This window comes from Podarcis bocagei (genome assembly GCF_964188305.1).
Source record: "Podarcis bocagei genome assembly, chromosome: 18".
NCBI classification, from domain to species: domain Eukaryota; kingdom Metazoa; phylum Chordata; class Lepidosauria; order Squamata; family Lacertidae; genus Podarcis; species Podarcis bocagei.
The window spans coordinates 5,582,156-5,820,885 of NC_138144.1; the positions used below are offsets into that span (position 1 = coordinate 5,582,156).

Sequence of the window (238,730 nt, forward strand, 5' to 3'; positions counted from 1 at the left end):
GTGTCCCGTCTGTCCCCCCACTCAAGGAAGAAAACCCCCAACGCAGCAGGACCGGCTTGCCCACATTCTGAAATAAAGCAAGCGATAAGAATTGCCATCTATAGGGCCACTATGCACGATTCTAAAATTACCCAACTGAACTACTGCTCTGGTTCATCGTCGGGTATCAAGGGAACACAATATAATAATAATAATAATAATAATAATAATAATAATAATAATAATAATAATAATTTATTATTTGTACCCCGCCCATCTGGCTGGGTTTCCCCAGCCACTCTGGGTGGCTTCCGTAGAAACCAAAAAACACTAAAATATCATACATTAAAAACTTCCCTGAACAGGGCTGCCTTAAGATGTCTTCTGAATGTCAGGTAGTTGTTTATCGCTTTGACATCTGACGGGAGGGCGTTCCATAGGGCGGGTGCCACCACCAAGAAGGCCCTCTGCCTGGTTCCCTGTAACTTGGCTTCTCGCAGTGAGGGAACCGCCAGAAGGCCCTCGGCGCTGGACCTCAGCATCCGGGCAGAATGATGGGAGTGGAGACGCTCCTTCAGGTACACTGGACCGAGGCCATTTAGGGCTTTAAAGGTCAACACCAGCACTTTGAATTGTGGTCGGAAACGTACTGAATATGAGCCTTTCCTTCCATGGGCATAGCCAGGATTTATGTTTATGGGGTGGGGGGCGAGACACCCACCTGTCTTCATCCTCCGTATGGGCTCCACCTAGCAGATCCGGAATGAAATGTCCCAATGCCACTTGTTTCGAGTTATAGTGGTACCTTCGTTCCTGGACAGCTGCGTTGGGGAACAGATCGGTTCCCAAACGCCACAAACCCGGAAGTAAGCGTTCCAGTTTGCAAACGTTTTTCGGAAGCCGAACATCCATTTTGACTGTTGGCAATTGTTTGCAACTGAATTGTTGTATTGTTTTTAACACTCGATTGGGAGCCTCCCAGAGTGACTGGGGAAACTCAGCCAGATGGGCGGGGTATAAATAAATTATTATTATTATTATAAGGGGAAGAAATGGAGGCAGTGAGAGATTTTACTTTCTTGGGCTCCATGATCACTGCAGATGGTGACAGCAGCCACGAAATTAAAAGACGCCTGCTTCTTGGGAGAAAAGCGATGACAAACCTAGATAGCATCTTAAAAAGCAGAGACATCACCTTGACAACAAAGGTCCGTATAGTTAAAGCTATGGTTTTCCCAGTAGTGATGTATGGAAGTGAGAGCTGGACCATAAAGAAGGCTGATCACTGAAGAATGGATGCTTTTGAATTCTGGTGCTGGTGGAGACTCTTGAGAGTCCCATGGACTGCAAGAAGATCAAACTCTCCATTCTGAAGGAAATCAGCCCTGAGTGTTCACTGGAAGGACAGATCCTGAAGCTGAGGCTCCAATACTTTGGCCACCTCATGAGAAGAGAAGACTCCCTGGAAAGGACCCTGATGTTGGGAAAGATGGAGGGCACAAGGAGAAGGGGACGACAGAGGACAAGATGGTTGGACAGTGTTCTCGAAGCTACAAACATGAGTCTGACCAAACTGCGGGAGGCAGTGGAAGACAGGAGTGCCTGGCGTGCTCTGGTCCATGGGGTCACGAAGAGTCGGACATGACTAAATGACTAAACAACAACAACAATTATTATTATTATTCTAGGACCAACCAGCCAATCGGAAGCCACGCCTTGGTTTGCGAACTTCTTGGAAGTTGAATCGACTTCCAGGAAACGGATTGAGTTCTGGAACCAAGTTGTTGAACCCGTGGCTGAAAACTATGGCCAGAAAAGCCACCTCGATTGGCTTTCCATCATCCCTCTTATATTATCTGGGTTACGACACTGTCCTCGAATCCCTGAGGCAAAGGCTTTGGGACATCTCACATAGCGACCTGTGATCCCAATCTTATGTAATTTGTAGCCCGGTCGCTGCTGGAACCCAATACGGGTATGACTTTCAGATATCCTCATACCTTAGGAATTTGTCTGTACCTATCGGTGTTTATTTACTAAAGCCGGACTAAGTGTAATTCCCTCAGAGGTTCTAAATGGCAGACTGAGGGGCGTCCCCTATCAGAATAGGTTTTGTTTATGTTCCCAGGATGATTGTATGAAGCATATCCTACTGCACTGTGGGATCAAACCCTGAAGCCTTCCTTTTAGGAATTCTAGTGCTGAAATCCCAAGGGAGCAGAAAAGACTATGTATGTGACCACGGCTGCACGGATGTGATTGGTCCAGAGATGGAAAGAAGCTAAAGTTTCCACCAGAGAAGAATGGCAGATGAAGTTGATGGACTACGCCGAAATGGCTAAAATGACCGGAGGAGTCAGAAATCAGGAAGACCAAAATTTTAGTAAGGAATGGGGAAAATTTATAAGACAGTTCAAAATCATTAGTAGGATTGGAATAGCACTTGTAGTTTAAGGTTGATTCTGGACATAATGGAACGGGTAAAGGGTTTGGATGATGATAAAGGATACGAGAGGAAAGGATTAATAATAGGACCCACAAAGGGGAGGAGGAAAATCCAGAAGATTCCTTGGAATCTTGTTTTTTATGCTTTATGTTTGATATATCTCGGTTAATTTTTTCTGTTGAAAAATCAAATACAGTGGTACCTCTGGTTGTGAATGGGATCTGTTTCAGAGGCCCATTCGCAACATGAGCAGAACGCAACTCGTGTCTGCGCATGCGCAGCTCGCTATTCACCACTTCTGCGCATGCGCACGACGTCATTTTGCGCGTCTGTGCATGCGCAAGCAGCGGAACCCGGAAGTAACCCTTTCCAGTACTTCCGGGTCGCCGCGGGACACAACCTGAAAACACTCAACCTGAAGCAAACGTAACAAGATGTATGACTGTAAATAAATTTAAAAACGAAAAGAGCGATGGGAACTTCTTTCCGTTTGGCCCCACCACGAAACCCACCCTGGTGCAGAACTCATGGTTACACCCCAGAACGGATCAATGGTCCACAGGAACATTTTCCAGGGTGCTTGTAACGTGATCTTGAGACGACGTGAAACCGTGTTGTGTAAAGGAGATGTGAGCAGGTGGGAAGACCGCTCGGCGGCCTCCTCGCTTCGAGGGATTAGTCTTCTCTCGCCGGAGGGGGGGGTGAGAAGTGAGAAGAGGTTATGCAAGGTCTCCAAGCCTATGGAACAGCCCCACTGCAAATACTGCAAAGGGCGGACTGGGGGGGGGGGATTTGAACCAACCCTTCGCCTTCAGCAGTTTGGCCCGGAAAAATCCCTGAGCCGCTGCCAACTCCCCGGGCCTTTAACCAAAGTTGGAAAGGAGGTCGGCGGGACCAGTTTCCTTCTATTAATAGAGGCCGGATTTCTCTCTCCCTATAATGTGCAGCCTTGCAGGAGTGGAACGAAAGACACTCGACAGAGGGCAAGCGGCAGGGGATGCGTACTCAGAGATATTAGGTATATTAAAAAGCCAAGAGAACCAGTTTCTCCCTCCTTCTCCCCCCTCTCCAAAACACACCAAATATTTGTGTGTTTTTTAATTCTTTGAATAACAACCAAACAGTGTACAATCAACCTACTAGAAATAAAAGTTTAAAAAAATTAAAGATTGTCCAGTAGCACCTTATAGACCAACTTGGTTTGTTCTGGGGCAAGCTTTTGTGTGCATGCACACTTTTTCAGATGCTTGTTGTTTAGTCGTGTCCGACTCTTCGTGGCCCCCTGGACCAGAGCACGCCAGGCACTCCTGTCTTCCACTGCCTCCCACAGTTTGGTCAGACTCATGTGGTAGCTTCGAGAACACTGTCCCACCATCTCATCCTCTGTCTTCCCCTTCTCCTTGTGCCCTCCATCTTTCCCAACATCAGGGTCTTTTCCAGGGAATCTTTTCTTCTCATGAGGTGGCCAAAGTCTTGGAGCCTCAGCTTCAGGATCTATCCTTCCAGTGAGCACTCAGGGCTGATTTCCTTCAGAATGGAGAGGTTTGATCTTCTTGCAGTCCATGGGACTCTCAAGAGTCTCCTCCTGCACCAGAATTCAAAAGCATCCATTCTTCAGCGATCAGCCTTCTTTATGATCCAGCTCTCACTTCCATACATCACTACTGAGAAAATACAGTGGTACCCCGGATTAAGTACTTAATTCGTTCCAGAGGTCCGTTCTTAACCTGAAACTGTTCTTAACCTGAAGCACCACTTTAGCTAATGGGGCCTCCCGCTGCCGCTGCTCTGCCGGAGCCCGATTTCTGTTCTCATCCTGAAGCAAAGTTCTTAACCTGAAGCACTATTTCTGGGTTAGCAGAGTCTGTAACCTGAAGCGTCTGTAACCCGAGGTACCACTGTATATAAAAAATAAATTTTTGTTGTCGTTAAATAATTTTTATTAGTTTTCAATTATATGCCACATTGTATCAATACCATATTACCCCACACATTTCTCATTAACATTAAAAAATAACCGAAAAGGAAACATTTTTAACCCCCCTCCCAATTCGCAGACTTCCCTCCACCAAAGCGGCTCCAAGACTTTGGCCACCTCATGAGAAGAGAAGACTCCCTGGAAAAGACCCTGATGTTGGGAAAGATGGAGGACACAAGGAGAAGGGGACGACAGAGGACGAGATGGTTGGACAGTGTTCTCAAAGCTACTAATATGAGTTTGACCAAACTGCGGGAGGCAGTGGAAGACAGGAGTGCCTGGCGTGCTCTGGTCCAGGGGGTCACGAAGAGGTGGACACGACTAAACGACTAAACAACAACCACTGTATTTGACTGGAGGGGGGGGGGCCTGGAATGGATAGATACCCAATGCCTGAGCTCAAAATCCACCTATGTCTATAATCGATAAAATGGCGGCCCTTTCTAATCCAGACCATTGTCTGCTTGAGTTTATTAATCACATCTTACTGCCCAGGATTTGTGTGTGTGTGTGTGTGTGGCACTGCAATAAAACAATAAAACAATTGCAATAAAACAAACAAGCAAACTTTGTTGTGAGTTCCCCCACCTTTTTTTTCCCCAAAAGAAAAGCGCCGCAGGTGCAAATAATTGCAATATTCTTGCAAGTCATTGCAAAACCGCACACACAGAGAGAGCGGATTCAGTGCTGTTTTTTTAAGAAACAAATTACACAGGCGCAGGTTGCATATAGCCAAGTTTTCTTTTCCTTCCCTTTTTCTCCCAATCCTAATTCCAGTTCTCCAACCTTTCCCACATCAGATCGCAGTTTTTTTTAAAAAAAAAGTCATGAAAATTCATTAGTGGTTTAGTTGGAATATCTCCTGATATATAGCGTATTTTTCCATGTATAACACGCCCTTGTGTATAACACGACCCCTATTTTGGGGGACTCTGATTTAAGAATTTGGGGGGGGGAGGATTGCCCAGAGTTGTTGAGGCAGCCCCCACTCTGAACTACCATGTATAAGATGAGCCCAAATTTTAAACATCCTTTTTAAAGGGAAAAAAAAGCTTGTCTTATACACCGAAAACTACGGTACGCTTCAGTGTGTTTTTGTCTAACATATCTATTTCTGCAAAGCGGTTTCCTCTAATGTTTGTACAGTGGTACCTCGGGTTACATACGCTTCAGGTTACATACACTTCAGGTTACAGACTCCGCTAACCCAGAAATAGTGCTTCAGGTTAAGAACTTCGCTTCAGGATGAGAATAGAAATCGTTCTCCGGCGGCAGCAGGAGGCCCCATTAGCTAAAGTGGTGCCTCAGGTTAAGAACAGTTTCAGGTTAAGTACGGACCTCTGGAATGAATTAAGTACTTAACCCAAGGTACCACTGTACGCTATTGGCACACTTTACCCTAGTATCACAATAGCAATTTTTTTCCTGGGGAACGTCATTGCAAAATTCAGTTACGTGTGAATTTCTGAGGCCGGCTGCGCTTCGGTTCTCATCTTGTTTCAGAAAATGTGGATTAGGGAGGTTTGCCTTCAAGTGCAAAGTTAGACTTAGTTTCTCCTCCCCATCTGCAGCTGTCAGTCAATGTGGAGAGTCACATGCAATATGATATCACTCCAGGTTGTTACTGGGCGTCAAAGGGCATCAGTGGAGACTTTACGAGGACTGAGCGGATGTTAAAATGCTTTAATTAAAATAACAAATCTCTCCACAAAGTACATGCAGTTAAAGCATGAGTCATTGACTTCTGAAACTTCTTACCTTGACATCTCAAGTTTACACATGAGAAAGAAAGAAAGAAAGAAAGAAAGAAAGAAAGAAAGAAAGAAAGAAAGAAAGAAAGAAAGAAAGAAATCTCTAGAGTTTGCAAGTGTTGTGCTATTGTGGAGAAGAAGGAGAGTCTGCCTCATAGTTTTCCCCAACCCAATACCTCGGGTTAAGAACTTAATTCGTTCTGGAGGTCCGTTCTTAACCTGAAACTGTTCTTAACCTGAAGCACCACTTTAGGTAATGGGGCCTCCCGCTGCCACCGCTGCGCGATTTTTGTTTTCATCCTGAAGCAAAATTCTTAACCCGAGGTATTATTTCTGGGTTAGCGGAGTCTGTAACCTGAAGCATCTGTAACCTGAAGCACCTGTAACCCAAGGTACCACTGTAGGTAGATTACACTTGTTCTTAGGGCACCAGCAAAGCTTGTTTAAAGGATTTGAAATTTTCTATTTTTTATAAAGCACCTCAAAACAGCCATCATGGGAAAAATCAGAACTTCCGCCATCACTACAGATTCTTTCTCCACTTTTCTGTTCTCATTTTATTACTTAAAGGTAAAGGGACCCCTGACCTTTAGGTCCAGTCATGGCCGACTCTGGGGTTGCGGCGCTCATCTCGCTTTATTGGCCGAGGGAGCCGGCTTACAGCTGGTCATGTGGCCACCATGACTAAGCCGCTTCTGGCAAACCAGAGCAGCGCCTGGAAACGCTATTTACCTTCCCGACAGAGTGGTACCTATTTATCTACTTGCACTTTGACGTGCTTTCAAACTGCTAGGTTGGCAGGAGCAGGGACCGAGCAACGGGAGCTCACCCCGTTGCGGGGATTCAAACCGCCGACCTTCTGATCGGCAAGCCCTAGGCTCTGTAGTTTAACCCACAGTGCCACCCGCGTCCGGGCGGAAACTGTTCTTAACCTGAAGCACCACTTTAGCTAATGGGGCCTCCCGCTGCCGCCGCACGATTTCTGTTCTCATCCTGAAGCAAAGTTCTTAACCTGAAGCACTATTTCTGGGTTAGCAGAGTCTGTAACCTGAAGCGTCTGTAACCTGAAGCGTATGTAACCCGAGGTACCACTGTATTAATTCATCACTTAACTTATATAAAATCCTAAGCCAATCAAATACCTGCAAGCTATTTCCAATTAGATGAACTTAACAGCTTTAACCAAATAATCATTAAATTTTGTCCATTCTTCCTCCCACATTTCATCCCCTGTGCTGAAAACCTTTTCTTCAGCTTTGGAGGAATTGCAGAGTGCTACATACAACAGGAACCTAGTCAAGCAGGCGAATCCTTTGTCTACAAGCTTGCTTTCATCGCCACCCAGTTCCACCCCTCCTCTATTCTCTCTCTCTCTCTCTCTCACTGGACTACATCTCCCAGCATGCTCTTCCATCTGCGCAGAGAGGAAGGGCAGTAAGTTCAGAGGCATTTCTCTGCCCCCACCCTCCCCTCCACCCGGCCACAACCCCCCAATCAGCTTTGTTAATTCCACAAGAGGGAGGGGGAAAGGACCAATTCCTCCCCCTGCCTCTCAGCATCCTTCCTGGTCCATGACAGAGGAAGCAGCTGAAGATGGGGGACCAAAAGGTAAAAAGATGCTGATGCGAGGGATGCAGAGGGAAAAAAGAGGGAGGATACAGGATGCACCAACCAGGAAGCTGAGGACGATGGAGAGATGGAGAGATGCTCGCTTTGGGCCAAAGGAGTTTCTGTCTCCTCCCTTCATCTCTGCTTTGTCATCCTCGTTCCCCGTCGACTTTGCATCTTAGGGGAGGTTGCAAAGCTGCGGAGTTTGGGAGTTGCCTTTGCAGACTGAGATGGAAAAGGCAGAGAGGGGGTTAAGGAGCGCGTTTGGAGAAAAGGTGCGACGGGGAGGCGGGTGTCTGTCTGCGTTGCCTCTCAGGCTGCGAGGACAGGCGCTAGTACGGTGGGGTGTGCCTCCAAAGTCAAGCAAAATAAAATCCCTACAGGTAGAAAGCTAGGCCTTCTCCCGCTATCCTGCTTCTCTGTGTGCAAGGATTTTTTAAAAAAATGTAGAAGAGAGCACTGCCAAAGCGGTGTGTCTATTGTGCTAAAGGAACCGGGTGTTTGGCTCATAAAAGACAGCTTCTTTGTGTTCAGGCTTCTCATGAGGACTAGAATCTTCCTTAATTTTGTAGCTGTGCCATAGCTGAGTGGCAGAACATTTGCTTGGCAAGCAGAGAACCGGATTCAAATCTTGGGCCTCTCCAAGGAAGGGTGGGAGATGTTCCATGGCTGAAACTTTGGAGAGCTACTGTGAGTTAAGATGGACCAGTGGTTTGGCTAGGGGGAAACTTAGAATCATAGAATTGTAGGGTTGGAAGGGACCCCAAGGGTCATCTAGTCCAACCCCAGGCAATGCAAGAATGTATTTTTAAAAGTATGGTTGTCTTAAAGATATGCAATAAATGGAATCGCAAAGAGAAATGTTTTGCCTGTCCGGTGTTTTAAAAATCCTTTATCAGGAGTCTTACAATTTTGACCTATGTTCCGTTTTGCAAAATTTGAAACTCATGTGCCCACTCAACCGCTTTGATCAGCAGGTGCCACGCAATAGTCGCTCCACATTTAATAATAATTTACTGCCTCTTGAGCTCAAGCAAGGCTTCTTCATGTTACCTTTCCCAGAGCCTGCCTAAAGCATCCTTGCTTGGGCAAGCCTACCCAGATTTTTAGAAAGCTGAGCTAACTGTGATCTTTTCCAGTATTTTAGCTTTTGTATGTTTTAAAATTGGGCTGTAGTTTTTCTTGGTTTTATTGACTTACCTGTTTTATAAACCACTTTGAAGTTATTGTTGTTGTTTTACAATCAAGGGGTGTGTAAATTTTATGACATAGAGATAGAGATGAGAGAGATAGATAGATAGATAGATAGATAGATAGATAGATAGATAGATAGAAAGATAGATAGATAGATGGATGGATGGATAGATAGATGATAGATAGATAGATGATAGATAGATAGATAGATAGATAGATAGATAGACGATAGACAGACAGATGATAGGTAGATAGACAGACAGATATAGATATAGATAGATAATAGACAGATGATAGGTAGATAGACAGACAGATATAGATATAGATATAGATATAGATATAGATATAGATATAGATATAGATATAGATATAGATATAGATATAGATATAGATATAGATAGATAATAGACAGATGATAGGTAGATAGACAGACAGATATAGATATAGATATAGATAAATAATAGACAGATGATAGATAGACAGACAGACAGACAGACAGCTATAGATATAGATAGATGACAGGTAGATAGATAGATAAATAGATAGATAGATAGATAGATAGATAGATAGATAGATGATAGATAGATGGATAGATAATAGAGGATAGATATAGATAATAGACAAATGATAGATAGATAGATAGATGATAGATAGATAGATAGATAGATAGATGATAGATAGATAGATAGACAGACAGCTATAGATAGATGATAGACAGACAAATGATAGATGATAGATAGATAGATAGATAGATAGATAGATAGATAGATAGATAGACAGATAATAGACAGGCAGATGATAGACAGACATAGATAGATGATAGATAGATTATAGATAGATAGATAGATAGATAGATAGATAGATGATAGATAATAGATGATAGATATAGATAATAGACAGACAAATGATAGATAGATAGATAGATAGAAGATAGATAGATAGATAGATAGATAGATAGATAGATAGATAGATAGATGATAGATAGATAGATAGATGATAGATAGATAGACAGATGATAGACAGCTATAGATAGATGATAGACAGACAAATGATAGATGATAGATAGATAGATAGATAGATAGATAGATAGATGATAGATAATAGATGATAGATATAGATAATAGACAGACAAATGATAGATAGATAGATAGAAGATAGATAGATAGATAGATAGATAGATAGATAGATGATAGACAGCTATAGATAGATGATAGACAGACAAATGATAGATGATAGATAGATAGATAGATAGATGATAGATAAACAGATAGTTGTTTAGGATTTGTGTGCCCTGCCTTTCACTGGATATATTATTGATTTTTTTTATTGTTTACTTGTCACAGCAGTTTCATGACAATTTGAAAAGCAAATTTTAAAAAGTTTCATTGAGAAAGTGGGAGCGTATCTGACCTCCCCAGGTAGCTCAGTGGGCAGAGCATGAGACTCTTAATCTCAGGGCTGTGGGTTCGAGCCCCACGCCAGGCAGAAGAGTCCTGCATCACAAGGGGGTTCGACTAGATGACCCTCGGGTGTCTCTTCTGACTCCACAATTCTATTATTATCGTGAATACTCAATAGCAAGGACACCTGGGTGGTTAAAGTGTCGTCAGAGGGCATGGAAGGAATGCACGAACACACGCAAATAAAAGAAACCGTTGACTCAAGGTGTTTTTTTTCCCTAAGGACGCCCTTAGGAAGATCATCACCACCCTGGCTGTGAAAAATGAGGAAATCCAAAATTTCATCTACGTCCTCAAACAGATGCTGCAGAACGTGGAGGTAACTTGGCTGAGGGTTCAGGGGTCAGCAGAGTTTGATTTCTGCAGTGAGAGGTCCTGGCGCAGACCCTCGTCAAAGGAAGTTGCATGACTGTATAAACAGCCTACTAGGTAAAGGGTAAAGGGACCCCTGACCATTAGGTCCAGTCGTGACCGACTCTGGGGTTGCGGCACTCATCTCGCTCTATAGGCCGAGACAGCTGGCGTTTGTCTGCAGACAGCTTCCGGGTCATGTGGCCAGCACGACTAAGCCGCTTCTGGCGAATGGAAATGCCTTTTACCTTCCCGACGGAGCGGTACCTATTTATCTACTAGCACTTTGACGTGCTTTCGAACTGCTAGGTTGGCAGGAAAAACTTCCCTAGGACTGGGCAATATTTGGTTTCCAACTTCGTGATATATCACCATCTAAACATCATAATATACCAATATATCACAATATCTAGAACAAGGCTGGAGCCATGTCGAAGGATGGGCTGGCTTCACGGTTCTCCCCGCACTGTGATTTTTGCACAGCACACACAAATATGATTTGCAATATAAAGGTAAAGGGACCCCTGACCATTAGGTCCAGTCGTGACCGACTCTGGGGTTGCGGTGCTCATCTCGCTTTACTGGCCAAGGGAGCCGGCGTACAGCTTCCAGGTCATGTGGCCAGCAGGACTAAGCCGCTTCTGACGAACCAGAGCAGCGCACGGAAACACCGTTTCCCTTCCCGCCGGAGCGGGACCTATTTATCTACTTGCACTTTGACGTGCTTTTGAAATGCTAGGTTGGCAGGAGCAGGGACTGAGGTTTGATCTCCTTGCAGTCCATGGGACTCTCAAGAGTCTCCTCCAGCACCAGAATTCAAAAGCATCCATTCTTCGGCGATCAGCCTTCTTTATGGTCCAGCTCTCACTTCCATACATCACTACTGGGAAAACCATAGCTTGAACTATACGCACCTTTGTTGGCAAGGTGACGTCTCTGCTTTTTAAGATGCTGATTTTAAGATGCTGGTTCCATATCTATTTCATCCCAAAATTCCTTAATCTTTTTGCATGTCCACCACATATGCAGTATAAATCCCACTGTTTTTCCACATCTACAGCATTTATATGATACATTTTTGTATCAAGTTCATACATGCCTGATTTCATCTTGCCAGGCCAATTCGGACCGAGTCCAGCAAGACCTTGAGGCAGAGTTCCAGTCGCTGTTCACCCTGTTAGATGAGCTGAAAGATGGGATGCTGATGAAGATCAAACAGGATCGAGCCAGCAGGACTTACGAGTTGCAGGTAAGGGGCTCCTGAGTTGTCTGGCCAGAGTGGTCCATGCTCTGGTTATCTCCCGCTTGGACTACTGCAATACTCTCTACCTGGGGCTACCTTTGAAGGTGACCCGGAAACTACAACTAATCCAGAATGCTGCAGCCAGACTGGTGACTGGGAACAGCTGCCGAGAACACATAACACCGGTCCTGAAAGACCTGCATTGACTCCCAGGACATTTTCGAGCACAATTCAAAGTGTTGGTGCTGACCTTTAAGGCCCTAAATGGCCTTGGTCCAGCATACCTGAAGGAGCATCTCCACCCCAATTGTCCAGCCCAGACACTGAGGTCCAGCTCCGAGGGTCTTCTGGTAGTTCCCTCCCTGCGAGAAGTCAGATTACAAGGAACGAAGCAGATGGCCTTCTTGGTAGTGGCGCCCGCCCTGTGGAACACCCTCCCATCAAGGAGATGAGTAACTATACAACCTTTAGAAGACATCTGAAGAGAGCCCGGACACTGAGGTCCAGGTCCAAGGGTCTTCTGGTGGTTCCCTCACTGCGAGAAGTGAGGATACAGGGAACCAGGCAGAGGGCCTTCTCGGTGGTGGCACCCGCCCTGTGGAACGCTCTCCTGTTCAAGGTCAAGGAAATAAACAACTACCTGACTTTTAGAAGACATCTGAAGGCAACCCTGTTCAGGGAAGTTTTTAACGTGTAATATTTTACTGTATTTTTTGTTTCTGTGGAAGCCGCCCAGAGTGGCTGGGGAGGCCCAGCCAGATGGGCGGGGTATAAATAATAAATTATTATTATTATTATTATTATTATTATTATTATTATTATTATTATTATTATTATTATTATTATTACCTGCATGGACTGTCTCACCAGAGAGCGTATACTCAGTCTGCTTAATTCCTTCGATGACCAGGCAGAACCCTGCCTCAGACATGCTTGCTATAACATCTCTCTCTCTGTGTCTCCTTCTTCTGTTCCACAAACCACTCCTTGCTCCAGAACCAACTGGCTGCGTGCACAAAAGCCTTGGAGAGCTCTGAGGAACTGCTGGAAACAGCCAACCAAACTCTCCAGGGGGCTGAGAACCATGACTTCAACCAGGTACAAAGAGCTGCTCGCTCGACTTGCCTCCCGGGGCAATGGGCTCAGTGGTTCGGGGGGTGGGTCAGGTGTAGAGAGCTTGGAGGGTAGTCTCCCAGCCCACATATTTTGGAGAAACGGGGTTACCGTATTTTTCGCTCTATAAGACGCCCCAGACCATAAGACGCACCTAGTTTTTGGAGGAGGAAAACAAGAAAAAATATATTCTGAATCTCAGAAGCCGGAACAGCAAGAGGGATCGCTGCGCAGCGAAAGCAGCAATCCCTCTTGCTGTTCTGGCTTCTGGGATAGCTGCGCAGCCTGCATTCGCTCCATAAGACGCACACACATTTCCCCTTACTTTTTAGGAAGGAAAAAGTGAGTCGTATAGAGCAAAAAATACGGTAAATGGTGACGGAACAGATGCAAGGCTCTGCAAAGCCTGTGTAACTTTGGAAATATTTTGGGATTTTTGTTGACACAGAGCCCAAACCGGCCAGCACTTCTGTGGGAATTTAGGTGGGGGAGCCTGTAAACCACTGACAAAGAGCGAGCGGATGAGAAATAAGGCCATCATTATGAGATTATTATTATTGATTAAATGTGTATCCCGCCTGAAATATACTCGGAGTCAAGAGTGGATTTCATGCTCTGTATTCAGCTCATAGTGGTGAGGAGGAATGGAAGTTCCCCCAGAATATCTGCTTTATAGACATTATTTACACAATGGGCTGCACGTCATTGGCTAATTCCAGAATTCTCCTGTAGGCCAATCAGGTTGCGGATTCACTTCCACCTGGAGCTGGATTGGGTGGCTCCTGCGGACCAATCATACTGCTGCATTGTTCTAGGACCAATCAGACTGTTGCATTCTGAATCCTATTGTTCTAGGACCAATCAAACTGCTGCATTCTGGATCCTATTGTTCTAGGACCAATCAGACTGCTGCATTCTGGATCCTATTGTTCTAGGACCAATCAGACTGCTGCATTCTGGATCCTATTGTTCTAGGACCAATCAGACTGCTGCATTCTGGATCCCATTGTTCTAGGACCAATCAGACTGCTGCATTCTGGATCCCATTGTTCTAGGACCAATCAGACTGCTGCATTCTGGATCCTATTGTTCTAGGACCAATCAGACTGCGGCATTTTGGATCCTATTCAACTCAGTACATAACACCGCCCAATAACTGCAGGTCTCTGACCATGCATTTTAGGAACGGGAGGTTGATGGGCTTTTACGTTCAATCGCGGGATCATGAGTTCTGAGGCCGAATGGGGGAGAACGGAGGGGACAGACGAACGGCAGTTTCAGGGACTCTTTGCTGGGAGCAATGTGTTTTTAAACTTGGTTTGTGTGGGCATTCCTTAGTCTGGTACAGAGATGGAGAACATTGGGGAGGGCCCTCAACTAAAGGTAAAGGGGCCCCTGACCATTAGGTCCATTCGTGACCCACTCTGGGGTTGCGACGCTCATCTCGCTTTATTGGCCGAGGGAGCCGGCGCACAGCTTCCGGGTCATGTGGCCAGCATGACTAAGCCGCTTTTGGTGAACCAGAGCAGCGCACGGAAACACCATTTACCTTCCCGCCAGAACGGTACCTATTTATCTACTTGCACTTTGACGTGCTTTCGAACTGCTAGGTGGGCAGGGGCAGGGACCGAGCAATGGGAGCTCACCCCGTCGCGGGGATTCGAACCGCCGACCTTCTGATCGGCAAGTCCTAGGCTCTGTAGTTTAACCCACAGTGCCACCTGCGTCCGGGCGGATATGCCCAGAACTTACTTGACTGTAAAACCCATTATCCCTGACCATCGGCGGCTGGGGCAACACCTGGAAACTTGCAGGTTCTCCATCCCTGTACAGACAATGTGTTGGTGCTGTTTTCCTCATCTTGAATTATAACTGGTGACCCCCTTCCTTCCACCCTTTCTCTCTCTCTCTCTCTTTTACTCTTTCGCCCTCTTTCTTGCGCTTCTTTGAAGGCTGCTAAACAGATCAAAGACAGGTATGTTGCATTCCGGAAAAGCCTCTTGCTCCACAGGTTTTCTCCTCTGCCAAAGACCACGTTTAGACCAAAGGACATAAAATATATTGCCATGGTCCCTGTGCCCAGGCCCCCATCCCACACCCCTCCTGTCTTAGCCAATGCCCAACTTGGCTGCGGACAGTGGCGTAGCGTGGGTTGTCAGCACCCGGGGCAAGGCAAGTAATTTGCGCCCCCTAACCCATGGATTTGCGCCCCCTAACCCTAACCCCCAGATGTTGCGCCTGGTGCGGCCGGCCCCCCCTGCACCCCCCACGCTACGCCACTGGCTGCGGATCAATTTATTTTCGACTCACCCCCTGCCTTCTTCCCGAATTTCAGTTATGGCGGGCGAGAGACTTTAGTGGTTCATACGCAGCCTGGAGAAGGATGCTCAAACGTCTAATCTTCATATTATTCTTGGCCTTCCCTCCCCCTGCAAGGAAAGTCCTTGCATGGGCACTTTGTACGTGCTCAGAAGCAACCCGCCCCTTCCTGTACAGAAAGACTGAAACTCACCTTTGCTTGTAGTCAGGGAAAGACGCTTTGCGCATGTTCTGTGGCATTCTCTTCCCACCCACCCCCTAAATTGATTTATTGTTATTCACGTTTTATACTGTATTTTATGCTGTTTTTTGTTGCTAATAATAATAATAATAATAATAATACTAATAATAATAATAATAATTTATTTATACCCCGCCCATCTGGCTGGATTTCTCCAGCCACTCTAGGCGGCTTCCAACGGAATATTAAAATACAATAACCTATTAAACATTAAAAGCTTCCCTAAACAGGGCTGCCTTCAGATGTCTTCTAAAAATCTGGTAGTTGTTTTTCTCTTTGACATCTGGTGTTTTAAATAAGTGCTTTAAATTTGTTGTTAGCTACCCTGAGCCCAGTTTTTGAACCAGGAAGGGTGGGGTATAAATAAAAAAATTATTATTATTATTATGAAAAACCTTGGTATTCTCAGTGGCTGACCCCTCTCAAAGTCTGGGTTCTTGTATGTTTCACAATCTTTGCTCCAAGGCCTCTTTGCTTCGCCCCCCCCTCCATTTGTGTGGATGTACAGTGGTACCTCAGGTTAGGAACTTAATTCGTTCCGCAGGTCCGTATTTAACCTGAAATTGTTCTTAACCTGAAGCACCACTTTAGCTAATGGGGCCTCCTCCTCCTGCTGCTGCGCTGCCAGAGCACGATTTCTGTTCTCATCCTGAAGCAAAGTTCTTAACCTGAAGCACTATTTCTGGGTTAGCGAAGTCTGTAACCTGAAGCGTATGTAACCCGAGGTACCACTATAGTTGGGATGAGGGTTGTCGTTTATTTCGGGGGGCGCTCTCTAACCAATTCCTCTCCTTCCCCCTCCCTTCGGACCCAATCCTCTGCAGCGTGACCATGGCGCCTGCGTTTCGGCTCTCCCTCAAGGCCAAGGTCAGCGACAACATGAGCCACCTAATGGTCGATTTCGGCCAGGAGCGTCGGATATTGCAGTCTCTGAAATTTCTGCCAGGTATTCGGGGTTGAACTTTATTACGGTCACAGACCAGGATAAAACAAACAAACAAACAAACAAAGATATAAATAAAATAGCAGGTTTTGTTTTGTTTTTAACCGATAATTGTTAGAGCAAATAAGGACAAAGAAACAAGCATAGGATAAAATATCTGAATAAAATACAAGATTAAACACGAATAATGGATGGGGGATGTCAGGGAACTGCTATCAGTGCCGGAGGGAGAGAGCAAAAGCCAGAGGGATCCCAGAGAGCGTCCCGGGATTGGGAGAGGCAGCCCATCTTCTGGGGAAGAGAATCAGCGTAGCACCAGTGGAGAAGGGGGGCAGATGGGGGAATCGGCGAGGCGATCCCATGACTCCTTGCCGGGGACCAGCGCGGAGAGTAAGGGTCCTCCGCTGCCTACGCCCTCCTTGCGCAGAAGGCTTTCGGGCAGAGAGAGTAGGAGGAGACTAGGCGTCACAGAGCTTCTTTGCTGGAAGAAGTTTAAGAAACGCCCACTGACGGATTCTGCCAGCGATTGAGACAGTCACGGGCGAGTGGCTGCCCGGACAGAAAAGGTTCACTCAGGAAACCCAGCCAGGTGTTGGCACCGGCTTACGCACGAGCAACCCCTAGAACCATTACAGGTAAAAACTGATAATTAAAACAGATAAGAACTAAAAACAAGCAGTTAAAGCAACTGTAGGAGCAGAAGAACTAAAAGACTTGCAGTTAAAACAACTGTAAGAAGCTGCAGAGTAGAAGTCTCTGAAATAGAGGACACTCACAACATTAAAAACTGTTGTGCAAATATGGTTAAAACAGACAATTTAAACAATGTACAACAATAAATTTAGAAACAATGTACAACAATAAACTATCCCAGGGAGTTGACTCAGAGTCACCCATGGAACCGAGTTTGGGGATTTTCATGCCGGACTATTTTGAGTTGGGCGATGGTCTGCGCCTACAGATTTGTACACAGAATCTGGCGACTGTCCAGGTCATCTTCTGATCTTTGCCTAACAGCAAAAGGTCAAATTTTTGCTTTTGCGGGAGGCCGGCAAGCCTCACCAGCAGGGGATCAATGATCTTACTACGTGCCTCTTCATAAAAGGGGTTCCTGGATGGTTAGCATGTCAGGCAAGTACTGCGAGGGTGCTGGGTTCGAATTCCCACTTGCTGGCTGACCGTCTATCAGCCTAACCTACCTCGCAGCGTTGTCGCGTTGTCATTTTACCCAAACTTTTTCCTGGTGCTGTGCAAAGTTCTAAGACGACAACACAGTCCCTGCCATAGATACAAAGGGGACAGAGCTGGAGGGAGGGCGAAAGAAGCAGATTCGTGCACAAATTCTCCCTAAGATTTTTGTAATTATTTTTTGTGTGTGTGTGTACCGTTGTACATAGATGCAGGTGGCGCTGTGGGTTAAACCACAGAGCCTAGGACTTGCCGATCAGAAGGTTGGCGGTTCAAATCCCCACGACAGGATGAGCTCCCGTTGCTCTGTCCCTGCTCCTGCCAACCTAGCAGTTCGAAAACACGTCAAAGTGCAAGTAGATAAATAGATACCCCTCCGGCGGGAAGGTAAACGGCGTTTCCGTGTGCTGCTCTGGTTCACCAGAAGCGGCTTAGTCCTGCTGGCCACATACCCGGAAGCTGTACGCCGACTCCCTCGGCCAGTAAAGCGAGATGAGCGCCGCAACCCCAGAGTCGGTCACGACTGGACCTAATGGTCAGGGGGTACCTTTACCTTTGTACATAGAAATGAGCAAACCAGTGATATTTTAGGGAGCAGGCTAGCAGGCGGGGCCCATGACTTACATCATAGGAGCCTATACAACACAAAACACTGTTGCTGTAGGTTTTATTTTATTTGTTTTTTATCTTATATTTTGGAAATGTACATCCAGTTTTTTAAATTTTTTTGGGGGGGGACCCCAAGAGAGTGGGGCCCTAAGCTATAGCTTGTTTAGCTTATACGTAAATCTGGCACTGTATCCTGATCTATAATTCTGGGCACCTATTCTCTCTGATTGTCCACTTGCAAATCTAGTCCCCAGTGCCCCGGAGATAGACACGGCCGAATCTTTGGTGGCTGATAACTGTGTGACTCTGGTTTGGAGGATGCCCGAAGAGGACAGCAAGATTGACCACTACGTACTAGAGTACCGTAGGACGAACTTCGAAGGTCCCCCCCGGGTCAAAGAAGACCAGCCATGGATGGTCATCGAAGGAATTAAGCAGACTGAGTATACGCTCTCTGGTGAGACAGCCCATGCAGGTTATAATAATAATTTATTATTTATACCCCACCCATCTGGCTGGGTTTCTCGAGCCACTCTGGGCGGCTTCCCAAAAAATATTAAAATACTGTAATACATCAAACATTAAAAGCTTCCCTAAACAGGGCTGCCTTCAGATGTCTTCTAAAAGCCTGGTAGTTGTTTTTCTCTTTGACATCTGAATGGAGGGTGTTCCACAGGGCAGGCGCCACTACCGAGAAGGCCCTCTGCCTGGTTCCCTGTAACTTCGCTTCTCACAGTGAGGGAACCGCCAGAAGGCCCTCGGCGCTGGACCTCAGTGTCCGGGTTGAATGATGGAGGTGGAGACGCTCCTTCAGGTATACTGGATCGAGGCTGTTTAGGGCTTTAAAGGTCAGCACCAACACTTTGAATTGTGCTCGGAAATGTATTGGGAGCCAATGCAGGTCTTTCAAGACCGGTGTTATATGGTCTCGGCGGCCGCCCCCAGTCACCAGTGTAGCTGCTGCATTCTGGATTAGTTGCAGTTTCTGGGTCACCTTCAAAAGTAGCCCCACGTAGAGCGCATGGCAGTAGTCCAAGTGTGAGATAACCAGAACATGGACCACTCTGGTGAGACAGTGCGCAGGCAGGGAGGGTCTCAGCCTGCGTACCTGATGGTTGCAGGTGTTATAAGAAAAAACTTCTCCCTCTCTCTGAAGGGGTATTCCAGAGCCCATATAGAGTCCTTAAGTGGGTTCACTATAGGTAGGAGAAAATAACAGAGGCCAAGCAGAGAATATTGAGAAGGAAAGAGGCTAGTAAGCCTGATCTTTATTAAAGAAAATAAACTGTTGCAACAGGGTCCCCACCCACCACACGCAGGAGGGAGGAGGAACCCAAAACAATGGTGCCCAAGCCCATATAAAGACTTTTGAAATTGCCCACCCGGTAGCCCAAGACCACCCCCTAAAACATCACACATATGTTACAGAAGGAGGTGGTCTCTGGCAGAAATTTGAGAGTGTTGTTTCTCTCCTGTCTGCCAGTTACCTGATAATAATGCCTTACTTGATTGCATTTTCTGGGTAGCCTGGCCGTTCTTTTGAGATGGTAAATACTTAGTTCCTGAATCTCTTAGGCATATTTATTATGTGTGTTCAGCTTAACAGATACTTGCCAGACTGTATTTGCAAAGAAAGAAAGTCCAAAGACAATTGGAAAGCTTTTCCAATTTCCTTCCTCCTTGCAGAGAAACATTTGAGGTCAATTTAGGAGAGTCAAAATGGCTTCAGGATTGCCCTCCTGTACTATTTCAGACACGTGGTTTATATACTTGTGTATGTGTTTGCCTTGCACATTTATGCACATTTATTTTATATTTGAGACCTTAGAATTCTTATAACGCAGGTTTTGGGGAGCACCTATACACAATTATAGGGACGCGGGTGGCACTGTGGGTTAAATCACAGCGCCTAGGACTTGCCAATCAGAAGGTCGGCGGTTCGAATCCCCGTGACGGAGTGAGCTCCCATTGCTCAGTCCCTGCTCCTGCCAACCTAGCAGTTCAAAAGCACGCCAGTGCAAGTAGATAAATAGGTATCACTCCGGCGGGAAGGTAAATGGCGTTTCCATGCGCTGCTCTGGTTCGCCAGAAGCGGCTTAGTCCTGCTGGCCACATGACCTGGAAGCTATACGCCGGCTCCCTTGGCCTGTAAAACGAGATGAGCGCCGCAACCCCAGAGTCAGTCACGACTGGACCTAATGGTCAGGAGTCCCTTTACCTTTACCTTTATACACAATTGTCGGCCGAGGAAGTTGACCCTTTGTCCGTTTCCCTCTGCAGGGCTGAAATTTGACATGAAGTACATGAATTTCCGCGTCAAAGCCTGCAACAAAGCTGTGGCAGGAGAGTTTTCTGAGCCGGTCACTTTGGAAACGAGAGGTGAGCGTTCGCTGGGAAGGCCTGCCCTTGCAAAGACTTCCAGACTCGACTAGCGAGAGGGAATGTTGTTAAAATGGCAGCGTCAAAATGGGCAAGGTTTGTCGGCCAAAGTAGGAACCCACCGCAGACCCACCACTTCCGGCCACAAACTTGTGGGACTTGTGGCTCGTCCTGGGCCTGAGAACAACCTTAGCCCTTCCCCCAAACAAAGGATAAATATTAGGAGATGTTTCTTAATGGTAAGTCTGTCTTGGGAGCTGGTAGGATCTTCTGCCTTAAGTAGAGGGCCAAGTTATTTCAGTGACAAACCAATACGGCATTTATAATCTATAAAATAATTGTTATTGTTGTTGTTGTTGTTGTTGTTGTTTATTACTTATAACCCACCCATCTGGCTGGGTTTCCCCAGCCACTCTGGGTGACTCCCAACAGCATATTTAAAAAATGATCAAACATCAAACATTAAAAACTTCCCTAAACAGAGCTGCCTTCAGATGTCTTTTAAAAGTAAGATAGTTACCGTATTTTTTGCTCTATAAGACTCACTTTTTCCCTCCTAAAAAGTAAGGGGAAATGTGTGTGCGTGTCTTATGGAGCGAATGCAGGCTGCACAGCTATCCCAGAAGCCAGAACAGCAAGAGGGATCGCTGCTTTCACTGCGCAGCGATCCCTCTTGCTGTTCTGGCTTTTGAGATTCAGAATATTTTTTTTTGCTGTTTTCCTCCTCCAAAAACTAGGTGCGTCTTCTGGTCTCGTGCGTCTTATAGAGTGAAAAATACGGTACTTATTTCCTTGACATCTGATGGGAGGGCGTTCCACAGGGAGGGTGCCACTACCAAAAAGGCCCTCTGCCTGGTTCCCTGTAACCTCACTTCTCGCAGGGAGGGAACCACCAGAAGGCCCTCGGAGCTGGACCTCCATGTCCGGGCTGGATGATGGAGGTGGAGACGCTCCTTCAGGTATAGTGGACCAAGGCCATTTAGGGCTTTAAAGGTCAGCACCAACACTTAGAATTGTGCTCGGAAACGTACTTCAACATTAACAGAACAGCAGATAATCATCATCATCATCATCATCATCATCATCATCTAAGCACTGTTGAAACAGAGGCAAAATGAATTATGCTTGGACCATCATGGATGCTTTAGTTGAGATTTCTGCATTTCATGGGTTGGACTGGATGACCCAACTCTATGATTCGATGGCTCTCCAATGAGTCGCTAGAACCCGCCTTTCTCTGCCCTCAGCTTTCGTGTACCGCCTCGATGCCACGACCAGCCACCAGAATCTCAAGGTGGAAGACCCCAGCGTGGAATGGGACGCCATGGGTGGGAAGGTGCAAGACATCAAAGCTCGAGAAAAAGACGGGAAGGGCCGTACCGCGTCGCCAGTTAACTCCCCAGCCAGGTAAGACCTCTTGCCTCTATCCTAGGGGTAGCGAACATGGTACACCCCAGATATTGTTAGATTCCAGCTCCCATGACAGCCTACGGACATACAGAGAGCCAGTGGCCTATTAAGTCCAGCATCCTGTTTTCACAGGGGCCCATGGGAAGCAGGGACGCAGGTGGCGCTGTGGTCTAAACCACCGAGCCTCTTAGCCTTGCCGTTTGGAAGATTGGCGGTTCGAATCCCCACAACGGGGTGAGCTCCCGTTGTTCTGCCCCAGATCCTGCCAACCTAGCAGTTCAAAAGCACACCAGTGCAAGTAGATAAATAGGTACCACTCTGGTGGGAAGGTAAATGGCGTTTCCATGCGCTCTGGTTTCCGTCAAGGTGTCCCATTGCGCCAGAAGCAGTTTAGGTATCCTATTCGGAATAAGGGAATTTCTCTTAAAAAAAGGGAAAAGTTGACAGCTATGCACCCAACCTTCCTATGGTCTTTATAGGGATGTGGATGGCGCTGTGGTCTAAACCACTGAGCCTCTTGGGCTTGCCGTTTGGAAGATTGGCGGTTCGAATCCTCACAGCTGGGTGAGCCCCCGTTGCTCTGTCCCAGCTCCTGCCAACCTAGTAGTTCAAAAGCATGCCAGTGCAAGTAGATAAACAGGTACCACTCTGGTGGGAAGGTAAACGACGTTTCCGTTTTCTGGTTTCTGTCACGGTGTCCCATTGCACCAGAAGCAGCTTAGGAATCCTATTCGGAATAAGGGAATTTCTCTTTAAAAAAGGGAAAAGTTGACAGCTATGCACCCAACCTTCCTATGGTCTTTATAGGGACGTGGATGGCGCTGTGGTCTAAACCACTGAGCCTCTCGGGCCTGCCGATCGGAAGGTTGGCAGTTCGAATCCCCGCAACTGAGTGAGCTCCCGTTGCTCTGTCCCAGCTCCTGCCAACCTAGCAGTTCAAAAGCATGCCAGCGCAAGTAGATAAATAGGTACCACTTTGGTGGGAAGGTAAACAGCGTTTCCGTGCGCTCTGGTTTCTGTCACGGTGTTCCGTTGCGCCAGAAGCGGTTTAGTCCTGCTGGCCACATGACCCGGAAATCTGTCTGCGGACAAATGCTGGCTCCCTCGGCCTGAAAACAAGATGAGCACCACAACCCCAGAGTCGCCTTTGACTGGACTTAACCATCCAGGGGTCCTTTACCTTTTTACCTTTACCTAGACGGACCTATAGACTGGTTTAGTGTCAAGGCAGCTTTCTGCGCTCCTAAGAAGCCTTAATAGGCCAGAGATTGAAATCTTTGCTCCCCCTCTCCCCTGCAACAAATCCAGGTCCAAAATATTGGGTGCCTGTCTCAGAGTAGAGTTCTCCGCTACCTCTTTCCCCCTCACTCTCTCCTTCCTCTCTTCAGGTGTGTTCAGTCTCCCAAAAGGATGCCCACGGGCCGCAGTGGAAGAGACCGCTTCACGGCCGAATCCTATACCGTGTTGGGTAAGAAGCTTCCCTGCCCAGAACTCCAGCTGCTTTTTGTGTTTTCATCGCTTTATTTTTTTGCTGTTTGTTCGTCACCGGGGAGGTCTCAGGGCAGTTCACAGAAAAGATATATAAAGTCAAAATAGAAACAATAACCCAATAACACCCCCCTCCCAAAAAAGAACCACATTTTTAAAGGGTAAAGGATGTCAATCAGGTTAACCAAAGTCCTGGTGCCTAAAGGTGCGTAATGAAGGCGCCAGGCGAACTTCCCTGGGGAGAGCGTTCCACAGATGGGGAGCCACTGCAGAGAAGGCCCTGTTCTCGTGTTGCCACCCTCCAGACCTCTCAAGGAGGAGACACACGAAGGAGGACCTCAGAAGATGATCTCAGGGTCTGGGTCGGTTCATATGGAAAGAGGCGGTCCTTGAGGTATTGCGGTCCTAAGACATTTAAGGCTTTATAGGTCAAAACCAGCACTTTGAATTGGGCCGGAAACTCATTGGCAGCCAGAGCAGTTGGGCAAGGATCAGTGTAATATGCTTAAACCATCTTGCCTGGATTCTGACCGCTGAATTCTGCACCGGCTGAAGTTTCTTAATAATAATAATAATAATAATAATAATAATAATTATTATTATTATTATTATTATTATTATTATTATTATTATTATTATTATTATTTATTTATACCCCGCCCATCTGGCTGGGTTTCCCCAGCCACTCTGGACGGCTTCCAACTGAATATTAAAAACAGTACAGCTTCAAACATTAAAAACTTCCCTAAAGAGAGCTGCCTTCAGATGACTTTTAAAAGTAAAATAGTTGTTTATTGCTTTGACATCTGCTGGGAGGGCGTTCCACAGGGCAGGCGCCACTACCGAGAAGGCCCTCTGCCTGGTTCCCTGTAACCTTACTTCTCGCAATGAGGGAACCGCCAGAAGGCCCTCGGTGCTGGATCTCAGTGTTCGGGCTGAACGATGGGGATGGAGACGCTCCTTCAGATATACTGGACCGAGGCCATTCAGGGCTTTCAAGGTCAGCACCAACACTTTGAATCGTGCTCGGAAACGTACTGGGAGCCAATGCAGATCTCTCAGAAACGGTGTTATGTGGTCCCGGCGGCCACTCCCAGTCACCAGTCTAGCTGCCGCATTCTGGATTAGTTGTCATTTCCAAGTCACCTTCAAAGGTAGCCCCACGTAGAGCGCATTGCAGTAGTCCAAGCGGGAGATAACTAGAGCATGCACCACTCTGGCAAGACAGTCCGCGGGCAGGGAGGGTCTCATCCTGCGTACCAGATGGAGATGGTAGACAGCTGCCCTGGACACAGAATTAACCTGTGCCTCCATGTTCAGCTGTGAGTCCAAAATGACTCCCAGGCTGCGCACCTGGTCCTTCAGGGGCACAGTTACCCCATTCAGGACCAGGGAATCCCCCACACCCGCCCACCCCCTGTCTCCCAAAAACAGTACTTCTGTCTTGTCAGGATTCAACCTCAATCTGTAATAGTCTTCAGAGGCAGCCCTACGTATAACGCATTGCAGTCATCTAACCTTGAGGTTATCAGAGCATAGATGACAGTAGTTAGGCTATCCCTGTCTAGATAGGGGCGTAGCTGGGACAGCAGCCGAAGCTGATGGAAGGCACGCCAGGCCACTGAGGCCCCCTGAGCCTCGAGCGACAGCAAAGGATCCAGGAGGACCCCCAAGCTATAAACCTTTTATTCAAGTTGGCACCTCTGTCCACAGAATACATTTAAAGTACCCGTGCTACTTTAGGGAAGGGTAAACAGCACGTCCCATGATTGCCACATGCTTTCAACGTGCTTTAGATATATGGTGAGGATGGGACTATACCGTACTTTCCCGTGTATTTTTTTTTTACTCTAAAATAAAGTTTAAAATTGGGGGAGGGCGTCATTTTAACATATAAATTATAAAATGTACCACAAAACCTATCACTTATACAATCTTTTTAGACTTCCATTAGCACCTCTGATGATCCACCATTTTGACCACTTCTTACGCATTTCTTAACTTTTTAAATATTTTTTTAAAGTCATATTTATTAATTTTCAACCGTTTAAACACAACAAAATAGACAAAACAAAAAAAAGCATGACACAATAAGACACAAACCATTTAACACACAAAACAATTTCAATATCTTATCTTTCATTCCCTTATTTCCACGACCTCCTCACACCTCCCTTTTTGTACATTTCTTAACTTTATATTGCCTTTACATCTCTTAACGAATCATCCTCCCCCTTCTCCATTTTTGCAATACTTCCAATAATACTCCTCACAAAACTTCTTGCAAACCTACAAACGTCGTTTGATCTTCACAAATACTTTTCAAATAGTCCATAAATTTACTCCAGTCTTCCGTGAATTTCTGGTCCCGCCGGTTTCGAATCCTTCCTGTTAGTTTATCTAGTTCTGCATAGTCCATTAACTTCATTCTCCATTTTTCAATCGTCGGTAATTCTTCTTGCTTCCATTTTTGGGCCAGTAATATTCTTGCTGCTGTAATTGCATATAAAAAGAGCTTACATTCCTTTCTATTTATATCACTCCCAACAATGCCCAGTAAAAATGCTTCTGGTTTCTTTATAAATGTATATTTCAACATTTTTTTCAACTCATTATATATCATCTCCCAGAAGCATTTCACCTTTTTACATTGCCACCACATGTGATAAAATGTTCCCTCTTTTTCTTTACATTTCCAAGATTTATTACTGACTTTATACATTTTTTTCATCTCATTATATATCATCTCCCAGAAGCATTTCACCTTTTTACATTGCCACCACATGTGATAAAATGTTCCCTCTTTTTCTTTACATTTCCAAGATTTATTACTGACTTTATACATTTTTTCCATCTCATTATATATCATCACCCAGAAGCATTTCACCTTTTTACATTGCCACCACATGTGATAAAATGTTCCCTCTTTTTCTTTACATTTCCAAGATTTATTACTGACTTTATACATTTTTTTCATCTCATTATATATCATCTCCCAGAGGGCGTCTTATACACAGATAGTACATATATGGGATGGGCAATAGGTTGCAGCTGTGAGTAGGAGCTTTTCAGTGGCGATTGGGTAGGTGATTTGTGGCTGCCGGCGCTTGTTTTCTTCTGCGACTCGTGCGATTGGCAGCGTTTGTGAGCCGGGTGAGTGATTTTCGGCATTCCCCTCCAAAATAAAAAAGCTCAACAGCTCTGGGCCATCTCTCCCCGTTTGATAAAATGGGAGGCCCCCCACCAAAGTAGGGGGCGTCTTACACATGAGAAAATACGGTATTTGGGGAAGGTAGCTGAGGAGATCCCATGCCTTGAAGCCCAGCCTCGATCTGACGGCAGCCCCCTTCCTCTGCGTTGCAGGTGACACGCTAATTGATGGGGGTGACCACTACTGGGAGGTGCGATACGACCGGGACAGCAAAGCTTTCGCCGTTGGGGTGGCTTACCGGACTCTAGGCAAGTTTGACCAGCTGGGCAAGACGCCTTCATCTTGGTGCCTCCACCTCAACAACTGGCTTCAAGTCAGCTTCACTGCCAAACACAACAACAAATCGAAAATCTTAGACGTACCGGTCCCGGACACCATCGGCATATACTGCAATTTTCACGAAGGTGAGATCTCGTGAGCTGCTTCCGGGAAATAATAATTCCTTTCAGGCTCCCATTCCATATTTGTCCCCCTCTGAGCTAAGCAACGCAGCAAAGCAATTTGGAATGTGATACATACCGTATTTTTCGCTCCAAAAATTAAGGGGAAATGTGTGTGCATCCTATGGAGCGAATGCAGGCTCCTTGGCTTCAGCGATAGCAACTCAAAGCCTCCGAAGCGCAGAGGGAGAGCTCCCCCCACGCTCCGGAGGCTTCGCGTTGCTTTTGCTGAAGCCCCCAGAGCACAGCAGGAACTTCTTCTGCGCTCCGGGGGCTTCAGGCAGCTATCCGCAAGCCTTCAGAGTGGACATGCAGGGGGATGTCAAAGAGAGAGTGTTGCGTGCCTTGTGCTTTTGTTACCTGAACAGGTAAGGTCACACCCACCTCTAGTCACATGCAAAGGAAGCATGTCCCAGCCCAGGAGGTAACAGGAAGTTCCGACTGGCTGGACCAAGCATCCCCCTGCATGTCCACTCTAGGAAAACAAAGAATGTTGTACTTGACTGCTACTTACGTATCACATCCCACAGCACAGCCCCTGAGAAACGGGCGTCTTTCGAGGCTCTGTTTTCGCGGGACCCAAAACAGGACATCCTGGGAGATCTGGGGTGTCCTGTGACAGTTGATGGGTATGCATCAGGCCACGGCAAAAACCTTATCACCTTCCATCTGCTGACCCTAAATACAGTGGAGACGCCTGCTTCTTGACTTCCTCCAGCAAGCATTGTTGGCAGAGGGACTCAGGGGGCCGGGTGGCAGTTTCGCCAGCAATGTGCCGCTGAGTGGGGCTGACATTGCATTCTGCTCCTCATGCCAGTCCTGGGCAATGGGCACAGGTGGCGCTGTGGTCCAAACCACTGAGCCTTTTGGGCTTGCCGATCAGAAGGTCAGCAGTTCAAATCCCCATGACGGGGTGAGCTGCCGTTGCTCGGTCCCTGCTCCTGCCAACCTAGCAGTTCGAAAGCACGCATGGGGGGAAAGGCTCAGTATCTTTGGGCCATCTCCCCTCATTTTCTTAAAATTCAGTCCCCTAAAATAGAGGTGAGTCTTGTATATGAGGGCGTCTAATAGACGGGAAAGCCAGTGTGGTGTAGTGGTTAAGAGCGATAAACTCGTAATCTGGTGAACCGGGTTTGATTCCCCGCTCCTCCACCTGCAGCTGCTGGGTGACCTTGGGCCAGTCACACTTCTTTGAAGTCTCTCAGCCCCACTCACCTCACAGAGTGTTTGTTGTGGGGGAGGAAGGGAAAGGAGAATGTTAGCCACTTTGAGACTCCTTCGGGTAGTGATAAAGCGGGATATCAAATCCAAATACGGTAACTCTTCGATCTGGTTCAGCTGGGTGCTTGTCATCTGTGCCCTTTGACCGGTTATTGCCTTTTCCTCTTGCCTCAAATGGATCCTTCCTCTGTTGTCCCAATTTGCAGGTTTCCTCTCGTTCTACAATGCCAAAACCAAACAGCTCCTGCACACTTTCCGGGCCAAATTTTCCCAGCCCGTCCTTCCGGCGTTCATGGTAAGAGTTTTGGAGTTTGTGCCTTTATCCGCTGGAGAAAAACAACAGTTGTTGGCGGAGTAGCTAAACTGCAGCTAGGAAGCCAAATCATGTGCAATGCTGACTCTTTCCTCGAAATTAGAACAATGTTCCGAACACTTGTTAAAATATTCGAAAGCTTTTGTATGCGCAACATATAGGGAAAGAAATATATATGCAAATTATTGGCGTTCACATCAAGGCCGGATTCAGGTTTGATGAGGCCCTAAGCTACGGAAGGTAACGGGGTCCTTTATATGTCCAGCTGTCCTTTGTCAACAACAAATTGTCGCTGTTTTTTGTGTTGAATATATACTACATGGTCATTTATGGACCTCATAGGGATCTAAAGCCATTTGCACATCACAAAATATGTATTTTATCAAAGGAATGGTTGAACTGAAATACAATTAAGAAGAAGTATATTACAGTGGTACCTCGGGTTACATACGCTTCAGGTTACAGACGCTTCAGGTTACAGACTCCGCTTTCCCAGAAATAGTGCTTCAGGTTAAGAACTTTGCTTCAGGATGAGAACAGAAATCGTGCTCCGGCGGCGCGGCAGCAGCAGGAGGCCCCATTAGCTAAAGTGGTGCTTCAGGTTAAGAACAGTTTCAGGTTAAGAACAGACCTCCGGAACAAATTAAGTACTTAACCCGAGGTACCACTGTATTTGAGACCTTAGAATTCTTATAACACAATCCAAATCATGCAAACACACAGAAACAAAATGGACAATGTCACGAGATACTTCCCATGAGAGTCCAGGGGTCAGCAAACTTTTTCAGCTGTGGGCCGGTTCACTGTCCCTCAGACCTTGGGGGGGGGGCAGACTATATTTTGAAACAAATAATAATGAACGAATTCCTATGCCCCACAAATAACCCAGGGATGCATTGTAAATAAAAGGACACGTTCTACTCATGTAAAAACACGCTGCTTCCCAGACCATCCGCAGGCCAGATTTAGAAGGCGATTGGGCCGGATCCGGCCCCCGGGCCTTAGTTTCCCTATCCATGCATAAGACCAAAATTAACTGTTCGCATGAGAGTTACTGGGAAACATTCTGGAATTAATGCATTCAAGCATTCCTAACGTTCACTATCTCCTGCCAACCTAGCAGTTTGAAAGCACGTCAAAAGTGCAAGTAGATAAATAGGTAGCACTCCAGCGGGAAGGTAAACGGCGTTTCCGTGAGCTGCTCTGGTTCGCCAGAAGCGGCTTAGTCATGCTGGCCACATGACCCGGAAGCTGTACGCCGGCTCCCTCGGTCAATAAAGTGAGATGAGCGCCGCAACCCCAGAGTCGGCCATGACTGAACTGAATGGTCAGGGGTCCCTTTACCTTTACCTTTAACGTTCACTATAATTAACCCAGATTCCCTTTTCCTAATGCCCTGGCTATTTTCCCTCTTTTATGTTAGGTCTGGTGTGGCAGCTTCCACGTCTACTCGGGTTTGCAAGTCCCCAGCGCCATTAAATGCCTTCAGAAGAGGAACAGCGCCACGAGTAGCTCCAACGCCAGCCTGTCTTAGAAACGTGCTACTTCCCTCGTTTTGCAGGATTGGGATCCTCTGGCCGCAAGAGAGGCCTTGGGCAACTCCCAGCTGAATAAGGAAGCAGACTCTTAACTACAAATGTTGTGGGTTTGGGGTTTTTGTGTGTTTTCAATAACGGTTTGCACCACCCTCCCAGGCGCTCTTGACCCATGCCAAAGCAACGGGGTTCGGGGGGGGCTGGACTTTTGCTTAAAACACGCTCACGCCATGAATGTATTATATCGTTTTATCTGCCTAAGATTGTAAAAAACGTTGTCAATTAAGGGGAAGGGGGCTCCCCACCACCACCACACCAAATCTCCACTTTTGCCTTCGACGAGATGTGGGGCAGAAGGTTTTGCATGGTCAGAAATGTATGGAAAAGGCTGGGGGGGGGGGGAGAGAGAGAAAAGACCAGCCCGCAAGGCTACCGTGTGTACAGCCCATGCTGTGTTTTGTTCTGGTTTTGTTTTTTTAAAAGACATTCTGCGGCGACTCGGTCCAAATCCTGACGTTATGCAAATGAAACGAAGTAACACGGAGTCCTGACGTTGCATAATTTGTTTGCAGGGGGGGAGGATAGCGCAGGCTGTGAATGGTGTCGGCGGGCCCGCACCGCTGCCTATTAGCTTTTTTAAGTCTTTGGCAAGGGCTGGTGCACACAGGGCAGGGCAGCTGTCTACCAGCTCCATCTGGTACGCAGGCTGAGACCCTACCTGCCCGCGGACTGTCTTGCCAGAGCGGTGCATGCTCTAGTTATTTCTCGCTTGGACTATTGCAATGCGCTCTACGTGGGGCTACTTTTGAAGGTGACCCGGAAACTACAACTAATGCTGCGGGTTAAACCACAGAGCCTAGGACTTGCCAATCAGGCGGTTCAAATCCCTGTGACGCGGTGAGCTCCCGTTGCTCAGTCCCTGCTCATGCCAACCTAGCAGTTCGAAAGCATGCCAGTGCAAGTAGATAAATAGGTACCACTCCGGCGGGAACGTAAACGGCATTTCCGTGCGCTGCTCTGGTTCGCCAGAAGCGGCTTAGTCATGCTGGCCACATGACCTGGAAGCTGTACGCCGGCTCCCTCGCCTAATAAAGTGCGATGAGCGCCGCAACCCCAGAGTCGGCCACGACTGGACCTAATGGTCAGGGGTCCCTTTACCTTTACCTTTAATATTGGGCCACATCAGACCCTATGCCCGTATCACATAGTAAGGTCTCCTCTGATTGGCAGAAGTCTTTTTTTAAAGGGGAGCTGTCAGGAACTGAACCCGGAACCTTGTGCAATGGAAAGCCGGTGTTTGGCCTCCTCCAGCACGAACCAATTTGTACAGTGGTGCCTCGCAAGACGAAAAGAATCCGTTCTGTGATTCTCTTCGTCTAGCGGTTTTTTCGTCTTGCGAAGCAAGCCCATTGAAGGATTAGTGGATTAGCGCTATTAGCGGCTTTTAGCAGCTTTTAGCGTCTTATCTGCTGATCGGATCAGCTGATAAGTGGCTTAGCGGCTTAGAAAAAGGGGGGAAGGGGGAAAACCCCACAGGAACTCGCAAGATATTGTCGTCTTGCGAAGCAAGCCCATAGGAGTTTCCTTTTGCGAAGCACCTCCAAAACGGAAAACTCTTTCGTCTAGCGAGTTTTCCGTCTTGCGAGGCATTCGTCTTGCGGGGCACCACTGTACCAAGTTGTATTATTTGTCCCTCTGGCTCAGTACTGTGAAGACTGAGCAGCCAAGTCCTCTGCAAGGAGTATTTCACAGTCCAACCTTGCAACGAGGCTGGATTTGAATCTGGAGCCTAGCAGCTGCCCTCCCTCTCTTTTAAGGAACAACAGCTCATTTTAGAGCAGACTGAACAACAACAAGCAACACGTCGGCTAATAATATACTGACAAAGTTTTTATAACAGTATACCGTTTCAAAATTCATAAGCAGAAGACATATAATATGTGCATAGACTCACAAACTAAAAAGAATCAAATAAATGTTTCGTGAACAGGAATGGTAGGGGTGGTAAGTCACTGTGAAATGGAGGCAGAATAATAATAATAATAATAATAATAATAATAATAATAATAATAATAATAATAATTTATTATTATTATTTATACCCCGCCCATCTGGCTGGGCTTCCCCAGCCACTCTGGGCAGCTTCAAAAAAAATATTAAAATACTGTAATACATCAAACATTAAAAGCTTCCCCAAACAGGGCTGCCTTCAGATGCCTTCTAAAAGTCTGGTAGTTGTTGTTCTCTTTGACATCTGGTGGGAGGGCGTTCCACAGGGCGGGTGCCACTACCGAGAAGGCCCTCTGCCTGGTTCCCTGTAACTTGGCCTCTCACAGTGAGGGAACCGCCAGAAGGCCCTCGGTGCTGGACCTCAGTGTCTGGGCGGAACGATGGGGGTGGAGACGCTCCTTCAGATATACGGGACCGAGGCCATTTAGGGCTTTAAAGATCAGCACCAACACTTTGAATTGTGCTCGCAAACGTACTGGGAGCCAATGTAGGTCTTTCAATGTAGGTCTTGGCGGCCGCTCCCAATCACCAGTCTGGCTGCCATGTATAGAATGCCTTTAGTCTAGAATGCCTTTCCACAGTCTATATCCTACAAATATGAGATGATGGGTGCTCCAAACGTCGCAATAGGGTGCTCCAATCACAGCAGCAGACAGTACGGTTCTTCCAGGATAATGAACTGTTTCAATGATAAATCTTCACCAGTGAATTAATAGCCCCCCAAATGGCCTTGGATCAGCTATCACTAAAAAGTGTAGCGAGCTGATCAGAAACATTGCTGTTTGGAACATGGTCAGTGGCCCTGAGACCCTTTAAAATGACAACGTCCTTGACTGCCTGCTCGAAAGCTCCCTCTAGGTTTTGATCATGCATTTATTACGGTTTGTGCTCAAGATGCTATTGGGGAGGTCAGATGTGCTCCCGATTTCAGCACTGTTTCTTCCTGCCAAAGTTTGGTCAGCAATTGGTGCATATCCTGCACATAGCTGTCAACTTACAGATTTGAAAATAAGGGACCAGCAGCCAAAATAAGGGACCTGCAGCCTCACCTGTTCCAGGCACTCCAGTCTTCCTGTCCTCTTGCGGTCTGGTCAGACTCATGCTGGTCGCTTCGAGAACACTGTCCAACCAACTTTGTAACCAGAGGTTCAACTGAATAGAATCTGAATCGCATGCACCACAAGGCCTATGCAGCCTCAACTTAAGATGGCTCCCCGGCCTGGCTTTGCACTGCAAAGTTTGCAGCAGCACGTGCAACAAAATGGCGTCCAGCATTCAAAAAACCCCTCAGCTTGCATTATCTAGCCACACACAAGGCATGCAAGCTCCACCCCCCAGTCGTTCTTAGACTTCTTATTGGGTGAGCAACACAGCCAAGCAACACAGTTGGAGCCTCCCTCCTCCCTGGCCGACAGGGAGGGAAGGAGAGGAGCTGCTTCCTTTGAAATTTAAGGGACATCATTTAAGGGACATCTATCAATAAGGGACAGCAGCGGGACATGGCGCTGGAATAAGGGACTGTCCCTTCAAATAAGGGACACTTGACAGCTATGATGCTGCAACTCCCTGCTGCAATCCCATGACCTCTTTTACACCACAAACGTTCTGGTTTATATTTGCCCCCCCCCTTTTGTTGCCCTACCTGGACAGCAGTCATATGGTGGCATAATGGGGGGAACCATTGCAGAACAGAGTACCTCCTTAATCTACAAGCTTGTAGAGTGGCTGGTTGGTTTTTTTAGAAAGCGACTCTTTCATACCACGCAACCAGCTTCCAGCCTTAACAATAAATTTCAGATTTCTGCACAACCCAGCTGCGTCTGAGGATTTGTGGGGTTCTTAGAGCGAATTCAAGTGACTTCTCTACAACATTGTCTTTTTGTTTTGAATCGCCGCTTCCAAAAAATATTAAAATACTGTAGTACATCAAACATTAAACACTTCCCTAAACAGGGCTGCCTTCAGATGTCTTCTAAAAGTCTGGAGAAGCCCGACTGCGGCTATTGGGACGACAACTGGGCCAGGTAAAGCGAAGCCTCTTCAGGCCGTCTAAAGGTCCCCCCCAAAATATAGTCCGGCCTCCCGCCAGAAACTCGGCTCTGCCCTCACCGGTCCTGGAAGGATCCTTTTTTAAAAGTCCCATATGCTCAGAGACTTTGCTCCTGTTCATTGGGGGAGATAGGAAGCCCAGAGCACTGGTTCTTTAGATGTCCCTTTTATGAAGAGGCACGGAATGAGACCATTGATCGCCTGCTGGTGAGGCTCGCTGACCTCCCGGAAAAGCAAAAATGTGACCTTTTCCTGTTAGGCAAAGATCATAAGACGACCTGGATGGTCACCAGATTCTGGGTAGGCACAGACCATCCCCCGACCCAAACTAGGTTAAGAAAATCCCCAAACTCGGTTCCGTGGGTGACTCCGAGTCATCTCTCTGCAGTAGCTTATCTTAAAGTTTTAAGTGTCTATACGCTTTGTCAGGGAACTGACATCGGAGCGAGAGGCGAAGGGGAGGCTCCCAGATGATGCTGGCGAAGGACCCAGCAGCAGGGGGAGAAACAGCTCAGTGGAGGGGGAAGCCAATCAGCGCAACACCGGGGATAAAGGGGGGCAGACGGGGGAATTGGAGAGAGGGCTCCAGGACTCTTCACTGGACATCAGTGAGGAGAGCCCACGTCCTCCGCTACCCAAACCTTCCCTGCGCAGAAGACTCCCGCGCAGTGAGAGGAGGAGGAGACTGGGTGTCAAACAACTTTTATGTTGGAAGAGGTTCAAGAAACGCCCACTGACGGATTCTGACAGCGACTGAGGCAGCCACCATGAGAAGGGGCTGTGCAGTCAGAAAGGTTTAACAAGGCAAATTAACCGAGAAAGGCACCAGTTTACGCACGAGTAACTCATAGCCATTACACGCTTATCGCATTTATAAATTTATTGTTGCACATTGTTTTAAATGTTTGTTTTCCTTCTGGGATTGTACCCCCAAGTGTGTTTTATAAGCTGGTCTCCGACCGTAATAAATTATCTATCTAGTCCAGCCCCCCACAAGGTCTGAGGGACAGTGGACCAGCCCCCTGCTGGAAAAGTTTGCTGATCCCTGGACTAGGATCTGGGAGGTCTGGGTTCGAATTCCTGCTCAGCCATGAAGCTCAATGGGAAGCCTTGCACCCAGCGACTGCCTCTTGGTCTTGCCGGCCTCGCTGGAATTGCTGCGAGGATAACTACGTATGAGCTCCCTACGGGGAAAGTGAGACATTAGACGCAACAAGCAACCCAACTGAACACGTGTGTATAGAAACATATCAAAGAGACAAAAAATATTTTTCTTTTTTTTTTTAAAAAAAAGGTATATCAGATATCTTTATTTGGTGTCGGCTTTGTGATACCAGTCCAGTTTCCTAAAATGAAATTATTTAAGCCATTTGATGGCAACATTCTTTTTTGTTTTTTTAAAATAATTTTTATTAACAAACCAATCAAATCACATTAATTCCAAATTACACAGCCAAATTTTTAAGTTTTTGTTGGGGGTACCCATGCTTCGAGCTCAGAAAGGGATCCAAACATCTCTCTTGCTGCTGCTTTAATGTTCACAGTTCTGTTCAATCTTCTCTTTATTATTTTCCTCATCTTCCGGTTGTTGTCATATATCCCTTTCTTTGTGGCCTCTGGTAGTCTTCACAAGTGGGTTGAAAACAAACGTTGTTTTGATGGCAACATTTGGACCTTTCGCACGGAAGACGAGAAATCCTGCTCCTCCCTGCTAAAGTGGTGGCGACATCAAGCGAAAACTTCCCAGCGTGAACCACCACGTAGCCCCCCCCCCCAGGCCAGAGTCTTTCCATTTTCCGTTGGAGAGAAATGGAGGCTGCCTTCCCAAGCACATCCGCACAGAAGTCAGCCCCGCTTCCTTTTGCACGGTGAGGGTTTACCTCTGAGTAGGAACCTTGCCCACAAAGGTCCGTATAATTAAAGCTATGGTTTTCCCAGTACCGTGGTACCTCGGGTTAAGAACTTAATTCGTTCTGGACGTCCGTTCTTAACCTGAAACTGTTCTTAACCTGAAGCACCACTTTAGCTAATGGGGCCTCCTGCTGCTGCTGCGCCGCCGGAGCACAATTTATGTTCTCATCCTGAAGCAAAGTTCTTAACCCAAGGTACTATTTCTGGGTTAGCGGAGTCTGCAACCTGAAGTGTCTGCAACCTGAAGTGTCTGTAACCTGAAGTGTCTGTAACCCGAGGTACCACTGTAGTGATGAATGGAAGTGAGAGCTGGACCATAAAGAAGGCTGATCGCCGAAGAATGGATGCTTTTGAATTCTGGTGCTGGAGGAGACTCTGGAGAGTCCCATGGACTGCAAGAAGATCAAACCTCTCCATTCGGAAGGAAATCAGCCCTGAGTGCTCACTGGAAGGCCAGATCCTGAAGCTGAGGCTCCAAGACTTTGGCCACCTCATGAGAAGAGAAGACTCCCTGGAAAAGACCCTGATGTTGGGAAAGATGGAGGGCGCAAAGAGAAGGGGACGACAGACGACAAGATGGTTGGTCAGTGTTCTCGAAGCTACCAGCATGAGTTTGACCAAACTGCGGGAGGCAGTGGAAGACAGGAGTGCCTGGCGTGCTCTGGTCCAGGGGGTCACGAAGAGGCGGACACGACTAAACGACTAAACAACAACACCTTATGCTGCAAGAGATCGCCCATTTATATTATTTAGAGCAGTGTTTCCCAAACGTTTTTGGGCAACGGCACACCTGTTTACCGGAAAAAAATCTCGCGGCACACCACCATTAAAGCCCCGCCCCGTGACGTCAGCGCGCAGCGTCACGCCGGGAGGGACGCACAAAAGTGAAAGTTTTTTCCCTCCCCCTTGCCGGGGTGGGAGGAGGCAGCAGAGTGAGGGCAGCTGAGGCGGCGGCGGCTGTTGTGGTGGTGGCGGCGATAGCGGGCGGAGGAGGGGGCGGCGGCGGGAGTTGCTGCTGCTGCTGTTGCTGCTGCTGCCCGGACATGCCGGCCTCCTCCTTCTCCGCTGTCTCGCGCTCCTCCCTTTTCCGCGCGCTGCCCCGCCGCTCGGCACCACCACCGCGGAGCCGCCCCCAGCTCGACGCGGATCCTCGCCGCCGCCGCCTCTCGCCGCCCGACTCGCCCGCCTCCCTCCCATGGCACACCAGCCGATGTCTCACGGCACAGAAGTGTGCCGCGGAACACCGGTTGGGAAACACTGATTTAGAGGACCTCCAGTGAGTTGAATGTGTGTGTGTGGGGGGGGAGACGACCGCAAAAAGGTAAAATTTCCATCCGTTCATTGCTGCGTTCTTGTTTACCTCTGCCTACCTGCAGCAGGTGACTCCCTGCACAGTTGCGCAAAATGGAATGTGGCAAAGAAATGGCTCCTTGCTCCTGCTATAACATGCTCCCCTTCGCAGCCGCCAACAAACTGGCCTATTCTATCCTTTGCAACCGCCCTTTCAGAAAGCCGGCCCTCTCTTTGCGATTCCGATGGGAGCATTGCAACAGCTCAGGGAGAGCTGGAAAATGGGCATTGTGCAAGTTTTTAGCCTCTTAAGAGTACCCTTTGCACTTTTTCAAACAGCGCTGGGTGGCAGGGAGGTGGATATTTTCAACTTGGTTCCCGGCGATGGGTAAAACAGCCGCCTCTATTGAAGCAAGAGGACAGTTCTGGGAAGGACGGATGGCTGCGAGATCACGCTGGGACACAGAGCAGAGGAAGACTTGTGCAGAAAAACCATGAAATCTCTGGCCGGCAGCTTTCCAGAGTGGATCACCGTCCGCCCCGTCCTTTGCTTGGCCCGTTGGCGAGAGGTGCAGATAGCTCAGTCTTCCTGAAGCGTCGCCCTCCGTTCCTGAAGTTTGCGTTCCAGTTCCTCAGTCATCCCTAACCAGGAAAACATAAGCATTGTCTGTGTGTGATAGGAATTTTATGGTCTTAGATATATGGTAATCTTCTTAAGCGTACCAACCAAGCACGTACATAGATCAGCACAGGAAGACCAACCTGGAACCATTTTGATTCCTAAACTGACTAAATCTTTTCTCTGCAAGGTCAAAATGGAAAAGCCTCCCCATTGTCTTTTCCTTCACAAATCCTTTCTTAAGGGTATGTCTGTGTTTGAATAGGGTGTGAGCCTGTGACCTGGCCCAGGAACTAAGTATTTGTTACTACAAAAGACTGGCCAGGCAACCCAGGAAATCCAATCAAGTAACCTGCCAGACAGGAGATGAACAACAACAGGAGAAAAACAATATTAAAAATTCTGTTTTAGACCGCTTTTTCTGTGATGTAGGTGTGATGTATCTGGGGGGTGGTCTTAGGCTACACCCCTTCTGTGATGTATGTATGATGTTTCTGGGGGTGGTCTTGATCTACAAGGTGGCAATTTCAAAAGTCTTTAAAAGACCTTGCACACCATTTTTCTGGGTCCTTCCTCTCTCCTGCAAGTGAGGGGAGCACCCTGTTGCAACAGATCAATAAAGGCCAAACCTATAGGCTGCTGTTTTGCTCCAAGTAATCCTGGTTGGTGTCTTTGTTTTTTGTCCAAGGGAGCCCTCGGATTTTTCTGTTAACAGTGTTTGTGTCTCTCTCTCTGTGTGTATGCGCAGCAGAGCTCTGGGGCTTAGGGGAAACGTGGCAGGGAGCCCACACGAAATTTCACGTGAGTTTGGTGGAATTTCAGAATTCAATGGTGATTTTTAGAAACAGGGGCGCTGTCATTCAACAAAGTAGCCCCCTCAATTTTTAACCCAAAGAGCAGACCCATTGCGATTACTGGGCCTAAGTCAGTCATGCTCATTAATTTCCATGGGTCTACTCTGAGTAGGATGAGCATTTACTATAGCCCGGGTTTTCCTTGCTTACTGACTTCACATCGGCTCATTATGTCAGGTTCCTATTGGAAGACCGGACAAACTCTAGAACATTAGCAGTGGCGAAGTTTTTATCGGTGGTTGCAAGAACCAGTGATCCCTAGCTTTAAGTCTGAACAAAATGCTTATTTAACCTGGAGGTAAAGGTAAAGGGACCCCTGACCATTAGGTCCAGTCGTGGCCGACTCTGGGGTTGTGGCGCTCATCTCGTTTTATTGGCCGAGGGACCCGGCGTACAGCTTCCGGGTCATGTGGCCAGCAGGACTAAGCCGCTTCTGGCGAACCAGAACAGCGCACGGAAACGCCGTTTACCTTCCCACCTATTTATCTACTTGCACCTTGACGTGCTTTCGAACTGCTAGGTTGGCAGGAGCAGGGACCGAGCAACGGGAGCTCACCCCGTCGCGGGGATTCGAACCGCTGACCTTCTGATTGGCAAGTCCTAGGCTCTGTGTTTTAACCCACAGCGCAACCCGCATCCCCAACCTGGAGGTTGTCTGAATTGTGCATTGCTTTGTAATAATTTGTTGGGTCTCTGGACTGTAATAAAGATTGGTTGATGGATTTCACATCAGGAACAGAGGCACAGTGACTCTGAATTAACCACGGCAAGACAATGGCCGCAAGGTTTGCCTATATGGCACTAGAGTCGAACAGAAGAATCTTTACTTGCATCAGCCACTAGCCGTAAGAATAAAATGAAATACAGTCATACCTTGGATCTCAAACGCCTTGGCTCTCGAACAAATCGGCTCCCAAACTATCAAAACCCGGAAGTGAGTGTTCCAGTTTGCGAACAATTTGCGGAAGCTGAACATCCGATGTGGCTTCTGATTGGCTGCAGGATCTTCCTGCAGCCAATCAGAAGCCGTGCCTTGGTTTCCGGACATTTTGGAAGTCGAACGGACTTCCAGAACGGATTCCGTTCAACTTCCGAAGTACGACTATAAAATGTACTGAAGACAGAGGTTAAAACTTAACTATAGAAAATACATTTTTTTTGGGGGGGGGTTATAGCAATAATCAAATAATGTATCCAGTTACAGATAGGTAGCCGTGTTGGTCTGCCATAGTCAAATTAAAAAATTCCTTCCAGTAGCACCTTAAAGACCAACTAAGTTAGTTCTTGGTATGAGCTTTCGTGTGCATGCACACTTCTTCAGATACACTGAAACAGAAGTTGCCAGATCCTTCTATATAGTGAGAAGGTGGGGAGGGGTATTACTCAGAAGGGTGGTGGGAATGGGAGATTGGCAGATAGCTGAGATGAGCCTGTTGACGACTCCTAATGACTCTTAACGACAAATAATGTATCTTATTCTAATTGCCCCCGCTAAAAACTTTGCACTAAGCAGAGGGATAAATGCACAAGACTCACCGGTGGAAAAACTTCTGGGTAATGACATTGCTAGGCGAGAGGGGAGGGCCTGTCCAGTTTTCCTTGGGCTAGGTCCACAGGGAGATTTGCCGGGAGTCGGGAATACAGGGACAGCTTTAAACTCTGTGAGGTGGGAAATAACAAAGGGAGGGGGACAACCTTAGCACTAGATGCTGACAGGCTCCTTCTGTCTACAACCCAAGCAGAGGGCACAATTTATTTATACATACATACCGTATTTTTCGCTCTATAAGACGCACCAGACCATAAGACACACCTAGTTTTAGAGGAGGAGAACAAGAAAAAAATGTTCTCTCCCTCTCTGCTCAACACCTCACCAGCAAAGCGGGAGGAGAAACGGAAGTGTCTCCGTTTCTCCTCCCGCTTCGCTGAAGGGGCGCTGTGCAGAGAGGGAAAGCTGCGCAGAGGCTCTCCAGCGAAGCGAAGCCAGGAGAGCAAGAGGGATCGGTGCGCGCTGATCCCTGTTGCTCTCCTGGCTTCAACGAAAGCTGCGCAACCTGCATTCGCTTCATAAGACGCACACACATTTCCCCTTACTTTTTAGGAGGGGGAAAGTGCGTCTTATAGAGCGAAAAATACGGTGCCTGCCCCAGCCATTCTGGGCGGCTCCCAACAGAATATTAAAAACACGCTAAAACACTAAACATTATAAACTTCCCTAAACAGGGCTGCCTTCAGATGTCTTCTAAAAGTCAGATAGTTGTTTATCTCCTTGAAATCTGATGGGAGGGCGTTCCACAGGTTGGGCACCACCACCAAGAAGGCCCTCTCCCTGGTTCCCTGTAACCTTGCTTCTCGCAGGGAGGGAACTGCCAGAAGGCCCTCGGCGCTGGACCTCCGTGTCAGGGCTGAATGATGGGATGGAGACACTCCTTCAGGTCTACTGGGCTGAGGCCGTTTAGGGCTTTAAATGTCAGCATCAACACTTTGAGTTGTGCTCAGAAACGTCCTGGGAGCCAATGTAGGTCTTTCAGGACCGGTGTTATGTGGTCTCAGTGGCCGCTCCCAGGCACCAGTCTGGCTGCTGCATTCTGGATTAGTTGCAGTTTCTGGGTCACCTTCAAAGGTAGCCCCACATAGAGCGCAGTAGTCCAAGCGGGAGATAACCAGAGCATGCACCACTCTGGCGAGACAGTACGCGGGCAGGGAGGGTCTCATCCTGCGTACCAGATGGAGCTGGTAAACAGCTGCCCTGGACACCTTTATTCCTAAAAGTGCCACAAAGTACGTTCGCTTACCTTTGAATGGCTTGGTCTGTCTCATCTCAGCAACATCTGGGGAAAAGGGAAAAAGAGATAAAATCCAAAAGAAGTGGATTATGAAGATAAGAATACCCTGCTCTGGATTACTTCAAAGGGCTCATACTAGATGACCCAGCTCTAGAATTCCACGATTCTATGGCCAAGCAGAGGGATTCGAACTCGCGTCTCCCAAGTCCTAGTCCAACACTCTAACCACTACAGCACAATAAACCACTTGACCATTGGCTGGGGCTGATGGGAGTTAAGAGTCCAGGTTGCCAGTTCTGCATCACTATTTTAGGGTCCTGCATATTTCAAGGAAAGGGACGCGGGTGGCGCTGTGGGTAAAACCTCAGTGCCTAGGACTTGCTGATCGCATGGTCGGCGGTTCGAATCCCCGCGGCGGGGTGAGCTCCCGTCGTTCGGTCCCAGCTCCTGCCCACCTAGCAGTTCGAAAGCACCCCTAAGTGCAAGTAGATAAATAGGTACCACTTTATAGCGGGAAGGTAACGGCGTTTCCGTGTGCTGCGCTGGCGCCGGCTCGCCAGAGCAGCTTCGTCACGCTGGCCACGTGACCCGGAAGTGTCTCCGGACAACGCTGGCCCCCGGCCTCTTAAGCGAGATGAGCGCGCCACCCTAGAGTCGGACACGACTGGCCCGTACAGGCAGGGGTACCCTTACCTTTACCTATATTGCAAGGAACCAGCTACAAGGCAGCGCAACGTAGTGGTTAGAGCACAGGACTTTGACATTCAAGCCTTTATGCAGTCACAAACCTCGCTGGTTGAGTCTGAGTCAGTGACTCTTGCATTTTGGGGGGTGCAATTTTTATTGCATTTCAGAAATTTTAGCCAATTAACATCAAATTTATAACAATTTAAGGGTTGACCTACTGCCCTGCTTCTATGATGCCTCCCTTCCCTCCCTCCCTCTCTGCTCATTTCCTAATTCCATTTCAATACTTAAAACATTTTAGCATTTTAGCATTATTATTTTTCCCCCTTCTTCATCTCCCACAGGCTGTACATATTTCAGTTCCCGACTCTCCTGGCCTCCCTTGCAGGCTTGTTGTGAGAGCAACACGTAGGCCCATGAAATAACCACAAAGCCTGTTCAGATCCTATCTAAAGACCCGTCGACAAAGAATTACCTTCGTCGTTCACGTACGTCTGGTCTGGGACATCTTCGGCCTCATAGACATGCTCAGGCATGGAAGTCCGTGCAGGAATTGGGGGTTGGAATGGCGGAGGGGGAAGCAAGCTTTTCGGAGACTGGGAATTCTTTCCTTCTCTGGGTGCACCTGCTGTGTGGACAGATGGATGCAATTTGGACATGCTAGGATGGAGAAGGGATGCGGGTGGCGCTGTGGGTTAAACCACAGAGCCTAGAGCTTGCTGTTCGGAAGGTCAGCGGTTCAAATCCCCGCGACGGGGTGAGCTCCCGTTGCTCGGTCCCTGCTCCTGCCCACCTAGCAGTTCGAAAGCTCGTCAAAGTGCAAGTGGATAAATAGGTACCGCTCCGGCGGGAAGGTAAACAGCGTTTCCATGCGCTGCTCTGGTTCACCAGAAGCGGCTTAGTCATGCTGGCCACATGACCCGGAAGCTCCCTCGGCCAATAAAGCGAGATGAGCGCCGCAACCCCAGAGTCGGCCACGACTGGACCTAATGGTCAGGGGTCCCTTTATCTTTACCTTACTGACCAGCACACTCCCATGACAGGAACCTCCACTGGGAGGGGGGGCAGTGATGGACTCCTCTTTTAAAAAAAAGAATTTTACAAATTCGTGGAGGAGAGAGCTACCCAGAGACACAGCTTTCTTCCACTTTCCTTGGCCTCCAAACATAGGACCAGATGCTAAAGACCATCGGTAAAGGTAAAGGACCTCTGGACGGTTAAGTCCAGTCAAAGGCAACTATGGGGTTGCGGTGCTCATCTCACTTTAAGGCCGAAGGAGCCGGCGTTTGCCCGCAGTCAGCTTTCCAGATCATGTGGCCAGCCGAACTAAACTGCTTCTGGCGCAACGGGACATTGTGACGGAAACCAGAGTGCACGGAAACGCCGTTTACCTTCCCGCCAGAGTGGTATCTATTTATCTACTTGCACTTTGACGTGCTTTCGAACTGCTAGGTTGGCAGGAGCAGGGACTGAGCAATGGGAGCTCACTCCGTCGCAGGAATTTGAACCCCTGACCTTCTGATCGGCAAGCCCAAGAGGCTCAGTGGTTTAGACCACAGCGCCACCCGGCCATAGGAAGGTTGGGTGTGGCATCCCAAATTCCTGGCCCCCAGGGAAGAGGAACAGGGAGGTTAGCATGAGTTTAGCCACAGGATTAGTGCAAGCGAATTGTCACACCTCTTGGGGGTCGTGGCAGGATACCGGGCAAGCGCGGGGCAACCAGCGCAGTCTCTCCACTTTCTTTATCCGTCTCCATGATCTCTGCGAAATGAGAAGAAACTGCAGTTACAGATCTTGGCAAACACAGAAACAAAAGTAGAAGCTCTCACTAAGTCTATGTCTGCAACGGAGACATATGTCCCATGTCTGCAACGGAAACAAACCCAGCGAAAGACCAGTTGTTCTCCTCTGCTGCTGTTGTTGCCATAGAAAATTTTTACGCATCCCTTGGGAAGACAGGCTAACTAATGCCAGTGTACTGGAAGAAGCAAATATCACCCGTGTTGAAGCGATGATTCTTCAACATCAACTTCGTTGGACTGGTCATGTTGTGCGGATGCCTATTATCATCTTCCAAAGCAACTACTCTATTCCGAACTTAAAAATGGAAAGCGTAATGCTGGTGGTCAACAAAAGAGGTTTAAAGACTCTCTTAAGGCAAATCTTTAAAAATGTAGTATAAACACCAGCAACTGGGAAACACTGGCCTGCAAGTGCTCCAGTTGGAGAACAGCCTTTGCCAAAGGTGTCATGGGCTTTGAAGACACTCGAACTCAAGACGAAAGGGAGAAACGTGCTAAGAGGAAGGAACACTTGGCAAATCCACACCGTGATCAACTCCTGCCTGGAAACCTGTGTCCCCACTGTGGAAGGACGTGTGGATCGAGAACTGGCCTCCACAGTCACTTACGGACTCATGGTTAAGACCATGTTTATGGAAGACAATCTTACTCGGCTATGAGGGATAGGAGGAGAAGGAGATGAAGAAGATGATGAAGAAGAAGAAGAAGAAGATGAAGAAGATGATGATAAAGAAGAAGATGATAATGAAGATGATGAAGAAGATGATGATTTTCAGGGCACAAATGATATGCAGTTGGTGACATTGATTTTTTGGCCCTGTTTAAATTGCATTTCCTTTGCATGGAAGCGCAGAAATAATTACACATTTGACTGTTTAAATTTGCAAGTTACGTTGAGTTATGTAAAACCAACGGCAACATAAAAAAATAAAGGGACCCCTGACCATTAGGTCCAGTCGTGACCGACTCTGGGGTTGCGGCGCTCATCTCACTTTATTGGCCGAGGGAGCCAGCATCCAGCTTCCGGGTCATGTGGCCAGCATGACTAAGTCGCTTCTGGCGAACCAGAGCAGCGCACAGAAACACTGTTTACCTTCCCGCTGGAGTGGTACCTATTTATCTACTTGCACTTTGACGTGCTTTCAAACTGCTAGGTTGGCAGGAGCAGGGACCGAGCAACGGGAGCTCACCCCGTCGCGTGGATTCGAACTGCCAACCTTCTGATCAGCAAGTCCTAGGCTCTGTGGTTTAACCCACAGTGCCACCAATGGCAGCATAGATTAAGTTAAATACCGGGCAGCGAGTCAAAGTACGTGCAGGTCCTGCTACCTGAGAATGTTGCCTTCTCCGGTATCTCTCCTTAGGCGAGGGTTCACATAACAAGTCAACAATTTCCTTTGATTCCTATGGAGAAATTTCTAATGCGTTCCGATAACGTAGAGGAGGGCTTGAGCCACGAACCTACCTAGAGTCATGGCGTAGCTCTCATCGAGAGACAGCGGCACCAGGAGGCGTTTGCTGTTGTTTACAAAAAATTCCACCACCTTGGCAAGCGAAGAGCAGCGATACTGAGGAAAGAGAAAGAGGCGGAAACCATTCACTAACATTTACCAGGGCTTGGCGAAGAGTTGGAAATTCTCCACTTTCAGCATTGCAGTAACCCCAAGAACACCAAGAAGTGGTGTGTGTGAATCTGTCCGTTTTCGTTTCTCTCGGTTTCTCATTTTTTCTGTCTTAAGTTCAGCTACCTGCCTTTCCACGTCAGTCTGTCAATTGCTTTTTTTTTAAGTCCTCAAGATAAACTCACCAGCACATTTATCTAATATGCAACGTTTCTGCACGCAGTTTCCCCTAAGCAAACCTTTTCATAAATATATATATTTCCCCTAAGATCATGCAAGTTATTTCCACAGATATATGGATATGTTTGCATATCTATATGTGTAAATTAAAGGTAAGGGGACCCCTGACCATTAGGTCCAGTCGTGACTGACTCTGGGGTTGCAGCGCTCATCTCGCTTTACTGGCCGAGGGAGCCGGCGTACAGCTTCCGGGTATGTGGCCAGCAGGACTAAGCCGCTTCTGGCGAACCAGAGCAGCGCACGGAAACGCCGTTTACCTTCCCGCCGGAGTGGTACCTATTTATCTACTTGCACTTTCATGTGCTTTCGAACTCCTAGGTTGGCAGGAGCAGGGACCGAGCAACAGGAGCTCACCCCATCACTGGGATTCGAACCACCGACCTTCTGATCGGCAAGTCCTAGGCTCTGTGGTTTAACCCACAGTGCCACCCGCGTCCCATCTATATGTGTACGTTAGTCCAAATGGTGTACAAAAATGTATTCAGGGGTTCAAACTAATAGTCTGAAGAATTTTTGTGAAGTATGTATGGTTTTTTATTTGTTTGGAGGATTCATTCTTATTTATTTTTTTCCTATGATTTTTAATAAAATTTTCTGTTTTACAATTTAGAATATTCATTTAAACATCCTTAAAATATCAGCGACTTCCCTTCTTCTCTGGTTCATTTTGCATATCAGAAATCCCTGCATATTTTACAAAAACTAAACCGTTCAGTATTCCACCATTACATCCATCAAAACTTGTTTACGCTGTTTAATTTATCTTAATGCTGCCAACATTTTCAGGTGTGCACAATTTTACCACATATATTCAACAAACGTTTTCCAATCTTCCCTAAACGTATGTTTTTCTTGTTCTCTTATTCTGTATGTTAGGTCCATCAGTTTAAGCTGCCATTCTTCTTTAGCTGGGACCTCGCTCGTTTTCCAGATTATTCTTTTTATAAGCAAATATGCAAATTGCTCCAGAAAATTGGGGAACTGAACTTTAAGATGGGGAAAATGAGAAACGGAGAGAAACAAAACTTACAAATTCTTCCATTGCATGAGCCTGCCTGTTCTTACTTGTTCGCCTTGATACCTAGTGCCCCCTTGTCCACACAGACATTTGGGCCTGATCCTGTGACCCTAATCTTGCAGTCTGCTAGCTCTCAAAGATTGTTATGCAACTACTAAGTCAAGCCTGCCTTTCAGGGATCAAATCGTGAATTGAAATGTGAGAAACTTCTTGTTACTTTTAAGGAAATACTCTTGATTCTTTAACATAAAGTCCCATGATATATTGTCAAAGGCATTTTCAGCGTCCACAAATATTAACATTGTTTCTCATTCCTGGCATTCAAATATTCTAAAATATTGATTATATTTCTTATATTGTCTTTCATCTGTCTGCCAGGAAGGAAACCCGCTTAACCTTATGCATAATCTCTTGTACAGTGGTGCCCCGCAAGACGAATGCCTCGCAAGACGGAAAACTCGCTAGATGAAAGAGTTTTCCGTTTTGGAGGTGCTTCACAAAATGAATCTCCTATGGGCTTGCTTCGCAAGACGTTTTCGTCTTGCGAGTTCCTGCGGGCTTTTTTTTCTCCCCCCCCCTTTTTCTAAGCCGCTAAGCCGCTTATCAGCTGATCCGATAAGCCGATAAACCGCTAAAAGCCGCTAAAAGCCGCTAATAGCGCTAATCCGCTAATCTGTCAATGGGCTTGCTTCGCAAGACGAAAAAACCGCTAGACGAAGAGAATCACAGAACGGATTCTTTTCGTCTTGCGAGGCACCACTGTAATAACTTTTTCATCCTCTTTGCTAGTATACTAGCAAAAAATTTATAATCTGTGTTTAACAGTGAAATAGGCCTGTAATTTTTAACTTGCGTTAGGTCAGAGTCTTGTTTTGGAATAAGTGTAATAAAAGCTTCTTTCCATGTTTCTGGGATTTCTCTATTCTTCATAATATTGTTCATAACTTCTTTCATTGGTGCAAGCAGGATGTGTCTCATTTCTTTATAATAGCTTGCTGTAAATCCATCTGGTACTGGAGCCTTTCCTTTTTTAAAATAAGGAAAGACTCTTCTGTCTGTATTCTTTTAAGAGGGACCAGTTGCTCTCTGGGGTCTCAGGTGAAGAAAGGTCTTGGCCCGCCATCTGCTAACCGGTCCTTTCAACTCACGATATGTAGGATTTACCGTATTTTTCACTCTATAAGACGCACCAGACCACAAGACGCGCCTAGTTTTTGGAGGAGGAAAACAAGAAAAAAAATATTCTGAATCTCAGAAGCCAGAACAGCAAGAGGGATCGCTGCGCAGCGAAAGCAGCAATCCCTCTTGCTGTTCTGGCTTCTGGGATAGCTGCGCAGCCTGCATTCGCTCCATAAGACGCAGACACATTTCCCCTTACTTTTTAGGAGGGAAAAGGTGAGTCTTATAGAGCAAAAAATACGGTAATCTGGAACCTTGTCCTTACAAAACATTTGCCCTGCCACCTAGTTGAATAACGGCCCCAGCACAACTCACCGGCTCTTCGACATCAATGATGTATTCTCCATCGGTCAGGTTGATTTTATAGTGCTTTGTAGACACGATCCTGCGCCGGATACGGGGGAAAGAGGGAAATTGAGCAATGTCTTTTTGTAAGAATTGAGGTGTTTGTTTTTTTATTTGCAAATTTAACAAGGAAGAAAACAAAAGCAAAAGAATGGGGGGGATAAAGGAAATAAAAAGAGATTATGTAAAATTTGTAGGCTAAACCCGCCTTATATAGCAGCATGCTTCAGTCTAATAAATGCATGAAAGGTTAATGCCATAGAGCCTATGTCATTTCCCCTTACCTTGGGAGGAAAGAGTTAACCAAGCTTTCATTCTCTGAATTGCTCCCTCCAACCGCATGGCTTTAACAAGCCTCTTCTGTTTCAGACAAGAATGTAGCCTGAAACTAGTTTTCCCCTATACACTAGTTTAGCTTTCACCACTTTGTAACCAATAACTTTTTTTCTGCCTGTGCATCTTTTTCTAACTGCATGGAAAAGCACATGACTCTGACCTTTGGACCATTAGTAAGTAAACCTTTTTATAACTTACAAACTTGTGGCCTGCTTCTATTCTAGAGGAAGCGGAAAACTTTAGAAGAAGCTCTTAAAGAGAATATTTATGGAGTTCGCTGGAAAGGGCACATTTTAAAGTTTTGCAGCCTATATTTCAACGCTTTTCTTTGTTGCGTGTTTTGCTGTGTTCAATTTTAAGCTTGCGTCTTGGCTTCCAAGGATGTTTTCCCCAACAAAATCACCATCAGTTCATATGAAGGACATTAAGGAAGGGCAAAATATATATTGATATATCATCCAAAACTGGTTTGAAGTCCGTATGATTTCTGTTTCATGATTTTTGACCTGTCGATGTAACACAAATCATGATGTGTGTGTGTGTGTGTGTGTGTGTGTGTGTGCGCGCTATACAAAAATCACAGTGTGGGAAAAACCGTGAAGCCAGCTAATGCTTCGCTCAGTTCTTGCAGCCCCTATTAATTCTGCCAGCTCAATTCTCCCATGCCTCATGCAGGGGGGGGGCAGCGAAAAAGCAGAGAATAAGGAACGGGGGGGGGGGGTGAGTATATCACAGTTATTCCTAGTGGTCCCCCATGACTCAGACACACAGCCCACTCAGATGGAAGGCATATAAATACAGAGGTATCTCAGTTTTCAAGCACCTCAGAAGCTGAATGTTTCGGTTTTCAAACGCCAAAAACCCGGTGTCCAGGGGACACCAGGGAGAAAGGGGAGGCGGAGAGTACTGCGGAGGGGAGGCTCCGAGACTCTTCCAGTGAAATCAGCGGAGAGAGCACAGGACCTCCGCTTGGCACGCCTACGCTGCGCAGAAAGCTTCCACGCAGAGAATCTAGGAGGAGACTTGGAGTCAAAGAATTTTTATGTTGGAGGAAGTTTAAGAAACGCCCACTGACGGATTCTGCCAGTGACTGAGACAGTCGCGTTGTAAGGGCTGTCAAACCAGGGAAAGGTTTAGCTATACAACCAGCTTGGAGCAGTTTGCAGTTTACGCACAAGCAACCCCAATTCCCATTACACCCGGGAGTAATTGCGTTCTGTTTTCGAATGCTTTTCGGAAGCCAAATGACTTCCACTGAGTTCTTTTATTATTATTTTCGCCATTGAAACTGGAGACCGCCATTTGCGCCTCTGTTTTCAAATGTTTTGGAAGTCGAATGATCTTCAGGGACGGATTACGTTCGAAAACTGAGGTACCACTGTAATAAAATCGTCATCATCATTATAATATTGTGGACCCAATATCGTGGGCTTCCCTTCCAGATGAACTTCCAGCGCTTACTGAAGACTTTTTATTGTTGGCAGGCTATCTAATTGAGTTCTGGTTTTATAGTTTTAATGCATTTTTTAGTCTTGTTTGCACTGGATCTCCACTTGGAGATGACTGCGATGATGCCATATGCAAGTTGTTAAAACAAATGAATAATAATGTAATATATATATTAAAGTGAATAACAATGAAAACAAAACCTTTTAACGCATTAGAAGCAGGAGGCCAGCAAGGGAGACGGCTGGACCTTCGGATGACAAGGGAGGGAATGGTGGGCTAAAGGAGGGAAAGGAGATTGCAGAATTTTCTGCAATGGATTTGCCTTGCCAAACTCACCCGTTCGCCTTCAACCGGGTGGTCACAGAGACACTCTTGCCATCCCCTCCTGGCCGCAGCAACATATTCCCACAGTTTTCGTTCTTCTCCAGAAGGACTTCAGCCTCCGTCCTGGAGACCTTGAAGAAACAGCTGGGGCAGAAATAAATAAAGCAGAGATCTTTTGCAAAAACTACAGCCTTGGCCCAGGCGGCTTTCCCGTCTTAAACAGCCCTGTATTGTGTGTGAATAATCTTCTACTCCATTGCAAGGAGTGTTGGCGGGACTTAAAAAACGTTTGCCCTGCTTGGTGGGATCCAAATGAGAGCAAGTGCAGCCTCAGCAAGCATCATGCCATTGTTCCTGGTTGCTAAGCAACAGCTCCACCGGTCCCCCTCTTGGCCAACAAACTGTAGCACTTGCAGAATTAACCCCTAAGTTGCAAACTGAATGATCCCTGCTGTTGCACTTCCAACACGCGTCGAGGCACACTTTCCTCAATAAGTGCTGTACAGTGGTACCTCCGGTTACGAAGAGGATCCGTTCCAGAGGCCCAGTCGTATCCCGAAATCTTGGTAACCAGAGGCACCCTTCTGCGCACGCTTGCGGCACAATTGAGCACTTCTGAGCATGTGCGCGATGCGCATACACTTCCGGTTTTGCCGCGTTCGCAACCCAAAAGTTACATTACCCGAAGGTAACGTAACCCGAGAGTCCACTGTAAAAGGAAAACTGCAGGGTGGAAAATTGTAGCCCTACCAAGTTTAAAAGTCATGGTGACACTGAGTGCATATTATTTCCCCTGGCAAATATAAACACATCTTTGCCTCCAGGGGTTTACAGTCCACTCACTCTGGAAGTGGCTTCTCGACTCTCATGTCAGCCTTGGATCGACGTTCCTTTTCCTTCTCGAGTGCTTCAGACAACATGCAGAAGTGACCAGGGAGCAAACTTAGGGTGGTCGGGACTTTCATCTACGGGAGAACAGAGTTTGGGGTTAGACGTGTTGCTTAAGTCACTTCAACAATGCAGATGGAGCCTGGAGATAAAAGAAATCCTGACAGCACTTTACAGTGGTACCTCGGGTTACATACGCTTCAGGTTACAGACGCTTCAGGTTACAGACTCCGCTAACCCAGAAATAGTGCTTCTGGTTAAGAACTTTGCTTCAGGATAAGAACAGAAATTGTGCTTTGGCGGCGCGGCGGCAGCAGGAGGCCCCATTAGCTAAAGTGGTGCTTCAGGTTAAGAACAGTTTCAGGTTAAGAACGGACCTCCGGAACAAATTAAGTACTTAACCCGAGGTACCACTGTACTGAACAAAAACAGTGTGTATAATTTGAGAAGTAAACCAGCCTTGTAGCAGAGAGATTTACAATAGGGAGACATTCAACCAAACGTTCAGAGGAAAAATTCTCTCTGAACTACTCAGCCAATCAGAGTGCATGCTACCTCAGCAAACGTGATGTCACTCTGCTTGGTTGCTCGGCAACACCCCCAACCCGCCCCTCTCTTGGCTGTTTGACTGAAACACAAGCAGAATGAACCATTTAGTTAATGATCTCTGCTGTTGAACTTCCGACGTAATAAATAGTCATTTCATCTAGGACTGCAGCTAGGGAGAAGGGTTAAATCACTCCACAGCTAATGAGTTAATCTTCTGATGTTATTTACATGTTCAAAACCCTACATGTTAAATCCAAAAATTTCACACTGGCCTTATTTACAATTGAAAACCTCCCCTTTTGCAGGGCTAAGCCTCTATTTGATTACCGTATTTTTCGCTCTATAAGACGCACCAGACCACAAGACGCACCTAGTTTTTGGATGAGGAAAACAAGAAAGAAAATATTCTGAATCTCAGAAGCCAGAACAGCAAGAGGGATCGCTGCGCAGCGAAAGCAGCAATCCCTCTTGCTGTTCTGGCTTCTGGGATAGCTGCGCAGCCTGCATTCGCTCCATAAGACGCACACACATTTCCCCTTACTTTTTAGGAGGGGAAAAGTGAGTCTTATAGAGCAAAAAATATGGTACTTCCCGTTGTCCCAAGCTAGAGACTTTGGGTTGTATTCTACTCAGAGTAGGCTCACTGAAATGCATAGCCCTAAGTCAGTCGGGCGCGTTCATGTCATTATTCTGAGTAAGACTAACACGGGATATAAACTTTTGCGAGCCAAAACTTCCTGATTTATCCCTTAAATAGCCTCTCTGAATTGCCCCGACGTCAGTTTCTCTTCCCACATGGTGGTGGTCGGGTGCTTAAACTATCAATTGCTCCTCATAGATCTTTGCTTCCTTTTAAAAAAACATGACTAAAAATCTCTAAAACACAAGAAGAAGAAGAAGACGGAGAAGGAGAAGAAGAAGAGAAAGGATTAAACTCACCTCCACAACCGTGAGAATAAAACCTTTCCATAGCTCTCGCGACTCAAGGCTTTCCATCTGAAAAGAACAACCCCAGTTTTAAAAACTTAACTTCATCATGTTAACCAATTTAATATTGTATACCAGGTTTAGACAACATGGTGCCCATCATCTTTGACGATTAAGAGACGGAAGGATCTATCCATTTCGGAGTTCTTGGTTTCTCGTTTCCCCATTCTTAAATTCAATTGCCAACGTCTCCACGGTGATCGGCAAGGTTTTTATTTAAGTAAATACTCTGGAAAACCCTTCAGCATCTTAGAAAAAATTCTCCTGATAGGCGCATGATTTGTACACAGTTGTACGCACATTTCTGTGAGCATTTTCTCCTCGTATATAGTGTTTTTGTGTGTGCTGCTTTCACTATTTTTATGTACGCCTTCAGCTAATACGTGCATCCTTTTGTAAATGTTGTCTGGCCGGACAACTGCATCACAAAATCCGGATTAAGTGCAGATTTCGGAGGAACGGGCTGTGTTTCATTTCTGGTTCTTGTCTGGGAAAGTGAGACTCTGATAGCCATTGAGGTGCTGAATCGCTCTTCCAAACTTCTCCCTCCAACATATTCAACTTAAAAGGTAAAGGGACCCCTGACCATTAGGTCCAGTCGTGACCGACTCTGGGGTTGTGGCGCTCATCTCGCTTTACTGGCCAAGGGAGCTGGCGTACAGCTTCCGGGTCATGTGGCCAGCAGGACTAAGCCGCTTCTGGTGAACCAGAGCAGTGCACGGAAACGCCGTTTACCTTCCCGCCGGAGCGGTACCTATTTATCTACTTGCACTTTGACGTGCTTTCGAACTGCTAGGTTGGCAGGAGCAGGGACTGAGCAACGGGAGCTCACCCCGTCATGGGGATTCGAACCGCCAACCTTCTGATGGGCAAGTCCTAGGCTCTGTGGTTTAACCCACCCGCGTCAAATATCTGTGCTGGTACTGTTTGTACAAGAAAGGATGGCTGTGATGTAGATCTTTGCAACCTATTAGCTTACATATTAGCTGGACAGAGTTAGGTCTTTGTAACCTAAAGATCTACAGATAACGGTATTGTACCCCAAGCGTACTGGAAACAAAAGCAGAACAGATATCTATGATCCAAGAACAAACGGTTTTAGCTAAACCGACCCTGTTGTAAAAATCTTTTTAAAAAATATATATAAAAAATTCTACAGGACACTCAGTAAACATGGGCACCGGTTTTTGTTTCTCATACAATGAAAGTATTGATGAAGGGAATTCTGTTCAACACAGACAAGGAAAGTTGTGGGAAGACTTTAATCCAGAAGCTTCTTGACTTCCTTTTATAAAAAATAGAATTATTTATTTATACTTTTCATGTTGATACATTTCACTAGTTCTATGCATTTCACTAATTTTACATTCATTTTGACATTTCAGAACTTGACTTCCACCCCCCTCTTCTTCTTAACTGTATTTCACTATTAATATAAAGGTAAAGGGACCCCTGACCATTAGGTCCAGTCGTGACCGACTCTGGGGTTGCGGCGCTCATCTCGCTTTATTGGCCGAGGGAGCTGGCGTACAGATTCCAGGTCATGTGGCCAGCAGAACTAAGCCGCTTCTGGCAAACCAGAACAGCGCATGGAAACGCCGTTTACCTTCCTGCCAGAGTGCTACCTATTTATCTACTTGCACTTCGTGCTTTCAAACTGGTAAGTTGGCAAGAGCAGGGACCGAGCAAGGGGAACTCACCCCGTCGCAGGGATTCAAACCACTGACCTTCTGATCGGCAAGCCCTAGGCTCAGTGTTTTAACCCACAGCGCCACTCCTTCTTAACTGTATTTCAGTTCAACAATTCCTTCGATAAAATACATATTTTGTGATGTGCAGATAGCTTGAGATACCTATTAGGTCCATAAATTACCATATAGCATATATTCAGCACAAAAAAACAGTGACAATTTGTTGTTGACAAAGGACAGCTGGACATATAAAGGGCCCCATTACCTTCAGTAGCTTAGGGCATCATCAAACCTATATCCAGCCCTGAGCAGGGCGATAAAAAAGTTGCAAGTCTCATCACCTAGGCACTTCTGCGGAATAAGACAAATTCCAGCTCATCTACGAGGGTGTGTGAGGCCAATTTAGGCGCTGTGCTTGCCAGGTTTATTTGCAAACATGAAATATGTCCTGGAACACACCCAACTCTCTCCCTCGTATGGAGATTGGCATTCAAGGTAATGCACATTTTTATAGTGAAATAAAAAAAATAAGGTCCATATATATACAGTGGTGCCCCGAAAGACGAATGCCTCGCAAGACGGAAAACTCGCTAGACGAAAGAGCTTTCCGTTTTGGAGGTGCTTCGCAAAACGAATTTCCTATGGGCTTGCTTCGCAAGACGACAATGTCTTGCGAGTTCCTGCTGGGATTTTTTCCTTCCCCCCCCTTTTTCTAAGCCGCTAAGCCGCTTATCAGCTGATCCAATCAGCAGATAAGTCGCTAAAAGCGGCTAACAGCGCTAATCCGCTAATCCGTCAATGGGCTTGCTTCGCAAGACGAAAAAACCGCTAGACGAAGAGAATCACAGAACGGATTCTTTTCGTCTTGCGAGGCACCAGAGTGTGTGTGTGTGTGTGTGTGTGTGTGTGTGTGTGTATATATATATGCTTTCGTAGATTTTCATATATATATGCAGGTTTTGGTGTCTTCGGGTGTCTTCCCGTGTAAGAGTTGGGGTGTCTAGGCGACGTTTCGACGAGGTCTCACTCGTCATCTTCAGGCTGGTGCTTTCGGCTTCTTGTTACTGGAACAGAGCAGGATCTCAGTGTTTGAGTTCCTATAAATACTGTTGAGGGGGTGTGGTGTATAGCCTCCAACGTTCTGGGCAGAGAGGAAGTTCCCAGGATAGTGTGCCTTTTCTTCTTTTGTTCATTAATTACTTGAGGGATATCTTGAGTGATTTCTTGAGTGATATTCTGAGTACCACTTAGGAGGGTCATTAGGTGTGGATTAGTTGCTAAAGCTTTCGTGTCTTGACCTCTTGAGCTTGTGAAGAGTTTTTCTGAGAAGATGGCTGTACTGCAAATAGTTGTGCTCTGGCTTGGCTTCGTGTATAGGGGCGAGCTGTGGTTTTGTGCCCTGTGCCAGCCAGATCTGTGTAGGGATTGCAGGGGGGTGCAGCATCCGGAGGTGCCACTATGGTTTGGCTACTGGATGGTGTCTGTAATTTATCTGTGGAGAGGGTCTGGGTTTGGGTCTGGTGTGGTTGATTGGAGATGGCGTTCTGTGTGCCTCTGGTTCTGGTGTCGGTTTTTGTGGGGAGGGCTAATTTCCAGATGTCTGGCAGGCGGGACGTGTCATCACGCTTGTTCATGTTGTGAGGGTGTTTCTCTATCTCGATGGCTTCCATGATTATTCTCTTGTGGTGATGTTCCATGTTAAAGAGCAATTTGGAATCTGCAAAATTAATTTCGTGTCCTGTTTCTTTCATGTGTTGGTAAAGAGAGGAAGTTTTTTCTTCTTTTTTGACGGCATTCTTGTGTTCTGCGATACGTGCATTTATTCGTCTGTTTGTTTGTCCAATGTACGTGGCTGGGCAGACTTTGCAGGGTATTTCATAGACCCCTTGGTTTTCTAACTGGATTTTATCTTTGGGGTTTCTGAGGATATTGGCTATTTTTTGGTTGGTGCAAAAGGCTGTTTTGATATTGTGTTTATGGAGGATTTTGCTAATTTTATCTGTAGTGCCCTTGATATAAGGACCTCCTAAGTACCTCCTAAGTGGTACTCAGAATATCACTCAAGAAATCACTCAAGATATCCCTCAAGTAATTAATGAACAAAAGAAGAAAAGGCACACTAACCTGGGAACTTCCTCTCTGCCCAGAACGTTGGAGGCTATACACCACACCCCCTCAACAGTATTTATAGGAACTCAAACACTGAGATCCTGCTCTGTTCTAGTAACAAGAAGCCGAAAGCACCAGCCTGAAGATGACGAGTGAGACCTCGTCGAAACGTCGCCTAGACACCCCAACTCTTACACGGGAAGACACCCGAAGACACCAAAACCTGCATTCCTGTACCCGTGAAAATCTACGAAAGCATATATATATATATATATACACACAAATGTACCAAGCAAACACGTACATAAATATATAAACCACATGTCTGAAGCAGCACAGGAAAACAGCCATGAAGCCATTTTGGCTCCCTAACTGACCAAATGTTTTCTCTGCAAAGTCAAAGGGAAATGGAAAAGCCTCCCCATTGCCTTTTCCTTCACAAATCCTGTCTTAAGGGTATGTCTGTGTATGAATAGGGCGAGCCTGTGACCTGGCCCAGGAACTAAGTATTTGTCATTACAAAAGACTGGCCAGGATCCCCAGGGTATCCAATCAAGTAACCTGCCAGACAGGAGATAAACAAGGACAGGAGAAAAACAAGCATTAACTGTTAACCTGCCAGACAGGAGGTAAACAACGCACTCAGATTTCTGTTGTAGACCACCCCTTTCTGTGATGTAGGTACGATGTGTCTGGGGGTGGGGTGGGACTCCAGGGCGGGCAATTTAAAATGTCTATATAAGGGCGGGCACACCTTTGTTTTGGGTCCTCCTCCTTTCTCCTGCATGTGAGGGGAACATCCTGTTGCAACAGCTTTAATAAAGATCAGGCTTACTAGCTGCTCTGCTTCTTGATATTCTCTGGTTGGCCTCTGTTCTTTTCTCCGACCGATGGAGAACCTGCAAAGGACTCTAGAAGGGCTCTTGTGTCCCCCATAAGGGCAGATTTTCGTTTATTACAATAGTTTATGCATAAACTGGGGGTGCACTGTGGGTTAAACCACAGAGCCTAGGACTTGCCGATCAGAAGGTCGGCAGTTCGAATCCCCGTGACGGGGTGAGCTCCCGTTGCTCAGTCCCTGCTCCTGCCCACCTAGCAGTTCGAAAGCACGTCAAAGTGCAAGTAGATAAATAGGTACCACTCCAGCGGGAAGGTAAACGGTGTTTCCGTGCGCTGCTCTGGTTCGCCAGAAGTGGCTTAGTCATGCTGGCTACATGACCCAGAAGCTGTACGCCGGCTCCGTTGGCCAATAAAGCGAGATGAGCGCCGCAACCCCAGAGTCGGCCACGACTGGACCTAATGGTCAGGGGTCCCTTTACCTTATGCATAAACCGCTTGGAGTTTTTGACGATCAATGGAGCAAGTCTCATCTCTCGTCTCTGCAAGCAAAGAGACATCTTTGGACTTTGCAGAAAGGATCTCTTACCTTCAGTTTCACTTCCTGGCTTCGAGTTTTTAGGTTCAGTCCCACCCCGTCCACGGGCCAGGCAGCCGCAGTTCGTGGGGGGTTGTCGTCGGCAAGGGACAAGAAATCAGCCAGGTCAATTTTCTCAACGTGCTGCGGGGAGGAAGAGCCGGTAAAGTCAACGCCCAAGTTTCTAGTCCACATGCTTTTTTAAAAAAAGTGCTCCGTCTCTCCGCAGAGAGCTAACTTCTCTTGTGCCTCCTTCCTGCTCACTTTGCAGCTGTCCACCTTCTTTTTAAAAATATATATATAAAGGTAAAGGTAAAGGGACCCCTGACCATTAGGTCCAGTCGTGACCGACTCTGGGGTTGCGGCGTTCATCTCGCTTTATTGGCCAAGGGAGCCGGTGTACAGCTTCTGAGTCATGTGGACAGCATGACTAAGCCGCTTCTGGCGAACCAGAGCAGCGCATGGAAACGCCGTTTACCTTTCCGCCAGAGCGGTACCTATTTATCTACTTGCACTTTAACATGCTTTCGAACTGCTAGATTGGCAGGAGCAGGGATCAAGCAATGGGAGCTCACCCCATCGCGGGGATTCGAACCGTTGACCTTCTGATCGGCAAGTTCTAGGCTCTGTGGTTTAACCCACAGCGCCACCCACGTCCCCTTAAATATATATACATTTTTATTAATTTTTTAACATATAACTTCCAACAGTCATTTAACAGACTTTCTTATCTTATACAATATTTTGGACTTCCATCAACAACCTCTGAAGATTTTCCATTCTTTATCACTTGTTCTGCATTCCGTAATTTCTCTATTACTTTTAATTATCATTAACTAATCATTCTCTTCATTGTCTTCCTTGCAATATTTCACATAGTCCTCCTTACAGAACTTCTTTCAGTCCTACTAGCGTAATCTGCTTATTACAATTACTTTTCAAATAGTTCAGATATTTACTCCAGTCCTCAAAGAATCTCTGGTCCTGCAGGTTTCGAATCCTTCCCGTTAATTTATCTAATTCTGCATAGTTTATCTAATTCTGCATAGTTCCATTTAATTCTAATGAATTCATTTATCTAATTCTGCATAATTTCATTAGCCATTTCTCTTTCGTCGGTAATTCTTCTTGCTTCCCTTTTTGTGCCAATAATAGTCTTGCTGCTGTTGTTGAATATAAAAACAATTTACAACCCTGTTTGTTAATATCATCCCCTACCATGCCAAGTAAAAATGCTTCTGGTTTTTAAATAAATGTATATTTCAACATCCTTTTTCATCTCATTATATATCATCTCCCAGAAGTTTTTCACTTTCTTACATTCCCGCCACATGTGATAAAAAGTTCCTTCTTTTTCTTTATAGAATCATAGAATCATAGAGTTGGAAGAGACCACAAGGGCCATTGAGTCCAACCCCCTGCCAAGCAGGAAACACCATCAGAGCACTCCTGACATATGGTTGTCAAGCCTCTGCTTAAAGACCTCCAAAGGAGGAGACTCCACCACACTCCTTGGCAGCAAATTCCACTGTCAAACAGCTCTTAATGTCAGGAAGTTCTTCCTAATGTTTAGGTGGAATCTTCTTTCTTGTAGTTTGGATCCATTGCTCCGTGTCCGCTTCTCTGGAGCAGCAGAAAACAACCTTTCTCCCTCCTCGATGTGACATCCTTTCTCCCTCCTCTATGTGACATCCTTTACATTTCCAACATTTATTACAGCTGTCCACCTTCTGGCCTTGAAGCTGCCTTGTATCACAGAATCATAGGCTTGGAAGGGACCCCAAAGATCCTCTAGTCTAACCCTCTGCAGTGCAGGAATCTCAGCCCAAGCATCCACGACCAACGGCCATCCAAGCTCCGCTTAAAAACCTCCAAGGAAGGAGAGTCAAAGGGAGTCCGTTCCACTGATAAACACTTCTCACTGTTAGAAAGTTTCTCCTGGTGTATCAGAGCAGACTATTTTTCTATCTGACCAGATGTTGTAGACTCTGTAGCCAAATCTGCCCCATGACTTGTACCAAGGTATGTTTTACTCAAGAGTAAGGTAAAGGGACCCCTGACCCTTTACCTTACTGACCCTTTACCGGTCCAGTCGTGGCCGACTCTGGGGTTGCGGCGCTCATCTCGCTTTACTGGCCGAGGGAGCCAGCGTACAGCTTTCGGGTCATGTGGCCAGCAGGACTGAGCCGCTTCTGGCGAACCAGAGAAGTGCATGGAAACACCGTTTACCTTTCCGCCGGAGCGGTACCTATTTATCTACTTGCACTTTGACGCGCTTTCAACCTGCTAGGTTGGCAGGAGCAGGGACTGAGCAACGGGAGCTCACTCCGTCACGGGGATTCGAACCGCCGACCTTCTGATCAGCAAGTCTTAGGCTCTGTGGTTTAACCCACAGCGCCACCCGACGTCCCTACTCAAGAGTAGACCCCTTGAAATTTAGAGACACAAGCCAGTCATCTCCCCGAACGCCGATGGAGTAAATTTTCAAAACGTTGTTTTGTTGCTGAATTGCCTCTGAAATTTGGCCATTTGCCCTGCATTTTTTCCTTAATGGTCCAAGCTTGGCCAGGTCGTTTTGCATAGGAATTCCTCTGCAGTTGATATATTCCCTCCATATCCCAAATAATCAAAATCCTACCATTTATTAAATGGTAGAGTTTAGGGCAGTTTCTCCCATCCCCATTCCAAAAAAAGCCAAGATATATATGTGCATATAATTTCTCGCCATTACCTGGGCATCTCTGCTGGTATTGTAGAAATAGAGACTCAATTCTCGGAGACCTGCCCAATATTTTTTGTACTCCTGGGGGAGGGGGAAGAGAAAAATCGGAGCGGTTGTAAAGAAACTTTCTTGTTGCAACAGTTTTAATAAAATCAGGCTTACTAGCTTTGCTTCTCTATATTTGCTGGTTGGCCTCTGTTATTTTCTCCTACTGACAGAGAACATACAAAGGGACTCTATATGGGCAAAGGAGCAGGTTTTTTTACTTATATCACAAACAAACAAACAAGCAATTTCTTCCTCTGCTGTGGTTTTGAAGAAAATTGGCATTTCTTTCTGCAGGGAGATCCCCCGACACAGCCTTTCTCAGCCTGTGGGTCCCCAGATGTTGTTGAACTACAACTCCCATCACCCCTAGCTAGCAAGGCCAGAGCTCAGGGATGATGGGAGTTGTAGTCCAACAACATCTGGGGGCCCACAGGTTGAGAACCGCTGTGAGTCCTTTGATGCTAAGATTTCTCATCAGGACAGCAGCAGGGAAAGAAAGAGTTACCGTATTTTTTGCACCATAACACGCACTTTTTTCCTCCTAGAAAGTAAGGGGAAATGTCTGTGCGCGTTATGGAGGGAATGCCTACGGATGGCGGGGGGATCTGCTGCAGTCGTGAGCAGAGGATCCATGGTTCCCCTTCCTTCCCTCCTCCGTGGCTCGCTTTGAAACAGCAAAGCGGGAGAAGAGCCACTGAGTGGGGAGGAGAGAGAGAGACAGAGAGCCTGCTTGCTTTAAAGGAGCAAAGCGGGAGAGGAGAGGAGCCGCTTACACGAGTGTAAGCAGCTCCGGTCCGGTTGGCTCCTTTAAAGCAAGCAGGCTCTCTGTCCCTCTCTCCTCCACACTTGCTAAATAGCAGCAAAGTTTTTCGCAAGCAGGCTCTCTGTCTCTCTCTCCTCCCCACTCCTCTTATAAGAGCCTTCTCCTCTTATACCCCTCTTCTGCATTATTAACAGCATCCTTCTCCACCCACCCCACGCGTGTCCCTTGTCCCTTGAGTGCTTTTCCTTCCCTCCCCACTTAAAACGTGGTTACAAAGCACGGATCCACATGGATCCTCAGGATTTTTGCATTGGGCTACCCCAAAGTCACCGTCAGATCACATGTCTGAACCACAAAAATCATACATCCACTGTTTTGTTTAGAATTTTCTTTTTCTTGTTTTCCTCCTCTAAAAACTATGTGTGTGTTATGGTCGGGTGCGTGTTATAGAGCGAAAAATACGGTAATTACACACACACACACACAGGGCATGAGGGATAGCTCAGTTGGCCATGGGTTCGAATCCCACATTGGGCGAAAGATTCCTGAGCTGCAAGGGGTTGGACTAGATGACCCTCGGGTCCCAACCAATTTTATGCAGGACTTGACATCTTTCCGCAGGGCCTGCAAGACAGAGCTGTTCCGCCTGGCCTTTGGTTTGGACTCAGTCTGACCCTGATGTTTCCCTCCCCTTATGGTCTTGATTTATCGGCTGCTTTTAAAATGAGGCTGCATTTTAAATTGCATTTTAACCTGTATTTTAAATTGGGTTTTCTTTTCTTTTTTCCCTATCATGTTTTGTTTTTTTTTAGGGACGCGGGTGGCGCTGTGTGGGTTAAACCACAGAGCCTAGGACTTGCCGATCAGAAGGTCGGCGGTTTGAATCCCCACGACGGGGTGAGCTCCCGTTGCTCGGTCCCTGCTCCTGCCAGCCTAGCAGTTCGAAAGCACATCAAAGGTGCAAGTAGATAAATAGGTACCACTCTGGTGGGAAGGTAAACAGCTTTTCCGTGCGCTGCTCTGGTTCGCCAGAAGCAGCTTAGTCATGCTGGCCACATGACCCGGAAGCTGTACGCTGGCTCCCTTGGCCAATAAAGCGAGATGAGCGCCGCAACCCCTGAGTCGGCCACGACTGAACCTAATGGTCAGGGGTCCCTTTACCTTTATCATGTTTTTTACTGTGATTTTATTGGTGTTAGCCACCCTGAGCCTGGCTCTGGCTGGGGAGGGCAGGGTATAAATAAAAAAAATTATTATTATTATTAGTCAATGATTCCATTACAGGCCAGCTGCAGCCCCATCAGAATCAAACAACTAATGCAATCTGCATTCACACACACACATACACACACTTACTTACTTTAAATGCAAATATGTATTTCCGCAGTCAAGTCTGGGTTGGTTCTCAGAAACTGTGGCAGGCTTCAAAGTATTGCCCCCTACTACTTTGCCATCCATAAGTATACCAGTCATGAACAGAGAGACTACTAGGCCATCTTGTCCTCCCCAAATTCCTCCCGCCTCTTTTCAGAGCCATCTCCCAAGCCTTCCGTCACACCTTGTGGCAGAGAGTTCCCCAGGCCTGTTTCTGTTGCCTCTACTGCCAACCTGCTCCGTTGGCTGTCTCCTTCCCCAATTTCTGGCATCAGGAGAAGAGAAGGGGGGCGGGGGACAAAAGTCCTTCTATTTCTTTCCCCCCACACAGAACACAACCTCAATCCCTCCCTTCCTTAAACTTTTTCAAGAAAGAAAGGAAAATAGCAAAAGCTGTCGTTTTGAGTTTCCTTTTCCCACAACCTTTCCCCAGATCGTTTCGGAGACACAGCAGGAAAAAAAGGTAAGTTCCCCAAATTGAGGCAAACCAAAAGCACACAATTGTCTGAACTTAATAAGTCTTGGGTTGCTTATCTATCTCACTCAATGTATCTTGAAATGACTGTAACTTCAGACCCCCCCAAAACTTGGGATCTGGGTACTTGTTGGGTTTTGAGGTGTCAACTGCAAACCCCATGTCTATTGCATCAACCCCTCATTTGTTGGGGCAGTGTTTTCGCTGCAAAACAACTGCAAAACTTTGGAGGGCATCTGAAATTTTGGGGTTTGGGGTTCATCATCCTGCCTGCCCCCCCCAAAAAATCCTGCTGTGTGGGGGTCCTGGGCCAAAGCCCCATCACCTTCCTTCCTTGCTAACAGCGACAAAACTTGCAATTCAGCTTTCTGATTCTTCTCCTAAGAGACCCTGAAGTCTCTCCTACCTTTTCCCAGGCGTTCCTCTTCTCCAGGAACCCCGAATAATAATGGGGCAGCACGGTGGCCTTCGGTTTGGTGGCCCAGCTGTGTGGCGCTGCCATCACGGTCCCTGCGTGCCCCTGAAAAGTCCCTCCACCGTCCAGCCTCGCAGAGTCTTTTGCCCAGAGTTCAGAGTCCGACACCAGGAAGCAAAATGCAATAAATTAAACGAGACTGTTTACTTCTTTCTCTTTTTTCCCCCCCTCCCTTTCCCCTGAAATTCCCCCTAGGCCCTTCCCTCCGCCGGTGCGATTGGACAGCTAGATTGGCAGGTGAATCGATTCTGAAAGGAGAAACTGCAAATTTGGCTCGGCTACACACTGGAGTTTTTCCTGCGCTCTCACTCCCCACACTTAGCTAGCATACAGTCTTCTTCTTCTTCTTCGGAAATAAATTCCTACTTGATTTTCCAAAATATAAACATACAACAAAACCCAATTCTGAATCCAATTACCGAAATTACTCTGAATTCTCCCCATCCCTTCCAGGTGTCCTATTTTCAACTGCATATTGATACTTCTCCAATATTTTTAAAATAACAATTATTATAATAATATTACTTGTACGCCGGCTCCCTCGGCCAATAAAGTGAGATGAGCGCCGCAACCTCAGAGTCGGTCATGACTGGACCTAATGGTCAGGGGCCCCTTTACCTTTACCTTTAATGTCCATGCGGCTGTTGTCGTGTACATGAACTAGCATACAGTCTTCAAGCATGCAAGTGTATGAAAAGGAGAGGATCACAGAATCATGATTAGGGAAGGGACACCAAGGGTCATCTAGTCCAACCCCCTGCAATACACGAATCCATGACCGAAAGCCGTCCAGCCTCTGCTTAAAAACCTCCAAGGAAGGAGAGCCCACCGCCTCCCGGCCGTTCCAGTGCCAAACGGCTCTTACAAATCTTCCTTATCACTTGAATCCATTGGTTCGGGTTCGAATCCTACCCTCTGGAGCTGGAGAAAACAAGGTCGCTCCCTCTTCTGTAGGAAAACCCGTGAGAATTTTCAAGATGGCTCTCATATCTCCTCTCAGTCTCTTCTTTTCCAAGCTAAACATAACCAGCTCCTTCAACCGTTCCTCCGGCGAAGGAGGCTCTCTGAGTGCGTGCAGAGTGCTCTCACGGCCCAAGTCCATCTGAGGACAATTTGTTGTTGTTTTTTTATAAGATATTTATTGAAGTTTCACAAATTATATAATCAAACACAACAATACAAACAAACACAAACAAGAAAAAACAAGTATAATTTCCAATCCTTATTTTCTTAAAACTTACTTCCCCGACCTCCTCATACCTCCCCTTTCTGCATTCCAATTTCAAATATTTAGTTCAGCAAATCCTCACCCTTAATTCTATCTAATTGTTAACCTTTCTTTTCTTTTAACTTAATCTTTACAGCTGTAATCCACTTACTTTCTAAAGCCGCATCATTTTAACACTCATTAATTTTACAATGTTTCTTAAGATAGTACTTAAATTTCTTCCAATCTTCTTCTGCCGTCTCTTTTCCCTGGTCTCGGATTCTGCCAGTCATTTCTGCCAATCCCATATAGTCTATCACCTTCATCTGCCATTCTTCCAAGGTGGGTAGATCTTGTGTCTTCCAGTAATTTGCGATGAGTATTCTTGCTGCTGTTGTAGCATACATAAAGAATGTTCTGTCTTTCTTTGGCACCAATTGGCCGACAATGCCCAGGAGAAAGGCCTCTGGTTTCTTAAGGAAGGTATATTTAAATACCTTTTTCATTTCATTATATATCATTTTCCAGAAAGCCTTAATCTTTGGGCATGTCCACCAAAGGTGGAAAAAAGTACCTTCAGCTTCTTTACACTTCCAACATTTATTATCAGACAAGTGGTAAATTTTTGCAAGCTTGACTGGAGTCATGTACCACCTTATAAATCATTTTCATAATATTTTCCTTTAGGGCATTACATGCCGTAAATTTCATACCGGTGGTCCACAACTGTCCCCAGTCAGCAAACATAATGTTATGACCAATATCTTGTGCCCACTTTATCATAGCTGATTTCACTGTTTCATCTTGTGTATTCCATTTCAACAGCAAGTTATACATTCTTGACAAGTTCTTAGTATTGGGTTCTAACAGTCCATCTGAGGACAATTTGGCTTCCAGCAGCGCCTCTCATTTTGTAAATGCAAATGGGACCAGAAGGGGCAGGGGGTTGGCTCACATTTTCAGGACAGGCTCAGGAAACGTCAGGATGGGTCTCAGGTCCTGAGTGGGAAAGGACACCTCTGCCTGTTTTGAACCCATTTTCCTCAGCAATATTGGTGGCGGTGCCCCTCGGCAGAATCCGCACTCGTGCTCCACCATCCGAACTTTGAAACCAGCCTCCTTTGTCCTTGAAAGAGGAATTGGACCTGGCAGGTAATCACACTTGACTCTGCGCCAGGAAAAAAACAAAAAACTCCACTTGCCGATGTTTGCGCGTCAAATCTCTGCCAAAGGCAGAGGCACACACCAAAGCTGGCATTTCCTGAGCAGTTGGCAACCCCACAGCCCTACAAACAACTTGTCTCGGCATGTTAGACTGTTACAAAAGACCTTATATATATTTTTTGCTTGCAGTTTCTTCCTTCCCGCATGAGGCGACTCGGCCTTTATACCTGAACAAATATTTATTTCAAGATGATGGGAAGAGTCTGGATGAGGCACAGGGTGTTGTGGTTTGAAGAGGAAGGTATTTTCCTCCCTCTCATTACATACCCGACTCTGATGTCGCCTTTCAGAGTATCAAAAGCCTTTTGCAATGACCTCATCATTTAGATCCAGGGTCAGCAAACTTTTTCAGCAGAGGGCCGATCCACTGTCCCTCAGACCTTGGGGGGAGGGCGGACTATATTTTGGATTAAAAAAATGAACAAATTCCTTGATGCTTTTGGATTATGGTGCTGGAGGAGACTCTTGAGAGTCCCATGGATTGCGAGAATATCAAACCTCTCCATTCTGAAGGAACTCAGCCCCGAGTGCTCACTGGAAGGACAGATCCTGAAGCTGAGGCTCCAAGACTTTGGCCACCTCATGAGAAGAGAAGACTCCCTGGAAAAGACCCTGATGTTGGGAAAGATGGAGGGCGCAAGGAGAAGGGGACGACAGAGGACGAGATGGTGGGACAGTGTTCTCGAAGCTTCCAGCATGAGTTTGACCAAACTGCGGGAGGCAGTGGAAGACAGGAGTGCCTGGCGTGCTCTGGTCCAGGGGGTCACGAAGCATCGGACACAACTAAACAACAACAACAAATAACCCAGAGATGTATTTGAAATAAAAGCACACATTCTACTCATGTAAAAACACACTGATTCCCAGACCATCTGCGGGCTGGATTGAGAAGGCAATTGGGCCGGATCTGGCCCTCAGGCCTTAGTTTGCCTACCCATGATTTAGACAAATTCCGTCACATCTCCTGTCTTCAGCAGAACAACTAGTGGGACGTGCTGCGAGAAAATGTTGTGGCGTATCCTTGTCTTCTAACAGGAGTGTTGCTGTTCAGAGTGCCTGCCAGTCAAGTCTTCTGCCATTACACCAAGAGAGTGAGTGAGAGAGTTTTCTATTTTTCTTCTCTAACACTCAAGATTCAGCATGCTCAATCCTCCCCATTAAACATTAGGAAGAACTTCTTGACAGTAAGAGCTGTTCGACAGTGGAATTTGCTGCCTAGGAGTGTGGTGGAGTCTCCTGCTTTGGAGGTCTTTAAGCAGAGGCTTGACAACCATATGTCAGGAGTGCTCTGATGGTGTTTCCTGCTTGGCAGGGGGTTGGACTCGATGGCCCTTGTGGTCTATTCCAACTCTATGATTCCCCAAAAGCTTGGCTTTTTTGTTTTATTTTGTAGGAGTCAGCCTTAGGCATTTTTCACAGAATCAGAGAATTGCAGATGGGACCCCAGGGATCATCTAGCTAAACCTCAACTCTGGCAACGCAGGAATCCTTAATTGTATTTCAGTTCAACAGTTCCTTTGATAAAATACTTATCTTGTTATGTGCAAATGGCTTTAGATACCTATTAGGTCCATAAATGACCATCTAGCATATAGGTAAAGGGACCCCTGACCATTAGGTCCAGTCGTGACCGACTCTGGGGTTGCGGCGCTCAACTCGCTTTATTGGCCGAGGGAGCCGGCGTTTGTCCACAGACAGCTTCTGGGTCATGTAGCCAGCATGACCAAGCTGCTTCTGGCGAACCAGAGCAGCGCACGGAAACACCGTTTACCTTCCCACCAGAGAGGTGCTTTCAAACTGCTAGGTTGGCAGGAGCAGGGACCGAGCGACGGGAGCTCACCCCGTCATGGGGATTTGAACCACCTACCTTCTGATCAGCAAATCCTAGGCTCTGTGGGTTAACCCACAGCGCCACCCACGTCCCTATCTAGCATATATTCAACACAAAAAACAGCGACATATTGTTGTGGTCAAAGAACAGCTGGACGTATAAAGGGCCCCATTACCTTCAGGAGCTTAGGGCCTCATCGAACCTGAATCCGGCCCTGCGCCCACCCACCAAGAATCCTGTGGGCTGTCATTTATCAAGGATGCTGGGAGCAAACTACAGTTTCCGGCGATTCTTTGGACGAAGCTGTGCACTTTGAATGTATGGCCTGCGACCCAGCAGAATGAGGAACTTGGCACAAGAGTTTACTGACTCCGGTTATAAAGTATAAGGGCATTAAACTCACAAGCTCCTGCATAAATCTGGCACAGTTAGTAGATGGAATTTGGCGCCTAGCCAAAGAGGCTTAAGGTGGATTTCCTCTAGAGTCGGAGAGCGGTTAGCTGCATTTCCTGGTAGACCTGCTGCATAGGAATGCAGAAGTAAGGCCACCGGACTGTTGAGAGAGCAGGAAGGATTTGTGGCCTCTTGGGGAAAGCCATTTCACAAATCTTCTTGATTTCATTATATATCGTGCCCCCTAAAGCCTTTTGCCTGAATATTCAGGAGAGACTAAAGAAAACACTAGTGATGTATGGAAGTGAGAGCTGGACCATAAAGAAGGCTGATCGCCCAAGAATGGATGTTTTTGAATTCTGGTGCTGGAGGAGACTCTTGAGAGTCCCATGGACTGCAAGAAGATCAAACCTCTCCATTCGGAAGGAAATCAGCCCTGAGTGCTCACTGGAAGGACAGATCCTGAAGCTGAGGCTCCAAGACTTTGGCCACCTCATGAGAAGAGAAGACTCCCTGGAAAAGACCCTGATGCTGGGAAAGATGGAGGGCACAAGGAGAAGGGGACGACGGAGGACGAAATGGTGGGACAGTGTTCTCGAAGCTGCTAACATGAGTCTGACCAAACTGCGGGAGGCAGTGGAAGACAGGAGGGCCTGGTGTGCTCTGGTCCACAGGGTCACGAAGAGGCGGACACGACTAAATGACAACAAATCATGGTGTGTCGTTTATTATGTCTTCAAAAATGTATGGATTAACTGTATAAATAGTGAAACTCAATAATAAAGAATGTACAGTGGTACCTCGGGTTAAGTACTTAATTCGTTCCGGAGGTCCGTTCTTAACCTGAAACTGTTCTTAACCTGAAGCACCAATTTAGCTAATGGGGCCTCCTGCTGCCGCTGCGTCACCGGAGCACGATTTCTGTTCTCATCCTGAAGCATAGGCGCCGACTCCATGGGGCTTGAGGGGGCCCGAGCCCCCTCAAAAATTCGTTTGGGGGGGCTCCGCCCCCCCAATAATCTCCGGCGCCCCTCCAGCAGAGCGCCATCGCCGCCCCTCCCCCAGCCCAAAATGCACAGGGTCGGGCTGCATGCCTCCTGCCCTCCCTCCCGAGCAAAAGCTCCACCCAATTTCCTGATTAATAGGCGCAGCACGCTCTCCCCTATTCGCTCACAAGGAGGAGGCGCCACTTTATTTGCATATTCATGAGCTTATTTATTATTCATGAGCTTTCCCGGGCCCCCCCAATATTTTTTATAAGTCCGCGTCCCTGTCCTGAAGCAAAGTTCTTAACCCGAGGTACTATTTCTGGGTTAGCGGAGTCTGTAACCTGAAGCTTTTGTAACCCAAGGTACCACTGTATCATCGCTAAAATGTTGATTTTCTTGTGTCAAAATGAGAGTACCCCTAAACATTTTTAAAGAAAAGAAGCACTGATGATGATGATGATTTCCAACTCTACAATGCTGTGATGCTATACAGTGGTACCTCAGGTTACATACGCTTCAGGTTACAGACTCCCTTCCAGCTTCACAATCCTAGCCTTCTATAATTCCTGCGCAGCAGAGGCTACATGACCCTCGGGCGTCCTTTGCAATTCTAGGATGCTATCATTTGAAGACCCTCCCGGGAAGGTCCTTCTCCTGCGCTTCCTCTCCTTTGTCTTCCCTTTCTCATTCCCTTCTTCTGCTCTCCCTCCCTCCCTCCTCCCCCCTCTCCTTTGTCTTCCTTTCTCTCACGTTCTCCTTTCCTCCCGGGGAGAGGCGGAGACAGCCGGGAGCCTCCGCGCTGTGACGCGCAGAGGAAGCGGCGAGGGGGAAGCGGAGCCATGGCTGCAGCAGGTACCCGGGAGGGAGGCGGGGATCGGGGCCCGTAGGCAGGAAGCAGGGAGGGAGGGAGGGAAGCGCGCTCCCGGCCCGGCTGGGATCCAGACCCTCTTTCTCCCCGCAACCAGCCCAGCTCAAAGGATAGGCTCTCGGCCCCAGAACCTGCTTTTGCAGCTGTGCGCCCGGGGCGCGCGGCTCCCAGGCGGACTCCTGCCGGGATGGAGAGCGCTGGTCCTCTGAGCGCGCACAGACGGCTGCAAAGCCCAAGCTTAAAGGATGGAGAATGGTGCTGATGTTGGGGCTGCGCACTCGCAGCTCCTGCTCATTTATCTCCCTGCCCTGATGGGTTGTAGGCAGGTGTTGGCCCTGCTCCGAGTAGACCCATTGGAAACAATGGGCGTGACTAACAGCGGTTCTGTTGCAGAGTCAAGATTTATATGCATCATCTGTCGGTCTCTCTCTGTTCCATTCTTCCATCCATCCTTACTAATATATTAATTTTTGAATTCTGAATTTATTGTCATTCACGTTTTATACTGTATTTTATGCTGTTTTTTGTTGCATCCATTAAGTGTTTTAAAGTTGTTGTTAGCCGCCCTGAGCCCGGTTTTCTGAACCGGGAAGGGCGGGGTATAAATAAAAATTTATGATTTTATTTATTATTAATTTCGCAAAATTTATATGCCGCATAATTGTAAAAAAAACACCTATAACCATCCATCCTTCCTAATATATTTTCACAAAATTTAGACACCACAATTGTAAGACAAAAAACCCCCCAAACCTCAAGGCGGTTTGCAGAAAGACAAAACAACAACAGAGACAAGTAAACAACAACAACTATTCAATAATATATCCAGTGAAAGGCAGGCCACACCTATGCTAAACATCTATTCGTTTATTCATGCCGGGGCTTTTTATATTAATAGTTTATTAAGAAAGTTTAATTTATAGGAGGAGAGTGAGGAAAAAAGAAAGAAAACAAACCAATACAGTGGTACCTCGGGTTAAGTACTTAATTCGTTCCGGAGGTCCGTTCTTAACCTGAAACTGTTCTTAACCTGAAGCACCACTTTAGCTAATGGGGCCTCCCGCTGCTGCCGCGCCACCGGAGCACGATTTCTGTTCTCATCCTGAAGCAAACTTCTTAACCTGAGGTACTATTTCTGGGTTAGCGGAGTCTGTAACCTGAAGTGTATGTAACCTGAAGCGTATGTAACCCGAGGTACCACTGTAGTCCCTTCTGCTTCCCATTTTGGGTCTATGCAGGCTGTAAGATCCAGAACCTCTTTCCTTCCCCTTCTCTCATTCGCTCTCTCTAAACTCGGAGAACTCCCTCGGTTTTGGCTTATATTCTCACTTGGGGCGCAAGGAAGTATCCCTCATTCTGGGGGGACGGGAGGAGGAAGATTTGCCATGAGGAGGGAGGCCGGTTGCCAGATTAAACAAAGTTTCAAATACAGTGGTACCTTGGTTCTCAAACTTAATCCGTTCCGGAAGTCCGTTCCAAAACCAAAGTGTTCCAAAACCAAGGTGCGCTTTCCCATAGAAAGCAATGCAGAAGGGATTAATCCGTTCCAGACTTTTAAAAACAACCCCCAAAGCAGCAATTTAGCATGAATTTTACTATCTAAAGATATTGTTGATCCATAAAATGAAAGCAATAATCAATGTACTGCACTATAAAATAAATAAGACAGTATTGTAGGTGATAAAAATTTATATATTTTTTTCTTACGTTCACTGATGATAGTCACTGTTTGGATGGGGGGGCTTTTATCCATTTCGGCAGTCACACAATCAATCAATCAGCAGCTGAACTGGGTTCCACACAGTCACAAAAACAAACAGAAAAAGCCTCGAAAACAAAAACACAAAATAAATAACAAAAACAAAAGCGTCAAACTTAATCTGTTCTGGAAGTCCGTTTGACTTCCAAAATGTTCAAAAACCAAGGCGCAGCTTCTGCTTGGTGCAGGCGCCCCGGAAACAATAGCCGACAGCCGCATCGGACGTTCGGCTTCCAAAAAACGTTCGAAAACTGAAACAGTTACTCCTGGGTTTTTTGTGTTTGAGAACCAAGACATTTGGGAACCAAGTTACCACTGTATAATAATAATATAATAATAATTTATTATTTATACCCCGCCCATCTGGCTGGGCTTCCCCAGCCACTCTGGGCGGCTTCCAAAAAAATATTAAAATACTGTAATACATCAAACATTAAAAGCTTCCCTAAACAGGGCTGCCTTCAGATGTCTTCTAAAAGTCTGGTAGTTGTTTATCTCTTTGACATCTGATGGGAGGGCGTTCCACAGGGCGGGTGCCACCAACGAGAAGGCCCTCTGCCTGCTTCCCTGTAACTTAGCTTCTCACAGTGAGGGAACCGCCAGAAAGCCCTCGGCGCTGGACCTCAGTGTCCGGGTAGAATGATGGAGGTGGAGACGCTTCTTCAGGGATACTGGACCAAGGCCGTTTAGGGCTTTCAAGGTCAGCACCAACAATCTGAATTGTGCTCGGAAACGTACTGGGAGCCAATGTAGGTCTTTCAAGACTGGCGTTATATGGTCTCGGCGACCACTCCCAGTCTCCAGTCTAGCTGCCGCCTTCTGAATTAGTTGTAGTTTCCGGGTAACCTTCAAAGGGAGCCCCACGTAGAGCGCATTCCAGTAGTCCAAGCAAGAGATAACCAGAGCATGCACCATTCTGGCAAGGCAGTGTGCAGGCAGGTAGGGTCTCATCCTGCGTACCAGATGGAGCTGATAAACAGCCGCCCTGGACACAGAACTAACCTGCGCCTCCATGGACAGCTGTGAGTCCAAAATGACTCCCAGGCTGCGCACCTGGTCCTTCAGGGGCACAGTGACCCCGTTCAGGACCCCACACCCGCCCGCCTCCTGTCCCCCCAAAACAGTACTTCTGTCTTGTCAGGATTCAACCTCAATCTGTTAGCCGCCATCCATCCTCCAACCGCCTCCAGACACTCACACAGGACCTTCACCGCCTTCACTGGTTCACTGTACAACTCTAATTAGGGGAGTTGGGAGATCAAAGGGCCTATGCAGTCCTCCAGCTGCAACCCCAGACTCATCTAATCTTAGCCAAATCAAACATACGCCCCTTCTCTATACAAGGGGTCAGGGGATGATCACAAGTGGTAACACCAAAATTGTGTCCATCAAGAACTGTCCTGCCAATCTTCACCTTCATAAGGACTAGGTGCTTCCTTATTAATTTTTACAGAAGGCACCGAATCCTAGATGCTGGATTTTGCATCAGATTCCCCAGCTCTCTGATTCACAAATCTCTCCGTACGGAAAGCAACTTCTAAACAATGGGGAGGTACAAGGAGCTGCTTTCTCCTGAGGAAGCCCATCTTTCTAGCTCAGTACAGCCTGCCATGGCAGGTAGCGGATCATCGTATTGCAGAGTTGGAAGGGACCTCCAGGGTCCCTGAAATACAGGAATCTCAACTAAAGCATCCATGACAGACGACCAGCCAACCTTGGTCTGGACCAGGCATAGGCAAACTCGGGCCTCCAGATGTTTTGAGACTACAATTCCCATCATCCCTGACCCCTGGTCCTGTTAGCCAGGGATGACGAGAGTTGTAGTCCCAGAACATCTGGAGGGCCGAGTTTGCCTATCCCTGGTCTGGACACTAGACTTTTGCTGATGCAACCTAGAATAAAAAGGTAAAGGGACCCCTGACTATTAGGTCCAGTCGTGGCCGACTCTGGGGTTGCGGCGCTCATCTCGCTTTATTGGCCGAGGGAGCCGGCGTACAGCTTCCGGGTCATGTGACCAGCAGGACTAAGCCACCTCTGGCGAACCAGAGCAGCGCACGGAAACGCCGTTTACCTTCCCGCCGGAGCGGTACCTATTTATCTACTTGCACTTCGTGCTTTCGAAGTGCTAGGTTGGCAGGAGGAGGGACCGAGCAACGGGAGCTCACCCCATCATTGCGGGGATTCGAACCGCCGACCTTCTGATCAGCAAGTCCTAGGCTCTGTGGTTTAACCCACAGCGCCACCTGCGTCCCGCAGCCTAGAATAGCCTTAGCCTTTTTTTGCTGCTGCATCACACTGTGGACTCACGTTAAACGTGTGGTCCACCGAGACCCCTTAGATCCTATTCACACATGCTTCTAGTAACTTGGGTGTCCCCCACCCTATATATGTGCATCTGGTTCTTCCTGCCTAAGTACAGAACCAGACAATTGTCCCTATTAGAATTCCTTTTGCTAGCTTGGGCCCGGTTCTCTGCAATCTGTTGAGGTCATTTCAAATTCTGATTCTGTCTTCAGCAGGATCAGCTACCCTTCCCAGTTTGGTGTCTACTAGATCTTGTGGGTGGGTAGGGGAATATTCCCAACCCTGCCTGGATTTGCCAGGGATCGAACCTAAATTTCCCAGCCTGATCCCTCCCGGCTCCCTGATCATTCCTTCTGCGCTTACTCTTCCCAAACCATAGCTGTCAACCGTCCCTTATATGGCGGGAAAGTCCCTTATCCCAGCGCTGTGTCCCGCTGCTGTCCCTTATTGATGATGTCCCTTAAATTTCCCGGGTTTCAAAGGAAGCAGCTCCTCTCCCTCCCTCCCTGCAGGCCAGGGAGGAGGGGGGCTCCAGCTGTGTTGCTTGGCTGCGTTGCTCACCCAATAAGGATCTAAGAATGACTGGGGGGTGGAGCTTGCATGCCTTGTGCCCATCAAATCGGCCGCGTTGCCTGGGGACTCGCCTTTGCTCAGCGCTTCCCAGCGGAGAGGTGACGGTGGTTTTCCTTGCTGCATCCCCTTTGCCGGGTTGCTGCGCTGTGGGAACCACCGCTTGAGGCTTCGTTTGGCTGCTGGCTGGGCTTTCTGCCTTTGGCTCGGAGGGGCTCAGAAGTTGAACATACCTGTGCTTGGAAAATCCCTTATTTTGGCTGCTGATCCCTTATTTTCGAGGCTGCTGGTCCCTTATTTTCAAATCTGTAAGTTGACAGCTATGTCCCAAACCCTAGATGCAGAATCCCTCGGAGGAGACGATTGCCTGGAAGAGGACGAGGAGGAGCTGGAGGCGAGCTTGGAAGACCACGAGAACGTGGGAAAATTACTGGTTCCTGGCAGGCGTAGCTGCTGCATTCTGACCCGTCGCGGAATCACTCTGCGCGTGCTTCTCAAGGATGGGCTGATTGAGCCTGGAGAGGGCGTCCTCTCCATTTACTACCTGGTAATAATAATAATAATAATAATAATAATAATAATAATATAATATTATTTGTACCTCGCCCATCTGGCTGGGTTTCCCCAACCACTCTGGGCGGCTTCCAACAAAGACCAAAAATACACTCAAATGTCACACATTAAAAACTTCCCTGAACAGGGCTGCCTTCAGATGTCTTCTGAATGTCAGGTAGTTGTTTATCTCTTTGACGTCTGGTGGGAGGGTGTTCCACAGGGCGGGCGACACTACCGAGAAGGCCCTCTGCCTGGTTCCCTGTAGCTTTGCTTCTCGCAATGAGGGAACCGCCAGAAGGCCCTCAGCGCTGGAACTCAGCATCCGGGCAGAATGGTAAGACGCTCTCGTCGTTCCGTCGCTTCTCCTTCCAAGAAGCGGACAAGGGGAGTGCTGGCCCTCAATGGTGTGGGATGTGATACGTTAAGTAGCAGTCAAGCACAACATTCCTTGTTTTCCTAGAGTGGCCATGCAGGGGGAATGTTCCTGTTTCCTCCTGGCTGGGACATACTTCCTTTTACATATGACTAGAGGTGGGCATATGGGACGCGGGTGGAGCTGTGGGTTAAACAACAGAGCCTAGGACTTGCTGATCAGAAGGTCGGCGGTTCGAATCCCCGCGACGGGGTGAGCTCCCGTTGCTCGGTCCCAGCTCCTGCCAACCTAGCAGTTTGAAAGCACGTCAAAGTGCAAGTAGATAAATAGGTACCGCTCCAGCAGGAAGGTAAACGGCGTTTCCATGCGCTGCTCTGGTTCGCCAGAAGTGGCTTAGTCATGCTGGCCACATGACCCGGAAGCTGTACGCCGGCTCCCTCGGCCAGTAAAGCGAAATGAGCGCCGCAACCCCAGAGTCAATCACGACTGGACTTAAATGGTCAGGGGTCTGTTTACCTTTACCTAGAGGTGGGCATGACCTTACCTGTAACAAAAGGGACAGGGCACGCAGTTCTCTTTCTTTTTGACTTTCTCCATCTGTGGATCAGCTTTGAGCTAGAGATTAGCTTCCAGCCAACAGAGGACACTGGGACTATCTCCATATGGGATAGACCCACGTACAGTATATACTTTGTAACTAAGTCTGCCTTCAGAGATTCATCTGTGAACTGAATGTGAGTAAACTACTTATACACATAGCTGTCAACGTTTCCCTTTTCTTGCAAGGAATCCTATTCGGAATAAGGGAATTTCCCTTTAAAAAAGGGAAACGTTGACAGCTATGCTTATATATACGTTACACAAGATTGTGGTGTGTTTATTCTTTTAAGAGGGGTATAAGGGAACTTACCAGGAAGCTGACAATGAGGCGCTTACACAAGCCTGCAACCAGCTATCCGCTGTGCGTTTGAAAGGGGAATGTGAAACTCTGGTAAGTAAAGGAAATTGCTAACGCAAGTTAGGAAGGATATTAATAAACAATATATCCTTTCCTGCCTCCCTGAACATTCCCACAAACTGAGCTCCGGCTGGGGGAAAAAGCACTGGTTACAACATAAATGAACTTAGAAAAAGACTGGAGTCATCTATTTCTCTCCTGCACACTCACCCATGCCTTCGTTTTGTCTCTTCTCTCTCTCTCTCTCTCTCTCTCTCTCTCTCTCTCTCTCCATTTTTATTGGTTTTTTTTAACATATCCTTTCCAACAATTGTTTAACATAACTTATCTTATACCATATTTTAGACTTCCGTCAACCACTTCTGAAGATTTTCCGCTCTTTATCATTTGTTCTGCATTTCTTAATTTCTCTATTACTCTTAATTATGCTTAACCAATAATTCTCATCATAGTCTTTCTTGCAATATTTCAAATAGTCCTCCTCATAGATCTTCTTGCAGTCCTACTAGCATAATCTGTTTGTTACAATTGCTTTTCAAATAGTTCAAATATTTACTCCAGTCTTCTAAGAATCTCTGATCCCGCAGATTTCGAATCCTTCCTGTTGTCTAATTCTGCATAGTCCATTAATTTCATTAGCCATTCCTCTTTCGTCAGTAATTCTTCTTGCTTCCATTTTTGTGCCAATAATATTCTTGCTGCCGTCATTGCATATAAAAACAACTTACAGTCCTGTCTATTAATATCATCTCCTACAATGCTAATTAAAAATGCTTCTGGTTTTTTTAATACAATGGTACCACGGGTTAAGTACTTAATTCGTTCCGGAGGTCCGTTCTTAACCTGAAACTGTTCTTAACCTGAAGCACCACTTTAGCTAATGGGGCCTGCCGCTGCTGCCGCGCCACCGGAGCACGGTTTCTGTTCTCATCCTGAAGCAAAGTTCTTAACCTGAAGCACTATTTCTGGGTTAGTGGAGTCTGTAACCGGAAGTGTATGTAACATGAAGCGTATGTAACCCGAGGTACCACTGTAAATGTATATTTCAACATCTTTTTCGTCTCATCATATATCGTTTCCCAGAAGTTTTCCACTTTTTTACATTCCCATTGTGTCTCCTCTCTCACCTGTCCCAGGGCAAGAAGTTCTTGGGCAACCTATTGACGGATGGCAAGATCGTTTGGCAGGAGACGGGTCAAGTTTTCAACTCACCTAGCGCCTGGGCGACCTACTGCAAAAAGCTTGTCAACCCAGCCAAGAAGTCTGGGTGTGGCTGGGCGTCGGTCAAGTATAAGGGCCAGAAATTAGACCAGTATAAAGCTGTTTGGCTGAAGAAGTACCAGCCCAACACTCCCCCTGCAGAGGAGGTGAATGAATACCCTAATTTCTCTTTCACTTGTTAGAGCACTGCATTTATGTACAAGCTAAGTAAGCAACAAAGGATGCGGGTGGCACTGTGGGTTAAACCACAGAGCCTAGGACTTGCCGATCAGGGTTTGAATCCCCGTGACGGGGTGAGCTCCCATTGCTCGGTTCCTGCTCCTGCCAACCTAGCAGTTCGAAAGCACATCAAAGTGCAAGTAGATAAATAGGTACCACTCCGGCGGGAAGGTAAATGGCGTTTCCGTGCGCTGCTCTGGTTCGCCAGAAGTGGCTTAGTCCTGCTGGCCACATGACCCGGAAGCTGTACGCCGGCTCCCTCGGCCAGTAAAGCGAGATGAGCGTCGCAACACCAGAGTTGGCCACGACTGGACATAATGGTCAGGGGTCCTTTTACCTTTACTTAAGTAAGCAACAGTTTAGATTTATCTGATTATGGTAAATGCAAAAAAGCTGCTTTTAATGGGTTAAAAAAAATAAAGGAAACGGACTCTAAATTTTTATATATACTTAATGGTGACACAGTTATCTTTTGTTTGTGCTTCTGTGCAAGAATAACTAATGCAGTTTTCATTTACGCTAAGAAATCAAGGGCTATCTACTTTCTGCCCCGAGATCTTTGGATGAAGGACAGCATACAAATTTAATAATTTAATGTGGGCACCAACCGCTGCTGGGGAGAGAGGTTGGGAAGGGAGATTCTTACCTTCTCACAGCAGAGTTAAGCACAACAGTGATTGCACAGAGCACATTAAAACTTGGTTAGATTTCACATATGCCCTCATCCACTTTCAAAACAAAAGTTCCCCGCAAAAATACTTAGGCTAGAATAAATCACAGTAAGTGGTTTGTTTATTTTTGCTCACAGAGTTTCCAGAATTTAAAATGGACAAATCTGTCAGCTGGCAGTAAGACAAAAATGAAGAAAGGTTTCAAATGACTTTAAAAGAAAATAACTTTAGAGTGGCACCTCGGGTTAAGTACTTAATTCGTTCCAGAGGTCCGTTCTTAACCTGAAACTGTTCTTAACCTGAAGCACCACTTTAGCTAATGGGGCCTCCTGCTGCTGCCGTGCCGCTGGAGCACAATTTCTGTTCTCATTCTGAAGCAAAGTTCTTAACCCAAGGTATTATTTCTGGGTTAGTGGAGCCTGTAACCTGAAGCGTATGTAACCCGAGGTACCACTGTACTTACTTCCAAAGAGGATCATGCAATCTTTGGGTTGCAGGCTATAAGATCTCCTTTTTTGAGAGATTCAGTTCACTTGGTTTTTCTTGCAGCTGGGAGCCATTGTCCGCATGGCTCCTTCTTTGCTTCTTGCATGAAGCACAGAGAAAAAGACTGAGAAGTGGGGAAGCAGAGGGCCTGCTAAGCCACACCCACTTGCTACCTGGGTTCCGGGCTCAGGTTAACTCTTTCATGCACGAAAGTTTGAGTTGGCAACTGTATATTGCAGAAACTGCCTCTGACTTATGCATTCTGGCCCACTGTCAAACAGCTCTGGACGTTTAATCTGAAGCCAGCTGGAGCAACTGAGGGCATGGCTATTCTTCCTTCCTCGTAGGCTGAGTAGCAGTGGGGAGACTGTCCTCTCTGACGGCTTTTGCATCTCTTTTCCTCCCCCAGAGTTTAGTGAGCGAAGGGGAAGAGGATGAGCTTGCCGATGAGGAGGAGGAAGAAGCCAAGGGGGTTAAGTCAGTCCTCTCAGAGTCCATGCTAGCTAAGAAATTGGAGGACAAGACCCGGAAGCAGCAGGCAAAAAGTCTTGCAGAATTGCACAGCTCAGGTATGTCAATGTAGTATTGATTTATATGCCGCTGGTAGCTGATGTCCTCACAGATTCTTGGAAAACAGACTTCCCCCTGCTGCAGGAAGGAATTTTGGCTAGCATTGTTGCTGTTGTTTAGTCGTTTAGTCGTGTCCGACTCTTCGTGACCCCCGGGACCAGAGCACACCAGGCACTCCTGTCTTCCACTGCCTCCCGCAGTTTGGTCAAACTGATGCTGGTAGCTTTGAGAACACTATCCAACCACCTCATCCTCTGTCGTCCCCTTCTCCTTGTGCCCTCCATCTTTCCCAACATCAGGGTCTTCTCCAGGGAGTCTTCTCTTCTCATGAGGTGGCCAAAGTATTGGAGCCTCAGCTTCAGGATCTGTCCTCCCAGTGAGCACTCAGGGCTGATTTCCTTCAGAATGGAGAGGTTTGATCCTCTTGCAGTCCATGGGACTCTCAAGAGTCTCCTCCAGCACCAGAATTCAAAAGCATCAATTCTTTGGCGATCAGCCTTCTTGATGGTCCAGCTCTCACTTCCATACATCACTACTGGGAAAACCAGTAGCTAGCGCTACCCTTTGATAAAGGTCACAATGGTTATGCTATGTATAAAAAAAAATACATTTTGTAAACAAAACGAAGCACAAACACCCGCAATTAAAATGCAGAATAAAATAAATGGTGCAACAATGAAAGGTGTTGAAACGGAAGGTGGAGATGTTTAATTTTGCGTTTCATGGCTCAATTTAGCTCAGTGATGGTCAGTCGCTTTGTTTTTAACCGCAGATAGCAGCAAAAGGCTGGACTGCAGGAATCGAATCCCTGTCCGTTATTGCAGCCTGGGGAGTCGGGACTCTGCCAGGTACGCCCATCGTATGTATGAAATCCTCTCAGTAGCTAGAGACGCAGGTCTTGTGTGCAGCTGTGCTCAGGGGGTGACATCTAATTTAAAAAACAGGAGGAAGGGCTGTAGTCCTCAAGGCGAAGGCAGACTCGAGAATGGGTGCCTCTGTTTTGAGTTGGTGGGTGGGGAGGCAGGATTTCAGCCGCGGCTCGAGAAGCTAGTTTGCTGAAACGCGGCCAAAAATGTAAAAGACAAAACTCTGGCTGGGATTCACCATGTGGCCCTCTAGACTTCTCTCGCCAGCCCCTGGAAAGCACCCACAATTCTTGCACTCTCCTACAGTGTTTCCCCGAGCCAGAACATGCCCGTGGGCGTAATGATAATAATAATAATATATTACTTATACCCCGCCCGTTGTTGTTGTTGTTTATTACTTATAACCCACCCTTCTGGCTGAGTTTCCCCAGCCACTCTGGGCGGCTTCCAACAAAAGATTAAAATACAATAGTCTGTCAGACATTAAAAGCTTCCCTAAACAGGGCTGCCTTCAGAAGTCTGGTAGTTGTTTGATATCTGGTGGGAGGGCGTTCCACAGGGTGGGCGCCACCACCAAGAAGGCCCTCTGCCTGGTTCCCTGTAACTTGGCTTCTCGCAGCCAGGGAACCTTTAGCAAGGCCTCTTGCTAGCTGGGGAGGGCAGAGAGGGGGTGAGTCAATGTTATTCGATTCATGAAATTTACATGTATTGCTCCTCCCACTTTTGGCTCTGGCCCCCGGAAGGGAGTGTGGCCCCCGGGCTGAAACAGTTTCCCCTCGCCTTGCAACGGCACTTTGCGATACGCCGCAGCGTTTGTGCAGTTTTCGGCAAAAGAGTAAGAAAGCAAAAATAACGACTTGCTGAATGCAAGATGGGTCGGGAACACATTTGCGTAAACCGATTCTGAAGAAAATGTTGTTGTTTTTTAACCACTCTAACGAGGAACCTGATGCTTTTGGGCATATTTTCTTTTCTTGTGATCTTGGCATTTATGCCAGAAGGCAATTATTAGAGGCTTTACAACTCAGTAGGCTGAATTCTATGATACCAACAATTCAGGACCTACTTTCGGACAGGAATGATCAAATTACCGTATTTTTCGCTCTATAAGACGCCCCCAGACCACAAGACGCACCTAGTTTTTGGAGGAGGAAAACAAGAAAAAAAAATATTCTGAATCTCACAAGCCAGAACAGCAAGAGGGATCGCGGTGCAGTGAAAGCAGCAATCCCTCTTGCTGTTCTGGCTTCTGGGATAGCTGCGCAGCCTGCATTCGCTCCATAAGACGCACACACATTTCCCCTTACTTTTTAGGAGGGGAAAAGTGAGTCTTATAGAGCAGAAAATACGGTACTTTAATAGTGGCTGAATTTTTGAGTGCTGTCCATGTAGAAAGACTGGCCATTATAAAGAGATTTAGTGGCTCTTAATTGATTGGTGATGTGGTAGTGTTGTATTGTGTTATTTATGCAAATTGATTTCCTCAGGAGTTAAAGATCTGACTGGGACAAACCTTGTTATGCTGAGCTCGTATTTTGCACAATTTGTATATAGTGTCTTTTTGATAACATGTGGTTTGCTATGCCTAATAGCAGGTGGCGCTGTGGGTTAAACCACAGAGCCTAGGACTTGCCGATCAGAAGGTCAGCAGTTCAAATCCCCGTGACGGGGTGAGCTCCCGTTGCTCAGTCCCTGCTCCTGCCAACCTAGCAGTTCGAAAGCACATCAAAGTGCAAGTAGATAAATAGGTACCACTCCGGTGGAAAGGTAAACGGCATTTCCGTGCGCTGCTCTGGTTCACCAGAGGCGGCTTAGTCCTGCTGGCCCCATGACCCGGAAGCTGTACGCCGGCTCCCTCGGCCAATAAAGCGAGATGAGCACCGCAACCCCAGAGTCAGCCACGACTGGACCTAACGGTCAGGGGTCCCTTTACCTTTACCTTATGCCTAATAAAGGATATTTGATGATGTAAACCACTCTAACGGGCTTTGTTTGGGAAGGAATTTTCCACAAACAAAACATGACATCCATTTATACTGCGATTCGTTTATACGGTAAGCCTTCCTTTGATCCTCAGATGTTTAACAAATAAATACAGGATTGACTGCCCCAAGGCAGCTTAAGTCGTATTTAAAAGCCTTTGCATTCTGCTCATTAAGATATATATTTTAAATGCAACTAGTCCTCATAATGGCCGTTTCTTTGTCTGCCTTTAGGAATCCCCACACCCTGGTGGAAGTGACGTCTTTCGCAGCCCTCAACAAGTTCCAGCCTTTCAATGTCGCCATCTCCAGCAACGTCCTTTTGTTAGTGGTACGTTGGACATTTGGCAGGGCCCCGGCCGGCCCCACCAAGAGGCAAGGGGAGAAGCAACCACCTCTGTAATACTATAATAATAAATTATTCTTTATACCCTACCCATCTGGCTGGGTTTCCCCAGCCACTCGGGGCAGCTCCCAATAGAATATTAAAAATACAATAAAACATCAAACATTAAAAACTTCCCTAAACAGGGCTGCTTTCAGATGTCTTTTAAAAGTCAGATAGTTGTTTATTTCCTTGACATCTGATGGGAGGGCGTTCCACAGGGCGGGCGCCACCACCGAGAAGGCCCTCTGCCTGGTTCCCTGTAGCTTGGCTTCTCGCAGTGAGGGAACCGCCAGAAGGCCCTCGGAGCTGGACCTCAGCATCCAGGCAGAATGATAGGGGTGGAGATGCTCCTTCAGGTATACTGGACCGAGGCCGTTGAGGGCTTTAAAGGCCAGCACCAACACTTTGAATTGTGCTCGGAAATATCCTGGGAGCCAGTGTAGGTCTTTCAAGACCGGTGTTATGTGGTCTTGACGGCCACTCCCAGTCACCAGTCTAGCTGCCGCATTCTGGATTAATTGCAGTTTCCGGGTCACCTTCAAAGGTAGCCCCACGTAGAGCGCGTTGCAGTAGTCCAAGCGGGAGATAATCAGAGCATGCACCACTCTGGCGAGACAGTCGGAGACCACTCTGGCGAGACAGCAGATAGGGTCTCATCCTGCGTACCAGATGGAGCTGGTAGACAGCTGCCCTGGATACAGAACTGACCTGTGCCTCCATGGACAGCTGTGAATCCAAAACGACTCCCAGGCTGCGCACCTGGTCCTTCAGGGGCACAGTTGCCCCATTCAGGACCAGGGAGTCCCCACACCTGCCCGCCTCCTGTCCCCCAGAAACAGTCCTTCTGTCTTGTCAGGATTCAACCACAATCTGTTAGCCACCATCCATCCTCTGACCGCCTCCAGGCACTCACACAGGATCTTCACTGGTTCTGATTTAAAAGAGAGGTAGCGCTTTTGGGGGTGGAGGGAGGAATCCACAAATCTGATAGCTTGGACTCTGATATGAGGAATATAGTAGAGTTGGAAGGGACACTAAGAGTCATCTAGTCTGACCCCCATGCAATGCAGGGATTATGGGAGCTGGAGTCCAGCAACACCCAGAGTGTGAGCATGGTACCCAAGGGTGACCAAACCTCCAAACCTTTGCTCTCCCTCCCCTTTCCTCTTAGGACTTCCATAGTCACCTGACGAAGAGTGAAGTGACTGGCTATCTCGGCGGTCGCTGGGACACCAACAGCCAGCGTAAGTTTCCCTGGGGTAACTAGCAAGGGAGTGGAGCTGAAATGTTCCAAATTCCTTTTTTATTGTTTATTTATTTTATTTTATTTTATTATTTATTTTATTGTTTATTTATTTATTTTTAAATTTTACTTCTGGCGAACCAGAGCAGCGCACGGAAACACCGTTTACCTTCCCACCAGAGAGGTGCTTTCAAACTGCTAGGTTGGCAGGAGCAGGGACCGAGCGACGGGAGCTCACCCCGTCATGGGGATTTGAACCACCTACCTTCTGATCAGCAAATCCTAGGCTCTGTGGGTTAACCCACAGCGCCACCCACGTCCCTATCTAGCATATATTCAACACAAAAAACAGCGACATATTGTTGTGGTCAAAGAACAGCTGGACGTATAAAGGGCCCCATTACCTTCAGGAGCTTAGGGCCTCATCGAACCTGAATCCGGCCCTGCGCCCACCCACCAAGAATCCTGTGGGCTGTCATTTATCAAGGATGCTGGGAGCAAACTACAGTTTCCGGCGATTCTTTGGACGAAGCTGTGCACTTTGAATGTATGGCCTGCGACCCAGCAGAATGAGGAACTTGGCACAAGAGTTTACTGACTCCGGTTATAAAGTATAAGGGCATTAAACTCACAAGCTCCTGCATAAATCTGGCACAGTTAGTAGATGGAATTTGGCGCCTAGCCAAAGAGGCTTAAGGTGGATTTCCTCTAGAGTCGGAGAGCGGTTAGCTGCATTTCCTGGTAGACCTGCTGCATAGGAATGCAGAAGTAAGGCCACCGGACTGTTGAGAGAGCAGGAAGGATTTGTGGCCTCTTGGGGAAAGCCATTTCACAAATCTTCTTGATTTCATTATATATCGTGCCCCCTAAAGCCTTTTGCCTGAATATTCAGGAGAGACTAAAGAAAACACTAGTGATGTATGGAAGTGAGAGCTGGACCATAAAGAAGGCTGATCGCCCAAGAATGGATGTTTTTGAATTCTGGTGCTGGAGGAGACTCTTGAGAGTCCCATGGACTGCAAGAAGATCAAACCTCTCCATTCGGAAGGAAATCAGCCCTGAGTGCTCACTGGAAGGACAGATCCTGAAGCTGAGGCTCCAAGACTTTGGCCACCTCATGAGAAGAGAAGACTCCCTGGAAAAGACCCTGATGCTGGGAAAGATGGAGGGCACAAGGAGAAGGGGACGACGGAGGACGAAATGGTGGGACAGTGTTCTCGAAGCTGCTAACATGAGTCTGACCAAACTGCGGGAGGCAGTGGAAGACAGGAGGGCCTGGTGTGCTCTGGTCCACAGGGTCACGAAGAGGCGGACACGACTAAATGACAACAAATCATGGTGTGTCGTTTATTATGTCTTCAAAAATGTATGGATTAACTGTATAAATAGTGAAACTCAATAATAAAGAATGTACAGTGGTACCTCGGGTTAAGTACTTAATTCGTTCCGGAGGTCCGTTCTTAACCTGAAACTGTTCTTAACCTGAAGCACCAATTTAGCTAATGGGGCCTCCTGCTGCCGCTGCGTCACCGGAGCACGATTTCTGTTCTCATCCTGAAGCATAGGCGCCGACTCCATGGGGCTTGAGGGGGCCCGAGCCCCCTCAAAAATTCGTTTGGGGGGGCTCCGCCCCCCCAATAATCTCCGGCGCCCCTCCAGCAGAGCGCCATCGCCGCCCCTCCCCCAGCCCAAAATGCACAGGGTCGGGCTGCATGCCTCCTGCCCTCCCTCCCGAGCAAAAGCTCCACCCAATTTCCTGATTAATAGGCGCAGCACGCTCTCCCCTATTCGCTCACAAGGAGGAGGCGCCACTTTATTTGCATATTCATGAGCTTATTTATTATTCATGAGCTTTCCCGGGCCCCCCCAATATTTTTTATAAGTCCGCGTCCCTGTCCTGAAGCAAAGTTCTTAACCCGAGGTACTATTTCTGGGTTAGCGGAGTCTGTAACCTGAAGCTTTTGTAACCCAAGGTACCACTGTATCATCGCTAAAATGTTGATTTTCTTGTGTCAAAATGAGAGTACCCCTAAACATTTTTAAAGAAAAGAAGCACTGATGATGATGATGATTTCCAACTCTACAATGCTGTGATGCTATACAGTGGTACCTCAGGTTACATACGCTTCAGGTTACAGACTCCCTTCCAGCTTCACAATCCTAGCCTTCTATAATTCCTGCGCAGCAGAGGCTACATGACCCTCGGGCGTCCTTTGCAATTCTAGGATGCTATCATTTGAAGACCCTCCCGGGAAGGTCCTTCTCCTGCGCTTCCTCTCCTTTGTCTTCCCTTTCTCATTCCCTTCTTCTGCTCTCCCTCCCTCCCTCCTCCCCCCTCTCCTTTGTCTTCCTTTCTCTCACGTTCTCCTTTCCTCCCGGGGAGAGGCGGAGACAGCCGGGAGCCTCCGCGCTGTGACGCGCAGAGGAAGCGGCGAGGGGGAAGCGGAGCCATGGCTGCAGCAGGTACCCGGGAGGGAGGCGGGGATCGGGGCCCGTAGGCAGGAAGCAGGGAGGGAGGGAGGGAAGCGCGCTCCCGGCCCGGCTGGGATCCAGACCCTCTTTCTCCCCGCAACCAGCCCAGCTCAAAGGATAGGCTCTCGGCCCCAGAACCTGCTTTTGCAGCTGTGCGCCCGGGGCGCGCGGCTCCCAGGCGGACTCCTGCCGGGATGGAGAGCGCTGGTCCTCTGAGCGCGCACAGACGGCTGCAAAGCCCAAGCTTAAAGGATGGAGAATGGTGCTGATGTTGGGGCTGCGCACTCGCAGCTCCTGCTCATTTATCTCCCTGCCCTGATGGGTTGTAGGCAGGTGTTGGCCCTGCTCCGAGTAGACCCATTGGAAACAATGGGCGTGACTAACAGCGGTTCTGTTGCAGAGTCAAGATTTATATGCATCATCTGTCGGTCTCTCTCTGTTCCATTCTTCCATCCATCCTTACTAATATATTAATTTTTGAATTCTGAATTTATTGTCATTCACGTTTTATACTGTATTTTATGCTGTTTTTTGTTGCATCCATTAAGTGTTTTAAAGTTGTTGTTAGCCGCCCTGAGCCCGGTTTTCTGAACCGGGAAGGGCGGGGTATAAATAAAAATTTATGATTTTATTTATTATTAATTTCGCAAAATTTATATGCCGCATAATTGTAAAAAAAACACCTATAACCATCCATCCTTCCTAATATATTTTCACAAAATTTAGACACCACAATTGTAAGACAAAAAACCCCCCAAACCTCAAGGCGGTTTGCAGAAAGACAAAACAACAACAGAGACAAGTAAACAACAACAACTATTCAATAATATATCCAGTGAAAGGCAGGCCACACCTATGCTAAACATCTATTCGTTTATTCATGCCGGGGCTTTTTATATTAATAGTTTATTAAGAAAGTTTAATTTATAGGAGGAGAGTGAGGAAAAAAGAAAGAAAACAAACCAATACAGTGGTACCTCGGGTTAAGTACTTAATTCGTTCCGGAGGTCCGTTCTTAACCTGAAACTGTTCTTAACCTGAAGCACCACTTTAGCTAATGGGGCCTCCCGCTGCTGCCGCGCCACCGGAGCACGATTTCTGTTCTCATCCTGAAGCAAACTTCTTAACCTGAGGTACTATTTCTGGGTTAGCGGAGTCTGTAACCTGAAGTGTATGTAACCTGAAGCGTATGTAACCCGAGGTACCACTGTAGTCCCTTCTGCTTCCCATTTTGGGTCTATGCAGGCTGTAAGATCCAGAACCTCTTTCCTTCCCCTTCTCTCATTCGCTCTCTCTAAACTCGGAGAACTCCCTCGGTTTTGGCTTATATTCTCACTTGGGGCGCAAGGAAGTATCCCTCATTCTGGGGGGACGGGAGGAGGAAGATTTGCCATGAGGAGGGAGGCCGGTTGCCAGATTAAACAAAGTTTCAAATACAGTGGTACCTTGGTTCTCAAACTTAATCCGTTCCGGAAGTCCGTTCCAAAACCAAAGTGTTCCAAAACCAAGGTGCGCTTTCCCATAGAAAGCAATGCAGAAGGGATTAATCCGTTCCAGACTTTTAAAAACAACCCCCAAAGCAGCAATTTAGCATGAATTTTACTATCTAAAGATATTGTTGATCCATAAAATGAAAGCAATAATCAATGTACTGCACTATAAAATAAATAAGACAGTATTGTAGGTGATAAAAATTTATATATTTTTTTCTTACGTTCACTGATGATAGTCACTGTTTGGATGGGGGGGCTTTTATCCATTTCGGCAGTCACACAATCAATCAATCAGCAGCTGAACTGGGTTCCACACAGTCACAAAAACAAACAGAAAAAGCCTCGAAAACAAAAACACAAAATAAATAACAAAAACAAAAGCGTCAAACTTAATCTGTTCTGGAAGTCCGTTTGACTTCCAAAATGTTCAAAAACCAAGGCGCAGCTTCTGCTTGGTGCAGGCGCCCCGGAAACAATAGCCGACAGCCGCATCGGACGTTCGGCTTCCAAAAAACGTTCGAAAACTGAAACAGTTACTCCTGGGTTTTTTGTGTTTGAGAACCAAGACATTTGGGAACCAAGTTACCACTGTATAATAATAATATAATAATAATTTATTATTTATACCCCGCCCATCTGGCTGGGCTTCCCCAGCCACTCTGGGCGGCTTCCAAAAAAATATTAAAATACTGTAATACATCAAACATTAAAAGCTTCCCTAAACAGGGCTGCCTTCAGATGTCTTCTAAAAGTCTGGTAGTTGTTTATCTCTTTGACATCTGATGGGAGGGCGTTCCACAGGGCGGGTGCCACCAACGAGAAGGCCCTCTGCCTGCTTCCCTGTAACTTAGCTTCTCACAGTGAGGGAACCGCCAGAAAGCCCTCGGCGCTGGACCTCAGTGTCCGGGTAGAATGATGGAGGTGGAGACGCTTCTTCAGGGATACTGGACCAAGGCCGTTTAGGGCTTTCAAGGTCAGCACCAACAATCTGAATTGTGCTCGGAAACGTACTGGGAGCCAATGTAGGTCTTTCAAGACTGGCGTTATATGGTCTCGGCGACCACTCCCAGTCTCCAGTCTAGCTGCCGCCTTCTGAATTAGTTGTAGTTTCCGGGTAACCTTCAAAGGGAGCCCCACGTAGAGCGCATTCCAGTAGTCCAAGCAAGAGATAACCAGAGCATGCACCATTCTGGCAAGGCAGTGTGCAGGCAGGTAGGGTCTCATCCTGCGTACCAGATGGAGCTGATAAACAGCCGCCCTGGACACAGAACTAACCTGCGCCTCCATGGACAGCTGTGAGTCCAAAATGACTCCCAGGCTGCGCACCTGGTCCTTCAGGGGCACAGTGACCCCGTTCAGGACCCCACACCCGCCCGCCTCCTGTCCCCCCAAAACAGTACTTCTGTCTTGTCAGGATTCAACCTCAATCTGTTAGCCGCCATCCATCCTCCAACCGCCTCCAGACACTCACACAGGACCTTCACCGCCTTCACTGGTTCACTGTACAACTCTAATTAGGGGAGTTGGGAGATCAAAGGGCCTATGCAGTCCTCCAGCTGCAACCCCAGACTCATCTAATCTTAGCCAAATCAAACATACGCCCCTTCTCTATACAAGGGGTCAGGGGATGATCACAAGTGGTAACACCAAAATTGTGTCCATCAAGAACTGTCCTGCCAATCTTCACCTTCATAAGGACTAGGTGCTTCCTTATTAATTTTTACAGAAGGCACCGAATCCTAGATGCTGGATTTTGCATCAGATTCCCCAGCTCTCTGATTCACAAATCTCTCCGTACGGAAAGCAACTTCTAAACAATGGGGAGGTACAAGGAGCTGCTTTCTCCTGAGGAAGCCCATCTTTCTAGCTCAGTACAGCCTGCAATGGCAGGTAGCGGATCATCGTATTGCAGAGTTGGAAGGGACCTCCAGGGTCCCTGAAATACAGGAATCTCAACTAAAGCATCCATGACAGACGACCAGCCAACCTTGGTCTGGACCAGGCATAGGCAAACTCGGGCCTCCAGATGTTTTGAGACTACAATTCCCATCATCCCTGACCCCTGGTCCTGTTAGCCAGGGATGACGAGAGTTGTAGTCCCAGAACATCTGGAGGGCCGAGTTTGCCTATCCCTGGTCTGGACACTAGACTTTTGCTGATGCAACCTAGAATAAAAAGGTAAAGGGACCCCTGACTATTAGGTCCAGTCGTGGCCGACTCTGGGGTTGCGGCGCTCATCTCGCTTTATTGGCCGAGGGAGCCGGCGTACAGCTTCCGGGTCATGTGACCAGCAGGACTAAGCCACCTCTGGCGAACCAGAGCAGCGCACGGAAACGCCGTTTACCTTCCCGCCGGAGCGGTACCTATTTATCTACTTGCACTTCGTGCTTTCGAAGTGCTAGGTTGGCAGGAGGAGGGACCGAGCAACGGGAGCTCACCCCATCATTGCGGGGATTCGAACCGCCGACCTTCTGATCAGCAAGTCCTAGGCTCTGTGGTTTAACCCACAGCGCCACCTGCGTCCCGCAGCCTAGAATAGCCTTAGCCTTTTTTTGCTGCTGCATCACACTGTGGACTCACGTTAAACGTGTGGTCCACCGAGACCCCTTAGATCCTATTCACACATGCTTCTAGTAACTTGGGTGTCCCCCACCCTATATATGTGCATCTGGTTCTTCCTGCCTAAGTACAGAACCAGACAATTGTCCCTATTAGAATTCCTTTTGCTAGCTTGGGCCCGGTTCTCTGCAATCTGTTGAGGTCATTTCAAATTCTGATTCTGTCTTCAGCAGGATCAGCTACCCTTCCCAGTTTGGTGTCTACTAGATCTTGTGGGTGGGTAGGGGAATATTCCCAACCCTGCCTGGATTTGCCAGGGATCGAACCTAAATTTCCCAGCCTGATCCCTCCCGGCTCCCTGATCATTCCTTCTGCGCTTACTCTTCCCAAACCATAGCTGTCAACCGTCCCTTATATGGCGGGAAAGTCCCTTATCCCAGCGCTGTGTCCCGCTGCTGTCCCTTATTGATGATGTCCCTTAAATTTCCCGGGTTTCAAAGGAAGCAGCTCCTCTCCCTCCCTCCCTGCAGGCCAGGGAGGAGGGGGGCTCCAGCTGTGTTGCTTGGCTGCGTTGCTCACCCAATAAGGATCTAAGAATGACTGGGGGGTGGAGCTTGCATGCCTTGTGCCCATCAAATCGGCCGCGTTGCCTGGGGACTCGCCTTTGCTCAGCGCTTCCCAGCGGAGAGGTGACGGTGGTTTTCCTTGCTGCATCCCCTTTGCCGGGTTGCTGCGCTGTGGGAACCACCGCTTGAGGCTTCGTTTGGCTGCTGGCTGGGCTTTCTGCCTTTGGCTCGGAGGGGCTCAGAAGTTGAACATACCTGTGCTTGGAAAATCCCTTATTTTGGCTGCTGATCCCTTATTTTCGAGGCTGCTGGTCCCTTATTTTCAAATCTGTAAGTTGACAGCTATGTCCCAAACCCTAGATGCAGAATCCCTCGGAGGAGACGATTGCCTGGAAGAGGACGAGGAGGAGCTGGAGGCGAGCTTGGAAGACCACGAGAACGTGGGAAAATTACTGGTTCCTGGCAGGCGTAGCTGCTGCATTCTGACCCGTCGCGGAATCACTCTGCGCGTGCTTCTCAAGGATGGGCTGATTGAGCCTGGAGAGGGCGTCCTCTCCATTTACTACCTGGTAATAATAATAATAATAATAATAATAATAATAATAATAATATAATATTATTTGTACCTCGCCCATCTGGCTGGGTTTCCCCAACCACTCTGGGCGGCTTCCAACAAAGACCAAAAATACACTCAAATGTCACACATTAAAAACTTCCCTGAACAGGGCTGCCTTCAGATGTCTTCTGAATGTCAGGTAGTTGTTTATCTCTTTGACGTCTGGTGGGAGGGTGTTCCACAGGGCGGGCGACACTACCGAGAAGGCCCTCTGCCTGGTTCCCTGTAGCTTTGCTTCTCGCAATGAGGGAACCGCCAGAAGGCCCTCAGCGCTGGAACTCAGCATCCGGGCAGAATGGTAAGACGCTCTCGTCGTTCCGTCGCTTCTCCTTCCAAGAAGCGGACAAGGGGAGTGCTGGCCCTCAATGGTGTGGGATGTGATACGTTAAGTAGCAGTCAAGCACAACATTCCTTGTTTTCCTAGAGTGGCCATGCAGGGGGAATGTTCCTGTTTCCTCCTGGCTGGGACATACTTCCTTTTACATATGACTAGAGGTGGGCATATGGGACGCGGGTGGAGCTGTGGGTTAAACAACAGAGCCTAGGACTTGCTGATCAGAAGGTCGGCGGTTCGAATCCCCGCGACGGGGTGAGCTCCCGTTGCTCGGTCCCAGCTCCTGCCAACCTAGCAGTTTGAAAGCACGTCAAAGTGCAAGTAGATAAATAGGTACCGCTCCAGCAGGAAGGTAAACGGCGTTTCCATGCGCTGCTCTGGTTCGCCAGAAGTGGCTTAGTCATGCTGGCCACATGACCCGGAAGCTGTACGCCGGCTCCCTCGGCCAGTAAAGCGAAATGAGCGCCGCAACCCCAGAGTCAATCACGACTGGACTTAAATGGTCAGGGGTCTGTTTACCTTTACCTAGAGGTGGGCATGACCTTACCTGTAACAAAAGGGACAGGGCACGCAGTTCTCTTTCTTTTTGACTTTCTCCATCTGTGGATCAGCTTTGAGCTAGAGATTAGCTTCCAGCCAACAGAGGACACTGGGACTATCTCCATATGGGATAGACCCACGTACAGTATATACTTTGTAACTAAGTCTGCCTTCAGAGATTCATCTGTGAACTGAATGTGAGTAAACTACTTATACACATAGCTGTCAACGTTTCCCTTTTCTTGCAAGGAATCCTATTCGGAATAAGGGAATTTCCCTTTAAAAAAGGGAAACGTTGACAGCTATGCTTATATATACGTTACACAAGATTGTGGTGTGTTTATTCTTTTAAGAGGGGTATAAGGGAACTTACCAGGAAGCTGACAATGAGGCGCTTACACAAGCCTGCAACCAGCTATCCGCTGTGCGTTTGAAAGGGGAATGTGAAACTCTGGTAAGTAAAGGAAATTGCTAACGCAAGTTAGGAAGGATATTAATAAACAATATATCCTTTCCTGCCTCCCTGAACATTCCCACAAACTGAGCTCCGGCTGGGGGAAAAAGCACTGGTTACAACATAAATGAACTTAGAAAAAGACTGGAGTCATCTATTTCTCTCCTGCACACTCACCCATGCCTTCGTTTTGTCTCTTCTCTCTCTCTCTCTCTCTCTCTCTCTCTCTCTCTCTCTCCATTTTTATTGGTTTTTTTTAACATATCCTTTCCAACAATTGTTTAACATAACTTATCTTATACCATATTTTAGACTTCCGTCAACCACTTCTGAAGATTTTCCGCTCTTTATCATTTGTTCTGCATTTCTTAATTTCTCTATTACTCTTAATTATGCTTAACCAATAATTCTCATCATAGTCTTTCTTGCAATATTTCAAATAGTCCTCCTCATAGATCTTCTTGCAGTCCTACTAGCATAATCTGTTTGTTACAATTGCTTTTCAAATAGTTCAAATATTTACTCCAGTCTTCTAAGAATCTCTGATCCCGCAGATTTCGAATCCTTCCTGTTGTCTAATTCTGCATAGTCCATTAATTTCATTAGCCATTCCTCTTTCGTCAGTAATTCTTCTTGCTTCCATTTTTGTGCCAATAATATTCTTGCTGCCGTCATTGCATATAAAAACAACTTACAGTCCTGTCTATTAATATCATCTCCTACAATGCTAATTAAAAATGCTTCTGGTTTTTTTAATACAATGGTACCACGGGTTAAGTACTTAATTCGTTCCGGAGGTCCGTTCTTAACCTGAAACTGTTCTTAACCTGAAGCACCACTTTAGCTAATGGGGCCTGCCGCTGCTGCCGCGCCACCGGAGCACGGTTTCTGTTCTCATCCTGAAGCAAAGTTCTTAACCTGAAGCACTATTTCTGGGTTAGTGGAGTCTGTAACCGGAAGTGTATGTAACATGAAGCGTATGTAACCCGAGGTACCACTGTAAATGTATATTTCAACATCTTTTTCGTCTCATCATATATCGTTTCCCAGAAGTTTTCCACTTTTTTACATTCCCATTGTGTCTCCTCTCTCACCTGTCCCAGGGCAAGAAGTTCTTGGGCAACCTATTGACGGATGGCAAGATCGTTTGGCAGGAGACGGGTCAAGTTTTCAACTCACCTAGCGCCTGGGCGACCTACTGCAAAAAGCTTGTCAACCCAGCCAAGAAGTCTGGGTGTGGCTGGGCGTCGGTCAAGTATAAGGGCCAGAAATTAGACCAGTATAAAGCTGTTTGGCTGAAGAAGTACCAGCCCAACACTCCCCCTGCAGAGGAGGTGAATGAATACCCTAATTTCTCTTTCACTTGTTAGAGCACTGCATTTATGTACAAGCTAAGTAAGCAACAAAGGATGCGGGTGGCACTGTGGGTTAAACCACAGAGCCTAGGACTTGCCGATCAGGGTTTGAATCCCCGTGACGGGGTGAGCTCCCATTGCTCGGTTCCTGCTCCTGCCAACCTAGCAGTTCGAAAGCACATCAAAGTGCAAGTAGATAAATAGGTACCACTCCGGCGGGAAGGTAAATGGCGTTTCCGTGCGCTGCTCTGGTTCGCCAGAAGTGGCTTAGTCCTGCTGGCCACATGACCCGGAAGCTGTACGCCGGCTCCCTCGGCCAGTAAAGCGAGATGAGCGTCGCAACACCAGAGTTGGCCACGACTGGACATAATGGTCAGGGGTCCTTTTACCTTTACTTAAGTAAGCAACAGTTTAGATTTATCTGATTATGGTAAATGCAAAAAAGCTGCTTTTAATGGGTTAAAAAAAATAAAGGAAACGGACTCTAAATTTTTATATATACTTAATGGTGACACAGTTATCTTTTGTTTGTGCTTCTGTGCAAGAATAACTAATGCAGTTTTCATTTACGCTAAGAAATCAAGGGCTATCTACTTTCTGCCCCGAGATCTTTGGATGAAGGACAGCATACAAATTTAATAATTTAATGTGGGCACCAACCGCTGCTGGGGAGAGAGGTTGGGAAGGGAGATTCTTACCTTCTCACAGCAGAGTTAAGCACAACAGTGATTGCACAGAGCACATTAAAACTTGGTTAGATTTCACATATGCCCTCATCCACTTTCAAAACAAAAGTTCCCCGCAAAAATACTTAGGCTAGAATAAATCACAGTAAGTGGTTTGTTTATTTTTGCTCACAGAGTTTCCAGAATTTAAAATGGACAAATCTGTCAGCTGGCAGTAAGACAAAAATGAAGAAAGGTTTCAAATGACTTTAAAAGAAAATAACTTTAGAGTGGCACCTCGGGTTAAGTACTTAATTCGTTCCAGAGGTCCGTTCTTAACCTGAAACTGTTCTTAACCTGAAGCACCACTTTAGCTAATGGGGCCTCCTGCTGCTGCCGTGCCGCTGGAGCACAATTTCTGTTCTCATTCTGAAGCAAAGTTCTTAACCCAAGGTATTATTTCTGGGTTAGTGGAGCCTGTAACCTGAAGCGTATGTAACCCGAGGTACCACTGTACTTACTTCCAAAGAGGATCATGCAATCTTTGGGTTGCAGGCTATAAGATCTCCTTTTTTGAGAGATTCAGTTCACTTGGTTTTTCTTGCAGCTGGGAGCCATTGTCCGCATGGCTCCTTCTTTGCTTCTTGCATGAAGCACAGAGAAAAAGACTGAGAAGTGGGGAAGCAGAGGGCCTGCTAAGCCACACCCACTTGCTACCTGGGTTCCGGGCTCAGGTTAACTCTTTCATGCACGAAAGTTTGAGTTGGCAACTGTATATTGCAGAAACTGCCTCTGACTTATGCATTCTGGCCCACTGTCAAACAGCTCTGGACGTTTAATCTGAAGCCAGCTGGAGCAACTGAGGGCATGGCTATTCTTCCTTCCTCGTAGGCTGAGTAGCAGTGGGGAGACTGTCCTCTCTGACGGCTTTTGCATCTCTTTTCCTCCCCCAGAGTTTAGTGAGCGAAGGGGAAGAGGATGAGCTTGCCGATGAGGAGGAGGAAGAAGCCAAGGGGGTTAAGTCAGTCCTCTCAGAGTCCATGCTAGCTAAGAAATTGGAGGACAAGACCCGGAAGCAGCAGGCAAAAAGTCTTGCAGAATTGCACAGCTCAGGTATGTCAATGTAGTATTGATTTATATGCCGCTGGTAGCTGATGTCCTCACAGATTCTTGGAAAACAGACTTCCCCCTGCTGCAGGAAGGAATTTTGGCTAGCATTGTTGCTGTTGTTTAGTCGTTTAGTCGTGTCCGACTCTTCGTGACCCCCGGGACCAGAGCACACCAGGCACTCCTGTCTTCCACTGCCTCCCGCAGTTTGGTCAAACTGATGCTGGTAGCTTTGAGAACACTATCCAACCACCTCATCCTCTGTCGTCCCCTTCTCCTTGTGCCCTCCATCTTTCCCAACATCAGGGTCTTCTCCAGGGAGTCTTCTCTTCTCATGAGGTGGCCAAAGTATTGGAGCCTCAGCTTCAGGATCTGTCCTCCCAGTGAGCACTCAGGGCTGATTTCCTTCAGAATGGAGAGGTTTGATCCTCTTGCAGTCCATGGGACTCTCAAGAGTCTCCTCCAGCACCAGAATTCAAAAGCATCAATTCTTTGGCGATCAGCCTTCTTGATGGTCCAGCTCTCACTTCCATACATCACTACTGGGAAAACCAGTAGCTAGCGCTACCCTTTGATAAAGGTCACAATGGTTATGCTATGTATAAAAAAAAATACATTTTGTAAACAAAACGAAGCACAAACACCCGCAATTAAAATGCAGAATAAAATAAATGGTGCAACAATGAAAGGTGTTGAAACGGAAGGTGGAGATGTTTAATTTTGCGTTTCATGGCTCAATTTAGCTCAGTGATGGTCAGTCGCTTTGTTTTTAACCGCAGATAGCAGCAAAAGGCTGGACTGCAGGAATCGAATCCCTGTCCGTTATTGCAGCCTGGGGAGTCGGGACTCTGCCAGGTACGCCCATCGTATGTATGAAATCCTCTCAGTAGCTAGAGACGCAGGTCTTGTGTGCAGCTGTGCTCAGGGGGTGACATCTAATTTAAAAAACAGGAGGAAGGGCTGTAGTCCTCAAGGCGAAGGCAGACTCGAGAATGGGTGCCTCTGTTTTGAGTTGGTGGGTGGGGAGGCAGGATTTCAGCCGCGGCTCGAGAAGCTAGTTTGCTGAAACGCGGCCAAAAATGTAAAAGACAAAACTCTGGCTGGGATTCACCATGTGGCCCTCTAGACTTCTCTCGCCAGCCCCTGGAAAGCACCCACAATTCTTGCACTCTCCTACAGTGTTTCCCCGAGCCAGAACATGCCCGTGGGCGTAATGATAATAATAATAATATATTACTTATACCCCGCCCGTTGTTGTTGTTGTTTATTACTTATAACCCACCCTTCTGGCTGAGTTTCCCCAGCCACTCTGGGCGGCTTCCAACAAAAGATTAAAATACAATAGTCTGTCAGACATTAAAAGCTTCCCTAAACAGGGCTGCCTTCAGAAGTCTGGTAGTTGTTTGATATCTGGTGGGAGGGCGTTCCACAGGGTGGGCGCCACCACCAAGAAGGCCCTCTGCCTGGTTCCCTGTAACTTGGCTTCTCGCAGCCAGGGAACCTTTAGCAAGGCCTCTTGCTAGCTGGGGAGGGCAGAGAGGGGGTGAGTCAATGTTATTCGATTCATGAAATTTACATGTATTGCTCCTCCCACTTTTGGCTCTGGCCCCCGGAAGGGAGTGTGGCCCCCGGGCTGAAACAGTTTCCCCTCGCCTTGCAACGGCACTTTGCGATACGCCGCAGCGTTTGTGCAGTTTTCGGCAAAAGAGTAAGAAAGCAAAAATAACGACTTGCTGAATGCAAGATGGGTCGGGAACACATTTGCGTAAACCGATTCTGAAGAAAATGTTGTTGTTTTTTAACCACTCTAACGAGGAACCTGATGCTTTTGGGCATATTTTCTTTTCTTGTGATCTTGGCATTTATGCCAGAAGGCAATTATTAGAGGCTTTACAACTCAGTAGGCTGAATTCTATGATACCAACAATTCAGGACCTACTTTCGGACAGGAATGATCAAATTACCGTATTTTTCGCTCTATAAGACGCCCCCAGACCACAAGACGCACCTAGTTTTTGGAGGAGGAAAACAAGAAAAAAAAATATTCTGAATCTCACAAGCCAGAACAGCAAGAGGGATCGCGGTGCAGTGAAAGCAGCAATCCCTCTTGCTGTTCTGGCTTCTGGGATAGCTGCGCAGCCTGCATTCGCTCCATAAGACGCACACACATTTCCCCTTACTTTTTAGGAGGGGAAAAGTGAGTCTTATAGAGCAGAAAATACGGTACTTTAATAGTGGCTGAATTTTTGAGTGCTGTCCATGTAGAAAGACTGGCCATTATAAAGAGATTTAGTGGCTCTTAATTGATTGGTGATGTGGTAGTGTTGTATTGTGTTATTTATGCAAATTGATTTCCTCAGGAGTTAAAGATCTGACTGGGACAAACCTTGTTATGCTGAGCTCGTATTTTGCACAATTTGTATATAGTGTCTTTTTGATAACATGTGGTTTGCTATGCCTAATAGCAGGTGGCGCTGTGGGTTAAACCACAGAGCCTAGGACTTGCCGATCAGAAGGTCAGCAGTTCAAATCCCCGTGACGGGGTGAGCTCCCGTTGCTCAGTCCCTGCTCCTGCCAACCTAGCAGTTCGAAAGCACATCAAAGTGCAAGTAGATAAATAGGTACCACTCCGGTGGAAAGGTAAACGGCATTTCCGTGCGCTGCTCTGGTTCACCAGAGGCGGCTTAGTCCTGCTGGCCCCATGACCCGGAAGCTGTACGCCGGCTCCCTCGGCCAATAAAGCGAGATGAGCACCGCAACCCCAGAGTCAGCCACGACTGGACCTAACGGTCAGGGGTCCCTTTACCTTTACCTTATGCCTAATAAAGGATATTTGATGATGTAAACCACTCTAACGGGCTTTGTTTGGGAAGGAATTTTCCACAAACAAAACATGACATCCATTTATACTGCGATTCGTTTATACGGTAAGCCTTCCTTTGATCCTCAGATGTTTAACAAATAAATACAGGATTGACTGCCCCAAGGCAGCTTAAGTCGTATTTAAAAGCCTTTGCATTCTGCTCATTAAGATATATATTTTAAATGCAACTAGTCCTCATAATGGCCGTTTCTTTGTCTGCCTTTAGGAATCCCCACACCCTGGTGGAAGTGACGTCTTTCGCAGCCCTCAACAAGTTCCAGCCTTTCAATGTCGCCATCTCCAGCAACGTCCTTTTGTTAGTGGTACGTTGGACATTTGGCAGGGCCCCGGCCGGCCCCACCAAGAGGCAAGGGGAGAAGCAACCACCTCTGTAATACTATAATAATAAATTATTCTTTATACCCTACCCATCTGGCTGGGTTTCCCCAGCCACTCGGGGCAGCTCCCAATAGAATATTAAAAATACAATAAAACATCAAACATTAAAAACTTCCCTAAACAGGGCTGCTTTCAGATGTCTTTTAAAAGTCAGATAGTTGTTTATTTCCTTGACATCTGATGGGAGGGCGTTCCACAGGGCGGGCGCCACCACCGAGAAGGCCCTCTGCCTGGTTCCCTGTAGCTTGGCTTCTCGCAGTGAGGGAACCGCCAGAAGGCCCTCGGAGCTGGACCTCAGCATCCAGGCAGAATGATAGGGGTGGAGATGCTCCTTCAGGTATACTGGACCGAGGCCGTTGAGGGCTTTAAAGGCCAGCACCAACACTTTGAATTGTGCTCGGAAATATCCTGGGAGCCAGTGTAGGTCTTTCAAGACCGGTGTTATGTGGTCTTGACGGCCACTCCCAGTCACCAGTCTAGCTGCCGCATTCTGGATTAATTGCAGTTTCCGGGTCACCTTCAAAGGTAGCCCCACGTAGAGCGCGTTGCAGTAGTCCAAGCGGGAGATAATCAGAGCATGCACCACTCTGGCGAGACAGTCGGAGACCACTCTGGCGAGACAGCAGATAGGGTCTCATCCTGCGTACCAGATGGAGCTGGTAGACAGCTGCCCTGGATACAGAACTGACCTGTGCCTCCATGGACAGCTGTGAATCCAAAACGACTCCCAGGCTGCGCACCTGGTCCTTCAGGGGCACAGTTGCCCCATTCAGGACCAGGGAGTCCCCACACCTGCCCGCCTCCTGTCCCCCAGAAACAGTCCTTCTGTCTTGTCAGGATTCAACCACAATCTGTTAGCCACCATCCATCCTCTGACCGCCTCCAGGCACTCACACAGGATCTTCACTGGTTCTGATTTAAAAGAGAGGTAGCGCTTTTGGGGGTGGAGGGAGGAATCCACAAATCTGATAGCTTGGACTCTGATATGAGGAATATAGTAGAGTTGGAAGGGACACTAAGAGTCATCTAGTCTGACCCCCATGCAATGCAGGGATTATGGGAGCTGGAGTCCAGCAACACCCAGAGTGTGAGCATGGTACCCAAGGGTGACCAAACCTCCAAACCTTTGCTCTCCCTCCCCTTTCCTCTTAGGACTTCCATAGTCACCTGACGAAGAGTGAAGTGACTGGCTATCTCGGCGGTCGCTGGGACACCAACAGCCAGCGTAAGTTTCCCTGGGGTAACTAGCAAGGGAGTGGAGCTGAAATGTTCCAAATTCCTTTTTTATTGTTTATTTATTTTATTTTATTTTATTATTTATTTTATTGTTTATTTATTTATTTTTAAATTTTACTTTAAAAATATATATATATACAGAAAGCAAAACAAAGCAGTCTAAATTAACATTGCCTTCTACTGTGTAATGGGAATTGGGGGTTGCTCGTGCGTACGTTGCCGCCACTCTCGGTGAGGTTGCCTGGATAAACCTTTCCCTGGCTGGACAGTCCTGATTCCGTGTCTGTCTCAGTCACTGGCAGAATCCGTCAGTGGGCGTTTCCTGAACTTCTTCCAACATAAAAGTTCCTTGACGGATAGTCTCCGCCTAGCCTCCCTGCGCGGAAGGTTAGCAGTTCAGAATCCCCGCGATGGAGTGAGTTCCCGTTGCTCGGTCCCAGCTCCTGCCAACCTAGCAGTTTGAAAGCACACCAGTGCAAGTAGATAAATAGGTATTGCAGTGGTGGGAAGGTAAACGGCATTTCTGTGCGCTCTGGTTTCCTTCATGGTGTCCCTTTGCGCCAGAAGCAGTTTAGTCCTGCTGGCCACATGACCTGGAAAGCTGTCTGCGGACAAACACTGGCTCCCTTGGCATGAAAGCGAGATGAGCGCCGCAACCCCATAGTCACCTTTGACTGGACTTAACCGTCCAGGGGTCCTCTTTTTTTTTACCTTTTCCTGCATTGCAGGGCGTTGCAATAGACTACTCTTGATGTCCCTTACAACTCTACAATTCTACGGTTCATTTTTCTCCGACCGATAAACAGACTTAGGGGATACTGAGAGTTGGCGGAGAGTTGGGCTCTAAAAGGCAACCCCAAATTTTCCTCCAACACTGCGATCAGGGGCTTCTTAAGGGAATCTGACTGGCAAGAATTCGAAGGAGCCTTGGGTCTAAGACAGGCATAGGCAAACTCCGGCCCTCCAGATGTTTGGGACTACAACTCCCATCATCCCTAGCTAGCAGGACCAGTGGTCAGGGATGATGGGAATTGTAGTCCCAAACATCTGGAGGGCCAGAGTTTGCCTATGCCTGGTCTAATAGGACTCTCAAGATTGACTTTCAAGCTCTCACACATCTTTTCTTTTTTAAACCAGTGTTAACGGTGCTGAGGGCATTCCCTTGCCGATCACGCCTTGCGGACGGGGACTTAGCAGCTGCTGTGGAAGAAGAGGTAAAGAGCTCATATCATTAGTAATGGTGGTGCTGGACTCCAACATGGGATAGTGTGAGGCGTTCTCAAAGTAAAGGAAGGATTGAACTCTGATTAAGAAGAATACACACAGAGGCTTGAACCAGCAAGACTCTGGGAAGGGTGCGTATAATAATGTCTCCGTCTCTCCAGCCCTCGGCCCAGGTCGTTTTATTCACAAAAGAACTTTTACAGAATGTTCGTAAGAACCAATCAGATTTCTTCTGAGCATTTCAACAAACCCCATGTGGGGACAAAGTTAAACTACCAAAACTAATTAAGCACACATATTAATTAAGAACAGACCTACAAAGGAGTGCATTTGGCAACCCCAGAGGTCATAAACAAGCAATATACATGATAAGTAGGATGGCCAGGACGACAGCGATCATTATCACCTTCAGGTGAGATCTGTTTCCTGGCCCTAAGATTAACATCCTAAGATTAACATATCAGAAAAGCTACATCAAAGAAACTGCCCACTGTCTTTGATGACCCAGGACGCCTGCCTGTCTGTGTACATGACTTGTCAAGAAAGAGAAATGGAAGAGGGATGCTGAGGTGTGGATTGATCAAAAATCATATCAAAATAGTTTAAACCCAGTCAACGCAATGCTTTCATTGCTGACACAGATGGCTTACTCTATATTTGTTATAATTCCTCATAGCAATCCCACCTGATCACTACAGTCGTGGGCACCACGACTGCCCCATGGATTGTTTGTTCGATTCTTCCTTTGCCCTCCAGCTGTCTTGGAAGTATAACTCCCGGGAAAACAGCTTGGATGAGGATGATGGGAAGACAAGTTGCTCCCTGTTCGAGGGTGTTCTTCTTTGGTTGGGAACTCGCTTGTTTTCCATTTTGGGGCTAACAAAACACGGGCCGCAGTAGCAACATACATTTGTTGTTTAGTCGTTTAGTTGTGTCCGACTCTTCGTGACCCCCTGGACCAGAGCACACCAGGCACTCCTGTCTTCCACTGCCTCCCGCAGTTGGGTCAAACTCATGCTGGTAGCTTCAAGAACACTGTCCCACCATCTCGTCCTCTGTCGTCCCCTTCTCCTTGTGCCCTCCATCTTTCCCAGCATCAGGGTCTTTTCCAGGGAGTCTTCTCTTCTCATGAGGTGGCCAAAGTCTTGGAGCCTCAGCTTCAGTATCTGTCCTTCCAGTGAGCACTCAGGGCTGATTTCCTCCAGAATGGAGAGGTTTGATCTTCTTGCAGTCCACGGGACTCTCAAGAGTCTCCTCCAGCACCATAATTCAAAAGCATCAATTCTTCTGGATATGCTTAAGACTGCTGAAAAGTAACATCCTTTTTCCTCTTCTTGTCTTCAGATATGCCAGAACCTTTTCATGCGTGGGCTTTCCCTGGTGGGCTGGTATCACAGCCACCCGTTCAGCCATGCCCTGCCATCCCTCCAGGACATCGATACTCAAATGGACTACCAGCTGAAGCTCCAGGGAACCAGCAACAGCTTCCAGCCTTGCTTGGCACTCATCTGCGGTAAGTGGCAGAAGGCTGCGCGTCAGTATCAACCCGAACGAAACAGCCTGTGCTTGTCCCGTGGGTTAACCATGAGGCGAGGTCAAAGTCCAGTCCGAGGTCGAGGGTGCAGTATGGAGGCTGTGCGTCAAAGCTGTAGCTGGGTCCAAGCAGGGAGTTAGGTGAGGTCAGGAGCTCTGGCAGGACAGGGTCCAGGCAGGAACTGACAACCAACAACGTTGCTCCAGCAACTTGGGACTGGGGCTGGCTGGCTTTTATCTGCCCTGAGGCATAGGGCGGCCCCGGTCCACAGGTGACTCACCTCTCCTGGCCTGGAGGCGAGCACTCCTCCTGCGGGAACTTAGTTCCCTCTGCCTCTCTGCCCTGAGCCTCTGCAGCTCAGGAGAGGCTGGAGGGTCACCGGACCCAGAGGCAACCTCAGCTTCCCCTGACGGGGCTGAGAGTGGAGCACCTGCAGGCAATGGGTCCTCCATCACCTCCGGAGCCAGAGCAGACTCACCTGAGGACCCAGCACAGGTGAGGACCCTTCAGGCTTAGCTGGTTCTGGAGGCGGGGACTCCTGTGCAGGCTGGGATCCCTCAGGTTCAGCAGCCGAATCCCAGGCCATCACACAGCCCACCGTCTCGCAGCACTCTGCAAACGTTAGGTGCGGAAACGGGCAGCAATGTACCTCTCTCCCAGTATTTCTCCTTTACGGATTGCTCCTGGTGTCTGATCCCGTCTGATCCAGCATCTTCTGCTCCCATGGGCCAACTAGATGCCTCAATTATTGCAGTTACAGATAGGTAGCCGTGTTGGTCTGCCATAGTCAAAATAAAAAAATTCCTTCCAGTAGCACCTTAAAGACCAACTAAGTTTGTTCTTGGTATGAGCTTTCATGTACATGCACACCTCTTCAGATGCACTGAAACAAAAGTTGCCAGATCCTTCTATATAGTGAGAAGGTGGGGAGGGGTATTACTCAGAAGGGTGGTGGGAATGGGAGATTGGCAGATAGCTGAGATGAGCCTGTTGACGACTCTTAACGACTGTAATAGGTCTTACAGGAAAAGGTCTGAACAAAGACATTGGATTCTTATCTCATTATACATGACTAAGCCATTTCTCACCTTCTCACCCCTTGCCTTTTCCTGTAAGACCTATTACAGTCGTCAACAGGCTCATCTCAGCTATCTGCCAATCTCCCATTCCCACCACCCTTCTGAGTAATACCCCTCCCCACCTTCTCACTATATAGAAGGATCTGGCAACTTCTGTTTCAATTATTGCAGATATTGTGCAGCTTGAAGCAACTGGGTGCATAAAACCTGGCCCCTTTTTGGAATGGAAATTGCCAAGACCCATTTAGAGACAGGTGAAACTTGGAAAATTAGAACATCGTGGAACATCATTTACTTCAGTAATTCAACTTAAAAGGTGAAACTAATATATGAGATAGACTCACAACATGCAAAGCGAGATATGTCAAGCTTTTATTTGTTATAATTGTGATGTTCATGGCGTACAGCTGATGAAAACCCCAAATTAGCAATCTCAGAAAATTAGAATATTAAATGAAATCCGCAAAACCAGGACTGCAAATAGAGCAATATTGGACCTCTGAGAAGTAGAAGCATATGTACTCAGTACTTGGTTTGGGCCCCTTTTGCATCAATTACTGTCTCAATGTGGTGTGGCATGGATGCTATCAGCCTGTGGCACTGCTGAGGTGTTATGGAAGACCAGGATGCTTCAATAGCAGCCTTCAGCTCTTCTGCATTGCTCGGTCTCATGTCTCTCACCTGTCTCTTGGCAATGCCCCATAGATTCTCTATGGGGTTCAGGTCTGGCGAGTTTGCTGGCCAATCAAGCACAGTAATCCCATGGGCATTGAACCAGGTACTTTTGGCAGTGTGGGCAGGTGCCAAAGTCCTGCTGGAAAATGAAGTCAGCATCCCCATAAAGCTCGTCTGCGGAAGGAAGCATGAAGTGCTCCAAAATCTCCTGGTAGACGGCTGTGTTGACCCTGGGCTTAATGAGGCACAGTGGACCAACACCTACAACCTTGAGATTAAGAGTCTCACGCTCTACCATCTGACCTATTTTATGAACCTCTATTTTACTCGCCTTTTCTCTAAACGGAAAAGCCCCAAATGTTGCAACCCCACAGGGCAGTTGCTCCATCCCATCAATTGTCGGAGTTGCTTTTTTCCTCCTTCCGAGTAATCTGTGTGGCAAGAATGCCCAGAACTGGGGACACAGGGATGGGGCGGAAGGACGTCGTTTTGTTACAGTGGTGCCCCGCAAGACAAATGCCTCGCAAGACAGAAAACTCGCTAGACGAAAGAGTTTTCCGTTTTGGAGGTGCTTCGCAAAACGAATTTCCTATGGGCTTGCTTCGCAAGACGAAAATGTCTTGCGAGTTCCTGCTGGTTTTTTTCCCTTCCCCCCCTTTTTCTAAGCCGCTAAGCCGCTTATCAGCTGATCCGATCAGCAGATAAGCCGCTAAAAGCCGCTAAAAGCCTCTAATAGCGCTAATCCTTCAATGGGCTTGCTTCGCAAGACGAAAAAACCGCTAGACAAAGAGAATCACAGAATGGATTCTTTTCGTCTTGCGAGGCACCACTGTAATTTGCCTTGCGAAGCTGGAGAGAGAAGGTTGTGCCATTTGAGTTTCCCATGCAGTTCGATGGGGCCCTAAGCCACTGAAGGTAATGGGGCCCTTTATATGTCCAGCTGTCCTTTGTCAACAACAAATTGTCACTGTTTTTTTCTGCTGAATGTATGCTATATGGTAATTTATGGACCTAATAGGTATCTCAAGCCACTTGCGCATGTTGCCGTGCAACCGGTCCATGCAGAATGAAGGCGCCCTATATATAGAAAGGAGCAAACCAGGGATGTTTTAAGGAGCAGGCTAGCAGGCGGGGCCCATGACTTACACCAGGCATAGGCAAACTCGACCCTCCAGATGTTTTGGGACTACAACACCCATCATCCCTAGCTAGCAGGACCAGTGGTCGGGGATAATGGGAATTGTAGCCCCAAAACATCTGGAAGCCGAGTTTGCTTATGCCTGACTTACATTGTAGGAGCCTGCACAACACAAAACACTGTTGCTGTATGTAGGTTTTTGTTTTTTATCTTATATTTTGGAAATATACATCCAGGTTTTTTTTCCTTTAATTTTTTTTTGGAGCCCCCAAGAAAGCAGGGACCTAAGCTATAGCTTGTTTAGCTTATACGTAAATTTGTTTAGCTTATACTGTTCCCATGCTAGGTGCCCAAATGATCTGGAGAGCCAGTGTGGTGTAGTGGTTAAGAGCAGTGGACTCGTAATCTGGTGAACTGGGTTCACTTCCCCGCTCCTCCATATGCAGCTGCTGGGTGACCTTGGGCCAGTCCCACTTCTCTGAAGTCTCTCAGCCTCACTCACTTCACAGAGTGTTTCTTGTGGGGGAGGAAGGGAAAGGAGAATGTGAGCCGCTTTGAGACTCCTTCGGGTAGTGATAAAGCGGGATATCAAATCCAAACTCTTCATCTGTCTTATTGTCCCCTCAGGTCCATACTGCCATGCCAACCAAGGCGTGGAGTCGAAGATTGCGCCCTTCTGGGTTATGCCCCCTCCGGAGGTGAGTCCTGCAGCGCCTGACCAAGCTGCTCTTGGGAGAGCAGGGGGTGCAGGAAAGTAGTAAGGTAAAGGGTAAAGGGACCCCAGCCCATTAGGTCTAGCCATGGCAGACTCTGGGGTTGCGGCGCTCATCTTGCTTTATTGGTCGAGGGAGCCGGCGTACAGCTTCCGGGTCATGTGGCCAGCAGGACTAAGCCGCTTCTGGCAAACCAGAGCAGCGCATGGAAACGCCGTTTACCTTCCCGCCGGAGCGGTACCTATTTATCTACTTGCACTTTGACGTGCTTTCGAACGGCTAGGTTGGCAGGAGCAGGGACTGAGCAACGGGAGCTCACCCCGTCATTGCGGGGATTCGAACCGCCGACCTTCTAATCGGCAAGTCCTAGACTCTGTGGTTTAACCCACAGCGCCACCCGCGTCCCTTGGTGCAGGAAAGTACCTCACACCAAATCAGACCATTGGTTTGGAAAATTCAGCCGGAATTCAGCAGAATTCAGCACCCAGCTTGCTCACCGAAGGAAGACGGTCTGAGCATATTACACAGATCTGGTCCGACTGCACTGGCTACCAATTAGTTTCCGGGCCCAATTCAAAGTGCTGGTTCTGACCTTGTTGTTGTTTAGTTGTTTAGTCGTGTCCGCCTCTTGGTGACCCCCTGGACCAGAGCACGCCAGGCACTCCTGTCTTCCACTGCCTCCCGCAGTTTGGTCAAACTCATGTTGGCTGCTTTGAGAACACTGTCCCACCATCTCATCCTCTGTCGTCCCCTTCTCCTTGTGCCCTCCATCTTTCCCAACATCAGGGTCTTTTCCAGGGAGTCTTCTCTTCTCATCAGGTGGCCAAAGTCTTGGAGCCTCAGCTTCAGGATCTGTCCTTCCAGTGAGCACTCAGGGCTGATTTCCTTCAAAATGGAGAGGTTGGATCTTCTTGCAGTCCATGGGACTCTCAAGAGTCTCCTCCAGCACCAGAATTCAAAAGCATTGATTCTTTGGCGATCAGCCTTCTTTATGGTCCAGCTCTCACTTCCATACATACTAGGTTCTGACCTAGAAAGCCTTAAACCTTGGGTATGCAAACTAAGGCCTGGGGGCCCAGAATGCAGCTGATGGATTGGTGACTGGGAGCGGCCACCAGGACCACATAACACTGGTCCTGAAAGACCTACATTGGCTCCCAGTACGTTTCCGAGCTCAATTCAAAGTGTTGGTGCTGACCTTTCAAGCCCTAAACAGCCTCAGCCCAGGATACCTGAAGGAGCGTCTCCACCCCCATCGTTCTGCCCGGACACTGAGGTCCAGCGCCGAGGGCCTTCTGGTGGTTCCCTCATTGCGAGAAGTGAGGCTACAGGGAACCAGGCTGAGGGCCTTCTCGGTGGTGGCACCCTCCCTGTGGAACACCCTTTGGGAGCCGCCCAGAGTGGCTGGGGAAACCCAGCCAGACGGGCGAGATATAAATTATTATTACTACTACTACTACAATTATTATTATTATTATTATTATTATTATTATTATTATTATATGCACTAGCAGAGGGGGAAAGACTGCAGGATATTTTTTTGGACCTAAGCCGTGTTGATTTCCTAGGGGACGTTTGGTACACTGTCGATTGCTTGCTGCTGTTAACATGCGTGCGTATGTGTTAGTTGGTGCTGTACAAATATTATAATCAATAAATAAAAAGGTAAAATCACTTGTTGCTCAAAAAAAGGTGGTGCATTCTGAGGAGCTGCACTTCTAAGCCACCAGGGGGCGCTTTACAACTTTGGTTCTCCTGAGCAAATCAAAAGAGTGAGAGAAAAAACACACAATTTGATACTATTCACTTCTCTGTGTGTCTCTCTCTTCCCACCCTTCCCCGGCCAACTTTCTTCCTCCACCAGCAAAGGCCTTATGATTACGGCATCCCCATGGAAGTTGAGGTCACCTACGTCCAAGACGGCTTCCTCACCAACGACGTTCTCCACGAGATGGTAACTTTGGTTCATCTGAATTTCGCATCTGCTCGGGGGAAGAATGTCGGGTTGCGTCACCAAAGCGCCTTTTGTTCCAAACACACAGGGCTGCGATGATCTAAAGCGAGGCCTCTTGAAAAACAAAATTTGTAACTGATGGCAAAACAATCCTTACATTCAGAGAGCCCTGGGGGCATTTACAATGCAAGCGTTGTGCGTGAGCTTGAAAGTCAATCTTCAGAGTCCTTTTAGACCAGGCATAGGCAAACTCCAGCCCTCCAGATGTTTGGGACTACAATTCCCATCATCCCTGACCACTGGTCCTGTTAGCTAGGGATGATGGGAGTTGTAGTCCCAAACATCTGGAGTTTGCCTATGCCTGTCTTAGACCCAAGGCTCCTTCGAATTCTTGCAAGATTCCCTTAAGAAGCCCCTGATCGCAGTGTTGTAGGGAAATTTGGGGTTGCCTTTTAGAGCCCAACTCTCCGTGTCCCCTAAGTCTGTTTATCATTCAGAGAAAAATGAACCGTAGAATTGTAGAGTTGGAAGGGACATCAAGGGTAGTCTATTGCAATGCGCTGCAATGCAGAAAAAGGTAAAGGACCCTGGACGGTTAAGTCCAGTCAAGGGCAATTATGGGGTTGCGGTCCCTGCTCCTGCCAACCTAGCAGTTCGAAAGCACGTCAAAGTGCAAGTAGATAACTAGGTACCACTCCGGCGGGAAGGTAAACGGCGTTTCCGTGCGCTGCTCTGGTTCGCCAGAAGCGGCTTAGTCATGCTGGCCACATGACCCGGAAGCTGTACGCCGGCTCCCCCGGGCAAGAAAGCGAGATGAGCACCGCAACCCCTGAGTTAGTCACGACTGGACTTAATGGTCAGGGGTCCCTTTACCTTTACACCTCTATAAAATGCTATTCACAATAAAGGAGTGAAATGAAAGATATCAGGAAAAAAGGAAAAAAGAACAAAGAAAAAATAAAGTAAAAGAAAAGGATCATAGGTGACAATTTTAAAAAGTAGATAACTATTCACTATACATAGCCGTTTCCCATCTATATTTGTATTCAATTGTTCTTTCTTCCTCACAGATGCTGCTGGTGGAGTTTTACAAGGCGGCGCCCGACGTAGTGAAGTTTCAAGAGATGTGGAGCCAGGAGCAGACCTATTTGGATAAACTAAAGGTAATCTTGAGGAAGAGTTGTCCGGCAGTGGAGCGGACCTCCAGTGAAGATGGTCGATTCTCCTTCCTTGGAGGTTTTCAGGCAGGGTTTGGGTGGGCATTCGTTAAACTGGGATTCCTGGGCTGCAGGGGGTTGGACTGGATGACCCTCAGGGGTCCCTTCCGACTCCACAAGTCTCTAGTTATGCATGCTCTGGTGATCTGGACTACTGCAATGCGCTCTCCATGGGGCTACCTTTGAGGGTGACCCGGAAACTGCAGCTAATCCAGAATGCGGCAGCTAGACTGGTGACTGGGAACGGCTGCCGAGACCACATAACACCGGTCCTAAAAGACCTACACTGGCTCCCAGGATGTTTCCAAGCCCAATTCAAAGTGCTGGTGCTGACCTTGAAAGCCCTAAATGGCCCAGTATACCTGAAGGAGTGTCTCCACCCCCATCGTCCAGCCTGGACACTGAGGTAATTCCCTCGCTGCGAGAAGCCAAGTTACAGGGAACCAGGCAGAGGGCCTTCTCGGTGGTGGCACCCTCCCTGTGGAACGCCCTCCCACCAGATGTCAAAGAGAACAACAACTACCAGACTTTTAGAAGACATCTGAAGGCAGCCCTGTTTAGGGAAGCTTTTAATGTTTGATGGATTGCTGTATTTTAATATTTTGTTGGAAGCCGCCCAGAGTGGCTGGGGAAGCCCAGCCAGATGGGCGGGGTATAAATAATAAATTATTATTTTAAACTGTGAAACATAAAAATTTAGTAAGAATTGGAGAGGCAGAGAAAGTATCACACGGCGATTTGTGGGTGGGCTGTGCAAGGGAGAAGCCATTTTTCTTGCCTACTTGCGTTTAGCAAGCTGCCGAGGCTCACTTTCGGTCCCAGTGCCATGCCTGTTCGAATGACGAACGCCGCTATTCTCTCCTTGTAGGGCTCATTGGCTTCCAGGACGCCCAAGGACCAAGGTTTCGGACACATCCTGGAACAAGTCTATAGCATCCTCAAGCAATACGGCTGAAACCAGGAGGAGGAACCATGTCTTCAAGGAGCTGTCGGTCAGGGGTTAGGGAAAGACGTTTGGGTGAGAAGCTTCCCACTTTGAAACCCAGTTCTACCCCATCTTGCTTGGTGGGTGGAGACAGAAATGGAGACCCTTTATGTTTGTTTGTGTGTGTGCGTTTAAGAAAGGTTTTTCATGAGTTTAAGAGGAAACATTGGACCAGCCAAGAACATGCTTTGATTTGCCTAGCTAGAGAAGCTATCTGTTCCCCTGTACTGGGCTTGGCGTCACGGGACAGAACACACCCATTTCATAGATGGTCGACTGAAGCAATTTGGCTTGCGAGGCCTCAAAAGGACCCCTAGGTAGATCTCAAATTCAATCCAGCAGAGTGTTGTGCGCTGGTCGACACAGCTGACCTCCTCTTGAGGTTTTCCGAGACGGAACGGAAGCCCGCATTTCTCCAGTTTCGTCTTATGTTTCGTGCTGTGAAGGTTGGGGAGAAACTCGCCTGCGGCCTCCTATGTTTGGGGTTTGTGTGTCTGAGCTGGTAAGAGGGCAGATTTTTAAAAGGGGGGGCAGTGCGGTGTTGCCTTTCTAAAAAAATTCACGGATCTGTAGAAGCAGCAAAAACCGAGTAAAAAGGCAACTAAAAAGGACAGAAGCTTACTTTGCGTAAAAGCAGGGTTGCGGCAGGTTGGTGAAAATCTTGCTTTGTCCTAAAGGGTAAAGGGACCCCTGACCATTAGGTCCAGTCGTGGCCGACTCTGGGGTTGCGGTGCTCACCTCGGTTTATTGGCCGAGGGAGCCGGCGTACAGCTTCCGGGTCATGTGGCCAGCAGGACTAAGCCGCTTCTGGCGAACCAGAGCAGCGCACGGAAACACCGTTTACCTTCCTGCCGGAGTGGTACCTATTTATCTACTTGCACTTTGACGTGCTTTTGAACTGCTAGGTTGGCAGGAGCAGGGACCGAGCAACGGGAGCTCACCCCGTCACGGGGATTCAAACCACTGACCTTCTGATCGGCAAGCCCTAGGCTCTGTGGTTTAACCCACAGCGCCACCCGTGCTTTGTCCTTACTGTGTTCCTTAAAAGCAGCTGTGCATTGATCTGTTCTTGTGGCTCTCGGGTAGGGAAGCTGTGATGCTTCAGATGTTTCTGGACTCCTGGCAGGAATGACCGAAGTTGCTGCCCCAGGAGGAGATTTCGCTGTCACATCTCTTTCTGATGTACAGTCCTGCCCTGGCCTCCCTCTCTGCTGGAGATGGGGCAGTTCCGTCCCGGTTTTTGTTGTTGTTGAATGTACAGGCAACTCCCTGCTCACATGTGTTCTGTTTGCCGAGCACCTGGAAGTGGTACCCAGAAATGAGGAGTACCTGGTCAACCGGGCCCCCGCTGTCCCTCCGGCTCATGCAAGGGCTTGCTTGACCTGCTCAGCTTCCCCGTGCATCTGTGGGCCTTTGCTGAACAGCCTCAACATGCCTCTGGCTCGTGAGGAGACCCTCCCCAGAGCCCAGAGGATGTCCTCTTTGGGCTCCAGAGAGGGTCTCCGGACAATCTGGGCTTTGGCTCCCTTGGCAACTGCTGCTGTGCTACCCCGCATGTCAGCTGTTAAGCGGGGAGGCGAAGCAGCTCAACAAAGCTCCGCTGATCCTCCAGCTCATAAGCAGCCCTCTCCAGGATGGGGTGGGTCTCCTCCCGTGCCAGGATGACTCTCCAGGGTGCTCCCCATTTCCTGCAATTTCCCTTACGCATGCAGGAGCCAGGAACGTAACCCCCGCGTAAACGGGGAGTCGCCTGTGATCAAATCCTTTAGAATGACAAACCCACGAAAAGCTAGACTACAGCTCCTTCATTTGAAGCTGCTGGTTTGGGTCGTTGCCTTCCGTGGCTTTTTAGCTTAGGGGGGAAGCAAGCCAGAGGGTTGCAAAATGATGTGTGTTGCAGAGAAAGTTGATGGGGGGGGGAGATTTCTCTCTCTCCTCCCTCCTTAATAATCCTAGCACTTGGTGACAATGAAGATGAATATTGGAAGATTCAGGAGAGACTAAGGAAAGTAGTTCAGACAGCACATAGATTAGTGATGGCCACCAAGTTGCCAAACTTTGAAGGAGGATTTAGATAAATTCTTGGAGGGGGTTTCCTTCTCCCCCCCCCCCAAAGAGAAGTTGGATACCAGGTGCAAAAACCAAAAAACCAACCCTAAAGTTTTGAATGAATCTGCTGCCTGCAGTTTTCCAAATTCAGTTACCCACATTCCTACAGAAATATGCAATTGAAATTTTTTAAAAAGGGAAAAAAAGAATGACAAACCCACAAATGAGGCTTCGCGTACCAAGAGCAACCCCTTGAACCTGGCCCTGTTGGGACTACAAATCCCATTATGCCTGATGAATGGCTTTGCTGGCCAGCTGGGGAAGATGGGAGTCCATTGACATCCCGCAGGATCCCCATTCCTCTTTTAAATGGTACAAAGGAACGGCGCCAAAATCAAAAGGAGAAACAAAAAACAACAACCCACTGCCTTCAAACATTTAATACTTTTTTATTTCAAGGATACAAGGTTTTTCATGTTGTTTTTTTATTCCAAAACAGAAGGGGAGAAATAAACCCATTAACAAGAACAAAATAAGATGTGTTTCCCATGCCCACCCCCACATAAAATTGTCCAGAGTAAGTAAAGAGAGAGAGAGAGAGACTTGCTTCACTCCAACGGAACAAGCGCCAGGAGTTATGCCCTGGCGTGACAATGCTACAGATTAAAAAGCCAGTTATTTACAAAGCCCCTTCCCCAATATTTTTATTTTTTTGTTTCGCTTGTTCTTCCTGTGGTCCTGGTAAATATTTGGGGTGAGGGAGAAGGGGGGAAAGGAGAGAACGGAAGTCTGGGGTGCAAAACAGCCTCACACACATCACACAATTGGGTCTGGAACCCCAAAATAGCTTCTTAGTGAATTTAGGGAAGGGCGGGAAGAGAGGTTCTGAAGACATGGACTACCAAACTTTTCACTCCAGCCAGACGATACCTTGGGAGTCACGTCGGGGGTAAAACGTATGACATTATCTTACTATATGAATGCGTGGGGTGTGTGTGGATATTACAACAATATTTAAACGGGATATTGAAGTTAGGACAGTGGAGGTGGGGAAAATAAAAACCGAAAGCAGCTTGTAGGAGAGGCGATCGTGGACGAAAGCCAGCCCTCTCCAAACCCCGACACTCGCTGGACAAGGAAGAGAAATTAACTATGAATAAGTTGGCTGGGATATACCTATATAAATAGAATGTGCACGAGAAATGTTGGGGGGAAGGAAAGGGAAAACGGACAAAGACAAAAGGCTATTTCTGAGAGGGTGGGTGGAGGAAGCCCAACCCCAACAATTCATAGGTATAGGCTGGGTCAGTCCACCACCTTGTCGTGGTCCTCTGCCAACCGCCCCTCCCCCCCGGGGTCGGCACCACGGATCCTCGGGGCGCAACGGTCCTGGGTGCTTCCTGGTAGCACCAGGTGTGCCAGAGAATTGGGTCCAGCCCCCTTTTAAATCCCAGCAGAGCCCTCCCTCCACCCCCCCCCAAATCATTTGCAATGTTGTTTTGGTGCACTGTGAAAAACAAGATGGCCGTGCAAGTAAGCCTTGCCAGGCCCCCCTGGCAAAATAGAGGGGGTTCCCAAGAGAGAGAGTCCTTTTGCGCACTTGAACCCAGAGCCTCCCGCCCCCCCCAGGTGGAAAGCCAGAGCAATGGCCTTCTGCCCACCTGCCTGAAACGCCATGGATGTGTGTGTGAAATCCCGAGAGCCCTTTGAGCGGTTGGGATTGGAAAGACGAAGGGCATAGCTGCCTCTGCCGACCCCCCCTCCCCCAGCGAAGAAACGAAGGGTTGTGGGGGAAAGGAGCAGACTGCAGAACCGTAAACGCACCCTGCCCCTCAAAACTGTGTTTAGTCCCACTGCCCCGCAGTGGAAGAGCATGAAGACATTGGGAAGACAGGGAAGAATTACGAAAGGGCGTTTGCAGAGCTGGGAGAAGTTGGCCCAACTATTGCTTTTTGCCGCAGCCTCAAGACTGAACTGGGGGGCACGGGAGTTTGGGGGCTGAGGAGCACGGAAGCCATACGTCCTCTCTGTCGCTGGACAGGAACGCCAAGTGGAACGTTATATATTTGGGAGGGGAGTGCAGGAAGACAATCACGACGGATGCCTTGTTTGGGGGCTGGGTGTGCCTGCCCCTTCCCCTGTAACCAGAAGTGTAGGGGCGGGGAGTGCCTGCACCCACCCACCCAAAGGAGGCTCAGGCAACACGCCTGCGTCCTTCGCAAGGCCGTGGTCCAACGCCGTACCTCACACAACAAAACAAAAATTGAACTGCAGCAGCGTTGTCTGGCCTCGTGCCTCTGATATATTTTGCAGAATAGGCTTTCACCACCAAACTGCTGCTTATTGGGAGGGAAGGGGTTTTTGAACGGTGTATGGAGAAAATCTCCCCGCATGTAGAAAGCTTGTGCGTCAGGGAGGAAAACAAGGCACGCATCTGGGAACTCTGCCCCAGGGTGCCCTTTGGTAAAGATGCCCTCCCCCCCCCCAATATCTCCCCTCTAAGTGAAGCCTCCTGGGCTTCTCTGAATCCACTTCTATGCTGGTTTCGACGTGGGTGATTTTCAGTGCAGACCCTTTGGCTTAGCCAAGGCGACGGCTCAGTTTTGGGATTGTGGACTCACAGGAACACAAACCCTGGCACTATAGATAACTGAGGGCTGTTTGAGGCGGTGGGCTGGCTTCTGTGCCTCACTTTCTCCCAGTCTGACTCCCCCCCGAAGGAATGCTTCTGTAAGACTGCCGCACCTTTCATGTAGGGGTAGCTAAACAGGGGGGCCGTCCAGATGTTTCTGAACTCCTGACTCATCACTGCTGGCCTGATGGGAGGTGGAGACCAGCAACATCTGCAAGGCACCCCCTTACTTTACAGTCCGGAAACTGAGGCAGTGCAGGTAAGGAGGCTCATTGGAAAATGCATTCTGGGACACCTGGCCCCCACAACTCTTTGGCCAGAGCAGCGACGAGCAAGAGGACTACTGAAAATCCTAGAGGGAATCGACGGAGCCTGGAAGCCAGAGGACTACAAAAGGGAGAGGCGTATTTTGGAGACATCGGCTTGGAATAAAGGGATGGGGGGGTCTGGAAGAGTACAAATCGCTCCCCTACTCTTCTTCCGAACTGGAAACCAGTGTTCGAGAGGAAGCAGGGGACAAGGCACATAGAGCGGGGACAGAAAACTCACAGAGGATCGTGTGCTTAGAAGGTCCTGCAACCTGGTCCATTGCGGCGGTAAGGCGAGGTTTTTCGCAGAAGACCTGATGGCTTCCCCGGAGGCTGTTCGCGCACTTTTGAAAGTGAGCCAGCCTGGTCCCTTAAAAACATGTGGCCAGGGGGGAACGGTGACCCCCTCCCCAGCAATGAACATTGGGGAAAACCTGGTGCAATGTCAGGCAGTCAGAGAACAGAGACGGCAACGCTCAGCTGGCCAGCTGTGGCCAAGTTATTTGGGGAGGTGGAGAAAAGGCTATGCCTTTGGGACTTGCACACTCTTTTCAGAAAACCATGAAAGGGGGGGGCGTGCCTTTAAACCGACACCGTCCAGTGTTAGTGCACAGGTTATGTGCCCAATTTTTGCTCCAAACCAAGCCTGGGGGGTGGAGGAGAAGAGAAACCCTGAGATGACTTAAAAAGGGGTTTTAAATTTTGAAAGGGATCAGATGTGTTCTTAATGGTGCAAGTGCCCCGGGTACAAGGAGGAAAGGAGAAGATCTCTGGTAGTGTTTAACACGAGCCAGGCCCGCGGCAAAGGGCTGTGACTTCTCATCTTGTTGAGCTGCTTTGTGCTTCTAAGACACACACACACACAAACACACACACGCTGCTGCAGAGGGCTGTTTCCCAGGCCTGCCTGGTGACTTCTGCAATTGTGCAAGGAAGACGACGACTCGGACAATTGCAGCTGCCTGCCTCCCCCTACAATGGGGCTGTGGGCAGTGTGTGCTTCGCTCGGGGTGGAAAGACAAAAAAAAACAACGCAACCAAGGTAGGGCCGTTAAGGAGAGCCCAGGTCGCAAACCAAAACGGGAAGGCCGCAGTGTGCAGAGCACAGGGCCCCCGTTTGGGTCCAGGCCCCGGAAAAGAACGGGCAGGTGAGCAGAGGAGGGAGAGAGAGAGATAGGAGACAGGAGGTCAGTTTGTGCATTGCCACACTCAAACAGCTTAGCTCCCACCACCTCCGCCAGGCCGGGCTACAGATAGGAGCAGAGTTACCCCCCAAAAAACACACACACACACACATTCTTGCTTGCTGGACGGGGGATTAGTGTTGGGTATATATACCACATGGAATGTAAGTTCGAGGGGTGGGGAGGAGGAGTGCGCCCTCAGCCTCTCTCTTTTTCGCCCCCTGTGCAAAGGTGGACGGGAGGCCGCGGAGAGAAGGGGCGGGAGAGGAAGGAAGAGGAAGAACGGAAGCGGTCGGCTTGAGAGCGGAGGGCTGTGTGTGTCCCCCTTCACTGAGGTAGCGGGACCAGAACTTCCACGTAGTTGAGGGGGAAGAAGCCCGACTGGCCGTTGATCATGCCCTCGTACCAGTTCTCGTCGATCTGGTTGGTCAGCGTGATGATGTCGCCCTCCTTGAAGCCCAGCTCGCCGTCGTTCTCCGGCTCGAAGTCGTACAGCGCCTTGCAACACGGCTGGTCCAAATGAGGGGCTGGAGAATTCAAAGGGGAGCGGGGGGGGGTGTCAGTTAGGGCGGGGGCATCGCCTCTCCGCTGACCACCACCCAACGCACCATGCATGACAAACACCACCACTACTTCCTCCTTCCCTAAATCAGGAAATCCTACGTCCAAATCAAGATCCAACCTGCACTTCTCCTACAAAGCTAAGCTAGTTCCCAGAAACGTTTGGCGCATGGCTATGAGACCTTTCCTCTTTGGCTTCCTATTGTTCGCCTAAGCGTTAAAAGAATAAAAATAAAACCATCGCCATGGCCCTTTAGGCAATTTCTGGGTAAAACGAGCCAGCGATAGCTGGTGCCGGGGTGGGGTGGGAAAGCCGATGGGGTGTTGAGGCACAGGAAGGCAGCACAGTTTGGCGCAGATGTGAACAGGACCGTCGGAAGTGAGTCAGGCCACTGGGTCCATCGAGCTCACAAGGAGCGATAGCCTCTCTCTCAAGAGATTCAGGCAGGAGTTTTCCCCCAGCTCTGCATGCAGCCGGTGGGGATCATACAAGGCTCTAACCGTATGCCGGTAGGCTCTGCATACAAGGCTCTAACCGTGGAGTGACAACAGCCCTTCCCCGTAACTTCTGGGGAAACACTGGGTTCAAAAACACTGGGCAGGCCTGCACCCTAGATTTTGACCATGGTTAAAAAGTAACCCTGGCTCCTTCCGAACCAGGGTTTCCTAACTGTTCCAGAATGAGGAGGGAACTTAGGGACGGAGGACTCCGCTTTCCACCAGGGTTTCCTAAAGTCGGGTCTTCAGCTGTTTTTAGACTACAACTCCCATCACCCCTAGCTAGCAGGGCCAGTGGCCAGGGATGATGGGAATTGTAGTTCAAAAAAACAGCCAACTTTGGGAAACACTGAGCTTGACTCATAGCCCTTCTGACTTGCCTACTCTGGCCGGCAGCCGTTTCTCTAGGGTTTCCTACGCCTCCCCATCGAACCTGCTAGCTGATCCCTTTAGTTTGAAATTCTGGGGCTTTTTGCATGCAGGAAAAGCAAGAAGGTGGCATCAGATAGGCTAGCCCTGGTTTCTGTTTTCTTTCATGACCATGAGGACTACGAACTTGGGTTTGCAAAACGAGCTCTGCAACGGGCACCGAAATCCCCTGCATGCGGAGAGTGACTTGCGAAGACTCAAAAGTGCACAGCCCCCAGTTAAGAGAAGGTGTTTTAGAGGTGGGGAATCGTATTAGCCTCGGGACGGGAACGCCAGCAACAGATTAGGCAGAGAATGGAGGAAGGAAGCAGGAAGGATGGAAGGGGAACAGGCCGTGCAAGGGATGTGGAGTGCAGGGGGTGGGGGGAGGAGGAAGAGGAGAGGAGCGGTGTCAAAGCAGGGGAGGGAACTCACAAAAAATCCTGCTGGGGGTCCGCGATGGTTTTTCGGATCGGAAAGAGGAGGAAGCTGCTCCCAGAAACGGAAACAAACAAAAACACAGACATGCTTACAAAACGTTTAATGCAAAACACCCAAAAATGTGAGGCGCAGGAAACAAATTGGAGGGGGGATGTTGCAGGGCGGTGGAAGGTCTGTTAGTGAGGAGGCGCTTGGGTCAGCAACGGGCAGCCATGGAAGCGAGAGGTTAGGGGACGTGCGAGCTGCTTTTGCCATCCCCCCCAAGCTGAGGACACGATGCAGAGAGAGGGGGAACCCTAGCACGCATCCTGATACGGAAACTACAACTAATCCAGAATGCGGCAGCTAGAATGGGGACTGGGAGTGGCCGCCGAGACCACATAACACTGGTCTTGAAAGACCTACATTGGCTCCCAGTACGTTTCCGAGCACAATTCAAAGTGTTGGTGCTGACCTTTAAAGCCCTATATGGCCTTGGACCAGTAGACCTGAAGGAGCGTCTCCACCCCCATCATTCACTGAGGTTCAGCTCCGAGGGCCTTCTGGCGGTTCCCTCATTGCGAGAAGTGAGGTTACAGGGAACCAGGCAGAGGGCCTTCTTGGTAGCGGCACCCGCCCTATGGAACGCCCTCCCACCAGATGTCAAAGAGATAAACAACTACCTGACATTCAGAAGGCAGCCCTGTTCAGGGAAGTTTTTAATGTGTGACATCATAAGTGTATTTTTGGTCTTTGTGGAAGCCGCCCAGAGTGGCTGGGGAGACCCAGCCAGATGGGCAGGGTACAAATAATAAATTATTATTATTATTATACATGTCCAGAGTTGTCGCAGGGGGCAAGTCACCTTTCTCTCTCCTGCCTCTCATTGTTCCAGGTCACCCGGGGCAGCCCCGAAGGGGAAGCTCTCCCCGGTCACGGGAACCAGGCACTTTTTGCGTCCATTCAAAGCCAGGGCAACATTCACGAGGTGGCCCTTTTTGAACCCTGCCGCAATCCGTAGTGCCGTCTGCCGCCGCCAAATTTGGCTTTTTTTGTGGTGCGTTTCACAGCTTTTTTATTTTTCGACGTTGTCTGCTCTTTTTATTTGTGGGGGGGACACAGCCCCTGTTTAGTAGCTCTGGGGAGACGTTACTTTTTGTTTGCCTCGACTTTTGATTATACATTTTTTTAAAAATAAAATAGGGAAAATAGCAATATGGCAGAAGAAGAAGAACACCTTAGTGTCTTGCCTGAGTGGTGCATGCTCTGGTTATCTCTCGCTTAGACTACTGCCATGCGCTCTACGTGGGGCTGCCTTTGAAGGTGACCCGGAAACTGCAATTAATTCAGAATGCGGCAGCCAGACTGGTGACTGGGAGCGGCTGCCAGGACCACATAACACCGGTTCTGAGAGATCTGCATTGGCTCCCAGTACGTTTCCGAGAACAATTCAAAATGTTGGTGTTGACCTTGAAAGCCATAAATGGCTTCGGTCCAGTATACCTGAAGGAGCGTCTCCACCCCCCACCGTTCTGCCCGGACACTGAGGTCCAGCACTGAGGGCCTTCTGGAGGTTCCCTCACTGCGAGAAGCAAAGTTACAGGGAACCAGGCAGAGGGCCTTCTCGGTGGTGGCGCACGCCCTGTGGAACGCCCTCCCTTCAGATGTGAAGGAAATAAGCAGCTATCTTCTCTTTAAAAGACATCTGAAGGCAGCCCTGTTTAGGGAAGTTTTTAATATTTAATGTTGTATTGTTTTTAACACTCGATTGGAAGCCGCCCAGAGTGGCTGGGGAGGCTCAGCCAGATGGGTGGGGTATAAATAATAAATTATTATTATTATTATTATATTATTATTATTATTATTATTATTATTATTATTATTATTATGCCATCAAAATAATCCTGCACAAACCACACACCCTGCCCCCAAGCATTCAGAATGTTACAAGCCGCTGTGTTGAAATATAAAGTATACTGTACTTTTCTGTGTATAAGACTAGGGTTTTTTAAACTTTGAAATAAGGTTAAAAATCTGGGGGGGGGGGGTGTCTTATACACGGAGAGTGCATATGCCCATTTTCTAAATTTGGGGCCCCCAAAAGTAGGGGGCGTCTTATACACGGAAAAATACAGCACTTTAGAAGACTTAAGAAAACTTTTTAAAACACACACACACACGGTTTAATTTATTTCCCTCTGCCCCCAGTGATGACCTTTAACCTTCCAAGGCCCAAAGGGTCTTAAAAAGCAGCAACAACGTGTAAGAGAATGAACTTGAAGGTGTGAACTAGAAACTGTTCAAAGTTCAACCCCCAAGGTGAACTTAGTTCACACGCCATCCAGCAATTCTGGGAACTGTTCGTTAGGCGCAAGTAGGAGGTTTTTCTGAACTGGTTCCATGAAAATTTTGGAACTAGCTCATTCCAAACACCAGTTGGTCAATGACTTGCGTCAGCCTTGGCTATGCTGGACCATAGTGGCTGGGGCTGATGGGAGGGCTAGCTCATTCATTACGGAGTTGGAAGGGGTCTCAAAGGGTCATCCAGTCTAACCCCCCCTTCTGCAATTCAGGAATCACAATCCAAGCACTCCATGCTACAGTGCGCCTTGACACTGCAACCGCTGGAGAATTGATCTCACCCCCAAGTGTCCCGTTCAAATCTACTCTCCAGTCCCTCCAGGTGAGATGTTTGTGCAGCAGAAAACTCAGACTTTAGAGTGGAATACAAACCATTGTGTACTTAAACGGTTGCCAGATTTCAGAAAGTGAAAATCCGGATGTTGAACTTTTTTGGCAAAAAACAGAGACGGCTACTTTGGCCCCGCCCTTACCTGAGACTTTGGGGGCGGGGTTGCAGGAAAAGCCGCCGTTGGATTGGTCGCTCTCTCCAAACTCGTAGGACTCCCTCGGTTTCGGCTTGTATTCTCGCTTGGGGCGCGAGGAAGTGTCCCTCACTCTGGGTTCAGAAAGAAGAAGATTTGCCATGAGGAGCAAGATTAAAGCAAGTTTCAAATACAGTCATACCTTGGAAGTCGAACGGAATCCGTTCCGGAAGTCCGTTCGACTTCCAAAACGTCCGGAAACCAAAGCGCGGCTTCCGAATGGCTGGAAGAAACTCTTGCAGCCAATCGGAAGCCCCGTCAGATGTTCGGCTTCCAAAAATAGTTCGCAAACCGGAACATTCAATTCTGGGTTTACGGCGTTTGGGAGCCAAAGCGCTCGAGAACAAAGCTGTTTGAAAACCAAGGTACGATTGTATTGCAATCGACGAAAAGGACTGCCCCCACCCCATTTTTTTTTTAAAAAATACTCAATTGATTATTATTTTTAAAAACCAAATGATTATAAGCACGACCAACAGCCAATACCACGTTTAAACGCACGTTTTAAAAGAGTAAAGCCAAGGAAATATACAGCTGGTCAATGGGAGATGGTTTTATTCATTTCTATTTATTTATTGCCAACAAAGGTCCGTATAGTAAAAGCTATGGTTTTCCCAGTAGTGATGTATGGAAGTGAGAGCTGGACCATAAAGAAGGCTGATGGCCGGAGAATTGATGCTTTTGAATTCTGGTGCTGGAGGAGACTCTTGAGAGTCCCATGGACTGCAAGAAGATCAAACCTCTCAATTCGGAAGGAAATCAGCCCTGAGTGCTCACTGGAAGGACAGATCCTGAAGCTGAGGCTCCAAGACTTTGGCCACCTCAGGAGAAGAGAAGACTCCCGGGAAAAGAATCTGATGTTGGGAAAGATGGAGGGCACAAGGAGAAGGGGGCGACAGAGGATGAGATGGTGGGACAGTGTTCTCGAAGCTACCAGCATGAGTTTGACCAAACTGCGGGAGGCAGTGGAAGACAGGAGTGCCTGGCGTGCTCTGGTCCAGGGGGTCACGAAGAGGCGGACACAAATGTATTATTATTTTATTGTTGTTAGCCTCCCCGGCTTTGGCTGGGGAGGGCAGGATATAAATAAAAAATTATTATTATTATTATTACAGTTCCACAGCGGTGGACTGCACGCCGAATTGTGCATTCTGCAGCAAAACGAGTGATTTGTGTGTGTGTGTGTTTTTTATGGGGGGAACCGGACCACCCACAGTAGTGTTTACCTGCGTTTCAGTTTGTCTGCGAGCTCATCGAGGATTTGCACCGCTTGCCTGTGATAATCCAGCTGGGCGTCTACAAGCGCGGACAGCTGGCTAACTTGCTCAATCTGCAGTAAAACAGAAGAAGAGGCTGGTTAGTCGCACCAACAGGGTAAAGAACAGCTACAGCTAGTGTGGTGTAGTGGTTAAGAGCAGTAGTCTCGTAACCTGGGGAACCGGGTTCGATTCCCCGCTCCTCCACCTGCAGCTGCTGGGTGACCTTGGGCCAGTCACACTTCTCTGAAGTCTCTCAGCCCCACTCACCTCACAGAGTGTTTGTTGTGGGGGAGGAAGGGAAAGGAGAATGTTAGCCGCTTTGAGACTCCTTAAAGGGAGTGAAAGGCGGGATATCTAATCCAAACTCTTCTTCTTCTTCTGTCCGTGGGCTGTTAGGCTGCTGAATGTAAAGATAACAGCAGGGCAACTGACTTTCGGGTTTGGTGGGTGTGCGTCAGTAAACAAATGGGAATTAAGACTAAGAGAGCTGGGGGGGTGGGTGCTGGTGTAATCTCGCTGTACAGTGGTGCCTCGCAAGACGAAATTAATTCGTTCCGCGAGTTTTGTCGTCTTGCGGTTTTTTCCGTCTTGCGAAGCACGGTGTCGGAAAAGTTTTGGAAAAGCTTCAAAAATCACCAAAAACCTCAAAAAAGGCTACCACACTGCGTTCTATGAGTTGCTCCTCGAATTCAAGTCGCAACTGTATTAACGGTGTTAAGAAAAAGGAAACAAACTTGCAAGACGTTTTCGTCTTGCGAAGCAAGCCCATAGGGAAATTCGTCTTGCGAAGCAGCTCAAAAACCGCAAAACCCTTTCGTCTAGCGAGTTTTTCGTCTTGCGAGGCATTCGTCTTGCGGGGCACCACTGTATACAAGTTGTACAAGTGACAATAAAGTATTTCAAATGTTCAACGTTTTGTTTTATAATGAATTACTCTGTTTATTCCATTTAATAAATATTTTCCACTGCAGAGATTGTACCAGAGGACAATATATGGAATAGTTTATAGTCTTCAGTGGTTAAGAATATTTTTATTAGTTTTAGAAAGGTATGCAAAGAGACAGCTCACCTTGTTATTAGTAATTTGTCATTACAGTACAGTATTAATAAGTGTTAATGAAACAGCATCAAATGGGATAACCTGGCCCCTTGTAGAAATTTTAGGTTTGCTACATAGAAATTCCTCAATTTCCCATCCTTCAATATAGCTCTCATGTACTATAGGTAGTCTTCCATATCAGCGACTATTACAATTGAAGTGGAATTCAAATTCATTACAAGTTACCCCAATAAACTGCAAATATTTCCTAGCCTTACAAAAATATTTACTCCAGTATCCAATGCCGGGTCAGAATCCTAAGGTCAAAGCCATGTTATGAAACAATTATAATTACCGTATAATTACAATTATAATGAAATGGTTTTAGAATGTTGTATTATTTTGCTGTCGTTAGCCGCTCTGAGCCCGACTTTGGCTGGGGAGTGCGGGATATAAATAAATTATTATTGTTGTTGTTGTTTTAAAAAAGAAAGCCTGGCTTTGGCAGAGGCGCCCACGATTGGATCAGCGTGCGAACTAACTTGCAGAGAAGAGGGGCGTGGGTTCTGGGGAGCCTGGGTTCAACCCATACTCACGTCCGTCTCCAGAAGGTTGTGCATGCTTGTCTCTGCCACTTCCTTCGACTCCTCGAACTTCTCCAGCGCTTGCCGCAGCTCCTCGTCCGGGATCTTTCCCTGCCGCTTTTTTTTGTAGTCAAAGTCTAAGCGCCGGCCTTCCAGCTTCTTCAGATGGTGCTGCAGAGAGGAGAAGTCGGGGGGGGGGGAGTGAATTCCTCCCCGTAGAAGCACAAACGCAGTGGAACCTCTGGTTGCGAATGGGACCCATTCGCAACATGAGCGGAACGCAACCCGCGTCTGCGTGGGCCGCGATTCGCCGCTTCTGCGCATGATGTCATTTTGAGCGTCTGCGCGAGCGGCGAAACCCGGAAGTAACTCTTTCCGGTACAGTGGTACCCCAGGTTAAGTACTTAATTTGTTCCGGAGGTCCGTACTTAACCTGAAACTGTTCTTAACCTGAAGCACCACTTTAGCTGATGGGGCCTCCTGCTGCTGCCACGCCGCTGGAGCATGATTTCTGTTCTCATCCTGAAGCAAAGTTCTTAACCTGAAGCGCTATTTCTGGGTTAGCGGACTCTGTAACCTGAAGCGTATGTAACCTGAGGTACCACTGTACTTCCGGGTCGTGTGCTCTTTTATATTCTGTTGGAGTGGCTGGAGCAAGCCAGTCAGATGGGCGTGGTACAAGCGATAAATTATTATGATAACTATTTCGCTGACAGAACAATCATATCAGCGCGAGGTTGAGTTCCACCCTAGGACTTGAGACCCAAGGTTCAAAATCCCCGTTTGGGTATGAAATGACTCATATGTAGCTAATCCATCTATATTATCAATCCATGTGCTCAATGGAATCTCTTCCAATTCATCAAAACAAGTTTTTTTGCTTTAGTATAGCACGGTACATCCATTATTTTATTTGACCCCTTGAAATCTTAACTGGGAGAGAGAGAGTTAACAGTCTCACTTTCTATGGAAAGCGTCCACCTGCTCAGTCCAAGAAGAGCAGATACCGTATTTTTCGCTCTATAAGACGCACCAGACCACAAGACGCACCTAGTTTTTGGAGGAGGAAATCAAGAAAAGAAATTCTGAATCTCAGAAGCCAGAAGGTCAAGAGGGACCGCTGTGCAGTGAAAGCAGCGATCCCTCTTGCTGTTCTGGCTTCTGGGATAGCTGCGCAGCCTGCATTCACTCCATAAGATGCACACACATTTCCCCTTACTTTTTAGGAGTGGGGGAAATGAGTCTTATAGAGCAAAAAATATGGTGTTTTTTTAAAAAAAACCTCTCTCCCAGTTCTTCTCCTCCAAGCTGTTCACCCCCCAGTTATTCCCAACTTCTGTCTTCTGAACTATGCTCCTCTGCAAACCACTGCTCCAAATCTATACTGTCCTCCTGCTCCTCAGCATGGTCCCCGACGACAAGGCAGCTGCCTACGTTCTTATCCTATCAAGTGCAATCGCCGTTACCTGGATCTCTTTCAAGTCCTTGTCGCACAAGTTCTGAAGGGGGTCGATGAAGTTCTGCTTGACCTCGATGTCCAGAGAGTCCTTAACCTCCGCCAAGCGCTTCATGGACTCGCCAGCGTCGAGCAGCGCATCGCCTTCGTGCGGGGCGAAAGGGAAACAGCAGCGCCGGGAGAGCGGGGATGAAGGGAGAGACAAGATAGCTGGTTAAAAGGAAAGTATGCGGGTGGCGCTGCGGGTTAAACCACAGAGCCTAGGACTTGCCGATCAGAAGGTCGGCGGTTCAAATCCCTGCGACGGGGTGAGTTCTCGTTGCTTGGTCCCTGCTCCTGCCTACCTAGCAGTTCGAAGGCACGTCAAAGTGCAAGTAGATAAATAGGTACCACTCCGGCAGGAAGGTCAACGGCGTTTCCGTGCGCTGCTCTGGTTCGCTAGAAGCGGCTTAGTCATGCTGGCCACATGACCCGGAAGCTGTACGCTGGCTCCCTCGGCCAATAAAGCGAGATGAGCACCACAACCCCAGAGTCGGCCACGACTGGACCTAATGGTCAGGCGTCCCCTTTACCTTTACTTTTATACCGAAGGAATGGAAAAGATTGTTTATGTACGCTACGACGGCTGCAAGGGTGCTGCTTGCCCAGAGTTGGAAAGACGACAAGATACATACTAGGATGGACTGGCAGATGAAACTGTTGGATTACACAGAGATGGCAAGAATAACCAGCAAAATCAGAAATCAGGAGGATCAAAAGAACGGGACAAATTTATATTGTATCTGAAAGACCCCTGTAAACACTCTTTGGCAGGTTTTAAGTAACTCTTGCAATGAACCATAGACTTTGGATACAATAAGGTAAAGGGACCCCTGACTATTAGGTCCAGTCGTGCCCGACTCTAGGGTTGCGGCGCTCATCTCGCTTTATTGGCCAAGGGAGCCGGCATACAGCTTCCGGGTCATGTGGCCAGCAGACTTTGCCGCTTCTGGCAAACCAGAGCAGCGCACGGAAACGCCATTTACCTTCCCGCTGGAGCAGTACCTATTTATATACTTGCACTGGCGTGCTTTCGAAATGCTAAGTGGGCAGGAGCAGGAACCGAGCAACGGGAGCTCACCCCGTCGCGGGGATTCGAACCGCCAACCTTCTGATCAGCAAGTCCTAGGCTCTGTGGTTTAACCCACAGCGCCACCCGCGTCCCATTCATTCATTTGCATCCCTGTAAATAAGAAGGACTCATAATACACAGTTATAAAAGTTACTTAAAGAACCCACAGAGAGGAGGAGGGACGTTTTGAGATTCGAAAGAATCTTGTGCAATTTTAATTTATTTATTTTTTTGTGATCAGGAGTGCGAAGGAATTTGTAAAATCAAATAAAAACTATTCTTAAAAAACCCAACAAAATATCTTTTAAAGATAAAAGGAATAAAAGGAATGCAAGAAAGCAAAGCAGACTTGACAAGACTGTGCAAAACCCACAAGAGTGAGACCGGACAGGCCACCGTTCAGTGACATAGTCCCTGTTCTGCATGGGGAAAATCCCAGGTAGGGGACGCCTCTCTCTGCCCCAGCTGCAACAAAACATGTCTCTCCTGTATTGGCCTCTATGGCCACAGGAGGCGCTGTAACTCTCCAATGGTTAAAGTACCCTCTTCCATTGTCACCTGAGACACAGACGGATGCCCACCAAGCAACCTAATGATAATAATAATAATATGGGTAGGGCGCCCTCACCGAAATTGGAGTCTTCGCCCAGCTCCTTGCCGTAACGGATCATGGTCTCTCCTAGAAGGCCTTCCGACTGCGGGTAGCCTGGGTTCTTCACTTGCCCTCGGATTTTGGACACGGTGTTCAGCATGGTCAGCTTGGCCCGGGACGCTGGCGTAGAAAAGAGACGGCAGCATAGCTGTCAACTTGCAGATTTGAAAATAAGGGACCAGCAGCCTCCAAAATAAGGATTACACAGCCAAAATAAAAAACACAACAGAGAAACCAGTAGGAGAACACTTCAATCTCCCAGGACATTCTATACAAGATCTCAAAGTAGCTGTTTTACTACAAAGGAATTTCAGAAATAGACTGGAAAGAGAAGCTGCTGAATTGCAACTCATTACCAAACTCAAAACCATGGAGAGACCTGGTCTGAACAAAGACATTGGATTCTTATCTCATTATACATGACTAAGCCATTTCTCACCTTCTCACCCCTTGCCTTTTCCTGTAAGACCTATTGCAGTCGTTAAGAGTCGTCAACAGGCTCATCTCAGCTATCTGCCAATCTCCCATTCCCACCACCCTTCTGAGTAATACCCCTCCCCACCTTCTCACTATATAGAAGGATCTGGCAACTTCTGTTTCAGTGTATCTGAAGAAGTGTGCATGCACACGAAAGCTCATACCAAGAACTAACTTAGTTGGTCTTTAAGGTGCTACTGGAAGGAATTTTTTTATTTTGACAGCCAAAATAAGGGATTTTAGTCTACCAGCTGAAATACGAAGTGAAAAGGGACCAGATAATTTTGGAGAGCAGCGCCGGTTTTTAGCCCTTCGTTTCCAGAGGTTGCTGCTCAAGACACCAGCAGATGAAACACTGCAATTACCGTATTTTTCGGGACGCACCCGACCATAGGACGCACCTTGTTTTAAAGGGGGAGAACAAGGTAAAAAAAAAATCTCCCCCTCTCTGCTCAGCGCCCCTTCAGCGGAGCGGCAGGAAAAACGGAGCCCCTTCCATTTCTCCTCCCGCTTCGCTGAAGGGGCGCTGCGCAGTTCTCCCTCTCTGCTGAAGCTGGAAGAGTCTCGCTCTCCAGGATTCAGCGAAAGCAACACGTAGCCTCCGGAGCGCGGAGGGAGCGCTCCCTCTGCGCTTCGCGTTGCTATCACTGAAGCCAAGGAGCCTGCATTCGCTCCATAGGACGCACACCCATTTCCCCTTAATTTTTGGAGGGGGAAAAGTGCGTCCTATAGAGTGAAAAATACGGTGAATAACTACAAGCAGCAACCACTTTTCGCGCAAAACGAAGTCCAAGCTACGAAGATGCTGCTGCAGTTCTGTATCTTTTCTCTCGTGCTCCATCTGCAGCTCTCAGTTCCATCAGGCGGGGCGGGAGGAAGGGGGGGGAATAGTGTCCGAAGTAAACCTGCAGATCAGACCATCTATGTGATGATGAGCTGCTTGTGCGTAAAAGCCAAGTCCCTCAGAGTTTGTTCAAGTCCGCAAACCTCTGTCTGTAACGGAGCCCCTTAAGCATGGCTCCGTCAGTCACTGGCAGATTCCGAGAGTGGTTGCTTTCGGAATCGTTTCCAACATAAAAGCTCCTTAACAGAAACGTGTCTTCTGGACTCTCGGCGTGACAGTTTCCGGCGAGGAGTGGGTGTCCCTATAGGAGGTCCTGAAACCTCCCCACTGTCCTCGCTGGAAGTGTCTCGGAGCCATCCCTCCTGCTCACTTTCCCTCAGAGACCCTCCTCTCCCCCTGCTGGTTCCCTCTTCAGCTGCTGAGTCTCTCCCAACCTCTGTGAGCCCTTCCACCTCCTGACCTTCCGATGGCAGTTCCCTGACACTATGCTAGTCTACCACTACAAATCTATGGGAGAAGCGCTTGCGGTCCTTCCCTTGTAGCCCTTGAAACACCTGCCCACGCCTCCGCCTCCTCTCTCTGAACTTCTTTCTCTATGGTTGCCCTTGCTCTCCTCTCAAGCAATTCATAGGCCGCGCCAGACTGCCCATCTCATTCGGGTTCTTCGGTGGCGCAGCCGCAGTACGGCTTAGCGGGAGCAGCGGCGGTGGGCAGATGGGAGGCCCCTGGCATAGACACTCAGTTCAGCGGCCGCGAGGAGGATGGTGGTGGAAGGGCCCGAGGCTTCCGCCAGTCCCGGCGGGGAGGGGCTCCCGGGGGCCAAGGCTGGTGAAAGGAGGCTGGAGGGGGCCGGGCCGGGCAGCCAAGCAACACAGTTGGAGCCTCCCTCCTCCCTGGCTGGCAGGGAGGGAGGGAGAGGAGCTGCTTCCTTTGAAACCCGGGAAATTTAAGGGACATCATCAATAAGGGACAGCAGCGGGACACGACGCTGGGATAAGGGAGTCCCCCCCCCCAAATAAGGGACGGTTGACAGCTATGGACGGCAGCCACACGAGAGTTTCCATCAGACCGTCTTGCCAACGAGTCAAGGCGATTGCCAATAATTAAGTAGGGGAGGGAAACAGGAGAGGCAGCCTCGGCGGCCAAGAAAAAAAAAATCTATTGTCTTAGAACGACCCCAAAATATCAGGTAATGGTCGTTTTTCCAGGATCGCAGGCAGAAAATAGTCCAGCCCGGAACTTGCCAGAAGTGAGAGGGGTGTGTGCGCGCAAAAGCTATGGACTCCCTGATCTTCTGGCAAAGATCCAAATTAATCCCTGGGGTCCTCTTTGCAGAAGTGGTTACGGGAAGCCTGCTGGAATGCAACCCAAATGCCAAGAATCGGGAGCAGGCCGCACGGACCGCCTTGCCGGCTGGCTCAGCAACAAAAAACACAGTGCGCGCCGAAAGCCACCTTCAGCTCAAAGGGACAGGTCAGCAAGTGGGGGGTAGGGAAGACCCCTTCTCTTCCTGAAACCCTGGGATGCCACAGTCAGCGCAGGCGATATTGGGCTGGACAGGCCAGTGGTCTCGACTCAGTTCTCAAGCATCTTCCTGTGCTCCCAAAATCATGTGCTCAATCGGAACCACAAAGGCTTTATTTTGGGAAGAAGAGCCACAGCTCATTGGCAGAATATCTGCCCTGCGTGGTGCAGAAAGACATAGTTTCAAGCCCTCAACCCCATGTCAAAGAGCAGTTGTTCAAAGTTGGGAGTTAACTCTTTATTAGCAAAAGAATGATATCCTCAGGTTTGGCTGGGTGTCAGGTCTAATGAGCACAGCAGCTCATCCCGGAAGCTGTTTAGGGGCCAAGAAGGTAGAGAATGAACAATATTTTTAAACCCCATAAAATTTGAGAACAGAAGTCTGCTTGCTGGCAGCTCAGCTTAAAGTTTGTTTTAAAATTTTAAAAACTGATGGTGATCAGACACGATGCTAATCATAATCCTCCAGTAAAAGGTGAACTCCAGCGAACTTCATTGAATGCAGTAAGACATTCAGTGCATATCTAGGAAAAGGAAAACTCTGATCCTAAACCTCCGCTGCCTCGCAGGACATCTTCAGGAGAAGAAGGCCACAAGAGACTAGGGCCCTGCGGGACTTGACATCTTTCCGCAGGACCCGCAAGACAGCGCTGTTCCACCAGGCCTTTGGTCAAGGCACAGCCTGACCTCCTCCTTTGGTAATTCTTCACAGAACTCTAGCCCAATGGTTGCCATCAGTTTGATTTGAACTGATTTTATAATGAATTGATTTTAGAATGCTGTATTATTTTACTGTTGTAAAATAGTACATAACAGAGGGGATTTAGACTAAGGTTACCAGACGTCCCCAGGAACAGTCCCTGGATTTACAAATCAGTCCCCAGACAAAATCCATTGAAGTTGAAAAGTGTCCCCGGATTCATTGAAAAAAATCTGGTAACCTTAACTTATGACGGCTGTGGGAAGGTGGGGACTTTCAGCCTCGGCAACTGATTCACGGGGTAATAATAATAATAATAATAATAATAATAATAATAATAATAATAATAATACATTTATATCCCGCCCTCCCCAGCTGAAGCTGGGCTCAGGGCGGCTAACAACAATAAAACAGTACAAAAGTACTGTCTTAAAAGTGTTCCTTCCGCTACTCTAAAATGTGGATTTCTCCTCCCACTGCGGTTTTTGTATCTGGCTTTTTATTTCCGATATTTTTAGGATGTCGCAAGCCGCTTAAGAGACTTCCTTTGGAATGCGAGGCGATGCAAGAGCCAACGACAGGAATAAATGAAATAGGGGCAGGGTGCGAGCGCACACAGCGCAAGCACATCCCGGCTGATTAAACCAGGATCCGATCACCGAAAAGCAGTCAAAGAAGTCGCCACGAAAACTCAGCAAAAAACTGTTCCCCCCCCCCCGTGACCACAAAAAACAGATCAAGTAAGAAAAATCACACACAGAGGTCTAAGCAAAAGGAAAACAAGAGTCAGAGATCGTGGTGTCGGTGAAAAAATGGTGTGTGTGTGTGTGTGTGTGTGTGCATAGCACCAGCTACAGAATAAGATGCAGGCGACTCCATTACTCCAGATGATTTCACGTTGCATCGAGCAACGTTAAGCGAAACAAAACCACCCGTCCCTTTCTGGCTGCAGAAATGGGTTGTGCTTGTTTTTTTTCCACCCGAGCGAAGTGCCAAAATTCCCATGCAGATGTTCCACATCAAAATCACAGCTTTCTGCTGGAAGAGCACCGCATCTTGTCTAGCAACGAACAGCCACCAAGCTGTTTTACGCGCTTTTTTTTTAGCTCTGCGGTGCTGGGGAATGGGGGCTGTGGATGTCGTTCAGGCACAGGCAAACTCGGCCCTCCAGATGTTTTTGGGACTACAACTCCCATCATCCCTGACCACTGGTCCTGCTAGCTAGGGATGATGGGAGTTGTAGTCCCAAAAACATCTGGAGGGCCGAGTTTGCCTATGCCTGGTGTTGTCGGACTCCAGCTCCCATCATTCCCTACCGCTGGCTGCGCTGACTGCTGGGAGCTGGAGTCCAAGAAGGTCTCAGTGAAGGAAGTAGAATTTGTCTCGGAAAGCAAATACTTTTTTTTTTTTTAAAAAAAGAAACAATTCTAGACAAAATTCGCAAAATGGGGGAAAAAGCTCAGCTGCCACTTAGCCATGGCAAAGGGCCTTACCAGGATTGGGTTGGAGGTATTCCGTAGTCCTAGCCAAGACTTCTGCAACAGCCTTGCTGGTGAGATCCACTTTCTGTAGAAATGGAAACAGTGCATTGACAATACAAAAGCAGCAGAACAGCAGGCCACAGTTAATTCCAATGGCTGGAGAAGATTAACCACTTTCAGTGGAAATGCAAATCCAGAACATTGTTATAAAAGAGGTAAAGGACCCCTGGATGGTTAAGTCCAGTCAAAGGCGACTATGGGGTTGTGGTGCTCATCTCGCTTTCACGCCAAGGGAGTCAGCGTTTGTCCACAGACAGCTTTCCGGGTCATGCGGCCAGCAGGACTAAACCGCTTCTGGTGCAACAGGACGCCATGACGGAAACCAGAGCGCATGGAAACGCCGTTTACCTTCCCGCTGGAGCGATACCTATTTATCTACTTGCACTGGTGTGCTTTCGAACTGCTAGGTTGGCAGGAACTGGGACAGAGCAACAGGAGCTCACCCCCTCGCGGGGATTCGAACCGCCGACCTTCCGATCGGCAAGCCCAAGAGGCTCAGTGGTTTAGTCCACAGTGCCACCCGCATATGTTATGGTGGTGGTGTTGATGATGATTGAATTTATATACCGCCCTATACCGGGAGGTCTCAGGGCAGTTCACATAAAAAGATCACAGTATATAAAATAAAAATAATATCAATAACCCAATAACAACCCCCCCCTAAAGAGCCACATTTTAAAAGGGTATAGGATGTCCATCAGGTCAACCAAAGGCCTGATTAAAAAGGGACGTTTTTGCCTAGTACCTAAAGGTGTATAATGACGGCACCGGGCGAACTTCCCTGGGGAGAGCATTCCACGGACGGGGAGCCACTGCAGAGAAGGCCCCGTTCTCGTGTTGCCACCCTCCGCACCTCTTGAGGAGAGGGCACATGAAGGAGGGCCTCGGAAGATGATCTTGGGGTCTGGGTAGGTTCATATGGAAAGAGGCGGTCCTTGAGGTATTGTGGCCCTGAGCCATTTAAGGCTTTATAGGTCAGGACCAGCACTTTGAATTGGACCTGGAAACTCATTGGTAGCCAGTGCAGTCGTACCAGGATCGGTGTAAGATGCTCAGACCGTCTTGCAAGCTGGCCGCTCAATTCTGCAGCAGGTGAAGTTTCCGAACCATCTTCAGAGGCAGCCCTACGTATAACGCATTGAAGTACCGCATTTTTCGCTCTATAGGACGCACTTTTTCCCCTTCAAAAATGAAGGGGAAATGTGTGTGCATCCTATGGAGCGAAGACGCCATAGCCCCGCGACCCTCTCCCGGCTGGAGGGGTGACGCGCGGCTATGGCAGGAGCCTCTACAGCCCCGCGTCACCTCCCCAGCTGGGAGAGCGTGCGCGGGGCTAAAGAAGCCATAGCCCCGCAACCCTCTCCCGGCTGGAGAGGTGACGCGCGGCTATGGCAGGAGCCTCTCCGCTGCGCCTTTCCGCTGCTCCCCGACCTGCTCTTTGGGGCTGGTGGTGGGCTTCCCCCCGCCAGCCCCAAAGAGCAGGTCAAAAGGAACCTGAAGCCTGGAGAGCGAGAGGGGTCAGTGCACACCGACCCCTCTCGCTCTCCAGGCTTCCAAGGTAGCCGCCTGAACGCACCTTGAACGGCACCTTGTTTTAGAGGGGGAAAACAAGAGGGGGAAAGTTCTCCCCCTCTCTGTGCAGCGCCTCCTGCCGCTTCGCTGAAGGGGCGCTGGGCAGAGAGGGGGAGAATTTTTTTTCTTGTTCTCCCCCCTCTAAAACAAAGTGCATCCTATTGTCCTGTGCGTCCTATGGTTCACACCTCGAGGTTACCAGAGCATAGACATGAATGTGCCATCCCCGCATTGCACCCATGTGCAACGTTGCTTTTCCCCTACTCACCTTTTCCATTTCCTTGAAGTCTTCATCTAGCTTGGTGCCCTCTGCTCCTCCAACCTTCTCGCTGACCATCTTTAAGGAAAACAACAAACACAAAGCACGTTTCAAAAGGCAGCTACTCAGTTAACACACTATTTCAGAATTGTCAACTTTTTTTTCTTACTTTTTTTGTAGGAGAAACAGATTGAGTACCTTTCAGTTATCTTGCTCTTTTATTGAGGATTTTTTCCTCCATAACAACAACTAAAAACAGGTAGGTAGCCGTGTTGGTCTGACGCAGCCGAAATAAATTAAAAAATTGTCTGGTAGCACCTTAGAGACCAACTAAGTTTGTTCTGCGTATAAGCTTTTGTGTGCATGGTATCTGAAGAAGTGTGCATGCACACAAAAGCTTATACCTAGAACAAACTTAGAACCTAGAACACTGCAGATGGTGACAGCAGCCACGAAATTAAAAGACGCCTGCTCCTTGGGAGAAAAGCCATGACAAACCAAGACAGCATCTTAAAAAGTAGAGACATCACCTTGCCAACAAAGGTCTGTATAGTAAAAGCTATGGTTTTCCCAGCAGCAATGTATGGAAGTGAGAGTTGGACCATAAAGAAGGCTGATCGCCGAAGAATGGATGCTTTTGAATTCTGGTGCTGGAGGAGACTCTTGAGAGTCCCATGGACTGCAAGAAGATCAAACCTCTCCATTCGGAAGGAAATCAGCCCTGAGTGCTCACTGGAAGGACAGATCCTGAAGCTGAGGCTCCCAGACTTTGGCCACCTCAGGAGAAGAGAAGACTCCCGGAAAAGACTCTGATGTTGGGAAAGATGGAGGGCGCAAGGAGAAGGGGACGACAGAGGACAAGATGGTTGGACAGTGTTCTCGAAGCTGCCAGCATGAGTTTGACCAAACTGCGGGGGGCAGTGGAAGACAGGAGGGCCTGGCGTGCTCTGGTCCAGGGGGTCACGAAGAGTCGGACACGACTAAATGACTAAACAACAACAAAGAACAAACTTAGTTGGTCTCTAAGGTGCTACTGGACAATTTTTTTATTTATTTCAACAACTAAAAAGCAACACATTTAATGGATGGCCATTTTTCATGGATGCTTTAGTGGGACTAGACCTGGGGTTCACTTCCACCTCCACGATTCTATGATTCACACCCTTATTCCAAGCACAACCAAGTTTCACTTAGGAAAGAACAGATTACAAAGATGCTGGGTAAGTGTAAGCAAGGAAGCTTGCTAGTGACAGAGCCTAGAGAGCACATTTTTAAAGGAACTAGTTCAATTTCAAGATGTCCAAAACGGAAGTGATTCCAGTTCGTGTTCATTCCTTCACAGAATCCACTAATTACGTTCAGTGTTCAGTTCCAATTATTCCAAACGGTCCTTGGAATTTTTTCCTAGCAAGACAAGACTCCAACCTGTCTTCTCGGATGTAAGATCCCCAGGCTGAGAGCTGATGACTGAGAGATACTTTTGGGATCGAAACCGGGAAAGGGGGGGGGTGAGAGTTTTGGAATCCAAAGGGTGTATAAATACATGGTTTTTTCTTTTGGTATTTTATTTTGTAATTATTATAAAAATTGGGAAATTTGTGAAAGGGAATTTGGGTCGACCTTAGAAAAGGGTGTAAATGATGAGTGTTGGGGTCTAAATTGAGGTTCATAAGTTAAAACTGGGCATCTGAGATGAATAAAGTATGACATTAATAAGGTAAAAGTGGGGAATAAGAACTTGCTGAGCTAATTATGGGAATTGGGATACAAGAAGGGGAGATGTGGGGAAGTCAGTGAAAGATGTTAACAAAATAAGGATTTGAAATTATACTTGTTATTTGTGTCGTGTGGTGTTATGTATGCCTATGTTTTTGTGTTTGTCTTAAAACTTGTGAAAATTCAATAAAAATGTTATATAAAAAAAAGACTCCAACCTGTCTTTTCCAGGCTTTATTCTTAGTGCAAACTATTTACAGTGAAGAGCGTCACAAGTTCAGGTCTGGTTCAGTCGCTAGGAGAATCTGGGAGTGGTCGGTCCTTGTACCTCCCCCAGCATAACAGCCGCGTGACCCCCAACCTTCTCCTCCCCTCCCTGCGCTGAAACCTACTGTGAAGAATGGGCACTGGCAAAGGGGTACGTCCCTCCTTTCTGGTTTGCTCAGGCTTGGTGTTGAGGCTCTCCCTAGCATCCCCTGGTCCCACCACCTCCTCTCCACTGGAGGTGGGGCTTTCCTGCTCACCAGAGGAGGAACTGCTTTGCAAGATTTTCGGATACAGATAGGTAGCCGTGTTGGTCTGCCATAGTCGAAATAAAAAAATTCCTTCTAGTAGAACCTTAAAGACCAACTAAGTTAGTTCTTGGTATGAGCTTTCGTGTGCATGCACACTTCTTCAGATACACTGAAACAGAAGTTGCCAGATCCTTCTATATAGTGAGAAGGTGGGGAGGGGTATTACTCAGAAGGGTGGTGGGAATGGGAGATTGGCAGATAGCTGAGATGAGCCTGTTGACGACTCTTAACGACTGCAATAGGTCTTAGAGGAAAAGGCATGGGGTGAGAAGGTGAAAAATGGCTTAGTCATGTATAATGAGATAAGAATCCAATGTCTTTGTTCAGACCAGGTCTCTCCATGGTTTTAAGTTTGTTAATGAGTTGCAATTCAGCAGCTTCTCTTTCCAGTCTATTTCTGAAATTCCTTTGTAGTAAAACAGCTACTTTGAGATCTTGTATAGAATGTCCTGGGAGATTGAAGATTTTCGGAGGTTCCCTATAACACAACTCCCCTTCCACCTCTCGCCTCTGAGCTGATGGCAGTTCCCTGACAAGAACATTCCAAGGTGCTGTGCTGTAGGTATGAAATATGCGTTTAAATATAGGAGCTGGGACCGAGCAACAGGAGCTCACCCCGTCACGGGGATTCAAACCGCTGACCTTCCGATCGGCAAGCCCAAGAGGCTCAGTGGTTTAACCCACAGCGCCACCTGCGTCCCTCTGTGCAACAAAGACCTTTCTGATGCGACGATCCTACAATCTCAACTACGTCGCTCGACTGCACCTTGCTCTTACAAAAATTCACTTGTCCCAGTACGCAAGAAGGAGAGACGCACCCGGCGGAAAACGAAATGGCGTTAGCTACGGACTAAGGCAGGGGTTTTTAATCTCTAATGGCCAACCTGGTGCCCAGTAATCTCCACGGAGTCCCAACTGGACCCACGCCAGGAGCAAAAGGCGCCTGGCTAATTTCTAACACTGGTCCCGGCGGCAAGAAGACATGTCTCTCCCACAATAGTTTTTATAGCCACAGCAGGAGCGGCGACCATCCTACAGTTTGACTTCACTCCAAAAAGCGCATTCCTCCATTGTCTTCCAAGACAGAAGGATAATAATAATAATAATAATAATAATAATAATAATAATAATAATAATAATAATAATAATTTATTATTTATACCCCGCCCATCTGGCTGAGTTTCCCCAGCCACTCTGGGTGGCTCCCAATCAAGTGTTAAAATACAGTACAGCATTAAATATTAAAAACTTCCCTGAACAGGGCTGCCTTCAGATGCCTTTTAAAGAGAAGATAGCTGCTTATTTCCTTCACATCTGAAGGGAGGGCGTTCCACAGGGCGGGCGCCACTACCGAGAAGGCCCTCTTCCTGGTTCCCTATAGCTTTGCTTCTTGCAATGAGGGAACCGCCAGAAGGCCCTCGGCGCTGGATCTCAGTGTCCGGGCTGAACGATGGGGGTGGAGACGCTCCTTCAGGTATACAGGACCGAGGCCGTTTAGGGCTTTCAAGGTCAGCACCAACACTTTGAATTGTGCTCGGAAATGTCCTGGGAGCCAATGCAGATCTCTCAGGACCGGTGTTATGTGGTCCCGGCGGCCGTTCCTAGTCACCAGTCTAGCTGCTGCATTCTGGATTAATTGCAGTTTCCGGGTCATCTTCAAAGGTAGCCCCATGTAGAGTGCATGCCAACCTAACCTAGAGTTTTCTTCCTTCCTTCCTTTTCTCTTTATCTCCCTTCCTCCCTTCGAAAAAGGGTGGGGATCTGATCAGAAGAATGTTGTAGCTTGGTTAGGACAAAAAAGAATTGGGGGGGGGGGAGAATTAGTATCTACCTAGGGGACCACTGCAAGCAGATGAAAACATTAGCAGGGTTTTAATCTCACTTGCAATGCAACAAATGTTATGGAAAATATGCATTGATATGGAATATAGGCTACGGAATAATATGCAGTTTTAAATGTTAACAATAGGACCCACGGAGGGGATGGGGGGGGGGAGACTCAAGATTCAGAGAAATCTCCATATGTGGATATGGATATGTATTTGGCAAAATCAAATAAAAACGATTTCAAAAAAGGAAAATGTTGTAGCTTGGTCTTCCCCTTTTCTCGTTTCCGTCTCTGTACCTTCCTCTCTGCCGCGCTCCTGCAACAACACGTCCGTCGTTGTGACGAACACAGAACAAACATTGCTCTAGCGGAGCCTATAAAAACAAGAGGATAAAGGCCGCCGGAGTTTTAAAGCTCAGTTAAAGAAAGGTCTGGGCAAAGTGCCGAAAACGCGAGCCTCCGCGGGGAAGTGATTCCATGGATGGGACGGTACCACTGTAGAGGTCCTTCTCTACGGTTAAAACTCTTCTCTGCAAGATGACATCTGTTTGTTCCAGTGCAAAATAAGGTCAATGGGAGGGCAGGTCTCCTTCGGATGTAGTCCCCACCAGGATGACAATTCCCCTCCTTCCTTCCTGCCTGCCTTCCACCACCACCGGCAAGGTCATCTCTGGTGGGTCACCCGCTTCTATGGGAAAAGCAATGCCCTTGGAGGGGAGGCGGGAGGCTGCTTGCAGGGTCTCAGTCTGCGGAGCACAAGACTCTTCATCTCAGGGCCATGCGTTCACGCCCCAAACTGAGCAGAACATTCCTCAGTTGCCGGAGGCTGGAGTAGATGACCCTCGCGGTCCCTTTCCAACACTGCAATTTCTAAGATGAAGCATTCAGCCCCGATACAGTCATTGTTGTTGTTTAGTCGTGTCCGCCTCTTCGTGACCCCATGGACCAGAGCACGCCAGGCCCTCCTGTCTTCCACTGCCTCCCCCAGTTTGGTCAGACTCATGCTGGTAGCTTCGAGAACACTGTCCCACCATCTCGTCCTCTGTCTTCCCCTTCTCCTTGCGTCCTCCATCTTTCCCAGCATCAGGGTCTTTTCCAGGGAGTCTTCTCTTCTCATGAGGCGGGCAAACTATTGGAGCCTCAGCTTCACGATCTGTCCTTCCAGTGAGCACTCAGGGCTGATTTCCTTCCGAATGGAGAGGTTTGATCTTCTTGCAGTCCATGGGACTCTCAAGAGTCTCCTCCAGCACCAGAATTCAAAAGCATCCATTCTCTGGCGACCAGCCTTCTTTAGGGTCCAGCTCTCACTTCCATACATCACTAGATACAGCCACACCTCTGGTTAAATATGCTTCAGGTTGAGAGTTTTCAGGTTACGCTCCACGGCGACCCAGAAGTAATGGAATGCGTTACTTCCGGGTTTTGTCGCTCGCGGATGTGCAGACGCTCAAAATGACGTCACGCGCATGCGCAGACACGGCGAATCGCAACCCACGCAGCAGACGCAGGTTGCGTTTGTTTCAGGATGCGGACGGGGCTCCGGAACGGATCCTGTTTGCATCCAGAGGTACCACTGTACTGAGTGGCAAGGCCCTTCCTGAGAAGGGATCCTGTAAAGAGGAGGGAGGGCAACATCCACCAATGCACAAATCTGTGGCACAAGAGCTGTACACATTGGCGACAGAAATTCCCCAGGCGCTGGGCATGGGCCCAACTGCAGCCACATGGAAATCTTTGGAAGCCAAGTTGGCGACAGACATCTCCATCTGGCTGGCCCTTCCAGCTTCCTTAAGCAGGTGGCAGAGGAGAAGTAATTTATCTCCCACCTTTTTCTCCAGGGAGCACATCGTTCAGCCCCCATCTCAGTTAATCCCTACAACGACCCTGGCGAAGAGCTTCATGACGGATCGGGGATTCGAACCCTGATCTCCCAGGTCCTGGTCTGACACTCTAACCCAGCCTTTCTCCACCTGTGGGTCCCCAGATGTTGTTGGACTACAACTCCCATCACCCCTAGCTAGCAAGGCCAGAGCTCAGGGATGGTGGGAGTTGTAGTCCAACAACATCTGGGGACCCACAGGTTGAGAACCGCTGCTAACCATGACACCAGCCTGGCTTCCTAGAGTCCAGATGTTATGGGGCAGCTCTATAAATTAAGTAGGTATATAAATATGCGGAAAGCCATACACCACTTAGAGAAAGATCTGAAATATATTCCTTCAAGCTTGAAGTTGTTTTATTCTGGATTGTTTTATTGGATGTTTTAAGGTGTTGTAAACCGCCTTGAGACTCTTACTTTAAAACATAAAGGTAAAGGGACCCCTGACCATTAGGTCCAGTTGTAACCGACTCTGGGGTTGAGGCGCTCATCTCGCTTTGCTGGCCGAGGGAGCCGGCATACAGCTTCCGGGTCGTGTGGCCAGCAGGACTAAGCCGCCTCTGGTGAACCAGAGCAGTGCACAGAAACGCCGTTTACCTTCCCGCCGGAGTGGTTCCTATTTATCTACTTGCACTTTGACGTGCTTTCAAACTGCTAGGTTGGCAGGAGCAGGGACCGAGCAACGGAAGCTCACCCCGTCATTGCGGGGGTTCGAACCACCAACTTTCTGATCGGCAAGTCCGACCAGGGCTCTGTGGTTTAACCCAAAGCGCTACCCGCGTCCCTATCTTTAAAACATACAGTGCTATAGAAAAGTAATTAATTATAATTATAACTAAAATAATAATGAAAGGGGAAAAGATGGCGCCCAGACATTCTGTTGTGCATGACTCTGCTCCAGGTTCAAGGTGGCATTAGGTGATTAGCCGATATATCTGAGTTTCTAACTGTGGCACACATGCCTTACCTAAAAAACCCACCACACAGACAAACATCCTGCTATCATGAAGTTTCAACAAATGACTCAGTTGGGCACACAGTGCGCTGCGGACTGCAGATAAATATTAGGCTGATCTGCACGTTTGTGTGCAACTTTCTCTCTTTGGCACTTTCACTTTGAACTAGTTACGCCCAGTGCAAAGTGCTCTAGCTATTTTTCCGGAGCCGGGAGCTCAGGGTGTAGCGCGATCCCTGGAAGTCTGGAGACCCACTACAGATAGGACCGAGCCAGACACTGTGGTCTAAACCACTGAGCCTCTTGGGCTTGCTGTTCAGAAGGTCGACGGTTCGAATCCGCACAAGAGGTGAGCTCCTGTTGCTCTGTCCCAGCTCCTGCCAACCTAGCAGTTCGAAAGCACACCAGTGTAAGTAGATAAATAGGTACCACGGTGGCGGGAAGGTAAACGGCGTTTCCGTGCACTCTGGTTTCCGCCACGGTGTCCCATTGTGCCAGAAGCGATTTAGTCCTGCTGGCCACATGACCCGGAAAGCTGTCTGTGGACAAATGCTGGCTCCCTCGGCCTGAAAGCGAGATGAGCGCCGCAACCCCATAGTCGCCTTTGACTGGACTTAACCATCCAGGGGTCCTTTATCTTTTTACCTTTACCTAGACGGACCTATAGACTGGTTTAGTGTCAAGGCAGCTTTCTGTGCTCCTAAGAAGCCTTAATAGGCCAGAGCTTGAAATCTTTGCCGCACATCAGAAATTGACGCTGCTGAACAAGGAACCATATTGCTTTCAGTGCTGCAAGGGGGAGCAGGCCTGCTCAGAGCTTTCTGTGAACCCTCACGTCCTTCTAGCTCCAAGCCTGCTCTCCAGAGATGTGCAAAAGAGACACCCGCAGCTTTGAGAATGTAAAGAAAGAAAAAACCCTTACCACGGCTCATTGTGATCATTGTGATCATTATGATCATTGTGATCATAGTGCCATCTATGTGCATAAGGGACGCGGGTGGCGCTGTGGGTTAAACCACAGAGCCTAGGACTTGCCGATCAGAAGGTCGGCGGTTCGAATTCCCGTGATGGGGTGAACTCCCGTTGCTCGGTCCCTGCTCCTGCCCACCTAGCAGTTCAAAAGCACGTCAAAGTGCAAGTAGATAAATAGGTACCACTCCAGCGGGAAGGTAAACGGCGTTTCCGTGAGCTGCTCTGGTTCGCCAGAAGCGGCTTAGTCATGCTGGCCACATGACCCGGAAGCTGTACGCCGGCTCCCTCGGCCAGTAAAATGAGATCAGCGCGCAACCCCAGAGTCGGCCACGACTGGACCTAATGGTCAGGGGTCCCTTTACCTTTTTATCTATGTGCATGGCACACTGAAAATACAGGTGCGAGGGCTCGGGGAAGAGGGAGGAAAAATGAAGGGGGGGTATTTTTTTCTGGGGGATTTCCAAGTTTTCACATTTCTATTTACAAGTGAAGCAACATGGGCAAAAGGTACCTATAACATGAGCACTGGCAGCCCAGCCTGTTTCTCCACCTGAGGCAAAACAACAAGAACAGCAACCATTTGTTACTTGTACCCTGTCCCTTTGACAGTGTTGTCCCAGCTACTCTAGGCGGCTTCCAACAGAACGTAAAAAGTATAATGAAACAACATTAAAAGCTTCCCAGAACAGGGCTGCCTTCAGAAAGTTTTGACAACTTGGGTGGGCTCTAAAGAAAGGTGCTGCCCTGTTGTGGATGTTGGAGTTTAGGTAAAGGTAAAAAGGTAAAGGACCCCTGGACGGTTAAGTCCAGTCAAAGGTGACCATGGGGTTGCGGCGCTCATCTCGCTTTAAGGCCAGCATTTGTCCGCAGACAGCTTTCCGGGTCGTGTGGCCAGCAGGCCTAAACCGCTTCTGGCGCAACAGGACACCATGACGGAAACCAGAGCGCACGGAAACACCGTTTACCTTCCCGCTGCAGGGGTACCTATTTATCTACTTGCGCTGGCGTGCTTTCGAACTGCTGGCTTGGCAGGAGCTGGGACGGAGGAACAGGAGCTCACCCCGTCGCGGGGATTCGAACCGCCGACCTTCTGGTCAGGAAGCCCAAGAGGCTCAGTTTATTACGTTATTAAGACCACACATTATTACATACCAGCATGGCTACTTTTGCTTTTTTTGCTTTTCAATCGGGCTGCGCATTGGCAGAACCCAGACTGCATTCCACAGGCACGGCTTCCACTCCTCCTCGGCCGGCCTGGTTAGCCCCCTTCTTTCCTGCCTCCTGCAAGCAGAGTACAGTCCAAGTGTGTCAAGGGGGGGAATTCGCCCCCGCCCACCCCTGCATTCCAGGCAGTTGGACGGCTTGGCTTAGGTCTCCTCCGGAGCGCTTGGCTGCAGTCTCAATTGTACTGCACGTCTCAACTCTCAAGCATAAAAACGCTGTTTCCAAACTCCTTTGGGGGAAGCCAGGAGTCCTGGAACGCCTCACGTGCCAAATTTTAGCATTCCGCCTGCTGCAGCAGTTAACTCAGGCATAGGCAAACTCGGCCCTCCAGATGTTTTGGGGACTACAACTCCCATGATCCCTAGCTAACAGGCCCAGTGGTCAGGGATGATGGGAGTTGTAGTCCCAAAACATCTGGAGCGCCGAGTTTGCCTATGCCTGAGTTAAATAGAATTGGATAACCCCACCCGCTCCCTCAATGAGCAATGCATTTTTTACGTGTGAAAGTTTTGCATGAAAAAGTTTGCTGACCCCTGCTTTAGACTGAGCATGGGTGGGCAAACTAAGGCCCGGGGGCCAGACCATAGCTGTCAACTTTCAGATTTGAAAATACAGTGGTGCCCCACAAGACGAATGCCTCGCAAGACGGAAAACTCGCTAGACGAAAGAGTTTTCTGTTTTGGAGGTGCTTCGCAAAACGAATTTCCTATGGGCTTGCTTCGCAAGACGACAATGCCTTGCGAGTTCCTGCGGGTTTTTTTTCCTTTCCCCCCCTTTTCTAAGCCGCTAAGCCGCTTATCAGCTGATCCGATCAGCAGATAAGCCGCTAAAAGCCGCTAATAGCGCTAATCCGCTAATCCGTCAATGGGCTTGCTTCGCAAGACGAAAAAACCACTAGACGAAGAGAATCACAGAACGGATTCTTTTCGTCTTGCGAGGCACCACTGTAAGGGATCAGCAGCCTCGAAAATACAGTGGTACCTCGGGTTACATACGTTTCAGGTTACAGACTCCGCTAACCCAGAAATAGTGCTTCAGGTTAAGAACTTTGCTTCAGGATGAGAACAGAAATCGTGCTCCGGCGGCGTGGCAGCAGCGGGAGGCCCCATTAGCTAAAGTGGTGCTTCAGGTTAAGAACAGTTTCAGGTTAAAAACGGACCTCCGGAATGAATTAAGTACTTAACCTGAGGTACCACTGTAAGGGATCAGCAGCCTCACCTCTCCCGGGGACAGTCTACGGGATATCTAACAATCCGGGATAGCAGCAGGAAACGGCGCTGGAATAAGGGAATTTCCCACAAAAAAAGGGAAGGTTGACAGCTATGGGTCAGACCCGGCCCCCAAATGCAGGGTTTCAGAGGCAGGGTTTGTTCCTAGGGCTACCAGCAGATGCCCAAAGAAGAGACCTCCCCCTCCGTTCTCCAAAGCGCTGCTCCAGACCCAGGGAAACAAGATTTGCTTTATTCCTTTTGCAACCTGGGCATCTTGGCTTCAGCCAACTCAGCCTGGGCTGCTGGACCTGTCCGCTTCCTGTCAACAGCCGCCAACTTCAGAAAGTGATGGGCTTGCAGTTCGATGGGATGCGGCAGAGGAAACCGCATGTGAAAAGGAGGATGTACTTTCCACCCCCCGAAAAAATAAACCAAAGTGCTGAAAGAGGAGCTCCGCCAAGGCTGAGAACAAGCAAAAATATTTTCAAAGACTTTCCTCTTGCAGGCCACGTGGAAGCGACCGCTGAGCTTTTTGCAGGGCATTTGATTTTTTGATCAAGCTGCCTGCTTCTCGGGGAGCAGCTGAGATTACTCGGCAGCCAACAGAGGTCCGTATAGTAAAAGCTCTGGTTTTCCCAGTAGTGATGTATGGAAGTGAGAGCTGCACCATCAAGAAGGCTGATGGCCGAAGAATGGATGCTTTTGAATTCTGGTGCTGGAGGAGACTCTTGAGAGTCCCATGGACTGCAAGAAGATCCGACCTCTCCATTCTGAAGGAAATCAGCCCTGAGTGCTCACTGGAAGGACAGATCCTGAAGCTGAGGCTCCAAGACTTTGGCCACCTGATGAGAAGAGAAGACCCCCTGGAAAAGACCCTGATGTTGGGAAAGATGGAGGGCACAAGGAGAAGGGGACGGCAGAGGATGAGATGGTGGGACAGTGTTCTCGAAGAGACCAGCATGAGTTTGACCCAACTGCGGGAGGCAGTGGAAGACAGGAGTGCCTGGCGTGCTCTGGTCCAGGGGGTCACGAAGAGTCGGACACGACTAAACGACTAAACAACAACAACACCTGCTGCAGATTTATTATTTCAGGGCTTTTAAGAGGTTGCCCTGAACGAACTGCGCCTGGCCCCAGCAAACTCTCTGCCAGGAGAATCAGGGGAAATCATTTCCACTTTACTTTGCTCCGAACTTAAGCTCTCTGGGCTGTGCGTACTGCTAGCACCATGCATGCCGATTTGTCCTTTTTTTTTCTAAATAACTCGCTGGTTTCTGGCCCTCGTGACGGAGCAACAATTCTTAGCAAGTGTTTACCCAGCTTAAAGCCTTTACCCCACACGGCCGGTTTGATCTGCGGAACTGGCATTACGTAAGGAGCCGAGATCTTTCCACGTGGCAGCTCCTACAATCTGGGGCTCCCTGCTCACTGACGCTAGGTGTTGGGCTTTGGCAGACGCCCAAAACGTTTCTGTCTGTGCAAGCCTACCTAGACATGCGAAGTCGATCTGCGCTGGAATCCACTTTTAGTTCAGAATGCACACTTTGAAATGTCGACCGTAGTCATTTTGCTTTTTGTAAACTTCTTTCTTTTTTTTTAATGATATTTATTGGGAATTTAAAGTTACAGAAAAGAGAGAAGAAAGAAAAGCAAAGAAAAAAAGAGATTAAACAGTACAAATCAATAAAAATAAAATAAAAAAACCAAACATACAATACACCAAAATCAAAAACAAAAAAATAAATTTAAAAACAAATCCAATATTCCCATACCCTTATCTTCATTAACTTGTTTCCTCGACCTCCTCACACCTCCCTTTTTTGTATTCTAATTATTAATTATCTCAGCAAATCCTTTCCATCTTTCACTGTATTCTGTCCTTTAATTGTCTTAATTTATTTTAGCCTTATCTTACCATAAAAAAACCCTAGAACTTCAAAGCTTATTTATACATAACTCCTTATAACATTTCTACTAAAGCCTAATAGTTTCATTCCAAGATTTTCCTAACAGTCGTTAATTTTGCAATATTTCTCTAAATAAACTTTCTGCCAATCTTCATCCACCGTCTCTTCTTCCTGGTCTCGGGTTCTGTCAGTCCTTTCTATCTGTTTCATCTAGTCCATCAACCTGGTGATCTTATGTCCGAGGCTCTTAACTCTTTTCCATGTCCCTTCTGCAAATCTTCTTCATAATTGTACATGCACTTTACTTTGTCTTCTGCTTGTTTCTTGACGTCGATTTTAGCGTGTTTTTATATTCTAGGTAAGCTGCTTGTGGGTTTCATCTACGGTACAAATCTTGCTAAGTAAGTCGTGGGGTTTTCAAGCTTCGCAACACCTCATCTGCCCTGTCCCATAAAATCACGGTATCATAAGAGTTTGAAAGGAACCCCAGAGTCATCTAGTCCACCCCCCCCTGGAATGCAGTAATCTCATATAAACCGATAGCCGTCCAACCTCTGCTTAAAAACCTCCAAGAAAGGAGAGTCCACAACCTCCCGAGTGAAACCATTCCACTGTTGAAGGGTCCCATTGCGCCCAAGGTACAAGACCCCCAAATAAATGGGAGATCTGATTTAGCATACTTATTTAGCAAACAAATTATGCCATGCAACTAAGTTGCACGATATAAGGTAAAAGGTAAAGGTAAAGGAAGGGGCGCGGGTGGCGCTGTGGGTTAAACCACAGAACCTAGGACCAGTGGTGTAGCGTGGGGGGTGCAGGGGGGGCCGGCCGCACCGGGCGCAACATCTGGGGTGGCGCTCGCACTCGCAGCTCTCTGCCCCTACCTGGCTCACTCACTCTCTCTCACTGCAGGGGCGCAAATTACTTGCCTTGCCACGGGTGCTGACAACCCACGCTACGCCACTGCCTAGGACTTGCCGATCAGAAGGTCGGTGGTTCGAATCCCCGCGACAGGGTGAACTCCCGTTGCTCGGTCCCTGCTCCTGCCAACCTAGCAGTTTGAAAGCACGTCAAGGCGCAAGTAGATAAATAGGTACCACTCCGGCGGGAAGGTAAACGGCGTTTCCGGACGCTGCTCTGGTTCGCCAGAAGCGGCTTAGTCATGCTGGCCACATGACCCGGAAAAACTGTCTGAGGACAAACGTCGGCTCCCTCGGCCAATAAAGCGAGATGAGCGCCGCAACCCCAGAGTCGGCCACGACTGGACCTAATGGTCAGGGGTCCCTTTACCTTTAAAGGTAAAGGACCCCTGGACGGTTAAGTCCAGTCAAAGGCTACTATGGGGTTGCGGAGCTCATCTTGCTTTCAGGCAGCGGCTGACCAGTTGTACATCGCTGTAATGATGAAACATTTCACAGAAAACCTCCCATTTTGGAAAATATTCCGTCCCACAGCAGCATAGTTACGAAAGGTTGTAGTCAAAGTTCGCTATCCTCAGAGTAGATCCACTGAAATTAAAAGGGGATCCCTTACTTGAATCATAGAATTATAGAGGCGGAAGGGACCGTAAGGTTCAACTCCCTGCAAGGCAGGAATCTTTTGCCCAACCTGGAGCTCAAACCCACAACCCTGAGATTAAGAGTGTCATGTTCTACTGATTTAGGGTCATCAATTGCACTGGATTTAGTCCTATCAAAATTTACAACCTTGCAACCAGGGATGGATGGGGTGGGGAGGGGTTCAATGCAATTCACATTTAAGGGCAAACCTCCCTAATTCCTGAAACAACATGGGGGAACGGAACCCAGACATCCTTCAAAGTGTGCTCAGAATTCTGCAGCGCAGTTCTCCAAACAAGTAGCACGTGCAAAACATGCATATACAGTACTGGGGTAAAGCGTGCCTACAAGTGTATATATTTGTGACAACATGTTGTGTTTTATTGGGGCAACTGCTTTGCAAACGTGTTTTAGGCAAACCTGTGTGTACAAGTGTGTGTACCTGCGCCTTTTTAGGAGGGCTTAAAAATAATAAATCTCAAACTGACGTGGAAATGTGAACTTAAGACTAGAATAAAAAGAACAACCGGGAGAAAGTGAAACTGACAGATCAATCCAGCCCTAGATACAAGTCCAAATTTCCTCCCGCTGTCTGTACACTTGGAAGACAACAACAGGCCAGAGCCACAGCTCTCGGCCGCACGACCCTCCTCTCTCGGTGTTTGTTCACGTGGCCATGTTTGCCTACCTGAACGCTAAGATCTTCCTTCAAAGACCCTGTTCTAGAAAGTGAAGTGATAAGCTACTAGAGAACGGGGCCTTCTTGGTGGTGGGCCCAGTAATGCAATAGCTTCCTGAGAGAAGCTCGCCTTGTTCCTTATCTACGGCCTTTTGGACACCAGAGGAAAACATCCTTGCTTAGACAAGCCTACATAGGTCGGTGCAATTTTCATCTGTTTTGGCATTTTAACTCTTGCACTGAAATAGGGAAATTTCAGGGAGAATTCTAGCCAATGCAAATTCTCCCCACATTCGAAAGTCACGTGCAGATCTCAGCCGGTCAGGGAATCAAGGAGAGCCTGGGACCAAGAAAAACGGACAGTAGACCTGATTTTTACCGCGATACCGTTGCATGCTTTCATGTATGGTTGCAATTTTTTACTTATTTATTCTCTTGGGTTTTTTAATTGCATTAGAGCTGTTGAGGGCTTAGTGTGGTTTTAACCTGAGCTGCAAAGTGTTGCGGTTGTAAGGAGTTTTTTAGGGCATCTTAGGGCAGGATCTAAACAGGGTGTTCCATCAGTGGAAGGATTTTCAGAACAGAAACTCCACCTCCCCGAATCTACGGCAGAGGATTGAGGGAATACCTAGAGAGTAAGCATTTGAAACCGAGGTGGGTATCCCATTGCACCAACAAAAATCCTTGCAAGGAGTGGTCTGCGTCTTGGTGTTGTTTTGGATGCAACCCTTAGGCTCTTATTTCTGTTGTTTGCTTTTAATTAATAGTAATTAAATACTGCTTGGTAAGCCACCAAGGGAACATTATTAAATGAGTACAGCACACACACATACCCCAGGTCCATAAGGAAAGACAAATACAGTGGTGCCTCGCAAGACGAAATTAATTCATTCCGCAAGTTTTTTCTTCTTGCGAGTTTTTCGTCTTGCGAAGCATGGTTTCCCATAGGAATGCATTGAAAATCAATCAATGCGTTCCTATGGAGACCGTCCGGGGACAGAGGGGAAGCGCCGCTCTGTCCCCTCTTTTGAAGCAAGGGGCGGCGGGGAGAAGATCGCTTCTCCCCGCCGCCCCTTGCTTCAAAAGAGGTCCGGGGACAGTGGGGAAAACGTGCTGCGCTTCCCGCTATCCCCATAGCTTGCGGGGCAAGCTTCGTTTTGCGAAGCAAGCCCATAGGGAAATTCGTCTTGCGAGGCAACTCGAAAACGAAAAAACCTTTCGTTTTGCGAGTTTTTCGTCTCGCGAGGCGTTCGTCTTGCGGGGCACCACTGTACTGCGTACGAGGTGCCAAAGTGTGCATTCTGCACAGCGCAAAACAGCAACAGCAACAACCCACACGGCGCATCGTATTTTTTGCTCCATAAGACGCACTTTTCCCCTCCTAAAAAGTAAGGGGAAATGTGTGTGCGTCTTATGGAGCGAATGCAGGCGGGAGGCTCTGCTCAGCGCTCCCTTTAAAGAGCTGCCCTTCTCCCTCCTCGGGGGAAAAGCCCCCAAGAGCTGCGCACACACTCCGCACGCTCTTTAAAGGGAGTGCGGCTCTTGGGAGAGTCTTAGCCGCGCGCAGCCTCACCCGGACGGGGGATGAAGACTCCCCTTGCCCGGGAGAGGCTGCGCGCGGCTAAACAAGAAGCCAGGACAGCGAGCGGGATTGCAGCGCTGCAATCCCACTGGCTATCTTGGCTTAAGCCTGCGGAGGCTTCGCGGGCTATCCCAGAAGCCAGAACAGTGGCTGTTCCTTCCCCCACCTCCCAGAAAAGCCCCCAAGAGCCGCGCTCCCTCTAAAGAGCGTGCGGCTCCTGCCGGAGGTGGGGGGAAAGCCAGTAGGCTTGCTTTCGCTGAAGCCAGGAGGGCCAGAGGGATCGGTGCGCACCGATCCCGCCTGCTCTCCTAACTTCAGAGATAGACTCGCAAAGCCTCCTGAACGAAGAGGGAGGAACGCTCCCTCTTAGCTCTGGATGCTTTGCGTTGCTTACTTATTTCTTGTTTTCCTCCCCTAAAAACTAGGTGTGTCTCATGGTCTGGTGCGTCTAATAGAGCAAAAAATACGGTATCCATTTACAAAGAAATCGCGAGGGGAAACGTAGTTCTGTGGACAGAATTTCCTCGGGCGGAAGAGACGGCATCAGCATCTGGAGAAAGGTTATTGCATGGCTTGCAAGAAAAGATCTCTGGGGGAAAGAGGGCGGCAACGTACAGCCGCCCACGTCCGTATTCCACTTTAGATGACATTTTCCAGGCCTGGACCCTGGCCCAGATAAAGCCACTTTTCGCTGCAGCGCTGGGATCTCCTGCCCAATTCTCTCCTTCCCGCCCCTTACAAGCTGCTGACTCACTTTTTTTCAAGAGAGAGAAATTTAAATGGGATGCGGGGGGGGGGGGGTTCTGACACATGCATGCAAGAGCCAGGAAAAGAATCTAACACCGAGGGAGTAAGGTTAATTAGGCATAGTTATTCGTCTCCCTCAAAGGGGGGACTAATCATTAACAGCAAGAGCTCTGGGGAAACAGCTACAGAATAGCTACACACACAACTCCCCCCTCTCCTCCACGCTCAAACTAAACAGGAGTCTGGTTAGCATAAAGCAACTTTGCATGGTCACCTATGGCGAGCAAATTATGTTTCCAGGTGAGTAGAGGCAACAACAAAAAATTGCATTACTAGAGGAAGTGTAGCTGTGATTGGAATGGTCAAAGATGCTGGGAACTGTCATTTGATCAATGCTTGCAGGGTGAACTAGTTTGGCTTAACGTTTGCTGAATTAGTGCAAAAAACCTCCGAACCGCAGTTGAAAGCAGTTCTCCTAACTGCTGGCCGAACTAAACGTGAATTAAAGATTGTTTTCGGGAGTTGGATTCTGAATGATTCCTAGCTGATCTTCACGTCCATTCTCTTGCATCATCATCATCATTTTAGCCCTTTGGGCCTTGAAGCTTCAAGATCCTTAATTTTGTTTTTAAGTTGTATTCATGCAACTTGTTTTTATTATTGCTTGTTAGCCGCCCTGAGCCTGGCCTTGGCTGGGGAGGGCAGGGTATAAATAAAAATTATTATTATTATTATCATCCTAAATGCTGGGGGATATAAATTGAACTATTCATATTTATGTGCACATATGGGTTTGATGTTTTCTTCCAAAGCGTATTTTTACATGAGCCTGCAACATTCTGAAGGCTGGGGGAGAAAATCATTGTTTAGGTCATTGTTAAGGCCCGGGGGCTGGATCCGGCCCAATTGCCTTCTAAATCCGGCCCGCGGACGGTCCGGGAATCAGCGTGTTTTTACATGAGTAGAACGTGTGCTTTTATTTAAAATGCATCTCTGGGTTATTTGTGGGGCATAGGAATTCATTCATTCCCCCCCCCCAAATATAGTCCGGCCCCCACACAAGGTCTGAGGGACAGGAGACTGGCCCCCTGCTGAAAAAGTTTGCTGACCCCTGCCTTAGGAGAACTGAAGGCGAACCAAATTAGTTCGCTTTGCAAAGGGGCAAACGTGAATCAGAATTAGTTCCTTTGGGGTGCAGGCTGGACGTGAACTGGAAATACTTCCATTAAGAAGTGAATATTTCCAAGCCCTGTGTGTCGAAAACCACATTGTGGGGGGCATGTTGGCTACCCCTGTATCAAACTGCTGCTCACCAGGCGATCTTAAGCCACACACTTTCAGCCGACGCAACCTTCTATCCAGCTGAGAGGATAAAGTGTGTGCTTGTTTGTGAAGAACAGGAGGAAATCATGTACCAGCTTGATCTCTCTGGAGGGCAAGGCAAGGAAAGAAATGAGACAAAAATAAACCTCTGGTTAAAGGATCTAAGATGGCAGAGCTAAGATGTCGCTCTGGCCCGGACTGTGAAGAGATGCTGCCGGTCAAAATTGTAAATATCAGGCGATGGTGAAGAGTTCTCTCTCTGCCCAAGACCTGACAGAGCTGCTGGCAGTCAGAGTAGAGAATTCTGGGCTAGATGGACAAATAGACAGAAAATTCGCTCTGGAAAGAGGGCACTTCGGGGCAGGAAACTTGAAGAACCAAACGGCGGGCAGCACATTAATTGCTGAGGATGTTCGCAGCAAGAAGGATGAAACTGCGCTCTTGAGGAAGGAGGGAGCGTGGGGCCCCCCAGCTCTGCGGTTATCAAGGGGAGCGTCTTGCAAGGCTCTGGAAAGGGAGACCTGGCTTCACAACCACAGCAAGCAGATTTAACGCTTGCTACACCTGTTTGTGGAAAAAAACAAGCTCTGAAAGGTCCGGCCAGGTCATCGCGATTCAGGCCAAATCAAGCTGAGCCTGTTTGGAGCACATTTGATATGCCTCCTGTTTGAATAGTTCCTTGTTGCTCCCCGGTACCAGATCCTGGTCTCTTCTGCCTGTTCACTCCCCTCTCCCACAAGATGTTGACCTCCCCTCTCTATTCATTCCTCGAGTTCCCCTGCTCCATCCGTGGCCAATTTTCTTTCTGTCAGCTCCGGAAACCCAGTCCTCTTGCTAAAACATTCCTGGCCTCTCCCTTCCCTCTCGACGGACATTCTGTCATTCAACGTTCTTCTGCAGTGCTCACAAACATTTCATGAAACGTGAGCTCAGCCTATGACTTACTGCACACATGGGGTAGGCAAACATAAGGCCCAGGGGCCGGATCCGGCCCAATCGCCTTCTAAATCTGGCCCGCGGACGGTCTGGGAATCAGCATGTTTTTACATGAGTGGAATGTGTCCTTTGATTTAAAATGCATCTCTGGGTTATTTGTGGGGCCTGCCTGGTGTTTTTAGATGAGTAGAATGTGTCCTTTTACAGTGGTACCTCTAGATGCGAACGGGATCTGTTCCGGAGCCCCGTTCGCATCTAGAAGCAAATGTACCCAGCGAAGGCACATCTGTGCACGCACGTGTCGCTTTTTGCCGCTTCTGTGCATGCGTGCGACGTCATTTTGAGTGTCTGCGCATGCGCAAGCGGTGAAACCCGGACGCAACGCGCTCCTTTACTTCCGGGTTGCCGCAGAGCGCAACTCGAATGCGCTCTTCCCGAAGCACATTCAACCCGAGGTATGACTGTATTTAAAATGCATCTCTGGGTTATTTGTGGGGCATAGGAATTCATTCATTGCCCCCCCAAAAAAAATATAGTCCGGCCCTCCCTCAAGATTTAAGGGATAGTGGACTGGCCCCCTGCTGAAAAGGTTTGCTCACCCCTGGGGTGGGGGACTGGACGACAGGTAGCAGCTTAAAAAAAAAAAATCAGTGCCAAGGACATACCGTATTTTTTGCTCTATAAGACTCACTTTTTCCCTCCTAAAAAGTAAGGGGAAATGTGTGTGCGTCTTATGGAGCGAATGCAGGCTGCACAGCTGTCCCAGAAGCCAGAACAGCAAGAGGGATTGCTGCGCAGCAATCCCTCTTGCTGTTCTGGCTTCTGAGATTCAGAATATTTTTTTTTCTTGTTTTCCTCCTCCAAAAACTAGGTGCGTCTTGTGGTCTGGTGCGTCTTATAGAGCGAAAAATACGGCAGATTGCTTACTGGGAGAAAAGAAACGTTTCCGCCTGGTGTCTAAAGATATGCAACGAAGAGGACAGGCGAGCCTCCCTGGGGAGAGCGTCCGCAAATGGGGAGCCGCTGCAGAGAAGGCCCCGTTCTTGTGTTGCCGACCTCCCGAAGAAGGGCCTCGGGTGAGGATTGCAGGGTCTGGCTTGGTTCATACGGGGAGAGGTCTTGAGCCGTTTAAGGCTTTATAGGTCAAAACCAGCCTTTTGAATTGGGCCTGGGAGCTAGCTGGCAGCCAGTGCAGCCGGGCCAGGCTTGGGGCTATGTGCTCACGCCATTTTGTCCTGGTGAGCAGCCTGGCCATTGAATTTTGCAACTGCTGAAGCTTCCAGGCCACCTTCGGAGGCAGCCCCACGAAGAAGAACGCCTCGTGTAGCTCACGACACACTGCAAATGTAAACACCGAATTTAAAAAACCACGGGTTCCAGTGGGGATCAGGTGGCGGTGTGAATCAGCCTCTTAAGACTTCCAGGAATCTGGCGCACCGAGTATTTCCTGAGTGGCTGCCTGCAGCTTCCATGCCGAGTTGAGCCGATACCGGAGGCGAGAGCCCTAAGTTGCAGAGAGCAGCTCCACCCAGGCGGGACTAGGTCTGCCTGCCTGCTTGCTTGCATCTTTTCCATCTCTCCTTGCCAAGGGAATTGCAGCACCCAACACCTAGCTGGGAGGATGTGTTCGCCTTTAGCCTAGTTCCTTTCCCATGCCATGTTTAGAACAGGAAACAGGCCGAGTGAAAGGAAGCTCACCCTATTTCTCAATTCCATCCTTGACACCAAGTGCATGTTTGGTAAAGAGAAAGGACAGAGTCATAGGTGGAAAGATAGGCAGAGGGGACCAGGTCAGACTCTCTCCCCAAAGTAATAAAGAGCTGAGTCAAGGTCTACAGGAGAGAAACTGCCCCCCTACTCTTTTAAAAAGGTAAAGGGACCCCTGACCATTAGGTCCAGTCGTGGCCGACTCTGGGGTTGCGGCGCTCATCTCGCTTTACTGGCCAAGGGAGCCGGCGTACAGCTTCCGGGTCATGTGGCCAGCAGGACTAAGCCGCTTCTGGCGAACCAGAGCAGCGCACGGAAACGCCCTGTCTCCCAAAAACAGTGCTTCTGTCTTGTCAGGATTCAACCTCAATCTGTTAGCCGCCATCCATCCTCCAACATTTCGTTGTGGCGACTGCACCCTAGGTTCAAGGTGCCATTTGGAGAGCAGCTTTTATATCTGAGTTTTTAACTGTGCTTTTATGGCAACGCGACTCTTTAATCAGAGAACTTGCTGACTGAAAACGAGAAGCACCTCTCCGCCCCTGCCTTGCCCGAGTCTTCTCTGAACCACGATTCTCAGCGCAACGATGTCACCACTTCCTCTGTTTCCCAAGCCGCAAATAATCTGCAAGTTCTTCCCGCAGCCAGCGCAGAACCAGGAAACTGCCCCAGAAAGTCTCACGTTGAAGCAACGAGGCTTGCAAGCTGGGCCTCCAGAAGGATCTCCCCCCGCCCCAAAAAACCCCCTGGTGCAAGCACACAGATACTCTCGGAGCGCTTGCCAGTATAAATGCACCGGGACAAACGGAACGGATAAAAAGTTCCCGGCGCCGAGAGAAAGGGACAGATGGTTTTAAGATATGCACAACCGGCAGCAAATTGCAACGGAGGAGGAAGATGGCAGGATAACAATGAGCAGCCATCTGTTCGCTCTCTCCACCCCATGCGGAGGAGCAGAAGGAAAGGTGAACTAGATACAGCACAGGGCAGGGGTCCGAGAGAAATAGCTGGGTGACAGGACATCTGCTTTGCATGCAGAAGACCTCAAGGCCAAGCCAGGAAACCCTGGGGTGCTGCTTCCAGTCAGCACAGCGTCAGTAACCAATCCTCCGGCTCAGAATCATGCTGCTCCTTATGCGGTATCGCGGTTAACAACACAGAGAGCTGATTTATTCTCAGCCGGCGGCCACAACAAGACCCCGAAATGAATCTTGAAGCGAGTTTTGCAGCAAGGCGCTTCAGACTCCTAGGCTGTGTTTGAACGGCCATTTATTGCACGCTCGCGGCGTTTCCAATTTGTCCGTGCGCGACGTTATCCAAGATCTACGTGCTCTGTATTTTCTCATGCGATGCAACTATTTGATGCATTGATGGGTATAAATAGTTCAGTCCAATATCGAGCAGGAGGCTCTTTAATCTCAGGGTCCTCGGGCAAAAGATTCCCACAGGAATTGATGACCCTTATGGTCCCTCTCAACTGCAGTTCTGGGATTCAAACCAGCCGCACGCCAACTGTGGTCCTTAAAAAGGTAAAGGGACCCCTGACCATTAGGTCCAGTCACGGACAACTCTGGGGTGCGGCGCTCATTTCGCATTATTGGCCGAGGGAGCCGGCATTTATTGGCCCAGGGAGCCGGTCATGTGGCCAGCATGACTAAGCCGCTTCTGGCGAACCAGAGCAGCGCACGGAAACGCCGTTTACCTTCCCGCCGGAGTGGTACCTATTTATCTACTTGCACTCTGACGTGCTTTCGAACTGCTAGGTTGGCAGGAGCAGGGACCGAGCAACGGGAGCTCAGCCCATCACGGGGATTCGAACTGCCGACCTTCTAATCGGCAAGTCCTAGGCTCTGTGGTTTAACCCACAGCGCCACCCGCGTCCCATAATATTTGTATAGTGCCTAAGAAATGGGCATGGGGGCTGTTGCTCCCTCGGCCAATAATGCGAGACGAGCGCCGCAACCCCAGAGTCGGCCGCGACTGGACCTAATGGTCAGGGGTCCCTTTATCTTTATACAAATATTAAGGGCCTGATCCATCCCTAAGGGAGGAGTGTTTAAAACTACCAAGTATTATCGAATGGTTCCTGGGGATTTGACTCGAGAGTCGGTGAAAAGAGGAGGCCAGTCGCAAACAACCTCCATCTCTGCAATTAAAACAGTGTTCAATTTATGGTGGGGGCATGGGAGAGAATGAATCAACTTTGTTATGAATCAGATCCGAGACCAAAATAGCTGGTGACTTCATTTGTTGCGGGTCTATTTTAATTTTTTTCAGCGACTGTAGGGTGCGGTATATATGTCACGCATGCATGTATATTTATATACATATAGTCGTTACGAATTGGAACACCTCTTTAAGGTTCCATAGCCAAATCAAGGAACAGGTTTCTCCTACGTCCGGAGACAACTGAATGCTATTTCGAATCAATATGGCAGGCTGAATTTTTCTCAAATACTGCACTGATTTTTATTTCTGTTCTCTTCGAAATTAGAATTACCAAGTGATGGGTACAAGGCTACCAATGTCTTTGGCCACTGCACAAATGTGACAAAGCTTCTACAGTGGTACCTCAGGTTACATACGCTTCAGGTTACAGACTCTGCTAACCCAGAAATAGTTGTTGTTGTTTAGTTGTTTAGTCGTGTCCGACTCTTTGTGACCCCCTGGACCAGAGCACGCCAGGCACTCCTGTCTTCCACTGCCTCCCACAGTTAGGTCAAATACCAGAAATAGTACCTTGGGTTAAGAACTTTGCTTCAGGATGAGAACAGAAATCGTGCTCCGGAGGCAATGGGAGGCCCCATTAGCTAAAGTGGTGCTTCAGGTTAAGAACAGTTTCAGGTTAAGAACGGACCTCCAGAACGAATTAAGTACTTAACCTGAGGTATCACTGTAATTGCAACTGTGCAGTGTCAGAAAGTCAGGTACATGCCGTATTTTTCGCTCTATAAGACGCACCAGACCACAAGACGCACCTAGTTTTTGGAGGAGGAAAACAAGAAAAAAAATATTCTGAATCTCAGAAGCCAGAACAGCAAGAGGGATCGCTGCACAGTGAAAGCAGTGATCCCTCTTGCTCTTCTGGCTTCTGGGATAGCTGCGCAGCCTGCATTCGCTCCATAACACACACACACATTTCCCCTTACTTTTTTGGAGGGAAAAAGTGAGTCTTATAGAGCAAAAAATACGGTAAGCTAGGTGCCAAATGGCTCCTTAAACCAAGGTTACAGTCGCCAAAACGAATTGCATAATTGCCATTTTGGGGCAAGGCGGTTCTGAAATCTTTATTTTTCAAGCAACGGACTGACTTTGATTGATTATCAATTAAACATCTGGCTAGCTGGCGAAACTTGAGCTAGGTTAAGAAATCTGAGAACTTAAGGAAGATCCAGGGACAGTCCACACACATATATTGGGTTATTCCAACCTATTTTTTCTTAATGGTGACTCGGACCATTCATAACGTAGGAATATTCACAACTGTGAGAAGGGCGGGAGGGGGGAGTAAGTGAAGACAAGTGACAAGAGTTAGCTATGCAGTGGTACCTCGGGTTACATACACTTCAGGTGACAGACAACTTCAGGTTACAGACTCCGCTAACCCAGAAATAGTACCTCGGGTTAAGAACTTTGCTTCAGGGTGAGAACAGAAATCGTGCTCCGGCGGTGCGGTGGCAGCAGGAGGCCCCATTAGCTAAAGTGGTGTTTCAGGTTAAGAACAGTTTCAGGTTAAGAACGGACCTCCGGAACGAATTAAGTACTTAACCTGAGGTACCACCGTAATGTTGTGCACCGCTCTTGCTCAGGCCGCACAGAAAAAGCATTTTGGTTCCTGAAATTCGTTCTGATTGTGCAGATGAAAACAGAACGGATAGAATTCTACAGGACGTGTTGTTAACTTATGAAAACCGTCAGGATCCAGTGATTCCCCCAAGCATTCACCTCCAGATGGTGGAGACGTCAAGACAATATCTCGCAAGGGTTGGGGATATTTTCTAGGCCCTGGACAGAATAATACATTCCCCATCCTGCGGTGAGCTTGGGAGGAGGGCTGCAAACTTGCAAATTGGCATGTTGCAAGAACGCTGCATTTCTCAGCTTAGTTGGGTTTGACAGATGTGTGCTCTGAAAAGGGCTTTTGATTCCTCTCTGCGCAACCAGAGCGGTTCGCTCGAAATGTGCTATCGTATCATCATCGTCCCCACCCTACCCAGTACTGATAATGCACCCAAGTTTACAATTCTTCTATGCCCAGAAGGGACTGTACTTTGTGGCTGGAGCGAAAGCAGGGAGCCCGATCTTGCCACACCTTAAAAAAAATATGGATTTTGAACTATGACAACCTTGCACACTTCAATATAGTTTATATTAATAAGTGTAGGCATGGTGCCAGCACAAGACAAATGGGCATTATGCCCACCCCCTCCGCCCCACACAAATGCACACAGATGTCGCACACAGGCCCATTCAGTTACTTATAACAATAGCTACCCAGAACCCATGAGCGTGGGCGGGGAATACACATACATTACAAGGAGGAACTGCAACAAATTGTTGCAGTACATCCCCACCCCACCCTCCTTCACAGCAATACTATAAGCTGCTATGGCTCAAGCAATCCAATCTCCACCGCCATTTCCGCCGCCCCCATCCCCACAACGACACTTCTGGAGCCAGAAGGAACTGGGAGGGCAGAGAATGCTTGCTTTTCATTGGACAAGGGTGTCCGGTGTGGATCTTTTCTTCTAATTTGCATTTTTTTAAAAACACACCTCTGCATACCTTGCTGAGTTTCTGTAAGTATAGTAAAAGGTAAAGTAAAGGACCCCTGGATGGTGAAGTCCAGGCAACTATGGGGTTGCGGCGATTATCTCGCTTTCAGGCCGAGGGAGCCGGCGTTTGTCCACAGACAGCTTTTCGGGTCATGTGGCCAGCAGGACTAAACCGCTTCTGGAGCAACGGGACACCGTGACGGAAGCCAGAACGCGCAGAAACGCCATTTACCTTCCCGCCGCAGTGGTACCTATTTATCTACTTGCGCCGGTGTGCTTTCGAACTGCTAGGTTGGCAGGAGCTGGGACAGAGAAACGGGAGCTCACCCTGTCGCGGGGATTAGAACCCCCGACCTTCTGATCGGCAAGCCCAAGAGGCTCAGTGGGTTAGACCACAGCGCCACCCGCGTCCCTTGCAAGTATAGGAACCTCTCCCACCGGTATACTAATTATGCATCTTATTCAAAGTAATTAGTAACCCAAGCTGTCTTACAGAACGTGTCAAGAAGTTGCTGGACTCCAACTCCCTTGTGTGTATATTTACATATTTTTACAGACTTCCACGGTTTGCTTGGTTTTGTGTTGCCCAACAGGAGGATTATTTTTGTCATGTACTGTTGACAACCCACCCAAATCAATAAAAATACATAGCAAACTGAAGTTCTGCCCCCCCTAACAAAAGGCCTCCCCCCCCCCCGCCACCAAAAAAATCCTGGCTTGGCCCATGCGATTGTCCCTCTTTGTGCTATTCTGCTCATTTTAGGAGCACACGACTCTGTCCGTTCTTATACCTCAACGATGCCTGGCGTCTCTCCAGGAATTCAGACCAGGAGTCTTTCCCAGATGTCCCTAGAGATGTTCTGTCTCTGATTTACAGTCCCATCCCAAATTCACCACAGATACAGGAATATATATATATATATATATATATATATACACACACACTCTAGAACTTTGCACATTAAACAGAACTCCCACAACACTGTATTATTATTATTTTTAAAAAGCTCATAATTCAGACCAGCACAGAACTCAACAAAAGCCACAAGCCACTTGCACATGCTCATTTGTGTATATATTATCATTATTTCTTAGATTTATATACCAGATTTCATCATAAGATCTCATAGAGCAAACTACAGTGGTACCTTGGTTGTCAAACGGCTTGGCTCCCGGACAAATCGGCTCCCAAACACCGCAAAGCCGGAAAGGAGTGTTCCGCTTTGCGAACATTTTTCAGAAGGCAAACGTCTAGCGAGGCGTCCGCAGCTTCCGATTGAGTGCTGGAAGCTCCTGCAGCCAATTGGAAGCCGCGCTTTGGTTTCCGAACTGTTCCTGGAGTCGAACAGGCTCCAGAATGGATTAAGTTTGACAACCAAGGTGCCACTGCACAGGATAAAAGCATGGAAATAAGCGAAACAAAGCAATAACGCCCCCACTTCCCACAGACACATTTAAAAGTAGAGCAAAGTTTCCCAAGCTCGGGTCTCCAGCTGTTTTTGGACTACAATTCACACTACCCCTGACCACTGGTCCTGCTAGCTAGGGATGATGGGAGTTGTAGTTCCCAAAACAGCTGGGGACCCAAGTTGCAGGGAAACTCTGCCATAGAATATTAATCATCCAAATGCCTGGTTGAAGAGGAGCGTTTTCACCTGGTGCCTAAAATATACAATGAAGGTGACGCATTCCACAAATGGGGAGCCACCGCAGAAGAGGCCCTGTTCTCGTGTTGCCACCCTCCAGACCACATGTGGAGGAGGCACAGAAAGAAGGACCTCGGATGACGAATGCAGAGTCCGGATTGGTTTATATAGGGAGGGGCGGTGCTTCAGGTACTGCAGGCAAATACAGGCATTCCGCGGCGATATTGTGTGTTCTGCTCCAGATAACCACAATAAACCGAACAAAGCAAATTGCACCATTTTTGGGGTTTCCCACGGCATATAAAAGTTACACTTACTCTATATTGCAGTGTATTAAGCGATGGGCACCTGGCTGCAGGGGCAGGTGGGGGGGGGGGGGAAATCCAGCTCCAGGCTGCTCCACTCCTGTGGTCAGAAGAATCAAAGAATCATAGAATCATAGAGTTGGAAGAGACCACAAGGGCCATCGAGTCCAACCCCCTGCCAAGCAGGAAACACCATCAGAGCACTCCTGACATATGGTTGTCAAGCCTCTGCTTAAAGACCTCCAAAGGAGGAGACTCCACCACACTCCTTGGCAGCAAATCCCACTGTCGAACAGCTCTTACTGTCAGGAAGTTCTTCCTAATGTTTAGGTGGAATCTTCTTTCTTGTAGTTTGGATCCATTGCTCCGTGTCCGCTTCTCTGGAGCAGCAGAAAACAACCTTTCTCCCTCCTCTATGTGACATCCTTTTATATCTTTGAACATGGCTATCATATCACCCCTTAACCTCCTCTTCTCCAGGGGTGAAGAGGGGTGGTGGCAGCAACGAGTGTGTGTGGGTGGGTGTCTTCCTTCACCTGGAATCTACCAGGCTGCCAGCAGCTGCCCCCACGCCCTTGCAAGGAGAAATATCTGCGAAGCGCAACCTGTTTCTAGTTGCCTACAGGTGATGGTTCCTCGCCACGCCAGCCAAGCAAAGCTGTTACAAAGAGGGACTCTGCGCAATCTACCCAACTTAACCCCAATCCGGTGCCACACAAGAACACAATAAGGACACACCTAGATATGGCATAGGGGAGCCCCACAAGCGAGACCTGGGCACAACAGCACTCTGCCCACCTTTGATTCCAAGCAACTGGTATTCCACCTCACGAAGCCATGAATAACAAAACCCTTTTCTGCCACGAAGCAACGAGCCAACCCGAAATGTTGCCCTTGGGCTCAGGGTTTTCGGCATTTTGTTCAAATGCGCTTTCCGGCCAATGCTGGTTCAGTGGTGCTGACCCAAGAGTGGATGTCCTGGAATTAGGCAGTTGCTGCCCCACTCCATTTCCAACCATTGAGAGAGCACCGTACCAGTGTAGCTGCTATGGTGATGCAATGATTGCTCACAACAACCAGGGCCAACACACCTTCCTCAATCCACCTGCCCTGTTCCAGAGTAGACCTGTGAGTCAAGAGTTCCACTGTTCCAAGCGGTCTCAAAACTCGGTACCCAACTGTTTTCAACCAGCAATAATAATAAGAACCATCATAATGGGGGGGGGGGAGAGGGAGAGGGAGGAAGGCTGACATTAAAAAGGAAGATGGATCAAGAATTAGACCTTAGGTTGCCACACACAGGAAGGACAAGGATATCGTTTGAGTGCCTCACTTGTAGCTCTATAAATCATTTAACGTGCCAACAAGTTATTAACACCGCAGTTGTTGTAGAAGGGGTTGTTATTTTGACCGGAATGCAATTGACATTAATAAGATTTTGGAATGCATAAATAAAGAAAACCATCAAACCACGCGCAGAGGGGTCACCTAAATTATATAATTCGGTATTTGAATGGTTGGTATTAGTAATTGTTTTATAATTTGGTATTGTTATGATGAGGCTGTTACAGTATTGGGTTGTAATTGAAAACTAATTTTTAGAAATTATATTTTTAAAAAATTAGACCAGAGGCAATCTCATCTGTAGCTCATCTGTGCAACGCCTCCCCCCACTCTTTCTTCCAAACAGATAAGACAGACATGATTGCTTTTCTCACCTGGCTGGCTTTGTAGAATTGCTTCTTTAACCCGGCCACAGACATGGTGCCTCCTTGTAGTTACTGAAAACCTAGCTCACAGCGGAGGGGGAAACAAACAAGAGGCAGAGGGAAAAGGGGAGCAGGCAGGTGCCCCCGGGGGCTATATGATTTGAGGCACAGAGGTTGGTGGGGGGCCAGACCCCAGCCCCTGAAATAAAGAGGCCACTGGTTAAGTTAGCAGGCGGAGGCGAAGAGAAGACTAAGCCCAGTCCCAAGAGGCAGAAAAAAGGGGGACACGCAGAATCTGTGCCTGACACGAAGAAAGAGAGAGACCCCCCAAAATGACACAGAAAAAGACAAAAGTGTCAGCTGAAAGGAGCTCCCCCTAATAAAAATTGAAAAGCAAGAGACGTTTCTGAGATACAAATGAGTGTAAGGAAACAGAAAGGAAGGGAGACAGGCAGAGACAGTTGACACAGCTGCTCCTGGGCAGTTTGGGAGGTTCAAGAGGCTAGTCCTCAGTGAGGCAAAGGAAGGGAGGAAAAGTAGTCCCTGAGGAAGAGGGAGGGAAAGGGAGGAGAGGCCAGGCTTGGCTGAAGGGGAATGTTTTTTCTTTTCTTTTTGGTTCTTGTTGTTTTAAAAAAAGAAGGCTTCAAGAGAGGGAGGTGAGAGGAATGAGACAGAAAGGAGGACAAGGACTGACAGGTTCAGACGGCGGACGGACCCACAAAGTAATCCCCGCGCCCACCCCCGAAAGGCGGAGAGGAGGCAGGTCGGAGGAACAGCCGGGGAAGAGGAACGGGGAGGACACGGGGTGCGGGGGGAAACATCCAGGCTCGGGCTGAGCTCGCTCTCTGGCTCCCCTCGGCGCTTCACTTCCGCCACCCGCCCTAACGCGCAGGCGCGCAGGCCGGCGGAGGGATACGCGCTCCTCCGCCGGAAAGAAAAGTGTGGGAATGAGGGGGAGAGAGTGAGATCCGGTCTCCACGCTTCCAACCATAGACGCGGGCGGGATAGAGCGCCGGGAGCGAAAGCGCGTCACCGCCGCGGCCACGCCCATCCCGCGCTTCAAAGAGGGGAGCCAGAGCGCCCCCTGTCTTCCTTTGCTGGAAGATTCGGATTGAGATGTATTACAGGAGTAGCCGCCTCCTCCTCCCGCGCCTGGTCGTTCTGAACTATAACTCCCATCATCCCTTGGGAGAACGTGACCAGTTAGATACGAGTTATATTTATTATGGACGGCGCCATAATAATAATATTATTTATTATATTAATCTATTATTAATTTCTCACAATTTATTATTATTATTATTATTATTATTATTATTATTATTATTATTATTATTATGTTATTATAAGTTTTTTATTATTATTGATAATAAAATTTTGTTTATATCCCACTCTCCCCAGCCAAAGCCGAGCTCAGAGCTGCTAACAACAGTAAAACTAGCACAATTTACATAAAATCACAGTCAATTAATTGAAATACATTCCAAAATCAGTTCACAATCATATTATTATTATTAGCAGTAGCAGTAGTAACAGTTGTTATTTTAAAAACCATAGAAAAACAGAATAAAAAGGCATTACATGTTTTAAAATAATTCTCAAAATCCAGGCATTCTGAGAAATGTGAGCCTCCCTCGTTTTTGAATTATTGTTTCAGTTGTTCTTATTTTCTCTTTAAGCCGCCTTGAGCCCATGTCAGGGAAAACGGCGGGGTACAGATTTTTATTAATAAAAATTATTATTATTTATAATTATTTATAATATTAATAGCTATTTATTATTAATGATCTGTAATAATAATAATAATAATAATAATAATAATAATAATAAATAAATAATGAAGATAATTATTGGGGGTATAAATAAAATAATAATAATAATAATAATAATAATAATAATAATAACTGTTACTACTATTACTGCTACTACAGCTTTTGCACTAGACCCGAGAGCTGATCCTCTAATCTAGCGCCTTTGATTTTATCTTTATGAATGAACCAGAGGCGCATGCGTCACGGTCCCCGTCAGTTATCGCGAGAACTAGCCATATTTTTCCCACGCTACCCCTACGCGGGAGGGGGGGGGTCCATGCGAGAAGACGTTGGGCCTGGCGGGCGTGGAGGCGTGGCCAGGGGCGTGGCTAGGCGGAGCGACCCGCGCATGTGCGTCCGGCACCCTTCCCCTTTCCTCTTGTCGCGAGAGTTCGCTTACATTCCTCCGCGAGCCTAATGAAGGCGGCGGGGAAGAAAAGAGAAAGGAAACCCAAGTCACGTGGGGGCGCGGCGTCCCGCCCAATCAGGGCGCCGGAGCGCGAAGTCCTCCCGAGATCCCGCCAAATACGAGCGGGCGCGAGGGAAGCGGGAGCCGGACGGGGTGCCGGAGGGGACAAAAAGCCGCCGTCGCGGGTAACGGACGGCTTTGTGTGGTGGTTTTTTTCCTACCCCTGTGAGGTATTTAAGAGGGGGCAGGCGCGGGAGCGTGCCTCGGGGACGCGCGCGCGCCCCCTCTTTCCCCCCCCCCTCCGCGGTTCTCGTGAGGGGGAGCCCGGCTCGGCCTCTCTCTCTCCCGCGCGCGAGAGGCCTTTCCCTCTTCTGCTTCTTCCCTCAGTCCTGAGGGAAAACTTTGTAGCAGGTGAGAGAGGGGGAGAAATAAGATATGAAGTATCGCCCCGCGACCCTTCGTGAGGGGGGGGGGGAAGGACTCGAGGGGAGGGGAAACTGAGGCAGGTCGGGGAAGGAGGGTCGTGGGTTTATGGGGGGGGGGAGATATTGCCTTGAGGGGGAGCTGAAGCGGGAAAAGGGGTGGGGGGTTGTGTGTGTCACGCTGCGAGTATTAAGGTGGTTCCTGAGGGGGAACTGAGGCATGTCGTGGCTGCTGAGGTGGATATATTGCGGGGGGGGGATAATTGTCATCCTGAGGGGGGGAGGGTGGGTAGGATGGCTGTGCAGAGCGGGAGGGAGGGAATGTCTTATGGGCTGCTGGGGGTTGGGCTGGATGACCCCTGGGGTTCCCTTCCAACTCTACCATAATTGGAAAAAAAGCTTTTCTTTTGATGGGGGGGGAGAAGCGAAGTACAGTGGTACCTCAGGTTACATACGCTTCGGGTTACAGACTCCGCTAACCCAGAAATATTACCTCGGGTTAAGAACTTTGCTTCAGGATGAGAACAGAAATCGCATGGCGGCAGCAGGAGGCTCCATTAGCTAAAGTGGTGCTTCAGGTTAAGAACAGTTTCTGGTTAAGTACGGACCTCTGGAACGAATTAAGTACTTAACCCGAGGTACCACTGTAGAGATATGTTTATGTCTGAGGTTTCCATGCAGAGGTTGGATGGGGTTATCTGCCAGGGATGCTTTGGCTGAAACTCTTGCATGCAGGGGGTTGGACTGGATGACCCCTGGGGGTCCCTTCCAACTCTACATACAATTCTGCGATAATTGGGGGAAAACTTTTTTGGGGTGGGTGGAGAAGCAAAGCAGAGATATGTTTATGTCGGAAGTTTCCAAGCAGAGGCTAGATGGGGTCGTCTTCCAGGGATGCTTTGGCTGAAACTCCTGCGTGCAGGGGGTTGGACTGGATGACCCCTGAGGGTCCCTTCCAACTCTATGCGATGCTACGATAACTGCACACCCATGTTCTCTAGCCACTGGCTCTGCAGGGATTCAGAGGGGAAACTTGCGGCGCTGCAGCAAGGAGGGAGGGACAGGGAAATCCCTTATGGGTGGGCTGCAAGGGGGTTGGGCTGGATGACCCCTAGGGTTCCCTTCCAACTCTATACAGTTCTACAATAATTGCACACCCATGTTCTCTAACCACTGGCTGCAGGCTTTCAGAGGAGGAACTGAGGCACTGCAGCAGAGAGGGAGGGGGGATATCTTACGGGCTGCTGGGGAGGGAAACTGAGGCAGGGCCAAGGGAGCTGTTGTGGGGGGCAGACATGAGTTGGTGTGGGTGTCAGAGTCCCTGTGAGTGGAAACTTTTTTGGGGGGGTGGAGAAGGGAGGCAGGGATATGTTTATGTTGCAGGTTTTCAAGCAGAGGTTGGACGGAGCCCTCTGTCAGGGATGCTTTAGCTGAGATTTTTGCACTGCAAGGGGGCTGGATTAGATGACCCCCAGGGTCCCTTCCAACTATACAGTTCTGTGGCTCTCGAAATGGAGCTTTTGGAGGGGGATCCCAAGGGAGGGAAACGGGAAATGGAGAACATATTGCCGCCTGAGAGAAACTGAGGCAGGGTGGAAATTGAGGCAGGTTTAAGGAAGGAGAACCTGGGTCCAGCAAGTGTTGGATGGGCCATGGCAGGTGACTCCCAGAGCTTGAATTATGAAGGGAGGGGAGTCCCTTGATGAAAGCCCCCTGCTATACTCATCTTGAATCATGACAGCTATAGGGGGGTGGGGCTGCCACAAGGCATAAGGTGGACCTCTTTCATTTGAGCGTTCCTTCGTTTGGCAACCAATGTTGTTGCTGAGGAAGCAGGGTTAAGGTTTGGTGGTGATCACGCACGAATATGCACCATATATGTTAATGTAAAGCGCCCATGTGTTGATATATTGTTCTAGCACCACAAGCCATTACGCAACACAGTCTTAAAACTGGCATGAGGGCTGCGTTTTTTGTTAACTTGGCAATGGGGTGCAAGTAAACATCCGGCCGAAATATCAAGAAGGGCATGTTGGCATCTAGTTGACTTCTGTAGGAATGAGGGTGATGGATTGGAAAGACACTATGTTTGGACTTGCAAGGAAGTCAGTGATATGCAGGCTTAAAGGTAAAGGGACACGCTTGGAGAACTGACGCTGTCAAAAATATTGAAAAGGTTAATGTTGGCATTGGGTGCCTTTGTCCCTCCAGATGTTGCCAAATTGCACCTCTCATAATCTGAGGCTGTGTTTTCTGCGTCTGATGGGAGGTGTGGTTCGGCCGTGTCCGCAAAGGTTCCCCACACCTGGGTGTTAGTGGAGAGGGGAGAGGGTGGAATAGTGATGGAGTAGGACTTGTGGTTTGAGGAGTGATTGGGTCTGCGTGGGATCCAAGGAAGGAGGCAGGGAGTGAACACAGGGAACAACTGGTAACTTGCAATGAGAGTTGGGTGTGGAAAAAGGGTACTGGTCACCCCTGTGGAATCAGTGGAGTACAGTGGCAATGGAGAGGTTCTGGCCCATCAGCCTAATTACTGTATTTTTTGCTCTATACGACTCACTTTTTCCCTCCTAAAAAGTAAGGGGAAATGTGTGCACGTCTTATGGAGCGAATGCAGGCTGCGCAGCTATCCCAGAAGCCAGAACAGCAAGAGGGATTGCTGCTTTCACTGCGCAGCGATCCCTCTTGCTGTTCTGGCTTCTGAGATTCAGAATATTTTTTTTCTTGTTTTCCTCCTCCAAAAACTAGGTGCGTCTTGTGGTCTGGGGCGTCTTATAGAGCGAAAAATATGGTAGGCCCGCCAAGCCTCTCCAGTTCTGTGGGAAGTTAAATAGAAGTGACGAATGTAGTCCTATTAATATCAGTGGGTCTGCTCTGAATTGTATGTAATTGGATGCAACCCTAGATGCCTAATAATTAAGGAAGCTTTCAGTTCATGCACATGTTTGATGTTTCCAATGAAATGTTGAATTATTTGTTGCAACACTACATTTTTCAATATTTTAAGACTATTGTGTTTATAGACTGTTTTCATAAACCTTTTCCGTAAACGCATTCATCAAATGCAGTTTATAATTAAATTGATTGTCTTCCATTGACAGCTATGGAGTGTCAAGATAAATCAGCGGTTCCAGCCCGGAAACTGATACAAGGTAACCCGTTTCATGCAAAAACAAAAAACCCTGACTCATTTTCAGCCCAGGCTATTTTTTCTGCATGGCACAGACTTGCTAAACTCTTTTCCTTCAGGCTTGTTAGAGTTCTTTATAATTGTGATACTATACATAAACCTTTGAACTCAGAATGCTACATTTCCAGGAATACAATATTGATTTAATTTGAGGAAAAGCAATGGTGTTTTGCTACAATCTTTGCAAAGCAGAAGTTATTCAGTGCCCTGTCATGCATTTATTTGGAGTATGATGCTACTTGTTGTATTTGTGGATGGTTACGATTTTTGCAAGAAAAAATATTTTTCTGTCATCTCAGGCCCATCTTGACATGTCGCCACCTTTTTTTCCTGTTTAAATGATGAGAGTTGCATTTTTATTCAGTTTTTGGCTGCATGTTTTATCCCATCCATGAGCTCAGGGTGGGGTATATGTCTGCATTTGCTCTTATCCACACAGCAACTTTATGGGTTGGGTTAGGCTGAAAGTCGCCCGGTGATCTATTTGTGATCTTTGAACCTGGTTCTTCCCAGTCCTAACCTATCGCCTGCACCTGGGATGAGGAACTTGTGTCCCTCCTTCATCCCTCACCATTGGCCATGCTGGTTGTTGGGCTGATAGAAGCTGAGAGCCCAACAGCGTCTTAAGGGACACGTGGTGTAGTATCTTTGAACTACACCACGCTGTTGCATGTACAGAGCAGGCTTCTTCCCTGTGGCTCTATAGTCTACAGCATGGGTAGGCAGACTAAGGCCCAGGGACCAGATCTGGCCCAATCGCCTTCTAAATCCGGCCCGCGGACAGTCAGGGAATCAGCGTGTTTTTACATGAGTAGAATGTGTCCTTTTATTTAAAATGCATCTCTGGGTTATTTGTGGGGCATAGGAATTTGTTCATTTTCCCCCCTTCAAAATACAGTCCGGCCCCCTACAAGGTCTGAGGGACAGTGGACTGGCCCCCTGCAGGAAAAGTTTGCTGACCCCTGGTCTACAGGGCAGGGCTAGAGTTAATGAATGAAAATTGCAACAACGTAGGATTTGGCTAAACATCAGGAGGAAATTGTTATTCGTGGTATTAAACATTTGTTGCTTGTTACCAAAGGGGTCTGCAGGCAGTTTTGATTTAAAAACATAAACTTCCTAACAGTAGGAGATGTTTGATACGGGAATAGTCTGCCTTGGGAGATGTGGGCTGTTCTTCACTGCAGCTATTTAAGCAGAGGTTCAGCATCTATCAGGGATGTTGTAATTGCATAGGGGGCTGGGCTAGGTTATCTCCAAGGCCTCTTCCTTCTTACCATTCCCCCCCCCCCATTGCAAATGGGTGTTATTTAGTAAGCTTGGGTGCACAGATCCTGCTTTCTAAAATATGTACTTTTATTGGGAAAAATACATCCATATGTTAGATCACTTGCCTCTTTTTTTACCTTGCCCAAAATTGTAAGCTACCATTCTTCATCTGCTTCTTTTTTCCTATTCCAGCACGATTGCCTTTCAAGCGTTTGAATCCCATACCAAAGGAGAAACTTGATGGGAACCCAGGAGTCAAAAGAGGCAGGAACTCTCAAAATGTCTTTGATCAAAACACGCCCTGTCCTGGTTTGTCACATCCGTTACCGGACAATGTGGAGAACAGCTGCCATGAGGAAACCGAGACACAATTTGTTCCAAAACTTATTAATGGCAAGGGCCCGTTAGATAACTTTGTGCAGAAAAGCACAAAAAATAGCACAAGTCAGTTGCCCTTCATAGACTTGACAGAGGATTCCAACCACAGACTGAGTGATACTGACACAGACCACTGCAAATCGAACAAAGTAGCGGCACCTGTAGAGAAAACTCACGAAGAAACGGAAGCCCAATCTGGTTCACAAAAGCCTGTTTGTAATACCCCTGTGGATGTTCTGATGGCAACTTGCCCAGTTACACCAGATGAGGATGAATTATCAGATATGGTGTTGACCAAAACAGAAACCAATAGTACTACAGAAAGCAAACACAGTAATGTCATATTTGAAAGGAAAATGCCCATCATTGTCCTGGAGGATATCATGACGGCCAGATCTCCACAAGCTTCACCTTTGGAAAGGAGCCTGTCTTCTGGAAATGAGACAATTGAGTCTTGTCCTGGAGAGAGCAAGGATTATACAAATTCCTCGTTAAGTTCCGCCTCCCTTACCAGTTCACCTGAATCCCTGCGTGTACAAGGATGCAAGGACAATATTAGTCCGATGGCTGCTTCAACACCTGTTGGAAAGGTATAGTATGTGTTGAGATAGAAGCAATAAAGATGGTAAATGTTCCTTAGCAAGATCTTCTCTTTCCCAGCTTCCTGTTGCTGCCTTATTCACATGTTCATCTCTCAAGTGTCCTCTCTCTGCCCATTTAATTTACTCCAGCTTTGGTGCCTTTACAGTCCTCGTCTGTCGTATCTCCTACGTCAGACATGTCCAACCGGTCGACTGCAATTGACAGGTAGATCCCCGGGATGTTCCTGGTAGATCATGGAACCATGGTCGATCATGGGCAAGGAATGATTCGGCCCCTGGTGATAGGTTCCTCCATCGGCACGGCAGCAGCATTGAAAGCCGGGCAAGGCGGAAAGCGAAAGTACCGTATTTTTCGCTCTATAAGACGCACCAGACCACAAGACACACCTAGTTTTTGGAGGAGGAAAACAAGAAAAAAAAAAAATTCTGAATCTCAGAAGCCAGAACAGCAAGAGGGATCGCTGCGAAGTGAAAGCAGCAATCCCTCTTGCTGTTCTGGCTTCTGGGATAGCTGCGCAGCCTGTGTTCGCTCCGTAAGATGCACACACATTTCCCCTTACTTTTTAGGAGGGAAAAAATGAGTCTTATAGAGCAAAAAATACGGTAATCTTTTCTTTAGTGCTGCATGCGCTTTAGTGCTGGAGTTTTGGCTGAGCGCCCCCCCCCAAATCAACAACTCTTGGCAATCCTCCCCCCAAAAACCGCACGCTTCTCCTCCCTCCAATGACAATGGATAGATCACTGCCTGTTTCTTTTGTACTGGGAGTAGATCACAGTCTCTTGGGAGTTGGACGTGCCTGTCATACGTCTTTCCCTATCAGGTTCTCCATCAGGAGTTCAGCTTCAAACATTGGTTTCCACATTGTACAGTGACTTCTAAAAGCTATGTTACATACCGTATTTTTTGCCCCATAGGACGCACTGCCCTATAGAATGCACCTAGGTTTTTTTGGGGGGGGGGAATAACGAAAAAAAAATTATTTCCCCCTCCCCAGGCACGGGGCTGGTGCAGGGGAAGCCCGAGCTTCCCCCGACCCCAGCCCCCAGAACAGCCTGCTATCCGCAAGCCTAGGGAGCCGTGCCAGTCTCCCCAGGCTTGCGGACAGCTGTGTGGAGCCCGGAGCCCGGGAGCTTCAGCGCGCCCAAGGCTTCGGAATGCAGGCAGCTCTGCACAACCCTCTGGAGCCTGGCGTGGCTTGGCACCGGGTTCCGGAGGGTCACGCGGAGCTGCGCGGCGCCCGGGAGGGCAGGCAGCTCTGCGCGACCCTCCGGAGGCCGGCGCAGCTTGGCACCGGGCTCCGGAGGGTTGCGCAGAGCTTCCTGAAGCCTGGAGAGTGAGAGCCTCTCGCTCTCCAGGCTTCAGCGAAAGCCTGTATTCGCCCCATAGGACGCACCCACATTTCCCCTTCATTTTTGGAGGGGGAAAATGTGTCCTATAGGGCGAAAAATACGGTACTTCTCTTTTCTTGTCAGTGGGTTGGGGTTTTTTGCAGGGGGAGGGGAGATACTTGCATCCTGAGCAGTTCGAATCTTCTTTGTATATTTTGTTCTAGGAGGCTTAGGTTTGGCCAGAATCAAGTATATACACTTCCAGAGTTAACACTAAGTACATTACTTCTGGTAAATGAGCCACCATCGCTGCCAGAGGGCCATGGACAGTTTGTCCCAGGGTTTTTAGATTCTTAATTCCAGGGTCCTGGGTTCAAGCCCCAGGTTGGGTGAAAGATTCCTGCATTCCCTCGTAGTCCCTTCTGGCTCTACAGTTCTATGATGTTGTAAAGTCATGTCTACTAAGGACCTGACTTAGGGAGCAAGCGTGTGAATGCCCAGCTCACAACTAAGCATACAAAAGCAAGAAAGACATCGCACCAAAGCATGAAATATGCCATGCTCTAAACGTAGGGACACGGGTGGCGCTGTGGGTTAAACCACAGAGCCTAGGACTTGCCGATCAGAAGGTCGGCGGTTCGAATCCCCGCGACGGGGTGAGCTCCCATTGCTCGGTCCCTACTCCTGCCAACCTAGCAGTTCGAAAGCACGTCAAAGTGCAAGTAGATAAATAGGTACCACTCCAGTGGGAAGGTAAACGGCGTTTCCGTGCACTGCTCTGGTTCACCAGAGGCGGCTTAGTCATGCTGGCCACATGACCCGGAAGCTGTACGCCAGCTCCCTCGGCCAATAAAGCGAGATGAGCGCCGCAACCCCAGAGTCGGTCACGACTGGACCAGTCGTGGGGTCAGGTGTCCCTTTACCCTTTAAACTTTTCATTGCTATCTTCCTCTCCTTAAAAGTGAAACTTGTGGGCAGACTTCTTACTTTAGCCGCCAATTGCCAAATACAGTGGTACCTTGGTTTAAGAACAGCTTAGTTTATGAACAACTTGGATTAAGAACGCTGCCATCCCGGAAGTAGGTGTTTTGGTTTGTGAACTTTGCCTTGGAAGCAGAACCTGTTGAGTGTGTTCCATTTGTAAATTGAGTCCCCCACTGCTATGGGAAAGCACGCCTTGGTTTAAGAACGCTTTGGTTTAAGAACGAACTTCCAGAATGGATTAAGTTCGTAAACCAAGGTACCACTGTACTGTACAGTTGCTCCATGGGAGTGGCAGCTGGCTAACCTTAGCTTAGCTTGAAGTTACTGTATCCTTGATTCTGAACAAGAACATACAATGTTTCTGATTTCGCATGGTGGTGCAGCCTGATCAGAATCAGGGGGAAGGTCTGATTAAAGAAAGTAAAAAAATGGAGGTGTCTCTCGTCACCCGGGCACACTTTTTTAAAAAGGTACAACTTCAGATGATTAGGTAAGATTCACCTGCAGGCTCTCAGAACTAAAGATCACTAGAACAGGGAAATATTTGGGTTTTAAGTTGCTATTAGAATGTGGCTTAAGTGATTGATTGGTAGCATAGGTTGGGAATTAGAGTCTGCTGGCTGAGATACAAAGTGGAAATCTTAAGTCTTGCAAGGAGTGGCATGTTCTAAATATATTTAACACACTCTATTGGATCTTCTTTTTGACTGGTTGGAATTTTGGCCACCACGTGTTATAGGCTGGAAATAGTCATCTGAGTGCCAAACCCTTCAAAAATAGCTGTGTTGGCGTGACAGGAACTGTCTCCTCTCGGGCACAGTAGCAATGAAATGGGATGGAGGGGGTGGTCTCCTATGCATAGTCAGCTAATTTGCACTGGAAAAAGTTCAGCTTTTATTGGAAAGCTTTCTGGCGCCCAACAGAGTGATCTAATTTAGCATGCTTATTTGTGCCTAATAAAGTTACGCTAAAAACTTAGAAATTTCCAGGCATACCCAAGGTAGATAAAAATTAATGATTAAAAAAAAGCAGATTTTTTATTTACTTTGGATTTTTTGATTTAATACAGATTTTTTAAAATTTAAATTGGATTTTTAAAATAAAATGATTTTGGAGGGGAAATCTCTCTAAATATAGTTTTCTATTTAAGTTACATTATAGTCCACAGGCTATTCATCAGGAAATAAGAATTTGTTTTCAGTTTTTCATGTCTGCTCAGTTTTTGTTTTGTTTTTTTAAAAGAACCGTTTAACCACATCAGTTAACAAACATGGATACATATGCTATAATGTTATTGTTTTAGTTAAATAAATTGATATTAAGGGGGGGAATTCCCCTTCCAATAAAGTACATCAGAAAATTGTCCAAACATAACTTGCTGATGTTAACTTATTAAACCACACAATAATTTCATAATTGTCTGCCTATGTATTTATAATCGTATAACCAAATCAGAAATTTTTGATAGAATTGTAAAAACTACTCTGAATATTTATTATTCCAAAAATGAAACCTTCATCTGGTTGTAAATATTAAGATTATACTAGCAAGATTGAGTCTTTCGGTAAAAAAATAATGATTTAAATCAAGTCTTACTGACTAGTGATTTAAATCGTGATTTAAATCAAATCCACCCTGGGCGTACCTAGTTCTGTGTTTGTGATTGGCATCCATTCGTTGTTACTAAAGATCCTGTAAAATGGGACAAAAAATGCTGCAGAAAAATAAAACTCTGGGAAATGTTTCACCCCACATGAAACGTGGGTGTTCGCTGTGACATATATAGTGGGGGGGGGGGGGCTTCAGCAGACTTCCAAGTGTGTTTTGGCCTACACAGAGCAGTGGAGATGTGGTTACTGTATTTTTCTGTCTATAACACGCAGATTTTTTCTCCTAAAAAGGAAGGGGAAATGTCTGTGTGTGTTATTGAGCGAATGTGTGGTCCCTGGAGCCGAAAAATCAGGCAAAAATCAAATTGCGCAGTCACGAGAAGGGGAACCTGAAAAGAGGAAGCTGCTGCTTTCCTGCATTCTGCCTCAGGGTCTTACTGCCCACCCTTCTCTGTTTCCTTGCTGTGTTTGCTCAAACGGAACAAAGAGCAGGGAAAGCCCCTCCCCTCCAGGCAAGAAGAGGGGAAAGCAGAGTGTCGTTCCTTCCTCTCTGTGCTCCGGTGCTGCTGAAAACATGCAGGTGGGAGAGAGAGAGAGAGAGCGCGCGCGAGAGCTGGCGTGCTTGGGTGGGGGGAAACTTTTGCCTTCCTTTCCTCCCTCCCGTTATAGCCCTCTCCTGCATTCTTAGCCAGCTGCTTCTCTGCACACCCCTCTCGTGCTCCTTGTCCCTTCTGTGTTTTTCCTTCCCTCCCCACTTAAAATGTGGTTACAAAGCATGGATCCACATGGATCCTCAGGATCTTTGCATTGGGTCACCCCAAATTCACCATCAGAGCACATAGCATGTCCATGGCTACAGCCTGCCCCCCCCCCAAATCACGCACCCACTGTTGCCTGGGGCTGCAATGGTGCAAAAATGTGGTTAAAAAGCATGGATCCACATGGATTCTCGGGATTTTTGCATTGGGTCACCCCAAATTCACCATCAGATCACATGTCTGTGGCCACAGCATGAAGCACAAAAATCATACATCCACTGTTTCATTCAGAATGTTTTTTCCGTTGTTTTCCTCCTCTAAAAACAATGTGTGTGTTATGGTCAGGTGCGTGTTATAGAGCGAAAAATACGGTAATCTCCCATGTAGAGAGATGTAAAGGCCTGAAAAAAGAAACCAACCCAAGAAAAGTGAGGTGGGGGAGATGTAGCAATTCAGATATAATCGAGCGGCTCCAGAATACCCCCCCCCCCCGGTATTGCTTAATTTTAGGTCAGGGAAGGATGGCATTCTAGAGAAACACCGGATAATGTTTAAACAGAAGAATCTGGGGCACACTTTGACTCTGATCACCTCTTTTTATTGTTCTGGGGAAATATGTGTGCAGTGCAAGGTGTGAGTTGTCTGCTGCTGCTGCTGCTGTTTGGATGAGGCACAGTTTCTTCCCAGGCCCTACTGAAATTTAATGGGAGGCATTGACGTTTTTTGGGGGGTGCCGGCATTTTGTATTGATGAAAGTGCTGGGGGTGCCAGCACAGAATGGCTTTCATAAGCAGCAAAAAAGAGGAGTGTGTATACTGGTGCTCTATTCCGGTGAGTGCTGTCGCAGAAGTCCTGATCCTAATATATTGGGAGCTGGGGAGTTTTTAGCTGAACTGCAGCCGTCTGACATTCCGTAACCTATAATGCTTGTCTGCTGAAGTGGCTTTAACTGTTAAATTCCACAATCCTTGCATATGCCTGTTCTTTCAGTGCCCCTCAGGAAAGGGCCATAACTCATTGGTAGAACATCTTGCTTTATGTGCAGAAGGTCCCATGTTCAATCCCTGGTGCTTCCGGGTAGGGCTGGGAGATGTTCCCCTGCAGCTCGTTTCTCCCTTTCACCCCAAGTTCGTGCTTCTTCAAAGTCCATGACGCCTTTGGTAGAGGCTCTGAGTATTATCATGCAAAAAGAGCTAAATCTCTCCCAAAAAGCCATATATATACATAACATAACATGCAGGAAAGCAATGCTCTTTAAATGTATGGTGTGTACACAACCTAAGATGCAATGCAGCAGGTCTATCAGCTGTGCTTTCTCAGTACTGAAACACTCAGAGTAACATAATCATACACAATAAGTGTCATAGTAAATTAGGTGGGCAAGAATGGCCATCTTTTGTATCTTACTCCATCCCACCTTGAAAGTATATTTTGGAAGATAATTTGAGTGAGTTTGTGTATGTGTGTTTCATAACAATCAATTTATGCAAGAGCTGCTTCTCAGCTTTTACTGTCAGCTTCATGGCTTCTGGAAAGTGGAACAGGTTTTGTCCAATGAAGATTTAATGTACATAAGTTATTCATGCCCATTAATTTGAACGGATCTCTTCTGAGTATGACTATTGCTGAATACAACCCAAGGTTTGTCTGTATTGAAGAGAGCTTTTTAGCTCGCATTAGGTGGTTGCTCTCTGTGTGTGATTTCACACGAGGGAGGAGGCCAGGGCAAGCAGGAACCAAGAGGAGTTTGGAAGGGAGACCATGTGGCACAAATGTCTTCCATTACAGGATGTTTCGTGCTCCTGGGTCAAAAGCCTGAAGACGTTCTGTGCAACATTTTGGAAACTGCTGTATCCAGTGTTAGCCATAATTGGAGTACAATCGTACCTTGGAAGTCGAATGGAATCCGTTCCGGAAGTCCGTTCGACTTCCAAAACGTTCAGAAACCAAAGTGTGGCTTCTGATTGGCTGCAGGAAGTTCCTGCAGCCAATTGGAAGCCGTGCCAGATGTTCGACTTCCAAAAATCATTCGAAAACTGGAACACTCACTTCCAGTTTTAGATCGTTCGGGAGCCGAAATGTACGAGTTCCAGGGCGTTCAGCAACCTAGGTACAACTATACGTTCCTAAATTAGCAATGTCAATTTCAGTGTTGTACTCTAGTCTCGACAAACATTGGATACTCCCTGGATATCTAACATCCAATACTCCAGTCAAATGTGGTAGCAATGCTCAACTGCTTCCTTTTTCAGTCTTGGGCCAAGGATGAGGTGTCAGCAGGCTTGAAGAAACACCCCCCAGTTTTACAGAAGTACAAATTGAGGGGGGGGGGCAAAGAACTTAGTGAGGACTGAAGAATTCTATGATTCTATTCTATGATTCTATGAAGATGCTCGTGAGGGTGGGATAGTAATAATAAGAGTATTCTGGAAAAGTGCCTTGTAGGTATTCCGCACTGCTACCCTGAACTCCTTTGGCTGAAAAGTCAGGATATAAATTCTATAAATAAATACTGGATGATTACATAGTGCAGCATTTTATTGCAGGTTCCACCTGTGAAACCTTTTCGATTTTTTTTTTTTAATCCTGGCTTAGAGCTGCACCCTTCTTCTGGCACCCAAAGCTTCCCCAAGTTTTATTAAAGGATGCTTGAGGAATTCAGATTTTTACATAATAAGAAAACAAATCTGTTGACCGCTAGTCCCACGGGACTCTTCGTTTCTGTTGCTTTAAAGGGGTGTAAATAACGCATGCTCGTCTCTGTCCTCTCAATTCCAGGCACCGCAGAAAATTCACCGGAGTTCTGAGGAGAAGGAGAAACTAAAGCTGCAGAGGGTAAAGTGGTGTTTTCCCCCCTATTGGCCTCGAAACCTTATTTGTTCACTTTTGGTAATGAGCGGAGAGCACATCCCTTTTCCGGTTTCCTGACCTCTGCTGAAGGTCCAAGCCACCACTGGCATGTGGACCCCTAAAGTTGCCCTCTGGCTGAAAAAGTTCCCCCACCCTTATTCAGATTGACTTCCTGCTTTTTAAAGTTTCGCGCTGTGGGCCTTTTTGTTTTCTGTGCCCTTGCTTCAAGCATTATTCTTTTCTCTCTACAAGCAATGCCAGGATTCAAGAAGCTATAGATGAAGTAGTAGGAGGGTGCGGGAACTTTAGCTCGAATACAGAAAGGAGGTGCTGCTTTGTCTGTTTGTTTTGAAGAATTTTTACCCTACCCTTCAGGCTTCCAGAGCAGCTTAGTTACCAGTAACATGGCAGCCCTGCGCTCAGGCTTAGGCAAAGGTAAAGGGACCCCTGACCATTAGGTCCAGTCGTGACCGACTCTGGGGTTGCGGCATTCATCTCGCTTTATTGGCCGAGGGAGCCGGCGTTTGTCCGCAGACAGCTTCCGGGTCATGTGACCAGCATGACTAAGCCGCTTCTGGCGAACCAGAGCAGCGCACGGAAACGCCGTTTGCCTTCCTGCTGGAGCGGTACCTATTTATCTACTTGCACTTTGACGTGCTTTCGAACTGCTAGGTTGGCAGGAGCAGGGACCGAGCAACGGGAGCACACCCTGTCGCGGGGATTCGAACCGCCGACCTTCTGATCGGCAAGTCCTAGGCTCTTTGGTTTAACCCACGGCGCCACCCGCGTCCCACCCTCAGGCTTAGACACAAGGAAAAGGGGATCAGGAGGGAGAAGGGGCAGGAGAAGCAAACTTTGGTGCTTTGGTCAACTGGAATGGTAACAGCTTAGGGAGAGGGAGAGGTTAACGTTGCTGGTCCCTCAGCAGCACTGGTGGAGTCTGCCTGCTTCCCTTCTCTCCCTCTGTCCTGCCACCTGGTGGACTGGCCTCCTGGTACCAGTGGATGAAGGTGAGAAGCCTGATGGAACAAATGGCTTCTCACCAGAAATGGAGCCTGATTGAGCAGTTTCTTGGCACCTGCGATTAGACTTTCGTGGGGCGTTGGTGGAGAGTTGCCTAAAGAGCTCTTCTGTTTGGGGGCGTCTGTTGTCGTTTCTCGCAACCCAGGATCAGGAACGTGCAGAGAAGCTTCAAAAGCAGCAAGCTGAGCGGGAGGAGAAGGGGAGGCTGAAGGAGGAGGCGAAGGCCGCAAAAGAACGCGCCCGGGAGGAGGCGAAGAGGAAGAAGGAAGAAGAAAAAGAGTTGAAGGATAAGGAAAGGAGGGAGAAAAGGGAGAAAGATGAGAAAGAGAAGGCTGAGAAGCTGCGGGCGAAAGAGGAGAAACGGAAAGAGAAGCAGGAAGCTCTGGAGTAAGTTGTCCTCTCTGGTGGGGTTTTTTTTACGTGTGACTCATTCTTGAACATGTGTGCATGGTTGCTTGGTGCCCCCGCCGCTGCCCTCCTGAAATCAAGCTTTTATTTTAAAGGGCAAAGCAAGAAGAGAAAAGGAAGAGAGAAGAGGAGAAACGGTTGAAAGAGGAAGAAAAGGTAAGTGGAGTTTTGTCTCGCTCAGCCTTCACGTGCCCTCCAGTTGGACCCCAGTTCCCATCAGCCCCAGCCAGCGTTCAGTGGGACTGGTAGTCCACCATAATTTGGAGAGAACCTAGTTGGGAAAGTCTGGTCTAGCTGAAGGGAAGCACACTCTGGCCTCTGCCATTGGCTGGGTGCTGAGGACTTGGAGGAGGCTGCCTTGCTTGCTTTCCTTCCTTCCTTGCCTGGCATGCTCTGGTCCAGGGGTCATGAAGAGTCGGACACGACTAAACGACTAAACAACAACAAAGCCTTCCTTGCTTCCCAGCAAAAACATCCTGGTGAGGGGAAGGCTAGCCTAGCCCATCTGTTAGTAAATCCTGGGCTGCTTCTGCCAGTCAGTGTAGACAATACTGAGCCTGGTGGGACTACAAGGGTCTGGCTTATTCAGCTTCTTATGTTTTTTATGAATTGCGTTGTTATCAGTAGGTGGCTGGGGCCAGAATTCACAGTGGCGTTTTCAATTATTCAGAGCAAGGGGGATGCTTTTGCAGAAATGCTTTTAAATAATCCAAATCGTTTGCGTTTCATTTTGTCCATATTTCCATCTCTAGCGTATCAAAGCAGAGAAGGCAGAGATCACCAGGTTCTTCCAAAAGCCCAAAACCCAGCCTGCTCCAAAGGTGAGTTTTGTTTTGCTGTTTGTCTGCCTTTGTCTGGCTCTTCTGCAATGCCATTTAAATCCATGCAAGATTTCCAGGGCAATGGAAGTTGCCTTCAAGGTGGCCAACACACTTCACATTTTAAACGCTGTGTTGTACATGCACAAAAACCCCTGAACTATGTATGTCTTTTTTATTTAAAATATGTTTACTTCACCTTTCTATCAGATCAAAAGTAGAATACAAACCCAAAACCCTGATTTTTAGATCTATTGCTCTACTCACCCTCAAGGAATATAACCCAAGTGTGCTACAAACAAATATGAAGTGCTGCTAGTAATTTTTTTAAATGCATAATTAAAAAACTCTTACCCAACACTCTGCCACCTCAATGCCCATCACCAAAAGCCAGCCAATAAAGATGCCTCCATGTGTTGATTCTAAAATAAGCTGGAAGGTGTGGCTCCACAAAAAGTGGGCTTCTTATATTGTTGAAGAAGCTACTGGGTGTACCTTCTCCGCTTGCCTTTCTGAGAGTTTTTTAGGCCTGGGGTTGGGGAACCTGTGGTTCTAAGGACATTGCTGGAATCTGCTCCCATCATCTTTTATGCTGGAATAAGGCTACAGGTTCCCCAGCCCTGCTTTAGCTAGTTGTGGAGATCAAAAAAGGTCAGAAAGCATAGCTGACCCATGGCTTGCAGAGGCCTTAAGAAGAGTTTGGATTTGATATCCCGCTTTATCACTACCCTTCCTCCCCCACAAGAAACACTCTGTGAGGTGAGTGAGGCTGAGAGAAGTGTGACTAGCCCAAGGTCACCCAGCAGCTGCATGTGGAGGAGCAGAGATGCGAACCCGGTTCCCCAGGTTACGAGTCCACCGCTCTAAACCACTACAACACACTGGCTCCCTAAGTGAATTTCAAGTAGCCCCAGGAAGGGAGGGAATAGATGGTGGCAAAAATTGGTACCTGGATTAAGAAGCAAATCTTGGCCCTAACCAGAGAGGAAGCATCATTTTTGGTCTTCTTCAGGCAGCAAAAGGGACCATCACATCAAAGTAGCCATATGTATCTAGTATCCACATGTTTGTCAGGCTTTATTGGTCAAAACATGAATTATGCCCAGGAGAGAATAGGAAGCTGGTGCTGGTAGTAAGGTAGTTGGGAGGGGGGGATGGAGAGAGCTTGTGTATAACATTTTCCTCCTGATTTCAGATTCTGGCTGGCTGGTGTGGCAGATTTGCTCCGTTTGAGATCAAGGAGAACATGGTCCTCGCGCCAATCTGCCGAGTTGCGGTCGATCAGGACCTCATGGACCAGTTAGACTGGCTGCTGCAAGCTCAGAGCTACAGTGCTTCTTTCTTGGAAGAACTGAAAAGCAGAGATCCCTGTAAAACTGGACCCACCCTTGTCAGCAGCCCGAATGCTGATGCATTCAACAGGTTAGTTTTCTTGGTATTGTGAGCTTTTGAGCTACGCTACTCGTAGAAGGCCGCTCACTGCTACTGCCTTAATCTGCGGCACTTCCTCTCAAACCCTCTTCAGCAGGGCACATGGCATTCTGCAACGTCCGATGTTGGCTCATTGCCTCCCACCATGTTCTCCATCCCGGCATCATCAGATAGAGGGAATTATGAGAGTTAGAAACCTAAAAGAAGGCAAGGTTTTCCTTCATTTCTTTCATTTGGTTTAACTTGGTTTAGTTTAAAGGTAAAGGGACCCCTGACCGTTAGGTCCAGTCGCGGACGACTCTGGGGTTGTGGTGCTCATCTCGCTTTACTGGCCAAGGGAGCCGTCGTACAATTTCCAGGTCATGTAGCCAGCATGACTAAGCCGTTTTTGGCGAACCAGAGCAGCGCACGGAAATGCTGTTTACCTTCCCGCCAGAGCGGTACCTATTTATCTACTTGCACTTTGACGTGCTTTCGAACTGCTAGGTTGGCAGGAGCAGGGACAGAGCAACGGAGCTCACCCCGTCGCAGGGATTCGAACCGCCGACCTTCTGATCAGCAAGCCCAAGAGGCTCAGTGGTTTAAGTAAAGACCTTTATTGGGGGGCAGTAGCCCCTTTTCTTGTTAGTCCAGTGTTGCCGTCTTAGCATTGCTTCTATATAAAAAAAAATCCTTTTCAGTGGAAAGCAGGGATAAAGGAGTCTTTCACGCCGTCAGTCAACTGCCGGTGGTCTTTCTCTCACTGGCTTGGAACCCCGGTGGGCTGCATACCCGTGACTGATTACAGCATTTTCCTTTCAACAGCGATGTGGTCATTGTGAGCAGCAGCCAAGCAGGAGATGTGCCGGAAAGGAAGAAGTTCGGTAGGATGAAGCTCCTGCAGTTCTGTGAGAATCACCGCCCTGCCTACTGGGGCACGTGGAACAGGAAATCCTCATCCATACGCCCAAGAAACCCTTGGTCAAAAGAGGAGGTCAGCATGCGATTACTGCATCCACCTCTTGTTTCAGCTGAAGTAACTCAGTGGCAAGCCCTTAGGCAGCTAAGCAGAGAAGTCCAGGTGTAAATCTCCAATTTATAAGGCTGTGGTTGCCACCATGCCCGCAGCTGTGGGGTATATATGAAATTGCATCCGATTATAATCTCTGGAATATCCAGTTTATTGGCTCTTGGGCTGGGAAAACAGCCTCTCTTCCTGAGACCATGGGCAAGGGCCGTAGCTCAGCCGTAAGAGCCCCTCTTCTATATGCAGATTGGCTGTGCAATCCTCAGCACCTCCAGGTACAGAATCATAGACTTGTAGGGCCAGAAGGGAGCCCAAGGGTTGCCATCTACTCCGGCCCCCTGCAAGGGAGGACTGGCCGCTAAAGAATCCGTGATCCATAGAAAGTAGGGCTGGGGAAATCCTGGCGAGCTGCTGCCAGGCAGTTCTGATGATACTGATATAGATGAATCCAATGGTCTGACATGGTATAAGGCAGCTTTCTGTGTGGTTATTGCAGTTCGGTGGCTTTTATTTTCTGTCTGCTTGGCAATGGGCGTCCTAAGCTCACTTCTGCCTCCACTAAGCAACAGACTATGAGCTGCAACTGAGGTTTCCTGCCCGGTGCTGCAGTGTGAAGGAAAATCACCCTCTCTGCTCTTTATATTGTTCCCTGGGGAGCAAAGAGGATGATTCCCTCACTCTCTGTCCTTATTGTAGATCCCTCTCCTCCTAGCCCAGCAGCACAGTGTTGCTAGAATCTAGCCCAGGGGTCAGCAACCTAAGGGCCATGGGCCGGAAGCAGCCCACGGTGGTCATTTGACCGGCCCACGAGCTGCTCCCAAACCGAGTTGCCTGCTCGCACAGCGTGCTAAACCACCACAGCACAGGGACTCGCTTCTGCGGCACCAGAAATCGCGTCTGTGCATGCGCAGGTGCCAGAAATCGCAGGTGCGATCCGGCCCACGGAAGGATCTCCGCGGGACCGATTTGGCCAAGGCGAGATAAACCTTGCTGACCCCCGATCTAGCCTCTTGTTCCTTCTCCAAAATCCTATGTACAGCCTGCAGTACTTCTCAAGGCAGAATGGCTTTTCAGTACGGTATTGCTGACCCCCGATCTAGCCTCTTGTTCCTTCTCCAAAATCCTATGTACGGCCTGCAGTACTTCTCAAGGCAGAATGGTTTTTCAGTACGGTATTGCTTTTTTTCCCTCCTCCTTTCCTCTGCAGAAGCTTCTGGACTACGAAGTGGAGAGTGACGAAGAATGGGAGGAGGAGGAGCCCGGGGAGTCTCTCTCTCACAGCGAAGGGGTAAGGACGAACGGCCACCTTCTGCCTGCAAGCAGGAAGTTCCACATTCAGAGACTTCTTTGTCAAAGGAACCAGGGTTTTGGGTGCAGGATCGCCTGCAGGAAAATGCTGCAGCGTGGGTTGCAACCAGCCATGCCATCTTCTGGAGCCAGCCGTTGTTCCGTGTTCTGTGGCCACACTGAGCATGCTCAGTCCTCATTGGCCCGGCTTTTAGGGAGGGAGGAGGCTCATGATGTCAGAACAACAAGCCAATGCGTAGATCTTCCCCACCAAAGTTCCAGCAGCACTGGTTATTTATAGAACCTTTATGCATGGAGGGATAAGTTGCCTCTTGTGTTGCGGAGTGTGACAGCAGCTTCCACCACTGGACGCCCCTTGTTTTGGTTTTAACTATATATTTGTGCTTTTACCTTGTGAAGCGCCCTGATACCTTATGATGAAGGGTGGCATATAAATCTTAATCATCATCATCATCGTGATAATAATTGCACTGATACCTTTCTGAACAAGGACATAGCTGCAGATGCACACAAGCAATTTCCCTTACTACCAAGTTTGTTTATTTTTATTATATGTTTGGAAACATTTATATGCCATTTTGCAAACCTTGATAAGTGGCGTTGCAGCTGACCTGACGTTACTGACCTTTCAGTGAGTCTTAAAAGCAGAAATGCTTAGAGTAGGGTATGTTTTAGGGGTAAAGGTTTTAAATATATTTAGCTGTCTTTAAATACATCCATAGTGCCATGCCTTGTTTTTTCGGGCAGTTCGTGCTGAGGTTAAGGCTGTGGATTAGGGGCCAGCCAGTGTGGTGCCCTGCCAATGGGCTTGAGGTTCCTGGACCCCAGCTCCCATCATCCCCAGCCAGCACAGGCCAATGGTTGGGCATGTTGGGAGTTCAGACAGGGTTCAACACGCATGGATCAAATCCTCATTCAGCTGCATCGAGCTCGGTGGGTGACTTTGGGGTCCAGTCCCTGGCCCTTAGCTTAATCCTACCTCCTCGGGATAAACTAGGGAGGAGGAGAAGCACGTATGCCACCTTGGAGGAGAGGTGAGATGTAAATTGAGCAAGTGAACACCTGGAGGTTGCCTTACCTGACCCATACTGCAGCTTTTACACTGGCTGATTTTTGTCATGTGTTAAATGCATTCTTTGTCCTGTTATGTGGTTCATGAGAAAGGCCTTGGGCATGAACCCAAGGAACCCAAAGGAAAAATCAGTTCCCACTGCCTTGGGGGACGCCTTTGGGAGAAGAAAAGGTTAAGGAATGAACCTTACAGAATTCCAGAGTGGAGTCCCTACGGATGGCGCCTTGTACTCCTCCTTCTGGCAACTCCTGCTGCCAAGCTAGTGCCAAACGTCTTGCTTTGCTTTCCATTGGACCACATCAGGAAGTCCGGGAGGGGGGTCTTGTCATCTGCGCAGCCCAGGACCTCCAAATATACTGCCCAGGCTTGCACCGTGGAGATACTCTAGCTTGCCTTGTTTGTGTGTGTAGCTATTCCATCGCACCAGAAGCGATTTAGTCCTGCTGGCCACATGACCCGGAAAGTTTCCTGTGGACAAATGCTGGCTCCCTCGGCCTGAAAGCGAGATGAGCGCCACAACCCCATAGTCACCTTTGAGTGGACTTAACCATCCAGGGGTCCTTTACCTTTACCTTTTTTAGATATAACAGTGGTACCTCGGGTTAAGAACTTAATTCGTTCTGGAGGTCGATTCTTAACCAGAAACTGTTCTTAACCTGAGGTACCACTTTAACTAATGGGGCCTCCCGCTGCCGCCGCCGCACGATTTCTGTTTTCATTCTGAAGCAAAGTTCTTGTACTATTTCTGGGTTAGTGGAGTGTGTAACCTGAAGTGTCTGTAACCCGAGGTACCACTGTACTGAAACACTCAGAGTAACATAATCATACCCAGTAAGTGCCGTAGTAAATTAGGTGGACAAGATTAGCCAATTTTTGTATCTTACTCCATCCCCTTTCCGAGTTTTCTTGACGTCTACTTTTAAATCTTTCAGGATGATGACGATGAGGGTGGAGAGGAGGAAGACGATGACGACGGCTTCTTTGTGCCCCATGGGTACCTCTCAGAGGATGAAGGTGTGACTGAAGTAAGCCACAGAATTCCAGGGCATCTTACGACAAGACTGAACTGCCTTGGGAATAAATTTGCAAACGGTTACTTATGTAGGGTAACTTGATCTACCCAGTTTGGCAGTGATGCAATAGTCCCTGCGACACCAATAACTTGCCGGTTATAATCTGTACAAAAATCTCCGGTTATAAGTTTTAGAATTCAAAGCACTAAAGGTGCTGACCTTTAATGCCCTAAACGGCCTTGATCCAGTATACCTGAAGGAGCGTCTCCACCTCCATCGTTCTACCCGGACACTGAGGTCCAGCACCGAGGGCCTTCTGGCAGTTCCCTCACTGCGAGAAGCCAAGTTACAGGGAACCAGGCAGAGGGCCTTCTCGGTGGTGGCGCCCTCCCTGTGGAACGCCCTCCCACCAGATGTCAAAGAGAACAACAACTACCAGACTTTTAGAAGACATCTGAAGGCAGCCCTGATTAGGGAAGCTTTTAATGTTTGATGTATCACAGTATTTTAATATTCTTTTGGAAGCCGCCCAGAGTGGCTGGGGAAGCCCAGCCAGATGGGCGGGGTATAAATAATAAATTATTATTATTATTAATCCCATATTGGCTAGCTAAGCTAGGAAGTAGGTGGGATGTACAGCCAGGGGGGCCACCTTCCCTCTTGACCAACCATCCGAGCAGTCGCTTCCAGGTTTGCGGCATTCGGGAGCCAAAACATTCGAGAACTAAGCTGTTCAAAAACCAAGGTACAACTGTAATAGAAAAGAACTTCACGGGGGGGGGGGGGAGAATGGCCCCTAGACCTTCTATTGTGGCAAGTGTAACCTAGGTTTAAGGCGCTATCTAGTGATTAGATTATATATCTGAGTTTCTAACCCTGGCACTGATACAAACGCGTCGGATGTTCGGGTTCCAAAGAACATTCGCAAACTGGAACACTCAGTTCTGGGTTTGCGGCATTCGGGAGCCAAAACGTTTGACTCGCAAGGCGTTCGACTTCTGAGGTGCGACTGTACTTCAGTAGTAAAGTGACCAAACCTTTCTCTTTAGTTATGCAAACACCCAACCTTTTGAGCCGTTCTCCTTCTTCATCAGAGTAATGCTTTTCTTTCCCTTCCAGGAATGTGACCCCGAGAATTACAAAGCTCGCCAGAAGCTGAAAGCGAAGGAGTGGGACGAGCTGATCACCAAGGGGAAGAGATTCCGCGTCCTTCAGCCTGTGAAGATCGGCTGCATTTGGGAAGGCAAGGAAAACAGCGAGGCAGATCTGAGGCCCCTGCAACAGTTCACAGTTTCTATCCTGGACTCAACGATTGCTGATGAAGATCCGTTAGAAAAAAGCAGCAAAAAGAAAACGAAAGACCAGCAAAGTAAGCCGCAGGCAGGAAGAGTAAACAGCTCTGCCTCTTCCACAGAGCAAGGGTGGCTTCGGCTAAAGGTGTTACGATGCTGTAAGGAAAGGTTTATGGCAGGGGTGGCCAACTCCCAAGAGACTGTGATCTACTCACGGAGTTAAGGACTGGCAGTGATCTACCCCCTTCAGGTCAAAGTTGTTGAGCTTTTTTTAGGGGAGTCAAACTTCTTGACAAGCGTCCAGTGACCTACCGGTAGATCACAATCATCTACCTGTTGGATGCACCTGGTTTATGGAAGTGGCTAGCTTGTCTGTTGGAGAAATTGGTAAAGCGTTCATCCTAACCAGGGTTCCCCAAAGGAACGCAGATAGACTCAGGCATTAAGCGGAAAATAGGCCTTTATTAATGTTCCTGTAGGAAACAATAGAATTTCTGGGCTTGTTACACAAACCCTTTCCTAACAAAGGGTTTTCTGGGGACACATCCCAGTACGTTTCCAAGTACAATTCAAAAGTCTTGGTGCTGACCTTTAAAGCCCTAAACGGCCTCGGCCCAGTATCCCTGAAGGAGCGCCTCCACCCGCATCGTCGGACACTGAGGTCCAGCACGGAGGGCCTTCTGCCCGATCCCACACTGCTAGAAGTGAGGTTACAGGGAACCAGGCAGAGGGCCTTCCTGGTGGTGGCACCCACCCTGTGGAACGCCCCCCCCCATCAAATGTCAAGGAAATACACAACTATCTGACTTTTAGAAGACACCTGAAGGCAGCCCTGTTTAGGGAAGTTTTTAACGTCTAATGTTTTACCATTTTTAAGGTGCTGTAAGCCGCCCAGAGTGACTGGGGAAAGCCAGCCAGATGGGCGGGGTGTAAATAATAAATTATTAATTAATTATTCGGAAATTATTTTGGGAAGGGGAGGGGGCTGGCCTGAAGCTGGCAGCTGGACAATCTCTTGATGACTTGACTGTCGTCCTCCATCTGTATGAAACAGCATCCTAATACTCATAGAATCATAGAATAGAATCATAGAATCATAGAGTTGGAAGAGACCACAAGGGCCATCGAGTCCAACCCCCTGCCAATCAGGAAACGCCATCAGAGCACTCCTGACATATGGTTGTCAAGCCTCTGCTTAAAGACCTCCAAAGTAGGAGACTCCACCACACTCCTTGGCAGCAAATTCCACTGTCAAACAGCTCTTACTGTCAGGAAGTTCTTCCTAATGTTGAGGTGGAATCTTCTTTCTTGTAGTTTGGATCCATTGCTCCGTGTCCGCTTCTCTGGAGCAGCAGAAAACAACCTTTCTTCCTCCTCTATGTGACATCCTTTTATATATTTGAACATGGCTATCATATCACCCCTTAACCTCCTCTTCTCCAGGCTAAACATGCCCAGCTCCCTTAGCCGTTCCTCATAAGGCATTGTTTCCAGGCCTTTGACCATTTTGGTTGCCCTCGTTCCAGTTTGTCAGTGTCCTTCTTGAACTGGGGTGCCCAGAACTGGACACAGTACTCCAGGTGAGGTCTGACCAGAGCAGAATACAGTGGCACTATTACTTCCCTTGATCTAGATGCTATACTCCTGTTGCATCCTCATACTCCTTTTCTTCTTTTCGCCCTGCTCCAGTCTTGGGACAGCTGCTTCCCCTGCTTCACGGGAACGTTAACGGAAGCAAGGTCATCATCCAAGAGTTCCAGGAGTGCTGCCGCATGGGGGTCCTGCAGGGCAGCAACAACAACTCCACCTCTGCTTTGGAGAGCGGGGATGCCAGCCCCACAAGCCCCAACGCTTCCTGGGCCCAGGCCCCCGCCCACGACGGCTCCGCCATCCCTTCCAAAGCCAGGCTAAAACGGATCATCTCCGAGAACTCCGTCTACGAGAAGAGGCCCGACCACCGGATGTGTTGGTACGTGCACCCCGAGGTGCTGAAGAGCTACGGCCAAGAGAATTTGCCCGTCCCTTGCCAGTGGAACTACGTCACCCAAGTGTCCTCGGCGGGCAAGGAGGACGCCAGCAGCAGTTTGCCGGGAGGGGCAGCGATACAGACCACCCCGGTCTCTGCGAAACGGAAGTCGACAGGAAGCATGTCCATCACCAAGTTCATGAAGAGGCCTTTTGGCACCGGACAGGTGAGGTTCCTTTCAGGCACTCCGTTTTCTGCCTAGACTAGTACGGCCGCGCTCCCCAGGCCCTTAGCAACCTGCTGCAGAGGGCGCTGAATTTGAAGCGTAGCATCGTTTAATTCTGTGAATCCTGCCTCTTTCCTGCGTTTCCAGGTTCTTGTGGCCTTGTTGTTGTTGTTTAGTTGTGTCCGACTCTTTGTGACCCCTTGGACCAGAGCACGCCAGGCACTCCTGTATTCCACTGCCTCCCGCAGTTTGGTCAGACTCATGCTGGTAGCTTCGAGAACACTGTCCCACCATCTCGTCCTCTGTCGTCCCCTTCTCCTTGTGCCCTCCATCTTTCCCAACATCAGGGAGTCTTCCCAACATCCAGGGAGTCTTCTCTTCTCATGAGCTGGCCAAAGTATTGGAGCCTCAGCTTCAGGATCTGTCCTTCCAGTGAGCACTCAGGGCTGATTTCCTTCAGAATGGAGAGGTTTGATCTTCTTGCAGTCCATGGGACTCTCAAGAGTCTCCTCCAGCACCATCATTCAAAAGCATCCATTCTTCTGCGATCAGCCTTCTTTATGGTCCAGCTCTCACTTCCATACATCACTTGTGGCCTTAAGCTATCTTTAATGTAAGCCGCTTTGGGTCACTCTGCGAGAAAAGCGACTGGCGAATTTTAACAGCAGCAGCCTGTCCCCAGCAATGTCTGGAGGATGAGAGCTCTAGGACTGGGTGCTACCCGGTTTTCAACGTCACATTATATTCGGCAGCTAAATATTGGGATATGCTGATATATGTCGATGCCTGGAATGTATCTCAGCAGCTTATTCCTCCCCACCTTAGGGGAGGAAGGGCCAGGTGAGATATAAGCTGAGCAAGCCTTCATACCACTCTGGGTAGTGTGAGGTGCGGGGGGGGGGGGGCTTCCTCAAAGGCGCAGGTAGAGCCCAGAACCACCTCAGGCTCTATCTGCCTGCCTGATGTATCGCCAGCTCAATAGCTGAATGCAGTACCGGTTTCAGACAATTTACCGACGTTATCACCCAGCTCTAGACAGCTCCCATCACCTTGACCCCTGGCCATATTCGCTGGGGCTGATAAGGGATCCTGGAGCATAACAATATATGGAGGGACGGGTTCCCCAGTCCTGGTCGAGCTAGTGTGGCGTGGGTTCGAATCCTCCCTCAATGAACCATGAGGTTCATTGGAACACTCCCTGCTAGCCAGGGACTATGGTCCATTTAGGCCAGTAGTGTTTGCACTGGCTTCAAAGTGGCTCTCCAAAGCCCAGGTATGGTCTTTCTCCTATCACCTGCCACCCGATTCTTTTTTAACGGGAGCTGAATCTGCATGCAGAGTGTATTCTGCCACTGAGCTGTGGTCCTGCCCCTCAATTCCCTTGCCTTTCTGGAGGGAGGCAGGCTTCCTTGTCCACAAGCCCCACATAAGGAATAGGGAACCTGTGGTCCTCCAGAAGCTGTTGGATTCCAACTCCAGTGATCAGAGAAGACAAGAATATACAGTGGTGCCCCGCAAGACGAATGCCTCGCAAGACGGAAAACTCGCTAGACAAAAGAGTTTTCTGTTTTGGAGGTGCTTCGCAAAACGAATTTCCTATGGGCTTGCTTCGCAAGACGAAAATGTCTTGCGAGTTCCTGCTGTTTTTTTTCTCCCCCCCCTTTTTCTAAGCCGCTAAGCCGCTTATCAGCTGATCCGATCAGCAGATAAGCCGCTAATAGCGCTAATAGCGCTAATCTGCTAATCCGTCAATGGGCTTGCTTTGCAAGACGAAAAAACCGCTAGACGAAGAGAATCACAGAACGGATTCTTTTCGTCTTGCGAGGCACCACTGTACAGTGGTACCTCGGGTTAAGTACTTAATTCGTTCCGGAGGTCCTTACTTAACCTGAAACTGTTCTTAACCTGAAGCACCACTTTAGCTAATGGGGCCTCCTGCTGCTGCTGCCGCCGCGCCGCCGGAGCACGATTTCTGTTCTCATCCTGAAGCAAAGTTCTTAACCAGAAGCACTATTTCTGGGTTAGCGGAGTCTGTAACCTGAAGCATATGTAACCTGAAGCGTATGTAACCCGAGGTACCACTGTAGAGCCCAGCATCATCTAGGCCCACATCCCTGCTCCCTGTGAAGATTTCCCTCTCTTCTCTGTTCTTTCCTCCTGCTAGCCGCTCTGCCTCCAGGGCACTCTTTAGGGTCAGTTTTTTAATTTTAGATTTCATTTAGTGGGTGGCATAATTCACCTGCCTATGTCTGAAGACACCTTCCTTCCCCGCCCCCTTCTCTTTGCTCCAAGGCTGAAACCACAGAGATGGATGGATTTCAGGCTGACACGGAGGAAGAGGATGACGACGAATGCATGATTGTGGACGTGCAGCAAAGCAAAGGTGAGGCACCTGGTTCAGGCAGTGGGCCACCCACGCACAGGTACACCCTCCCACCTCCACAAGCTGCCGAGTGTCTTTGTGTGTGCCATCTGCTCATGGGCTCTCCCAAGCCGGCTTAAGAAGCCCGCTTTAAAGGATTGTAGCTCTTGTCATGACAAGACTCAGAAAACGCAGCGGCAGAGAATTAAAGAACTGGAAAAACAAGCACACTGCTGTTTCCCAATACGTCTCTCACACAGGTCAACCCACATAGGCGAGAGGATGAGCAGAGCCGTCTATGGAAAAATCTTTCCCTGCTTTTGCTTATGCACCTTTAAAGGGAATGACTGGGGACAACAAGCACTCTGAATTAACTGCTGTGTGCATGTGAACAAGCGGCCTAACGTTCAGTAGGCTTGGTTTAATTCCCCCCCTGCTTTCTGTTCCGGATGGATCCCTTAATGCAGGCATAGGCAAACTTGGCCCTCCAGATGTTTTTTGGCCTACAACTCCCATCATCCTTAGCTAGCAAGACCAGTGGTCAGGGATGCTGGGAATTGTAGTCCAAAAAACATCTGGAGGGCTGAGTTTGCTTAGGCCTGCCTTAATGCGAGCTTGTGTAAAATAATAAAGCACAGTAAGTTTGCTTTGGACACTTCTCGCTCTTCTGACACACACAGCATCATTGTGGGGTGGAATTCCTTCCCATCTCCCCAGCCCATTGCCCCCCCTCCTCGCTTTGCTAGCAATTAGGTGGTCAGTTTCTTGGCCATACGTTCCATACAGCCATTCAAAAGTGAGAAGGCAACAGCTGTCATGCCTCAATTTTGTGCATAGTGTTAACTAGGCCCTGGCTCTGTTCCCGCGTCAGTCTTGAGTTCAATAAACCATGGCTTGTTGGATCTAGAGTAAAAGTTGGGCACACAAACACACTCCTGTTTTCGTGCTAATCATTGGGGGTTGTTACATCATGAGATAGATAAAACGTTATTCGCATTAGCCAATGGCCATAGCAACAGTAAAACATTACAGTATACGCAGTATATGCAGAAAAGGAAATTTGATATAAGAGCACAATCATGAGTGTTGCTTCCAAGTCTACAATTCTGTAATAAAGGGAGTGTTGGGGGGGGGGGGAATTGATCACTTTTCTGAACACAAAAGACAGTGAAAAACCCACAACTACAGAGGAGCAGCTGTTTATTCTGTATCTTGGTATTAGCCAAACGTCAGCTGGGAACAATTCAGCCGAGGGGGACTGGCCTAGGGGAAAGAATTGGGAGCTGTAACAGGTTAGCTCCAAAGGAAGCGTCACATCAGGAGGTGCAGACCCACTTTTATCTATTTTTTGAGTAAACTGTTGTGTCTTCACAGCACCTGCGTTGGAGACCCCGGAAATCGCATCTGAGGGAGAGCAAGCTACTTCAGTCGCTGCCGTCGACTCCTCTAATGCCGTTTGATATACACAGTCCCCACCCCACCCATTAACTGCTCTGTATGTATGTAGAATTCCTTAGAATGTTTTTTTAAAAACTCTTCTGTATCTTTTTTATTGTATAAGATACTTGAACATACTCTGTATTCCTTGTAAAGAGAAGACAGCACTTTGTTCTGCTTCAGATCAGTGGAAGCACAAGACGTACTTTTTAGAGGTTTAGTTGGGGGGAGGGGGGCCAGGTTTAGATGAAAATACACTTATACTCTCTCTAATAAAAGCATTATTGACCTTTTCAGTGTGCCCCATACAAATGGGGATACCTGTCGCATTTTGTCTAGGAGGGGAGAGGGGTTTAAAAGTGTGCCAGGAACACACCTCATGCCTCAAATCCATGCCTGCTCATCCCTTTTATTCCATTCACATCAGCGGCATGAAGGCCCCTGATCTCCTTTCCCAGTCTCAGCTGATCTTTCACATCCACTCTGGCAGCTGGAGGAGAAAACCCGGGGCCAGAAGTGACAAAGCCGCCACTTTAGTCTGCGCATGGATGTTGGCTTTGAAATTTTTCGCACTATAGGACACACTTTTTTCCCACCAAAAATGAAGGGGAAACGTGTGTGCGTCCTATGGAGTGAATGCAGGCTTTCGCTGAAGCCTGGAGAGCGAGAGGGGTCGGTGCGCACCGGCCCCTCTCCCTCTCCAGCCTTCAGGAAGCTATACGCAAGCCTCCGGAGCCCGGTGGGAGTTCCCGCTGGGTTTCCAAGGCTTGCGGATAGCAGGCAGCAGCCTGAATCCTGGGGAGCGCAGCGCTGCACACCCCGGGCTTTGGGCAGCTATCCGCAAGCTCCGGGAGCGAAGACGAGGTTGCTCAGGCTTTCCCCGCCCCAGCGGCTAAAGAGGAAGCCAAGACAGCCACTGAGATGGATCCCACTGGCTATCTTGGCTTCTTTGCTCTTTGGGGCTGGGGGGGGGGAATATTTTTTTCTTTATTCCCCCTCCCCCCAAAAAACTAGGCGCGTCCTATGGTCCAGTGCGCCCTATAGAGCGAAAAATACAGTACGTCCCCTTTAGGAACATGGAAGCTGCCTCTTGACCATGTAGTCCTGCATTGTCTACCTTAACTGGCAGCAGGACAGTATTTCAGGCAGTGTCTTGCATCTTCACCATCCGATGCTCTAAAGAAACAGAACTGGAGATTGTACCAGCAGCGTCGGAACACGTCTGGGGGGCACACGCAGCCCCCAGAATGAGACAGACCTCTCCGGGCGTCTTCCTGATGAAGCGCAGCTCGGGACGTTCACAGATCAGTCCCTGTGCGCACCAGCGACACATATCTAAAGACATGTGCACACTCTATCAGCAGAGTATAGCAGAAACGATTGTGGAGTGTGAGCGTTCTAAGTATTTATTAAGCAATGTATACAGGACAAAGCAATCATGGCGTCCTCTCAGTTCTTCTCTGAGAGAGAAAAGTACAAAAGTACAGTATAGCAGAAGGGATGTGGGTGGCGCTGTGGGTTAAACCGCAGAGCCTAGACCTTGCCAATCAGAAAGTCAGCAGTTCGAATCCTCACGACGGGGTGAGCTCCCGTTGCTCGGTCCCTGCTCCTGCCAACCTAGCAGTTCGAAAGCACGTCAAAGTGCAAGTAGATAAATAGGTACCGCTCCGGCGGGAAGGTAAACGGCGTTTCTGTGCGCTGCTCTGGTTTGCCAGAAGCAGCATAGTCATGGGCTTTGAAGACACTCGAACTCAGGACCAAAGGGAGAAACATGCTAAGAGGAAGGCACACTTGGCAGATCCACATCGTGATCAACTCCTGCCCGGAAACCTATGTCCCCACTGTGGAAGGACGTGTGGGTCCAGAATTGGCCTCCACAGTCACTTATGGACACACTGTTAAGGAAGACAATCTTACTCGGCTACAAGGGATCGCCAAAGAAGATGACATCCATCCCTTTCAGCAGGAAACCCCGCTTCCAGATTAATCCAAAAACAGGTGAAGAGAGCAAACTGATTCTATAGCTCATTCCTTCACTCTAAGGTATGCACTTGTTTCTGCAAAGCAATCTGCAGTCGCCCTGGCATGGACTAAATGGAAGCTTCTGTGTGTAAAGCAAAGGTGAGGGGCATCATCTTTGCCCATGCTGAGCATTATTTGTAAGACTTAACAACTTCCAGAGTGGTCCCAGCTCTCCCGCCCCTCACCCTATTCCTGTGACTAGTTTAATTGTTTTTAATATTTAATATGGAATTTCAAATTGCTATAAGCCACCATGAGACCTGAAGGTCGTGGTAACAGTACTTTTATTACTAAATTTGTATAACTGCCCTTTGTTCGAAGATTACAGGGCAGCTCACGACATAAAAGTAAAAAAGGGACTGCAAAATACACAATAAAACAAAAACCAATGGCCTTCCCCCTCCTACAGACAGATTTAAAAGCTTCAGAATGCTTATCGGCCAAAGGCCTGGTTATAGAGAACATTTTTCACCCGGCCCCTAAAAGATAGGTGGTGCAGGTGCCAGGCAAGCCTCCCTGGGGAGAGCGTTGCACAAATGGGGAGCCACCACAAACATGGGGGAGGCACATGAAGGAGGATAGCAGAATTTCAATGTCTTACCCTGGGGACATGTAGGATCTTACCTGGGGTCTAGTAATATTATTTATACCCCACTTATCTGGCTAGGTTGCCCCAGCCACTCTGGGCATAGAAAAACCATAATAAAACATTAAAAACCCTACACAGGGCTGCCTTCAGGTGTCTTCTAAAAGTCAGTTTTATTTCCTTGACATCTGAGGGGAGGGTGTTCCACTGAGGGCACTACCACCTGGTTCCCTGTAACCTCACATCTTGCAGGGAGGGAACCGCCAGAAGACCCTCGGAGCTGGACCTCAGTGTCCGGGCAGAACGATGGGGTGGAGACGCTCCTTCAGGTATTCTGGGCCAAGACTGTTTAGGGCTTTAAAGGTCAGCACCAACACTTTGAATTGTGCTTGGAAATGTACTGGGAGCCAATGCAGGTCTTTTAGGACTGGTGTTATATGGTTTCGGTGGCTGCTCCCTGTCACCAGTCTGGCAGCCGCATTCTGGATTAGTTGATGTTTCCGACTCGCTTTCAAAGGTAGCCCGACGTAGCACGCATGGCAGTAGTCCAAGTGGGAGATAACCAGAGCATGCACCACTCTGGTGAGACAGTCTGCGGGCAGGGAGGGTCTCATCCTGCATACCAGATGGAGCTGATAGACAGCTGCCCTGGATGCAGAACTGACCTGCACCTCCATGGACAGCTGTGAATCCAAAACGACTCCCAGGCTGCGCACCTGGTCCTTCAGGGGCACAGTTACCCCGTTCAGGACCAGGGAGTCCCCCCTCCCACTTGCATGCGGATCAGATGCTCCACCCCCAAGCCACAACCTCTCTCCCCTCACGCCGTTCGCCACTCACCGCCTGCTGCTCTGGAAGACAAAACACCCCAAGTAGCTGTGGCAGCACATCTTCCTTTAATAAAGCTAACAGCTTCTCCTGCCTGTAGGCTGACTCAGTTACAGACCAAAAACGAAACAACAAAAAAAAGCTTCCTAGCCCGGGATCGGGGAGGAACAAGGTTTGTGGAACGGAAGCAAAAAGGAAGCACTCCTGGCCCCTCGGCCCAAGCCGATCCGTGTCGCCAGGGCAGGGTAGTGTTTTGATCTTTGTTTTTTTCCCAGTGAGAAGCTTCGTTTTGAGGCTAGAAAGAGGTTAAGACCCCTCCGAGGGAAGGTTATAAATAAAGGAAGAAAAAGAAGCAGCACTGTAAAAATATCTCTCTTGATCCAACTTGTTTTGAACCAGTTCCAAGTCCTCCATGCGCTACTGCCCGGCGAGGCAACTGCTCTGGCCACAGCTATTCTGATTCCAGGGCCCTAACAGGCACTAGGGAAAAACAGCAGCCTCCTCCCCGCCCCTTATTTCCGCCCCCATTTAGTGTTCACAAGACAGGGAGTTACTGCAGTGTCCGAAGCAGCGTCCGTAAGAAACACGGGAGAAGGGGACCACGAGGGACGGAGCTGGATCTAATCCCGGTTTGCTTTTATTTTCAGGACAGGGTCTGCACGGCCAGCAGGAGGTCTGGCTTCAACACGCTCTCCATGCGCTCCCCGCCGGAAGCCTTGATATCCGCCATGACGTCGGCATCCCAGGCAAACGTCAGAAGGGCAGACGGCACCTTGGGGAAGAAACAAAGGCACTTGGCGTTATTAGGACTAGAGGTGTAAAATTTCCGGAAAATGGGAAGCCACTGGGGGGGGGGCGTCCGTTCCCCCCTATTTTTCCCGGGGGTAAATTTTGGAAAAATTGAAACAAAGTTCAGTGTGGCTTTACAAATTGTGTGAAACGCAGGGTAGATAAAAGTATTGTGCTTGCAATAAAACAGGTAACCACACACCCCTTTCTCTCAAAAGCAACAAAAAAAAGCAAGAAACCACCAACATAAAAAATAATCAGATTTGCCCCTTAGCACCAACAGCAAATAAAGTTAAGGTCCACCTCAAAATTTAAGCTCCATAGAAGGTCTACCCTTTGAGGAGTGCTTTAAAAAACAACAGAAGACACAACATATACATGCTGTATATATATGTTTTGACGTGGACAGGACCGCACCTGACCCCCCCGTCATTGGCAAGGAGACTTAAGCAAGGTGGCCACACTTACCAGGCCACATTCATTGAGCGCCATGCTCTCGTCGGTCAGTTTGTGGCCTCCGGGGGCCAGAAGCTCAAAGGGGAGCCAGTTGTTCTGCAGCGTCTCTCGCACAAACTGGTAAAGGGCTGAGACGGGCTCCCGGGCATAGAACGTCCCTGCGCCAGAAAGAAAGAAAATTTATTCTCCGGTGTTTTGTGCAGATTCGGAAATTTGTGCAGGGCAAACCCACGCCATGCATCTGAAGCACATTCAACACGCATTTGAAGCCTGTGACTTCACTCAAAAGGATCCCAGGAATTGTGGTTTCTCGGTTGCAAATCTACCTATGCTCTTAAGAATATTAGTGGGGGTGGGCAGGGGAAGTAGTAGACCATGGGTGGTCCGGGAATCAGCGTGTTTTTCCATGAGTAGTTTGGGTCCTTTTCTATAAAATGCATCTCCGGGTTATTTGTGGGGCCTGCCTGGTGTTTTTAGGTGAGTAGAATGTGTGCTTTTATTTAAAATGCATCTCTGAGTTGTTTGTGGGGCATAGGAATTTGTTCATTATTTTTTCCCCAAAATATAGTCCGGCCCCCCACAAGGTCTGAGGGACAGGCCCCCTGCTGAAAAAGTTCGCTGATCCCTGAACTAGACCATGTGAAAAACGACCATAAGATTTTAGCTGCATTTCATTCCTTTCCAGCTTTGTATTCTTGTTATAGGAATACAGTGGTACCTCTGGTTACGTACTTAATTCGTTCCGGAGGTCCATTCTTAACCTGAAACTGTTTTTAACCTGAAGTACCACTTTAGCTAATGGGGCCTCCCGCTGCTGCCGTCACGCGATTTCTGCTCTCGTCCTGAAACAAAGTTCTTAACCCGAGGTGCTATTTCTGGGTTAGCGGAGTCTGTAACCTGAAGCGTATGTAACCCGAGATACCACTGTATATTCCATTGTGAGTCCATAACCTAGGTTTAAGGCGCCATTCAGCTCCTGGCTTTCATATCTCTGTTTCTAACGCTGTTTGCGAGGTCATCGTGCTATAATATTTCTTTAAGGCATCCATTCTTCCAGCCCAAAGACTTAGGATGAAGCAACCTGTGACGACTGAGCACTGGGTGGCTGGCGGCCTTTGGCCGGGCTCTGATTCGCATTCAGAGCTTTCGCACGTACCTTGTAAGATGTACCCGTCCGGGAAGCGGATGCGCAGCAAGGCGTAGTTGTACTTCCTCAGCTCCCTCTGCTCCTCTTTCTCCCGCATGGCTTTCGTTCTCAGCATCGACGCCTTCTCAACCGCTTCTGTCCTTCAGAGGCAAAAGAAAGAGGGACCACATTGGAACGCGGACCCAACAACTGGTGTCGCCAACACATCCGCAGCGGTTTCTAGATCTAAAATACAATGAGCACCTAGCTGCCTTTTCCTTTTTGGGGGGGTCCACTTCTGGGTTGGAGAAGCACCGGAAATAGCTTGTGCGCATGCACAAGCGTTATTTGCACATGCGCGTTATTTCCAGTGCACATCCGGGTCAGAGGAGGCCCGTGCACATGCGCACAAGCTGTTTCCGGTGCTCCTCCGACCCGAAAGTGCGCAGGAAATCGCGTGTGCCCATGCATATGGGCACGCGCTCTGCCACCCTCTGGCCCGCCATGCGATCGGCACTGGAGACACCAGCCCAAGGTGCAGTAAGTTTGCTGACCCCTGGTATTATGGGATGTGGAAACCAAAGTCCCCGTTCCCAGGCACACCGGCAGCAGACTCAATCTGTGGCTTAAGGTTAAGGGAGCCGTTTTAAAATAGGTTTGTCATTGTGGAGTGCTGCTTTTAACAACTAACGACCCTGCGAAGCAACAGCTTCCTGGGTTCAAGTCCTGATGTTCTGCGAAATGTATTTTTAAAAAATGATTTTCAAAGCAACCCCCGGACCGAGCTGGGGAGGCAGCGGCAAAAACGTGTGGCCTGTGTTGGACTGATCTTTAGTTTAATAATGATATTGGAAAGCTGTTCCATTCAATTATAAGGAAACTCAGGAGGGAGGGACTAGAGGAAGTCAATTAAGAGGTTTAAAAAGGTGGGATTTTCAAATAATTAAGTTTGTTGTTATTATTTGTGTATTTCTTGTTTCGTTTTGTTTTTGTGTGTTATTTTGCTTTGTGGTTTCTGTTATATTTGTGGAAAATCTAATAAAATTAGTAATAATAAAACAACAACAACAACGTGTGGCCAGTGAGCCTTTCAGTTGAGGCGGCACCACTCACCGGAGTCTCTGTTCCCGCTTCAGCTCCTCGGCGGTGATGCTGAAGAAATCGCTTGGCAGCTCAAAGCGGGAGGCCTGGGGGGACGGCTTGAAGACCCGGAGCTGGCGGTCCAGCTGTGCCCGGAGCGGCTCCCCACTCAGAAGCTTCTCTTTGTACTCCTTCAGGTCGCCCAGTTTCCCCTCCTTCAGGACATAGAAGTCCTCTGTGGCCTCTTCTAAAGGGATGGAGAGGGGAGGGAAAGAGAGGGATCCTCTTAGCACTCAGCACTTGCTAAGGGGACGGGGTGGGCAGGCGTGGAGGACTCCCTGGTCCTGAATGGGGTAAAGGTACCCCTGACCATTAGGTCCAGTCGTGGCCGACTCTGGGGTTGCGGCGCTCCTCTCGCTTTATTGGCCGAGGGAGCCGGCGTACAGCTTCCGGGTCATGTGGCCAGCAGGACTAAGCCGCTTCTGGCGAACCAGAGCAGCGCACAGAAACGCCATTTACCTTCCCGCCAGAGCGGTACCTATTTATCTACTTGCACTATGACGTGCTTTCGAACTGCTCGGTTGGCAGGAGCAGGGACCGAGCAACGGGAGCTCACCCCGTCGCAGGGATTTGAACCGCCGACCTTCGGATCGGCAAGCCCTAGGCTCTGTGGTTTAACCCACAGCGCCACCCGCGTCCCACCCCTGAATGGGGTAACTGCCCCTAAAGGGCCAGGTGAGCAGCCTGGGAGTCGTTTCGGATTCATAGCTGTCCATGGAAGCGCAGGTTAATTCTGTGTCCAGGGCATGTCACGGGAACGCCCCGGAGCTTAGGGAGGGCGAAGAACAGAAGCCTTTAGAAAAGACAGGAGAGGGAGAGGAGGACAAGCAAGTGGAAGGAACGCAAGCGGCGAGAACACTCCCTGATGCTGGAGAGCAGCAACACCACCCGACCAGTTCAGGGACAGAGGGAGATTCAATGCCCATTCCTTCAGCACAGGACAGGAGGGGGTTAAAACGCTTCCCAAGCTCCTCTGCTGGAGGAGGAGCCGAAAGCTCCCATTTCCTGGACCTGCTACCGAGGATTCAGACGCTTGAATCTATGTTCTATACCTTGTAAATACGTATGTAAATAAAGACTGTAAATATATCTCTGAGTGAGCAGAGGTATTCCTTGCGAAAGGCTTCCAGACCCATCACAGGGCAGCTGTCCACCAGCTCTACCTGAGACCCTGCCTGCTTGCGCACTGTCTCGCCAGAGTGGTCCATGCTCTGGTTATCTCCTGCTTAGACTACTGCTCTCTGTGGGGCTACCTTTGAAGGCGACTCAGAAACTACAACTAATCCAGAATGTGGCAGCTAGACTGGGGACCGGGAGCCGCCGCCGGAACCATATAACACCAGTTCTAAAGGACCTTCACTGGCTCCCTGTACATTTCAGAATGCAATTCAAAGTGTTGGTGAGGACCTTTAAAGCCCTAAACAGCCTCAGCCCTGTACAGTGGTACCTCAGGTTAAGTACTTAATTCGTTTCGGAGGTCCGTTCTTAACCTGAAACTGTTCTTAACCTGAAGCACCACTTTAGCTAATGGGGCCTCCTGCTGCTGCGCCACCGGAGCACGATTTCTGTTCTCATTCTGAAGCAAAGTTCTTAACCTGAAGCACTATTTCTCGATTAGCGGAGTCTGTAACCTGCAGTGTATGTAACCTGAAGCGTATGTAACCCGAGGTACCACTGTATACCTGAAGGAGCATCTCCACCCCCATCGTCTCTACAGCCCAGACACTGATGCGCAGCTCCGAGGGTCTTCTACCCTGCAAAAAGCGAAGCTACAGGGAACACCTATATGGCTTTTAGAAGAGGTCTGAAGGCAGCACCATATAGCAAAGTTCTAAATGTTTGATGTTTCGTTGCATTCTTAATATTTTGTCGGGAGCTGCCCAGAGTGGCTGGGGCACCCCTGTTAGATGGGTGGCATACAAATTTAACAATAATAGTAATAATATCTGCAGGAACTTCTTGTAATGCCACTTCTCTCAGATAGCAATTCACGAAGAGGAGGAGGGAATGGAGATAGACTTAAAAGAAATACAGTCATACCTCGGGTTACAGACGCTTCGGGTTGCACGATTTCGGGTTGCGCACTGAGCCGAACCCAGAAGTACGGGAACAGGTTACTTCCGGGTTTCGGTGCTTGCGCATGCACAGAAGCACTAAATCACGCTTTGCGCATGTGCAGAAGCACCAAATCGCGACCCGTGCATGCACAGACGCGGCGCTGCGGGTTGCAAATGTGCCTCCCGACGGATCACGTTCGCCACCCGAGCGCCCACTGTATATCTCCACCGCAGCAGCTCTTAAAAGGTGGCTTGAAGATGGACAGAAAAGCTTCCAATCCCAAGGGAACTTAAAGCGGCCTGGAGAAACCCTTGTGAGTTTGTGAGCCGGCACCTTCCCATCTGCAGCTCAGCCTTTCAGCTGCTACGCTGAGCCTTACCTTGTCCCGGGACACTGAGGGTGGCCTTTTCAAACCCAACGGCCTGGAAAAACTTGTGCGTCCCCTCCAGGCAGTGGATCCTTTCCTAGGAGGAAGCCAAACGAATCCGTGCTGTTTATTTCTTTTCCTGCAAGCTTTTCCTGCCACCCCACACAACTTCCAACAGCCTGCCAGCTAGAGCATCCCTGAGGCTGCTTGTTTCGGTTTTATGTCGCTTGCCTTTGCACTCTGCCAAAGTCTGTTCAACAATATAAGGGATTTAAGCGAGGGGTGGAGACCCTGTGAGCTGTGGGCCAAATCTGACCCAGCATGAGCTGATGACACCTGATGTCACAACAATCTTAGCTTCAAGCGATCTTAGCCCCCTGAGCTGACATGCCAAATGGGGCTTATCCTTCACTTTTCTAGTCCTCATTTTTCTGTGAGATGGTTTCTGCCAAGCTCTAGCGAGAGCAGGGTTTGGGAACGTAAAGGTAAAGGGACCCCTGACCATTAGGTCCAGTCGTGACCAACTCTGGGGTTGCGGCGCTCATCCCGCTTTACTGGCCGAGGGAGCCGGCGTACAGCTTCCGGGTCATGTGGCCAGCAGGACTAAGCCGCTTCTGGCGAACCAGAGCAGCGCACAGAAATGCCGTTTACCTTCCCGCCAGAGTGGTACCTATTTATCTACTTGCGCTTGACGTGCTTTCGAACTGCTAGGTTGGCATGAGCAGGGACCGAGCAACGGGAGCTCACCCCGTCGTCGCGGGGATTCGAACCGCCGACCTTCTGACTGGCAAGCCCTAGGCTCTGTGGTTTAACCCACAGCGCCACCCGTGTCCCATTACTGGGCCCTCAACTCCCACAAGGCCCAGCTGCTGGCAGGGACAGTTGTCTGGGATGAGAGGAGTTGTACTTGAGCAGCACCCAGGGAGACCCTCCTCTGAAACGCACCCACCTGGAACACTTTGTTCTGCAGTTTGATTTTCCGGTACTTCTCTTCCTCTGGGTGGAGGTGGATGTTGTCAAGGTACCTTGGGAAGGAAGACAAGTTGTCATTCTGGGCACCAGTCTGCTCAGGCTTCATCTCAAAAGGAAGTACCACCAAGTTCAAAAGGGACTTTTTATACCATTTTCATAGGTTTTTTTAAATAGGAGGCTTGTCAGAAGGGTTTCCCCCCCTTAATAATAATAATAATAATAATAATAATTTTTTATTTATACCCCGCCCTTCCCGGTTCAAAAACCGGGCTCAGGGTGGCTAACAAAAAATATAAAACGCTTAATTGTAAAAGCAGCATAAATACAGTATATAAACATGAATAACAATAAATTTAGGGGAGATAAGCATTAGTTAATCTCCAGGGCTAGCTGGCTGAATTGGTCCTATTTGGGCCAGCGAGGAGACCAGGGGAGAATTAGCTTTGGGGTCTCAGAGCGGGTAATCTTCATAAAAGGGGAGGGGGTTGTGAATGTGAAATTGGCTATATTGTTTAAAACCTTTAATAAATATTTTATTAAAAAAAAGAAAGAAAAGGGAAATAAAAGATCAGGCTGAAATCAAATTAAAGGTTAAAAGAAGTTTTCTTTTTAGGTATTATAGGGCAGGAATTGCCAGAAGAGCAGAAGAAGCTATTCATGGATGCTACGACAGTGGCTAGGACGGGCATAGGCAAACTCCGGCCCTCCAGAGGTTTGGGACTACAATTCCCATCATCCCTGACCACTTGTCCTGTTAGTTAGGGATGATGGGAGTTGTAGTCCCAAACCTCTGGAGGGCTCTAGGATTTTACTAGCCCCAAAAAGGAAAGAAGACAAGATACCAACGAAAGAAGAACGGCAAGGTAAACATATGGAATATGCAGAAATGGCGAAACTCACGGGAAGACTCAGAGACAAAGGCAACAGAGACTTTAAAAAAAGACTGGGAATCGTTCATGCTGTATTTACAGAAATATTGTAAAGAACTGGACTCACTAGCAGGGTTTGCGTAAAACACTTAATGGTTAAGAAAACCAGAGGAAAGATGAAGAAACAACAATATGGAAATTAATGAAAGGTAAGAAGTAACCGGAAGAAAATTAGGTACAAAAATGATAAAAATGTAAGAGCATTCAGCTAAAAGATGAAAAATAAGAGAAAATTTAAGCAGAAGCGGCAAATTGTTAAACAACCAGAAGGGGAAGCGGAGGAAAGGCACGGGGTGGGGAGTTTTGTTTTATTCTATTTTTTATATATGATAATTGTGTTGAATATTAAATGGTAAAACTTAATAAAAAATTATTACAACAACAACAATCTTTATTACGGTCCAGAGACCCAACAAATTGTTACAAAGCAATACATAATTCATACAGCCTACCTCCAGGTTAAACAAGCATTTTGTTCAGCATATAGGGATCACTGGTTCTTGCAAAAACCTGACAGTACCAAACTATCGAAGGCTTTTCACCAAAGCCAGACTAAACGTCTTTCCTTCTGCAGTGTTGGCTGGCAGGTTGAGAGGAGTTCCCTACCAGGACAGACTTTGCTCGTGTGCTCAAGACATCGATTCCATAAAACATATTTTGTTGCACTGTGCAAAATATGAGCAAGCCAGGGCTGAACTGATACTACCCTTGCTGGTACCTTTCCCAGGAAAATCAGAGGCTCACTATGTCAGGTTCCTATTGGAAGACCGGACACAATTTTTACAAAAAAAGGAACCGGGGGGGGGGGGGATGACGACGACACCAACAGCCATCAGGCTCCACTTACTTTGCAATGGTCTCCACTCCGAGTTTGACCTTTTCCCGGTCCCTGTTGCAAGTGTGGATTTCCATGACGGCAGCAGCCACGGGGTCTTGGGCAGCATGCTGGGGAGATGAAGAAACAGGATTCCAAACAGTCAGGTTATGGAGCTACATTACCTATCACTGTGCTTTACAGGATCTCATGAGTGAATAAAGCTGGCTGAAATACTCAAAGAAAGCAAATACCCGTATTTTGCGCTCTATAGGACGCACCAGACCATAAGACGCACCTAGTTTTTGGAGGAGGAAAACAAGGGAAAAAATATTCTGAATCTCAGAAGCCAGAACAGCAAGAGGGATCGCTGCGCAGTGAAAGCAGCAATCCCTCTTGCTGTTCTGGCTTCTGGGACAGCTGCGCAGCCTGCATTCGCTCCATAAGACGCACACACATTTCCCCTTACTTTTTAGGAGGGAAAAAGTGAGTCTTATACAGCAAAAAATACGGTATATGCACATATTCTGAATGATATGATACTTTATTATCCCTTTGCAGCTGCGCTGCATTTTGGTACTTTTGTCTTCCCAGGCAAAACTTGTTATGTTTGCATTTATTTTTTTTCTGTTAACAGATCAATAAAGCTGGGTGGGTGGGAATGCACTCTCTGTTGAGACATCAGAGGACACACTCCCCAAAATAACCTTACCTCAAGGATGGCCTTTTTGATCTGTGCCTCTCTTTTATCCTTCCGGACGGTGGCCCCAGTTAAAGGGCAAGTGAAGTAGACTCCTGAGACGGACAGCATGGAGGAATCTTCTTCTTGAAGAGCAGGTAAAGAATTCTAAAGAGAGGCGGGATTTTAAGACAGGCGATGCAACACTGAAAAAGGTACCATGATGCATATATGGTGGAATTGTTTGAACATCAAACCATTTTGGGAAACAATATACAATGAAATGTTCAGATATTCATTTAGGAACACATCAGAAGGTTTCCTATTGGGAATAGTACCAGGAAGTCTAAAGGAAGAAGACAAGACGTTATATTTACACACAACAGTAGCCGCAAGGCTACTGATAGGGAAAAATTGGAAAAGTGGTATTACACCGACAAAAACAGAGTGACTTGCCAAATTATTGGAGTATTACAATATATCTAAAACAATGGGAGAAATTGGAAGGATCTCAAAAGAGACAAGGACTGGAAGGTGTTTAAAGGATCCTTGCAAAACCATACTGAAAAATCAGAACTCCTATCAGAATAAACAAGTTCCGTTTTAAATACTGAATACTAAATAAGATGGATAACAATGTGTAACAGAAAAAGGAGCATGAAATTAGGTTAAAGGTGTGAGGGAAAAAAGTAATAGAAGTTGAAAGAAATTGCAAATGAGTAGATTGGAAGTCTAACACAAAGGTGGGGTGAGCTGGTGGGAAAAGGAATTATCTGTGAGATTGAGTGCAGATATGTTTGAACATTTTTAAGGATTGTATGAAATGTATGCTTGTATATTCACAATATGTGTGTATTAATGCTGAATTGTTTTAATAATAAAAACTTTTCAAAAAAATAAATAAATAAATAAGACAGGCGCTCCATTGGAGGAAGAAAAAGAAAAGGTCTACGCCCATTGTAATTTGTTTTGCCACTATTTTAGCAACTGCAATGATCATATAGATCAGGGGTCAGCAAACCTTTTCAGCAGGGGGCCGGTCCACTGTCCCTCAGACCTTGTGGGGGGCAGGACTATATTGGGGGTGGGAATAATGAAATAGCACCACGATCCCCGGTGGCTGCTTACCTGCGTCTTGCAAGCGGCAGGGGCTTCCGGCGGCGGGAAGATGAGCGGCATGTGAAAGGACTCTGGAGACGGGCTGCTTAAAATGGCGGCTGCTCAAGTGCTGCTGCTGCTGCAACAAACCCAGCCCCCTTCCTCCTCTAGGCAGGGCAGGGAGAAGCCAGGAGGAGGGAGGGAGGAGGCAGCGCCGCTGCCGTGTGAGGGAGAGGGAAAGAACGTGCGCACTGGCGATCCACGTGGCGATTCCCGGACCATCTGCGGGCCGGATCCAGAAGGCCGTTGGGCCTGATCTGGCCCACGGGCCTTAGTTTGCCGACCCATGATATAGATCAGGGGTCGGCAAAGTTTACCTCGCCTGGGCCAGTTCACTCCCCCGGAGATCGCTCCGTGGGCTGGGTCACGTCTGCGCAGACACGATTTCCGGCGCCGCGGAAGCGAGTCCCCGCTCCGCACTGCACCGGTTTAGTGCAGCATGTCAGGACTCACTGAGCGGGCGGCTCGGTTCGGGGGCGGCTTATGGGTCATTTAAACAATACTGCAGGTTGCTGACGCCTGATATAGATCCATCTGAGGTATTGATTGGTTTTGAAATGATTTACCTGTACACCTGATTGTTATTGTGACAGTGATGCCTCGATTTTGCATTTGTGAGCTGCTTGGAGCAGATTTACACAGAAAAGCAGCATACAAATTTAAAACAATAACTAAATGAAGGAAAGGTATTTTGAAGAAATACTGAAAGAGCAGGTCAAAAACCTGCTAATAAATGGTGAGGCCACAAATGTCGCTGTTCCTACCTTCTGGTCCACAGAGGCTCCTTTGTCACTTGCTGCTGCTTCAGCCATAAGCTCCTTTTTCACTAGAAGAACAATTAAAACAAAGATATGCATCAAAAGTTAAATTTGAGGAGAGGAGCAACCAAGTACAGCCATACCTCGTGTTATGTTTGCTTCATGATACGTTTTTTCAGGTTGCGTCCCGCGGCGACCCGGAACTACCGGAAAGGGTGATTTCCGGGTTTCGCTGCTCACGCATGCACAGATGTGCAAAATGGCGTCACGTGCATGCGCAGAAGCGGCGAATAGCAACCCGCATGTGCGCAGACGCGTGTTGCCTTCCTTTCAGGTTGTGAACGGGGCTCCAGAATGGATGACGTTCGCAACCAGAGGTACAGTGGTGCCTCGCAAGACAAAATTAATTCGTTCCGCAAGTTTTTTCTTCTTGCGAGTTTTTCGTCTTGCGAAGCACGGTTTCCCATAGGAATGCATTGAAAATCAATCAATGCGTTCCTATGGAGGCTGTCCGGGGACAGAGGGGAAGCGCCGCAGACCTGTTTAAAGCAAGGGGCGGCGGGGAGAAGATTGCTTCTCCCCGTTGCCTGCCCCGCAATCTCCGGGGACCTGTTTTAAAGCAAGGGAAGGGGCAGCGGGGAGAATCGCTTCTCCCCGTTGACGCCCCTTGGTTCAAAAGCGGTCCGGGGAGAGAGGGGAAGGTGCGCACGCCTTCCCCTCTGTCCCCGGAGATTGCGGGGCTGGCAACGGGGAGAAGCGATCTTCTCCTCGCCACCCCTTGCTTCAAAAGAGCTCCGGGGACAGCGGGGAAGACGCGCTGCGCTTCCCCGCTATCCCCGGAGCTTGCGGGGCAAGCTTCGTTTTGCGAAGCAAGCCCATAGGGAAATGCGTCTTGCGAAGCGGCTAAGAAAACGGAAAACTCCTTCGTCTAGCGAGTTTTTCGTCTTCCGAGGCGTTCGTCTTGCGGGGTACCACTGTATTTGGGGTCTATACCCATGGGTTGTGTGCTATAAATTAAAGTTCTGTCCAAACTTACATCACCTTCTCTCTCTCTCTCTCATTGTGCACAATTACCTTCAATGCAAGTAGACCCAATGAAAATAACTGACATGACTCAGGCCCATTAACATAAGATTCCTGCTGGATCAGAACAACGGTCCATCTTGTCCCCATTCTCAAAGTGGCCAACAAGAGGCCTGTGGAGAACAGCGATTCTCAACCTGTGGGTCCCCAGATGTTGTTGGACTACAACTCCCATCACCCCTGAGCTCTGGCCTTGCTAGCTAGGGGTGATGGGAGTTGTAGTTCAACAGCATCTGGGGACCCACAGGTTGAGAAAGGCTGCTCCAGCAGGACCCAAGAACACACGAACCCTCTCCCCTCCTGTGGTTTCCAGCAACTGATATTCAGGAGCGTTACTGCCTCTGACCCTGGAGGCAAAGAATTGCTTTGCCTCCGATAGCCCTTTCCTTCATGGATTTTTCCATCCTCTTTCAAAGCCATCCCAGTTGGGCCTCCTGTGGCAGGGAGTTCCAGAGCTTAACCACACCCTAAGGACTTTCTTTTGCCTATCCTGAACCTTCCACCATTCAGTTTTGCTGGAGGTCCAAGAGTTCCAGCGTGGCAAGAGCTGCCGTTCATTTCAACGGGACTACTGTGAGCAGCACTTTGCAGGCTTTCTCACAAGCTGTGTAGGAAACTGGATTCACTGCCCAAAAAACACAGGCACTGCACTTTCCCTTGCCTTCCGTGGAGAGAGCTGCCCGGGATCCTCAGAACATATAAATCAGGGGTAGGCAACCTAAGGCCCGGGGGCCGGATGCGGCCCAATTGCCTTCTCAATCCGGCCTGTGGACGGTCCGGGAATCAGCATGTTTTTACATGAGTAGAATGTGTCCTTTTACCGTATTTTCCGCTCTATAGGATGCACTTTTTCCCCTCCAAAAATTAAGGGGAAATGTGTGTGCGTCCTATGGAGTGAATGCAGGCTCCTTGGCTTCAGCGATAGCAACGTGAAGCCTCTGAAGCGCAGAGGGAGCGCTCCCTCCGTGCTCCGGAGGTTTTGTGTTGCTTTTGCTGAAGCCTGGAGAGAGGGGTCGGTGCGCACCGACCCTTCTCGCTCTCCAGGCTTCAGCGAAAGCAATGCAAAGCCTCCGGAGCGCAGCGCGAGTTCCCGCTGCGCTCTGCAGGCTTCGGGTTCCTTTCGCTGAAGCTGGGAGAGCAAGACGCTCCTGGCTTCAGCAGAGAGGGAGAACTGAGCAGCGCCCCTTCAGCGAAGCGGGAGGAGAAATGGAAGGGGCTCCGATTCTCCTGCCACTTCGCTGAAGGGGCGCTGAGCAGAGAGGGGGAAATTTTTTTTTCTTGTTCTCCCCCTCTAAAACAACGTGCGTCCTATGGTCGGGTGCGTCCTATGGAGTGAAAAATACGGTATTTAAAATGCATCTCTGGGTTGTTTGTGGGGCCTGCCTGGTGTTTTGACATGAGTAGAATGTGTCCTTTTATTTAAAATGCATCTCTGGGTTAGTTGTGGGGCATAGAAATTCATTCATTATTATTTTTTCAAAATATAGTCCAGCCCACCACCTGATCTGAGGGATGGTGGAACGGCCCCCTGCTGAAAAAGGTTGCTGAGCCCTGATATAAATCAACAACTAACCAAAAAGAGAGAGAGCTTTCATTAAGGCACGCAGGCCAGCAACTCCTGCCCCTCGCCCTTTTACCCTGATTCCGGATGGCGTCTTGGGATGAGGGGGGACGAGGTTTGGGCTTCTGCTCCAGCCGGGCCAGGGCTGCCGCCGCCGCCATCTGAGCTTCATTGGTCGGCCCTTGGCGACACTTGGAAGGAGGGTCAGCTTTCGGCTTCTCCTTGGGAGCTCTTTCTCTGTTGGGGAGAAATGGAGACACTTTGAGGGCAGAGAAGCGTAAGTGCTCACGAGCGCCGACCCCTTCCAGGGGGCGCAGGTCAATTCTGTGTCCAGGGCAGCTGTCTACCAGCTCCATCTGGTACGCAGGCTGAGACCCTCCCTGCCCGCGGACTGTCTCGCCAGAGTGGTGCATGCTCTAGTTATCTCTCGCTTGGACTACCGCAATGCGCTCTACGTGGGGCTACCTTTGAAAGCAAGTTGGAAACTACAACTAATCCAGAATGCGGCAGCTAGACTGGTGACTGGGAGCGGCCACCAGGACCATATAACACCAGTCCTGAAAGACCTACATTGGCTCCCAGGACGTTTCCGGGCACAATTCAAAGTCTTGGTGCTGACCTTTAAAGCCCTAAACGGCCTCGGCCCAGTATACCGGAAGGAGCGTCTCCACCCCCATCGTTCTACCCGGAAACTGAGGTCCAGCTCCGAGGGCCTTCTGGCAGTTCCCTCGCCACGAGAAGCCAAGTTACAGCAAACCAGGCAGAGGGCCTTCTCGGTAGTGGCACCTGCCGTGTGGAATGCCCTCCCATCAAATGTCAAGGAAATAAACAACTACCAGACTTTTAGAAGACATCTGAAGGCTGTTCAGGGAAGCTTTTAACGTATAATAGATTATTGTATTTTAATATTCTGTTGGAAGCCACTCAGAGTGGCTGGGGAAACCCAGCCAGATGGGCAGGGTATAAATAATAAATTATTATTATTATTATTTGAGGGCTTTGAAGGCCCAGCAAACAACACAAGCACCAGGGAGCCTGTCAAACAGAACTGTCGCAGGATCACGAGCGGCCAACCCCTTCCAGGTGGTGGCTCCCAGCAGCTGGAGGCAGGGCTGGCATCACTGGGCAACACTGCCAATCCGCGGCCTGCAGCCCCGGGTATGTTCCTTCTGCTCCTTGCCATGAACACCGAGAAGGAACAGGAGCAGTATCTGCCTCCAGTCACCTCTACCTCGAGGTGAAGGTGAAGGTGTGAGCAAATGAGAAACCTGTTTGAGAAGATTCCAGTGCGTCCAAAATTCTTTTGGGAATTGTAGGGACAGAACTACCTAAATTGCATAGAAATGTATTTAATGAATGCTACCTGTGGGTAAAACCTCAGCGCCTAGGACTTGCTTATCACATGATCGGTTCGAATCCCTGCGGCGGGGTGCGCTCCTGTCGTTCGGTCCCAGCGCCTGCCAACCTAGCAGTTCGAAAGCACCCCCGGGTGCAAGTAGATAAATAGGGACCGCTTACTAGCGGGAAGGTAAACGGCGTTCCGTGTGCTGCGCTGGCTCGCCAGATGCAGCTTGTCACACTAGCCACGTGACCCGGAAGTGTCTGCGGACAGCGCTGGCTCCCGGCCTATAGAGTGAGATGAGCGCACAACCCTAGAGTCTGGCAAGACTGGCCCGTACGGGCAGGGGTACCTTTACCTTTACTGCCCAAAAGTGGAAAGAAGAAGAAGTCCCAGCAAAAAGAAGAATGGATACAAAAACTTATGGAATATGCAGAAAGGGTGAAACTTACCGGAAGAATAAGAAATCAAGGAAACTATTTTCTTTATAAAAGAATGAAAATGGTTGATTGAATATTTACAGATAAATTGCAAACAGATAAAAACATTGGCAGGGTTACTCTAATAACCTGCATTTTTGTAAAAGTATATATTTAAAGTAGATAACTAAACGAACAAATTAAATGAATTTGCATATGCAGGAGATATTAAAAAATAAATTTAAGGAACCGCAGAAAGAGGGGGAAATAAGTCAAGCTTTGAGATGTTAAATTGGTCGTAAAACTAATGAAATGGTTCAACTTGAAAAGTATAAATAAAAACGTTTTTAAAAAGAGAGAGAAGATGCCAGCGTGGCTAAAGTGCTGGGTCAAGAAAGCTACAGATAATATAATAATAATAATAATAATAATAATAATAATAATGATTTATTATTTATACCCCGCCCATCTGGCTGTGTTTCCCTAGCCACTCTGGGCGGCTTCCAAAAGAATATTAAAATACTATAATACATCAAACATTAAAAACTTCCCTAAACAGGGCTGCCTTCAGATGACTTTTAAAAGTAAAATAGTTGTTTATTGCTTTGACATCTGGTGGGAGGGCGTTCCACAGGGAGGGTGCCACTACCAAGAAGGCCCTCTGCCTGGTTCCCTGTAACCTTACTTCTCGCAATGAGGGAACCGCCAGAAGGCCCTCGGTGCTGGACCTCAGTGTCCGGGTAGAATGATGGGGGTGGAGATGCTCCTTCAGATATACTGGACCAAGGCCGTTTAGGGCTTTAAAGGTCAGCACCAACACTTTGAATTGTGCTCGGAAACGTACTGGGAGCCAATGTAGGTCTTTCAGGACCGGTGTTATATGGTCTCGGCAGCCGCTCCCAGTCCCCAGTCTAGCTGCCACATTCTGGATTAGTTGAAGTTTCCGGGTCACCTTCAAAGTAGCCCCACATAGAGCGCATTGCAGCAATCCAAGTGGAAGATGACCAGAGCATGCACCACTCTGGCAAGGCAGTCCGCAGGCATACAGGGTCTCATCCTGCGTACCAGATGGAGCTGGTAAACAGCTGCCCTGGACACGGATTTGACCTGTGCCTCCATGGACAGCTGTGAGTCCAAAATGACTCCCAGGCTGCGCACCTGGTCCTTCAGGGGACCCAGTCAGGGATGATGGGAAATGTAGTCCCAACAACATCTAGCGGGCCACAGATCCCTCACCCCTGCAGAAGGAATTGCATAAAACAGCGGGAATTTTGCGGCAACGAAGAGAACTAAAAGGTCCACAGGCCATTGAATGTTTCCAAGCAAACTGTAAACGGATAAGAACATTGGGGAGGGTTATTTTAATAACCCGCAGTTTTATTTAAAAGCATATATTTAAAGCAGATGAATAAATGAACAAATTAAGTTCATTTGGATATGCAGAAAGTATTAAAAATAAATTTAAGGAACCGCAGAAAGAGGGGGGAAGGAAGTCAGGCTTTGAAATGTCAAAATGACTGTAAAATTATTGAAATGTATAAAACTAAAAGGGACCCGGGTGGCGCTATGGTCTAAACCACAGAGCCTAGGGCTTGCCGATCAGAAGGTCGGCAGTTCGAATCCCCGCGACGGGGTGAGCTCCCGTTGTTCGGTCCCTGCCCACCTAGCAGTTCGAAAGAACATCAAAGTGCAAGTAGATAAATAGGTACCACTCTGGCGGGGAAGGTAAACAGCATTTCCGTGCGCTGCTCTGGTTCGCCAGAAGCGGCTTAGTCATGTTGGCCACATGACCCGGAAGCTGTCTGCGGGCAAACGCCGGCTCCCATGGCCTATAGAGCAAGATGAGCACGTAACCCCAGAGTGGTCGGTGACTGGACCTAATGGTCAGGGGTACCTTTACCTTTACTATAAAACTAAAAATCATCAATATTATATACATATATACACACACACACACACACACACACACACACACACACACATATATATATACATACACACACACACACAGAGAACACACATGACCACCCTGTTTAAACTCCAATGCCTTTCAAGATGGAGCCGATCTGTTTCTTGATGTTTAAAAGCCTCCGCCAACTTCCCTAAAAGTTACTGAGTACATCCCAGGCTGAGCTGGGATCGGAGCTTACAGTCTTTCACAACTCTCAGGGCAAGGCTGGCTACCTACCTGCCCAATTACAGATAAACGACCAGGAAGATGACTTACACACCTATTCATAAAGCGCAGGGAATTCCACGCAAAACAGAGAAATACTCCCAGGAGAAAAAAGAGACTGATATAGTGAAGGGGGTACATACACCACTCTGGGGTGGGGTGTTCTGCTCATCCTGGCAAATGCAAGCTCAGCAGAGAAGCCAAGGCAGTATGGACTCTGTCCAGCCACCACTGTCCCCACAGTGTCACAGCACCATCACAAAGGGGCTGGGGAGCACCCACTTGCAGCCAGAGGCCCCCCAGAACGTCTTGAAGGAATTGAGGGGACGCTTGCCAAATCTGCAGGTGACACCAAACTGGGAGGGGTAGCAAATGCCGCAGGAAACAGAATTGGGATTCAAAAAGACCTTAATGGATTGGAGAACTGGGCGCAAGTCAAAAAAACAATTTTCGACAGGGACAAATGTATGGTTCTGCACTTAGGCAGGAAGAACCAAATGCACAAATATTGGGGGGGGGCACAACTGGCTTGCTAGTGGTACATGTGGAAAGGATCTAGGGGTCTTGGTGGACCACAAGGTGAACATGAGTCAACTGTGTGATGCAGCAGCAAAAAAGGCTAATGCTATTCTATGCTGCACCAACAGAAGTCTAGTGTCCAGATCAAGAAAGTAATAGGTAAAGGTAAAGGGATCCCTGACCATTAGGTCCAGTCATGGCCGACTCTGGGGTTGCGGCGCTCATCTCGCTTTATTGGCCAAGGGAGCCGGCGTACAGCTTCCGGGTCATGTGGCCAGCAGGACTAAGCCGCTTCTGGCAAACCAGAGCAGCGCACGGAAATGCCGTTTACCTTCCCGCTGGAGCGGTACCTATTTATCTACTTGCACTCTGATGTGCTTTCGAACTGCTAGGTTGGCAGGAGCAGGGACCGAGCAATAGAAGCTCACCCCGTTGCGGGGATTCAAACCGCCAACCTTCTGACTAGCAAGTTCTAGGCTCTGTGGTTTAACCCACAGCGCCACCTGCGTCTAATTCTGGGCACCACAATTTAAGTAGGATGTTGACAAGCTGGAAGGTGGGCAGAGGATGATGATCAAGGGTCTGGAAACTGAGCTTTATGAGGAATGGATGAAGGATCTTGGCATGCTTAGCCTGGAAAACAAGAGACTGAGAGGAGATAGGATAGCCATCTTCAGATATCTGAAGGGCTGTCACAAGGAACAGAGAACAAGTAACAGTGCCGCTCTATTCTGCCTTGGTCAGACCCCACCTGGAGTACTGTATCCAGTTCTGGGCACCACAAATTAAGAAGGATGTTGACAAGCTGGAACGATCAAGGGTCTGGAAGCTAAACCTTATGAGGAGCGTTTGAAGGAGCTGGGTGTGTTTAGCTTGGAAGAGAGGAGACTGGAAGGAGATAGGAGAGCCATATTCAAGTCTCTGAAGGGCTGTCACAGGGAAGAGGGAACAAGGTTGTTTTCTCCTGCTCTGGAGGGCAGGACTCGAACCCATGGCTTTCAGTTTTCTGAGTGAACATGAGGAAGAAAGTGAAGAAGTGGTGGGCTCTCCTTCCCTGGAAGTTTTTTAGCAAAGGTTCAACATCAAAAAAACCAAAGATCATGGCCACTGGGCCCATCACCTCCTGGCAAATAGAAGGGGAAGAAATTGAGACAGTGAGAGATTTTACTTTCTTGGGCTCCATGACCACTGCAGATGGTGACAGCAGCCACGAAATTAAAAGACGCCTACTTCTTGGGAGAAAAGCAATGAGAAACCTGGACAGCATCTTAAAAAGCAGAGACATCACCTTGCCAACAAAGGTCCGTATAGTTAAAGCTATGGTTTTCCCAGTAGTGATGTATGGAAGTGAGAGCTAGACCATAAAGAAGGCTGATCGCAGAAGAATGGATGCTTTTGAATTTTGGTGCTGAAGGAGACTCTTGAGAGTCCCATGGACTGCAAGAAGATCCAACCTCTCCATTCTGAAGGAAATCAGCCCTGAGTGCTCACTGGAAGGACAGATCCTGAAGCTGAGGCTCCATGACTTTGGCCACCTCAGGAGAAGGTTAGACTCCCTGGAAAAGACCCTGATGTTGGGAAAGATGGAGGGCACAAGGAGAAGGGGACGACAGAGGACGAGATGGTGGGACAGTGTTCTCGAAGCTACAAACATGAGTCTGACCAAAGTGCGGGAGGCAGTGGAAGACAGGAGTGCCTGGCGTGCTCTGGTCCAGGGGGTCACGAAGCGTCGGACACGACTAAACGACTCAACAACAACAACAACAACACTGTATGGCCCTCTGTCTTGTTCAGACCCCTGCCTTGCAGAGGGGGCTGGACTAGATGACCTTTGGGGAACCCCTTCCCTGCCCCTCCTCCTCTTCTCCCCCTCCCCCACGGGGACCCCGCCCACCATTCGCGGAGGGGGGGGCTGGTTACCTAGGCGACTCGCTGAGCTTCTGGCCCGGCCCGGCTCCCTTGAACTGCAGCTCCGCTTTGATATCCTGGAAAAACTTCTTCATAGCGGCGGCGTCGAAAGCGCCCCTCCCCCCACTTCTCCTCCTCCCCCTCCCCCCTCCCCTCACGAATCCCCAAACATAGCAGCACCCGCCCCTCGACTTTCGTTTCCTCCCGTCGCTCCGCCGTAAACAGGAAGCGGAAGTCGGTTGCCGGAAGGAAGAAGGACGGGCTTTCCGGTCACGTGCCCCGCCACTTCCGCCCTCTCTGGACTCAGCTGCCCCTGTAAAGTGCCGATCGGCGTCGAGCCCAGCCGGAAGTGGAAACCCTGGGCTTTTGATTGGTTAGACGTCTATGGTTCCCGCTCCCAGCTAGGAAGGAAGGCCGCTCTAGGCGAGTGACCTTCCTTCTCCATGGTCAAAGTTTACCAAGTCCTTAAATGAGGCCATTAAGTCACGGATCAGGCATAGGCAGATGTTGTCATTCTTGTTGTTGAGTCGTTTAGTCGTGTCCGCCTCTTCGTGACCCCCTGGACCAGAGCATGCCAGGCACTCCTGTCTTCCACTGCCTCCCGCAGTTTGGTCAAACTCATGCTGCTAGCTTCGAGAACACTGTCCAACCATCTCGTCCTCTGTCATCCCCTTCTCCTTGCGCCCTCCATCTTTCCCAACATCAGGGTCTTTTCTGGGAGTCTTCTCTTCTCATGAGGTGGCCAAAGTCTTGGAGCCTCAGCTTCAGGATCTGTCCTTCCAGTGAGCACTCAGGGCTGATTTCCTTCAGAATGGAGAGGTTTGATCTTCTTGCAGTCCATGGGACTCTCCAGAGTCTCCTCCAGCACCAGAATTCAAAAGCATCAATTCTTCGGCGATCAGCCTTCTTTATGGTCTAGCTCTCACTTCCATACATCACTACTGGGAAAACCAGAGCTTTAACTATACGGACCTTTGTTGGCAAGGTGATGTCTCTGCTTTTTAAGATGCTGTCTAGGTTTGTCATTGCTTTTCTCCCAAGGAGCAGGCGTCTTTTAATTTCGTGGCTGCTGTCACCATCTGCAGTGGTCATGGAGCCCAAGAAAGTAAAATCTCTCACTGCCTCCATTTCTTCCCCTTCTATTTGCCAGGAGGTGATGGGACCAGTGGCCATGATCTTCGTTTTTTTGATGTTGAGCTTCAGACCATATTTTGTGCTCTCCTCTTTCACCCTCATTAAAAGGTTATTTAATTCCGCCTCACTTTCTGCCATCAAGGTTGTGTCATCTGCATATCTGAGGTTGTTGATATTTCTTCCGGCAATCTTAATTCCATTTTGGGATTCATCCAGCCCAGCCTTTCGCATGATGAATTCTGCATATAAGTTAAATAAGCAGGGAGACAATATACAGCCTTGTATACTCCTTTCCAAATTTTGAACCAATCATTTGTAGCCAGGGATCATGGGAGTTGTAGGCCAAAAACATCTGGAGGGCCAAATTTGCCTATGTCTGTCATAGGATCATGGAGTTGGAAGGGACCCTGAGGGTCATCTATCCCAACCCGCTGCAATGCAAGAATATTCAGCCATCCCATGCGGGGATCGAACCTGCAACCTTGGGGTCATCAGCACGGCACTCTAACCAACAGAGTTCTGCAACCTCCATGCATGAAGCACATTTAAAAGCCAGGGTCTTCCATGAAATAATCCCTGGGAACTGAACGCTTGTGTATTTGCAAGACCCCGGGATCTGCCTCGATATTTCTTCCTTCGCTCCATCCAGGACTACATTTCTGTTCTGCCTCATCTATATACTACAGTGGTGCCTCGCAAGACGAAATTAATCCGTTCCGCGAGTCTCTTCGTCTTGCGTTTTTTTCGTCTTGCGAAGCACGGCTATTAGCGGCTTAGCAGCTATTAACGGCTTAGCGGCTATTAACGGCTTAGCGGCTTTAAGAAAAAGGAAACAAACTCGCAAGACGTTTCGTCTTGCGAAGCAAGCCCATAGGGAAATTCGTCTTGCGGAATGACTCAAAAAACGGAAAACTCTTTCGTCTAGCGAGTTTTTCGTCTTGCGAGGCATTCGTCTTGCGGGGCACCACTGTATATTTCAGTACCATTCCAGAAAAGATTTCCTTGTTAGCCCCAAAGTGGAAAACCAGTGAGGTCCCAACCCAAGAAGAGTGGCAACTTAAGTTGACAGAATATGCACAACTCGCAGACTTAACATATCGAATGTTGTAAACGAAAACTGCTCCTTTTCTCTTCTTGGGTCCACAAGAGCCCATATAGAGTTCTTTGTAGGTTCTCCATCGGTAGGAGGAAATAACAGAGGCCAACCAGAGACTATTGAGAAGCAAAGCAGCTAGTAAGCTGTTAAAAGCTGTTGCTTCTTCTTTGGCGATCCCTCGTAGCTGAGTAAGATTGACTTCCATAAACACGGTCTTAACAGTGAGTCCGTAAGTGACTGTGGAGGCCAATTCTGGATCCACACGTCCTTCCACAGTGGGGACATTGGTTTCCGGGAGGGAGTTGATCACGGTGAGTGTTTGCCAAGCGTTCCTTCCTCTTAGCACATTTCTCCCTTGCGTCCTGAGTTCGAGTGTCTTCAAAGCCCATGACACCCTTGGCAAAGGCTGTTCTCCAATTGGAGCGCTCTCAGGCCAGCGTTTCCCAGTTGTCGTTGCGTATACGTTTTTTTAGATTTGCCTTGAGACAGTCTTTGAACCTCTTTTGTTGACCACCAGCATTACGCTTTCCATTTTTAAGTTCGGAATAGAGTAGGTGCTTTGGAAGACGATCATCAGGCATCCACAGAAGCTGATGTTGAAGAATCATTGCTTCAACACGGGTGATCTTTGCTTCTTCCAGTACACTGGCATTAGTTCGCCTGTCTTCCCGAGTGATGTGTAAAAATTTTCAGAGACATCGTTGATGGAACTTTTCGAGGAGTTGGAGATGGCGTTTATAAGTGGTCCACGTTTCACAAGCATACAGTAAGATTGGTAGTACAGTAGTACCTCGGGTTACAGACGCTTCACGTTACAGATGCTTCAGGTTGCAGACTCCGCTAACCCAGAAATAGTACCTCGGGTTAAGAACTTTGCTTCAGGATGAGAACAGAAATTGTGCGGCGGTAGCAAGAGGCCCCATTAGCTAAAGTGGTGCTTCAGGTTAAGAACAGTTTCAGGTTAAGAACGGACCTTAGGAACGAATTAAGTTCTTAACCCGAGGTACCACTGTACAATAGCTTTGTAAAGCATTTTGGTAGAGTAGTCCTAGTAAACATCCCCAAAGCCAGCATAGTCTTATTTGCAAATACCCGTGGGTTTTTTAGACCGTATGACCTGGTTGAAAAAGATAAATGTGGAAGAGAGGCATTTGTTATGCAAACGAGGCGCCTTGCCCATGATGCCGCATGACTAGTCCTCCTAAGGCACATTTTTTTGCTTTTATTTCCTCAGTGAAAAAGTGAAAACGCCTTTCCATTTGAGAGTTCGGAGCCTTGGGCAAAACACAGGTTGGGGCCTGATTGTAGATGCCAATTAGGAACGTGGTGCCAACTTCGTAGCTCCAGGCAGCACCGTTAAAGTAGCTGCTTTTAGGAGAGCTGATATTTAAAAGAGAAAGATCTGGTGCTAAAAAAATAAATAAAAAAAAATGCAATGCATTTTCTGCTTCCTCTTTGATACACACACACACTCTTTGCACAGCACTCTCATGCACCCTTGAGCATGAAGTTTGGTGGGTTGTATTTATAGAGTGTTGGAGTGGACATAGATTGGGTGCCTTTGACTCAGTCACACCCTTTTCCTCTATAAATTTAAGAAATAACGATGACAATTTTCTTTTATTATTATTATTTTATTTTAAAAAGAATGCTGGAGTTTACAGTACAAAAGCAGCAACACCACAACGAACAAAATTGTGATCCTTAGGCAGTATATAAATTTAAGAAATAACGACGATGACCCTTTTCTTTATTATTATTAATTTATTTTTTAAAAGAAAGCTGAAGGTTTATTCTGCATCTCCTAGCAGAAATGACTGGCAGAATTCGTGACCAGGGAGAAGAGTCGGCGGAGGAAGACTGGAAGAAATTTAAAGACTACTTGTAGAAGCACTGTAAAATTAAGGAATGTTAAAATGATTGAAAAGAAGTGGTACTGGTAAAAAGATTTTTAAGAAAATGTAAATGGGGATTGATAAAGGATAAATGCTAGAGGGCAAGGATTTGCTGAATTTAATATTTGAACTGGAATACAAAATGGGAGGTGTGAGGAGGTCAAGAAACTAGCGAATGAAGTATAAGAGATGAAAATATTAACCTATTTTCTGTTTTGTTTTTTGGTTGTTCTTTTCTTCCTTTCTTTTTTCCTTTTTTTATTTTGCTAATTGTTTCTTACTGTGTATTTTTTATATGTTTTGGTCTTGTATGTTTTTATTCTTGAAGTTTTTCTTACGTTTAAATTTTGAAACTTTTTATTGTTTGTGAAACTTTAAAAAATTATTTTAAAAAAAATATTCTGCATCTCCTGTCCCTGCCCAATATTCCCTTGCAGGGTGTTCATACTTGCGCAAACTTTCTACGCCAGGAAGACACCTGTTTCAGCGATGATATTTAAAATAATAATAACTCAAGAATAGGCTCGATGAAATCGTTGCGTTTATTAATGAAAATTTGTACACAGCCCTTCATCCGAAGATCCCAGCAGTAGGAACACGAAGCGAGAACGCAAAAGGTGCAATTAAAAACAAGAAAACCCTGCAACCGCTCTTCCCCTTTGATTCATTTCATCCATTCATTTCCCATGCGCCTGAGAATTCAGACACAAGATCTACCCGCCTTGGAAGAGTGGCAGATGAAGGTGATTGACTACATGGGACTGGCGGAAATGACTGACATAATCCAAGACCAGGGGAAAGAGACGGCGGACGAAGATTTGAAGAAATTTAAAATTTATCTTAAGAAATATTGCAAAATTAATGGATGTTAAAATGTTGTGGTTATATAAAGTAAGGGATTACAGCTGTTAAAAGATTAAGTAAAAGGAAAGGAAAGGAAAAAATCGGATAAAATTAAGGGGAAGGATTTGCTGAATTAATTTTGGGAATTGGAATGCAGAAAGGGGAGGTATGGGGAAGTCGATGAAGTAAGTTTAAGGAAAAAAAGGAGTTGAAATTATACGTGTTTGTTTGTTATTGTATGTATGCTTTTGTATTGTGTGTATTGTATGTCTTTTTAAAATTTGTGAAAACTTAATAAATATTTTTTTTTAAAAAAAGAGAATTCAGCTGTGTAGGAGGACCAAGAGCTCTCCAGAGCATGTGCAGAGTGCTCACTCCCTTCCCCTTCCCCAAACCCTTGAGGCGGCAGAGCCACCAGGCTCTTTCACATCTCGTGGGTCCGAGGAGCCCCACGTTGCCCCGAGCCCAATTCCTCACCTTGCAAGGGTCGGGGGTCAGACTAGATGACCCCCAGGGGTCCCCTTCCCGCGAGTCCCAACGGCTTTCTTCCCTCAGCCCCGCCTTTTTTAAAAAGCCCCGCCCCCTTTCCTCATCCCCCCCCTTTTCTTTTTACCCAGCCTGCCCCAACAAGGCCCCGCCTCCCCTCTGAGGGAGGCCCCTCTCCGATTGGGCGAAGGGCGCGCGCGCGCGCGCGCCAACCAAGCCTGCCGGCCAATGACCGAGGAGGGCGGCGGCGGAGCGGCAGGCGGCGAGAACCAACCGGCTCCTTCGCTTTTTTTTTTTTCCTCCCCAACAAGGCCCCGCCTCCCCCTGAGGGAGGCCGCCCTCCGATTGGGCGGGAGGTGCGCGCGCGCGCGCCGGCCAATGAGCGAGGAGGGCGGCGTCGGAGCGGCAGGCGGCGAGAACCAATCGGCTCCTTTCTTTTTTTTTTTCACCCCCTCCTCCCTCCCCTTCAAGAGGCCCGGCGGCCACGCCCACCCCCGCTCCCGGTTGCCTGGCGAAGCCTGAGGCCTGGCTGGGGCCTGCTCGCCAGCCGCCGCCGCCGCCGCCGAGATGCCGCACGGCTTCAAGGCCGGAGACCTGGTCTTCGCCAAGATGAAGGGATACCCGCACTGGCCGGCCAGGGTGAGGGACATTCCTCTATCTCCATATCTATATAAGGCGTGAGGGGAGGGGGGGAGATATAGATACTGAGGGGGGGGCTCCTCGTTGCTTAGCAACCGCCATGAGCGGGGGGGGAGGGAGTGGCGTATCTCTCTCTCACCCCCCCCCCCCGTTTTCCTCTCATTGCTTCTGAGGCTGCGCCTTAGGGGGCTGTTCTACGGCGCCCTCTAGTGGCGGGGGCGGAAGCAGCACCTTGAAGAACCCGCCTCCCTTGCATGGGGCACCAGCCTTTTTGTGTGTGTGTGTGATCGCTGTGTGTTTGTGATGTTAGGCCTCTTCCTCCACCCACGAGAGCAAGGCTGGGTGGGGGGGGTAGGGGCAAGGGAGAGAGGAAGGGGGCCGGGTTCCTGCTAGCATTGCAAAAACAAACAAACCAACCATGTCCAGAGGAGGGCAACCAAAATGGTCAAAGGCCTGGAAACGATGCCTTATGAGGAACAGCTAAGGGAGCTGGGCATGTTTAGCCTGGAGAAGAGGAGGTTAAGGGGTGATATGATAGCCATGTTCAAATATATAAAAGTATGTCACATAGAGGAGGGAGAAAGGTTGTTTTCTGCTGCTCCAGAGAAGCGGACACGGAGCAATGGATCCAAACTACAAGAAAGAAGATTCCACCTAAACATTAGGAAGAACTTCCTGACAGTAAGAGCTGTTTGACAGTGGAATTTGCTGCCAAGGAGTGTGGTGGAGTCTCCTACTTTGGAGGTCTTTAAGCAGAGGCTTGGCAACCATATGTCAGGAGTGCTCTGATGGTGTTTCCTGCTTGGCAGGGGGTTGGACTCGATGGTCCTTGTGGTCTCTTCCAACTCTATGATTCTATGAGATTCAAGGGGGGGGGTGCAGCGGAGCCTGGCCCCAAATGTGTCTCTAAAATGCATGTGCAGATTGGTGGTGTTATTTGTTTTGTTTTTTGGCATTGTTGTCTCCCATCCTGTCAACCGGGTAGCCAGGGCGGTATACAAATTTTAATAATAATGCATGTGATTATGCATGCATGAATGAATGTATGCATGCATGTGTGCGTAATTACTTGTACAGATTTTTTTTATTTTTGGAGTGGATGGGCCCCCCAGCAAGGGGGAGATTGGGCCTACAGAAGCTACGGCGGTCTACAAATTTTAATAATAATGCAGTGGTACCTTGGGTTATAGACGCTTCAGGTTACAGACTCCGCTAACCCAGAAGTAGTGCTTCAGGTTAAGAACTTTGCTTCAGGATGAGAACAGAAATCAGGCTCCGGCCGGGCTCCTGCTAGCATTGCAACCCACCCCCACTATGAGACTGAGGGTGCGGCGGATCCTGGCCCCAAATGTGTCTCTAAAATGCATGTGCAGTTTTGTGGTGGTGTTGTGTGTTTTTTTTTGCATTGTGGTTTCCAATCCTGTCAATCGGGTAGCCAAGGCGGTATACAAATTTTAATAATAATGCATGTGATTATGCATGCATGAATGTGCATGAATGCATGCATGAATGTGTGTGTGATTGCTTGTACAGATTTTTTTATTTTGGGAGGGGATGGGCCCCCCAGCAAGGGGGAGATTGGCCCTACAGAAGCTACGGCAGTATACAAATTTTAATAATGCAGTGGTACCTTGGGTTATAGACGCTTCAGGTTACAGACTCCGCTAACCCAGAAATAGTGCTTCAGGTTAAGAACTTTGCTTCAGGATGAGAACAGAAATCAGGCTCCAGCGGCAGCAGCAGGAGGCCCCATAGGCTAAAGTGGTGCTTCAGGTTAAGAACAGTTTCAGGTTAAGAACGGACCTCCAGAACGAATTACCGTATTTTTCGCTCTATAAGATGCACCAGACCACAAGACGCACCTAGTTTTTGGAGGAGGAAAACAAGAAAAAAAATATTCTGAATCTCAGAAGCCAGAAGAGCAAGAGGGATCGCTTCGCAGTGAAAGCAGCAATCCCTCTTGCTGTTCTGGCTTCTGGGATAGCTGCGCAGCCTGCATTCGCTCCATAAGGCGCACACACATTTCCCCTTACTTTTTAGGAGGGAAAAAGTGAGTCTTATAGAGCAAAAAATACAGTAAGTACTTAACCCGAGGTACCACTGTAATGCATGTGATTATGCCATAGTTGTCAATGTTTCCCTTCTTAAAAGGGACATTCCCTTATTCCGAATAGCATTCCTTGCAAGAAAAGTGGAAAGCTGACAGCTATGGATTATGCATGCATTTGCTTGTTTGTACAGATTTTTTTTTTTGGGGGGGGGGAGTTTGGGCCTACAGAAGCTATGTGGGTAACATATGTGATATATGCATGTATGCCTGGAGTTCAAAGATATGGATGTGGGTGCACACGGGTGAGGCCCTTTGCAATGCTGAGATTTTCCCTCAAGGTTTGGCGCCGAGGGGTTTGGGTCAGGAAGCCTGTCATTGAATGCTCCTCTTAAGTCCGAGGAGGGGGTTGGAGGGATTGTGTTGGGCATGTGTGCACAATACTTAAATTTAATTATATTTATATCCTATTCCATCGTGGAACCCCAGGTGCCTTCCTTAGGCGGTCGTCCGTCCGGGTGCTGACCAGATCTGGATCTGCCAAGGTGGCTCCAATGTCTACTCTTAAGACCCCGGGATGTTAATAGTTAATGGAATCGCTCCCACTCGCTAATTTGGGAGGGGTGGGGAATGAGGTGAAATGGGACCCCTGTGGAGACTCTATATATAGGGTCTCCAATGGGGGCCCTGTCTACTCCCTCAGAAATAATGCTGGCTGTGGAACCTCCCACTGTTGACGAGAAAGACTTCATGCAATCCATACATGCATACACACATTCACTCACTCAGATGTTATGTGTGCCCTTTTCTCCGTCTATGCCATGGGTAGGCAAACTAAGGCCAGGTGACTGGATCTGGCCCAGTCGCCTTCTAAATCCGGCCCGCGGACGGTCCGGGAATCGGTGTGCTTTTACTTGAGTAGAATGCGTGCTTTTATTTAAAATGCATCTCTGGGTTATTTGTGGGGTATAGGAATTTCTTCATTTCCCCCCTTCAAAATATAGTCCGGCCCCCCACAAGGTTTGAGGGACAGTGGACCAGCCCCCTGCTGAAAAAGTTTGCTGACCCCTGGTCTTGTGAGATACAATAAGTACAGTCTGTGCACACACACCCCAACAACATATGCACACACACACAACATGAGGGTCTGCCTGGAATCTCCGTCCAAACTATGCATTAGTCAGTAACCAAATACTTTTGTTAAACAGTGGGTAGTTTGAGACAGGGTGCATTATTTTTTTCCCCATCAAGGATTTTCTGTGCAGTTGGCCTTACATGCCACTTGTATCCCTCCAAAACTGTGTGTGTGGTGTGTGGGCAGCCTCTTGTTTGTTAAATTCTGTTGGGGCAGTGCTGTGCAATGAGGAAAGAGGTACATTTTCCTGTACCATAAGAGTACTGATGGGGTTATCCCTATTGTCTGCCATCATTGTGTTCAGGCCCCCTATTCCTGCAAAAGGAATCATACAATAGGGCAGCCCTAGATAATTGGCAGGGACGCGGGTGGCGCTGTGGGTTAAACCACAGAGCCTAGGACTTGCCGATCAGAAGGTCGGCGTTTCGAATCCCCGCAATGACGGGGTGAGCTCCCGTTGCTCGGTCCCTGCTCCTGCCCACCTAGCAGTTCGAAAGCACAAGTGCAAGCGGGAAGGTAAACGGCGTTTCCGTGCGCTGCTCTGGTTCGCCAGAAGCGGCTTAGTCATGCTGGCCACATGACCCGGAAGCTGTACGCCGGCTCCCTCGGCCAATAAAGCGAGATGAGCGCCGCAACCCCAGAGTCGGCCACGACTGGACTTAATGGTCAGGGGTCCCTTTACCTTTACATAATTGGTATCCTAGTGCACCAGCCTTGGGAAATTGAGGGGAGGGGTGCTTCTTTCCCCACCCCAATTTTTTCCTCTTTCATCGCGCTCCCCCCAGTTGTGCAATGGAGCCAATTGGCTTCATATACAGCCTCCATTCTAAGCACGGCGAGGGAAGAGAATGGGCTTTATATAATCGTAGAATTGTAGAGTTGAAAGGGACCACGAGGGTCATCCAGTCCAACCCCTTATAGTGCAGAAATCTTTTGCCCAATGTGGGGCTCGAACCCACAGCCCTGAGATTCAGAGTCTCATGCAGTACCAAATGAGCTTTATAGTTCAGCAGCAGTGCAACTACTATGCATGAGGAAGGGCCCAATTTCAATTCATATCGTTTTCAGCTGTTTATTATTTTTTTTAATATGATATTTATTGAAAATTTTTGAAATTACAAAGAAAAAACAGAGCAGGAAAAGAAAATAGAAAAAACAAAGAAAAAACAAACCACCTCAAACAATACAAATTCAAAAAACAAAAATACACCGCAAACAAACAAAAAATAAACCCATCATTCTCAAATCCTCAACTCTCGTTACCTTCTTTCTTTGACCTCCTCCTCCTCCCTTTTTTTGTATCCTGGTTAATAATTGTGCAGCAAATCGTTTCCATATTTCATAGTATTCTGTCGTTACGTTACCTTAATCTATTTTCATCTTGTCTTATAGAGAACCTTAAAAACTTAAAACTTAAATCTTATTTTTACCGACTTCTCACAACCATAATATTCTTACCTAATTCTTTAAACATTTTTGCTAGAGCCAAGTAATTTCGTTCCAACATTTTTCTAACATTCATCAATTTTATAAAACAATCCTGATAATAAAAAGAGAAATAAAAACAACCCAATCTTCATCCAGCGTCCCTTCCTCCTGCTCCCGGGTTTTGTCAGTCCTTTTTATCCCATCGATCTAGCGCATTAACCTGGCAACCTTATATCCGAGGCCCTTAAAACTCTTCCATGTCCCTTCCGCAACTCTTCTTCATATTCTCCTTTCACTCGTGGGAACTCCAGCTTGGTGATGCTTTTGACCCTTTTCAACACATCAGCCCCTTTTCCATAGTCCAAACTCAACTCCATGTGGTATTTAAGAAGATGTTTCAGAATCCCTCCGAAATTGAGAGCCCCCACAGCTCCAAACATCTCACGGCCCATTTCCAGACTCGGAAAGTCCAAACATCCTTGCATGGGGGGGTCTATCCAACCCCCCATTTCCAGACCCGTTTTCAGCTGTTTTAAAGGGCAGCAGGAGAACAGTTGCTGCTGGTTAGAGTTGACAAGGTTGGGCTAGGACAGGCATAGGCAAACTTGGCCCTCCAGATATTTTGGGACTACAACTCCCATCATCCCTAGCTAACAGGACCAGTGGTCAGGGATGATGGGAGTTGTAGTCCCAAAACATCTGGAGGGCCGAGTTTGCCTATGCCTGGGCTAGGAGAACTAACCTTATAGAAGGCCGCTTCCTTTGTACTTAAGTTAGCAGGCTTTCTGTAACGTTCAGGGCCGGTTGGCCAATCCTCAGAATAATAGTAATAGTAATAATAGTAATATCCTCTGGGACCTGTGCTGGGCACAAGGCAGAACATTTTGAACAGAATATACCCCTTGTTGCCTTTGGATCCCCCTTCCCAGTTATAAAATGGGTGCTGGAATGGAATGGGAAGGATTCCAGTTTTCTGCGCCCCATTGTTTTATTTATTTGCTTCACTAACAATCCACCCCCTCATTTTGTCGTTTTGTGAGGTAGCTTAGGCTGAGAGACTTACTGGCCCAGGGTTACCCATTGAACTTCATGTCCGAGTGAGAATTTGAACCCCTATCTCTCAGATCCTAGCTTGACATTCGAAGCACACTAGCCTTATTTTGCAAGAGCCCAGCCTATACGTTTGCTATCCAAATGGGGTTCTCTTCCCTGCCCCCTGTTGTACCGTGGATTCACATACTAGCACTTCCTTGGGATTCTAGCACTTCCAGTGGAATCTCTTCAGGGTCAGAAACTCAGATATATAAGCCAATCGCCAAATGGCACCTTAAAACCTAGGTTGCTGTCACCACAGTGGGATGTCCAGGTGCCATTCAAGTTACTGATATTGTTTTTATTATTCATTTCACTTCTATACTGCTTTATATTTTAAAGGGGAAATCTCAGAATCGTTTACAAGAAATTAAAACTTCAAATAAAACAATCCAGAATGCTGAGATTCCTGCATTGCAGGGGGTTGGGACTAGATGACCTTTGGTCTTCTTCCAACTCTACGATGATTCTGAAACAAATGCAGACTTCAGGGAAAATATTTCAGTTCCTTCTCTAAGAGACACTTTCTTTCCCAGTACAGTGGTACCTCGGGTTACGTACGCTTCAGGTTACATACGCTTCAGGTTACAGACTCCGCTAACCCAGAAATCGTGGTGGCAGCAGGAGGCCCCATTAGCTGAAGTGGTGCTTCAGGTTAAGAACAGTTTCAGGTTAAGAACAGACCTCCGGAATGAATTAAGTACTGTAATTTTTGCACTATAAGACTCGCTTTTTCCCTCCTAAAAAAATAAGGGGAAATGTGTGTGCGTCTTATGGAGCGAATGCAGGCTGCGCAGCTATCACAGAACCCAGAACAGCAAGAGGGATTGCTGCTTTCACTGCACAGCGATCCCTCTTGCAGTTCTGGCTTTTGAGATTCAGAATATATTTTTTTTCTTGTTTCCCTCCTCCAAACACTAGGTGCGTCTTGTGGTCTGGTGCGTCTTATAGAGCGAAAAATACGGTACTTAGCCCGAGGTACCACTGTATATCCTGTCATTATCCAGGGAATAGCTCCTTTCTAGCAGCTTTGGGGTTTTGACTTAGGACGCTGTGAAAAGTACATGGAGTTTGTACCCTCAACCTGCTTTCTTGCTCTCAGAGATGTGGGGGTGGGAGGGGGAAACAGCCCACATATTTAAGGTTTCGCTCACCAAGCCAAACATGAGAAGGCATGCTCAGCATTTGTGGTGTTACGGCATCATGTTGTTCTTTGTATCTTGCAAAGGAAGGGCTTAGCTGACGGTCACACCTGCACCCAGCGATCAAAACTCACCAGGCGCATTTTGCACGTGGCTGTCGGCCACTTGCGACCAAGTGAAGGCACCAGGGTGCCAGGATGGCACCTGGCACCTCCACCATCTGGCTGGCTGGCATGCAGGCACACAGCAGCATCTTTTTGTTGCTCTGAAGCAAGTCACCTGGCTCATGCCATAGCGCTTCAGCAAAAGAGCACAATCTTCTGCTATGAGCCAGCTGACTTGCAAAGTAGTGCAGCACCAGCAAACCCTTTCCTTGAAGTGTGCAATTTAATCTCATTTTGAAACTGGCAGAGCTGAGACCTTGCCCTAATGCTGAACCGAACCCAAAGGTTTAACGGTATTTCTTCTCTCTCATCCTGTTCAGTTCTGATTCAGCCGTTAACTTAAAATGATTTAATTACTGGCTCCGTTACTTTGAACTTATTCAGGTTCACGTTGTACAAATTGATGTCATCAACTACTATTCTTGTGGAGTAAGTCTGTTGGGAGTGGATATAATGATGAATATTTAACGAGAGACCTTTTTTATTTTTAAACACGGTGACGGATCCAAAAGACCTTGCTTCTTCCTCCTTGTCGCTTCAGCTGATCTTAAAAGGACTCTCCCCTGAACAGGGTTTGTTGAAGGAAGCCTGAGAACTTGCAGTTGAAAGGGGCAGTTGTAGAAGCCCACATAATTGCTTAGGAGCATGCCTGTTTTCTTGACTGTTTTCACACACTACTGTCCTGCACAATTCTATCAGGTATATTTTATACGCACAATCAGAATGAATTTCAGGAACCAAAATGCTTTTTCTGTGCTCTTAACCCAAGCGTAGCAGATGTTGTGGGACTGAAACTCCCAATGTCCCCAGCGAACAAGGCCAATGGATGGGGATGGTGGGAGTTGTAGTCCAACAACATCTGGACTGCACATTGGCCAGCCCCGCTTTAACCATGATACCAAGGCGGTTCTCTGCAATAATCACTCAAGCCGCCATGCTGATCCCATTTGACTTTCTCTTCTTTCCAGATCGACGATATCATTGACGGCGCAGTGAAGCCCCCGCCCAACAAATATCCCATTTTCTTCTTCGGCACCCACGAGACGTAAGTTCCGGTCTCGGGATCTGGGGCAGGGCACAGCTTCCCCGCGTTTCGTTTGCTCAATGCCGCCCTGCCCCATTCTCTAACCTTTGCTTTCCAAGCGAAGTTATGGCTATGGCTCAAGCTCTGTTTCAGACCGGTGGGTTTGGCCCCCTTGATTCTGAGGGATAACTTTAAATCTCCATGGGAAGGGGAGATAGTGGAGGAAGTGCAGAAGTGCGGGTTGTCCTCCCTTTATACGTCCATGACGTATAACCACGCAAAGGCGTTGATCGCTCAAAGATTAAGGGATATTGCCAGACAGGAGGACATAGCCCGTGTGAAACCTGGGTTGTTTCTGGGGGAGCAGTTGTATCGGGCTGCTCCAGCTCGCTACCTGGCGGATATCCACTACGTGGAATACCGCAGACTATTTACTGCGGCTAGGCTGAATGTTCTTGACTCGGCAGCTCTGAAGGGAAGATATGGAGGAGTCCCATATGACCAGAGATTATGCCACTGTGCATTGGGCGAGGTAGAATCCACAGAGCACATTTTACTGAGCTGTCCCAACCACAACGATTTAAGACAGTATCTTATAACCCCATACTTACCCCAGCTCAGTTCCCGACAAAGAGGAAAGCAGACAGCATATCTGCTAAATAAGTCTTCGGGGGAAAACAACTTTGTCAGTGGCTAAATTTCTTTTCCTGGCACTCAAGCGTCGGAAACGTATAACTGAATGCCTTGATGTGGGTTATCTGTGAGAGGTCTAGTACTGTGGCCCTACCTTATTTATGTACCCCTATGATGTTATAGTCTATAATTATTGTGTTTTATTTCTGACTATCAGTCAAATAAAGGATATTGATTGATAACCTTTGCTTTCCTTCTCTGCCCCAGGGCCTTCTTGGGACCCAAGGACCTCTTCCCTTACGAGAAATACAAGGACAAATATGGAAAGCCCAACAAACGGAAAGGCTTCAACGAAGGATTGTGGGAGATCCAGAACAACCCGCATGCCAGTTACAGTGCGCCTCCGGTAAGTGGCGTCAAGGACAGCCCTGCTGGAGCTACAATAGTTGGCTTTGTACATCCCACTCAGGGCAACATACCTTGGGGTGGGGAACTTCTGACCCTCCAAACGTGGGGCTGCAACTCCCATCTGTTGGTCCTGCTGTCTAGAGGGCCAAACATTCCCAACCCCCTGGCACAAATACAGTGGTGCCTCGCAAGACGAATGCCTCGCAAGACGGAAAACTCGCTAGACGAAAGAGTTTTCTGTTTTGGAGATGCTTCGCAAAACGAATTTCCTATGGGCTTGCTTCGCAAGACGACAATGCCTTGCGAGTTCCTGCGGGTTTTTTTCCCTTCCCCCCCTTTTCTAAGCCGCTTATCAGCTGATCCGATCAGCAGATAAGTCGCTAAAAGCCGCTAATAGCGCTAATCCGCTAATCCGTCAATGGGCTTGCTTCGCAAGACGAAAAAACCGCTAGACGAAGAGAATCACAGAACAGATTCTTTTCGTCTTGCGAGGCACCACTGTAATTCTGCACACACACTAGGGCCACGTCGGTCGTCTGCATCAAAAGCAACAGCCTTACAACATGTTAAAAGACTTACAGGTTGATAGCGGCACAAGCTTTCTTGGTCTACAGTCCAGCAGATTCGTGATGCAGATATACCTGCTGGGGTTGTTTTGGGGTGTGTGTGGGTGAGATGGACTGTACGCAGCAAGGTTGGAAGGAAATGAAATGCAGAAAATATGAATGGTGACACAATGGCCGGCCACCAAGGCTGTCATTGATAACACAGACATCCTGGCACTGAGAAGCCAGTTAACACACTGGTTTAAAAAATGGAGGGACTCCCTCGAGTATTTTGGGTCCAAGCTGTTTAGGGCATTAAAAAGTAAGTACCAGGACTTTAAGGGACACAGGTGCTGTGGTCTAAAGCACAGAGCTTTTTGGGCTTACTGATCAGAAGGTTGGCAGTTTGAATCTTTGCGACGGAGTGAGCTCCTGTTGCTCTGTCCCAGCTCCTGCCAACCTAGCAGTTCAAAAGCATACCAGTGCAAGTAGATAAATAGGTACTGCTGTGCCGGGAAGGTAAACGGCGTTTCCATTCACTTTGGCTTCTGTCACAGTGTTCTGTTGCGCCAGAAGCAGTTTAGTCCTGCTGGCCACATGACCCGGAAAGCTTTCTGTGGACAAACACCGGCTCCCTCGGCCTGAAAGCGAGATGAGCGCTGCAACCCCATAATCGCCTTTGACTGGACTTAACCTCTCAGGGGTCCTTTACCTTTTACCTTTTTACCCGCACTTTAAAATGAGCTCAGGAGCAAATAGGCAGGCAATATGCTTCTTTCAAAATAGGTGTAATATGAACAGCTTTTCTAAAAAGATAGTGCCGTATAGAAATGAAATAAATAATAACAACATATCTGGCTATACTGGTTAAAATTGTAGCAGGCAGCCTGCAGTAACTGAAGCTTCAGAGTAGTCTTGAAAGGCAGGTCTACATATAATGTACTGCACTAATCTAGCCGAGATGGGGTACCAGAGCATGGGTTATAGAATTGTAGAGTTGTAGAGTTGTAAGCTCTTGCAATTCAGGAATCTCTTGCCCAACACGGGCTCGAACCTGAGATTAAGAGGTGGACACCATTGATAGGCTTCTGCTCCCAGCTCCGGACCCCCTCTGTTTCTTTTTTCGTGGAATTGTGTGGGGGGATTTACAAAGCTTTTTAGAAAAAGCATCTTACCATTTGCCTGTCTTCCTTTCCCTCCCCTGTCAGCCAATAAGCTCCTCCGATAGCGAAGTCCCTGACATTGACCCCATAGTTGGCGGAGCCGGAGGAGCCGGAAGCGACATCGCGGAGGAGGAGGAATCTGCCCCGATGGCAGCAGTCGGTGCCGCGGGAGTGACCGTGGAGAAAGTGCAGAGCGACGACGAGTCGGACAGGGGAAGCGATCACAGTGGTCTGAAGCGGAAGCCGTTAGCCATGAAAGTGAGTGTGGCCGCTGGGGAGTGAAAGTGCCTCCACCCCCCACCCCTAGCCCTGGTCTCCCACTGTGGGCTCCCTGCCTGAAGTGGCCAGTTTGGGCAACGAAACTTCTCTGCTTAATGTAAGGAGAGCTCTGTTTAAACAGACCAAAAGGCCTGTCTCAAGGGTAGCTTGAGACCAGTGGCCCTCCTCCAGATGTTGTTGGACCCCAACTCCCACAATCCCTGGCTAGTATGGCCAGTGGTCAAGGGTGATGGGAGTTGAATCCGGCAACATCTGGAGGGCCACAGATTCCCCACCTCTGGCCTGTCTTTCCCACAGTGGATAGCCAGGGGGTAAGTCAACCTTTTTATACCTACTGCCCACTAATGCATCTTTCTTGATGGTAAAATTTCCTTACTGCCCACCGGTTCTCGATGGAAGGAGGATTCAGCTTGGGCGGTAGGGACCAGGTTGAGAACCCCTGGGCTGAACAAATGCCTCTGGGAAGCCCAAGAGGCAACAACCATTTCCCAGGTCTCCAAGTGGGGATTTGACCAAGGCAGAATACTATTACAGTCGCCCCTTGGATCCCGAACGCCTTGCGAGTCGAACATTTTGGATCCCAAACGCCGCAAACCCAGAAGTGAGTGTTCTGGTTTGCAAACATTCTTTGGAACCTGAAGGTGCGGCACGGCTTCCGATTGGCTGCAGGAAGCCGTGCCTTGGTTTCTGAACATTTGGATGTCGAATGGACTTCCGGAACGGATTCCGTTCGACTTCCGAGGTACGACTGTATTTCCCTTGAGCTGGACACTATGCAGTCAAGAATAGAAAAATTGGCTTTTTCTTCTGCTGCTGCATCCACACTGTTGACTCACGTTAGGCCTGTGGTCCACTAAAACCCCTAGATCTGTTTCACATGTACTATTGCCATTATAGGCATCCCTCATGTTTGTACAGCTGGTTCTTCCTGTTTTAAGTGCAGAACCTCACCTATCCAAATTCATGCTGTTAGTTTTGGCTTAGTTCCTCAATCTGTTAAGGTCATCTTGAATCCCAATTTTGTCTTCTACCCCTTCCACTTTGGTGTCATTTGCGAATTCGTTCATTACATTGCAATAGGGGAGTTGCTCCAGTTCCTTGGATTATTTTCATTGTTGTATCTTAACAACAACAACAACAACAACATATTTATACCCTGCCCATCTGGTGGCATCCAACAAAATATTAAAAATACATTAAAACATCAGTCATTAAAGACTTCCCTAAACAGGGCTGCCTTCAGATGTCTTCTAAAAGCCAGGTAGTTGTTTATTTCCCTGACATCTGATGGGAGGGCGTTCCACAGGGCAGGCGCCACCACCGAGAAGGCCCTCCGCCGAGTTCCCTGTAACCTCACTTCTCCCAGGGAGGGAGCCGCCAGAAGGCCCTCAGAGCTGCACCTCAATGTCCGGGCTGAACGATGCAGG

At 48.0% G+C, this 238,730-nt stretch overlaps 8 protein-coding genes across 15 annotated transcripts in view; 5 read left to right on the top strand and 3 right to left on the bottom strand.

Moving 5' to 3' along the window:
• Positions 1 to 7,624: 7,624 nt before the first annotated feature.
• Positions 7,625 to 32,359, top strand: FSD1 (fibronectin type III and SPRY domain containing 1). Its single transcript, XM_081177857.1, has 14 exons — positions 7,625 to 7,762; positions 10,640 to 10,735; positions 11,885 to 12,016; positions 13,007 to 13,108; positions 15,076 to 15,098; positions 16,508 to 16,629; positions 18,671 to 18,880; positions 20,704 to 20,802; positions 22,050 to 22,209; positions 23,601 to 23,680; positions 27,064 to 27,315; positions 28,779 to 28,867; positions 30,309 to 31,752; positions 32,099 to 32,359. Exons 1-13 carry the CDS (start codon positions 7,748 to 7,750, stop codon positions 30,417 to 30,419), a joined length of 1,491 nt encoding a protein of 496 aa, XP_081033983.1. The 5' UTR covers positions 7,625 to 7,747; the 3' UTR covers positions 30,420 to 31,752; positions 32,099 to 32,359.
• Positions 32,360 to 37,656: 5,297 nt separating this feature from the next.
• Positions 37,657 to 64,556, bottom strand: STAP2 (signal transducing adaptor family member 2). 2 transcript variants are annotated; one of them, XM_081177910.1, is made up of 13 exons: positions 64,368 to 64,556; positions 61,311 to 61,382; positions 58,592 to 58,723; positions 53,318 to 53,374; positions 51,785 to 51,906; positions 50,954 to 51,085; positions 48,803 to 48,872; positions 45,894 to 45,996; positions 44,304 to 44,387; positions 43,102 to 43,251; positions 41,949 to 41,984; positions 40,690 to 40,812; positions 37,657 to 38,322 (listed from the first exon to the last, which is right to left on the bottom strand). In XM_081177910.1, exons 1-13 carry the CDS (start codon positions 64,461 to 64,463, stop codon positions 38,261 to 38,263), a joined length of 1,239 nt encoding a protein of 412 aa, XP_081034036.1. In that variant the 5' UTR covers positions 64,464 to 64,556; the 3' UTR covers positions 37,657 to 38,260. The 2 variants fall into 2 exon arrangements, with proteins under 2 accessions (XP_081034036.1, XP_081034037.1); XM_081177911.1 differs by having other exon boundaries at positions 43,102 to 43,254; positions 64,368 to 64,553.
• Positions 64,557 to 70,821: 6,265 nt separating this feature from the next.
• LOC308577405 (MPN domain-containing protein-like) lies at positions 70,822 to 85,137 on the top strand (the record flags this gene model as incomplete). Its single annotated transcript, XM_081177520.1, has 7 exons — positions 70,822 to 70,932; positions 75,920 to 76,128; positions 78,604 to 78,834; positions 80,474 to 80,633; positions 81,407 to 81,482; positions 83,717 to 83,813; positions 85,042 to 85,137. Exons 1-7 carry the CDS (start codon positions 70,920 to 70,922, stop codon positions 85,135 to 85,137), a joined length of 882 nt encoding a protein of 293 aa, XP_081033646.1. The 5' UTR covers positions 70,822 to 70,919.
• A 2,170-nt stretch (positions 85,138 to 87,307) lies between these two features.
• On the top strand, positions 87,308 to 113,271 carry MPND (MPN domain containing). Of its 3 annotated transcripts, none has more exons than XM_081177830.1 (13): positions 87,466 to 87,576; positions 92,564 to 92,772; positions 95,251 to 95,481; positions 97,121 to 97,280; positions 98,054 to 98,129; positions 100,364 to 100,460; positions 101,689 to 101,761; positions 102,910 to 102,986; positions 104,341 to 104,509; positions 108,050 to 108,120; positions 110,000 to 110,089; positions 111,160 to 111,252; positions 112,175 to 113,267. In XM_081177830.1, exons 1-13 carry the CDS (start codon positions 87,564 to 87,566, stop codon positions 112,259 to 112,261), a joined length of 1,446 nt encoding a protein of 481 aa, XP_081033956.1. In that variant the 5' UTR covers positions 87,466 to 87,563; the 3' UTR covers positions 112,262 to 113,267. The 3 variants fall into 3 exon arrangements, with proteins under 3 accessions (XP_081033955.1, XP_081033956.1, XP_081033954.1); XM_081177828.1 differs by lacking the exon at positions 87,466 to 87,576 and adding an exon at positions 88,951 to 89,026 and having other exon boundaries at positions 112,175 to 113,268; XM_081177829.1 differs by lacking the exon at positions 92,564 to 92,772 and having other exon boundaries at positions 87,308 to 87,576; positions 112,175 to 113,271.
• Positions 113,272 to 117,554: 4,283 nt separating this feature from the next.
• Positions 117,555 to 166,390, bottom strand: SH3GL1 (SH3 domain containing GRB2 like 1, endophilin A2). 2 transcript variants are annotated; one of them, XM_081177962.1, is made up of 10 exons: positions 165,499 to 166,390; positions 136,264 to 136,332; positions 134,376 to 134,448; positions 129,314 to 129,457; positions 127,585 to 127,718; positions 126,131 to 126,289; positions 124,463 to 124,566; positions 123,186 to 123,310; positions 120,367 to 120,420; positions 117,555 to 118,991 (listed from the first exon to the last, which is right to left on the bottom strand). In XM_081177962.1, exons 1-10 carry the CDS (start codon positions 165,541 to 165,543, stop codon positions 118,792 to 118,794), a joined length of 1,107 nt encoding a protein of 368 aa, XP_081034088.1. In that variant the 5' UTR covers positions 165,544 to 166,390; the 3' UTR covers positions 117,555 to 118,791. The 2 variants fall into 2 exon arrangements, with proteins under 2 accessions (XP_081034088.1, XP_081034089.1); XM_081177963.1 differs by lacking the exon at positions 120,367 to 120,420.
• A 1,359-nt stretch (positions 166,391 to 167,749) lies between these two features.
• CHAF1A (chromatin assembly factor 1 subunit A) lies at positions 167,750 to 196,759 on the top strand. 2 transcript variants are annotated; one of them, XM_081177664.1, is made up of 15 exons: positions 167,750 to 167,894; positions 171,233 to 171,283; positions 172,783 to 173,558; positions 181,030 to 181,086; positions 182,270 to 182,511; positions 182,628 to 182,688; positions 183,285 to 183,353; positions 184,546 to 184,772; positions 185,586 to 185,754; positions 186,995 to 187,075; positions 189,100 to 189,192; positions 190,300 to 190,549; positions 192,162 to 192,664; positions 194,957 to 195,047; positions 196,401 to 196,759. In XM_081177664.1, exons 2-15 carry the CDS (start codon positions 171,235 to 171,237, stop codon positions 196,484 to 196,486), a joined length of 2,754 nt encoding a protein of 917 aa, XP_081033790.1. In that variant the 5' UTR covers positions 167,750 to 167,894; positions 171,233 to 171,234; the 3' UTR covers positions 196,487 to 196,759. The 2 variants fall into 2 exon arrangements, with proteins under 2 accessions (XP_081033790.1, XP_081033789.1); XM_081177663.1 differs by lacking the exon at positions 167,750 to 167,894 and adding an exon at positions 167,944 to 168,120.
• Positions 196,760 to 199,948: 3,189 nt separating this feature from the next.
• UBXN6 (UBX domain protein 6) lies at positions 199,949 to 220,282 on the bottom strand. Of its 3 annotated transcripts, none has more exons than XM_081177890.1 (11): positions 220,163 to 220,282; positions 213,866 to 214,026; positions 211,152 to 211,213; positions 209,263 to 209,397; positions 208,584 to 208,681; positions 206,785 to 206,860; positions 205,848 to 205,932; positions 203,384 to 203,597; positions 202,301 to 202,431; positions 201,157 to 201,302; positions 199,949 to 200,671 (listed from the first exon to the last, which is right to left on the bottom strand). In XM_081177890.1, exons 1-11 carry the CDS (start codon positions 220,243 to 220,245, stop codon positions 200,543 to 200,545), a joined length of 1,320 nt encoding a protein of 439 aa, XP_081034016.1. In that variant the 5' UTR covers positions 220,246 to 220,282; the 3' UTR covers positions 199,949 to 200,542. The 3 variants fall into 3 exon arrangements, with proteins under 3 accessions (XP_081034016.1, XP_081034017.1, XP_081034015.1); XM_081177891.1 differs by lacking the exon at positions 220,163 to 220,282 and adding an exon at positions 217,867 to 217,974; XM_081177889.1 differs by lacking the exon at positions 220,163 to 220,282 and adding an exon at positions 217,779 to 217,914.
• A 5,792-nt stretch (positions 220,283 to 226,074) lies between these two features.
• Positions 226,075 to 238,730, top strand: part of HDGFL2 (HDGF like 2) — a 30,338-nt gene continuing 17,682 nt past the window's right edge. The window contains exons 1-4 of the mRNA XM_081177508.1: positions 226,075 to 226,243; positions 234,220 to 234,296; positions 235,176 to 235,314; positions 237,070 to 237,288. Coding sequence (XP_081033634.1) covers positions 226,172 to 226,243; positions 234,220 to 234,296; positions 235,176 to 235,314; positions 237,070 to 237,288 — 507 coding nt within the window. The 5' untranslated portion in view covers positions 226,075 to 226,171. The remainder of the gene's footprint in view (positions 226,244 to 234,219; positions 234,297 to 235,175; positions 235,315 to 237,069; positions 237,289 to 238,730) is intronic.

Coding starts and splice junctions, on each gene's coding strand:
- FSD1 (XM_081177857.1), top strand. Junction 12,017..13,006: donor GCAGGACTTACGAGTTGCAG/GTAAGGGGCTCC, acceptor TCCTTGCTCCAG/AACCAACTGGCTGCGTGCAC. Junction 27,316..28,778: donor ATACTGCAATTTTCACGAAG/GTGAGATCTCGT, acceptor CCCAATTTGCAG/GTTTCCTCTCGTTCTACAAT.
- MPND (XM_081177828.1), top strand. CDS start 88,978: ATGAGGAGGGAGGCCGGTTGCCAGATTAAACAAAGTTTCAAATACAGT. Junction 100,461..101,688: donor GCAACGTCCTTTTGTTAGTG/GTACGTTGGACA, acceptor CTTTCCTCTTAG/GACTTCCATAGTCACCTGAC. Junction 111,253..112,174: donor CCTATTTGGATAAACTAAAG/GTAATCTTGAGG, acceptor CTCTCCTTGTAG/GGCTCATTGGCTTCCAGGAC.
- STAP2 (XM_081177911.1), bottom strand. CDS start 64,463: ATGGCAGCGCCACACAGCTGGGCCACCAAACCGAAGGCCACCGTGCTG. Junction 58,724..61,310: donor ATACCAGCAGAGATGCCCAG/GTAATGGCGAGA, acceptor TCCTCCCCGCAG/CACGTTGAGAAAATTGACCT. Junction 48,873..50,953: donor ACCCGGTTGAAGGCGAACGG/GTGAGTTTGGCA, acceptor TATCCGGCGCAG/GATCGTGTCTACAAAGCACT.
- UBXN6 (XM_081177889.1), bottom strand. CDS start 217,864: ATGTACCCCCTTCACTATATCAGTCTCTTTTTTCTCCTGGGAGTATTT. Junction 208,682..209,262: donor TCAAAAAGGCCATCCTTGAG/GTAAGGTTATTT, acceptor TCATCTCCCCAG/CATGCTGCCCAAGACCCCGT. Junction 206,861..208,583: donor GGAGTGGAGACCATTGCAAA/GTAAGTGGAGCC, acceptor TTCCTTCCCAAG/GTACCTTGACAACATCCACC.
- SH3GL1 (XM_081177962.1), bottom strand. CDS start 165,543: ATGTCTGTGGCCGGGTTAAAGAAGCAATTCTACAAAGCCAGCCAG. Junction 136,333..165,498: donor AATTCTACAAAGCCAGCCAG/GTGAGAAAAGCA, acceptor TTTTCCTTAAAG/ATGGTCAGCGAGAAGGTTGG. Junction 127,719..129,313: donor GGGCGAAGACTCCAATTTCG/GTGAGGGCGCCC, acceptor CCCCGCACGAAG/GCGATGCGCTGCTCGACGCT.
- CHAF1A (XM_081177664.1), top strand. CDS start 171,235: ATGGAGTGTCAAGATAAATCAGCGGTTCCAGCCCGGAAACTGATACAA. Junction 171,284..172,782: donor AGCCCGGAAACTGATACAAG/GTAACCCGTTTC, acceptor TTCCTATTCCAG/CACGATTGCCTTTCAAGCGT. Junction 182,689..183,284: donor GGTTGAAAGAGGAAGAAAAG/GTAAGTGGAGTT, acceptor TTCCATCTCTAG/CGTATCAAAGCAGAGAAGGC.